This window comes from Onychostoma macrolepis, chromosome 21 (genome assembly GCF_012432095.1).
Source record: "Onychostoma macrolepis isolate SWU-2019 chromosome 21, ASM1243209v1, whole genome shotgun sequence".
Lineage (NCBI taxonomy): Eukaryota > Metazoa > Chordata > Actinopteri > Cypriniformes > Cyprinidae > Onychostoma > Onychostoma macrolepis.
Genome location: NC_081175.1, coordinates 4,144,490 through 4,432,847, shown reverse-complemented (window position 1 = coordinate 4,432,847; position 288,358 = coordinate 4,144,490). Strand labels below are relative to the sequence as shown.

General features: G+C 36.9%; 5 protein-coding genes and 1 long non-coding RNA gene across 9 annotated transcripts in view; 4 read left to right on the top strand and 2 right to left on the bottom strand.

Moving 5' to 3' along the window:
- Nucleotides 1-714, top strand: part of yipf5 (Yip1 domain family, member 5) — a 7,717-nt gene extending 7,003 nt beyond the window's left edge. The window contains exon 6 of the mRNA XM_058759055.1: nt 1-714. This exon is cut by the window's left edge and continues 748 nt beyond it. The gene's annotated coding sequence lies outside the window, so the exon portion shown is untranslated.
- Nucleotides 715-21,497: 20,783 nt separating this feature from the next.
- On the bottom strand, nt 21,498-22,575 carry LOC131529423 (uncharacterized). Its single transcript, XR_009268084.1, has 3 exons — nt 22,393-22,575; nt 22,081-22,146; nt 21,498-21,610 (listed from the first exon to the last, which is right to left on the bottom strand). It is a non-coding gene; the product is annotated as an uncharacterized LOC131529423 (long non-coding RNA).
- Nucleotides 22,576-52,241: 29,666 nt separating this feature from the next.
- LOC131528450 (glucocorticoid receptor-like) lies at nt 52,242-128,490 on the top strand. 2 transcript variants are annotated; one of them, XM_058757569.1, is made up of 10 exons: nt 52,242-53,293; nt 54,323-55,368; nt 99,070-99,233; nt 106,208-106,234; nt 108,875-108,991; nt 113,839-114,117; nt 116,367-116,511; nt 117,573-117,703; nt 122,985-123,142; nt 125,123-128,490. In XM_058757569.1, the coding sequence occupies exons 2-10, from the start codon at nt 54,332-54,334 to the stop codon at nt 125,273-125,275; spliced, it is 2,211 nt and encodes a 736-aa protein (XP_058613552.1). In that variant the 5' UTR covers nt 52,242-53,293; nt 54,323-54,331; the 3' UTR covers nt 125,276-128,490. The 2 variants fall into 2 exon arrangements, with proteins under 2 accessions (XP_058613552.1, XP_058613553.1); XM_058757570.1 differs by lacking the exon at nt 106,208-106,234.
- A 304-nt stretch (nt 128,491-128,794) lies between these two features.
- LOC131528448 (rho GTPase-activating protein 26-like) lies at nt 128,795-230,038 on the bottom strand. 3 transcript variants are annotated; one of them, XM_058757566.1, is made up of 24 exons: nt 229,521-230,038; nt 185,709-185,804; nt 183,692-183,753; nt 180,972-181,043; nt 179,806-179,907; nt 179,005-179,115; nt 178,792-178,896; nt 176,655-176,784; nt 174,410-174,510; nt 171,709-171,803; nt 169,073-169,151; nt 167,946-167,982; nt 167,706-167,771; nt 167,540-167,614; nt 164,492-164,576; nt 162,473-162,531; nt 159,918-160,023; nt 157,688-157,847; nt 153,831-153,981; nt 150,388-150,547; nt 133,025-133,060; nt 132,392-132,502; nt 131,253-131,344; nt 128,795-129,771 (listed from the first exon to the last, which is right to left on the bottom strand). In XM_058757566.1, exons 1-24 carry the CDS (start codon nt 229,672-229,674, stop codon nt 129,683-129,685), a joined length of 2,334 nt encoding a protein of 777 aa, XP_058613549.1. In that variant the 5' UTR covers nt 229,675-230,038; the 3' UTR covers nt 128,795-129,682. The 3 variants fall into 3 exon arrangements, with proteins under 3 accessions (XP_058613549.1, XP_058613550.1, XP_058613551.1); XM_058757567.1 differs by having other exon boundaries at nt 150,388-150,544; XM_058757568.1 differs by lacking the exon at nt 132,392-132,502.
- A 9,409-nt stretch (nt 230,039-239,447) lies between these two features.
- Nucleotides 239,448-241,646, top strand: fgf1b (fibroblast growth factor 1b). Its single transcript, XM_058758561.1, has 3 exons — nt 239,448-239,750; nt 240,036-240,139; nt 240,391-241,646. Exons 1-3 carry the CDS (start codon nt 239,582-239,584, stop codon nt 240,592-240,594), a joined length of 477 nt encoding a protein of 158 aa, XP_058614544.1. The 5' UTR covers nt 239,448-239,581; the 3' UTR covers nt 240,595-241,646.
- A 28,873-nt stretch (nt 241,647-270,519) lies between these two features.
- spry4 (sprouty homolog 4 (Drosophila)) lies at nt 270,520-275,759 on the top strand. The gene is made up of 2 exons (XM_058757131.1): nt 270,520-270,732; nt 272,025-275,759. Exon 2 carries the CDS (start codon nt 272,076-272,078, stop codon nt 273,009-273,011), a length of 936 nt encoding a protein of 311 aa, XP_058613114.1. The 5' UTR covers nt 270,520-270,732; nt 272,025-272,075; the 3' UTR covers nt 273,012-275,759.
- The last annotated feature ends 12,599 nt before the right edge of the window (nt 275,760-288,358 follow it).

The following is a 288,358-nucleotide window of genomic DNA, read 5'->3' as shown; positions in this document are numbered from 1 at the left end:
ATTAAATGAAATGGTACAAAAAACACATCTTTTGTGCATCTTTTGCAAGGATTATCTTAGCCAAAATGAAAAAGCATTCATTATTGTTCATAGTCATTTGGTTCCAAACCTGTATGATGTCTAATTTTAAGCATGTAAAAGTTATACATACATGTACATCTATATATCTTTGTGTTGCATACAGGTTTGGAATGACATGAGAATGAATAACTGATGACAGTTTTCAAAAAATGTCATCGTTAAGACTTTAATGCAGATTGTTGCGATTTTGTGATTTGATTTGTTTTCTAAATGCATTTCACCCTTCTAACGGAATCTCATGTCTGCAGATCAGTCTTCTGTATAGTGAACCCCGATGGCTGAATTTTGTTTCCATTTCTGATTTACTAGGTTTCACACATTTATCTTTTGAAATGCATGAGGCAGAGCCAAGGTTAAGCTTTATTTAAAATAGTTCTAAAAACTCAGTCAAATTTACAGAAAAAATCTTTCTGACCTGTGGACTGTATGTATGGGCTTTTTGTTAATTTAAGGAGCCATGGGCATATTTATATACAATGTAACTGTTTTGTATATCCAGAAGAGTACAAAAGTTTATATCAATGCTGTCTTGTGGAAAATCTGTGACCAACTGGTAGGGTGTTACACTTGTGCTGTTTCACAGACTGTTTTAATTAAATAAAAATGCAACAATTTCAAAAATTGTTTTGTTGAAGTACACATCATCATCATCATCATCCTTTATGTTAGACTTTGGGGGGGGAATATATATATATATGTGTGTATATGTGACCCTGGACCATAAAACCAGCCCTAAGTCGCTGTATGGGTCAAAATTATTGATTTTTCTTTTATGCCAAAAATCATTAGGGTATTAAGTAAAGATCATGTTCCATGAAGATGTTTAGGAAATTGCTTCCCATAAATGTAGCAAAACTTAATTTTTGATTGGTAATATGCATTGCTAAGGATGTCATTTGGACAACTTTAAAGGTGATTTTCTCAATATTTAGATTTTTTTGCACCCTCAGATTCCAGATTCTCAAATAGTTGTCTCGTCCTCCTATCCTAACAAACCATACATCAATGGAAAGCTTTCAGATGATGTATAAATCTCAATTTAAAAAAAATGAAACTTAAGACTGGTTTTGTGGTCCATGGTCATGTATATGTAGTGTGTGTGTGTGTGTGTGTGTGTGTGTGTGTGTGTGTGTGTGTGTCTATACACAACATTTTATATTTAAAATAAAAAAAGAATAGTTACAATACTGTTTATAATTAGTCTATATCTAGTCATATTTAGATGTTAAATACAGTTTTAAAAAGTGTGATCTTGTGAATTGTATTTAAATGCAGTTATGGGCAATCATACCCAGAATACTTTGATCTGCGATCATTAGGTTTAATTTAGCATTACTAAACATTAAAGCACACATTACTGACGTTACATCACCGTGATCTGTACTTCACAAACAACACAGCCATAAATGATCTTGTCAGATGAACCATTTCCTTCATAGGCTGCTTGGTCCTTTGAAGATAGCAACAGTCCACCGTCACATGACACATGGGTTACGTCCAAATACCAGAATTTCAGAGCATCTGGTTTTAATCTAAAAGAGCACATTGTCACTTTAGTTCCTCAAGGCAAGACTCATTCATTTCAGAGCCGATCTGGAGTGTGAGATGACTGCTGAAACAACACATGAAAGAAATCTGATGGCTTCAGAAATATTAGCTGCACATGCTGCCTTTTCTGTAGATATGATAGATAGATAGATAGATAGATAGATAGATAGATAGATAGATAGATAGATAGATAGATAGATAGATAGATAGATAGATAGATAGATAACATTCTAGATGAGTCAGCAGTGCATGTTCACATCTGCCCTCACTTCAGACGACTGGAAGGAAATTCCAGCTGATGTCACAGACGTCTTCCTGCCAATGAAACGAGTCATTTCCTCTTGAAAACCAGCTCCGTTCATCTGTTAGACAGCAGATGGCAGTGTTGGGTCGTTCATCAGTATTTTGGCAGGACTTTACTGGCTCAAATCGATTCTGTCGACAGAAGAGGTTGCATAAGGTAAACCCATCTAGTTAAAAAATAAAAAAAATAAAACAATATCTATATATATTAGGCCTACCAGTTTCCAAGGGCAGATACTGCAGTGACATTTAGGGATGTTTTCAGTTGTATTTGTTTGTTTTGTCCAAAGCCATTTACATTTTTCTGAGGGGCACAATAGTGATAAACAACCTTTCAGTTAGCAGCCCAGATTTATAAACCGCCTCCACATGCATATATTCACCCCTGTGAATAACCACATTAAGTGAAATGCAGAAAACTTGACAGCCCGAGTCATTCAGCATTGACGTCAACAGACATGATCCAGTCTCTTAATCAAGATATGTGCAAAATGATATCAGTATCTGTGTAGCATTCATTCGCACGTATACTTACAATACTAGTTATCTTTAATAAAACAAGACTTATTCTTTTGAAGGACAGACTCATGTTGTATTCTGATGGGGTTTTTTCTTCTATTTTTCAGCATATACTGAGCTAAGATGACGATAGTTTATTTTTGTGGGTTTTGTAGTGTAAAGTAATAAGAAACATGAAGGTGGTGGGGGATGTGCTCTTTGTGAATTACAAAGAGGTTCTTGTTTCTGTGGCTAATTATATGTATTATATTCCTTTTGTTACTGTGTTTGTGCAAAACAAGTTGGTGGCATAGCTGATTTGGATCCTGATTATTGGAGTTCTGTGGATCTAACAGTCCTTCGTGGCTACTTCTAATGATTTTTCTCATGTAGTGGTCATGTTTGTTACATTAGGCCTGAGAGCATGTATGCTAACTAGCTTTTAAATGTATCGTTGTTGTGCTACATAAATAATCCAGTGTCCGCCTTTTAAATAAAACTAATATTTTAGATTATTAAGTTTAATTAACTACACTAGAAAATGAAATTTCTGTAATACATCAGTTGTTATTCCTTGATACTAATGAAATAAAATGAGAGCCAATGGAGACTTCTTATTGTAAGTATCCTGCTCGTCTTCTGAGAAGACCTTGAACAAAAACTCCTTTGAGGATCTCAATAATCTCTGAAACCATGCTCAAATTTATACTTTTATTTAGATCATCTTATCCCCAGGCTTTGGCATGAACATTTTTGAAAACCCCTGAACTAAGCAATTGAGGTTTTCTCTGAATAGATATTAAACGGTTATGTGTTTACAAAAAAGGTGTCTTGCTTTGTGCCTTTCAACAAGGCAGATGTTATGTCTGTGAGAAGAGCGAACCAAGAATAATGAACTCAATGAGCACGATTAGCGTGTGAGCGTGCACAGGCAGAGACTGCGTTTGGCGGGAAATGCAGCTATTGGTATTCAGTGGTGCGAGGCATTATGAATCTGTGAGCTGCCAGCACATGAATATTCAAAGGCATCGGTGTTACTTGAGCACTAAGTGTGACTTCCTAATGCGTCCGCTCTTCATTAAGTTAATTGTCACACTCGTTGCATGGACTCCAAGTCGATTCAGAACTCGATGAGCTGCTGCTTTAGTGAGATTGCCCTCCATTGTGTTCATGTCGGCCAACTAAGGTGTTATGTGATTAATAAAGATGATTCCTAATATGAAAATAAACCAGATAGATGCTCACGTTAGGGTCAATGACATGTAAGAGTATCCATGATAAAGAAAAGAAACTCTTTTGAATAGTTGAGAATGTAGGCTGCTCTGTGTATTAAAGTTTCATATGGTTTTGAAAACTACTTGTGAATTGTTGTGATGTTTTCATCAGCTGCTTGGACTCGGCACCCATTCACTGCAGAGGATCCATTGCTGAGAAAGGATGAAATGCAAAATTTCCCCCAATCTGTTCCCATGTAGAAACAAACTCATCTACATCACTGACGGCCTGGGCGTGAGTACACTTTCGGTAAACGTTCATTTTAAGGTGAATTATTCCTTTAACCAGTGTTAGCAAATGGAACCTTGCTGTAAAGTCTTACTAAAATGGCATTTATTCACACCCTGTCATCATTGTGCTATGAGCAAGGCATTTAACCAACTAAGGTTGCTCCAGAGGGACTTTCTTTGCAGTGAATATGCCTTGCATAACAGCCATTTGCTAATTAGCAAATAACAAATAATTGGAAATTTTAATTGACATCAAGGGCTATACCCCACGAGGAATTTTAGAGGCCCAAACCTATTACCAGTCTGTGTTTTTCTTTATGCAAACATATTAAAGGATCATACCTATTTAACTAAATTATGGCTAATTTGATTGAACAATACGATAAGATTTAAATGTTTTAATTGAGAATCTATTTGAGGTGATTTGTCTTGCCTGTTTATTTACGCTTTGTTAGAGGGTTGCAACACTTTAATGTGTTTTTCAATCTGTTTACCAGTTCAGCCTGTTTGATTTCGGTTTAAATGCGCTTTCGTTAAGGATGTAAGCAAATATTCAATTTAAAATCGAAGGGGGACCAAATGTAAGAAGCTAAGGTTTTACAGCCAACTAATGTGGATCAACCACTAACCTTAATATTCAGGTGGACGTGAGTGAAAATTAATAAGTTCATCCTTTTAAGAGCACTTAAAAAGCTAATTTGTGATTAGTAAACCATTTACAATAATATATTAAAATATTAGAGATAAATATGTTGCTTTTTGTATTTTTAATTTTTATTACTTTTAAATGGTCATCAGTGGAGAAAGTCATTGTCTTCGGGCAGATCAGCGTGGGTCAAGCTAACCAGCAAAACTTTTACCTCCTGGCAGTGCCTCGCTATTTCTATTTCTATTTCTATTTCTAATTCAACAATCTCTTGGGAATCCTTGAATATGATGTAAATCAGGAAGCAAATAAAAGATTTCCAGGCTTGTAAAAGTTTTTACCTCCAAGTAAGTCAGTTTATAGTTGTTTCTTACATTCGCATTTGTTCAGTCCAGCATTGTTTATCTGTTTTTAACAAATAAGTCCACACGGCATTTTACAATTTGATCTAAAGTCAAATTATCTGATTTTTTTAAAGAGACTTATTGACCAGTCAAGATGGTCTGCAAGAGTCCTGTTTTATTTATTTTTTTCATGTTAATTGCAACATTTTATTTATTGTTCAACATGACCTTTTTGGCAGGCAAATGTTTTTCAAATATTAATATGCAGTGAATCAGTTTTTTTTTTTTTTTTTTTTTATTAAATATTAATAAAAGCTAATGCAATATTACTATTTCTTTTAAAGAATTAAAGAGCTTTTTTCTCCTTTATGATATAAGGGCAGTTGTATCACCCTGACACGGTTCCGCATGACAATATGAAAATTCAAGAACACTGGGTACAGATTCAAAAGATAAATTTAACTTAAAAATGTTCTTCATAAAAGAGATGTCTTTATACAGTACGAATGAAAAACACCACCACTGACCCAGAATGATTTAATTGTGCATGCAGTTTTCACAATCTCATATTGATTGAGAGTGCATGCAATATTTATATGTTTGTAAGACCACTGAAGGCAAAAAGTTGATAAAAATCACCACGACAAGTATCCTTCTGGTCTCAATTGTTTATGTGCATTTTCACTGGAGCTGTTATAAACTATAGTGGCATTACGGAATATGCACTCCTTTTCTGATTTCTGACTTTACTAAATACAAAATGCCAGGGATATACAAAATACAATAAAGTTACAGATTATAGAAGAACAAAACATTGTAAGAGCACACAATGAAATGTTACAGGACAGCCCTAAGAATGGTTAACCTCCAGGCTAATGTTCGTACTGAACTACTAAAGAGGAAGAGGAGATGCAACCATAGACTTGTTTTTGGAAGGAAATTTGGTTAGCCATTTGGACACTTTATGCAGTTTGAGTGAACTGTGTCTTTAATTGATAAACCAGCTGAGTGAATGGGGCATGATATTTATTGATTCTATAAAAAAGTGAAAAAGTTCGAGGTCAGATAAATGTCAAGTCAGATTCTTTATTCAAATGGTGTGGTTTGGTTGCTGAGTAAATAACGATTTTCAGTAACGATAACGTCTCAGCAGATGTGAAAGTTCATGCCAGGGGCATGTGCTAGCTTGTGAAAGGGCATTTTCAACCCCACAACAAAACCAAATAGATAATTATCTACAGACATGATCTCTGCGTGAGTTGCAGATCAACCGTCCCTACATTAATCATAGCATCATTATCGTTAAATGCTTGGTGCTGCAACACAAAAGAGGCATTTCACAAGAACTGCTTTAAATCCTTTATTGTCTCATGCCATATCTCATTTCACTTTTGTCGTTTCAGTGAAACACAACTCATGCTCTACATCTTCAGTCAAGTGTGCCTCTATTATAATTTTTACAGACACGTGACTGACATATTAAAAATAATAAGTTATTAATTCTGTTTAGCTATAAACAGGTCAGTTTTAGTAACTTTAACCAACCTGCTCTGCAGGACTCTCTTCAAACTGTTGCTCCACCTTGACAGTGAAATGAGAAAACTATAGCCTTAGATGAACTACAGTACAGCCTTGGATGCTATAGCGCCCCCTGTGACAGTACTGAGAATGCATTGTGCATGGTGCTGTTAGCAATAACAACAATGGGTTTCGTTAAGACTATTTTTACAGATGGATTTGGGCAACATCCTAGTGTTTTACATTTTAGCAGCATTGAAAGGCAAACTTCAGTATACTCAAATTATGGATCTGCACATTCAAAGTTAAAATTAAGAATGCAGATTAAATGATTTATTCCCAGTTACTTTGAAAGCATGAATAAATTATGACTGTTATCTGTGTGGAATGTATATTTTACAGAAATATAAAAGCATAAATATGTTAAAGTATGTGCTAGGAGACTTGCCTTATGACAGCAAGTGTTGCTTAATGGTTAGCATATATATACGTTTGACTATAAAATAAAAATGTAATTTCTCAAACCAGTGAAATTAAGAAATACGAAATGAAGTTACAAAATCTACAAAATACTCAACTCTTCCATGTGAGAGGAAAATAGTATGTAATGATTATTTTCAGTGAGATAATGTGTGGATCTATGTGTACACATCTATGTGTAGCCATTCATCCACATTTGAACAGAGTGGACAGTGAAATCCTGTAAATAGAGTGATAAGGAAGAAAAAAAAAATCAAACCTGCTTTAAAACTCAGCAACACAACTGTAGCTGTATAACTTTATAACAGCAACACTGCTTTAACAAAAAAGCAAAACAGCAAGACTTATTTGACATTAAAACAACAATTTCCAAAATACTATCTAATCGCTCTTGTCACTTTGATGTCACACACAGAACAGTCTGTGCAGTGCTGCTTCAAGTCCAACACCTTCTGTGTTTTATTAGGAGACACACAACAGTTCTTCTGTGGCTTTATAGGTAATATTTCCACGTGCACAATTGAACAAAATCAGACAATATTGTGTCTAATATATACCACGTTATTAACTTTTTATTATTGAATTGTTGTAAATAAATATCACATTTGCAACTGGTCAGTGTTCACAAAAACGCTGGGAAATCATGTACCCCTACAAGAGTGATTACTGATAAATTGTCTCAAAAATAGAAAGTCACATTTTGGAGAAGAGAAGAAAAAAAATCATCCACTGACTTTCAAAGCTGCTACTGTCACAAACGGAGAAGTAAACAACAGGTGAGTGAATGACAAGTATGTTTATTAACAGGAATGAGAAATGGATATTGGCGAGAGTGTCTTGGGTGAGTATCTTGGTGATAGAGAGAGTCCAGTCTTAGCAGAGAATTGACTGAGTTCTCTGTTTACAGGATGTCTGGAGATCGGGAACCAGGAGACTTGGAAATCCGACACAGAGAATCGTAGGAGAGACTGGGGAGAAAGTCTGCGAGACAATAGGTAAGTATACACACAGGTAAGTATTCGGAGAGTCAGGTTACTGTTCAGACGGTACAACTGTTCAAACGTAGACCGGACGATGAGTGTCAGAGAGCGTGGGTATTTATGGGAGTGCTGATGAGGGTGAGCAGGTGCGGGTGATTAGAACTCAGGTGATTGTGATCTGGTGATTGCTGTTGACGGCGGTGACTGTGACTCTCTGACACTACCCTCCCCTCCAGGGGCGGCTCCTGATGCCCTTATACGGCGACGGGGGCGACCTCGGCCTCTGGGTGCGGGACGATCAGGATGGTTGTGATGGAATTCCTCTAATAATGTGGGATCAAGGATATCGTCCCGGGCCACCCAGGATCGTTCCTCTGGTCCGTAGCCCTCCCAGTCTACGAGGTATTCCAGGCCTCCCCGTCATCGTGAATCCATGATTTTGTGGACCTGGTAGATCGAGGGTTGTTCCAGTATTTCTGGAGGAGGAGCCTCGTCCGGCTCGTGTTGATCTGGAGTGAAAGAGGAACAGGGTTTAAGTAGGGAAACGTGGAAAGTTGGGTGAATTCGATACCTGGGGGGAAGTTGGAGCTGGTATGTGACTTTGTTGATCTGCCTCTGGATCTTAAATGGACTAATGTAGCGGGGACTCAGCTTCTTGCAGGGCAGGCGGAGTCACAGATCTCGGGTGGACAACCACACCCGATCTCCAGGGTGGTATCTGGGGTTGGGAGCGAGTCGGGTGTCTGCGAAGGCCTCCGCTGCAGGTGGACGTGCGCTGAGTCCCACACTCTCTTGCTCACTCAGAACCAGTGGTCTATAGCTGGAACCTCTGATGGCTCTCCCGTCCACGGGAAAAGTGGTGGTTGGTAGCCGAGTATGCACTGGAATGGTGTAAGGCTGGTGGTGTTCTGACGGAGGGAATTCTGTGCATACTCAGCCCACGGGAGGAAACGGCTCCAGCTGTACTGATCTTCCTGGCAGTATGCCCGGAGGTACCGTCCGAGTTCTTGGATTTTTCGCTCAGTCTGGCCATTTGTCTGTGGATGATACCCGGAAGATAAGCTCACTGTGACTCCTAGCAGGTGGAAGAAGGCTTTCCATACGTGGGAGATGAATTGTGGACCACGATCCGACACAATATCCTCCGGTATCCCGAAGTTTCGGAATATGTTATGGAATAAGTGCTCCGCTGTTTCTTGGGCTGTGGGCAATCCATGGAGAGGAATTAGTTTGCAAGCCTTTGAAAAACGATCTACCACCACAAGGATGCAGGTGTTTCCTTCGGATTCTGGGAGGTCGGTCACAAAGTCAATTCCAAGGTGGGACCATGGTCTACGAGGAATGGGGAGAGGTACGAGTTTGCCCACAGGTAGGTGACGAGGAGTTGAGGACATGGCACAGACTGAGCAACTATGGACGTACCTGGTGACATCACGGGACATACTGGGCCACCAGTACCGAGCTTGGAGGAGCGAGAGGGTCCGTTGGCTGCCTGGATGTCCAGAGCCCATTACAGAGTGAACTGAGCCCAGAACTGCCGTTGGGAAGATGGGACGTAAGTCTTCCCTTCTGGGCCTCCCAGCAGAGCTGGTCCTGTGAGGGTGGCGGCTCTAATGTCTTTATCCAGGTCCCAGACGATGGGGTTGACTATAAGGGCTGGAGGGAGAATGGGTTCCGGATCTGTGGGGGAGTCAGGCGAGTGGAGACGGGATAGGGCATCCGCCTTGCAGTTATGGTTTCCTGGGCGGTAGGTGATGGTGAAATTAAACCTGGTGAAGAACAGGGCTCAGCGGGCCTGTCTGGGGTTAAGCCGTTTCACTTCTCGGAGGTATTGAAGGTTTTTGTGATCGGTGATGATGGTGAAGGGATGGTTGGCTCCCTCCAGCCAATGCCGCCACTCCTCCAGGGCCAGTTTGATGGCTAGTAACTCCCTGTTACCGATGTCGTAATTCTGCTCCGCTGGGGTCAGTTTTTTGGAATAATAAGCGCAAAGCTGGAGGCGTGGAGGCTCACCATACTGCTGAGACAGCACGGCCCCGACCCCTGTGGTGAAGGCGTCTACTTCCACTACGAATGGCACATGGAGGTTAGGATGACGAAGGATGGTGGCCATGCTGAATGCGGTTTTGAGGCGTTTGAATGCTTCATGGGCTCTGGAATCAAAGGACAGGGACTTGGGCTTTCCCCGAAGCAGGGTGGTGAGCGGGGCTGTGAGCAGACTGATGTTTTTGATGAACCGGCGATAGAAATTGGCAAAGCCAAGGAATCTTTGGAGTTCCTTAACAGATTGGGGTTGGCCATTCGGTGACTGCAGTTACCTTCCCCTGGTCCATCTGGATTCCTTCCTCTCCAATGATGTACCCGAGGAACTGCACAAAGTGATTGAGGAACTCCCGGAAAACCTTGTTCATAAATTCTTGGAATATTGAAGGGGTGTTAGCAAGGCCATACGGCATCATGAGGTATTCGTAGTGACCGGAGGAAATAATGAATGCTGTCTTCCACTCGTCGCCTTCCCGAATACGAACAAGGTTGTATGCGCTGCGCAGGTCCAGCTTAGAGAAGATGCGGGCCCCACGGAGTTCCTCGAGAGCGGCCGGGACCAGGGGAAGTGGATAGGGGAGCTTGACTGTTTGGGAATTCAGAGCTCTATAATCAATACACGGCCTCAAGCCCCCGTCCTTCTTACCCACGAAGAAGAAGCTTGATGCTGCTGGAGAACTGGATGGCAGGATGTATCCCTGTTTAAAAGCCTCCTTGATGTACTCCTCCATAGCCTTGTGCACTGGGATGGACAGTGGATATACTCTACCCTTGGGGAGTTTAAATCCAGGTTGCAGATCTATGGCACAGTCCCATGGTCGATGTGGTGGTAACTGCGTGGCTGCCTGTTTGCTGAAGAAATCCTGGAACACCCTGTAATCAGATGGGATCATGGGAGTCTTGTCAGACTCGGGACTCTCAATCCGCGTGGAGGCGACCTGAGCATCGGGTGACTTGAGAGGAGGTCGTGGAATTTCCTTGAGACAGTGTTGCTGACACCATTCGCTCCAGCGAATTACCTCACTTGATTCCCATCTGATTTCTGGTGAGTGGAGTATAAGCCAGGGGCGTCCCAGGATGATATCCACCGTTGACCCCTCCAGTACCAGAAATTTGATCTCCTCATCGTGTAGATTTCCGATCTTCATCGGCGGAGCTTCGGACCTCACATGCCCACATGGGTTGGAGTGAATAGTTGCACTGTGATCACAGAAAGCTTGGAGATTTGAGGATCTATTTGAAGTGTACTCACCACTGGACGTGGGGTCTGATGGGGCATGATCGGATGAAGTGATCAGCTGAAGCACAGTAGAGACACAGGCCTGATGTTAATCGGTGTACACGGTCTCGGCCGGTGAGACGGGATGTGTCTACTTGCATGGGTCCAAGTGGAGGACTGGTGGCAGGTGAGACCGGCTGGTGAGCGGCTTCAGGAGTGTGGCAGGCTGATAGGCGTTGGGAGCTCCGCTTAGCTCTTTGCATAAAACCTTCCAATCCCAGAGAATCATCGTATATCACCATCTGCTTACGAATAGTGGGTTCCAATCCTTGTCGATATGCGCTGATGTGCGCAACCTCGTTCCACCCACTAGAAGCCGCCAGAGTGCGGAACTGCAGTGTGTACTCATGAGTAGAGGAAGTACCCTGACGCAGGCGCAGTAGCTGGTCCGACACCGAAAGCGCTCCGGTAGAAGATCCAAACACTTCCTTGAAATGACGAGTAAATGCTTCATAGGAATTAATTATGGCAGTATCGGCATCCCATATGGCTCTAGCCCATATCAATGCTCGACCGGAGAGGAGGGAAATTAAAAAGGCTACCTTGGAACGCTCGGTGGGAAATTTTTGTGGTTGCATCTCAAGGTATAGCGCCATCTGAAGTAGGAAGCCGCCACACTCAGCCGAGTCACCCGCATAGGCAGCCGGCAGTGCCATGGGACTGGCAGAGGCAGATTGGGGAGGTGGCGGTGGCAGAAGTGAAGCCCGAAGAGTGTTGACCAGCTCCTCCAGGATCTCAGAGGGAGGCCGGGGATCCATGGGAGTGACGGTGTTGGTCCGGACTTGGAAATCCGACACGGAGAATCGTAGGAGAGACTTGGGAGAAAGTCTGCGAGACAATAGGTAAGTATACAAACAGGTAAGTATTCGGAGAGTCAGGTTACTGTTCTGATGGTGAACCGTAGACCGGACGATGAGTGTCAGAAGGGCTTTTCACACTGCGCTTAACCCAGGGTTATCGTTGTTCTAAACACCGCTTTTAACCCCAGGTAAAGACACGTTTCACACCTGTAATTTGAAAGCGGTTTTAGCACCGCATTTTAACCGGGGTTATGAAACCCTGCTCCAGAGCAGGGTTAGCGCTGCATTTGTGGTGTTATCCCCGCATTGCGGTGCTAAGTTTGTTCAGTGTGAAACGGAGCGGTGTTTGCTTCTTGCTACTGGACGCTTGGCAACAGACAGCCAATCAGAAATTGAGCAGCGAGGCTCATGTCACGTCAGTAACAGGAAACGTGCGTCGTGTAAACTGCAGCCGGTAAGAAGATAATATCAAAAGACGGAAAGAACTGGAGTGAATAGGAGACTGTATTATTCTTATGCTACTGTACAAGTAAACAATAACGTATCTCCACACTTAAAAGAAATTCAAAGAAATATTCACATACTTTGCTCCTTGTTTTCTTTCTTTTGTACTTTTGTCTTTGTTTTCTTGCCTTTGTGCATCATGAGGCCGTTCACATGTCGTGCCTAAAAACGTGTTTAAAACGCTAAGCGCACCGCTTTCTCCTTCTTTCCAAAGCGCTGTAGCTTGCGGTCCCATGGTGTCTGCCGTTGCTAAGCAACCGTGACCTGCGCTCTTCATGAAGACACAGAAGTTTCAGCAAAGGATAAATGCTGTTCGTCCAATCAGAGACAGTGACACCGCAAATATGCAAATAAGAACGTTAACCGGGGTTTAGGAAAGTACGGTGTGAAACATCTGTTAATGAATACCCAGGGTTACAATTAACCCCAGGCATAGTATGAGCAGTGTGAAACGTGATTACAGATAACCCAGGATTCCGCTTATCCGAGGTTTAGGATGACCCAGGGTTAACAATTTCAAGTGTGAAAAGCCCTAGAGAGCGTGGGTATTTATGGGAGTGCTGATGAGGGTGAGCAGGTGCGGGTGATTAGAACTCAGGTGATTGTGATCTGGTGATTGCTGTTGACGGCGGTGACTGTGATTCTCTGACAGCTACATAGTAATGACTTTCTACTTCAAGGACCTTGATAGAAATGTAGTGGAGTGAAAAGTACAATATTTGTCTTTCAAATGTAGTGAATTTAAAGTCATAAGTTTCCAGAAAAAATAATACTCAAGTAAAGTACAGATACTCAAAAAGTATACTTAAGTACAATACTCAAGTAAATGTACTTAGTTACTGTCCGCCTCTGTAAACAGCCAATATGTTAATAATAGGCATGCTAATAAGCAACTAGTTAACAGTGAGAATGAGTCCCTATACTAAAGTATTACCATGTTTTAATTTTTAGTATTTACAGTTAAAATTACTGTATTACATTTTTTATGAACAAAAGGCAATACAACAAACTTGTACCCTGATGCATACCTACTTTACAATTTTATGAATGAAGTACAACCTGAATTCCGGAAATGTTGGGATGTTTTTTAAAATTTGAATAAAATGAAAACTAAAAGACTTTCAAATCACATGAGCCAATATTTTATTCACAACAGAACATAGAGAACATAAATGTTTAAACGGAGAAATTTTACACTTTTATCCACTAAATGAGCTCATTTCAAATTTGATGCCTGCTACAGGTCTCAAAAAAGTTGGCACGGGGGCAACAAAGGGCTGAAAAAGCAAGACATTTTGAAAAGATTCAGCTGGGAGAACATCTAACAACTAATTAAGTTAATTGACATCAGGTCTGTAACATGATTACCTATAAAAGGAATGTCTTGGAGAGGCAGAGTCTCTCAGAAGTAAAGATGGGCAGAGGCTCTCCAATCTGTGAAAGAGTGCATAAAAAGATTGTGGAATACTTTAAAAACAACGTTCCTCAATGTCAAATTGCAAAGGCTTTGCAAATCTCATCATCTACAGTGCATAACATCATCAAAAGATTCAGAGAAACTGGAGAAATCTCTGTGCGTAAGGGACAAGGGCCTTGTTGGATGCCCGTGGTCTTCGGGCCCTCAGATGACACTGCATCACTCATCAGCATGATTCTGTCATTGACATTACTAAATGGGCCCCGGAATACTTCCAGAAACCACTGTCGGTAAACACAATCCGCCGTGCCATCTGCAGATGCCAACTAAAGCTCTATCATGCAAAAAGGAAGCCATATGTGAACATGGTCCAGAAGCGCTGCCGTGTGCTGTGGGCAAAGTCTCATTTAAAATGGACTGTTTCAATGTGGAAAAGTGTTCTATGGTCAGACGAGTCCAAATTTGACATTCTTCTTGTAAATCATGGACGCCGTTTCCTCCGGGCTAAAGACCAGGGAGACCTTCCAGCGTGTTATCTGCGTTCAGTTCAAAAGCCAGCATCTCTGATGGTATGGGGGTGGATAAGTGCATATGGTATGGGCAGCTTGCATGTTTTGGAAAGCACTTTGAATGCAGAAAGGTATATAAAGTTTGTAGAGCAACATATCCTTCCCTCCAGACGATGTCTATTTCAGGGAAAACCTTGTGTATTTCAGCAGGACAATGCAAAATCACATACTGCAGCTATTACAACAGCATGGCTTCATAGTAGAAGAGGCCAGGCGCTGAATTGGCCTGCCTACAGTCCAGATCTTTCACCTATAAAGAACATTTGGCGCATCATTAAACAAAAAATGCATCAAAGACGACCACGAACTCTTCAGCAGCTGGAAACCTACATCAGGCAAGAATGGGACCAAATTCCAACACCAAAACTCCAGAAACTCATAACTTCGATGCCCAGACGTCTTCAAACTGTTTTGAAAAGAAAAGGAGATGGTACACCATGGTAAACATGCCCCCGTCCCAACTATTTTGAGACCTGTAGCAGGCATCACATTTGAAATGAGCTCATTTTGTGTATAAAATTGTAAAATATTGGCTCATGCGATTTGAATTTCTTTTAGTTTTCATTTTATTCAAATTTTAAAAATGTCCCAACATTTCCGGAATTCGGGTTGTAGCATATGCTTATGGATATGTTTTCTTTTTTTCTGAACAAAACTGGAAGTAATTGGTGCTCTGTTGGCATAGGGGAATGTGGTATGGGAGCAGTATAGTACACAGAGCACTCATCTATGTAACACGCTATGACAGCGCCTTAGATGGACTCTCCATTCTACATTATTTAATGAGTGGCCCTCTGTCACACATGATTGCCCTGGCTGCCCAGGCGAGGACGCTAACCTGTATGATACAGGGCAAATACGCTCCCTGCTGAGAAAGAAAGAGAAGAGAAAAATGTAGGAATGCAGAGGGACCCCTTATGTATGTAGGCTCATTGTTTTGGTTGAAATGCAGCTCTAAGTGGTTCACCAAAGCTTGATGAGCATATGTACCCGAAAATGAAAATTCTGTCATTAATTACTCTCATATCGTTCCAAAACTGTAAGACCTTCGTTCATCTTCGGAACACAAATTAAGATATTTTTGATGAAATCCGAGAGATTTCTGACCCTGCATAGACAGCAATGCAACTGAACTGTTCCCAGACCCAGAAGCAAAGTAAGGACATCATTAAAATAGTCCATGCAATAGGGTTGTGCCGATAGACGATTGTATCATGTATCGACGATATTCAGAGATATCGCCTGTGGATGATGCCTTTGACGATAGCAAGACGATTATTATTATTATCAGGCTAGTAATACTATCTAAGCTTATTTGTTGCATTATATTTCTTTTTCCATGTTTTTACAGTGTTGCGCATTATTATAACCAATCACACGATTATGCTGAGTTTATGAATGCAATGGCCAATCAGAGGCGTTCAGATGAGCCAGCGGAGTTCCCTTGTTCAGCACACGCTGACTGAATTCTGACTCGCGAGTTCTCTCATCATAACAACAAAGTGCAGATTTATGTGCGATGTAAGTATAAGAGATTTATTCATCATACAGTGTAGATTCACTGATTATAACGGGAGTGTTTTTAAAGTGCATAAACTCGTGCTATATGCCGAGCTTGTGATGATGTTCTTTGGTAATGTAATGTTCTTTGCTTGTTTTCTGTAGCTGCTTTTTGAATAACTGAGGAAATGTAAGCAATATAATTAATAACTGATGATATTTCTACTAATTGGTTATCATGTTAAAGTCGGCATGAAATCAAAATTGACTATTCTTATTTTTTAATGGAATACTGTAGTGTTTATTATAAAGAATTTTTCCATGCACTTCATTATTTTTTTAAAATTCATGTGCCCTCGTAATTTTTAATTAAAAATGTTAACCTCCCCTCCCCCTCAAATCGACTCATCTACTCTTCCATTCACGAGTGATGGCGCAAGGGCAGAGCTAGTGATGTGAGGGGTAAACGCTGGGATAAACTACAGGGGAAAAGCTGAAACTGATGCTTCACTTTATAGCACTGACACCAGTCATGAGGGAGTACATTACCCTTAAACACTGAAAGGATATCGCAAACTAATTTCATGAATATGACTTAACCTGATGGAGGACGTGCTCAGTTATTCAGGCAGTCTCTCTCTCTCTCTCTCTCTCTCTCGCGTTTAGGCATGTTTTGTGCTGCTGATCGTGGTCCTCATCCCGAATAAATAAAACATGTATTCATGCTTGGGTGTCGGCGGTGAATCCAGTGGCGAGAAATCCCCCACCACTATCTGCAAACTGCCATTTCAGATCTGCCTCCATTTTGTTAGTAACGCCTCAACTTCCATCGATCCAATCAATTTCCGAAGGACGAAATTTCAGATGCCGTTTCACTCGGATATAAGTCTAGCCTGACTACGTCAGACTTCGCATTTCCGCTCAATTTCATTTCGCTTCTGTACTCAGTCTGATATAGCAGACCATCTCTCAGTTTATCTCTGGCTCTGCAGCAGCCGGGCCAATCAACGAACAGAGGGCGGGCTGAGAGCCATGATGTAGACGCTAAACGCCGAATTTAAGATTGTAGTTTAGGTTTAGTTTAGGGAAATCTAACGCGACAGCGGACATGGAGACACGGGATGCTGTTGTGGAGAATATTCCCGGCATTTGCCAACTTAAGCCCGAACAAGCAGAGTGTTTGGTTCACATTTTGAATGGAGGTGATGTTGACCGATCGCCAGCGAGAAACTGGGGAGGCCAAAGTCCGGCAAGGCAATAATTGTGATTGTGTGTGTGTGATGTTATTACTTCACATAATCTGCAAAAGTCGTTCACAGCCATCTTCACTCCGGTATTTTGTTCGATGGTTTTGTTTTCGCCGCATACCTATGTTTACAGCGGAAGTTCGAGGCGGCTGAGCCGGCGAATAACATACGTCATAACCAACCGTTATGTGATTGGCTTACGGGTACACCAATGATTTTAAACTTCAGACAAGCGCCCGCCCACGAGAAAGAAAACGCTTTTCAATTATGCCCTGTACTGCAGACAGCCACCAGATGGTTATCAAAATGCTTTGGCTTCTCTTTTCACAATGTATGGCTGCCCACTATGTCAGCTTCCTTGAGTCAGCAAGTCTTCTTCTCTTTCATTTTCTCCACAGGCTTTTTAAAACATTCTTCATTGACGTTCTGAGTCTTAAACTAAATCAACCAGGTTCAAGATCTATATCTAGTTCTGTCATGAAACTCTAGATGGCACAGGCTGATTGGTTCTTAATACAGTCTGCTAACTAGAACATCATTCACTACATGGCACAAGCCGATTTGGTCTCTGTTGCATCTGCAGCTAATGAGCTGGCTAATCAACATTTAAATAGTTTAAAAAAAGTTAGAAACCCTCCACCTCCCCTAGCTCCACCTGTCTAGATCCGCTACAAGTTAAATTATGCAAAATTCTTTTAAGGGGAATGGAATAATTGTTTCTTGAATCATAATGCCATTGGGCCTCATTCATGAAACACAAACAGAATGAATTTTTGTGTCAATCAGTTACAAAGCCGCATAATTGTAACATTATGTGTATAATTAAGGGAAAGGATGCTGCTGCTGCTACAGTGACCATTCTAAGCAGTCTGTGATGAGAATAGAAGAGAGATGATACAGTGTGGAAAGAAAAAAAACTTGATGCCATTCAGTCAGTTTGCATTCAAAAGTGGCTATTTAAAAATGTATTTACCTGGCAGCTGAATGTCCATTTGTCAGAAGAGGAAGAAGGTGATACTTTCTTGGGTAGGGCATTATGAGAAGAGAAGGAGAGGTCTAGAACAACAGTATAGCCGTGATAGTGGAGAGTGGGTGCCAGACGTGTCAGTGGATACTGTGAGCCAACCCCTGTATCTAATAAATAGTTTACAATGTTAGATTTTTTTATTACGTTTTGCTAATCTACCCTTTATTTATTGGTATTATGACTGTGAAACAGTTAACACAATCATATACTGTACAGATTTGTTAGTGAATATGCTATATCGCCATTAAAACAGATTTTATTGTTGACATAAAGCATGACAAACATATAATTGGCAATAATATTTTTGCGATTTTCCTACATTTAAAATCACGGAAATTGTTGTAATAAAGATTTGCCAGAGGTTTACATTATTTTAATTCCCTGTCATGTATAGATTTTCATGCTTTTCATGATAAATTTCAATTTGATGTTGTACAAATCTAAAAAATATAACCCCCAACCCAAATTGTGATTGGTGACCATTGACATTGACATGAAAAAAAGACAAGCATTTATTAAAATATCTTGTGTTCCACAGAAGCGTGTGTCACGGTGCACACAGCAGGGAGGAACGAGGAGACGAGGATAACTCAAATAACAGTCTTTAATGAATCCAAACAAGGCAGGGCAAGACAAGGCAACCCAGCCAACACATCCATGTGGGGCCCATAGGGGTTGCAACTGGGCCGATATCTGGGGCCCATCTGGGACCCGGCTAATTTTGTCCTCAGTTTCCATGGTGGCCCAACATGGGTTAGCCCAGATGGGCTGATGACGGGCCCTTGATGGGCTCCATATAGGGCCCATACGGGTTAACCAGGTAGCTCCCATTTGGTGCCTACATGAGTCTGCCTACATGGGTTAGTGATGGGACCCAGCTAGGTCTTATGTAGGTCTCTTATGGGCCACAACAAGTATACACATGGGCTAACATTTGTCTGTTTGGGTTACCTTATTTTACAGTACACCCCTAAATACAAACAATACATTAAATCCACTAAAATGCTAAAGGTATTCAATAAACAGAAACCAGTAGTTCATGCTTTTAAGCAAAGTTTATTTGGAATAATTTAAACATTACTATTATAACTTGTACATTTACAACTTTATAAAACAAGTATAAAAAAAAGTTAATTTTAAGCTCCTGAAAACGTTATTTCTTGTAAAAAAAAAAAAATCTTCATAACTTGTATTCTGCATGCTTTAAACAAGGTTTCGTTGGAATAATTTGAACATGACCATTATATCTTGTGTATTTACAACTTTATAAAACATAAGCATCTTAAAAAAAAAGTTAAAGTGAAGCTCCTGCCAAACATTATTTGGAATAACTTGTATCGTTTGTATACGCATATCTGAAAACTCTAAAATACATTATTTCACAAACAAACCAACCAACCGTGCAGCTCCTCACACCTCTGTCCTCGCTCTCCCAACGGCCCTTTGAAAAGACAACAATTAATCAACCACTGTGCCACTTTTTCACAGTTAAAACAGACGATTCTTGTCTTTTTAAAGATTGTATTTCCATTTAATAATCACGAATATCTTCAAACTTACCTATCTTGCTCTCTACTATGTGACTTCGCAGAACGGTTTCCTCCCGTCACGATTAGCCACTTTGACGTTGACTTTTCTGCCTCTTTTCTGGTAATTTGGTTAAGAGATTTTTTTTCAAGCTTCCTGTAAAGCACATCAAAAGCATTAAAGATAGATTAAATTCCATATTTAAGCCCTTGCAATAAATAAGCAGTCATCTCCATTTTTACATTTTTTCAGGCTGTACAATAATGGTATCGGATATAATATTCTATCATAAATGATTTCTGTGTAAACAAGGGCACAGGGCAACATTTAAAGGCATAGTTCACACAAATTTTATTTGTCTCATCATTTAATCACAAATGTCAAAATATGTCCATCTGAAATTCACTTTAAAAAAATTCTAATTTTTATCAGGCAAATAAATATAGGTCATCATTCAATTCATTGCCATTACAGTGAAATAACTGAACATAAACATAAGAGCCTGAAAATTTGAAAAGGGGAAGGGTCGGAGTCCGGTGGCCGCACGCGCTCCCGCTCTGGTCCGGTTGCGAGGGGCGGCGGCTTCTTCTGAGCGGCGGCTCTTCCTCTTCTTCCTCAGCCTTTGGCGGGACTTGAACGGCCCGGCATCCTGGCCCGACGGCCGTAATACGGGTGCGGCTTTCTCCCGGACCGCGGGTTCTGCAGCTCACATTTCCGGTGGCGCGACGTCCCTCTACGCACCCTTCCTGGACCCACGAAGACACCAGCGTGCATGCACGGGGGAAGAGACCGGTCTCTCGAGGAGAGGCGCGCCGGCATTTAACGGCGGCGGTGATGAGGCTTCATTCAGTCCAGCTGTGCCTCATCACACGCCGCCAGCCGCGTTGATCCCACGCCCTCCTCTCATCCACCCACTCCAGTCGGGAGCCTGGTGAAGGGCGGCGAATAAGGGACGGGTGGTGGTGATGATGATGAGGGGAGGGCCACCGATCCGTCACAGTGTGTATATATATATATATATACACTGAACAAAATTATAAACGCAACACTTTTATTTTTGCCCCATTTTTCATGAGCTGAACTCAAAGATCTAAGACTTTTCTATGTACACAAGGGCACAGGGCAACATTTAAAGGCATAGTTCACACAAATTTTATTTGTCTCATCATTTAATCACAAATGTCAAAATATGTCCATCTGAAATTCACTTTAAAAAAATTCTAATTTTTATCAGGCAAATAAATATAGGTCATCATTCAATTCATTGCCATTACAGTGAAATAACTGAACATAAACATAAGAGCCTGAAAATTTCAGACGGTTTTTGCATCTGATGTCTTCATTTGTTCTTATTTTATTATCACTTCACTTGTATTAGTGTACTCGTCTTTAATAAAGTTTGAATGTTATTCATTATAAACTCTTTTTGTGATCGCTTCACCACAAATGAACAGTTACTTATCACTAAAATAAGCAGTACACCTGGTTCATATTCTCATAATTTGGGGTATTGCTTGTCCAAATATGGACAATTATTTGCATTCAATCAAACTGATTTGATTCCACTGATTTATGAAGAACAAACTCAACTCTACCAAATAACCTCTGTTTGCACATGAACATTAATAATCCAACAGCAAGTAAACATACCTTATACAACCTCAAGCAGTCTGAGCCCTGAAACTCTCACTTTCCATGCCGCCAACAAAATTGAACTCTCTTGATGCGGGTGGTCCAAAAGGAAGGCCCTCATTCTTCTCGTGGCTTCATCCACAGTACTGCCACTACAGGAACCTAATGGAAAACAAGATTATTATTATTGGGAGACAACACAAAAAATTAACCCTGAATAATTGCAATTACATTTCCCCCCAAATCTACTGTGTGTATCAAGTCCATACAAGTCTATTACTCACAATTCCTATGGAACACTTTCATAATTCCTATGCAGTTACCTCTGTAACAGATGTTTTATACTTGTACTACAATTGTCTTGCCTGTGCTACAAAAACATTCTTTATAGCAAAACAGCTACAGTACTGTGAAAATGTGTTAGGCCACCATTACATTTGTTGTTTTGATTATCTCAGAGTTTTTTATTAGAATACAACAAGAAAATACAGCTAATTTATAGGCAGTATTAAAAAATGAAAGAAACAAAATGGTGGCCTAAGACTTCTGCACAGTACTGTAACTTAGGTGCAAAAACGTTAACGTTCAGCCCTGTGAACCTGCTAAATGGTTATGTTAGAGTTAGAACATACCACTTGTTTCTGGGGTCTGCCAATTTCTGCTCCACTGCATCAACATCCAAAACCGTCCTTTACTTTCTGTAAGAAAAATGCTTATTACTTAAAAAAAAAATTAAATTCTAATTTAGGCAAAAACATTTGTATAGTCAAAACAATTTGTATAATTTGTAATAACACCCAAATGCAAACTGTTGCAGATTTATATAAGGCAGAAACTCCTGTTTGCATGAATATTAGTTGTACTATTATTGTATTTTATGTATTGTTAAAAGTACAACAGCCTTGTTTACTGTTCAAATGGAGATCTGTCCCAGGCTAATGTACCTTATTTACACTAACGTTAGCTTCTCTGCTATAAGCCGTAGTAACGTTAATGGCGTCGGCGCGATGCAGCGCGTGCTGCGTGGGGGATGGGAATTGCTGAATGAAATCTCGCGGGATCCACACTGCATGCAGATCGAGGCAGGGCTGCATCTCGCGGTAGTTTGATGTCGTGGGGAATGGGATCTCGATGGAACTTGGGAGATCTCCAGTTGTCAGCACAATTAAAGTGACTGCATTTTTTTTGGCTAAATGTCAGTGGAAAATTGGGTAGAATGAGTGTTGGAATCATAGACTGTAATAAAAAAAGGAGGGGGATTTTTTTGATTTTGATAAAAGTAATCCAAGTGTCAAAACAACAACAAAAATCATTTTAAAGACACATATGTGCATATATATACACATGTAATCACCCCATGGGACTAATTATGTTTGCACTTGTATATTTGATAAAACAAATAGGGTCCCATGTGTAGCCCATTTTGAGCCCATGCACACATTTCCCATTAATCACCCAACTGGGAACCACATGGGGAGCCCACCTGGGTTCACCCAAGTGGGCCCCAGATAAGATGCCCACCTGTTCACCCATGTGGGTCCTAGCTGGGCCACCCAAGTGGGCCCCAGACAGGATGCCCACCTGTTCACCCATGTGGGTCCTAGCTGGGCCACCCAAGTGGGCCCCAGATAAGATGCCCACCTGTTCACCCATGTGGGTCCTAGCTGGGTCACCCAAGTGGGCCCCAGATAAGATGCCCACCTGGTTTCACCCGTGTGGGTCCTAGCTGGGTCACCCAAGTGGGCCCCAGATAAGATGCCCACCTGGGTTCACCCGTGTGGGTCCTAGCTGGGTCACCCAAGTGGGCCCCAGATAAGATGCCCATTTTGAGCCCATGCCCACTCTGTACCCCTGTAGCCCATGTGAAACCCATGTGGGCCCCACATTAACGTGTTTGCTGGGAAGGTTGATACAGACAGGAACACCAGGGAATAACGAGTAGACCAGACAAAATCTAACTAAACAGGCAGGAACTAAATACACATGATAATTATAGACAAATGCAGCTGAATGAAACTGATAAGCACACTTAACAAGGACAGGAACATGACCAAATAAGGACACAAGAGGGCGGGAAACACAAGACATGACAGAGGACTGACAGCGTGAGTGTGAGTAAACATAAGGTGAGTAAATGATTATATATGTGTTGTGACGGGAGGAGCCAACGACAGACACAGTGGGTGTGGCGTCAGACCTCGGAGAGGCTTTTATTAAACAAAAGTGATAAAATAAAGTGTCCAGGGGAAGAAGTGTCCAACGAAACAGGGGGGGATCTGGTGTCCTCGTTGTGCTGCGGGGCTCGTGAAGGAGGGCAGTGTTCAGAAGGGGAAGGGTCGGAGTCCGGTGGCCGCACGCGCTCCCGCTCTGGTCCGGTTGCGAGGGGCGGCGGCTTCTTCTGAGCGGCGGCTCTTCCTCTTCTTCCTCAGCCTTTGGCGGGACTTGAACGGCCCGGCATCCTGGCCCGACGGCCGTAATACGGGTGCGGCTTTCTCCCGGACCGCGGGTTCTGCAGCTCACATTTCCGGTGGCGCGACGTCCCTCTACGCACCCTTCCTGGACCCACGAAGACACCAGCGTGCATGCACGGGGGAAGAGACCGGTCTCTCGAGGAGAGGCGCGCTCGGCATTTAACGGCGGCGGTGATGAGGCTTCATTCAGTCCAGCTGTGCCTCATCACACGCCGCCAGCCCGCGTTGATCCCACGCCCCTCCTCTCATCCACCCACTCCAGTCGGGAGCCTGGTGAAGGGCGGCGAATAAGGGACGGGGTGGTGGTGATGATGATGAGGGGGAGGGCCACCGATCCGTCACAGTGTGTATATATATATATATATATATATATATATACACTGAACAAAATTATAAACGCAACACTTTTATTTTTGCCCCCATTTTTCATGAGCTGAACTCAAAGATCTAAGACTTTTTCTATGTACACAAAAGGCCTATTTCTCTCAAATATTGTTCACAAATCTGTCTAAATCTGTGTTAGTGAGCACTTCTCCTTTGGCGAGATACTCCATCCACTTCACAGGTGTGGCATATTAAGATGCTGATTAGACAGCATGATCATTATACAGTTGTGCCTTAAGCCCTATTCGGACTGGATTTGTTTTACAAGGGTAGATGGAGTAATGTTAATTTACCACAGGACGTCTGTAATATTAATGGCCAATTCACACGGGATAAGAAATCTCAGTAAGACCTGCAGTGTAAACGGAATCTCAAACATGTGTTCTTGACGTGAGAACCAATGATCAGTTCTGCTTCAGTTATGACTTTCATCAGGTAAATGTCTGGGTTCAAAAGTTCACCATCAAATCCGAGGAAGCATGTTGAGTTGTGTTTCCCCCAAAAAGTTTATTCATTGCTCTTTGTTTTGATAGAGCCATTAGCTGTGTAATATATTGGCTGAATGCACAAGATAGAATGCAAATAAAATCAGTGATGAAAATTTAAATATAATTAATATTTTTGTGGGAATTATTTTTTTTTTAATTAAATGTTACAAATCTCCAAAAAAAATGTTTAAATGAACATTGTATGTTTACTTCTTCTTACCAGGTAGTGGATAAGTTGTTTTAATAATATGTCATTATATGACGCATTGAGTAGGAACGTGGACTCTCAATTAATTTTTTTTTTAATCGTAATTACATGATTTGCTCTTTACTTCATATAATTAGTCGCAAATAATTATGTAGCAATATTTGCTGAGGAAAATGCCCAAATAAAAATGCCCCAAATAAACAATTAAAAGATTAATTATCCTTTTAGACAGTGACGTAGACAACACAAAAAAGTGGCCTTTCAAATCGTTAATGTTGTATGACACTCCTCATTAATTCAGCCCATTCTTGCATTCTGTCTGGAATATGTTTCTAACCTCTGCATCACATAGTTATTAAGTGATAGTTCACCTGACAATTAAGATTCTCATGTCGTCTCAGGTGTTTATGACTTTCTTTCTTCAGATTTTCAACACAAGCAAAGATTTTTAGTCCGTGTAATGCAAGGGGACAGGACCACTATAGAAACAACACAAAGTGAACATGACGGTGAAGTTAAAAATATTAGTATTTGTAATTTTCTTACATATGCCTACCGTTTCACTTAAGAAGACACTGATTCATTAACAGGGGTTGCATGAGTTACTGTCATATTCACTTTGTGTAGTTTTTGAAGTGTCATTTTTGGACGTCCAATACTCATTATTATACGAAGAGAGGTGATTTAGTTTAGATGATTTATATCTTAGTTTGTGTTCATCTGATAAATAAAATCATATTTATACTGTATATTTATATATATACAGTATATATATATATGGGATGGCATGAGGGTGGAAAGGATGGAGTTTCCTTTTTATTCCTTTCCCTGCAATTTTGTGTGTGTGTGTGTGTGTGTGTTCCGCTGTGCTGCATTTTAATTGTTATCACTGCACTAGATATGTGTTTGACCTGTGTCATTGCATTTTGTTTCGTTTTCTCCCTTTAACCAAACTTCTGTATGTCTGTCAGAAAGAAAAGTACTTCTACTTTTTTAATACTTGAGTACAATTTAAAGTTGTACTTTTTTACTTTTACTCAAGTATGTTTTTGGCCAGATACTTGTACTTTTAACTGAGTATCTTTACTTTCACTTGAGTAACATTTTTGAGTACGTTTTACACCTCTGACACAAACACACTCACACACACACACTCACACACGTTGATAACCATAGAAAATTAGAAAATTGGATAGATAGGTAACCTTCACATAATCAAAACATTTAACATAATTGATTGTTACATTTCTTTCCACCTTAAAGAGTAATATAGCAGTGGACTTGTAACAGTCACGAGCAGGAGTCGGATCAGCAACCTTCATGTCAAATTATTATCGTGCATCACATGATGTCATCCGTCTCCCCTCATTGCCAGTCCTACGGCCGGTGCCAGAGAAGAAAAAACCTGCTTGTGTCTCTGACAGATGGAGCATAAGATCTACAGTATGTAAAACACACCACCGTGTTTCCGTCCATCTGCTGTTTGTGGCATAAGAGCCAAGAGAAAAGAAAAATCACAATAAGAGTGTAATATTGCAATTGTTTCTCCTAAAAAAAAGTATTGAGATTATTGAGATTACTGAGATTACCGATTACTGTTTTCTATTGTGGAACACCAAATAAGATATATAAATGCAATGAAAGAGCAGCTTCTTGGCAATAACATTTTCTGGGAGTGAATGATTTATCAGACTTCCCAGAAAATGATTTGAATGAGTGTTCATGTTTTGTTTCTTTTTATATCAAACATTTTCATCTTCTTCCTCTCTATCCCTTTATGTATACAGGTATTTCCACATTCCTAGCCTGCTGGTTTCACGTCTACCTTGCGAAGATAGAGCAGAATTTGTTTACCAGAAGTGTTCCCTGTTTTAGTTTACTGCATTTTGTCAATATATGTTGAAACACACTTCTGTCGGAAATTAAACCAGAGAGATAATTTTTGAAGGTTTAATGCACCCTACCCCCCTTGTTTTCACATCTGTTAATATTTGGTTGTGTCCACTGCCATGGTCTCTCTGTGTCCAGCCACATGTTAACAGCGCTGTTTAAATAAGAGAAAATTGTTGATATGAACATGGCATTGTGAACAGCTGCGTCCATCAGAGAGTGGATAAGGGAACATCGGCCACAGTGCATTCTAATAGTTAATTAAAATGGCCTCTTCCTAATAGTCTGTAATGACAGCATCAAATTGCCTCAACGAATAAACACGAATTCTATTAGGAGACCAGGAACAAAGGTAATGAAATGCCTGTATATTATACATAAAAACACAGTTAATATGGTTCATGATGGTCAAATTCAACAGTGTTGCATAAGTCTCCATAAAGCCTTTATAAATGCAATTAAATAATTATTTACTTCTCAAAAGCGCACAGTGTATGCTCTAGAATTCTTGAGAAAAACATTTAAAAATACATATACCAATTGTGCCATGTCGCGTGAGTTTCGATAATATAAACAGATTAAGGGATTTTGTCAATATTAATCCTAAAATTTGTTTTGTGCAGTAATTTAAGGTAAAGCCTGTTCCTGTTATGCTGGATATGTTTTGACCTAACGACCACTGTAAATGCATAGGTCTATCTTATAAATGCTTAAAATGTTTTATTACATCCTAAATCATATTTATGCCTCATAATATGAAAGAATACGCACAAATGGATGCATGGATGTACAAGCATAAAAAAATTAATAAAATTAAATATTATTATATGATATTTGAGTAAACTAATACTACCAATACTATTTCCTTCATATATATATATATATATATATATATATATATATATATATTCTTTCATGCTGAAAACTCTTGAAATGCTGAAAACTAATGATGAATCGTCTTTATAAAAGTTCAGTGTTGCATGAAAATATAATGTGTGGCCTATAGCGTTGTGTTTTTTCCAGCATATTAGATAATGATTGTTAATCACACAGACTCCTTTATCTCTGTCTTTTTTCACACTTTGAATTCGTTTTCATTTTGTATTTCTAATCAAGTCCGCGTCCAAAGTGCAATAGGTTGTGAGCAATATTTGCCATGGATCTCAACTTATCTTTGGGATACTGATTTCAACATACTACGATTTGGGACACACTAATTCTATTTTTGAAACGATTTAGGATGGATAGTATGCAGTCTGGGGCGGAAAAAAAAACATTGTGACACCAAACCCCCTCATGAAAGAAGAAAGTCGTTGTGTTTAAAACTGTGATAATGAACGCCAATCAGAATCAACAAAATACTGGATTTTCAAAAGTATGTGAAATTCATAGCGCCATTGTTGCAGTAAACTGGTCTATTATCATAGGGACATTAACTTTACATTGTGGAGCAAAACAAATGGTCCTTGGCCAATGAAAGCTGCTATGGAGTCAAGACCTCCTGCCATCAGTGTAAAGGTCTGGCTATGCAAGACTAACTCTTCACCTATCATCACTCTCAGCGTCGCTGTATCTTTCCAGATCGTCGCTTGCCAGATTCTGACTTTGATTACTAGAAATGACTATGGCTGTCAGCCATTATGTTTGACACACATCTCGGGGGTAAAAAAAGATATAATTAAAACCATAGGTCTGACTCATGCTTCACCGTTGGCCAGACTGCATATTATTATTATTGCTATTATTATTTTGTTTTTGTTACATTTTCATACTAAATGATTGATGCTTTATTAAAATCAAATATTTGTCATGAGCAGTGTTTTTCTGATTCCTTACTAACACGCCTGCTGTTATGATACATTAGCATGCATATAGTACATTTTAATCATTTTAATCAGTAGTGGTATTTGATAAGACAAACATTGTGACCCAAATGTATGATTTTTAAGTAATTCAATACAAGTATTAAAGTTGCACACAGATACACACAACCCAGCATCAGGGTTTTGACACCGATAGCGGATAAAATGATTCCAATGTGAAGTGTGAAATAAAATAATAGAAAATTAAATTGTTCAATTTTTAAAATGATTCCTTAAGAATACAAAATGGTTTAAAAGTTAGGACAATCCATCATATTTTAAATTCCTTTTTTTTAATCTTAATTTTAACTAAAATTTTAAATTTCCAGCTATTCTCATAAACATTTTGCTTTGGATGTGTGCAGCTTTATGCATCTGTACATTTTGGTTTAAGTTACACAGACTGTACAGGCTGCGTTGAGTGAACCAAAACTTGCATGGCGTATTTGGGTCATGGTGGTTTTAGAGAAACAGCCATCACATACTGTGTTATATAAAAATGCAAGATCTTATGCACTGAAGCTGCCAGAAAAACCTCATGGAAATATTTAAAAACTGGATTTTTATAACTCCTAGTCTATGTGTAGAGATCTCTACATGCTAGAAAAAAAGCTGGCAAAACGACAAATATACAGTATGTAATAAATTTCAATAATAAAAAAAACATTGATTCTCTCAGTGAACTTTTTGCCTACAGAAATGCTTTCTTGAATAAAAATTATAAATACATCTTCCCTAGCTGTGACCCTAAAAACATTTTGGGTATATAAAAAAAAAAAAAAAAAAAATTCAAATGCATGTCCACTCCAACTAAAAATTCAATAGAAAATACGTCAATATACAATGTAGGAAACAAAATTCTCATGAATGTATTTTAAAAGTTTATGTAAATCGCTGAAAGCAGATTGTCCATACCAGTCTTTCTGAATTTAAGCCTTACTGATTTTGATGAGTCATGGTTAAATAAATGAATAAAGCATGAATAAGACTTGTGGCAGACAAGCACTTTAAACTAAATAAGGCTGTCTGCATGAAAAGGAGTAAAATCTGAACACAGTCTGTTTTGGCTGGGTTTTTTTTTTTTCAGAAATACCACGGGGTTGCCATGGCAGCATCTGAGGATATCCTTATGGCTATATATACATTTTCTCTGAAGAAGCTGATATTGTCTTCAAGATACTTAATGAGGCCTTTTATTTTGTGCCATTCACACTGTTCCAGATCTACATCGATCTGTTATAAAAGACCGAGGACATTTCATAAGCAATGTGTCTGACCAGTTCTGAATGTGAAACTGGTTTTAGTGTCATTTCTGTGTGTATCAACTAGTGTCTGATCAGTCCGCATGTTCAGACTTGTTCCCTCCAATATCCCCAGCCACTGGCTGTTATCCAGTTCATGTGTAAATGGAAGATATCAGCAAACATAGATGTTAGAGTAACACCGGAGATGCACACAGCCCAGCATCAGCGTTTTGATGCTGAAAGTGGATGAAATGATTCCAATGTGAAGGATGAAGTAAAATAATAGACTGAAAAATAAAAATCTGACAAGATGCTGACAAAAATAAAAAGAGGATGAAGCAGAAGCCATTACACCCACACATTTAGATCAGGTGTTTTAGTGGGTTGGTGAAAAATCAAATATTAAGGGCCAGATTTACTAACAGACAGTTTTTTTTTTGGCGTTAAAATAGTACTGTCAGGATTTACTAAAGACGTGCAGTGAATATTTAGCGCTGAAAAGGCCTGGACACACTTATTTTTGCGCTTGACCTTATTGAATATGCATTTGTTGGAGTTTCCCTTTCAGATGCAAAATTTATGGGAGGAGAGCATTAAAATAAATCACGCAATGCGATTTACTAACGTTTGCGTTCGTCAAATTACTGGTACAGTATCTACGCCATTTTTTCAACGCCAAAAAAGAAAATCTCTTAAAGCAGGCGGTAATTTGCGCTGCTCTTAGTAGATTGTGCTGGTCATTATTGAAATAATCTGGTTGCGTCTGTGTTTTTTAATGTGATAAATCACACAGAATTTTCCCCTCCCGTCAGCGCTTTTATGGAATTGCACTCTTTTTAGTAAGCCTGGCCCTAAATATATTAAATATATATTATTAGAATTATATATGAAATATTTAATATATTATATATATTAAATCTAAATGATTATTATTATTATTATTTTATTTATAAATTTTTTTTGTGATCAACTTTTTATTTTTCCAAATCAACAAAACAACATCCACTCAAACAAACAACAGGGAGGGGGGGACAACAGACACGCCATCAACAATTGCATGTTCCATAGTTCCAAATTCACATGAGTCCATAGATTGACAACAATTGGACATTCCCAAAACATGTGGAGAAAAGTACCTGCTGATACAGTGTTACAGATATGACAGTTATAGGTCGATTGCAGTTTCATTTTAAACCTCTTGTAAGGAGTTATGTATGCTCAGTGGATGACTTTGAAATGGATAAAACGATGAGCCAAGTTTTTAGAAGTTAAGATTAGATTAGACCACACCCTCTCCCAGTCGACCGATAAATCAAAATCTGTTCATTCATGATTCCAGATAGATTTAATAGAAAGAGACTTTGCAGTGTAATCATTAAAGTTTCATAGTTCACCCAAAAATGAAAATTCTGTCATCATTTACTCACCCTCAAGTAGTTCCAAACCTGTATGAATGTCTTTGTTCTGCTGAACACAAAGGAAGTTATTCTGAAGAATGTGGGAAACAGAGCAGTTCTGGGGCACCATTGACTTCCATAGTTTTTTTTTTTTTTTTCCAGCCTGGTTACAAACTTTCTTCAAAATATCTTCCTTTGTGTTCAGCAAAACAAAGAAATTTATACAGGTTTGGAGTTACTTGAGGGCAAGTAAATGATGACAGAATTTTCATTTTTGGGTGAACTATCCCTTTAATTTACTATATATTAAAGAAACAGATGGCCAACCAGAGGGTGGTGCCATCCAATCCCATATAGGATGAGAGGAAATAGGGGATGCCCAGGGAACTCCATAGGCCTTGAGAGCAGAACGTAACTGAAAAAAGACAAAATATGATGATGCTGGTAAACAAAACTTAGTTCTTAGTTCTTGAAGTGAGCAGAGTCCCTGGTTATCATATAAGTCACCGCATGTGTTTCTGCCCAATGTAGACCAAGAGGGCTGGACAAATGGCCGATTTCAACATAAAAAATTTAAGTTGTGCCATAAGGGTGTGTTGTTACAAAATTTGAAAGGTCCTCCCATCAGACGTTCCTCCCTTTTTAGAAAAAAACAAGTGAAGTCCTTAGATGTAGTATTCTGGATTCTCAAAAGATCGATTACATTAAGTTCAGTGGTAAATTTATTCAATAGTGTAGAGGATGGGTTAGCTGTAGTATCAGGGTGAGATTTATCCAGTGCAGGATTTAAAACAGCATTAAAATCACCACCCATCACTAAAGGACAATCCATCTGCTCAAGTAATATACTGGAAATATTTGTGAAAAATGCACTGTCTGCTTCATTCGGGCAGTAAATGGAGACCAGTGCTAACCTGTCATTATGTATTTTACAGTGTATAACAACAAATCTACCTCCATCATAATTCAATATGTTCAGTAGCTAAATGTAACTTCCTATGGACTAAGATAAGCACCCGCTTAGTTTTATTACGAGCACAAGAGAAGGCTGCCAGTTTGTAATTCTTGTTTTGAAAACGTGCCACATCGCATTGTTTTAAATGAGACTCTTGTATCAGGGCACAGGAAATCGATTTACAGTGCAAATATTCTAATATCTGGGTACACTTAATAGGAGAATTTAGGCCATTCACATTCAATGATAAGATACTCAGAACATGCATTGTGTGCTCGCAATGCCAAGATTCTGTCTGAGTGAAGAGAAACAAAACCAGTGCCATACTGCCAGTGACATGTAAACATTAGTATGTATCCTAGATACCAATCCACCTAGATGCATAGTCCTTTTAAAAGAAAAGCAGAATAAATAAAAGTATTGATGTCTGTTGAAGGGCATAAATTTAAAAAAAAAAAACAAGGAACGACAAACAACTGTGTATAAAATTCAAAGCACATTACTGAGAGTGTGGGTCTGCATAAACAACAGAAACAAATGTGTGACCAGTACACTTCAACGCAAGACATGTCCCCAAAAGGCCCACTGAGCCAAAAGCATAGTGATTGAACCTGCTCTCCATCAGCCCGAATAATAAGATGGAGGATGGAGACAGTAGCCGACGCCTTCCCGCTGCTTTGTAGCGCTGCAGAATACGTCTTCAGTGACAGTGAAGTAACAAAATCCTCCGCCTTTTGAGGAGAGTCGAACATCATCTGCTCACCTTTGTGCCGTAGTTTAATTACTGCCGGATAGGTGAGGAAGGGCTGGAGATCAAGTGCTGTCATCTTCTTCAAGACTGGATTAAAGCTCTTTCTCTTGGTAGTTGTGGCTGGACTAAAGTCGGGAAAAAATAGTAGCATGACATTGCCCTACGTATACTTCACCGGATATGCCTGCCGAGCACCCCTCAGGATCACCGATCTGTCATGCCATCTTAGTACACGGAAGACGAGAGTACACGGCCGATTTGAGTTTTTCTTTCCATCATACACGCTATGGGCCCGGTCAATCTCGATGTCACTGCCTTTCAGGGAAGGGAAAGATTAGCTCTGAGGAAGCCAGCTGCATTGGAGCCTTCCACCCCCTCCGGCAACCCCACCAGTCGTACGTTATTTCTCCTGCTCCTATCTTCAATGTCCGTCATTTTTTCGGTGAGTTGCTCCAGCTGATTTCTTAAGTTTGTGACTGTCCTCCTATCCTTACGTGCAGCTGCTTGAACGGAATCGACCCGGTCACGTGTCTGTTTTGCCGCGATGGCTAGCTTTTCAACTTCTGCTTTTAGCTCTTTTACAGAATCGTTGGTCGTTTGTATATCCAAATGTAGATCACGGAGTGCTGGGGTCAGTACAGAGTCTATCGCTTCTCTTACAGTCGAAGCCACTACCGAACCAAAAGTACTTTGTTGCTCTTTAAGCGCTAGCTTGATACCGTTAGCTATAGCAGCATCGAAATCCTCTCTGGAGATGGTGGAATCTTTGATTTTTTTTTCTTTTTTGGCGATTGTCCACTCTCTCTTTTCCAGCTGTCCTTGACTGCTGGGGTACTCAGCGAGCTAAATAAAGAGTGGTTCAAAATTTACTGACAGGATATATACAGTTTCTAACAAAGTGAGCATTGCCGCCGAAGAGTCACGTCATCTCATATTTATTTATTTTTTACGTATGTTCACACTCTAAAAAGTGCTGGGACCCAGCGATTGGGTTGTTACTGCCCAAAGGTTGCGGTAACATTTAACCCAACTGTTGGTTGAAAACAACTCAGCATGTGTTCTGTCCAATATTTACCCAGCACTGGGTTGTATTTAACCCAGCATTTTTTAGAGTGCATAAATACTTTGTATACATTCTGTAGAGCATTATTCAAATATTTCCACCATTTTGATCAAATGCACATTGCTGCACACTTTTCTGTTATTACCTCAAGGCATCTCACAAACAAGTCCCATCGGCACACACTGAAAAGTTAAAACCACACAGAGTCTACAGTTGGTCTCAGTGAGACTAATATGGCTAGAGGCTACTGCAATTAACAGAAAGGCTGCAGTTCAAGAGTGTTGTGCTGTGTTCCAGCCAAAGTCAGAGTTGGGAATTCTCAAGCTGAAATGGACTTAAAAATGTTTTAAGCTAAACATTTTCCAGAAAGATGATTTGATAATACACCAGATATACTGTTAAAAATGAAGAAAAAACAGTACTTAGATAATTCCACGTTGTCAAACATTATTGGAACATATCACTGCAAAATGGCTCAGAAAAGTGAAAGTAGTTCTGAAAAAGCCACAGCAGCATTTCTTTCAATGTGACTTGAATGGATTTTGTAAATCTAAATTGTAGATTCTAAATGAGAAGTGATGTATACTTAGTCGGTTGCCGAGGTTGGTCTGCGTCTTCCGGTGCGGTGTGAATTGGCCTTAAGTTATTCATTCATTGACATTCATATGTTCAGAACATTCACTGAACAGCTCCGTTAAGTATTCTGACTCATTTGGATGCCTGTATATCTGTCTGTACATATGAGAAGATCGTGTTCCTGTTCTTAAGTTGACTTGATGCTGCATCAGTAGTTGACACTATGGGAATACCCTCTGGTGTGAGAATTTTCAAAAGTCCATATACAATTACACCATTGGCAGATGGTGCAAGCACCGCCCACTGAGGCGTCACACCTCATAAGGAAGCGCCCATGCCATCTCAACTCAAGATTTCTCTTCTTCAGAAAGCCAATTTATCTGCGCATTGGTTACTCGTTGAGTTCAGTGGCTTATTTAGTTGTCCAGACATTTAACTTGAAAGTGCTTCATTCTGATCTTTCCTTCTTTTCGAGGAAAGAAGGGAGAATGGTTAACCCCTGTTCACTCTAAAAATGGCTGGGTTAAAAATAACCCAATTGGCAACCCAGTGCTGGGTAAATATCGGACAGAACACATGCTGGGTTAAAGTAACCCAGCATGCTGGTTTACACATTTTAACCCAGCAGGCTGGGTTTTGAGAAATTTTTACCATTTATGTGTTTGCATTTTTGTGTTTCTGGGTTATTCTCATAATTTTGCCCATGCTTAACAAGACAATCATGGATTAATAAATAATGAAGAATACAGGTTATTTAGACTGTTAAAAATGATTTTTAATGCCAACTGACATTCACAAATGTGTTAAAATTTGTACCAATGACAAACATGCAATTTTTTTTTTGTCCAGAAAATGCAAAAATCACAGAAATACAGTTGCAATAAATAAGAAAAATTGTTCTGAATGACATGTGTCCGTTTAACTGTTTAACTATTACATTTTGACATGTTTAACTATTTAAATACACAGTGAAATGACATTGACAATTAAAATTTAAAAAGAAAGAGAATGCAAAATCATTTAAAGATGTCCTAAAATTTATGTCAAGTATATAAAGACTCCTAGGTAGATGCGTACTGCTTAGTGTAGTTAAAGGTATAGTTCACCTAAAAATTAAAATTGTGTCATTAATTACTCACCCTCATGTCGTTACAAACCCATAAGACCTTCGTTCATCTTCAGAACACAAGTTAAGATATTTGAAATTAAATCTGAGCTTTCAGACCAGGGTGAGTAATTAATGACAGAATTTTCATTTTTGGGTAAACTATCATCAAATACTTAGAAAGCTTTGAAGCAAAGATCTACAGCTGAGAGCAGTGTGCTCCGCTATAGAGCCTGTCTATGAAAGGATATTCCAGGCAATTTTCAAAAGAAATTGCAAATTATATTTTCAATTGTGTTTTCCACATGTGACAAATTGTGACATAATCCAAACACAACTGCAAATCTTGCATTACTGTTTGGGTTTTCACAAATGCACAGTGACTGCCAAATTTCAAATGGAAAAGCAAAGTCCATTTGAAACTGTATTTTCCATGTATTATGAGTAATGAGCCTGTCATATTGAAAAAATACAACATCAAAGCAGTATTAAATCGGAAAATAGTGTGTAAATGCAAAAGGACAACAGTAAACACTCAATTTTCAGTTAAAGTCAGTTCATCATTGATTCAGTGATTTATGGTCCAGCTCAGTTCAGTTCAAATAGTATCTGTGCTTTTAAGCTGACGATATCGCTGGAAATTAAGTGTCACCAACTAAGCAAGCCAGAGGTGACAGCGGCAAGGAACCAAAACTCCATCGGTGGCAGAAATGGTGAAAAAAAAAAACTTGGGAGAAACCAGGCTCAGTCGAGGGGCCAGTTCTCCTCTGGCCAGACGAACCAGCAGTACAATTCCAACTGCAGCAGAGTCAGATTGTGTAGAGGACTCATCTGGTTCCCGTGACCTTGTGCCGATGGCTGTTGAGGTGACGTGGTGTTTGCTGACATTCAGAGCTGTCGAGGTCATTTCTAGGTGCTGATCCACCATCTGATCTGGATACAGACTAGATCCGTGTGACTGCAGTGACCTCAGAATAAGAATGAAACAAGACTAATGTTAGCTTAGATGCATCATAAAAACAAGTACATCAGCCCTTGTCATGCACCCCTGACATGGATTGACAGGTGTCCATGTGAGGCATTGGAAATTCAAATGCTAAAGTAATTACGATTCCATATTAATATTGCTATTTAAATATGACAGGCTCATTACTTGTAAGACAAGAGAAATACAGTTACAGTTGCTTTTCCATTTGAAATGTGGCAGTCACTGTGAGTTCACAAAAGCGAAAACGCAAACGGTAATGCAAGATTTTCAGTTACGTTGGGACTGTCACAATTTATGTGTCCACATGTGGGAAAATGCAATTGAAAATACAATTTGCAATTCCTTTTGAAAATTGTCCAGAATATCCTATGATCAATGCCTGGGGGATCTGCTGGCAATTTCAAATCGCCATGACAAATGGATGGGGTTTTGTGGACTCTGCCCGGTTAAGGAATGTTCGTTCCACCCTATAAAATAAAGTAAACAATATACAGATTGTTTTAATAGCAATGATTCAGTTCAATTAACTGTGTTAAGTTCATCATGAAATCGAGTTCATCATGATTATGAGTTAAATTCACCTATGAGTAGCTCTACAGAAGCTGAATATTCTATACTGATTGGCTGAAAGGTGTGCTTTCAAACTGTGTAATCAATAGGATGTTCCAGTCAGTATAAATCACAGTTTTATATTAATACACTGGCTATATCGAAACACACATGCACAGTCACTGGCACACAGATACTGAGATCACACTGCATACGCATACACAGAAATGTCTATGACAAGTCACGCAGGTACTGGGTTACTCCGCAGCTTTAAAATAGTCCATATATAAACACTTTTATATAGGTGTACCAAAGTGATTCAGTACAAGTCAAAAACATGATTTGGAAAATGGGTATGATGTATTCGCTCATTTTATAAATTCTGTACATTCCGAACACAAAGTTACAAAGTGCAGCTTTAACTATGGCACGAAACCTTTATTTACGTATGTAAAAAGACTTTATAAACCACACAAGCATCAAATCACCTCACTAACGCGGCCTACGGCACTCGCTGTGCGTGCGCGCGCTTTGAAATGTATGGAGGCCCTGAGGCTGAGACGTCGATTCCTTTCCGGGAATCACTTTGTTCGAGAATTGATGAACCGTTTTTTTGCTGAAACCTGCGGTCCGACGACATTGTACGAACTTTGTATGTGATTTACATGTAGACGTTTACATTAGAGCAGAATGTTGAATTCACTTATTTTAACTCATTTGACTCACTTTGTTAAATTCGATTTTCAGTGACAGAAACGACTCTTTCCTCTATTTTCACAGATATTCACATATTTCAGCCTCCCGTCACTGTCTGATACTTAATAAAACTGTATTAATCTGTCGTCTCAGATGCGAGTACATGTATGGCCGTCTGAGGTAAACTGTTCAACATTTAACATAAACTTCTACAGGCCAACATTAGTTAATAATATTGCTGCCGCGAAAAAAGTTATAATTCTGCCCATTTAAAATAATTATTAATGGAAACATTATATAGCCTATACTTACCTTAAAACAGTTGGCCGTTGTCTTTTCAAAATGACAGTTAGGGGAGCGATTTAAACATCTTCAAGGCGCGAAGGTCCGTGACTCAGCGCTGGGCTGAAACAACCCAGCAACACAGCAGGTTTAACTCAACACCTGGAAAATTGAAACTACCCAGCAGTGTTTAAAACGTGATAAAATGACCCTACAAAATGACCCAAGAGACTCAACCCAGCATTTTGGGTTAAAAAAAATAGCCCAGCATTTTTTAGTGTTGCTTTAGCTCTGCAGTGCAGCATAATTTAAGACCATGGGCTTCCAGTGGAGAACTGGAGGCCATGGAGAGCTGAGTTCTCTCTTTCTTCGGTTATGTGCAGAGAATACAAATGGTGGTAGAGTGTGCATATATGAGGGTACAAGTCTGATATGTGTCAGTGATGGTGTTTATACTGCCGCAGACAGGAAGCATGTCCAGCTCAAAATTATTGCATGTGATTTTGCATGCTACTAACCAGTTGAATATGCAGATGGATGAGGGCTCTGTATTGACCCCTGAGGTGGTCAAAGAGCTGTGAAGAGAGACTGATTTAGTGCTTCAAGCCACCAAACATACTGCTTGTGTGGTTGGTCTTTCTATGGCAGGTCTATGACAGCTGAATATCATTTATGAACTTGACAGACTTTTGGACAGAAGAGATCCTTCTTCTTTGATGCCCCAGAATTTCACAATCTGGGCTTTTTGTAGAGGCAGTTCCTGCCATGTTGATAAGTTCCAGGCTATAGGCTCGTTTGAGATGTGTCTAACCTTGCCCAAAGCCACTAGAAGGCAAGCCTGCAACCATTAGCCAAAAAAGCGTAACGGCTAATGCTAACAGAAAGGAGACCAGAGGCCGTTTTTTTTAATGGATGTCAGTAGAAGAGAGGCTTCACTACGCTGAATAAACAGCTTTTTAAAACAAACGGCTTATCATTTAATGAATCGACATTGCTAATCATCGACATGTTTTACACTAAGCAATACTTTTGGATTGAACTATTTTTAGAGTTTACACCGAAAAAAAAAAAAAAGCCTCTTATCTCCCTATATTCAGTGGATCTCTGGCCTTGCCTTAAAAGTACACAAGAGTAGACGGCTGCAGTGAGGGGAGGAGTGAAGTAAAGGTCAGACAAGACGGTCAGTTCTGATTTGTCATAGCAGATCTGATACCTACAGTATGAGATCAAAGGTGGATATAGCACAATTTACAATTTAATTTGTTTTGATATGTGCCAATGATATGTTTTCTATTAATTTTTAGTTTGATAAAGACACATCACATATCCCACAGAGATATTGCACTGTATTAGTGTTTGGGAATATCCACACATAATTTAAACATAGTACCACATGATATCAGATATAAAAATAGAAGCTAGGTTTCACAACCAAACACATGTGAGAAGTGATGCAGGAAACACCGTAAGATCACACGTGAGACAGGAGTTCTTGCACGGGAATGTCAGAACTGAACTAAGTCTTCATTCTAATCATTAAAAGCATCTCCTGTGGTGCAAAAATATTCTCCCAAAAAATATTATAATTAATTCAGTTCTTTCCTATTGGTCAATACCAGATTTTTATTTATTTTTTATTTTAGTTTAGTTTAGTTTTTATTATTTGCAAAGCTTACAAGTTTTATTGGGAAAATTCTGAATTCATATAGTGAAAAGACATCGGACCAAAAGAGAATCTAAATTTCTTGGTTGGCACTTTTCATTGCTACTGTGCTACTGACTTGACAGATACCTGTACCTCAAATTATGTAGTTTGTTGGAAAAGGTGTGCTGATGTTACTTTGACAAAACACTATTCTATCTGAACTTGAAGTCAAGCAAGGACATTTGAGAAGGCTAAAGCTAAAGCTAGTGTCTTGTCGATTTGCCTGAAGATTCAGTTTGCACCAGAAACCATGAGACCATTGTGGATTCATTGGAATGTTATGCTGTCCTCAGTATTTTATGGTCAATGTCGAAGGCTCCAATTCACAATTAAGCTTTTCTTTCACTTTCTGAAGACAAACAAAAGCATTTGAAACAGGAAATACAAAGAGTGATCCTGAAATTCGTTTGCTCGTTTTGTTTGTTTGTTTGCAGTGTGTGAAATTAAAAAAGCCATAAGCTCTTTGTATGTTTCTGGGTTTGTGCATACTTCAGAACTGCTGATGTCTTTAAAATTACAATTTTACTGTTGAATTAGAATCGAGGTTGTAACAGGATGAAGAATTGTAACTGCAATATTAATTAAACGAAGTAGATTTAAAATTGAATCAAATTCAGTTTTTAAATTTCATTTTTCAGTCACTAGCTACCTAACACACACAAGATGCAGTATTAACAGAAAAATTAAATGATAACTTTTATGAAAACAAAGGTGCTTGAAAGGTTCTTCACAGCGATGCCATAGAAGAACCATTTTTGGTTCCACAAAGAACCATTCAGTCAAAGTTTCTTTAAAGAACCATCTCTTCCTTACCTTTTTATAATCTGAAGAGCCTTCTTTCACCACAAGAACCTTTTGTGAAACGGAAAGGTTCTTCAGATATTAAAGGTTCTTTATGGAACCATTTAGACAAAAAGGTTCTTCTATGGCATCGTGAAGCACCTTTATTTTTAAGAGTGTATTGTTGGAAGCAATGTGTAGATCTCCCCATTTATTTGTCATGGATTTTTACCAGCTCCACAGCTTTTCTTAAAACAAATTACTTCAAAATTCCATTTCAAAATGTTTTTGTGTTTCTACTGACAGCACAAGTTTTATTAAAAATCCATCTTGTCAATGGTGAATAACCCCTTTAAAGTACATTTATTATCAGTATTTAAAATCTAATTTCAACACACATGCACACACATTAAATGTATTATCATTATATATTTATTTTTTATATTAATTAATTATTATTCTATTCATTTTACAAAGTGTTTCAAAAACATTTATAGAACATTTGTGGTACTGTAGTCCTATAAATCTTGTGATTGATTTGATTTTTGAAAAAAAAACAAACAAAAAAAACATTTAGAGCTGCAGGAAGGCTACGCTCACAAGTGCAATTTAAAATTTACAGTGCATTTACTCAGTGCATAAATAAAAAATCTATATGTACTTCCGGGTGGAAATACTGCATTAGTGGGGCAGCTGCCATTGAGATGAATGAAAACACTAACAGATAACTCTCTCCAGCTAGACCACCCTGAGGATGCTAAACCTTAAAGTCTTTTTTTGTAACAGACCTACGGAACAGAACATGCAAATTTTAGTTTTCTCGTAGGGTTACGTCTTGTTTGTGCAAAAAGCATGCCAGCGCTCCACCCGTATGTCTGTTTGTTGACGTTGTGTGTCTGTTGGTGATGCTCCTTTAATTGTGTGCCTACCTCTTCCTCCTCCCACCCTCCCCGGCTGAGTCATATCTGCATACACTCACAGAGAAACAGTCTCCCTCCCACATTCAGACATGCTGGCAAAAACTCACAAGCTCCCTGAATACATAATAAAAATGTCAGGCTGACTGCATCGAATGAACTGTTAGGGTCAGTATCCAGAAGAGCAGCATGTTCTGACCTTGACTGCACAGAGTTCTTTCATATGAGACCTGAAATGTGGATTTACATGTGATTTAAGCTTGTATTTAAATGACATTGATTTAATGCTTGAACCCTATACTGTGTGAAGGACTCTTTTTTGGGGGGCTGATTTTTAATGTAATGATCAGATTTATGCAAAATTACAACTGCGATACAATGAATACACATGTTCTGTGCTTTCAATGTTGGGATTACAATTCATTTGAATATTTTTGGGACATAACATCACAAATGTCAAGGTGACACAACTGTGAATAAAATGCCTTAAAAAAGTAATTATTTTGTCATAATCTTTAATTAATATAAACAAAACTGCTTATCAATATTTGCAAAGCTTTTGTCCGTCAAATCAAAAAAGTAGTTTGTCATAAAGGGCTGCAGATCCTCTTCACTATGTATGAAAATCTCTAAAAATATTAGAACATTTGACATTTTAATGAAAGTGGGGTTAGTTTAATATTTTAGAAAAATCAAAAGAATGAAAATGACTCATCTACATCTTGGATGGCTTGAGGGTGATTTTCATTATTGGGGGAACTATTCCTTTAAAGGGGTAGTTCAACTAAAAATAAACCTTCTGTCACCATTTACTCACCCTTAAGTTGTTACAAACCTGCATGAGTTTCATTCTGCTGAACATAAAAAAAGATATTTTGAATTAACCAAACAGCTGACTTGACTTCCATAGTGTGGGAAAAATAAAAATACTATGGAAGTCAATGGGGAGCAGAGAATATTTGGTTACCCACATTCTTCAAAATATCTTCTTTAGTGTTCAGCAGAAGAAAGAAATTCACACTGGTTTGGAACAACTTGAGGGTGAGTAAATGACAACAGAACTTTAATTTTGGGAGGAACTAGGCCTACATGTTGCCCAAAAACTGCAAGTGTGCAGTTCTCTGCAGTGTCTTGAAGCTTGGTTGGGCCGCTGCCTCTTCTGGCATAGTTTGCTTTTAATAAATTAGAGCATGCATCATTGTGTATTGCTACAAGGTTCTCTCATCTTTGATACAGGGACAAATGCTAATGGCGTTTAGGGCTGAGTAAGCAAAAAAAGAACAAGATCTCTGTGCACCTTAAAATGCTGCTGCCAACAACAGTGTCCTCAAAGACACATCGATAAGTTTCTGATCTTTAAATATTGAGTTTGTGGTTACAGCACTTTGTTCAAAAGCATTGAGGTTCAGAACATATCATTTGTGGTTTTGTGTATTGATTTTACATACCGTAACAGGATGACCAGTTTTTTACATGTTAGGAAAGATGACATTTTTCTTTTTATATAGATTTGTTTGTCATCATGTAATATTATTTTCCTGAGAGTATGACTTTGGTTATTTTTAGGGGTGTCAACGTTAATATTTTTTTAGTGCAAATTAATCGTTTGATAAGGTTTGACCCCAACTTCTTCCCGTCATCGCAGCGCGGAAGGTCATCTATCATTGTGTGATGAGGGTACAGCGAACCAGTGTTGCCAGGGTAACGGCACAAGTGGGCTATTTTGAAAATACAGTCGCGGGAAAAATTACAGAGTCGTGAGTTGCAGTTTTTGGGGCTACTTTTATAATGTACCACGGCTGCCCAAGGTATAGGTATATAGACAAATAAAAATTCAAATAGATCCTTTTACTAATGTGTATTATACTTGGAATGTATCCCCGGCAACTTAAGAACGGAGAGGCGGTTGTAACATCACAAACAACGTGAGTTTCAGCCAGAGCACACATGATAAGGCTTTTAGGATGTTCATTTTAACCGTTTAACCGTTAACCGACCGATAAGAATTTTGACCGATTAATACAATCAGTTAAACGGTTTAAAGTCACTTATTTCTTTATTTATTAATTTTTTCAGTAATTTATCAAGATGTTTTAAAAGGTTTAATGCATGGTTAAAATAAGCTACGCGTATAAAAAAAGAATAAATAATTTTAAAAAAAGCGTTTTTTAGAGAGAGAGAAAAAAAAAACATAAGTCGCATTTTATTATTTCATTCAGAAATAGGCCGACGCGAATTAAAAATATTATAATAAACACTGTAAACATAGCTATGCTATTTTAGTTCCCCTCACTCCACAACAAATCCTTTCAATTAACAGTAGGCTATTTAGAAAAGAACAAGAATTAAAAATGTAAGAATCTATAGCGGCAAACCAAAACGAATTAAGGCTAAAACGAAACCGAAACCAATGTTGGGTCTCTCGTTCGACACAAAATCAAATGTTTCCGTATTCGTGATGTATTTGAATGCCAAAATATTATTTACCTTTTATGAATAGGCCTACTTCACTCGCGTTCCAATATCCACGTAAAACAAAATGTTTTGCATAACTTCGCTGCGGTACGGTGATAACGCTTAACGGCACAGATTTTACTACATATTTAAACTAAGGTTTTTGTTTTTTTTCCCCCATATGTTTGACTGATAGTTTTTTTATAATGATAATGAACAGGCTGCATTGTCAAGGTAGAATGCTAAACTATGTGCGGCGCTGGAGAAATCACTTTATTTCCCCCCCTCCCCCCCTTCTAACAGTGGAAGCAACTTCTCCTTTTAGGCATGAAGATAATCGGAATTGTAAACGGTTAGGGCTGTTTGCTGCTTTTTGCGCATGTAAAATTAATAAAATTAACAAATAGTATTTTTAACGGGTCACAGCCACTTATTCTTTCTAATTTAATTTTAGTTCTAATTTAAAATAATCTTGTCGGTTAACGGTTAATAATCGGTTAACGAGCGTCGGTTGTCGGTTAGGAAAAATAACCGAAATGAACATCCCTAGCTTTTACACAGCAGAAATAAACGTGACAACAGCCACTATAGATTATATAAGATAATAAACACATGATTATGATAGGATATTTGAATGTGATTTACTTAAATGTATACTGGGATTGAAGCGATGTGGCTTGGTAAACGTTTTATTGCCAGTATAAACGCTGATGACGGCTGAATAAAAACAAAAGAATAATGATAAAATAATAATAAGGATTATGTCTCATACCTGGCGGAAGTGTGAAAGGTTCTGTTTCCTTAAACTAGTTTGTCATGCATTTCTTTATTTCAACACATTTACAGGTAAATCCTAGTATTTTAAATTTGTGATTAATCATGATTAATCACCAGAGGCGGACAGTAACTAAGTACATTTACTTGAGTATTGTACTTAAGTACATTTGAAAGACAAATATTGTACTTTTCACTCCACTACATTTCTATCAAGGTCCTCGAAGTAGAAAGTCAGTGGGTGATTTTTTTTTTCTTCTCCAAATTGTGAATTTCTATTTTTGAGACAGTTTATCAATAATCACTCTTGTAGGGGTACATGAAGTGATTTCCCAGCATTTTTGTGAACACTGACCAGTTGCAAATGTGATATTTATTTACAACAATTCAATAATAAAAAGTTAATAATGTGGTATATATTAGACACAATATTGTCTGATTTTGCTAAATTGTGAATGTGAAAATATTACCTATAAAGCCACAGAAGAACTGTTGCGCGTCTCCTAATAAAACACAGTAGGTGTTGGACTTGAAGCAGCACTGCACAGACTGTCATGTGTGTGACATCAAAGTGACAAGAGCGATTAGACGGCATTTTTGAATTTTTTGTTTTGATGTCAAATAAGTCTTGCTGTTTTGCTTTTTTGTTAAAGCAGTGTTGCTGTTGTAAAGTTATACAGCTACAGTTGTGTTGCTGGGTTTTAAAGCAGGTTTGATTTTTTTTTCTTCCTTATCACTCTATTTACAGGATTTCACTGTCCACTCTGTTCAAATGTGGATGAATGGCTACACATAGATGTGTGCACACACTGTCAGCGCTGTGGGAGATCACTACCATCCTGCTTTTGTGGGGGTGGGTAGGGGTGCTAAATATTTATTTTTATTTTTTTTCCCCTTAGGTTTTTAACATTCTAAAAGCTCTTTATTCCAAAGATACTACAAGCTAGTCAGTGTATTCAGGTGTAATGTATTGTAAGTTGCTTCAGAGGTATTGCAAGGATTATGTACAACAATAATAAAACAGGAAAAAAGGAAATTTACTTTTGGTACTTAAGTACTTTTAAAAGCAAGTACTTCTGTACTTTTACTTAAGTAAAAATCTGTCTTTACAACTTTTACTTGTAATGGAGTAATATTTGACCAGCAGTATCTGTACTTTCACTCAAGTAATGGAGTAGTGTACTTTGTCCGCCTCTGTTAATCACAGTACATGACTGTGATTAACGCGATAAAAAATTTTAATCGATTGACAGCACTAGTTATTATTATTCTGAATATATCCCAATTATGAATCAGAAATAACCTGTTTTACCAATGTTAATTAATGAATGCATTTATTTATTTTAATTTCTTACATTCTAGGTTTTCCAGTATTGCAGCATTAGCCGTTTCATTCACACAGGAATGTTTTTGTATGGCAGCTTACCAGATTCTTACACAAAACTCCAGATTTTCTTAAGGCAGAAGTTCAGTTTCAAAACTCAAGCAAACCAATGTACTATCAACCTGTGTATATACACTATTTGTATTTGGACACTCGTGTTAGTCTTGTGACATACATTTTGCTCGAGAGCATTCACATTTCTCTAAGTCATCTTTGTTTCTCGATCATGTTTACACACTTTGAGCCTGTAACTGAATTTATTAGACATGATTGAGAAAGGCACACCCCTAAATAAGGTCTAACGTCTTAAAATGCATATCAGAGCAAAAACCAAGCCATGGGGCATTCTCAAGGCACTGTATGTGCTGTAAATGTGTTGTTGACATTACATTTTAGAATGATCTTTATTTGAGAGTACATTAAATATCGCATTGATATGTGTTATAATACAAATAATAACAATACAATTCCATTGCACATGACATTTTACATAAATGAAAAGATTGAAAAGAGTTGGCAGGTAATTCCATTGATTGAATGTTTCTCCCTTTCCCACTTTTGGCATTGTGTCTGTCTGGAGAAGACATGAAAAGAGAAAACTCACACAGTTTAAAAGAGTGCTAAATTTATTTTAACGGAGATTCAATTACCAGTGACCCATCCATTGATGTCTGCCATCTAATTATCCTGAAAAAGAAACAACACTGACGACACTGGTGACACAGATAGCAAAGACTGTGCTGCATGTGATAATCTATCTCACTTACTAAAAGCTGAACTGGTTAGGTGACATGCCATGAACCAAACCACGCAAGATAATACAAGTTAGGCCGCATTATTTCAGATCACCACTTGATCTCCAATGCAAAATCACTGTCCTGATGCCAAAACAAGAGAGCTTCAAATACACATTTTATCTTATACATTCTCATACATTTTAACCTTTTTTTACATATATAGACATGTTATATGTATGGATCTTGCAGCGCAGTCCTGATCTCCTGTGAGTTCCTTCATTCCTGTATTGATCTGCTCATCAAAGTGTGTTGTTTTTCACCACTATTGTGCTTGTAAAATACGTTTGCGAGTCAACCTGATTCATCTGAAGACATAAACACCGCCCGGGGGCTTTACATCATCACTCTATATGCAGGAACACATCCATTTTAATTGCACAATTACAAACTAAAAGCACAGCCAAATATGTCTTCACGTAGTGTTAATCTTGCTAAGCAATTTGTCCGAGCTCTTTCATCTGGCCTACTCTCTCACAGTTACTTAAAATGCAGTTTCTCTGAAAATGCAGCAGCACATACAACGGATGACAGGACATGCAGCTTGTTGCATTTAATGACAGGTTCTCAACAGAGGCTATTAACTAACCAGGCGGGTAGCTTGATTATTTGGGTCATTGGAGTTCTTGGCATTTTTTGGGAACGCCTCCCTGTCAAGTAGATCATATTCATGCTTAACAGCTGCCGCTGGAGAGAGCCTGCTAGAAGAGCCAAAGCAAAAAGCCCCACATGGTTCCAAATAGTGATGCATTTTTTAACACCCTCTATCTAGTGTTTTTATAAGGCAGTGATGGAAAGCAAGCAACTGTGGGCCTACATCTCCTCCAGGGCTCCTACTTAGTTTTTATTTTTATTCCCGGTAGTGCAAGATTTCCTTTTAACTCATTGGAAAAAATGGCAACCACCTCATTATTATAACTGCTGAGAAAACACTTGCACTAGGGCTTCATGAGCAAGTCTACAATGCACGGTGGCTAAAATCACTGCGAGGTAAAGGAAATCATGGCTCATCGCTAAAGTAAGCCAGGACTTGTTGCTCCAGTGAAATGAGCACTGGAAAGCTTTTAATCAAGCGTTTTGAACATTTGAAGAGATTTAAACATCCAAAATAAACAACAATGGTGTGTCTAAATGAAGCTGACAAGATGTCAAAAATGAACACAGAGATATTTTTAGTTTAGTGGTCGGTCAACATATCAAAATAAACAGTGCCCCGAAGTTGTGAAGAATGTTTACCCTCCTTTTAGCAAATCATGGTCATGTTGTACTAATCATAATTTTGTTGTTAATTAAATCAAAACGAGGGAATGAATGAACTTGGTTAACTTAACTAAGTTAACTAAAACAAAGGAATTCATTAATAAAACTTTCTGGAATAGCGACAGTGTTTCAGCTACAACTCACAATTTAAAAGTATATGGATCTGAAGACATTAAAGTAGATATTACATTGAAAGATTAAAGGGATAGTTCACCCAAAAATTACTCTCTCTCATGTCGTTCTAAACCCGTTAGACCTTTGTTCATCTTCAGAACACAATTTAAGTCGTGAACACACGTTGAATTCTGACATGTAGGAGTAGAAATTGTTGTATTAAGTCGTTATTTTGTTTTATTGGTAAAATATTCTCGTGGCTTCATATAATTAAGGTTGAGCCACTTTTGTCACATGGACTATTTTATCGATGTCCTTATTACCTTTCTGGGCCTTGAACGAGTCAGTTCCGAAGATGAACGAAGGTCTTATGGGTTTGGAACAACATGAGAGTGAGTAATTAATGACAGAATTTTGGGTGAACAATCCCTTTAAGTAAAGTTTTATTATAAAAATATAGCAATTATTTTAATTTGGGGTTGTTGTTTTCATGAAAAACAAACAATTCTGTTGTTTTTCATATATTTAAAAAATGCTGGGCGATCATTGGTAGTCAAATTTAGTTGTAATTTTGCTTGTTTCAGTATATATATATATATATATATATATATATATATATACTGTTTATACATTTACACATCACTCCTCTCCCACATCAATCTGGTCCAAAAACACCTTTCTCGAGGTCATTGCCTGTCAATCTCTCCCCTTGGTAGCATCCTCAAACAGAACAGAAATTCCAAGATACTGGCAGTTTCCTCAGGACATGCTGCCATCTCCACCAGAACAGCTGGATCCGTTTTACCCACTGGCCCCAGGATTCCCTCCGTAAACCCGCCACTTGATTTATCCTTATCCAGTGCACACTCAGCGTCCAAACACTTTCCATGGTCTGGAGAACCATCAGATGAACCTGCCATCAATAGCTGGTTCCTGGAGAGCGAAAGATATCCAGCTTTGACTGCCCTGCAAAAAGTTACGCCCCAGATGCAGTGGCTCATTCCCCATATTTAAACAAGTTAACCTCAATCACTTATCGACTCCAATTTCCACCTCATTATATAAATGCACCCACTTTTCACGTCTCTCGTTTGTCTACTTCCACAGAGTCTGGTTAGTTTGGTGATACTCCTCTGCTTCTGCTCTTTGAGAATAGCCCAGTGAAGGCTATGCAGGACATCTTGAGTTCCTCATCAACTGAGAGGTGTACAGCCTAGAAGAGAGATCTTGAGGCAACATCCTGGACCAAACCCTGCTTGCCATCTTCCCTGCCAACCATTCAACCACCCAGATGGATGGGTCGTCAGATGTCCTGGGACTCCACCAGCCATTCCCTCTACTTCCACTTTCCTTTCAATCTCACATTTACAGGTCTAACAAAGGACTATCACTGACCTGCAGCGTTACTCACCTCATATGGTTGATTACTTTTTGTCTTCCTTCCATTGTGGATTATTCTAGTCTTCATCGTCTTCCTTCCATTGTGGATTGCTCCCCATTGACTGCCATTCTCCCAGGCACCGCTATGATCTACAGTACTTACTGTTTTTTTTTTTTTTTTTAATAACAGACATCTTTAATATGAGCAAATTATCAATTCTAAAATACCATTAAGGTTTCAAGGATTCACATAAAAGGTTCAATTTATGGACCCCCTCTACAATATCAGTTTCTGTTTTTTTCCCCAATACCTTTACATAATAATAATAAAAAAAGAGAAATAGTTTTCCTTCTAAGAATTTCATCATTTTAATTAAGCTTTTAAAATTAATTTATTATATTGCCCTCACATTTTTTCACTTTATGCTTGTAATAAAGTTATATGAGTCTGGAACCGCATGAAGGTGTGTTAATATTATCATTTTTGGGTGAACTTTTCCTGAGACATCTGGAAAAAATCTTTCTTTCTACAGCACTCTATCAATCCTCTACTGATGACCATTTTACAGTTATTGAATAACAGCCTGCCCAAATCTAACAAAATTTGTAGATTTTTTTAAAGTGGCGTATGTTTTTTAATCATGGCCCATGACTGCAGTTAGAGACGCACAGGGAAGGGTGTTGGTGGATCAATAATGACCACACAATCTCACACAACAACCTGGAGGCTCTGTGTTCCCTGTTGCTACTTTACAGAGTCAAAGAACAGTGTGATTTCTTCTAGTTGGCCCCTGGAGATGGTTTGTATGCTTCTTCTCTCCACTGGCATAATTAAACATCCACATGCCCACGCCACACCCGTCACCCCATAATGAACTTGTTTGGATGGGGGAGTGAATCTGCCTCATTTCTCACTCCCTAAGAGCTTAGAACACCTTCCCATCTTCTCTACCTCAGACTCTGCCATCTTTATCCCAGCATTACACCTTTTATATTGGAGTATGTGCATCTGTCAGTGCTGGAAGATGTCAGGAAAGAGACATACATTACTGCTTACATGGCAAAAAACAAAACAAAACATGACATTCTATGGTAACCTGTACCTTTGTCTCACCAGATACAGTCAATATATGAAATAATAGGAGGACACATTATTAGCCAAGTGACAGTAAGACATTCTAGTGTAAGTAAATATGAAATTTATGCCATACTGTTTTTACTACTGCATATGTTCATATAACCTAACACAGTATACAATAAGCACACACGGCACAGAATACTGTTATATCACAATGCGATGCTCTCAATTTGACCCTCCATTTCCTGTATGATGGGTGAATTGAAAGTAAATAAATATGCAATGGTTCAATCATTACACCAGAAATGAAGGGTCAAAGTGAGAACATTGTGGGATACATTATCCATGCTTTATGCTCTGTTGTGAACTGCTTATTTTGACAAATATACAGTAGATCACCTGCGCACAGAAAATGTGGGCAGTGCACATTATACATAGCATATGCTACAGAAACAGTACGGTAGCATGTCTTTCAGAACATTGCTGTAGATTTTGAGCAAACACCTGTAGCTACAGCCACTGCGTTTTTATTTTTATTTTTGGATCAATTTGTTGTTGATTTATTTCAAGCAATAATATATTAAGCTCATATTAAGCTTTTATCTCACCATTTTATCAAAATTACTGATCGGGTAGGCTATAGTTAAGCAAAATTGGCAGAAAATGCTTTTTATTTTAATTTTGTTGTTGACATCAAAGGCTATGCATCCAGTAATCTATACAATGATTTGACACAAATTAATCGGCAACTTGGTAAAATGGGTAATATTTAATGCAAAATAAAATGTTTATTGAGTATATTAGGCTAGTAAATCACACTGCTGCTGTTTTATGTAAAATTGTTTATACAAAGCAATAGCTTTACATTGTCCAATATTTTTAGGACACTAGTAGGCTAATGTTAAGCAGTTCTGGTAGGCTATCTGCTGTCACCAGCTGTCCAATTTCAAATTTGAAATCTAGTAAACAAATCCAGTTTTGAACCACTTTTAGTATAACCGAACTATACCTGGGAAATTTACATAAACTGTAGCTCAATGTCTGTGTTTTTATACACGAGTTATATTTTAAACTTTTAAACTGAACTTAATAGCTTATTATCGCTAATAGCCTCTAAATGCAACATATTCAGTATGCACTATGTTAACAGTTTTAAACGCTAGTGCAAATACGAATATTGACATGCATCTGACCCCTTGTGCGCATGTCGCTCTCTTTACTCAACAGTCTAAAGTCTCACATTTCTAATTTATCTTTATTGAGCAGAATTAGCGGACGTGGTGCAATACTGCACGGGTCGCTACTCGTTTTATCCTCAGCTAGAGACGGGAATAACCATATTCTTCCTCCACTAGCGTTTATTTCGCTTTTATCCTGTGAATGTGCCCTTTGCCCTTTATTTACGGACTGAACTGCGCCATTCTGAATGCCTTTTTCTTGCAGTCTTCAGCTCTCCGTCGTGTGTTCCCCGCACATATCAGCCTAGAGATATTTGTGTACAGTGTTTCTTCAGTTTGCTGCGAGGCGCATACAAAGTTGCGTTATGATGCACGAAAGTTGCAGCGGTCGCGTTAGCTATGTGCATTAGCTAGCGCGCTCATCGCAAACGAGCCGTCTTATCGTACTCTAAAGTACAAAAACGGGTTATATTCGCTGCTGACAGCCTGTATACGGTGTCGTCGGTTTGAAATGACACAGAGGGAATGACACAAGCGAGTATACACACGGATTGACCGTCTCTGTTTCGACCGCGTCCGACTGAAGCGGCGGTATTTGTATGTTCGGTGACACTTTTGACATTAGCGTCGCTGTCAGCTCGTTTGTGGCTCTCGCGCGGGTTTTATCCTTCTTTTATTGTGTTTTGCATTCGCATGGCTGAAGGGTAACTTGTACTGAGTTTTTTTTGTCGGAGGGGCGTTTACCGTGTTGAAGCTAGCAGAAGCTTTTTGACGGGTAGATCACGGGCTGTCGGGAGTTTGACAAGCAGCTTATGTAATGCTGGCGATTCCCAGCTCTACCGCAAAAGACGAATAAACAGCGCGTATTCAGAGTCGCGCGGCGAAGTTCATTTCGTCACACGACTTCTATGCGTCGTCGTTACGGCGCATTTATTTTTTTCGTTAGTTGTTTTTGCGACTCGCTGCTGTTGAAACACTGTGTCGAAGCTGCAGCGCGTCTTGTAAAATGTATTGACCATGCGGGAAGTTCAACGAAAAACTATTGCGCACACCATCTAAACCCTCAAACAGCTTTGGACTTGTATAGAAATGCATTTTTCGTCGTAAATCTTGTGAAGGTAAGTCTGCCTCATGTACTTGGGGTCATTTGCTTTCCACGCGTTGCGAATGCTGAGTGCATTTTTGCAACTGCTTACCATCTGCGCGTCTTTTTTTCACTTGACGTTTCTAATGTTAACCCTTATAGCTGCTGCTGTAGCTTTAAATTATGTTTCAAAGCTTCTCCTGCTGCCTTAACATTTTGCGTCATTTGGACGCTCCATGGCATTTGAGGTTTAAACCGTGTCCTCAGACTAAGTTTTCGGTCTCGTTAAGTCATTTAGCTGATATTCACGTTCTGTTTGACATTTGTGTAGGTTTAACAAGCTTTAGTGTACATTAAGCGGTTTGTCAGACTGAAGTTCATTTTGGACGCAGTAGCTGAGCTCCACCGACAGGTGGCAGCACTGCGGTGTATCGGCTAAATGCATTTGGAGGATTTGTACGAGTTTTAATGTCTCTACGCGCCTCAAGCCTTCATTATCTGAGCAAACAATCGCCTCATCAAGCTCCATTTTGTGGGATGAGTTTGAATGCGTTGCAGTAGTTTTTTTAAATAAAACTACAGAATTTATTAGTTCGTTATGTAGACTATCGATTCAAATAAGTTGACAGAAGAAAAAACAAACAAACAAACAGAAAATGCTCGTGCAAGGGTCATCTTGAACGGTTGTTTGGCTGAAAAGTCTTCGAAATCTGCTAAACCCATTTTTATTTTATCACCCCAAGAGAGCTTTTGTGTGGGCATGTGGATACAAATGTAGTTTCGTGTTATATTATTTCATTCCATTAGCAGCTGAGAGGAACTCCTGGTGGGAGTTCTGTCCAGACATACAACATTAAAAGTCTGAATCTGTAATATTTTCACCAGAAAATAATGTTGGAGGTCTTGGTGCAAATTGTATTTTACTTTTACTTTTAATTTAGTCTTTGTTTACACCTGTCTTGTAATGCAAATATTTAACTTTTATTTTATATGTAACATAATGTCATTTCTTTGCTAATATTAACTAAATCTCATGTTAAATATGTTTCTGTCTATACAACAGGATTGAGAAATGGATCGTGGACTGAAACGCAGCAGTAACAGTGCTGAGAATTTAACTTTTGGGGATTGTATCGAGAGAGGCCTCATGCCTAATATTGGTGTCAGTGTGTCTGCTTTAAATACGTCAAAAGATTTCTCTAATGGACTGAGCGGTGGTGACGCCCAAAGAAACCTCTCTATGGCAGATCCATCCGTAATAGGACGTGACATACAAGAACCAGATGTTAAGGCATTTAAACCTTTCAGAATGCAGCACCAGCAAAAGGTAAAAGAGTCCCTCAACGTTGGGGAGAACTTTTCTCTCTTGGACGAGAGCATCGCGGACTTAAATCGTGGTTCTGGCATCCAGGCCCCTGATACTTTTACAATGAAAATGGAGGAGTTTTCCCCCATGGAGAAAGATAGACTGGACTTTCCACCCTACGGACATCCGGGTAAGGAAATAGACGGTAACGAGAGAGTGATTGGAGACAACACCATTGACATCCTTCAGGATCTGGACTTACCTGACTCCCTATCTGACCTGAATGAGTTTTACGTTGCCGACGAGGCTGCCTTTCTCTCCTCATTGGCAGTGGACGATGCCCTGCTGGGAGAGAGCAACTTGCTGAAGGATACTAGCCCTGTTGTCACTGGCAACAGTGCAGCCTGTGCAAATGTGAACGGCACGGGGAAACGGCAGCAGATGGTGGAAGCCAGTGTCAACATGCCGGTCATAAAGACAGAGAAAGACCCAGACTTTATCCAGCTGTGTACACCGGGTGTCATCAAACAGGAGAATGAGAGGCGGAGCTACTGTCAGATGTCAGGGATGGGTGGGCCTCACGGTGGGCCCACCGCTTTGGGAGATATGGGTGGACAGGGATACCACTATGGAGCCAACGCCGCCTCAGCTGTGAATTTACCAGATCAGAAACCTCCTTTTGGCCTGTTTTCTCCTCTGTCCACCTTAAGTGACGGCTGGGTTCGAGGAAATGGATATGGAGATCCGTCTGGGATGCAGAGAGCCAATGAGACAGTACTTCCGTCCACCTATCCATACAGCAGGTAGGAATGACTTAAAAAAAAAAAAAAAAAAAAAAGCTTGATAATGATTATGAACGATGAAATTGATAAATAGTGAACAATTTGCTCTAAAGTGAAAGGAGGCTGAAGTTGTGCACTTTACTTTGCATAACTTCTGGGAATATTAAAATCATGATTCCCAGGGCTGAGAAAGTAAAGGAAACGAATGCAATATTTTCTTGAAGGAAATGTAAATTTAGAATTTATACTGAGTTGTGAAATATTTCATCAGCTGATGAAATTTTGGCCGTTATGGGAAATCTTTCCCCATATCGGCAAAATGTAATCGTGCAAAACTTTAAAACTCCATGCTTGAAAAGAAATACAATTTTAAACATTTTTGAAGTTTTTACAGCGAAAATACAGTTTGTAGTTACTCTCAGCTCTAAAATATTTCACAGGTTGTCATTTTTGTGAGAGTAACCTTGACATAATGATCCTCATGCAGTCAGGTGTCAGTCAGGGAATCCTGATGGCAATGTGGAGAGGATTCTGTATTCCAGACCCATTTGCTCTGTAGTATTTTTTTGAAAATCTGACCATGAAAACTTCTCATAAGTGCATTATGTTTGATGTAGCTGTTGTTTGCAGCTTTAATTAGTTTTAACAGAGCATGTGCTGGTCCGCTTATTCTCCCAGGAGCCAATGTGTGCTGATCTGTATTGGTGCTTTGCCTGTCCAAAGCAAACACGTGGGCCTGATGGAGCTCCCTTCGGCCCAGAACGGCACACATGCGCTTCTCTCCGAGTCTGGTTTCAGGAGGCTCTGAGCATCAATAACAGCATCGACCACTGTTGCTTTTGCTGATGCGAAATTGTTTTTCGGTGAGTGTGGAAAGGACTAGAAGCTATGAGTCATTATGGCTTCAAAATTCCCTGAGTACTGGAAATAATATAAAGCATGTCCATGGCCCTGACTCTTGACCAATATTACTTTGCTACTTGGGGTCGGGTTTTGTGTTGAAATGAATGGATGGTGTTTTACAGCCAGCCTTCTAGACTGTGTTATGAGTTCATACGCTCTGGGAGATCCTGAAAGATGTGGACTTTTAATGACCTCACAGTTATGCTTTTGCACATGTTTCTGATTTGTACGTGTCACGGTAAAGTGTGACATTGTGACTCGCTTGTTATTTGATGTTTTGTTATTGTTTTCCTTTCCAACTTGATCTGCCGTGCCAGTCTCATTTGCGCAAGAGAAACCTTTAAACCTTTTCCCGATTTGCTGAATGTTAATCTGGCGGTCTACTCTGAAAGCCAAGTTAAAGATATTTAGGTCAGCATGTTTCTCCTGCTAAATTACCTTGGACGGTTTAGTGCTGTGTTAGGGGAAAGTTATCAGTGGTAGTCACCTGAAATTTTACCTGACTCATTTTTGTCTTAGTTATTTTTACAGTGTTTACATTGGAGCTAGGGGTGTGCGACATGACGATTTTTGATCGTGGATGATAAAAATGTCTCCACGATCTGCTTGTGAAGAAATATCGTGGTATCGTGCTACAGCGCACATTCTATCAGCTGCAGTTCTTATTCCTCCGTCTCAATATACTGTACATTATTCGGATCTGCTTTAAAGCCTTGCCGGTTAAATGTTTTATTCACGCTTCGGGCTGACGCGCGTGCTAAAGCCTGTCAAAAAGCGCCTGATTACTGAACTAAGTTATCTTGTGCACTAATACTGTCAAAACACACAAGGTTTATGTATAGACTCCGTTGCTTATGTCTAAAATGAGTAAGTAAACAGCTGAGAGAAACGGATGCGTGCCTCTATATTAGATGCGTGCAGGTCTTAAAGGGGCAGTACTGAACATGCTGCCGACTGTCATTAAAGGGATAGTTCACCTTAAAATTTAATTTCTGTCATTATTTACTAACTCGCATGTTGTCCCAAACCTGTATTAATTTCTTTCTTGTGCTGAACACAAAAGAAGATATTTTGAAGAATGTGGGTAACCAAATAGTATCTGGTCCACATTGACTTTTGATAGAAGGAAAAAAAAAATACTATGGAATAAGTCACTGGGGACCAGCAACTGTTTGGTTTTCCACGTTCCTCAAAATAGCATTTATGTTTAGCAGAAGAAACTCATTCAGGTTTAAAGAAACTTTTGAGTGAGTAAATGATGGTATAAATATAAAACACTTTTTATTTTGGGGTTAATTATTCCTTCAATGTTAATAAAACACCAAAACACAGAGAAAAATCACTCACTACTCTTGACTGAAAAACGTTAATACAGTTGATTTAATAGGAATCAATCTATATAGTGTTTTATTTTTATATTTGTTGATTCAATTTATTGAATGCTCCTGCTAAATACACCTATTGTACCTGAAAATAAAACACGGTTTTATTTGTATAGTATGTGTATTTGTAATGTGTATCTTTGTTCTCATTTTTTAATAACAAAGATAAAATAATGACAAAGATTTTTATCTTCGCCCACTTTGGCCTAAATATCCACCATTCTTTTTTAATATTTTTGTTATCTTGAAAGGTTTTGTCTTTATAATAGGGAAATTAGTTTGGCTGTAATGCTCAGACAACTTGCAAAATAGTAAAACCAACATGACAAAGAATCGTGATAAAATCGTGAATCGTGATTTTTCTTAAAAATATCGTGATATTATATTTTTGCCATATCGCCCACCCCTATGTGTGTGTGTATATGTTTAGATGTCATTCATTTAATTATTAAAAAATAATTTGTAAGAAATTATTTAGTTAGGATCTTAATTTGTGGATCAGTTTCCCTCAAAACATTTACACTCATGCAGGCTCTTTTTTCTTTTCTTTTTTTCTAAAGGTCAGGAATGTGATGATCTGCAGAAAAGTGATGATAAATCAAACATTCCATAAATTCTCATTCTCATTTACATGTAACAGTTCAGATAAGAAAAAAATAATAGTTTTCCACTATAACCTTTTTTATTTTATTTTATTTTTTTCTGGTTTTGGTATATTTCCTAGTGATACTACCAGCAATGTTAAAACAAATTAGTTTTCCTTATGTTTTTCAGTTTGAAACATGAATTTGACCACTGTGCTGGCACACTATAAGTAAAAAAATACAAAAAATAAAAAATGTCTTAAGACCTTAAACGGACCTGCTTTTTAAATGCAAAAATGTATTCTGTTTTTCTGTTTGAACAGACCCTTAAAAGTGCAGTATGGTACTTTGATTTCTGGAGCATCGAAGTCAGATATGCTGGCAGATTCGCTGACAGTGTTTGTGTTTATTGAAGTGTTTTTTTCATACATATATGATTTGACATAATAAAAACTGGCTTGAGAGCCTGCATGCACTTTTGTACAAATTTTGCATTACACTGTGACTATGAATGCTGTTTTACTTATAATTGTTGAAATGCACTTTTCTTAACAGACAATCTTGCTATTTCATTGCTGTGAATAAACAATTTAATGCAGTGCATGATTTAGTTTATATTTACTGAAATTAGTACAGCACGAGCCTCATTTTGAAAAATAAGCACCAGTGAGTAATGTTTGACTTAGACTTAGGTTTGTTAACTTTGGCTGTTTCCTAAATCACACCTTTGATAATCTTTAATGCCAACGTTTCATATCTCGGGTTTGTTTCAACTTGTTTTGTGATCTGAGAATCAGTGGAATTTCTAGCAGCCGGTCTTAATTCCAGCAGCTCTCTCATACTGCAGCTGAAATAAATATCTTGTCCATACCGGTCCGTTCTGCTCTCTTTCCTGTGGGCAACATACCGGTGTGTTTGTTGCTTTAGTTCACTTCAAAAGTGCAGAAACACAGTGGTCTCTGACTGCATTTAATTTGGATGTTAATTCAGCCTAGTTGGAAGAGTTTTCTGGAAAGGTCAAAGGAGTCAAACAGTAGTTTATAGCTGTTGGAAGTCTAATTAATAAATATTTAGAAGTAGATCAATGTAAATGATTTTTCCACATCTGATAATAATTCGGTGAGAAGGATAGTTGACCCTAGGAATCCTATAGGACTCACAGGGAGTACTACATTAGAGAAAATGGTAACACTTTACAATAAGGTTCATTAGTTAAACATTAGTTAATGTATTAACTAACATGAACTAACCATGAGCAATACATTTGTTACTGGATTTACTAATCTTCGCTAACGTTAGTTAATAAAAATACAGATGTTCATTGTTAGTTCATGTTAGTTCACAGTGCATTACCTAATGTTAACAAGATTTTAATAATGTATTAGTAAATGTTGAAATTAACATTAACAAACATTAATAAACGCTGTATAAGTGCAGTTCATTATTAGTTCATGTTAACTAATGTAGTTAACTAATGAACCTTATTGTAAAGTGTTACCGAGAAAATGTTTGCATTTACCAATACTGCAAACTAAGACAAAACATTTTAAAATCAGTTTATTAATCAAATACCATTTACATTATCACAAAAAATCTCTTGTTAGTTAGCTGGAGAAAATAACTCAAGAGGTGCTTATTGAAACTTACTATAAATTAGGGCTGTCAAAAAACTCAAATCGACTTTTGTACTAAAATATTATCAATATTCGAATTTAAAATAATGTTTATAAACCATATATAATTAATTACGTTGCTTAAACAATTAGAAACAACAAGCATCATGTAAGTATGTATAGTTTAATACTAAGGACAGAAAACCAATCACAAAGAGTAGCCTAGATGCAGTGGAATGCAGAAAAACCGCCATAAAGTCTCGAGACATGTTTTTTTAAAAGTTGAACTTACATTAGTTTTACATGGCTTTCTAAACATGCCGCTCTCTTGTGCGAGACGCGAGTGCAACAGGTGATGGATGTCCCTATAGGAAATGCGATAATATGCGTTCTGTGTGAACGGCTTGGTTTCAGTTTTGACGTAAACAACATTGATTGACGTAAACAACACTTCTCCGCATTGATGTTTCCTTTTTCTGCAATATTTTGAATGAGCAGCGCCGCATCCAGTGGGTTCAACTGGATAGGCTAAAAAAAAGCATTAAAATGCAGCGACACCTACATCGTCATCGCATCTTGCGCCTCACATAAGGCTGCCTGATGCACATCTAAAATTCGAATGCAGCGTTTTTGCATTCGAATGTGGATTTTTATTTTAAATTCAACGAATATTCGAAATATCGCTGTATAAATGCCTCAGTTCTGAAGGCAGAGTGGAGTGTGAGTGAGTGTGATCATCTCTTCCTCTTTATAACTAGTTTTAACGTGAAATAAACATGAACGAACATCTCACCCCTGACGTAATCGCTCAATTAGCATTTCAACCGTGGAAAAACGTCATTAAAACAAATGTCACGTAGCATTTCATTTACCTCAGGCAAGTCATCAGTGTCTACAGCTCGTTATTTGCTAGAGAAATTAAGTCTAGTGAAGATCATTTTGTAAAATATTATGTCTTAATTATTTAATGTATATGTTTAAGAAATTATTTTATGAAAAGTTATGACTGTAAATTATCAGCCTACTTTTTAAATATATATATATATATATATATATATATATATATATATATATATATATATATATATATATATATATATATATATATATATATATATATATTTTATTTTTATTTGAGTGTTGATTTATTATAGTTAAAAATAAATAGTAATTGTATTTAAGTTTGGGCTCTGTTGTTAATTGAAGCCTTATAGAAGGGCTCCTTATAGTTTAGAGCAGAAGCTGAGGTAGATTTTTATCCTTAAGAAAATTAATTATAACTGAATTTATTTAAAGAAAGAGCAATTTGTTCAGTAAACCACTGTTAAATTAAAAACAAGCAATTTATGTTTTGTTTTTTTCTTCCTGCTGTACTGAAACCATACGTCAAAACTGATGTACCTACCGAACCGTCATATTTGTGTACCGTTACACCCCTAACCTTGAATATTATAGAAAAGTACCAAATGAGATTTTCTCCTATATAGTTTTCAGCATTAACTCAGAGAGATTTTTTTTTTCCCTAAAGGAAAACTGATATTTACAAATGAATCGATATTTATTCCAATTGTGTAATACAGAATACCATGTAACTTTGATATTTTCTGAGACAGTGATTGCACCATGAAAAGCTCATACTTTTGCAACTCTGTGCAGGAAATAGAAAGTATTTATAGGTGTTCAATGACACAAGGAAGTGTAAGTAATGGTAGAATGTAATTTTTAGTAAACTAAATACACATACGGTCGCTGTGATTTTGCCAAGTAAGACATGTTCCTGGATCAACATTACTGTCCAAAAATATAGACTTAAAGGTGCAATCAGTGATTGTCTTGAGAAGCATGTTATGCTGGTTGAAAGTCTCTTCACATCCCAATAGCAATCATTAAGTTAAGTTGTCTAAATGTATTTATCTGTATTTATATATTCTGTGGAAGGCGTAGGACCAAGAAATGCTCGTCCAATCAAAATGCTCGGTCCGAGTGTTTTAATTGGCTTTCCTACCTGCCTGTCAACATATGCATTAGCATACCTCCGTGTACCCTGTTCTCACAGACAGGATACGTCATCAGCGCGTTCACGTACGCTATTGCAGACAGAGCGAGAATGGCAGACAAACATCGACAACCCGATCTTCCTTCCTGGTATTGTAGTACTTTTACTAACTGTACTATAAAGTTTTCTCACCGGTGAATGACACATGTAGTCTCGCTTATTTAACGCACCCTTTTCAGAGGGAGTTAGCATTTAGCATTTTCCAAGTTCTCCTACTGCACCTTTAACCCAATCCCTACCCCTTAACCTAACCCTACCCATAATTTATTCCTAAAATCAGTGGGAAATGATAACTGATTAACAAGGGTGTAGAAGCACCTAACTCTAATCGTAAGCCTAAAATGGATATTTCCTGAAAAGTTATCCCTCAATTCTGATTGGTTGATTGGAATATTGTTCCAGGATCACGTTGTACTTGGTGAAATCACATTCATCATACACATACAGTAGTACAATAGCAGGTATCTTTTTTTTTTTTTTTTTTCTAGTCGGACATTGATGAAAATTATAATAATGGAGTTACCACTTCAAATTCTGTTCTTCAATTATTGATTGTATAACATTTACAGTATGTGTGATCACATGTAGAGCTTGTTTCTGCTGTTTAATGACAGTCAGTTGTAAGTGTCTGGCTGTGTGTTGAGTCACGTGACACAATAATTTCAGTTCTAGAGGGTGCGGTCATACTCTTGAGCTTTTCAACGCCACCCATGGGAAAAGCCATTATGTGCATTTAAAGTGCCGATATTTGATAGTTTTATTAATTGCGAATAGGTCAGCCTCTAGTGTCTTTTGCTCTATTACATTTACAGAATGTTTTATTTAGAATCGTCATTTGATTTTCTTTTCATTTGAAATTGTTAATATTTATATAGTATGTGTGTGTCTCATTTGATTATTTATCACAGCTCAAAGGATTATAATGATATAATCTGCTCCTATAATCCAGTGTAGAGGTTTGCCTGTGTGGAAAGCAGATGTCTCCACAAACTGAAGAGTATGTCTGATTGAAAGCAAGAATCATTCCACTGAATGCTGGTCAGGCAAATAGTTGCATAAAAGTGAATAATTGGTGTTTCTTCTAAAGTTTGGCTTCACACCTTCAAGCCAGGGGTGGGCGCTATACCAGTATTAACGTGACTACCGGTATTATGTTGTGCCATGATATGGATTTTGCTATACCGTGGATACCGTTACATATTCATGGATTTCATTGGATGGACAGAAAATATATTTTTTTCCCCCACGGTCATTACTGCGTCATCAGAGAGGGCGAGAGAGATGCCACGCTTGATCGGACATAAATCAGAACTGGATAGTTTTTGCTCCAATCACACGATCGCCTTTTCGGAACGGCACACAAACTGGATTATAATAATTTCCCAAAATGTAATTTGTGTTGTAATATTACTAAGTCTGTAAACGGCTGTTAATACAGAACAGAGACGCAGAACACGGACACAAAGAGAGAAAATACTGTAGCAGGCAGCGCAAGATCACTGTTCACAATACTCGAAATATAGGAAGAAAAATATAAATAATGAATTGGCGGCAGGGGGTTAATATGAATGAGTATCTGAAGGGTACTCTCTTCAGAAAACTTTAAATGGCATTTTCTTTTTCTCCTACCTCTGTGTTCATAAGCGCAGCGCAGAGCAGCTTTATGTACAGCGGTAAAAAAAAAAGGAACGCTAAACTGAGGCCATAAGCGCCATCTGCTGTCAGAGTGAATTTGCATGTTCTTTCAGTCCATTTCCTGTTTTTCTTTTGCGCAGGTGCTTAAGGCCAAAGTATACTTCGGCCATCCACGCACCGTCTGCATTACATCATTTTCGTCATCAGGAGGGCTCGCGGACAGCCGTGCACCCCGTCCGCATACAACAGCGAGACAAGTCAAGTTGGTGGTACTGCGCATGTGTCGAGCTTGTCCGTCCGCACTAATCGGCGGTTGAGTATACTTTGAAAGCTGTGCGGACGTGGCTGTGCGCAAGACGGAACGGAACGCGGAATGTGAAGTATACCCTGGCCTTTATGTAGCAGAATTTCACAGATCTAAAGTCAGACCATTCTATTTTTGCCTTAGATTTTGAAATCATGTTTTTTTCCTAGTTATACAAGGCTAAAATACATATTTTGCCTCTAATTTAACTAAGGTCTACTAAAATGTGATTCCAATTTTTCTTCTTCTCATATCGCGATATAATATCGATATCGTCTGGACAGTGGAAAATACCGTGATATGAATTTTAGCTCATATCGCCCACCCCTCCTGCAATTGAACTAATCGTAAGATAACTATGGAATTTGTTGTGCTATTATTTTGCCTTGCAAGGGAAAGTACAGAACTGATTTTCATGGTAATTTTCCATTGACAGTAGTGCTGTTTGTTTTCATTATTTTTATTATTATTTTTTTTTAACTTTTTTTCATTGCTGTTGCATAGAGACTGTGTGGAGAGAAGACACTAAATGATGGGGATATAAGATCAGAAAATGTTCCAAGCCAGATTCAGACACGCAGGGCTGTGTTAGCACCACAACTCACTTTGTCTAACCACTAAGCCAAGACTCTGTATATATTATGAAGTTTAACTGTCTCAGGGGAAAAATGGATTCATTATTCATTAATTTCTGAGTTTTTTTTTTTTTTTGATATACCGTAATTTATTTCCACATATAATAATACATGCTTAACAGATTATTTTAATTTAAAAGGAGTTGATCGCTTGATATTATTTTAAAATATTGTTGTGAGAGTCTGATTTCTGTCTGCTGTTCTTGATATGCTACTGGCTGTCTGCCCTCATCATTTGTAATCTGGCGTTGGTTCTTAGAATGAGTAGATCACCGGCCATCTGGATAAAATATATATTTGGTGTATTATTTGGTTTCTCCTTTTAAAGTGTTAAAGGAAGAAACATTAGCTGCAGTATTTATGTCGTAATGATGCATGTCCTGTTTGAAGCTGAACAGTGCTGCAAATTTGTACATGACCCAGTGGTAATAGGGGTTAAAATGCAACAGATGTGGGGCAAAAGTTTTCTGCAAAGCGTATCACTAGGAACGGATTGTTAAATGCACAGCACTTTTCTAAGAAACCTATTGTACAGTAGAAACTGACAAAGGGAAATGGTACAGTTTTCAGAACAGTGGAATGTGGGTCACAGTTGTGCCACCAACAAACACGCATCCGTTTTTGATTGCCTGCCTCACTCTGTTTATGCAATGCAGTACTTATTCAGCAAGAACAGGGACATCAGTAGTGCCATGCGTTTTTCTTGCAATTGTGCAGTTTATGACCCATCTAAAACAAAGTGAACAAATTCATTCACCCAGAAATTAAAAAAATGAAGTGAAACAGGACTACTGGACTATATATGTGTGTGTGTGTGTGTGTGTGTGTATATATATACTGGTATACAAAAGTTTGGGATGAGTAATTTATTTTTTTTTTTTAAGTCTCATGCTCATCAAGGCCGCATTTATTTGATTTAAAAAAAAAACAAAAAACTGTAAAACTGTGAAATATTGTTGCAATTTAAAATAATGGTTTTCCATTTTAATATATATTAAAACATCATTTATTTCTGTGACGCATAGAATGAATTTTCAGCATCATTACACCAGTCTTCAGTGTTATATGATCCTTCAGAAATCATTTTAATATGCTGATTTATTATTAATGTTAGAAACAGTTTTGCTGCTTAATGTTTTTGGAACCTGTAATACTTTTTCAGGATTCTTTGATGAAAAGAATCAGCATTTATTTAAAATAGTAAAGCCTTTATATTGTTAGAAAATAAATTGGTTCAAAAGAAATCAAGTTCAAAGAAATCAATTAAATTAGTCTTTATCAATGTAACATATCCTTGCTGAATCAAAATATTAATTTCCTTCAAAAAAAGAATGAAAAAAAAATACTAACCCCAGACTTTTGAACAGTAGTGTGTATTGTTACAAAAATTCTGACTTTTGGAAAATTTGTTAAAACAATCGTAGTGCCCATTTAATTTTTATGTTATGCAAATTAATAGCCAATATATTAATCTAAAATTCAATGCTTATTTTTCGCGAAAGAGACAAAGTCACATGGGTTTTGATTGAAGATGATCACAGATGTTGAATTCTCATTTTGTGGGTGAACTGTTCCTTTAAGACCTCGGTTCTTGTTCTGCTCTTCAAGTGGGAGTCCTTGGCCTGATTTCCTGGCTCCAGCAGAAGCATCTGCCCTCCCCTCAATATCACTGGAGGAGGAGTCGAGCTGTACTGTAAGTGGGCCTGGAGCCAGCTGGACTAAAGTTGCAACTTCGCCCTCAAGCTTGGTGAATTCCTCCCCTCTCTCTGTTTGTTTTGAGTTTTCTAGGAGCTTGGGTCAGATTTGATCTTGGGTGCTGAGTTATTACAGTTTGCAGAAGGCAGTACCTGAGTCCTCTGGACATCTCATCGGCTCTTCAGCGCCTTTCATTGCAAATTCATTATGTGTTTTTTCAGCTGTTCACACATTGAATTGTGGGTGATTGCTATATAAACAAATTGTGGTTTTTACCAGATTTAAACCCAGCCTAAAGATTAGTGCTTAGACAGATGTGCTCTGCTCTGAGGAAATGTACAGCAGGATACGGCTGTGCTAGAGAAAACATTTTCTTGCAGAGAAAGGAAGGATAATAGTATTTGGACTGGATTACCTTGCTAAGATCAAACTCTTAAGAGGTTAATTTAACAAACGAAACTTTGAATTTCTTTCTAGAAAAAAAAAAAAAAGGTTCAGTAAACCTTTTATATAACACAAAATGCTGCCTTATATAATCAAAATGACAAATAAGACCCTTTCTAACAAACTTGATATTTGAGGCATGGTGTACTATGGTCACTGTTTTTTTTTTTTCCTCAAAGCATATTTATTAAAGCATATATCATTATCTAGAGAGCAGTGTGGCTGGTAGCCAGTGTGATTATATAATGATATTATTTAAAATATAGCAACTATTTGGACCCGTAAAGTATCTGTACATTGAAGTCACAAGAATGTAAAGCAATTGGAACATTTTGCACCGACATAATAGAAATATTACACACCGATCTAAACAGGCTGGCAATTTTCTTATATTTTGGTAAGGGACACTCCATATTAGGGCTGCACGATATATTGCATGCGATAGTCATGCACATCTCATCAGTAAAGCCGGTTCTGTGATTAGTAATAAATCTCCATCACCTGTTTTCAGATGGAACGGCATTTAATACACAGAGCCGCAGTTCACCGACAAGCTACGCAATTTGCGTGCATAATCGCAGATGAATCGCATGCGACAGTGAACGTGATATTGCATAGCTTGTCCATCTGAAAACAGGTGATGGAGATTTATTATCACAGAACCGGCTTTACTGACGAGATGCGCATGACTATCGCATGCGATATATCGTGCAGCCCTACTCCATATGACGTAGAATGACAGAATAATTGGATGTATAAAGAAAAAGCTGTTAGTAGGACATTCTCCATTGCAGGCTTTTATACCTTTTATTGCCTTTTAATGTACAACCATTTAAAGTAAAAGCTCTCAGGGACTGTAATGTACATCTGATATGTTTTGATTTATTTGATCTTAATTCAGAGCTCGCTTGTCCTTGCACGTAGTACACTGGCAGCCAACTAAAAAGCATCTCTTAACCAGCAACTAACTAAATCGGTCTCCATCACACAGAATGTTATTTCTCTTGCTCTCCATCCTCCTGTCTTTCAGGCCTCTGCTTATTTTGTGGCTTCTGTCACATGGAATTATTTTCAAGGTTCTGTCGTGTCCATTTAAAGGTGAATTTCAGGAATTTTGTACTGCTGCGGTGATTTTTATGAACGTTTCTGTCGTGCTTGACCTCTGAATGCAAAGAGTGACATTCAGCACCTAATTACACTTCTCTTCGCTTTTTCTCACCGCTAAATGAGAGATGTTATCTCTGCAAAATTAGTTTCCCTCTATTTGCATCAAAATAGAAACTAAATTGCATGTAAAAAGCACATCTTTAACTGAAAAGAAAAAAGTAATATGACGTTTTTTTTCTTTGTTAAAAAAATAAAACCGCTTTAAACTAGCCACCAAGCAGATTTCCTCTTATCTGTTTTGATGTATTTTATATATATATATATATATATATATATATATATATATATATATATATATATATAGCATGAATGATCATTGATACAATTCTGACTTTACACTGCAAAAAATTTAAATAAATAAAAAAATACATAAAACTAATAAAAACAATAATACTTTTCTTAATTAATAATCGGTTAAAAGATGTAAACATCCTTAAAACGGAAGCAAAAATGTGTAGTTGTTTTAAAAGCAAAGCTTGTTTAAAGCACAAGTTTATGGTTAGATGAGATATATCCATTATATAAAGTATAATCATTTTACAGATGAGAGAGACGGAGAGAGAGAAGAAAAAATTATGTGGAGAATACAAACTAAAAAATATCACAAATGAATTGCTGAATTGGCTGTAGGAACTGTGGAACTACCAAGTGTAGGAGCCCCAGTTATTGATTTTAATGCAGGTCTTCACCGATGCATCAGTTGCCATGGTGAAGCTCAGGGTCTTTTGAACGTTCATGTTTACCTCTGATGACTTCATGTCTGTTCTGAGCTTTTATTTGGTCATGACTCTAGCTGGTATGAAACTCCCATGAATGCCACACTACCACCTCAATCTGTTTCACACCACGATACGCATCGGCCGTACGTGGGACTGTTCTTTTTGATAATGGCGCTGCTGCAGTTTATTTATCTTGTTTTTGATGCTCAATTGATTTTTCTACTCCTATTTCAGACTGGGTTTTCAAACCACATAGACATGCCGCATTCAGATGGTAAGACAGTGAACTGAAATTCTCATGATCACTAGTGTAGGTTTGCAATTCTCGTTTTTAATTTTTTAAAATTGCTTTTCCTTGGGTTGATTTGTCTGCATTTCAATTTTTATTGAACATTCTTCCTATCTGCCATTGGTTTGACAAACAAAGAAAGGATGAAAACATCAGCTGAAATTGTGGGGGGTGGGGGAATTATGCTTCATTTGGATCGATTAAATAAATGAATGAATAAATGTAAGAAAAACTCTCCACACACGGCAGCTTTTTGCCGTCTCCAAGATCCACAAAGTTTGTGTATCTCATGTGTAAATATGATTTGTAAATTCTGCCGAAAGCTTTCAGTCATGCATATTTTTCCATCTTTCACATGTCCCTTGGTGGTTAAAAAAAAAAAAAAAAACACTTGCGTTTGCACTTTGTCATTGTTGGTTATCTAAGGCTCTTTCCACCTCTTCACTGGTTCTTAGAAACAATTGCAGGGAGATCAGTTAATCGAGTTTTCCTCAGATAGACGCTCTACCCAGCAGTCTGCAAAACTCAATCGCCCCATATATCAGAAATCATAATTAATTCAGTGGGAACAAGGCTGCTGTGAATGTACCACACAAGACCACAAACAAGACAGCAGATAATTTACAAACATGCAGACTTGCACTCAGTTTTGAAGTTCATTGCCGCCTTCATCTGTATCGTTGAGGTTTTATAAGATAGGACATTTTAATTCTAAATGTGCAAACATATTTTGATAGGTCAGATGAATTGGCTGTTCATTCCCTACGTATATATTTTTTGGGTAACACTTTAGAATAGGGAACACTTATTCACTATTAACTATGACTTTTCCCTCAATAAATTCCTAATTTGGTGCTTATTAATAGTTAGTGCGGTAGTTGTTAAGTTTAGGTGTTGGGTAGGATTAGGGATGTAGAATTAGGCATTAATATGTGCTTAATTACTACTAATAAATGGCTAATATTCTAGTAATATGCATGCTAATAAGCAACTAGTTAAGAAACCCTAAAATAAAGTGTTACCATTTTTTCTTGCTGTATGGAAGGCAAATCAATATCTTGGACATGACTACAGTACTCGACATTTGAAGTAGATCAAAAAAGTTCATCAAAGTTGTCCTAAGACAAGAACGGGTATTGTTTTGGTTTTAGGACAACTTTGATGAAAGGTTTTGATCCACTTCAAATGTTGATTACTGTACATCCTGTTAAATGTGATGCAATGACAAGAAATATTACATCACGTCTTCTGTAACCCAAAATTAAGTGATAAAAAGGCTAATAATATATTCATAATACATACAGATTTCTCCCTTTTTTATTTGATTATTTTAGCTTAGCTTTAGGCGTCCCTGCTACCATTTGTCTTAGCTCTCAGTTGTTTGGAAAAGGAGAAAAAGTAGAGAGAGAGAGCACTATAGGGTACTGCTGGACAGTATGTCCAAAATACTTTCAGAATATTTTTTTCACCATATCATACAATATTGAAATGTAAATGTCATGATATTCATTTACCATTTATGGGGAAGGAAATGCTTTATATATAAAATGTAATCAAATAAACATTGCTTTTTTTGTCATAAATTGCTCTAAAACAGAACTGTATAAATTAAAACATGGATGAAAAAATATCTTGGTTGTATGATATTGCTGCTACTATTATTATTATTTTGAGTTTACAATAGGAAAATATTTCTCATAAGTTTTTTATTTAAAGTTGTTTTGAACATCTTTGAGTTTCAGTGTATTTGATGGTAGTTTCTCTCAAAACAAAATTTATTCATATAAATATATTTTATATTAAATATATTTTTAGGGATGTAACGGTACACAAACATGACAGTTTGTTACGTACAGGTATGGTTTCGGTACAGCAGGGGGAAAAAAACAATCTTTTTTTCCCCAATTAAACAGACATTTAATGAACAAATTGCTTTTTCTTATAAGAAAGCGACGAGTGGCACTGCAGCTCTGACTGTGAATTTTAACCTGCTTTTTGTAGGGCAGTGCATTTCTGTCAGATTTTGGTATTTGCTGAAGACATGAGTGATGTTTACCCATGCAAAAACTCACTGCAGTCATGCTAGGGTCCTCTGGGTGGTTGTCAGGGCATCAAAATACAGTTGCTAGGGTGTTCTAGGTAGTTGTTAGGTGGTTGGGTTTGCTCAGATCTCTAACCCTAAGTCTGAGTAATATTAATAGTGATGCTTGCCTTAGTAAACATGATTAATTATGTTATGATTGTTTTAATTTCCTTTGCTTTTACTGTTGACAATGAAATAATGTCTTTTTCCATTAACATTGCATAGCTGCTAAATATGTTAAATTGAGTTCAAAGTCAGTCTTAATGCTTTTGAAGTGTTTTTTTATTTTCCTCTCTCCATATGAAAGAATAAGATTCAATTATCTATATAAACAGCAATGCTCTGATAGACATCTTGACTTATTTGCAAAAATGGGAGTGGGTCACTTAAATTTTATGTTCCCTCAAGGGCAGGACTAGAAATGGAAAAGTCTTGGACTATCAAATGATTCTTCTCATTGCTGTGGTCTGTTCGTTTCCACAGTTCTAGCAGCTCTGGGATGCCTCACAGAAACGTGACTACAGAACACATCGGTAAAGTAATAGTTGGAATGGAAGGAATAGATTTACACAGTTTTTCATAATTTATACACCCTTGTGTCTTTTCAAACCCACATGACTTTATTGCTTGTGTAGAACACAAAATCAGAATTGTACTAGTTGTTCTTTTTACATGCAATTAGTCCCCATGGAAACCAAAGCTTTCAGTTTGCAGAAAGGGTACAACTGAAGTGTGAGAGTGTTCCATACTTCTCCATACAACGTGTCTAGCGAATACGCTTCAGATGCCGTTGACCATATTTAATGTACTTAAAGTGCAGTATGTGCGGCGCTCAGTGTTTCTATGTGAATATACTCCTAAATTTAAACTGTTCATCGTATAAAGCGATCTTGTCTCTTTAGAAGACTTGAATTAATTAAATAATTGATTTGTAGAGATTGCTTTTACCATGTCTTTTATAATTGTTTTGAAGACTTTTTTGGGGCAAAAATGCCCGTTCAAAATTGAACAAAATCTATTAAGCAGAATAAAGTGAAAATGAAATGAAAAGTGTTGTTTGCGGCTAGTGGTTGACCGATATATCGTCAAGGCTGATATAACGGCCGATATGTGGCATTTTTCAAATATCGGCATTGGCCGATAAGTTTTTATGTTTGGCTGATGCGTTCGAGGCGGGACTTTTTTGACGGCGATAGAAGTCTTATGATAGAAGTCTGTCTAATAATCAGATAGAACTGTTAAACAAATTAATCAAATGTATACAAAAAGTATTATAATGATTGCTTTTATATTATTAGTAACAGAAAGGCAAACATTATAATACTTTCTCGTTTGCTGACAGCATTCAGCGAATACGTATTTATATCATTTAAACAAATCTTTGAATGACTAATGGACATTTAATTTAACGAACCTTGCAAACTTAGTAGAAGTGTGCATGTGTATCCTGTATGATCGCGTGTGCTCTGATGGTCGGTCAGGCGGAAAAGCGCGATCAACAAACTTTAAAGTCGTGATTTCAAACTATGCTGACCTTTATGTATTTGCCCACTGTCATATTCATTTCCTTTTCACTGTGTGCTGTATGTAAAATGACTGTTACCTTGGCTTTATTTGAACAATATGATTCCCAACGCGCACAAACTTCCCAGAACACTGAGGTGCCTTTTTAGTTAGTGTTTACTTCCTTTTTAATTATTTTTATTCAATATTTATTTAATTATGAAAAATACTTTGTCATCTAAAGTATAAGTATGTTTATTTTACACATTTATTTCTTGATCCATTTTCAAGTGATTTCAAATTTCTTAAATATTAGTTAATATTAAATAAAATTTTATCGGCCATCGGCCACCCTGCTTTCTAAGATATCGGCATCGGCTGTCAACAAACTAATATCGGTCGACCACTAGTTGTGGCTAGTGCTGTCAAACGATTAATCGCGATTAATCTCATCCCAAATAAAAGTTTTTGTCTACATAATATATGTGTGTGTACAGTGTATATTTATTATGTGTATATATAAATACACACACATACAGTAGATATTTTTAAAATATGTACATGTATTTACATGTCTATATTTATATTCATATAATTTATATCATATATAAATATATTTAATATATGAACATAACATTTTTCTGAAATGTATACATGCATGTGTGTGTTAATATATACATAATAAATATACACAGCGCACACACATATATTATGTAAACAAAAACTTTTATTTTCGTTGCGATTTAATCGTTTGACAGCACTAGTTGCGGCATTGCATTTAGATCGGTTCATGTTTTGTCATATTTCTTTTTGCACATTTTTACAGCATTGCACATTATAACCAGTCACAGTTCTGTTGAGCTTAAGAATGCAATAACCAATCAGAGGCGATCAGATTATTCATAGCTGAAACGCTGGAGTTTTGTTCAGTGTGCGCACTCGCTGACTGAATTATGCACTCTCGCAAATTCTCTCATCATAAACAACAATGTGCAGATGCATGTATGATGTAAAAAGTAAGAGACATATATTTTTTAAGTGCTTAAACTCACCCCAGACCATACTTTTCTTTGTTCGATTTCTGTATTAAACTGTGTTCATGTTAAATACAAATGCAGTTGTGTTAAAAATATTTTGTGACACCTGTATCTGGTACTTCCCAAAAATATGGGTTTATGATGTACAGCATGTTAATAATTACAATAAATTCAGTCTACTTTTAACCTTATTCTGGAGTTGGTTCCACCTACTTGGGGGGAGTTAGGTTGTTTGCCATTACTAGGAGGAAGAAATAGTTGAGAAACAAAATGAATCACAAATTGCTTTATTCCCTTACACCAGATTACAGTGAACTGTGACATTGTACGTTTATAGTAACTGTTCTTGTTTTAGCAGAAGCTTGACTTGTTTTTTCTTTCCTTTTGGTTTCATTTGAGCGTCATTACCTCATGGGTGAGATGGTGGGTGGATGTAAAGCGTGCCATGCACGCATGAAGAGCAGTGCAGCTTGTAGTTTCAGTGGTATCCTCTGTTGAGGTGACCTCTTTTCCATTTCCTCTCGCACTGACCTGTCACTTGAAGAGCCAATGAAGACTTCAAATTTCGAAGTTTCTCAAGAGATGCAATGTTGCAATAGCTCATTAATGGCATTTCTAGATTTATCAGCCTGTTGTTGTGCCTGTACAAGCACATTGATTACAGGTGTGTAAATGCTTCCAGCCTCTTTCAGGGCAGCTGAGGACATGTGCTTCCTGTGTTTTACTGCCCTTCTTGAGGGCATTCCAGGTGGGCTGCTTGGGATGCTGATGCTCGGGTTGTTTACTGCTGGCAAATGCTAGCAAATAAAAAAATGTCAATTAAAGACGCAAGTAAACCACAAATGGTGGTGAAGTACTTTATTTCTTTCCAGTACAAACAGATACTTGTACATTCTAGTTCTAGTTTTTCTAGTTTTGTTTTCAGTTTCGGTAGAAATGGCAGGGTCTCTCAGGGGGATCAAGTTGTGCAATGTTCTTCTTAAAGGGACAGTTCACCCATTAATGTAAATTCTGTCATTATTTGCTCAACCTCAGGTTGTTTAAAAATCTTTCTTTTGTGCTCAACAGAAGAAAGAAACTCATACAGGTTTGGAACAATTTGAGGATGAGTAATTATTAACAGAATGTTAATTTTTGGGTGAACTATCTCTTGAATCGTGAATTAAAAGTTAAAGGGTTTTTTTCACCCAAAAAAAATCAAAATGCTGTCATGAATTACTCCGCTTATGTTGTTCCAAAACCGTAAGACCTTTGTTCATCTTCAGAGCACAAATTAAGATATTTTTGCTGAAATCCGAGAGCTTTCTGACCCAGGCCCAGAAACAAAGTAAGGACATCGTTAAATTAGTCCATGTGACATCAGTGGTTCAACCTTAATTTTATGAAGCTATGAGAATACTTTTTGATGCACAAAGAAATAAAAAATAATGACTTTATTTAACAATTGCTTCTCTTCCGTGACAGAATTTGACGCACAAGATGCCCACACTTACGTGGTATGGGGGAATTATTTTGGTCTCTCCATAGATAAGCAGTTTCCTAAATCTCACATACAGGAAGTAGTCTATAGCTGTGTCTCATTTAGAAGACTGTGTCCTCCGGATGTCGAATCCTCTGGAGGTTGCATCCTCTGTAGTATGCGTAATGTATACGAAGTGTCCTCAACCTAGAATTAAACGAGACGGCCTTCGTAGGACGGGCGGAAAAGAAAACAGGAAGTATCACGTTGATTTGCCAACACATTTAGAGCATCGTTGCGCTCTCACACTACTTAAACGAAGGAAAATTATTTCTAAATTTGGAAAGTAATTTGAAAAAAAAATTAAATGTTTTATTTTGCTCAATGTTTGAGGAGCTGCAGCGTACGTACAACAGACATCTGTTAGAGAGAAAAAAGGAGGAGGATATTAAGAACAAAGTTTATCCGTTTTTAATGAAGGCACTTTAAGTTAAGTTGAAAACGACGGTTGTTTATGGCGACGCAAAGAATTGTGGGTTATCTGAAGCAGCGAAGGATACACCTGACGCATCCTCCGAATTCCTGTGAAAGAAGGTCGCATTCGGAGTGTCCTACTTGCTTTTCTGAAATGAGACGGCCTCGATGACGTATGCACCCTTCGAATGAGACCAACGGAGGACGCAGCCTTCTAAATGAGACACAGCTTATGAGTTTCCTAAATCTCACATACAGGAAGTGGTCTATGAGTTTCCTAAATCTCACATACAGGAAGTGGTCTATGAGTTTCCTAAATCTCACATACAGGAAGTGGTCTATGGTTGGATGTTGTATATTTACATTAGACACCCCTTCCCATGTTATTGATTGATTTTTATTTGTTATTTATTTATTTATTTATTTATGTATTATTTATGTATATCTTATCAATTTATCAGGTAATTTAAGAATTAGTTTCACATGTGAGAATAGCATGTCACGCAGTAGGACAAAAAAATCCCTATATCACCTAACAGGTGTCAAATTGGCTTTACACGCCCCCTCCGTATCACCGTGTTCTGCTGCTTTGTTTTCAAGCGTTGTTGGCATTGAAAGCTCTGGGCACTTGCTAGACCTTGCAAGCTCAGAGGCTTCTGAGCCGTTTTGTCTGGAAGACACCACTCCCCTTTTGTGTGCACTTTATTTAACCATGGCAGGTGTCCAAGAATTTATAAATTGCAGACGCTTCCTTTCGAGCATGTAATTGTTGCTAGGGATTTATGCTCTTCCTGATTTCTCGGTAACAGCAGATTACACATTTTACAATATAAAGGTGATCTAAAAGTGCATCCCAGCTCAACATGCAGAGACTATAAGTAAGCCATTCCTGGGTTTAATGATAAGAATTTAAATTTTTTTATTTATTAGGCTGATAGTTCGATTCATGTTTTCTATTCAATTTATGATTTTCAGGCAGGGCTTACAGTAGAATGTAAGAACAGAAATTGAATCAAATGCAGAATAACACTGCATAGTCTGCACTATATGTGACCCTGGATGACAAAACCAGTCTTAAGTGTGAATTTTTTGAAATTGAGATTTATACGTCATCTGAAATCTGAATAAATACGCTTTCCATTGATGTATGGTTTGTTAGGATAGAACAATATTTGTCTGAGATACAACTATTAGATCTGGAATCTGAGGGTGCAAAAAAATCAAAATATTGAGAAAATCGCCTTTAAAGTTGTCCAAATGAAGTTATTAGCAATGCCTATTACTAATCAAAAATTAAGTTTTGATACATTTACGGTAAGAAATTTACAAAATAACTTCATGGAACATGATATTTACTTTAATATCCTAATGATTTTTGGCATAAAAAAAAAAAAAAATCAATAATTTTGACCCATACAGTGTATTTTTGGCTATTGCTACAAATATACCCCAGCGACTTAAGACTGGTTTTGTGGTCCAGGGTCACACATAAATTAAAAATATTCTTGTTAAAGTTACAAAAAATGTTCAGTCAAAAGCAGTGTGTGATTTTCTCTTTTTCTTTTGTGGTTTAATTAGCTTAACTGGCTGTATTTATGATGATGTTCGCCAAGACATGCATTTTGACACAATTTTGTAAGCATTTGTCAGTTCAAGTGCAAAAAGTTGCAAATGAGAACTACGCATCTTGAACTTAAATGGTTTAAAAATCACTTGAATATTTAGATAGGCAGGACCTAAAAATGAGTGCAGCTCCAGCCCGATCATCTAGTTCAGCGATTCCATATTTCCCGAAAACATAGTTCCGAAGAACAACATCGTAAAGTTGTGTGGTTAGAAGTACAGCTCTCAACCTGTGATTTAGATGTATAGTTTCTTAGTATGGAATGTGGACTTACATCATGCTCTTAAACAAGCAACTAACATGCACTACATTCTATGTCTTTCATTCCATTTACTTCACATGCTCATAAAACATCGGAGTATGACATAGGAGAGAATTCGCGATGAATCAATCATCAAATAAAGCTGACAGTAGCATGTCAGAGAAATTACATTGTGGAGAAAACTGATGACTAAATGAACTGCATGTATTCGGGAGTAAAGTCTAAAAACTGCATGTTAAAGTTATTTTAAATCATGTTATTGGAAACGTAAGTTTTATCAGTTGAAAAAAAAGCTACATTACATTGTTTTGCCTTTCTATAATTGTTCTTTTATCACACAATTTGTTCTTCGCACATTTTTTTCTCTTTGCAGTTCAGATCAGCATTTTCCTTGAATTGTTTACTTTTTCTCACATGACTATTCTCTGAAAAAGTGTTTCTGCTCCCCACACACATTTTTCCCTTTTTTGTTTACCTAACCTAGATTGCAAGCTTTGAACATCGATTTGTTCTTTAGCGAGGATCTGAAGAGCACCACACAGAGCATTTACTTTCTTTATTTTTCTAAGCAAGAAACCAACAGCTGCGTAAATCTCCGAAATGCGGAGGAATAAAAGTGCACAGAAGTCTGAGTCTGGCTACTTTAATCTGTCAGATGTGTACAAACAATATGTTACCATTAGCTTCGCTGCAGCTGTAATGTTCTAAATGAAGGCTAATCGTATAAAATGGACAAGGAAATGGCAGCGTCCACCGACTCCCTAACCATTCGTCTGCTTTAACTGTGAGGACGTGTCAGGTGTTAATCGAATTGGCTTCTCTGCACCCAATCCATGAATTCTTTTATTGCTGCCCTGTGGTAGAGAAAAGCAGCATCATTTGAACATTCACCCTGCTTTTCTGCAAGCTGGAACGATAGAAGTGTCACCACAACCTACAGAAAAGCCCTTGAAAATGTCAGAGCTTGAATTTTAATGGGAATGTGAGGAAGCGCTTGTGCTTAGGTGCTCTGCCTCACTAGGTGTAACCAACGTATGCGGCCTTGAGCTTTCAGAAAGGTGTTATGGAGGTAAAATTCCGGCGTCTTAGTCACGACTAGCTGTCGGCTGGCCCACCGCACTGCCCTTGGCCTGCCTCGTGCCGTACTGCAGATATTTGTCTCTGTGTCAAGACCGTAAAATGGAAGCCGAAGCCATTTTGCAAAGAAGCCTGTGCTGTCTCTGCCTTTTGTTTATCTGTTACTGTGTTCATTCATTTTATCGTTCTGACGTGATTCTACAGATGTGCTAAAAGATTGATGACTCACATGGAACTGTGGACTTTCTGTAGTAATAGCGGTGCAGTGATAGGCTACTGATGACATAAGCAAAGACCCGCTGCTGCATTCAACATGCAGCTTTGCAATAAAATGCGGTGGAGTAAGTCTCTTCTGTTCTAACCCATTGATGACCAGAATTTTCAGAGAAATGGATTTTCATTTTTGGCACAATATTTTCAATGAAAATTTATGTTCTGTTGTAATTCTGAAGTATATTTTTCAGATAAAGATTCAAATACGGCACTCAGAAATGGCACCGTGAACTAAACTCAGCGGGCCGGATTGACTAACAGCTTGCACCAGTGCAAACCGTCTTTTGGCGTTTAAATATTACTGTCAGGATTTACTAAAGACGCGCAGTGAAGATTTAGCGCTGAGAAGACATGGATACAGTTATTTTTGTGTCTGTCCTTATTGAATATGCATTTGAAGGAGACGCAAAATTTATGGCAGAGTATTAAAATGAATCATGCAACACGATTTACTAATGTTTCATCAAATTACTGGTATTGACACCATTATTTAACGCCCAAAAAAGCATGTCTTAAACTATTTTGCGCTTGAGAGCACCGTAGAGAACAGAGCGCATGTGGTAGAAGGGAGAGGATTTTTAAATTTATTAATTTATTAATTATTAATTTATTTGGAATGCCAGAATAACACATTATCTGAATCTGAACATATCCTTGCGCTAATTTGCGCTGCATGTGGTATATTGCGATGGTCATTATAGAAATGAGATGTTGCGTTCTTTAATTTTGCGCATTGTCAGTAAATCACCCGCAGAAATTTCCACTCCCATCTGCGCTGTTTTGAAATTGCGCTCTCACGCTAATTTGCCCTGTTAAGTAAAACTGGCCCCAGATTTTTTTTTTTTTTTAATTAATTAAAGGTAGGGTAGGTGATTTCGGCTAGCAATAGCAAGTTAGCTTTGAAAGCATAAGTTCCCACTCTCCCTGCTAATTACTCTCCAAAGCCACGCTTCCTCAAAACACATGAATGCGCACAGGCAGACAAGAGGGTAACCAGTGACATAATGAGAGATGGCCTTGGTGGAGGATTGAATGACCTCATGTCTCATTCACCGGTGAGAAAACCTTACAGTTCAAAGCGCATAATATTACAATAATAAAGCTTGATTGCTATCAGGATGTGAAGACACTTTCAACCAGCATAGCAAAAAAAATTTTTTGAACCATATCACCAAGTCTCAAGCCATTATTTCGGTTATTATTATCTCAAATGGCAGTCGAAGAGCCTTTGCCAAGTTTATTTAGCTGGGATAACTTTGCTTTCAAGCAAAGCTAGCAAGTCAGATTTTTTATTTATTTTATTTAACTTTCTTTTTTTTTTCTCTGCACCATCAGTGGTTAGCACAGGGGATGCATCTGATTCAATTTGATGAGAGCATGACTGATTATCCACTTAATTTAGTTCAAAGATCTTTCATAGCATTACATATGCGAAGGACACCACATTGGTGAATGCCATTGCTTAAAGAGATTGATGCATCCAGAGAGGGCCTAAAATAGTTTAGCAAGTGCAAGGTCAGATGGTACTCAGCGATGAGTTCAAATTATATTCCTGAACATAAAGACTGTGAAGAAAACAGAAGGCTCATTCTTCAGCGTTCCGGACGCAAATTGGGATGCACAATAGGGACACTGTGGGGTTTGTTGTCATGCCCTCTGCATTTAAATTCTTGATCAAGAGTTGTGGAGGACTAATAGACGCATTTATTAAACTTTACAAAACAGACAGTGAGTCACTGAAGGTAATGCATGATCGTTTTAGGCCACACTCTTCAGTAATGAATGACAAATGGTTTCATATTTAGCTGTGATAGCAGCATAAAAGCTCAGTGTTCTGTTGGCAGCGTCTCTGGAAATTAGTGGTAATGAGAAACATGGCAAGTTTGGCTAATCACGCTTTATTGGCTAAAGAGAATGAACATAAAACGTGCAAACTTCAGCATGAGTGGAAGTGGAAGTTCTTTTCTCTTGAGAGTTCTGTATTGGCTGCTATTAATGTGAATTTGTTCAGCTAGCTACGGTATTGAGGCATGATATATTGCCACTATATCCAGCATTCTTGTATCTCAGACGGTAGAGCATGGTGCTTGCAATGGTAAGTGGTTCAAGGTTATGTATACCTTGAATGCAATGCAAGTCGTTTTGGATAAAAGCATCTGCCAAATGCATAAATGGAAATGAGCTGTAAATATAGATTATCACCCGAAATTAGATTTACTAATATATTGCATCGGCTGATATTGGATGTATATCAAACAATATTTTACATTTATTTGTGCATGATATTTTTCCAGTATTTTTACATATACATACATTTGCCATCATGTAACACTCACTTTAAATTCATCTTTAAAACACAAATCATTTAATTACAGGTGCATCTCAAAAAGTTTTAATATCGTGAAAAAGTTTTTTTTTTTTTTTGTAACTAGAATATAAGAAAGTTTCACTTTTTGAAATGTTACAAAAAAAAGAACTTTCATAATATTCACATTTTTTTAGATGCACCTGTATACAGCTAAATGTAATATTTAGCAAATCTCAAAATTAATATTACATTTTTCATATTGTACATTTGTATGATGTTAGCAGATTTTACTTTTTAGTGGTTTATTAATTTATTTATACAGAATAATTTAGAATTGTAAAATTGGCATTTATTGTCCATAATAATAATAATAATAATAATTATATTTAGCTTGTTAATATTGGCCTGTAATTATAATAATGGCACTACAGTATAGTAGCAATCTTTAAATTAACATACCAAACTGTGCAGATATATACTGTAATACTGACTAAAGAGAATACAAATTTATTCAAAATTACGAAATGGTTGATTGTGGAGCTTGAAAAGAGCATTAAACTCTTTCTGTGTTACACTTAAAAAGTAACCGCACACAGGTTTGGAACGACATGTGTATGTAGTACATAATGACAAGATTTGTATTGTGGGTGAACTATTCCTTAAATTATTCTTAACAGTGATTTTATTTTCAGTCCAGAACTTATTATTTGTTAACATTAGTGAGAGTTGACAGAAGCACCATTTATGACACTATGATCCCTTGCCAAAAGAAAAAAGGGGGGGCCACAAGAGTGCAAAGAGAAAAAATGAAACCGAAATGTGTGTTTCTGACCTTCCCCGGGTGGATGAATCGGATAATCCCATGATCTGTGCGACCTCCTTTTTATTTTTCATGTGTAGCGGGATTGGCTGAGCTCAGGCTTTGCAAGTACAGCCATAATGGTTATAATTCTAGGTATCCATAATTTTAGATATTATATAAGCACCTCTGAGTTGGAGTGAATGCTAAGGGAGGAAGATAGGGCAGGGCTCTGCAGCTGAAGAAAACAGACTCTCCGACTCTTTCAGTGAGACCCGTGAGAACTCTTTTCACTCAAAGGGCCAAACAACTGATGTCTTCTCCTCTGGGGAAGTCAAACATTAGGCCCTGCCCTCTATCAGTCCCAACACATGTGATATGTATGTGACATTGGCTAGACTCCAGTGAACATTGTACTCAGGTCTCGACATTTCTGTTAAGGAGCACTGATGCCAATTTTTAGAGGCAAACTTCATTTTTTGAAGACTTCCAACATTTATATTTCCCGATACAACATGTATGTTGTCTATATTTTTGTCTAGATATGTCTATATTTTCTGGGATTTTGTGTGATATTCAGTTCACAGCAGTGACAGAAATGATCTTTTCCACTACGAGACAATATTTGCTAAATTAAGTTATTTACTTTCATAATTTACTTTGATGCATTTGACAAAACGAAAGACTGTCGAAATGCATGTAGTATTGCCATCGCACAAAATTCACAAAAACTGTAAGCGTTTTTGTGATATCTTTTAAAGACACAGAACTTCATAGGTTTCTTTAGGGCATGATGCCGAATCCACAAGAATCAAATTTATGTACATCTAAGCGTTCATAAAATATAGCAGACTGGGTATCGCTTGATGCCACATCGATCCTAACAAGACCAATCTCATGATTTTTGGCCAAATGTTTAGAAGTTATGAACAAAAATGACTCCTGACCAGTAGTTGGCGCTATGCCGAAACGATGCACATACCCTCTGGTCAGGCTTGTAATGAGAGGAGTTATAATAATATTTGAAATATTTGAGTAACTTTTTCCCAGCATTGTCTTAACATGGTCTGATCCAATTTAGGTGAAAATCAAACGTTTCCTAGCGCTATTTATGCCATACATGTTGCAATGTAATAAATGCACTTATGTCGCCTCTGAACAGAATGTAAATATACCTAAATGCCACTTCAGATGCAGCCTCTGAAAACAATGTTATGTCTACATTGTTGCTTTTAAAAGTTTTTTTTTTTAAATCAATTTTTTTTTTCTGAAGCTACTTCTATTCATTCATTCAATACTTTTCTTATTTAACACAATAATTATTTTAAGTTATCTTTTAAATTATATTTGTGAATAATGCAATTAGTTTTAATCGATTATTCTGCTCATCAACAGACCTAACTCCAACAAATTATTATTTATGTCAGCTCCCAACCCTAAAGGAAATATGCTGTTATTTATTTATACAGGTTTTGAAAAACAAAAAGGTCTTAAAAAGCCTTACATTCGATGACTACACTGTGCAGGTAATTGGAGAAGTCGGGGTCTCGAGAGTCAAACTGTGTTTTTAAAATGTAAAAAAGTGACATGCTGCTTTAAAAGCACAGTGTTCAAGATACTGAAAAAAAAAACAGCTGAATGAAGGAGTTTTTTATCCTGATTGTACTACATTAATTCAGATGTCACCCCAATAATATTTCACATTCCCACGCAGTCATGTTCACTTGCAAATGTGAAATGCGTGAAATGCATGAACTGCATCTTTGCACTCTACAGCAATCAGAGCTGTGATTTAATGGGACGTATCAGGAATTTTGTGTAGCAACATGACTGTTTTGAATCAAGCCTTTCCTGTCAGACGAGCAGTCTCAGCGATAACAGCCCCTCCACTTGACCAAAAATTCACATGTAACATTAGAATATTTTATTTACCACTTATCCACTTGCTGAAGATAAAAATTTTTTAAAAAGGTCCTGCAGAAGGACTCTTAAATTGTTAGGGGTTTTTAAAATTGAAGTTTTGGTTCTAATAGCTGCAAAATTGTTTTTGCACATTAGCAAGTTGTTTAAGGCACTGTTAGGATCAGACACTTTGCCTCAGGCAAAAGGCTAATGTGATTATAATTTATTAAACACATGGCTCTTACTTGTGTCTGATAAGTCAGAGAATTGAGTTTGAGAGGAGCGGCACATTTCTGTGAATGCACCAACTGTATGCCACATGTCAGGTCCAATTTCCCAAAGATTCATTTGGTAGTTTTGGTACAAGTTTAGCTTGCGAGAAATGTTTTAAAACATTCCTCTTGAGGAATCTCAGGATGTGTCACAGAAGAGCGTGTGTGTTCTGCTGCGTGTGTGCTTGGTTCTGGGAGAAGAGTATCTTTTAATGTCTTGCTGTGAGGAATGTCTCCCAAAAATCAATAGTAAAAGAGAAGGGAAAATGGCCTCATATAGAAAATGGGGATCACATGTAGGTTCATGTGTACCATAGATGAATAAGTACTTTACAAATGAAAGGTACTTTATTTCATTTGACTGATTTTAATTTTCAGTTTAGATAACAAATGAATAAGTGAAAATGGCTGAAAAAAGGCATAGGCATGGGTTCACAGTAGGGTGTAATGTAGGGCTGCAGCTAACGATGATTTTTATTGTCGACTAATCTCTCGATTATTTTTCAATTAATCTATTTATTATTTTCTTATCAGTTGATTAATTCTTTAGTTAAACTATCATTAAATAATAACAGTAACTTCTGCTATATCTTTTAATATTTTATTCAAACATTTTCTCATAATTAATACTTTACAAAAATAAATGACAAAGAAAGAAAAAATAAAATAACAATAAATAAAGAAAAAAATAACAAGAAAAGAGAGAAAAAGAAATAAATAAAAATAATAATAAATAATTGATACAAAATAAAAATTAAAGAGAGAAAAGGAAAGGGAAGCAAGAAATAAATAATAATAAGAAAGAAAGAAAGAAAGAAAGAAAGAAAAAATAAAATAACAATAAATAACTAATAAAAAATACAAATGAAAGAAAGAAAAAATAACAAGAAAAGAGAGAAAAGGAAAGGGAAGCAAGAAATAAATAATAATAAGAAAGAAAGAAAGAAAAAAGAGAGAATAACAGGGCAGTGATGCAATACAAACAATAGAAATGCACTTTATGGCTGCATTCACAGTTACTGTTTGGGACTGACAGCAGTTGCTTACAGGTGAGAGACTTGAAATGTTTTATTTATTCAGCAGATTAAAACATCTGCTTGAATACATCTCTGTATGAATGAACAGCTGAAGTCACAACCGCATTCAGGACACTAGAGCGACAGAATCAAAAATGGCGTCATAACACCAGGATGTTTTATCACAGTTGACAGCCCGTTTTTAAATAAATGAGCCCAGTCGAGGCTTGTCCAATCCATCACAGTTAAACAACTAACAATGACTTTAAATGCTTAGTTAGCGAGTGCAGAGAGCGCGTTTGGTGCGCGCGTCTCAGAGCTCGCGCGATCGCGCCCACGGCACTGATGGCAGCTCCAGTGGATCTTCAGATGAACGCGATTCATTTCTCCTTCTCCTTCTCCGTCTCTGTGGGTGAATTAAACCCGTCATGATTATATAGGCAACTTGATGTCCCGTGCTGTTCCGTTCCGTTCATTCAGCACAGCTTTGAATGCGAGAATGCGGTTGGATCTTGACATGTAAAGGCGTCAGTTTGGCTATATTTATATGCGGTTCTGACGGTCGTATAATAATAAAATGCTCTATGAATGCAACTCTATGAAGTGATGTTGCCATACTAGCCTTTAACTTCTGCTCTAGAGTCTTGTTTTGTGTTAAACATTGCAGAAAAACAGTCTTAAGTAGGGATAACTGCAGACTCGCGCAATGGGCGTGGCTAAAAAGTGCGATGCATCCCATGCTAATCGACGTATTTTTATAATCAACGTAATCGATGACGTCGACGAATCGCTGCAGCTCTAGTGTAATGGTACACGTATTTGTACCGAACCGTTTGGGTACGGGTCTTTCGGTTCGGTACGCATGTGTACCGAACGAATACAGTATTTAAAATAAATAAATAAATAATTTTCAGGAAATTCAAATAATAAATGGCGTTTTGACAATCTTTGATGTGGCATGACAGATCGCTGTATAAACGCCTTGGAAAGCCACTTCTGGGACGGTTCAGAAACGTGCTGGTATAAACACAACACAAGCATTGACTCGTGTCTGAGCTGTCACTCGCCGCAGAGTGAATGCCATCATTCCTTCCTCTGTACTACTGGTTTTAACTCGAATAAACATGACTGAACATCTCATGCCTCATGTAATCGCTCAATCAGTGTTTCAACCGTGGAAATAAAATGTCACATAGCATTTCATTTACCTCAGCAAGTCATCAGTGTCCACAGCTTGTTAGTTCACTAGAGAAATGAAGTCAAGGGAGGAGCATTTCGCCAAATATTGTACCATATACTCATTATATTTTACTAAGCCTGTTAGTCTTTAATTATTTAATGTATGTTTAAATTAATCTGTTATGAATCATGCTATGACAGCCAGTGTGTAATTCAATATATTTTAACAAATAACCTAGAACTTCTATTATTTACAAGTTAATTTAAAAACTCTGCATTATGTGCAATTTACATGTTTGCATACATTTTATTTTTATTTTTTTTAAGTTGAGTGTTGATCATCTATTTAAAAATAAATAGTAATTAAATTTAAGTTTGGGTTAAGTTGTTAGGCCTGGTTGAAACCTTATAATGTAAAAGGGCTCCCTATAGTTTTAAGCATAAGCTGAGGTAGATTTTTATCACTAAATACATTCAATTATTGTATTCAACAGTTATTTTCTTAAAGAAAGAGCAACTTGTTCAGTAAACCACCATTAAAAAAAAAAAAAAAATTTTCCCCTGCTGTTCCGAAATGTTTCTGTTGATGCGTGAGCTAAATATTATTTGTAGTGTGCCTCCCATCCAATAATCGCAATAAGCTTTGTCTTTTGTTGCTTTTGATATCTCGAGTATCAGCCATCAAATTCTGTCAGTTTTACAAAATTCAAGCAATACACATAGTTTTGATGCTTTTTAATGTGGCATGACAGTTTGTGTCAATAGAGCATCTGTTCCTGTTTATTACTGCTTATTAAAAAATAAATGTAAATGAACACCAATAGGTATGTTGAAATAAATAGTACAACTTACTTGAAATGAGTCATATCTCATACTTGTTAGCAGGTGAGTTTTTGTACACCATTCCAAATCAAGCTGTTAAATATTATTTAATATAGTGTATTTAGGGTACATAAAATCAATGCAAGATTTCAACAGCAAATTAAATGAACTAGTGAGAGTGTGAAAAATGACTAAAGGGAGTCTACAGTGCCAAAAATGGCCATAAAGTTCCTATGGAAGAAACACACAACCTGCTGTAGTGCCCAGCGCTACGTTCAGCCCTCAGAGACTTACTATTTAAACGCAATGGCGCGTTTCAGTCTGGGAAGTGCTTTGCGGAGGCACTAATGAATTTGCTTTTTTTTTTTTTATCATCAGTGCTGCCAAAACACTTCAGTAGCTCATAGTTAAAGTTTTGAAGTGTTTAGTTAGCACAGGCCTGGGTTATGATCATTTCACTTTTCTGCTCAGCCTGCAAACAAGTAGGTGGCAACTAATTGCTGAGGTCATGGAACTGCATTCTCATGATGTGTGTGTGTTTGCGCCGGAAAGATCTCAGATTCTCATAGGACTGTTGTGCAAGCTGAGAGTTGAAGGAAATATGTCAAGAAGAGGACAGACAGACAGTCACACACCACCTGCTGGACGGAGCTCAATTCAACATCCCAAAAAACCCCAAAACAAACCCTGCAGGCACAACCTCGGATTGGCAGCGTCTGATTAGGACTCTCAGTATTAGAATAATTTCTTGATTGTGCGGCAGCAGAATATCACCATGTGCAAACCAGGAAAAATATATTAATGACAGATCTGGTGCAAACACATGAGATACTAACTTGGGTTGACATGGACACTCTAATCACAGACCTGCTTAAGTATCACAACACAATTCAATCAGCTGTTTCTTATACTGAATGTGATGTATTCTGCTGTTAAATGAATTCTTTATAGTTTACTCAAAGATTATTATTAATACAATTGCATGTGTACAGAATAAGCTAAATTTTAACTTAAGAAAATAAGAAATTAAATCATTATGACGTAATCTTTATAGCATGCTCAATACATTTTGCTGGGGAAAGCGCATTATATTGCTTTTCATTTGCAAATGATCTTCTGTTTTTATTTGAAACTTAATATATGCAAACCAAAAGATCAGTTTTTCTAATAATATGTGTAGCATCAGTGCAGACTATGATGTTTGTCTTGTGCAGTGTGAAGCGTTGCAGGCCTTGTTTGTTTGTTTATTATTAGAAATTACTGCTGACATAACTTTAAAACATGAGCAAATAATATTACTACTGTACATAATGTGGCAGTTATACTAGTTCTGCTTTCATAATACTACCTTTTGAAAACTGCTCTTCTTCTGGTTAATTTGAATATAATTTTGTTTCTGTCAGTGTGTAAGCTGCATTAAAACTGTAATTAATTGTTTTGCAATTAAAAAAAAAAAAAACATTTAATAACGTTAATGAATTATGGGATTTATTAACATTAATGGATAATGGAAAATAAAGTAGATTATTCACCCAGTAGAAAAAAAGCTGCTTAACTTAGCCACTGCACATTTTTACTTTTACACAGTTAAAGCAACAGTTTTGGAGAGACAATTTTGACTATTTAAGATTTATTAGGGCACTTTGCATATGTCAATTCCTAGCCAAAGAAAAAGGTTTAAAGTAAAACAATCGAACAATAAAGTAGTAAAACAAACGCACACCTTTTTGAGGTTAAAGGAGCAAGACTAAATGAAGAAAAAATCTAAAGGCAAAACAAGTAGCCTTTGTGAAGATATGATTTCTTACAAAATCATAAAGGAAATGATCGCTCATCCTACTACTCATTTTACATGAATTGCAGTCCCTAGAGTAAGTGATTTCGGCTGACATCAAATGTCCAGCCTGCCTCGCCGGTTTATAACCGGTGTCATCTTTCTAGTTACCCTTCTAGTCGAACTACAGACCTAACTTTAGGTCAGACTTGTTGGGCTTGAGAATAGAATTCATGAGAGCTAAACATGGGGCCTGGTATTACAGTATTCTGAAACCTGAAACCCTTATTGCAATCGGTGTAGTTCTTTGCATGGGTGGGAAGGTATTACTCATTTGTAACAGCGTATTTCTCTGCTCTGAATAGCCTGTCGATCAGCAGACAAATGGCTTAATGTGTTCTTGCAGATGGGAGCTAAATATGGCAGCGTGTGGCATGTTGGCTAACCTGCGAGACCGTTCTGGTTACATGAGAAGGTGTCAGGGATTTGTAATACCAAAAAGCAGATCATCAAAGAGGTAAACCAGCACAAATGAAGCTGTATTGGGAGAGTGAAATCGCTCCAGCAGTTGTTGATGACCAGCGACTTCGTGGCACTATGCCGCCAATGATTATTAGCTGTCGTGAGCATCTCCTGCCAGCTAATTAGTAGTGTTAACCTCAGATGGCGTCATGTTGAACGCTAAAGGCTGGATTACTCTACATGCATTTTTAAATCTGACTAGATTTTAGAAAACCCCTGTGGTAAATATCAAGTTTGTAATGTTGTTTGCATGTATGTCTGTCAGGTGTTTTTAAAGTGCGTGAAGACAAACCATGTGCTAATTCATCAGGCAAACACTATTGTTGGGCATTTTTGTAGGGCTGGACGATATGGCCAAAATTAATATCACAATATAGGCCTATTTCTATACAGGTGCATCTCAATAAATTAGAATGTCGTGGAAAAGTTCATTTATTTCAGTAATTCAACTCAAATTGTGAAACTTGTGTATTAAATAAATTCAGTGCACACAGACTGAAGTAGTTTAAGTCTTTGGTTCTTTTAATTGTGATGATTTTGGCTCACATTTAACAAAAACCCACCAATTCACTATCTCAACAAATTTGAATACTTCATAAGACCAATAAAAAATTTTTTATAAAAAATTTAGTGAATTGTTGGCCTTTTGGAAAGTATGTTCATTTACTGTAATGTACTCAATACTTGGTAGGGGCTCCTTTTGCTTTAATTACTGCCTCAATTCGGCGTGGCATGGAGGTGATCAGTTTGTGGCACTGCTGAGGTGGTATGGAAGCCCAGGTTTCTTTGACAGTGGCCTTCAGCTCATCTGCATTTTTTGGTCTCTTGTTTCTCATTTTCCTCTTGACAATACCTCATAGATTCTCTATGGGGTTCAGGTCTGATGAGTTTGCTGGCCAGTCAAGCACACCAACACCATGGTCATTTAACCAACTTTTGGTGCTTTTGGCGTGTGGGCAGGTGCCAAATCCTGCTGGAAAATGAAATAAGCATCTTTAAAAAGCTGGTCAGCAGAAGGAAGCATGAAGTGCTCCAAAATGTCTTGGTAAACGGGTGCAGTGACTTTGGTTTTCAAAAAATACAATGGACCAACACCAGCAGATGACATTGAACCCCAAATCATCACAGACTGTGGAAACTTAACACTGGACTTCAAGCAACTTGGGCTATGAGCTTCTCCACCCTTCCTCCAGACTCTAGGACCTTGGTTTCCAAATGAAATACAAAATTTGCTCTCATCTGAAACAAGGACTTTGGACCACTGGGCAACAGTCCAGTTCTTCTTCTCCTTAGCCCAGGTAAGACGCCTCTGACGTTGTCTGTGGTTCAGGAGTGGCTTAACAAGAGGAATACGACAACTGTAGCCAAATTCCTTGACACGTCTGTGTGTGTGGCACTTGATGCCTTGACCTCAGCCTCAGTCCAGTCCATCTTTTTCTTCGACGCTTTTTCCTTCTACTCAACTTTCTGTTAACATGCTTGGATACAGCACTCTGTGAACAGCCAGCTTCTTTGGCAATGAATGTTTGTGGCTTACCCTCCTTGTGAAGGGTGCCAATGATTGTCTTCTGGACAACTGTCAGATCAGCAGTCTTCCCCATGATTGTGTAGCCTAGTGAACCAAACTGAGACCATTTTGAAGGCTCAGGAAACCTTTGCAGGTGTTTTGAGTTGATTAGCTGATTGGCATGTCACCATATTCTAATTTGTTGAGATAGTGAATTGGTGGGTTTTTGTTAAATGTGAGCCAAAATCATCACAATTAAAAGAACTAAAGACTTAAACTACTTCAGTCTGTGTGCATTGAACTTATTTAATACACAAGTTTCACAATTTTAGTTGAATTACTGAAATAAATGAACTTTTCCACGATATTCTAATTTATTGAGATGCACCTGTATGTATTTCGGTCGATAAAATATAATTCTGATATTGGTATGAACAATATTAAAAAAAGCCTAAAAAAACTGCCAAGAGTGGCCACAACGGATGTCTGTACTTACAGGCTTCTGAAAAAAAAAAAAAAGAATAATTTGCCAAGTTTATGAAAGCTCCTCCTATAAACCTTTATAATGTTTTAGAAATAAAAATGGTACAAATTAGAGGTGTCTGACTAAGGATTTACATAGTCGAATCAGAATTTTCGAATCTTGCCGATAGTCGACTGATTGTTGAATCATATATTTGGGGGCGAGGGGAAAATACATTAGCCTATCAAGAGTCAAGTCAGGCAGTCATAAATACTGATGTTAATGCACAGGAACCAATTCACAACATTTTTTACAATAGTGCTCTCATTATAACGTTATGTATATGACAGTAGTTATGTTCTGCATTTCTGCTTTGAGTTGCGCGCGCTGAAGATGATCAACATAACGTTAATATTACAACTTATAGGTGATCTGCACAGAATGCCCCGAATGAACATGAATGTGTCTGTGTGGCTCTGAATGAATTCCTTTTGTGGACGCATTCTTCACGCAACAACGTGCAGAAACACAGTGTCTAAACTCTAAAAATTCACAGCGTTTTATTATAATAGTGTTCTCAATATAATGGTATGCATATGACAGTCCCAGTCATAGTTATTAATATTCTGTATTGTTGTTTGTTTTGCTCATGCTGCGTGCTGAAGAGATAATCACCGTAGTACTACAATGAAGCGCTTTACTGCAGCGTAGCTTTCGTCTTATATGAGATAAAATATATATATAAACCGGCTGAAATTTTTTGAAATCACTTGTGCCCTACCTGATTGAAAAAATCCAGTCTTTCACTCTGCCTGTGTCAGTTTGAGTCTTGCTAAAGTTTTACATCCCTGACGCCAAGATGTTCCTCTGTCGGTCACGGATTATGGAAAGTGAAACTTAAATCTATAGGGGTGGTTGGATTTATTCACGCACGCTAAAATATTAGTTTAAAGCTTCTTTCTTTTCAGATTCTTATTTACAATATTATATTAATAGGCTGTATATTGACTTATTGGGAGAAAACCAGTAGTTCTATGTGAAATCAGACATTTGAGCACCCCCATATAGCCAATATGGCATGATCATAACACCTCAGCGAATATTCGACTGTGAGATTGGGAGTCGAATCAGGCTCCTCCTATCGAAGCATCGAATCTTCGACTATTCGGGGACACCCCTAGTACAAATAAATTAATGTTCACCTTTTATTTGTATTTAGCCTTCATACAAACAAGAAATGTAAAATCACCTTCAAATAGGCCTAAACGTAAGACTCTCAGACTCATTGAAAATGCATATTGATTCTCTGCCAGCAGGAGGCACTTTTGGAGCGGCAGAAACAGTGGTTTCCCTGGTAACCAGTGGTGGAAATGGCCAGAATTCACTGGGTGGACTCTAGCTTGGAAAGTGGGGAGGGTGGGGCAGGGCGGGGTTAATAATGGTAATTTTAGATGACTTTTCGGATGCATTTAATTATAAAACACTTTATAATCTATAATAGCATTTATTAACAACATATTTAATATTTTCTCTAAACTTTCTTGTATATTTAGACAAGCACCTGCAATTCTGGCCAAATTAAAGATACGTTGTGTGTGAATTTGCACAAAATACTTTGCAAAAACGTTTGCAGTTAGTTTTTAATATTGCATTCTTGAGGACTCTATGCTTACATTTCTTTTCAGGAGCACTAGTGCTCCTACTTAAAATAAATAAATAAATAAATAGGAACAGACCTTCTAATCAATGACAGGAGGGTCATTCCTGTGATTCGGTAACATTTCAACTTGGAATATACATGTTTTTCAACTACATGTGATTCAACTTCTGAATACCCCACATCATTAGGCACATATCAAACCTCCAAAAAATATTCATCATATTTTAATATATCGTATTCAATATATCATTTTCCCACCTCAGGCATTAAAGACCTTTTTTCAATTTGAGTTTTTTTCCAGCTTTTTTTTTTTTTTAAACCCCGTAACGGACAAAATGGGATTGGTTTAAAAAGGATTTTACACAGAAATCGTTATAAAACAAACATCTACCTAAAGCTCTTGTGTCCCTGATAACAATTTAATGATAACAAATGTAACATTTATCATCATTTTCACAATTTTATAGGACTGAAGCTGAAAATACACAAATTGTGTTTACGGTCTCTTTATTTTTGTAAAAATATTTTTAATTTAAAATTTTAACTAAAACCACAATTTTGTTTTAGCCATTAACATGTCAGATGGTAATCAGCAATAAATACTTTTCTTAATTGTCTTCCCTATATTTTTCTAAAAATATTAATGTGACAAGGTGTAATGGGGTTGAAGACTGTAACACATTTGAAGAGATACATTGCCTTAAATTTAAATTTTTGGTTTTGTTTCTCTCTCATGTTGTCCCCTTGTTTCTGGGTCAACATATCTGCATGGCCAACATTGTCTTTCTGCTGCAAATGTGGGCGCAATTTCTGATGTATGATGCTTGTCAACGTTTAAGTGGACATTTTATGTCAAAAATTCTATTTAAAACAAAAATATGAGTTGTCATAATTTTGGAGTATATATATTTACTGAAACCATGACTATTTTATATTTTTTCATTAAAATTATTAATAAATTAAGCAAATAACTCAACCCTGTCACAAGTTTACAACTCTGTAACAATGAGAAATACGTATATTTGTGATGGGGTTATGGCCACTGCTCCTCATGTAGTCTAGGAGAGTAGAACATATATGGCAGCAATAAAATAAACACATTGTATATACTTATGAATTAAAATAAAATGTTGTAAAAAAGTAATAATTTTCCATCTTAATTTTATATGACGGGGTTGAGTTCAGTACCCTCCCTGACTATAACATGCCTCAGAAATATGAACAAAAAGTATGATACTACTAACCATTTTCTGCACCACTATTAAAGAGAACTGAATGAAGTTGCATATGAGTGGAGACTGAATTATGGGCGTAGAATGGTTAGTGTGACAGGGTTGACTTTAAAGTCTGTTTTTTATCAAATATTTTGCTGCTTTTTTTTTTTAGAAAAATATTTTTTTTACAAGAAAGGAACACAAGTAAATGCTTACATTGTTGCCAAAAATCACAGACAATCACAAATAATTTTCTAAGTAAAAACTCAGGGACATTACAAAATGCTTGGTTCAAGATAGATATAAGACATTATTTTATGTTAAAAATATAAAAATGCAATAATTATTTTTATTAATTATAATGGACATCCCAAAGTTTTATGAAAAGCTTCTAACAATTCATTTTGGTGAACCACTTTAGAAACTCTGGGGGACTGAAATATTACCGAATCCCAGGAATGACCCAGAAATTAACCTTCCTATTGATATTTGACTCCTTAAAGTTTTTTTTGTTTGTTTTGTTTTCTTTGTAATGCCATTTTTCTAACTTCATTAAATGTATGTCATCTTTTGTGCCAAAAAATTTAGATGTATAAACTTTTATCAAAAATGTTTAACTAAACAATAAATTCAATTAAAATAATAAGATATAACAATAACAATCAGGAAGAATAAGTTTCCAGTCAAATGAAATCAGCATCAACAAATTAATATTTACAGAATTTAAGAAATTTTTGACAAGACTCAGAGGTGGCATTAATGCATCTCATAATAACAATGTTATGAGATTAATATTTTAAATATATAAATTTAAATGATTTAAATGACTCAATCTATACTTTAAAAATGAGACAGAAACTGCAAGTAGGTGGCATCAAGTCACTGTCTTTGTCACTGAATCATTCATTCAACGGCTGATTCGTTTAGGAACGAAGCAAGTGACTCTCTTTATGAATGGGTCATTGAATCATTGACTCACTAGATTTGTTCAAAAGCAAAGATTCATTCATAAACGAAACAGCGCTGTGTCAAAGACTTGCGCAGAGGCTGTGACTTTGTTTTTTAACTATATTTTTGTTGACGAAATAGAGCAAAATAGACAATAGTGTTCCTAAAATGTAAGTCACTTAATATTAACTTTTGTATAAAATCAAAAATGTATAAACTGTAGTATAAATTAAATTTCACATTTGCAAACTCTCTATAATCATTAAAAAGCTGTTACCCTCCGTTCATCGCTATCTCACAAATTTCCATTTTAATGAATGAAGCTCTCTACACTGCACACTGAATATATTATTTACATCGTCTCTACACTTCGTTTGTTACAATGAATGACAACAACTGCAGTCTGCCTTCACGGTCTGTGCTGTGAGGAGCAGGACACACAGCGATAGAGGAGCATTTCTGTTGGCTGCAGTCTGCAGATATTAAATGGCAATAGACAGCATTGCGCAGCGAACCATAAACACAGCGCTACGTTTATATGCAGAACTGGGATCGCTTTTGAATGGATAAAATATAGAAATCACTTTAATTTCCAAATAAACCTAAGCAGTTGGAAATGAAACACCGTCCCCCCTCCGTGCCCCCGCGTCCCCCCCATTTCCAGCCCTGCTGATAACGGCTGTACACAAAGCAGTGCTCCTATCTTGAACACCGTTATATCAGATAAAATGAAAATTCCATCGAAACTGTTCTGAAGACAGAAGGTTGCCTTCAAAGATAAAATGATATAAAAACGCCCACACCACGTTTTGATTTTGCAGCGTTCAGTGCTTATGTTTATTTAACAATGTCAAACTGTCAAAGCCTTTTGGAAAATCTTTTTGAAATACATAATAAAAAAATCATGTCACCATTATTGAGAAAAAGAAAAAAAAAACCTTGCAATAAATATTGATATTGAATTATTTTCCAGCCCTAACAACATGTTTTTGCAGCGTTGAGCAATTTAGCCAATCGCAGGCTTATCTATTGTGTTTATTTATTTATTTATTTATTTTTTAACGTAATGGCAAATCAGAGGTCTTTAATTAGTCAGAATACACTCACTGCTCAAAACGCTGCAGTTTTGTTCAGTACTTAGTTCTACATGTGTGTGGGAATTCTCTCATTATAACAAGCAAAGTGTAAAAAAAAAAAAAAAGTAGTGATTATAAAGGGAGCACTATTTGCCCGCATTTTAGTCTATGATACATTCATGAATTCACTCATAGATTCACTTCCCAACAACTATTTATCCAATATTGCTACTTGCCATTGTGTACTACTCTGTTTACTACTTCAGTTAACTGAGTGAAAGTGGAGCAGCAGGTCCAAGTGGAGGTGGGGACTAGTTAGCATATTCATGGATCAGTATATACTAAATGAGGTAAGGGAGTTATATTCAAGCCATTTTAAGACATAAATGCTATTTTTATGGAAAAAATGTCATTTTGATTATAAAAGATTAGTTTTAAGGGCTAAAATTAGTGACCGCAGGGGGACTGAGGAACACAGACTTTCTGAATGCAGCAAACACAGAAACACACGCCTCATTGTTAGGAGATGCATGAAAAAAGGAGATGTAAATCATCTCAGAATATCAAACATGTTTTAAACCCTCCAACTTGAGTTTGGGCTGGAATCAGAGTGAAGATAAAAAAATATATTACATCACAAATTTCTTTTCTCTAAGTACGCATGATACAGTGGTACAATTTCAGTTGTCAGTTGATATTACTTGTTTATTATTATTATAATATATTGTGTATTTGTTAATATAATGGTTGATGTTATATATTTAGATGCAATACCTCATCTAACACTCACTTGAAGTTAATCATTGAAAACACAAATCTTTTAACTTGGCACAAATGTCTACATTAAAGATCTGGACTTTACGACGATCAGGACTCAGAATGAATGCCTTAACGCTCTATAATTATTTTTTTTTTGTTGATTGCTGGAATTTATGTTTTATGATTCCTGTGGCTTTGGTTTTCTTTTAATTTTTCTATCCATTAGGTACCCCATTTTAAAGAGACCGCAGAGGGAGTGGGGAGGTTGAATTATGTAATATCATGTTGTTACTACTTGTAATAATGTTATGAATATGCAATGATAAATTTGATGCCTATATTCACTTGTAGCATGCAAAATGACAGATTTTAATTTATTTTTAATCTATTTAACATGAAGTATATAGTTTATGTAACATGTAAATAATTATCAGTTTATCAATAGCAGTCAGAATTTTGGTACATCCCTACATTTTAATCAAATCAGGGTCAGATTTACCAAACAGGGTAAAAGGTCATGTGTGGAAAGATCTGCAGGTGATCTACTATACACATTAAAGAACACACACACACATCCAGCACATTTCCATAATGATCAACACAATCTACTAAGAGCAGGGCAAATTAGCGCTTGGATGCAAACAAGTGGAGCCGATGATAATTAGGTGCGTGTAATCTACCAACAACACAGATCTAAACCTAGGTCTTGAACCCGGCTCCTGCGGACCCACTGTCCTGCAAATTTGATATCCAGCCTGCTTCAAGACACCTGGCCTGCGGTTTTTCAAGTGATCCTGAATCTTTTGATTAGAGTTGTAGTTAAGTTCTACAGGACAATGGGTGACTACATTGCTAAATCAACTTGAATGATTCATTTTAATAGTCCAAGATTTTTATTTATTTTTTTTGTCTGAAAGGAAAACTTCTATAAGTAGGATTATCAACTATAAAACGGGAGGATAAAACTCTCATCTTGTTTTGCCCAATTTGTCTACTTGGGTGCAAATTTCACTTGGTAAAAGCAAACTACTTTAAATACTAAGTGAATGTTTACATGGCAACAATGTATTAACAACGTTTTTCCTTCTTTTATTTAATTGTTTTTTTTTACATTTTGTGTACTGCTGACAACTAGGGTGACCACCTGGCAATAGATCTGTTGCGGGACAGTAGATGTGATTTTAGAGGACACGTGTGAGACCGATACATTTGCTACTGTTATGCTATTTAAATACTGATTTACATTACATCCGTTGTCTTATGCGCCAATTTATGTTTCTGCCGGTGGATGCCCATTGCCCACACTCCAGGTTGCGCTTCTGGCAACATTAAATCCAGGAGAGAGTATAAGTTTTGAGCGTGCACACATAGGCCTAATGTCTAATCGAGAGAGCGAGTGCATCTGTTTTGTGTGAGGGTGAAGAGAATCCTGCGAGCGGAGACATTTGTTGCGCTCTCGCATTACAATAATGCGCTCTGGACACTTGTCATTAAAATAACGCCATAGAAACCGCCTCAAACAAACTATTAAAATGAGAAGTCGTGTCTGAAATTTTTTTAAATGAAAGGAGAATATCGTGTTTTTCCTTGTGCGTTCGTTGGTGGTGCACCATTTCCGTTGGTGGTGCACCATTTCCGTTGGTGGTGCTCGAGCACTTGATGAGGTCCGCGCAGTCGTCATCAGTGGAAAAACCCCTCTCTACGACTGCATTGGTTGGTTATTTTCACAGCTAGAACATGACGTCTGTGCAAATGGATTTTTAAATGCCAGTCACAGTTTTAATGTATTTCTTATTGTGGTATTTCAATTTCTGGGATGAAAAAAGAATACAGAATACATATTTGAAATGCGGGATGCGGGACAAAGCTCCCAATTTCACGACTGTCCCGCAAAAAGCGGGATGGGTGGTCACCCTACCGACAACATTGTAGAAACAACCGCTGTTCGGATCTACGAAAACAACAAAAAAGCTGTACTATTCACACCTGACTAGTAGTTGGCGATGTTACTTTAAAAAAAAAATGTTTTTGTAATTTACACTGAGATTATAACTGTTTTGTTTTTGTTTGTTTTCAGGCCCCTAAAACACCCCAAATGCATTAAAAAACATTTTGTTTTTTAGTTGAAAATGGTGTCGTGTAAATGTTTGCTAATTTTAATACTCTGTGGGGACATCAGGATTTTAAATGTGTGCGATTGTATACAATTTATGTATTTATATTTATATATTATATTTATATAATTTGAAATGTCTTAAATTCATTTTGATTTCTGTGTTCTAGCTCTTTGGCCAGGCCTGAAGTGAGCAGCTCCAGTCCTTCAGGATCAGTCAAGCCCGGTGGAAACCATAAGATCTGCCTGGTGTGCTCCGATGAGGCCTCTGGATGTCATTATGGGGTGCTCACTTGTGGCAGCTGCAAGGTTTTCTTCAAAAGAGCCGTGGAGGGTGAGCCTGCAGGACACACATATACTCCTTGTTGCTGTTTTGACAGTAGGGCTGACTCAGTGGAAAGTGGCTGATAAATGCTTTGAATCTCATTTTATTAGGCAGTGAACAACAAAGGAATTGCATATACTGTCAAGGTTGTCCAGTCGAATAGATTTTGAATAGTGTTTGATGGCAGATACCAGAAAGGCTGGTATTTTGCAACCCAGAACTGAGTTTTTGACTTTAGTCCATGTCTGTTAGGTCATATTAAAAGTGTGATTTATTTTTGGAATGCCTCAACCTCCTGTTTCAACAGGAAATACATCAAACAGGCAGGGAAACTATTAGTAATTTTATGGTAGCAAATGAGTCGTTTCAAAGGAAATTGCTGAAATTCAATGAAATCCAAAAAGCATTAAAAAAAAAAAAAAAAATATATATATATATATATATATATATATATATATATATATATATATATTTCATGCACTATTTAATAACAGAAAATGTGCACTGAAATTAATAATTCAGATAATCAGCCAATAATCTTAAAATGGCTATATTGACTTGATTTAATCATATTAACTCGTATATTGTTCTGTTATTATTTCTGATATCCCGATTGTTGGATTTATTATTAGGATAATTATGGAAATCACTCAATATGTCATCGTAAGTAGCCATTTCCTCCTTGTGTTTAAAAGCATGAGTAGCAGGGGGTCTAAAGGTCAAGGGAATATTATTATAAATGCTTCAGTTTTGCATGTTTCTAGTTAATTTTTTTTATTTTTAAAAATAAATATAATGGCAGCAGAAACTGCCATCATAAGCACTGATGAAGCAATGCTGATCCATGTTATCCAGCAGGATTTGAGAATGTTCCCAAAGGCATTTCATGCTTCAGTCAAAGCATGATCATCTGACCTTTAGTGTAATGTATTTCATATGGTCAGTGTCACAAATCAGTGACTTAGTACAGGGACTGAAATATCTCTGATTTGTTTCTTTTCCAAGACATACAGCTTTGTTTAAATGATACTTTGAATCTCATCGAGGTCTTCACCCCACTGTTTTTTTTTTTCACACCAGCACTTACAGAGTGTGACTTTAATCAGTATCCTTTGAATATTGTTTGATCTACTCCATCAATCAGTTTTCTGAAACCTTAGCAGACAGATCATCAGGTTTGCCTTAGTCACCGGAAAAACACATTGTCAAAGTGTGGTCTCCTGCAGAGGTGTGACTTTGAGCTTAGATATTTCCGTATGTTTTGAGTACAGAATGTGTTTCGAAAAAGATCACACGGCAATAAAGTTCATGTGCTTGGCTCCCTGACAAAATTCCCTCCTGTTTTAACACACGCTCCATCCGAATACTGAAACCCGAGTCCACCTGCAGAGTAGATACTGTATACTGCATAGCTACAATATCCACTCATTTGACATACTGTATCTAATGTACCATCTGTATATGGAGGACCAAACCTGCACAAATTAAAAATAAATAAATAAATAGATAAATAAATAAATGTAATGGGGAAAGAAATAAAGAAATAAATCACTTGATAAAACCAATTTAATTTGTAATTACACTGAACAAAATTATAAACGCAACACTTTTGTTTTTGCCCCCATTTTTCATGAGCTGAACTCAAATATCTAAGACTTTTTCTATGTTCTCACAAGGCCTATATCTCTCAAATATTGTTCACAAATCTGTCTAAATCTGTGTTAGTGAGCACTTCTGAGGTGTGGCATATCAAGATGCTGATTAGACAGCATGATTATTGCACAGGTGTGACTTAGGCTAGCCACAATAAAAGGTCACTCTAAAATGTGCAGTTTTACAGCTCACCCACACGACGCCATACACGCTGTCTGCCATCTGCCCTGTACAGTGAAAACCGGGATTCATCCGTGAAGAGAACACCTCTCCAAAGTGCCAGACGCCATCGAATGTGAGCATCTGCCCACTCAAGTCGGTTACGACGACGAACTGCAGTCAGGTCGAGACCCCGATGAGGACGACGAGCATGCAGATGAGCTTCCCTGAGACGGTTTCTGACAGTTTGTGCAGAAATTCTTTGGTTATGCAAACCGATTGTTGCAGCAGCTGTCCGGGTGGCTGGTCTCAGACGATCTTGGAGGTGAAGATGCTGGATGTGGAGGTCCTGGGCTGGTGTGGTTACACGTGATCTGCGGTTGTGAGGCCGGTTGGATGTAACTTGCAACATCTGTGGCATTGTGCTGTGTGATAAAACTGCACATTTTAGAGTGGCCTTTTTTTGTGGTCAGCCTAAAGCACACCTGTGCAATAATCATGCTGTCTAATCAGCATCTTGATATGCCACACCTGTGAGGTGGATGGGATTATCTCGGCAAAGGAGAAGTGCTCACTAAAGCCCTATTCGGACGGTATTAGTTTTACATGGGGACGTGGGGTCAAAGTAATTATTACCAGAGCTTCTCAGTGATTTCAGTCCCGTCCGAATGTGCCATCTCAGTAATCATTATGGACAATGTCAGTAAGGATTACGACAACTTTTACCTCCACACACCATTCAGATCAAAAAGAAGATTGAAAGCCACAAAATTTATTTTGGCTTTAGTGCCTATTACCAACAGAATTTAAATTAATAAATCGTTTGACCCAATCTGTTTGTGTGTATGTATGTACAGAGGCGGACAAAGTACAAACTCCATTACTTGAGTGAAAGTACAGATACTGCTGGTCAAATATTACTCCATTACAAGTAAAAGTTGTAAAGACAGATTTTTAGTAAAAGTACAGAAGTACTTGCTTTTAAAAGTACTTAAGTACCAAAAGTAAATTTCCTTTTTTATGTCAATGCAATTTATGTTTTATTATTGTTGTACATAATCCTTGCAATACCTCTGAAGCAACTTACAATACATTACACCTACTGAATACACTGACTAGCTTGTAGTATCTTTGAAATAAAGAGCTTTTAGAATGTTAAAATAAAAATTAGCACCCCTACCCACCCCCAAAAAAGCAGGATGGTAGTGATCTCCCACAGCGCTGACAGTGTGTGCACACATCTATGTGTAGCCATTCATCCACATTTGAACAGAGTGGACAGTGAAATCCTGTAAATACAGAGTGAAATGGAAGGGAAAAAAAATCAAACCTGCTTTAAAACCCAGCAACACAACTGTAGCTGTATAACTTTACAACAGCAACACTGCTTTAACAAAAAAGCAAAACAGCAAGACTTATTTGACATCAAAACAAAAAATTCAAAAATGCCGTCTAATCGCTCTTGTCACTTTGATGTCACACACATGACAGTCTGTGCAGTGCTGCTTCAAGTCCAACACCTACTGTGTTTTGTTAGGAGACGCGCAACAGTTCTTCTGTGGCTTTATAGGTAATATTTTCACATTCACAATTTAGCAAAATCAGACAATATTGTGTCTAATATATACCACATTATTAACTTTTTATTATTGAATTGTTGTAAATAAATATCACATTTGCAACTGGTCAGTGTTCACAAAAATGCTGGGAAATCACTTCATGTACCCCTACAAGAGTGATTATTGATAAACTGTCTCAAAAATAGAAATTCACAATTTGGAGAAGAAAAAAAAAATCACCCACTGACTTTCAAAGCTGCTACATAGTAATGACTTTCTACTTCGAGGACCTTGATAGAAATGTAGTGGAGTGAAAAGTACAATATTTGTCTTTCAAATGTAGTGAAGTTAAAGTCATCAGAAAAAATAATACTCAAGTACAGCTACTCAAAAAGTGTACTTAAGTACAATACTCAAGTAAATGTACTTAGTTACTGTCCACCTCTGTGTATGCATGTGTGTGTATGCATGTGTGTATATATATATATTACAGTATATATATCACAGGTGCGGTCGAACAATTTATTAATTAAATTATTACATTTTAATGGATATAAACAGTTAGGTCCGATCGAACGAGGATATCAGGAAGCAACGTTCATGATGCACGTGATGACAAGCAGGTGACAGCAGAGCGCAAATCAAGTTACCCCTCCCACTTTTGCTAGTTTTACAGAGATTTCTTATCCTGTGCGAATTGGCCATTAATATTATAGACATCCTGAGGTAAAAATTACATTACTCCATCTACCCTTGTAAAACTAATCCCGTCCGAATAGGGCTTTACATGGATTTAGACAGATTTGTGAACAATATTTGAGAGAAATAGGCCTTTTGTGAACATAGAAAAAGTCTTAGATCTTTGAGTTCAGCTCATGAAAAATGGGGGCAAAAACAAAAGTGTTCCGTTTATAGTTTTGTTCAGTGTATATTTAATCCTGAATCTTTCCTTCATGTATTATTTTCTGTATTTGTAAAAATATTTATTTATTTATTTCCAGATTTATTTATTAATTAATTAATTTTTATTTTTCCGTGTACAAATGGAGGCGGTCCTTGCGGAGCTCTGGTAAATCATTGGTTGAGAGCTCACGCAGAAGCATCAGATCAAACCAAACTTAACGGTAGAGATCAGAGTTTTATGGGATCAACCGGAGAGTCCCAAGATATTTTCACGGATTCACATTATGTCAAATTATTTTATAGCAACGGAATTTAGCTACTTGTCCTGGAAGTTTCATCATTCAGCCCGGAAACATCAACGTCATCGATGAGATTCTAGATTGATGACGCCTATTGTTTCTAAGGCTTGTGTTCATTTTGTAATCACAGAGAAAAGACTCCCAAAAGCATTGTGAGCATAAGTTTATCATAAACCACTTGCAGAAAAGGTCTCTATGGTCTACTCAGGCTCACAATGCTTTTTGGAAATGCGGCCCACTGGCATAACGTTGGCTTGACGTTGGACGTTCAATATTCAGGGACCATCTCTAAACTTACACAAGACATTGGTATACAAGTTTTGGTATACACATTAGATTTTTGATCTAACCATTGATTGCTAAATATGCCTGACTCGTGGATGAATACTTTACAGTGGTTTTTTGTGATTGTAAGTCATTCTCTTCAAATGCTATTGAAGTTAGAAACATGTATACCAATGTCAAGTCAAGTCACCTTTATTTATATAGCGCTTTTAACAATACAATATCATATTTAACTTTTTATAGACGGTACCTAATCTTGTGAATAAAGCCAACTTTAACATCAACTGCCAGCGTTTCCAGAAAGCATCGCAAGCCTGACTGTAGAGACCTTTAGTGCAACTGGTTTATGATAAACTTGTCATCACAATGCTTTTGGGAGTCTTTTCTCTGTGATTTACAAATTGAACCCAAGCCTCCACCGAATGTGTCTAAAGGCGTCATCGACGATGTTGATGTTTCCGGGCTTCATGATGAAACTGTCAGGATTAAAGCATGAATGAATGAATAAATAAAAGGTATGTAAAAAAATATATATAATAATAATAATACATAAAGGATAAAGGTAATAAAAATAAATTCAGAATTACATTTTATTACAATTGAACGATATTTGTTTTTATCAAGTCATTTCTTTCATTTTTATTTGAGTTATTTATTTTTCATTTCTGCTGGTTTATTCCTCCATATCCATTTTCTGTAGAGTACAACAATGACCTTCGAAAAGTAAACATCCAATTCATTTTCACCACAGAAATTAGATTGTGTAAAGCTTTCAAAGCAGACTCCATGCGCTCAGAAGCTGAAGAGATGCTGTTTCTGTAGAAGCCATGAACACAAGTCAGAGTCAGAGCAATTACATTAATAGGAAACTATAATAGCCAGTCCCTGTGAAGAACTACTCATAATCCACAAATTTCATTCTAAATATTTAGCCATTGTATTTTAATCGTAATTCAGTGATCTCAAGTCAACAGTTTCATGTTGTACTGTTATTTGATCGTCTTAATCAAAACAGTGCTTTATGGCATGCATAGTTAATTGCTTCATAAAATAAGCAAACAGTCTTTTATTTATTTGCTTCAAATCAAAGTTTATGATGTTGTGATTCATTTTGGAGCTGACTGATTTTGATTCAGTCTGTCTTTAAACTGAAGTTGAGTACTTTAGAAGCAAGGCTTTTCTGCCAAGAAAATGTGTTAAATAACAATTCTGATTTAATAAAAAATATACCTTTCTGTTGGTAAAAGGGACATTTTTGATGGAAATTAGTTATGTTGATGATCAGTAAGTAATTTGTGGACAGATTCAGTATTCAACTACTCGGGTTGCCTCTATGAATGAAAGAACATGCTAAAGATTATAGCCAATCGTAACAAAGGTAATTTAGCACATTCTTAGAAGTGATACTTAAACAAACAAAAGTTGTCTTATGTAAATCTTGTTAACCAAAAAGAATGTTGGTTAATGTTGGCTAAAAATGACAAATCACTTGGTTTGTATTTCTGATTTTAAACATCAGATATGATTTGTTGCATTGCACAGTATATTAGCGTTGAATGTGAGACTAGGGACTAGTTGTGTGCCTGATTAGGGCACTGTTTAAAGGTCAGAGCGAGGACTTGTAAAACGGCCATTTTTGTGGATATGTCTGCTTTATGCAAAAATAACAGATATGGATGTGTCCTATAGAGAGGATTTGGTCACGGTTTAGTTTGGGGATCAGTTCTTACTAACTAACTATTAACTATGACTTTTGCCTCAATAAATTACTAATTTTCTGCTTATTAATAGTCAGGTAGTTGTTAAGTTTTAGTATGGGGTTGGATTGAGGGATCTAAAATATGGTTCTTCAGAGTACTAATAAACAGCCTACATGCTAGTAATACGCATGCTAATAAATATCTAGTTAATAGTGAGAATTGGTCCCTAAATTAAAGTGTTACCAAGGATTTTGCATATTTTAAAATTCATAGTTGCAGCCCAACTGAAATGAATAGCTTCTGCTAAACAGCTTCACATTTTGTGTCAGCATGAACTGAGCGGTGTTTTCAGCACTTGAAACATTTATATCTGTTATTTTTGTTTTTCTTCCCTGATTTCTTCGGTTGCTCTGGCAATGGTGAAGGATGGAGAGCACGACAAAACACAGATGGTAAATAAATTCACCTTCAATAATGCTTTTGCTTCCAGTTTCAGTCGCCCCATAATGCACCTGTGTTAAAATGCTTTTGTCTTTAGTAATAATTCATAGCAGTAACACGGACTGAATGAAGCTCAATCATTAGAACAGGAAAAGAAATCGCCCACAGACACCGTCAGAAATTAACTCTTTGTTAAGGGGCAGTATCACCAGCTGGTCTTGATTTTCAGGGGCATCTGTCTTTATTAGAGCATAACATTTCTTTTTAAATAATTCTTCATTTTTATACATTTGAATTTATTTACATTTTTATTAAACATTTATTTTTAATAAACAATTTCATCAATTTATTTCATTTCTCAGTACGAACAATTATGGCCATTATTAATAAAATCGATTCAGCATCAAATTCAAGTAAATCAACTTATAATAGCATTCGTAAATATTTTGGTCACACTTTAGTCACTTTAGTTTGGGAACCAATTCTCACTATTAATTACAACTTTTGCCTCAATCTCCTAATTTGCTTATTAATAGTTATTAAGGTATTTGTTACATTTAGGTGTGGGGTAGAATTAAGGGATCTAAAATGTGGTTATGCATAATAAGGCGTAAATACGTGCTTTATAAGTAACTTCCAATGTATTAGTAAAATGCATGCTAATACGCAACTAGTTAATAGTGAGAACAGGTCCCTAAGTTAATCTGTTACCAATAATTTCCATATGTGGAGTATTTTTGTCACTTCCGGTGTCATTTTTCACACCAAGTTAATTTCTGACCCTCTCCACAAGGCAAGCATGTTAACTGCTCTAAGTTATTAGTCACTAGTTTGCATTCTGATAATCATCATATTTGCACTTTGCTTGATTTTGCTTGTGCCACAGTTACTCCCTCTGAGTTGCTGTATGACTGCATTGGTATTGATGGGTTTTGTTGACGTGTCTTTACCGTGACTAATGGGAAGTCACATGAGTCAGAGTGCTTCAAGCCTGCTAAACATGTTTGAGTGTGATGTTATTGTTTTATTCCAACCTTTAATGAAAAGAAATGGCTTAGAGCGGTGGTCTGCAGGATGAAGAGAAGGATAAATTGTCTTTTGTGAACTTTTCCTTGACTTTGCCTCAGCACAGAAAAATCTATTTAGTTGAAAGGCAGACAGAAATGGATTTCAAAGCTCTGTTTGTAAGGGAGCCAGCTACGTTAGCGACGAATGTCAAGTAAAATAAAGTCAGGTTAATTGAGGTATAATCCAATTACAGAACACCGTCAAGACAGCTTCAGACAGGGAGTAGCTGATTGACAGTATTCTCGTGTAAAGTATGCTGTTATCCTGATATTTCAAGGTCGTGATAGCCATACATTTGTATTATTAAATAAAATGTAAAAAAAAAAAAAACCTTTAGAGAAGATTCTGTATAGCTTTTTAGCTGATTGTCAAACACTACCTCCTGGCAATATTTTTGGTTCCTGAAAAACTGCTTTTAGCTGCACTGAATACTGTATTTGGCTATTGAATGCAAAATGAACAATTCTGCAAGTTGGGTCTCTACAGACTGTTGGATGGCATGTTCTCCACACCAAATGGAGAAATCCTCAAAGGTCTTTGGCTGAGTGGTTGGCAGTCGACTGGTTGAGGTGGCGTTTGATTATTCATCTGCTTTGGCTTATCATTCTGTACTAATTCCAAACATTTCTGGCTTGGAAGGGCTTTTTCAAAGCTTTTCGAAGTTTTGGATTGTCTTGAATAGGAATGAATAAAGATGTGATGGTTCAGTTGGCATGATATGTACTGCATGGAGCTGGAATGGCTTTTTACAGGGATAGTTCACCCAAAAATAAAATGATTACATAACACACACACAGGCATGTTGGTATTGGTGTTTTACAGGAACTCTCCATAGGCTTAATGGTTGTTATATTATACAAAACTGTATTTTCTATCACCCTGCACCAAACATACACCTAAACCTACCACTCACACAAAACTTTGTGCCTTTTTAGATTTTCCAAAAAACACAATTTAGAATGATTTTGTTTTTTTTAAGCCTTTTGAATCACAGGAACACAGGCAGTGTCCTCATGAACCACCTACACACACATTTTTGTGTCTTTTTTGTTTTTTGTTTTTTTTCACCATCCTTTCTAGTCTTTGAAATTAATAAGATTTAGTAGATTTTACTAGATTATGACTTTCAACATAATCGTATCCACTGGATTTCACATTATTAACAAAAAACAAAAACACTTTTTTCATGGATTTTTCACCCCAAAGGTAAAAAAAAAAAAAAAAAAAAGTATTATCCTAATGTCAACGTTGGATTTTAGAGATGTGATGCAAGACTTACTACTTTGAAAAGACCATTAAATCAGGCTCAAGTCAGCTTTTGTTAGTTTTACATTTACCTTTTACTTTTAAAACATTTGTAAGCTTAATCAGTTTGTCACTTTGCCTGATTCTGATTCTACAGTGAAATAGATGCAGTCTACTAACACAGTAGTATGTGGATTTAGTTGTCACTTTACTGCTGTAATTGCATCTCTGTCTGGATGTGATGCTGTGCCCAAAAACGTCAGAGGTGCATATTGTAACTTTAAATCGTTTAAAACGTTTGACCGTAAACCTGTGAGTAATACCTGTATTTCTTCCAGGGCAGCACAACTATCTCTGCGCAGGAAGGAACGATTGCATCATCGACAAGATAAGAAGAAAAAACTGCCCTGCATGCCGCTTTCGCAAGTGTCTTCAGGCCGGCATGAACTTGGAAGGTGAGGATGTTCTGATAGATTGACGAGAGGTTTGCTTGAGTGATTTATATGACCTTTATATGCCACTGCACAGGGTCGCAAACCAGTGAGCAATTAAGAATGACAATCGAGAGGAAGTCGAGTTTCCAAAAATAATAATTTACTCACCATCATGTCCTTCCACGTGTTTTCATTCCCTGTGGATTTAGATTGAATAGCTTTGAAGAAAAGAACTGTTTGTGAAATCAAACCAAATATCATCAAATAATTTATAGCTTTATAATTTATCAAACAACCAGTTCCAGTATTTTTTAATAAATGTGGATTACTGATCCTACAGTTCACTTCCTTGTGCTGTATGCATTTTTTCCAGTCCACGTCCTTAAGTAGGTGGTGGAAACATGGTGAGACCGAGGACTGTTTGTGCAGATGAAGTTATAAAATGGCCAAAAAGCTTTAAGAACATGCAGCAGCGCCTCATTGATGCGTGCTGATGTACTTCACAGTTATTGGACAGAATTCATCCATCTCAGTGCGAGGCTTTAAAATTGTGGATGATTTATTTGCGTGAAGCACCAAACGGGGGGAAAAACAGACCTTGACGCAGTAGCTGCAAAACTAAATCTGGGGTTCTACCAGAGAGGCTTTTAGTTGCCATAGAAACATTTATGGCAGAAAATTAAAAAAGTGGGACAAAATGACATTGTGTTTGATGGTAAGCTCTCGATCAGTGATTTTACGAGAGAAAGCCTTCAAGAGACATTTACACATCAAAAACACAGAGGTGTACATGTCTCGGTAAGCTCAATTTGTACGGAATCTGTGCTGAAATTCAAAAGATTCATACAAGAAAGGACACTGGAATATTCCTTTATTAAAGAATATACCTTATACATGGCATTCTCACATTTCTGCCTCACGATGGTTTGACAGTCATAATCATATTGAGGAAGTAATTGCAGCCTTACGCGGTACAGGACTAGAAAGCAATTCATATCCTATGGACTTTACTTCACCTGAGAGCATTGCCCTTAATATAGACCATTAGAATCTTCAGATGTTTTCATGTCAAAAAAGGGCTTCTGGGTTAATGATGTGTTCATGTTTTTGTTGTTCAGAACTATTTATATTAAAGAGAGAAATGCAGTTTTCAGATGGTAGTTTATAAAGTTTGCACCAAAAAGGTCCAGTATTTGTACCATTTTCACTCTCTTTGAAAAACACTCAATTTTGTTTACTCTTACAGAAATGGAAGTAAACGCCCACTGCTGTGATTGGCTAACTTCATTGCACTGTATCCCCGCCCTCCTTTACAGCATGTTGTGTGTTTTAATACTTGAGATGGCAAGCGTTGTAATAGAGCTGTATATGCATGAGCCAGAGTCACATCCTGATTTCAAATCCAGGTGTTTTTTGAATCTTTGAAACTGGGGAGTTAGTTTTGATTTCTGAAACTTGCAGTTTGCCTTTATTTGTAGACTATCCTCTTGTATGTGTAAATATCAAAAACATTTTGGTTCTCCATTTCATGACCTCTTTAAAAATAAATGCACTTCATACTATAACTTACACATCTTCTGTATGCTGAACATGTTCTGAATTGACCCCTTATCTGCTCTTATCTGTACGATCAAAAATGGCAGAGTAATTCAAGCTCTTTTCGGCCTTATCAGGAAAATCTTCCACAAAACGCCCAGACCCCAGAGGGTTAAATCATATTAAATGCAGCATTACATTTATTAAATGAAAAACAAAGAATGTAATCTACAGGGAAATAACCAGAAATGCGGGAGGAAAACTCAGTAAACCAATAAAAGTGCTGAACTAAAAGAGGGCTAGATATACACAAACTGACGAGGGGTAAATATAATACAATTTCTATTTATTTATTTATTTATTTCAGTTTTTCTGAACTCCATTTTTAATGGTTAAAAGGTTTAAATGGTTAAGATGTACATTCTACTGTTCAAAAATAATATATTTCTGTCATAATTTCTTCAAGACTTTTTTGACGGGTTGTCGTGAAGAGTTTTGTCTGTATATGATATGAAAACAGTCAAATGTTCACATGCTGAAAACATCACGAGTTAGGGCTGGGCGATTTGGCAAGAAATAAAAATCAAAATTTTTTCAGAACGTTTGACCGGTTCTCTTTTTTTTTTTTTTTTACTTTTTTTTTTAATGATATTTAACTAGTCAACTTGAAAATGTAACTACAACATGATTCAAGTAACTTTTACTTTATTAACCCTCTAGTTAAAGGAAATTCTATTCCAAGTGCACAGCACAAGAAGTTGTCAACGTGTTAAATATCTTTGCAGAAACGATGCATGAACTACAACTACATGTTGTACAAACTTGTCTTATATATATTATATGTTCAGAAATAATACCAGGAAAGTGTTTTAAAAAAAAATATCTCAAAAGTCAAGGTAATTCAAATTCAAAATGACTTAAGGTATAACACAAGTAGATTATTATTATCTATAAATGCTCTGTAAAAAGAACAGCAGCTTTCAGGCTGTCACCACGATGCAAACATGAAATATCAGACATACAGTAGTAACAGGTTTTACAGGTATTTGCTTGCGCTGTTTTCAATTATTATTATTTTTTCTATGTGAACATGGACGCGTTTGACTGTTGCGCCTGCGTCTCATGCATGAAACGGCATTCTAAAAATGCGGCACTCAAGTTAAAAGAAGTTCACTCCCATCTTCTTGCATGTTTTTCCTATTCCACTGCCTGCGTCGCATTCTGTGTGAATGGCACCTAGCGATATGAGCGCGTCACACGTGAGCGGTTCATCACGCGCGCAGACATGCGGTTGGAGCGTTCTGTTCTCTTTACTGTTATCATTGGCATAATGTCAAAGTGTCTAATTAACGTTTGTTAATATTTCTATTCAAAATTGCGACTCGTGGCAAAATATTAAATTCGAATTAATCGATCAAATCAGAAAAATCACCCAGCCCTACCACAAGTATCATGCTCACTTCAGTTATATATGTAGTAAACGAAACGGTGTGTCTGCACCATTCATTCACACAGAGATATACAGGATTCATATTCAAAAGTATTTTTGCAGTTTAATATTCACAGATTCTAGCCCATATTGCAGTTTGATTTAAGTGAACTAACCTAATTTTGATTTCTTTGTCCAACATTCTGTAATATTCCACATTATATGTAAATTACAATTTTATGGCTAATTTCCATGATTCATTCTGCAAAGCAGAAATAATAGGGCACTGGGTAAAACAAGGCACAGGCGTGACTGAATCAATGAATTAATGAGGGAATATGGTAACCAAAAAGAAGCGGGAACAAGGAAAAATAAAACGGGAACAACATGGGACAAAATGAAAGTTTATAATATTATAAATCATTACCATGGAAATTGTTTCAAACTTGAAAAAAGGTGCCATATGGCATATTAGGCCCTTTAGCAGTTGAGGCGTATACATGCAGGTTACTTTCAGAGGAACATTGTTAGGAGCTGCTGACATTCAACATAACATTTGCCAGATATCTGTTGAGCATCTCTGGGCCATCCTTAAATCCTTTAAATTGTCTGAGTTGTTGTGACTTGAATAACAGTCCAAAACGATTAAACTCTTGTCTGTTTATTTCTTTTAACAATGCATGGGTGCACAGATGGTTGCATTTTTGAATAATCCATTATTGATGTTTCTCGTTAGTTATGGCTACAAGCTGTCAGAAATAATAACTCGCCTCCCACCCACAGACCTTCTCTTTATTTACAGATGTGATAAAACAATGCAAAAACGAATGATGTGAAACTCAACAGCTCAAATTATGGATCATTATTATGTGGCAAAGAGAGTTTTTTTTTTTTCTTCGTTTTTGTTTATTTTTAACCAATAAATCGTCTGTACTGCAACTTTTAAAAAGATGTATTCAGTGTGTGTTGATGTGTACAATGTGATGAAATCAAAAGCATAGGTTACATACCTCAATATCATAAATTACTTAATTTAGATTTTAATTAAACTCACCTACCATAGGGCAACCGACCGGATCTATATAAATACTTTTTGAGATATGCTTACACTGGCTTACAACAGACTGTATCAGCATCCAACTACTCGCTCATGTGCCCCGGATGCTGCAGATGTTCATGATGTAGCTTGTGCTCATAAAAATCATGCAGTTTGTTGCTTTAATAACTCTCAGCATGTTACTGCAATACCTTTGAAGCTGCTCTCTCTAATTGTCATTAATGTCATGCAGTCCTAGTCACTAAAAGTGCCATTGATATATATGCAACATAATTAATAAATACAAAATATCTAAATCAAACAGTGAATCATCTATATCATCAACAAACTTCGTCATATCGCCCTTTACTAAAACTGTTCAATGTTAAAGCATTAAGTAAATAATTCAAATAAAGCTGCTTTGAAACAATGTGTACTTTGAAAAGTGCTATGCGAATAAATTTGACTTGACTTGTTGTGTATATAAAATGCTACTTAAAAGTTTCAACTTGCAATGTTTGCTTCTTTTGAAGATGCAAGCATTTTTCAACAATGGTTGTGAATGAATACAAAGATTGTATTTCTCACAACTTGGCTGATATGCTTTAAACTAGATTTTCAAAAGATGTCCTTCCTATTCATCTTTGACATCCTCGTCTTTTACAAAACCTGAGCATCAACAGAATCTATGAGGATTAATTTCCCAAAGATTGTATCAAGATGCAAGAGAAAAAAAAGTGTATTTAGTCACTGATTTAGCCATGCAAGAATCAAGTAACTATTAACCGTTATGCCTTGTTTTAGACATTGAGATGAAATTACTATTCATTGAATTATAAATAATCAAATTTCTCTACTTCATTTTAGCTCGGAAAAACAAGAAACTGATGCGATTACGGGGTCATTCCTCCTCAAGTGAGCAGGCCCCGGCTCTGCCTGATGAACGTGTGTGTTCGCTGGTGCCCAAAGCCATGCCCCAGCTGGTGCCCACCATGCTGTCCCTGCTCAAAGCCATTGAGCCTGAGATCATTTACGCGGGCTACGACAGCACCATCCCAGACACCTCCACCCGCCTCATGACGACGCTGAACCGTCTGGGAGGCCGTCAGGTCGTCTCCGCTGTCAAGTGGGCCAAGGCCCTTCCTGGTGAGCCCTCAGTATTAGCTGATATACAGTAAATCATTACACACACTCTTGTTTTGTTTTGAATCATTATTTTCCAGTTTATCCCTATTAAGCTGCTTTGAAACAGTCAGATTTGTTTGTTTGTTTTTGGTTTGATTTGTTTTTTTGTTTTGTTTTTAGTTTTGACTCATTTAACAAATTGTCTCTGTAAAGCTGCTTTAAAGCTGCTTTTTTGTTTTGTTTGGTTTTGAATCATTATTTAACAACTTATCCCTGTAAAGCTGCTTTGAAGCAATCTGTTTTGTATAAAATGCTTGTAGAAAGGTGACTTTTTTTTTGTTTGTTTTTTTATGTTTGTTTGTTTTGTATTCCCTTTTTGCATTCCCTTTTTCTCCTACTTACTACTTCTAGGTAGTTTTGTTGCCAAAAGGTAATTGTGGAGATATGCAGGCATCTTAAATGTGTACTTATAGGCTCAAATGTGCAAATCACTTGTTTGTTAGCAGAAGGAGACTGAAAAGATGTAGAAAGAATCAGTTGTGCTAGACATCTAATAAGCATCTGAGGGCCGGCTGACATCATTTCTGGCCAGGGGATGGAAAAAATCCCTTCACAGTAGGGCTGGGTGGTATGGCGATATATCTTTACCATGGTGTAAAGTGTCTATTGTTAGAGCTTTTGCTTTATCGATTATTTTGCAGTATGCAAATATATCTGCATAGCACAGTACTGCAGTGCAAAGGCAAAACACCGTAACTTTGATTTTGGTCAAAAATTAGTTATTGATATTTTTGGGACATTCAAGACATCCTTTATCATGTGGATAAGTACCTTGAGTTTGGCTGGACAAATAAAAATGTTAAAGTCATTTTTCTCAGTTTCACACTCTAGTTAAGGTCTTTTGCCTTTGTAGGGCAGAGTACTACTTAAGTCATATATCACTTAAGAATGATAAAGAAACATGCATTAATAAGAAAACAGAGTGCGATATGCTTGATGTAAAATAGTTATAAAGTGCAATCAGCAGTGAAGAAAAAAATCAGTGCGCCGCTCATGCACTGACATACAACCGAAGCATGCTCACAGACAGCTGTCATTCTCAAACAGCATGTGGTCACAAATTATTTTGTCTTATTGCGCTTGAATGGTCAAATACACACACAATTATTTAAAAATGCCCATTGTGTTGCGTATTCGTGTAAACAATAAATACAAGTTTATTTAATTAGTGTTTTTGTATATGTAATTTGCTGCTTTGTTCTTACTTTTAGTAACAAAAATAAAATAATATCTATATTGAGATATATCGTTATTGTGAAATAAATTTTTTCATACTGTGAATGAAGTAAGATTTTGGTCGTATCGCCCACCCCTACTCCATAGATTTGAACAGAATTAATTGCCAGAGAAAAGAAAATGAGCTGCTTTGCTCACCTGCTTGTGACTGCACAGATCTGAAGCCCAGCGTGCCAGTTGAAAGTGGGATAGTTTTCGAAACATGTGTTTTGTTTTGTTCAAATGAATGGGCTACTAGAAACCTAGGACCCACACTGTGGACATCACCGGCCAATGGCGTGAGAAAAGAAGCACATGATTTTCTAATCGCTGCAAGCATTTTTTTTTTTTTTTCTCTTCTCTGCGCTAGTTATGTGTCATAGGCCTACTGGGCAAAATACTTGTGGAAGAGGATTACATAAGAGCAACATGCTTGAGCAAACTCGTTTCTGTGAGCTGTGCATTCCTGTTAAAGAGACAACATTATACTGTTGCCATTTTAGCATTCTGACAACACAAGTAATTACTTTAAGAGATTTGAAAACACGGCATGAAAAAGTTTAAAGTGATCGCTCTCCTTTTTTTTAATGTGTTGGATATATCTGGTCCTAATGATTAATTAATTCAATTGAATCTGACGTTTTATGCAACAGAAGTTTCATGAATGAATTACACGTATTCGTTCTGCTCCAGTTTCACGAACAAAGCCCAGTGTCTCTGGAAGCTTTTGATATCAGGAAAGATGATTATGATTATTTAACAAAAAATACATGAGCCAAAGAGATGGTTTTGATTTTAGTGACTTTGGTTTTTGATTTGAGTCAAAATCAGAACAGAGAGACGTCATTATAAAGTTGAAGCAGAGGGTTTTTTTAAGCTACAGCAATCGTATAATATTGTTTTACTGGCTGAAACTAAATCTCAAAATCAATCTGTTATTAAAACCATTTTAAATCTTGAGATGGTGTTTAAGTGTTAATGTCTGTCACATTTAGGCTTCAGAAACCTGCACCTGGATGACCAGATGACGCTGCTGCAGTGCTCCTGGCTCTTCCTCATGTCCTTCGGCTTGGGCTGGAGATCCTACCAGCAGTGTAACGGAGGCATGCTGTGTTTCGCTCCAGACCTCGTCATCAATGAGTGAGCCCACCTTTACTACCCACAATTGGAATGTTTTGGCTATCGGTGACAAATTATGTGGTTTTTAAGCTTGTGTCTACTCACGTAAACTGAAGGTAGCCAAATGGGCATTAATTCAAAACCCAAAGTCTCCTATTCAAAAAATGGAAAACAATTGGTGGATTAGTCTGGTGTGTTTGTATATCGTTTCTTATTTCAGAGTATGTTGATGTTAATTTACATGGTGTGATAGCATTATAAAATGCTCTACTAGATGCAAACTAGATGCAAAAAAAAAAAAGGCTGGTTTAAGCCAGTTTTGGTTTTGGGAAGCCAGACTTTTGATTTAAGGTTGTAAAACCCCAGAAATATGTAATATAAGTGAATGCATTTTATTTAACATTATATATAACTAGTGCTGTCAAACGATTAATCGCATCCGACATAAAAGTTTTTGTTTGCATAATATATGTGTGCGTTCTGTGTATATTTATTATGTGTATATATAAATACACACACAGACGGTATATATTTTGAAAATATTTCCATTATTTCTGTGCCTATATTTATATCCATATAATTTATATATACATAATAAATATACACAGCACACATACATATATTATGTAAACAAAAACTTAATCATTTGACAGCACTATATATAACATACACAATTATTTTTATAGTAATTAATCATTATATATTATTATATTTCATTTAATGGCATTATATTACAGTTCAATAATCATGATTTATATTATATTTATTAGGATATTTTTATATAAGTCAATTTGCATTACTAAAATAGCATCTAATCTCCAACAACTTGTCTATAATATTTACAAATATATTGTAGAACTGCATATTGTAAAAACAATTATACTATGCATACATTGCTCAGTTGAATATTGTAAGTCAATGTTGCTTTTGTAAATATCTTAAGAATACCAAACGATGGACAAAATGCATTTTTAATGCACAACTTGGAAATGTAAATGCTGCTTGAATTTCCATTCATCTTTGCATTTGTCAGTGCTGTGAAATGCTTGCAGAATGCTAATGTTTCTCTTTGTGTGTTAAAGGGAGAGGATGAAACTACCCTACATGAGTGACCAGTGTAACCAGATGCTGAAGATCGCCAGTGAGCTGGTCAGGCTGCAGGTGTCCTACGACGAGTATCTCTGCATGAAAGTGCTCCTGCTCCTCAGCACAGGTATCAGCAGTCAGCACAATTCATAAGTGTGTTGCATACAGTAAGTGTGCACGTACAGTGACCTCAAAAAGCTATTATTTTAAAGACAGCACAAACATTTCACAAAAATCATTTTCAAATGACGAAACAATAAATAATGTTCAAAAAATAAAATAATGGGTGACACTTTATTTTAAGGACCAATTCTCACTATTAACTAGTTGCTTATTACCATGCATATTACTAGCATATTGGCTGTTTATTAGTACTTGTAATGCACATATTAATGCATTTGTTTGCACCATATTTTGGATTCCTTAATCCAACCCCATACCTAAACTTAACAACTACCTGACTAACTAGGCCTATTAATTAGGCAAAAGTTGTAGTTGATAGTTAGTTAATAGTGAGAATTTGACCTTAAAATAAAGTATGACCAAATAATGTATTTGGACACTTTGCATCAGACATTAGTAGAACGTGTTCATAATTGATGTGATGAACTTCACCTGTGCTTACGTTGCTTGGACATCTGTGCGAACTTGAGCATTCCTTAATTTTTAATATGTGATTTCAGTGTCCGAATACATTTTGGGGCCACTGTCCTATGCTGCTTTTACACAGTATATCCTTTATTGGCACATTTGCTTATACTCACTATGATGCTTCTTAATGATCGACCTTGGATAAACTCTAGTGATTGAGTTTCAACAGGTTGACCAAAACATTTGTACTCATAAAAATGGTCACACTTTAGTTTTGGGAACCAATTCTCACTATTAACTATTAACCACGACTTTTGCTTCAGTAAACTCCTAATTTGCTGCTTATTAGTAGTTATTAATGTAGTTAAGTTTAGGTGTGGTGTAAGTTAAGGGATCTAAAATATGGTCATGCAGACATTAATATATTCTTTATAAGTACTAATAAATTGCCAATATGCTAGTAATATGCATGATAATAAGTAACTAGATAGTTAATAGTGAGAATCGGTCCCTAAACTACAGTGTTGCCATAGGAAGAGTTTTATTTTTTTTATTTAAAAAAAAAGAATACCCCACGATGCACTTTTTTGCTTCTTAATGAAATTGCATTTATTCATGAAGTCTCTCTCTCTCTGGTTTTATTTAACCATTTCTACATTGTCAATGAAAATGAGTCTTGAGATCAGGCATTTGTTCCTGCATCATCATCGTCATTATATGAATCTGACTGTTATGAAGTGCTCCCTATCCCACAGACTTATTTCATGTAGGAGTGGGCGATGATTGATCTTGGAAGACGTCCATGATCTACTTTTCAAGTGAATCAAAGAGATTGTGATCTTTTATGTCCTCGTAATAATGTTAAAACTGCAGCAATGACTGGCTAATAGATGGCTGTGCTGACTGGCCAAATGATATCTCATGTCTTTCATGAGCGGTGACGTATTTGAAAAACGGTTCAACTTGAGCAACAGTAGGAATGTGCAATGAATCAAATTTTAGTTTCAGTTTCAATTTTGGCTTCATTGTGCCACATGCCTTCCTTTTTATTTAAATGTGTGTTTTCACCCTTCCTTAAAAGCCTAAACTTTAACTTCTAAATGAGTTAAATTCTATTATGTGACTGTCATAAAATGCAGTCTACTGCTGGAAATGCGGGGGTTATTAAAAGTGCATTAAGTGCGAGAGAGACCGTTTTCTGTTTTCTTTGCCACAAATGCAGTCAGTTAAAACTAACGTGTACTTAACCTGAAATATTCCTTTAAATATGCAGAATAAGCCAGATGACAACAGGACACCACTTGCTAAATTGAACATGCACATAGTAGGGCCCTGTGAAATCCGTTTTATTTTTTCCCAAATTCAGTTAAATTTTTTTTCTACACTCTAAAAAATGCTGGGTTAAATACAACCCAGTGCTGGGTAAATATTGGACAGAACACATACTGGGTTGTTTTCAACCAATAGTTGGGTTAAATGTTTAACCCAACCTTCTGGGCAGTAACCCAACCGCTGGGTGCGTCCATATTTTACCCAGCGATAGGTTGTATTTAACCCAGTATTTTTTAGAGTGTAAATTCTGTTTTTTTCCCCCCGTTTAAATTTTTCTGGACTCCTTTAAATGGTTAAATGAATTTTTATTAATCAAAAAGCGTGCTAATTAAAATCATGAAACTTATACAATTTCACATAAATGTATTAAAAGTGTAACAAAAACTTTTAGGGTTCATTTTTAGGGTCAAGTTTTGTTTTTACTCACCATGTTTTATTGTTACCAGATGCTGTGTTTTAGCATGTCTAATCATTTTAGTGCATAAAAACGACTTAATTTTTTCAAATTTATTCTTAAAATAGCCTTATTAATTTTTTTATTTTTTTCCTCAGAAATTCTGTGTTGTGTATTTAAATTTTTCTGGTTATCAAATGAAGGCATAAAACATTCATTTCATTTATCTTTTAATTATTGAAAATTAAACAAGCTTTATTTTCAGCAAACGAAGGGGATTTTCTATTAACATAAAACATGGAAAAAGTGCTGTGTGATTAATCTTTAAAAAATAAAGTTTTAATAACTTTAGTAGTAGTAATAGTGTGTACATTCTACAACAATAGAAATATATTTCTGTCTTCAAGTTAAGCTGAACTTTTATTTTGACAGGTATATTTTGATATGACGTTAGTTTTACTCAAATCAAAGGGGAAAATGCTCATGAAGTGACTCTCAGAGCAGTTTTGGAGATGTTGTTCGTGTATTTATGTCTTCAGTTAATGAGACGACAGGCGCTGAAATCTCTGCGAGCGTCACCCGCGCTTCAGTATGTGTAGTAAACAAAACTGCGCGTCTGCGCCATTCATTCATACAGAGACATGCAGAAATTCAGGATTCATATTTAAATAGTCTTTTTGCAGCTTATTATTCAGATACACTAGATTTGATTTTAATGTAGTGACCTACTTTTGATCAGTTCATTTAAAGTTTGACAAATTCTGTGAAATTATACGTTATACAGTAAATTCCATTTTTATGACTGGATTCCATGATTCCGTCTGCGTTTTCCACATTACGGAAATTGCATGCAATCTGTTTCACTTTCATTACTATTTTTAAACATAGCTGGCACTGTATAATACACAAACAATTGGTAAAAAAAACAACAAACGGGCGTGCTTACCAATAAGCCACGGCATTTGTGCATCAGATCTCTCTGTGTTGAAATCCTGTTGTCTCATCTGATAAGCGATCAGGATATAATTGCACCGAGACTATCAAACTCTGCGGCACTTTGCATAGGCTCATTCGAGTTTAAGTGTTTGCCTTGGCTGAAATCCAGCATCCCTGGGCCTCAAATCCCTGGCTGATACACCACTGATCTGAACGCCTCAGGGCCAACAACCATTACGTGAAACACATGCACGTTTACTTCAGGTTTGCATACTTTCCTTTGACTTGGATGTGAACCGGCAGGAAGGTCGCGGGGCGGTGTGCCCACACAGGGCCTTGTGCCTCTGGGGCCCTCACATATTGGTCTAGACTTTTTAAAATAACCTATTTTCATGAAGTGTTTTTTTCTCTCAACGTGAAGGCATTAGAAAGGGTTTAATTCATTCTTTAAGAGATTGAATTAAAAGTTTTTAAAAAACTGTAATTCTTGAGATTCCTGTATTCTGTTATAATCATAGCGCCACCTGCTGGCAACAGGAAATTACTTGTTTTATACAACTTAAACATGCAGTGTTCAGTCTGCACTAGACTTCACATGTTTGGTAAGAGTCCTGACCTGAAGACGTCTAAAAGCCAAAATACAGTTATAATAAAAGTGCCACCTGTTGGCAACAGGATGTGTCACCACTTTAAATAGGGATGTAACGATTACCGGTTTGACGATAAATCATGATAAAAATTTCCCCACGGTTAGTATTAATTATCATTAAAACCGTATTCGATTACCACGATTTGAATAACTCATGATAAATAAATACTGTCCAGCATAAAGCACAGTTTTAAGTAACAGTCTCACGAATTATACAAATGAATATATGAATTAATTAATTATATGAATGTACCTCTGAAGTTACTGACTTCAGAAACGATTCGATGGCATTTTGTTTTCATCTTCGCTCCATGTAATACCTAAAGGAAATGTTCTTAATCGCTTTAAGGGAAACTGCTGTAATTATGGTTTTCCATAAGCGCCACCTAGTGTCAGTGAGTGGAATTGCAGAGACTTATATTTACATTCAGTCTGTGTGCAGTTTCTGTCTGGACAAAATTATTATTCACGACAAAATATAATGAATAATTCTAATGCATTATACCCTCTAATAACCCTTTGGAATGCATTATACATAAACACTTTTCCAACATTTATTTTAAATTGTAATAATTCACAACAGTACACTGTTTTTAATTAAATAAATGGAGTCAAGGTGTACACAGGATACTTAGCATTAAAACTTTTGACTGCTAGTGTATAAAACTATTTAATGTCCCCTGAATCCAAATGAAAGATGTGCTTTGTGTTGTTTGTTGTGCATTTGCTCTCTCTTTTGGAAGTGGAGTGCCTCAGCGCACCAGAACTCATGAATCAGAGAATGCTGCGAGACCAATGAAAATGGTGCGTCACAAAAACATTGAGGAAAAATGTGAAAACGTAGAGGAAAAACACACTCATAACCATCCACTGACCAATGGGAGTTTCACCAGTGAGACTGGTCCAATAGTGCTTTTACAAAACAAGCCTTTTGTATTTCAAAGTATTTCACTCCCTCAAAGCAGATCTTATACTTTCACGTTATGTTGGAATTATCGTGATTATGAAATGTCAACTTAAATATCTCGACACGTTTTCACACTCAGAAGTTATTTGTTTCTATGACAACGCTTACAGAGGCAAAATACAGCCATGAGCTCAGTATTGTTGATGACAGTAAAATACTTGATTGAGTTCCATGTGATTTTGCAAAACATTCAATACGGAAGAAAGTGCATCAAGCGAATAAAATGTCAAATAGAAATGCGTCCAGAGGTTCTACTTAACTGTCCAAGCCACAGCTGTTTTGATGTCACATCTGACCCTTCAAAGCTTGAAGATTGCAGTTTTTACTCCGTAATTTCTAATTAGAGCAATTCTGACATCAGGCGATCTGTGAAATGCTCTTGCCAGAGCTTTCTCCAGTGTGAAAACCCTTTTAGTGTTTACTTGTGGCATTTGACTCTTTATTGAGATCCAGAATTTGTTTCTCCTTGGAATATTTTCTTGATTAAAAGGCAATAGTGTAAAGTAAACGACTCATCCTGACCCCATCTGTTTCCACAGTACCAAAGGACGGCCTTAAAAGCCAAGCTGTGTTTGATGAAATCCGCATGTCGTACATCAAGGAGCTGGGCAAAGCCATTGTTAAACGAGAGGAGAACTCCAGCCAGAACTGGCAGAGGTTCTACCAGCTCACTAAGCTTTTGGACTCAATGCAGGAGGTAAGCTGGCATCTCTTACAATCAGCAAACACAAACAAGACACGTTACCAGCCGATGGTTTTATTGCGTCTACAAGAGAGGATAACACGCCAGGCCAGAAACGTACTCTATGCAAGTACGTAAACGTTCGGTCAGCACATTGCGTACATCGTGCGTTGTGTTAAGGCAGAATGCCCAGTCCTGTTCCTGGAGAACAACCTTCCCACAGAGTTCATTTCCAACCCTGCTCTAACACATCTGTCTCTAATTATTAAGTGTTCCTGAAAATCTTAATTGGCTGGTTCAGATGTGTTTGATTAGGGTTGGAGCTCCAGGAACAGGTTGACTGCGTCAAGGAATACATTGTCATTGCAGTAGTATACAGTGCTGAGTAGTAACTGATTACATGTAATCTGGATTATGTCATCAGATTCCAAAAAATGAAGTACTTATAATTAGATTATACTTCATTTTAAAGTATTCTTAATCAGATTACAGTTACCTTTTCATCGATTACATGCTTACATATTATTTACACAATGGCAGTAAATTATTCATAATGTATAATTCTTCTATTTTCTCTTAAATTTAATACAAATCCTACCACTTATACACATTTGGAAAGTTTTCCATTTTAAGGAACTACACACAACAGCTACTAGTCAGGTGACTATCCACCTTATTCTTCAATGCGGAATTAAGTCGTTTTCAGTCAATGTGCGAGACTTCTGGTTTATAAGCCGCCGTAGAGAAATAACGAGAAGAATAACAAAGTGCAGTAAACGGTAAAACTGCTTGCACTACAAACCAGTGTGTTCATAATTAAGATAATGCATTAAAATAATATGGTAAGACTCACCGATTTGCAATATCGAGCAGCAAAACGAGCGTTTTTGTACAGCTAAAAATAGCTGGAAGTAGATGACACCGGAAGCCAGACACATTAAATTTACAAATGGCCTAGCCCGCTCTAACGGGAAAAATAAGGTGGATAATTACACAGGAAATGGAAGGGCCACACAATTAGTTGACATTTGATGATATAATTCATTATTAGCTTTTCATTACCTCACAAACACAAACCTTGATGTAATGTAACGTTTAATGCAGTTTTTGATGTTGATGATAAAAAATGGAAGATATTTTTTTTATAAGTTAGGTCAAAGGTAATCTAAAAGAATACTTTACCTAGTATGTGTATTCCAAATGATTACATTACTAACTACAATTTATATTATGTAATTTGAAATCAGTAATGGACTACAATTTGTAAGTCATCTACCCAGCACTGGAAATAATCCTTAGTACTTCAGGAGAAAATATAAATACTATCACATTTTTTATGTTTTTATGAAGGTAGCTTGCTAAAAACATAAATTTACATCAGATTCTCTTCAAATTGATAATATTCAGGGTCTGAGCAGACTTTTTCTTGTCGGAGTAATGCTGGTTTTTGGAAATGTAAGCTGTTGTCAATGAATTAAAGTTACAAGGCAGAGAGCTTAAACCATTCAGTTGTGCGCAAGTTCAAGATAATTTGCGATTCATAGATTTCCCATCTGAAAGAGACACGTGCGTGCGTTTTCTGTGTGTACGTTCATTCTATGAATCGCACGTACGCATATTTGAGAGATGATCACAAAATCAAATTTAGGATGGTTTCTGCGCAACATTTTATAAATGAGGCCTTATATGGGGTATTTTATTTTAATTTTTGGTCTTAAAAACTGAAATAAACATTTAAATGTTTAATAGGCATTCTAAGACTTGTTTAAAAGACATAAATGCTTATTTTTTTGAATGCCACAGTACATTAATGAAATTATTATAGCGTTTTGCAAATTTATTAGGCAGAACTGTTAAACAAATATAGCGAGAATGAAGATGGAGAATGTGTGTTGGGTTCTGCCATGGTCAATTATTACTTAAGAATATACACTCATTAGATTGCATTTTTGGTGTCATGCAGTGTGTAAATCGATATGCTACTTTTGTCCACAGATGGTGGAGGGGCTTCTCAACTTCTGTTTCTACACATTTGTGAATAAATCTCTGAGCGTGGAGTTTCCTGAGATGTTGGCGGAGATCATCAGCCATCAGCTACCAAAATTTAAAGACGGGAGTGTCAAGCCTCTTCTGTTCCATCAGAAATGACTGCCTTAGATCATAACAATGCCTTAACGCCACCCTTTTCTTACCAGCGCTAGTCCAACCTGCCCATTTTCAGTCGCTTCTGCTTGATTCTCAGAGGGAAGAGGTGAAGTTCGCTCTTCAGAAATCTTCGTGGAGCAGGACAAAGGACGCAGTTGTGTGTACTTGGAGCAGACTGAATTTGACTTGGAGAAATGAGAACATTTTTAACGATATTTTCTCTTTTTTTTGCATGTACACTGCTGAAATGTTTACAAAGGTATATCAAAAAAGGGAAATGTGCCTTTTTTGCGCTTTGCGAATCAATTTCGAACATTTCTCAGGCTAACGCGATGACTTGGCATACAAAAATGTATGTCGATGATTCACATTCATCATGTCTGTTTCTGCCCTTGTCTAAACCTGCCGTGATGAGCTCTCTGTAGGCAGCTCAATGCTCCCCAGAGGTGCTTGCAGCCCATGAAACATAAGGCCATATTATGCTGTTTTTTAACTCTCATCGAATCTCCAAACCATAAAACAATTTTGCATGGAGCACCGTGATTCAATTCAAATCAAGATGTGTTCCGTGACTGACAGCAAATACTCCGTTGTTTCTTTGTTTTTTGAATAGGTTCCCCTGAAATAGAAATTGGAGGGATGGGTCACCCAAAAATTCCATATATTCAATTCTTATATTGAATTTCCAAAATTATTATTTTTTTATTCACCCCCTTGTTGTTTCTTTACTCTGTGGAACACAAAAGGAAAAAATCCAAATAATTTCCTGTTTGCTATTTTTAATTCCAATGAATGTTGGCTGGAGCTTTACGAAACATGCCACAAACATTACAAACGTGTAATGTGACTCATTTTACTAATTCATACCATAACGTGGTGTGATGAGCAAACCTAAATTACTCCCTAATTATTCACTGAAAATGTACCCTTTCCAGTCAATTTGGACATTTTGTGATCTTGATCAGCTATACACAAATGTGACTCGAAAGAAAGATATATTTATGAATCAGACAATTTTGCCAGTCCTCATTGTCATTATCGAGAAGAAGAAAAAAAAAAAAAAAGCTAGGCTTTTCTATAATAATAGATTTTTTAAATATAATATGTATCTGTTTTTCCCTCTCAGACAAAAGTAATTTATTTGCAAACAACATGAGGTTGTGAACTATTATTATATAAAACTATTATTAAAGACTTTTTATTACCTCAGGTCCAAATTAAATAAATAACAATTTTGACTTGCAAGCATTTGGATATAAAGCAGGTGATGATAAGTCATGAAATCAGTCAATGAGTTCAGGGTTAATCTATCAGATTTCCATCCATTCTGGTCACATTCAGATATCCCAGCATTCCCCTGTGTTCATGTAATTTGGTGAATGTTTGTGCTAGCTTGAAGTTTCACATCCGCCGACATCTCAAACTTTTTTTGTTTTCTGTCATCCCGTGTTAAATTTAAATGTTTCGGAATTCACTCTGCATATTCTAAATCCGGTAACCCAATATGAGGCCCACAAGTTTTGACCCACTTTTCTTGTCTGTGTCTTTGATGTATCCCTGTGGTGCCAAGCCACAAACGCACTCTTTTGTGGTAACATCAGAACAAAAGGAACATTTGTCGTTCTCGTGCTCGGGCATGTGTTTGCTTATTGTTACGTGTCAACTGACATTGGTGTCTGCGCTTCAGGGTTTTTGCACCAGCTACGCTTGATTACCAGCATAAAGGAATAATTCATCCAACAATGAAAATTCTGTCATTATTTACTCTCCATCATGTTGTTCCAAACTTGTATGTAGTGATTTTTCTGTCACTGTGTCGTCTTTTGTGTACCAAAAAAAAAAGAAAAAAAAAAGGGGGTTCGGAATGACACATGGTTAAGTAAATGACAGAATTTTCATTTATATAATATTCCTTTTTTGTTTTGCACTTGGGTATCCCGCACGTTTCTGGAATTTTTAGTGTTTGTGTACGTAAGATAATTGAACATTCAAACATTGACCTAACAAAACTATTTTAACTATATTTGTTAATTTTGCCATGATGGCCATGTACAGTATTAAAAAATCCATGGCAATCAGAGGGTTAAAGGTTAATTTTTGACAGAATCTGCTGTCTGTCGTTGGACTCCTGCTTTTGGCGTGTTACCGAGCCGCTGTTTGTCTAACGCTCATTTCTAACGGCTGATGTGAAATTGAAATGTCACAGTGCATATCCCAGTCCTCCTGGCGGATTCCTCAAATATTTTAGCGCATTTTAAGAGACTGTTTTTTTACAAATTCCTCGCTAGGTTTGTGAGATGTCGCGTTTTCTATTTGTTTCACAGTAGGCCTTGCAAAGGGAGTTTGTGAGCCATAAAACGTAGGTTATATAAATTCAGAGGTTTTTTTTTTTTTTTTTGATTGGTAATCATTGATAATTTATAAAAGAAGCTAAAACTACAATATAATTACACAGATTCTCTTTGATATACACATCATTTTACAACAAAATAATTTTAATACATAAAGTTGTATTGCTATCTTTTTTTTAAGATCGGTATTGCAGATGCACTTTTGAAAGAAGTGTTATGTTGTATGTAAATGTAAATTCTATAAATCTATAGGGAATATATGAGTAATCACTGTTTTAAAGACTGACAGCTTAAAGTTAAAAGTCGGGTATGCAAGTATATTTTGTATAGTGCAACAGAGTGACCAAAGCAACGCAGATTTAAAAAAAAAAAAAAAAAAATTAAATAAATATTTAAAGCAGTTAAACAGATTTTACAGTAGCACTTACTACCCAACTCTAGGCTCTTTTTACTTTTATTTTATCCTTTTCTATTTCTTTTATAAAGATTTAGGCTTTGGTCTCCATGTATAATGCTGTAAAATTAACTAGTATAAATATAAATAAAGCTGTGTGTAAAAGTAATGTATCAGAGCCTGAGAATTTGCACTACCCTAATACTGGCCTGACATAGTATATTTTGTACAAAAATTCATGCAGATACTATCTTTAAAGATTAAGGGCAAATCCTATTTCACTGGTATATGGCTTTCATTAAAGTCTGTTTTGTTTTGTTTGCATTTCAGTTATATGTAAAATAATCCAATGTAAAGGATATACAATGTCTATTTGTTTGAAAAAAATAGTTTTGTATGACTTCTGTATTACACTTCTCCTGTAGTCAACGTCGATCTTTACACATATTTGATTAAATGTTGGACAAAATTTGTTCAGAGGAAGGGCAGTGTCTTTGTTATACTAGGAAATCATTGTGCTAATGTACTATTTATTTATTTTTTATTTTTTTGCCCATTGTATATGAATGTTGACACAAATCTACACTCTGACACACTTATTTTCTTCTCAGCCTATATCTATAGAACAGTGCATCTGTAACAAACATACAAAGACTAAACCAGGTCCAAATTGACTTCAATGCAGTTTTATCAACAAAAAAAAAATCACAATGTTTAAATGAAATTTTGCTGAACATTTTTTTTTTATTTAATAGAAAGAAAGAAAATCTAAACAACTGAACCATGTTTTCATTTATTTGACATCCTAAAGAATAATAAGGCTCAGAAAATTGTACATAACTTTTTTTTAAAAATGTAAAAAGATCAATTGGGCTATCAAAAAATTAAGTTAGTGTGCTACAATAAAAATATATATAATTCGCATTTTACAAAAAAAAAAATTATACCTTATCAATTATCACTTATTTACAATGTTAATACACTCCAAAAGAACACAAATCTCATCCGAGATAATGCTTAAATAAGAGTGGTTTACATATGAAGTTAATTCACATTAAGAAATAATTTACACTTTTCCACTTACATGCTAAGAAAAGAGAGAAAAAAAAGGAAATTCTGAATATTTTTTAAATGCTTCCTGATATACAAAAGAGTGCAAGAGGTTTTTTTTTTTTCCCCCCATAATTAACAGTTATCTCTTAGTAGTTCTAAACCAAACAGATGCGAGGACCTGAATGGCACAAAAGACATTCAAAAAGCCTCAGACTGCATAGAAACAGCACACATTTTACATCATGGAGAACAGGGAAGTGCTCACATATAAAAGCATTATTTAAAAAAAAAAACAATAATAGTAATAAAAACAAATCCATAATTCATAATGAGCCCCTAAAAATATAATTTCTTGATTGTGGCCGAGATAGCAGCAACAGCTTGGTCCCAGGGCTTGTTTTTTTCCCTTTTACCTTGTGTTGAACTTTGTGTTAAACAGCCGCAATGCATTGTGGGATGCGTGGAACAATGACGCGCTAGGGGAATGCCACAGATGCCAAAAAACCATACTATCACACAGACACGCTCAGGCATACCAACTCGGCTTCTCTGTCGAAGTTCAGTTGTTTTCAAAAGTGGGCTCTGTGCCTCGCCGCTTTCACTGACTACCAGCTAAACGAACTCCACGTAGTTCTCTGGAATTAACCCTGTCTTCCCGTCCAAGGTGCCCTCCAGCCAGCCTGGTTCTCTTGACGGATGAACTAAGAGACAAAGATGCAAACAGAAGATCATTTTGGATGCCACTGACAACTTTATCTCCTGTTTATCCCCTATTTCCACAATGTGAAAGGAATAAGGTTCAAGTTAGACTCTATGTGCAGCATAACTCACCAAAAATAACCTGATTTCATGGCAATTCGTACATATTTTGTGGGGTGGCTAATTTTTTCAAATTTGTATGACCTCGCTCGTGCGAATTGGTTGTGAGATAGCTTTGAAAATAATCAAGTTGACTGTATCACCCGAAGAGGCCCAACAAATAATCTTTCGAAGCATTCTGAAGCCTCTATTTGATAGGGCTGGGTATTGACACAAATTTCACGATTCGATTTAGATTCAAAAGCGTGTGATTCGATTCGATATCAGTCATTCCAGATGCATCAGGTACAGTACATGGCAAATTTTCTCAAGGAAAACAAATCTCAAATAATGATGTAAAATATACAAATGGAGTCAGTTGGTACTCCATTACTCTGATATTGAAGGTTAAAATTAACTGATTTGTATTCAAACACTTAAATTACATTCCAGTGTTTATAATAATAATGTTATAATACTAACTTTGCAATTACATAATTATATTTCTACTCCAATGCATTTATTAAAATATAAACATTTAAATGGTAGCTCTCATAAAAACTTGACATATTTATTCATACATCAATTACATATTGAAGAACAGTAAAAAATTATAATGAATGTTATATGGTGCATATATTCAGCAAAATGCACCTCTGTAGAGTTAATTTTTCTAGCTAACTAATGAGTTTATGGTCACCAAATAGGTAAATGTGACATTATGTGACATATTGTTTACGTACAAGCTGTTATGCTGACATCTTTCCGTGGTTGAAACACTGATCGAGCAATTACATGAGACGGAATATGGATTAAGGTAAGTTGTACTCTTTCTATTAACACACCTTTGGATGTTCGTTCATGTTTATTTTGTGCTGTAACTTGTATTAAAGCAGAGGAGATGATCAGTTCACATTCCGGACTTCTCTTGAACTAAGACGCTACAGCAATCTTTGTTTCATATCAAAAGTAACAAAGCACAAGCTTATTGCGATTTATTGGATGGGAGGTGTGCTGTTCCGTTCATTAACAGAAAACAGGCTAGACTTATCAATTCTCGGGATTTAAGAATTGGTATTGTTTCGTAAAATGAGAATTAAAATCGAGAAATCGATATAATTTACCCAGCCCTACTATTTACTCTTGCAGTAGAGCCGCAGTGCACACGCCTGAGGTTTCATTAAGCAATAATCTGATCTACTGCTAAGCGGTGTTAAGTGTCGGACTTTGGCAGCTTGGAGCTCTGATACCTGTTAAGGGGCAAAAGGTGGAACAAAGCAGAGATATCAGTTTGCTGCTCTTATGTCTACCTGCTTAACTAACCAGATGTACCCAGTACACTCACTGAGGGCTAAAATGGAGACCCCCATAGTTGGGAACTTACCATTCTCGAATATGGTGCCTGCGATAAAGGACAGCTCAGAGTCATGTTCAGCCTTGCAGGCATACAGTGCACGTGCCTTTCGTGGCGGATGACTGGAGAAGATAAAGATATACAGAAGGGCTATTAATCTTTTAAAACTTTGAATTAAATTCCTGATTCACAGATTATTTTATTTGCAATTAATTTATTTGCAATCAATATCTGATTAGAAAAATATCCACATGAAGATCATTTAAAGACATTGAGTTTGAGTTCAAAAACTTGAAGTTGGTACTTCAAGCTGGAACTGCTCCAAATGTATGTGCTTTATTATTATTAAATTAAATCAATAATTTGCATCTTGATGGTCTTTGAAATACCTTGTTACCATGTAAATACTATGGTACATGAATGTGTATATACTAATATTTGAAACTGTTTTGTCTGAAAATAAAATAAGAAAAGCACTAAATAAAAAAGTCTATATATAAAAAATGGGTATTATGAATTAATGGATATTATTACATTATTAAATTAGTGTTTAGTGTCAGCGCTAGATGACAGAAAAAGTTAATGACCATTATTACGGTATATATGTATATATATATTGGTGCTGTCAAATCGATCAATTGCGATTATTCACATTCAAAATAAAATGTATACATAGACATATATTATGTAAACACAAACTTTTATATTGGATGTGATTAATCACGATTAATCAGTTTGACAGCATTAATGTATATCATCTGAATAATGTTTAAATAAGACTGACAAGAAAGTACCAGAGAGTACAACCTGAACCTAACCTTAATCCATGCAGTTAACCCCTTATTTTCCACAGTACCTTCTTAAGTAAGCACACTGTATGCGCACGTACTGTAAAATAAAGTGCAACCAAAATATGATTGGTGTACATTAATTTATTCTGATCATTAAACGTCTTTATGAAATACGTCGCCATGCATACAGTATATGCAACAACAGAAATGACACTTCCCATAAAGCACAGTATACTATTGCCCACCGTGCATCAGAGTGATGAAGTTAGTTGCGAGGAGGAAAGGTGTGAATGTGCGAAGCTGAAGCTTAACACCGAACAATTAGAATACTGCACTGCTATAGATAGCTGCCTAAGCAGGCCAGAGCAGGACACACACCTGACGGGGGAGGATTCGCTGGAGGTGCTGGAGGCCAGCTGGGGGCTGGAGGGGGCAGAGAACATCGGCCACGAGGGGGAGCGCGGTGAGGTGGGACTGGGTGAAGCCGGGCTGCGACAAACACACACACACACGCAGGCACGCACTATGTGATCCCAGCACCAACATTTGCAGCAACAGCTGCAGCTTTCACAAGAGACTTCAAGAGGAAGTTGCATCATCGGTTTAAAGAAATAGACATAAATGCAGTTAAACATGCATGAGAGTTTCATGCTAGCAGGAAAAAATGACCATTCTGTCATAATTTACACAACTCGTGTCTTTCATGTCCTGTGTGAACACAAAAGGAGATGTTTTAACGGATGTTCATGTTAAGCTTCTGAAATGACGTTGGTCACTGTACATGCTGCATGTGAAATACTGTGTGAATATTTGCCAAAGCATCTCTTTTTGTCTTTCACTGGAGAATGAAAGTCAAGACACTGGTTTGGTGAGTAAAAGATGACTGAATTGTCATATTTAGTGGAACTGAGTTAAACATGCTGAGGAAAATCATTAGTCATAATTTGTGTTAATGTAACACTCCCCCCCCCCCTCCCTGTTTCTGTTAAACAGAAAACTGGACAAACTTACCTTGTCGACATGCTGCTGCGAACTTTTGGGTTTTGACTGTAAATGATAGAAACAACAGGTTAAACTTTTTTTTTTTTTGTCTCAGCTTAACATTCATGAATATGCAAAAAAAGAGAGATGAACTAAACTATTGAATTATTTAATAATAATAATAATAGTAGTAGTAGTGCTGTCAAACGATTAAGCATGATTAATCACATCCAAAATAAGTTTTTGTTCACATAATATATGTATGTGTACTGTGTATATTTATTATATATATATATATATATATATATATATATATATATATATATATATATATATATATATATATATATATATATATATATATATAAACACACACACATGTATTCATATATTTAAGAAAAATGTTTCCATATTAAATATATCTATATATAATATATATATTATATGAATATAAATATATACATGTAAATATGTTTATATTTTCAAAATATATGTAAATGTATCTATGTGTGTGTATTTATATATATACACATAATAAATGTACACAGTACACACATATTATGTACACATTTTGGATTTATTAATTTAATTTAATTGAATTTGATCAATTAATTGTTTGACAGCACTAAATGATAGTATATATCAATAGGATCTCCTAACTTTTACACACACACACTTTTTTTGTGTGAAAAAGTTTGGAGAACCTATTGAATTCTATGGTTTTCTGTATCGGGACACAATCAGGTCAGATCCTTTTTGTTAAATTTGGAAAGTAAAACCTCAGATGAACAACATCACATGGCATAATGCACTATGTTCTTATTTATTTAACAAAAATAAAGCCAAGATGGAAAACCCATGTGTGACAAAATTAGTACACCCTATGATTCACTTTTAGCAGCAATAACTCAAAGTATTTATCAGTCAATCCCATTGTTTTGCAGGAATTTTGGCCCACTCTTCTTTACAATGTTGCTCCAGTTTTTTAGGTTTGTTGGCATTTGTTTATACACAGCTCTCGCCACAGCATTTGAGTTTGGATGAGCTCTGGACTTTGCTATATTGCAACACCTTGATTCTTTTCTTTTTCAGCTGTTCTGTTGTAGATTTGCTGGGGTGCTTGGGATCATCGTCCTGTTGCATGACCCAATTTTGTCCCAAATTAAGCCGTTACATTTAACTCTAGAATACTTTGGTATACAGAGGAGTTCATGGTTAACTCAATGACTGTGAGGTGTCCAGATCCTGTGGCTACAAAACAAGCCCAAAATCATCAGCCCTCCACCAGCATGTGTGACACTTGCTATGAGATGTTTGTGCTGATATGCTCTTTAGGTTTTCACCAAACACGGCACTGTGCATTATGGCCAAACATCTCCACTTTGGTCTCGTCTGTTCAAAGGACATTGTTCTAGAAGTCTTATGGTTTGTTCAGATGCAACTTTTCAAACCTAAACCGTGCTGCCATGCTTTTTTTTTTTTTTAGATAGAAGAATCTTTCTTCTGGCAAGCCTTCCAAACATGCCATGCTTGTCCCATATTTTTCGAATTGTACTGTCATGAACTTTATAATTGAACATGTTAACTGAGGTCTGTAGAGTCTGCGGTGAAGTTCTTGGGTCGTCTGCCATTTCTCTGAGCGTTACACGGTCTGCTCTTGGGGTGAATTTCCTGGGACGTCCACTCCTGGGAGGATTGGTGTGTGTTTTGAATGTCTTCCACTTGTGAATAATCATCCTCGCTGTAGAATGATGGACTTCAGACTGTTTAGAAATGGGCGTATTACTCTTCCCAGATTAATGGCAGCAACTCTTTGCTTCTCTAAGATCATTGCTGATGTCTTACATCCTTGGCGTTGTGTGTGTGCTTTTTTAGAGGTGCTCACACTCGCTGATGATCAGTTAATCAAAGGCATTTGGTTAGCAGTGCCTGACCATAACCTACCCTATTAAATTCTGTTAAAAATAAGGGGGTCCTAACTTTGTCAAACGTGGCTTTTCCATTTTGGCATTTCAACATTTAAAGTGGATCAAAACCTTTCATCAAAGATGTCCTAAACCCAAAATGCGTTCTTGTCTTAGAACAACTTTTTTGATCCACTTCAAATGTTGACTACAGTATGTGTGTGCGTGTTTCGCCTGAAACTTTTGCACTTTCTAAATGTTAAGGAGTATAAAATATTCCTGTTTGTTTCAGCATTATGACCACCAACACTGGCTCAACCAATGCCACAATTTTGGAGTGCGACTATCTGTTTGTTCAACCACTTGAAGATGGAAAACCTGGAAACCTGACCTAAAACCTTCATTATTTTTGCAGTTCCGTTTGGTGACAGAAATGATACACATCACCATTAAGCTTACTGAAACGATGTGTGTAACCTGTGTGTAAATCGTAAGCGAGGCATAAATGAGCAAGTGAATATCTTCATAATCAGTATTCTATTGGCACAGAAGCAAATGAAGCTGCTTATTGGACACTGTGGAATTTGTAGCCAAGCATCCGTCACACACAAACACACTCATCACTAACCTGATCAGCACCTATTCACAGATAGTGGGGTTGTCATGGCAACAGCATGACCTCAAGAGGTGAGTTAACTTTAATAATCTAAATGTCCATACATTAGTAGTGTTAATTGACTCTCACTTAGTCAAAGCCAAAATGCATTATGCTGCACATATACATGTAAGCCCTGTCCTTCTGTATTTACTGTTTATATAATGGAAAGTTCCAGTGCTCATTACTCAATAAAAGCACTCTAGAAATGATAAAACATGCAATATACAGTTATGACACCAAATATCTGTTTATCTAGATATTTAACCTTGCCAGGAATGATATCTTCCAGCAGAAGGATAAAACCTAATGATTTGGTTAATAAAATAAAACAAATTTAACTAAAATATGTTTATCTTGTGTTGGCAAATGCAATGTTGGCAAGGGCATCTCATTTCAAATATTTATTCTGAACATGTGACACTAAAAAATAAATGTGTGTGGATCCATTTTTAGTAACCATTAACTATTTATATTGATTTCTTTGTGGCAAAGTCATAGCAGATATTAAAATGTGTAATTTGTTTATTTTGTATAATGAATAGAAATAAATGATTATATATATATATATATATATATATATATATATATATATATATATATATATATATATATATATATATATATTAGACAGCTAAAAGAACAGCATTTATTTAAAATATATATTTTGTAACATTAAGAATATATTAGTCACTACTGTCACTGATCAATTTAATGTGTTACTGATGAATAACAATATTAATTTGTTAAAAAACAAACAAATAAAATAAAACCTCTAAACTTTTGGTAGTGTTTCGCGGTTTCCACAAAAATATTAAGCACCATCATTTTTTTTTTCTTTTTTTCAATATTAATAATAAAGGTTTTTTGAGCACCAAATCAACATATCAGAATGATTTGTTTATGAAAAATTAATGATGAAGGACCATGTGACATTGAAAACTGGAGTAACGGCTGCTAATAATTCATTGTTTCCATCAAAGGAATAAATTACATTTTAAAATATATTCAAACAGAAAATAGTTATTATAAATTGTAATAAAATTTCACAAGATTACCGTTTTTAATGTACGTTTGACCAAATAAATGCAGCCTTGAAGAGCGCAAGTCTTCTTTCAACAACAACTATTCAGAACTTTCATTGACACAATCAGATCGGACAGGAAGTAGAATATTATGGTGAAACTTGCTGGGATCTCTGATACCAAGCCTGACTGTACTAGATGTTCAATGCCACCTACTGGCCAAAGCTTCATAAAAATGGACCAAAACTTGTTGTAACTTTGGAATCATTTTGCCCAAATCTTCATGTCTATTTCTATGGCCATTGGTTTTTTTCAAGATTCAGTTTACAGATTTGCTTTTTTTTCTACAATTCCAAAAAAGTTACTAATGAAGATGCCGAGGAGGAAGTCATCATTTTGGAAAAGCTTCTATATTTTGACAAGAAATGCATTATTAATTACACATACTTATCAATAGAAAATTGTTTTTAGAATACCATGTGAATTTGGTCACAGCGCCACCTACTCTCAATAGACTGGCCATTGCTCCAGGGTGTTTCCGTGTCTACTGTGGCAAGAGATGCACCCCACAACCCTAACCCATACAAACAGTTTAGAAAATGAACCAATGGAGAGATATATTACCTTTATGCGTTTGACATGTTTCCTTTCCATAATATGTGTTATTACAATTTCCTATGGCTTTCATATGAGTGCAGATGTTTACATACGCTTTCCCTTTGCATTCAGCTACTTTAATTTCTAGTAAAGGTACCACTTTCATTTTCAAGACTGTGAGAGTCAACATAATTCAACTATCACACGTTTTCTCAAGTAGTTCATCAATCTCCTGGTCTTCATTGATTTACAACCTGCTGGGTCCTCAGGGGCCTTTGAGATGGGTATATCAGCACTGCCACACTTAATATATACGTCTATATATAGACGACAGCATTCATCTCAGTCCTGTGGCTTTGAGTCGCCAATCCTCACAGCTGATTTACAACCACACACACACACACACACACACACACACACACACACACAGACAGACAGAGCAGCGCTGTGACTATTAATCTCATAATATCTTAGACGTTTACCTGGATTAACCTTCACTGACTACAGAACAAATAGGTGTTGCTGGGATTGCAAAAACAGGATTTTCTGCTAAATCCACAAAAATATTTAGATACTACATAACTACTATCATGCCATATTTAAATAAACTGCTGAATTTTATTTTGTTTAATATTTCTGCATTTCACCGCAGTTTTTTTTTTTTTTTTTTTAAGCAATAACCTAAAGTTGGTTAATTTAGTTTTGTTCCTCTCTGCATTTATGTAAATGCATACAAGTCATTACATTACATATTGTCATTACATACAAGTTACGTAACAAAACAATTAGAGATATTTCTATATAAAATATTTACGTATTGCAAGATTGTGTTTGCAGTAAACACTGCAGGTGGTATGCAAGTTACAAACAAGAAGGTGCAACTTTTATATGCTCAGTCACAGATCAAGTCATTTCAAGTAAATTTTTTGATTTGGATGCGACCAGACACGATGATTTATTTGCTTTGTAATTCTATACATTTCCATCAGCTTGACCTATTTGGGCTGCAAACATGAAGGCAGGCATTATATCACTGAAAGGGTAATCAGCAAATAATAGCATTCAATCCCTTTATTTTACCTACATTTTGCAGTTCCTCTCCTCACATTCACGCAATGCTTCAGGAGCTCAATGGAGAACACAATAAACTCAAGGGAGTCAGAAGAGTAGCTGTCTTCCTCTGAAATGTTAGTGTCGCTTTATAAAAATGAGTTTTATTACACACCATTAGATCTCATATTTTATTATATTTCTTTGGTTTTGTTTTTCTTTCTATTGTCTTGCACACCTTTTTGAAAAGACACTGAGTCTCCTGTCTGCATGGTCAAAATGTTCATGCTATCCACATAACTGATTCTCATATGAACCTTCTTATCAGTGAAAGAAATCACTTACTCGTAGCAGCTGGCTTTCTTTATTATTTTCCCCTCAAACTGGGTCAAGGTGAAATATCACTGAATAAAAATTATTAGCATTGCTTAACAGAATACCCAGAATTCACACATTAGATCAATAAAATCTAAATTATACATGCTTATTAATTATGCATTCACATTTGATACTCTGTTCTCTGTTTGCTTCTCATTACATGGTCTTGTGTGTGTTTCTGCAACCTTCGAAACTGGAAAATCCTGGAGTTTGGTTGCTTGCTCTGTTAAACATGGTGGATTTGCTCTGTTATTTGCATGGTTTGCAAAAAGAGTGTGTTGTTAACTGAGAAACAGAGAGACAGAAGTGTTGGCAAATGCCAGAAAGCCAAGCAACATAGGCAGACAAAACAAGCTTAAAATAAGCAACTTAGCTCATCAAAATATAGATCAAGAACAGATCCAGATCAGGAATTTGATTAATTTCATAAATACTGTACACATCTGCATTCTGGAAATAAGCCCAAAAATGCAACTGCTCATATGTTCAACCTTATTGGGAAGAAAAAAAAAGCCAAAGTTGCTTAGAATAAACAGTCATGGCAACACTGCAAGACTGCCTGCTACTTTGGCCTAGAGCAGAGCATGTCTTGACTTGCCCTGAGGCTGATTAATGACTTTGTGTATGATGTACAGAGAGGGAAATATTTCTATGACAGTATTCCACAAAAATACTTGGAGGCCAGAATCACTAGAGACTTGCTTTTTTCGCAATTATCTTGGTATCGTTGTGAGTGTATTTCATGAGAATCCTTCAAAGTTTGACACAACGCTATTTTTTATAATGTGAAACATGAGAGCGTGATCTCCTACTGGGAGGGTGAAATTGGGAAAGGACCGAGGACAGAATCATGGGGAACACCAGTTAAAATCAAGACATCTCAACAGTAAATATGTTGGCAGGAAATTGAGAGAATCTGAAGGCTATGCTGGGTTTCATAATTTCCGTTCACATAATAAAACCTCAAAGCAAAGACTGTTGCCAATGTAAGGTAGTGAAAATGAAACGCAGATTGTATTAAAATGTTGTTCAGTCTCTAAAACAACCTGCACTTTTGACCCTGGAACAAAAGCTAAAACTTAAAACTATGTGCATGACAATTAAGATCTCCAAACAGTAATAAAGATTTCATCTACTTTAGTGCAAACAGATAAATCATTATTATATTTCACATAAATTAAAACAGATCAAATATAATTTAGTAGTGTAGGTACTGTTATTGTGTCCTTGTTCTTGCTAAGGCAGGGGTTTTCAAACTGGGGTCTGTGACCCAAAGCCAGGGGGTCTAAAAAATAATGTGCTGTATCGTATTTTCCGGATCACCATGAGGTTCAGGTTCAGTTTCGTTTAAAATAAGTTTGTTATAGGTTATTATTGTTTCAATAAAGTATATTCTATTCTATACACCAATGCAACTTGTGTTTTTTCCTGACCTGATGCAACTTTCCGTAAAATATGGAAAAGTTGCAACAGCAAAATATTGTCTTATATTATTAAACAGTACAAATAAAATGGGGACCATTTGTTATAATTATGAAAAATGTCCTTGAAAAATGTTCTGCCCTGTAAGGGGTCCCTGATTCCAAAAAGTTTGAAAACCCCTGTGGTAAGGCATTGTTATATGATTACTAAGGTGTTCTGAGTGGTTGCTAAGGCCAATGAACATGGTTGATCTATGATGTCTCTATTTATTTAACTTATTGTTTATTACATATTATAGCTGATGTCCTATATATGCTTCTAGTTAATATATAATTTGCAGAACTTGACCTAACAATTACAACAACCAGTAATCAATCTAAAATGCAAAGCACATTAAAAAAAAGAAAAAAGTAAATAAATAAAAAATCTAACTTCAAATCAAAACACGGTAATACAATATATGTGGGGAAAAATCAACAATAACTAATTAACTAGCTATGTAAACCCTAAATAATGATTTACAAAAAATATATATATTCTGTTTATTCTTTACTGAATTGTTTTAATTTTGTCATTTAAACTTTATTTGGTAAAGCATTCCAAAACTTCCTTTAGTGAAATTTATGACTTCCCCAAGGCTGTTCTGTGTCTTGGTACCCCCTTAAAATTATTTTCGAAACATGAGAAATGTATAAAACTAAGTAAACCATTTTTGTTCTTGTTATTTTACAACAATGCCACATCATTGTCTTATAAGCTATTACTTAAAAACAAAAAACAAAACAAAAAAACACTTGTTTATATACAGATACATTATTGGCATAATAATAAAATGAGGAGCTTGACTCCAAACAGTGACACAATATTTGAGATAATAAAAAGAAATCTACTGCATACATACATAATTTGGCTATTTTACTTGGTAGGTAAGGTCTAATCGTACAAAAAAACAAAAAACTGTTCAAATTTGTATTTGTAGTCTTTGCTGATATATAAATATCTGCATCATCTGCATACATTTGACATTCAGGTAAACCATTAATATATAATGTAAAAAGAAGTGGTCCCAACATTGACCCCTGAGGAACACCCATTTTAGTACTCTGATATGATGACCTTACACAGCAGCATTTATTTTAGCATATTGTTCTCTAAATATTAGTTTCTGGTCTATATATCATATTCTGTTCTGAGAATATGACTCAAAGCTCTCTTTCAGTATAAGATTTTTTATAAGTCCCATTGCACAGAAAAGTAACGACAAACCTCACCCCAATAGGGCACATGAATTTAAGTTCCCTTTCAGTCGGTCACTCCGAATCACGTCGGATGACCGACGAAATGGGATCTCGCCAGAGAGACCAATCCACTTCGAGTGTAACTAAACGAGCCAATGGACATTGGCATGCGATCATTGCATCCAGCTGCCGCTGATCACAGCGTGAGTATAAGAGGCAGCAGGTGCACCGCATTAATTCATCATTTCGCTTCGGAGCCGAGCGGCGGTGAATCACTGCTGCTCTCCTTTCCTGCGAGTGAGAAGAGCGAGCGAGTGCGGGCGTTACAGCGCAACAGCGGTGGTCGCGGTCTCACGGGAGAAAGAGGAGATTCCCGTGAAGACAGTCACACTAGGAGTGTGTGGTGGCCAGCTCCCCTGCGTGCTTCAGCACTTAATAAAGAGCAAATTTCTCTAAAAGAGCAACACGGGTGATCGCGTCTTTTTAAAGATGTCTTATCACCCGTGCGTTTCTGGGTGTGGTCGTTTCCTGGCGCCTCAGGATGGTCATGATCGCTGCCTCACGTGTCTGGGCATTCAGCACTTCTTGTGGGGACATGACCATCTCGGAGTTGCATAATAGACTCCATTATGTCAAACATGGCGGAGTCCCTCTGCCTCTGCCTCTGCCGCGATTCAGCGTTCGTCCTGGCAACCGGGGCGGCGCTGTATCCTGTAGAGTCAGAGGTGATCTGAGGGTGACAGTGAGGGCTTCCCCAAGAGGAGTTACTCACCCCTCAAGCACTCCGCAGCCGGTGGAGCTGCCAAAGGAGTGCGCTGGGCCCTCTGCTGGACAGAGTGCACCACGCGTTTCCTTCGGTGCCCCCTCTGACGACCAGATGTCGATCGCTGCATCGGAGGGCGAGCCCTCTCTCTCCGGGGATGACGACCCGACTGCGTTGCCCCCTTCGGGTGTGGTAGCGTTGTCCGAGCCAGACCCAGAGATGACGGCTATGCTTTCCCGGGCCGCCGAGAATGTCGGGCTCGTGTGGAATCCTCCACCGCGTCCCGATCCTTCGAGGCTGGACGAGTGGTTTCTCGGTGGGGGTCGCGCTGGTTATCAGCGCCCCCCTCCGGTGCCATTCTTCCCGGAAGTGCATCAAGCCGATATGAGGTCGGGGTTTTACAGCCATTGTGCCCAAAAAAAGTGGTGGGTTACGACCGATCTTGGATCTGCGAGTTTTGAACCGTGCACTTCACAAGATGCCGTTCAAGATGTTGACGCAGAAACGCATTTTTGGGTGCGTCCGTCCCCTAGATTGGTTTGCAGCGATCGACCTGAAGGACGCGTACTTTCATGTCTCGATTCTCCCACGACACAGGCCATTCCTGCGATTCGCGTTCGAGGGTCGGGCATATCAGTACAAGGTCCTGCCCTTCGAGCTGTCCCTTTCGCCTCGCGTCTTCACCAAAGTCACAGAGGTGGCCCTTGTTCCCCTGAGAGAACGGGGTGTGCGCATCTTCAACTGCCTCGACGACTGGCTCATACTTGCACAGTCTCAAGAGCAGTTGTGCGCACACAGGGACCTGGTGCTCAGGCATCTCAGCCAGTTTGGTCTTCGGGTCAACTGGGAAAAGAGCAAACTCGTGCCAACGCAGAGTATCTCTTTTCTCGGCATGGAGTTGGATTCGGTCAACCAGACAGCACGCCTCACCCAGGAACGTGCTCAGTCGGTGCTGAACTGCCTCGAGACTTTATCAGGCAGGACGGCGGTCCCACTGAAACTCTTTCCTGGGGCATATGGCTGCAGCTGCAGCGATAGTTCCGCTCGGTCTGCTCCATATGAGACTGCTTCAGCACTGGCTCCATGGCCGAGTCCCGAGGTGGGCGTGGAAACGCGGTACTCACCGGGTTCAGATTACACCGGCCTGCCTTCAGCCCGTGGACAGATCCCTCATTCCTTCGGGCAGGAGTGCCCCTGGAGCAGGTATCCAGGCATGCTGTGGTATTCACGGATGCCTCGGCCACCGGCCGGGGAACCACGTACAACGGGCACGCAGTGTCAGGGGTGTGGACGGGTCCCCAACTGCATTGGCATATCAATTGCCTCGAGTTGCTGGCAGTACGCCTTGCCTTGAGCCGCCTCAGAGGGCGCCTTCGGGGCAAGGACATTCTGGTCCGTATGGACAACACTGCGACCGTTGCATATATCAACCGGCAAGGAGGTTTACGCTCCCGTCGCATGTCGCAACTCGCCCGCCACCTCTTCCTCTGGAGTCAGAAGCATCTGAGGTCCCTTCGTGCCATCCACATCCCAGGAGTGTGGCCGACGAGCTGTCTCGAGCGGCACTCCCTGGGGAGTGCAGACTCCATCCCCAGGCGGTCCAGCTGATTTGGAGTTGGTTCGGAGTTGCTCAGGTAGACCTGTTGCATCTCCATAAACCACCCACTGCCAGTGGTTCTACTCCCTATCCGAGGCAATGCTCGGCACGGATGCACTGGCACACAGCTGGCCCCAGGGCCTGCGCAAAGATGCGTTCCCCCCAGTGAGCCTGCTAGCACAGACACTGTGCAAGATCAGGGAGGACGAGGAGCAGGCCTTGTTAGTGGCTCCATATTGGCCCAACAGGACCTGGTTCCCGGAACTCATGCTCCTCGAGACAGCCCCTCCCTGGCCGATTCCTCTGAGGAAGGATCTGCTTTCTCAGAGACAGGGCACCCTCTGGCACCTGCATCCAGACTTGTGGAAACTCTCACCATGAGGACCCCCGGAGATGTTCGATCAGAGCCGTGCTTTCCTTTTTGCAACAAGGGTTGGAGCATAAGCTGTCCCCCTCCACCCTTAAGGTTTATGTTGCTGCTATTTCCGCTCACCACGACCCCGTAGAGGGGAGGTCGGTGGGGAAGCACAATCTGGTTGTCAGGTTTCTTATTGGGGCCAGGAGGTTAAACCCTCCTAGACCTCCCTCACTACCCTCTTGGGATTTGGCATTGGTGCTGAGAGCCCTACAAACTGCCCCCTTCGAGCCTTTGCAGTCAGTTGAGTTGAAGTTTCTCTCTATGAAAACCCTACTCCTGACTGCGTTGGCCTCGATCAAGAGGGTGGGGGACCTGCAGGCATTTTCGGTCGACGAATCGTGCCTTGAGTTTGGGCCGGCTGACTCCAGTGCAACACTGAGGCCCCGTCCGGCTATGTGCCCAAGGTTCCTACCACTCCCTTCAGGGACCAGGTAGTGAACCTGTAAGCGCTGCCCCTGGAGGAGGCAAACCCAGCCCTAGCTTTGCTCTGTCCTGTACACGCACTGCGACAGTACGTGGATAGAACTCAGAGCTTCAGGACCTCAGAACAGCTCTTTGTCTGTTACGGAGGACAGCAGAAGGGGAAGGCTGTCTTCAAGCAGAGGATGGCCCACTGGATAGTGAATGCCATCACCTTGGCCTATGAAGCACAAGGTGTGCCCTGCCCGCTCAGGTTGCGTGCTCACTCCACTAGGGGTGTCGCATTGTCCTGGGCGCTGGCTGGTGGTGCCTCGCTAGCAGACATCTGTAGAGCTGCGGGTTGGGCGGCTCCTAACACGTTCGCTAGGTTTTATAGCCTACGTGTCGAACCGGTTTCCTCCTGTGTTGTCACCTCAAACGGGTAGTGGCACTGAGAGGCCCGGCTCAGAGTCGGCTTGCGGCGTTCTTACGCCTAATTCTACAGAGAGTTCTTTAACCAGGCAAACCCTGTTGAGTCCTCCAGCACCAGAGGTGGGTAGTAACGAGTTACATTTACTTTGTTACATTTACTTGAGTAAACTTTTTGGTACATTTAAAAATGGGTAATTTTACTCTTACTCAAGTACATTTTTAGTGAAAAAACGGTACTTTTACTTAGTTACTGTGGGCGACGCTCCTCTCGTTACTTTATCTTAATGCAATACAAGTTAAAAATCCTTCAATTTCTTGAAAATTTTTTCTGGGCAATGAGCGATGCCCGTTCGCGAATGATTCATTCTTTTGAGTCAATTCTGTTCGAAGGCTTGATCAAACCAATTGGCAGACCAGTGAATCGGTTCGCGAATCAGTTTGAATGATTCGTTCAGTTCCCTGCCGCACGTGCTGAGTCGTCTAAAGCGGTTCTCACTCAGAGTTGTAACATCAAGAGCGTTGAAGGCGTGGCTTTGGATCTACAGTCAGTTGAAAGCAAATCTGCAAAGGCTATTGCTAGCTATGAAGATCTTTATTAGATGAACACCGCGTGTGCTGGCGGTTCCACAGGTATAGATTCGATTACAGTACACGATACCATGACATTACCAATTTGTTGTACATGTACCCTACACATTAAATACAATGTATAATTTATTCATTAAATAAGCTGTCAGAGAGTATGAAATAAACACCCGCCAAACCCGCGTTAGTTCCAGGAGGAATGCCTTGCCTAGACACAACTAATATTGATATTTCCACAATATTTACGCTTGCAGAAATAAAGGCTACATTTGTTTACATTTTGCAGAACAGACGGAAGAAGATCCATCAATGTGCATTTGTTTCGATATGTTCAGATGTTCTGTAGCGGTCATGTGAGGAGTTTTCACTCTTCTCCGTGTCAGAGGTTATATACATTTATAATACATAATTAAACTTTAAAATATAATTTAATTTAACTCAGTGATGCAAATCAGAATTTTTATCAGCTGTTACTCCAGTTTTCAGAGTCATATGATCCTTCAGAAATCATTCAAATATATTGATTTATTACGTGTTGTTGAAAAAAAACAAAAAAAACAGCATATGCTGGTTAGGTATGCTTTGAAGCTGGGATGCTGGTTTATGCTGGTCATGAGCTGGTTGGGCCAGCTTAAACCAGCTAAGGACCAGCTTAAATCAGCTCAAACCAGCATCCCATGCTTCAAAACATACCATTCCAGCATATGCTGTTTTTTCAACAGGGAACAGTTTTGCTGCTTAATATTTTTGGAACCTGTGACATTTTGTTCAGGGTTCTTTTATTAATAGAAAGCTAAAAGAAAAAAAAAAGCCTATGGCTACACCTGCGTTTTTTTTAAATCATATTTTTTTTGTATATAGCTTGATTATATCTGAATTGTACCTGTATATGGTGACACTTACAACTTGTGTTTACATTTTAAACCTTTTAAAATGCTTCATTGAGCATGTTTGTGTTTTTTGTAGTAAAAACTATAATTTTTCTATTCGGATTTTGTATTTTTTGTGTGATTTTGGGTCCAGTATCTTGATACAGTACATCAAAGTGAAAAACTAATTGTTTGTTCATATAGGTGATGTTGTGCTGAAAAAAATGATACCAAACATTGGTATGGTATAAATTTGTTTATGTAGCAAAATAAAAAAATAAAAAAGTACTCAAAAACGGCCAAAATAGCCCAAGACTCCGAAGAGTTAACCAGGCAAACCCTGTCGAGTCCTCCAGCACCAGAGGTGGGTAGTAACGAGTTACATTTACTTTGTTACATTTACTTGAGTAAACTTTTTGGTACATTTAAAAATGGGTAATTTTACTCTTACTCAAGTATATTTTTAGTGAAAAAACGGTACTTTTACTTAGTTACTGTGGGCGACGCTCCTCTCGTTACTTTATCTTAATGCAATACAAGTTAAAAATCCTTCAATTTCTTGAAAAATTTTTCTGGGCAATGAGCGATGCCCGTTCGCGAATGATTCATTCTTTTGAGTCAATTCTGTTCGAAGGCTTGATCAAACCAATTGGCAGACCAGTGAATCGGTTCGCGAATCAGTTTGAATGATTCGTTCAGTTCCCTGCCGCACGTGCTGAGTCGTCTAAAGCGGTTCTCACTCAGAGTTGTAACATCAAGAGCGTTGAAGGCGTGGCTTTGGATCTACAGTCAGTTGAAAGCAAATCTGCAAAGGCTATTGCTAGCTATGAAGATCTTTATTAGATGAACACCGCGTGTGCTGGCGGTTCCACAGGTATAGATTCGATTACAGTACACGATACCATGACATTACCAGTTTGTTGTACATGTACCCTACACATTAAATACAATGTATAATTTATTCATTAAATAAGCTGTCAGAGTATGAAATAAACACCCGCCAAACCCGCGTTAGTTCCAGGAGGAATGCCTTGCCTAGACACAATTAATATTGATATTTTCACAATATTTACGCTTGCAGAAATAAAGGCTACATTTGTTTACATTTTGCAGAACAGACGGAAGAAGATCCATCAATGTGCATTTGTTTCGATATGTTCAGATGTTCTGTAGCGGTCATGTGAGGAGTTTTCACTCTTCTCCGTGTCAGAGGTTATATACATTTATAATACATAATTAAACTTTAAAATATAATTTAATTTAACTCAGTGATGCAAATCAGAATTTTTATCAGCTGTTACTCCAGTTTTCAGAGTCATATGATCCTTCAGAAATCATTCAAATATATTGATTTATTACGTGTTGTTGAAAAAAAACAAAAAAAACAGCATATGCTGGTTAGGTATGCTTTGAAGCTGGGATGCTGGTTTATGCTGGTCATGAGCTGGTTGGGCCAGCTTAAACCAGCTAAGAACCAGCTTAAATCAGCTCAAACCAGCATCCCATGCTTCAAAACATACCATTCCAGCATATGCTGTTTTTTTCAACAGGGAACAGTTTTGCTGCTTAATATTTTTTGGAACCTGTGACATTTTGTTCAGGGTTCTTTTATTAATAGAAAGCTAAAAAAGAACAGCATTGATAATAAATCAGGCTGATAAAAATTCTGATTTGCATCACTGAAATAAATTACATAAAAAAAAACAAACATTAAAAGTATTTTGAACGGCAGTGTGTGTGTGTGTGTGTGTGTGTGTATAAAAATTGATCTAAATATCTATATATCTAAATAAAAATAGACTATATTCAGTATATGATCCAAAGTAACTAGTAACTAACTACTTGAGTAGTTTTTTTATCCGATACTTTTTTACTCTTACTCAAGTAACTATTCAGACTATTACTTTTACTTGAGTAAATATTTCTTCAAGTACTTTTACTTTTACTTGAGTACAGTTTTTGGGTACTCTACCCACCTCTGTCCAGCACTCCGGTGTCCGGACGTGGCGGAGCGTCCGGCGCCAGGCCTTTCAGCCAATGAATTCTTGAAATCTGATGTGAGGCTAGTGCTCATATGAGAGACCCTGCCGGGATCCCATATGTGTATTCCACGGTATGCTTATTAGAGCCGTGTTTCCCCTGGAAGACCACGTTCTGCCATCTCTAATGATGCAGCCTAAGCCATCTCAGAGACTTCCATGTACAATAGGGCCTTACGGGGTTACTTCACATGTCTAAATGCCACTTAACCCCCTCTGGGAGGAGGTGACTCCGCAGTGTGCCTCTTCCAAATGGAAGGGCACGCTTCCCAGTGTTATCCAAGTCCTACTGTCTGGGTTGCTCAAGGAACAACAGTAGTTGACCTTCTCTGTGTAGAGCCCGGTCCTATCGTCTGCCTTATAGGAAGGATCAGGAGGCCTACACAGGGCACTGGAAGGGGCAGCTCCTGTGGCGCTTTGGTAGGGATCCCATTTCGTCGGTCATCCGATGTGACTCGGAGTGACCGACTGAAAGGGAACGTCTCGGTTACGTATGTAACCCTTGTTCCCTGAAGAAGGGAACGGAGACGTCACGTCCCGTCCCGTCGCCACAGTCGCTGTACCACCGCTGAGCGGCCAGGTCACCGGCTCGGCTCCTCAGGGAAAGCATGAATTAATGCGGTGCACCTGCTGCCTCTTATACTCACGCTGTGATCAGCGGCAGCTGGATGCAATGATCGCATGCCAATGTCCATTGGCTCGTTTAGTTACACTCTAAGTGGATTGGTCTCTCTGGCAAGATCCCATTTCGTCGGTCATCCGACGTGACGTCTCCGTTCCCTTCTTCAGGGAACGAGGGTTACATACGTAATCGAGACGATACCATCCGTGTCAGTAGCACATACAGTGTAGGATAAGTTACAGTTTGCAGTAAAATGTAATACTTAGGATTAGAGCTCTCACTCTAAAGTAATAGAAATGTTCACCTTATCAAACACCACTAATAAAATACAAACGTTTTTGAAAAGTTTAAACTGACCTCAGTGGAGTCAGAAAAGTAACATTTTTGAGAAAATTGCCGGCATTGATATTTCTAATAGGTTTCCAAAAAGAGCAAAGCAATGAGCTCAAGTTCTTGAGAAAATGGAGACTGGGTGGCCATTTTATATGTTTGTCCTTGTCATTCAGAGCGAAGTAAACATCTGCTCTGTCTGTGCTTATGCTATAGTGAAGCAGCATTAAAAAACTACCCACATTCTCATCCCATATCTGTGCACAGCTAAGAGACCTCAAAATGGACCCAAGATAGTGGTTTAAAAATCCATTACCGACCCATGGCCCACCAGAGACAGCGAAATGTGTACAGCAAACATTGTGTCTTGTTAGAGAACCAACAGTGGAAAAAGCCTGTAGGAGATTGGAAAGGTTACAGGGAAAAGCATTATTGCAGGTCTTGGGAGAGAGAGCATGTTTGTATTTGTGTGTGTTTGCTTTGAAGGTGATGTATCACGGAAAACAGGATTTTCCTTGCTCTCTTTGGAAATAAAAGATAATCTATTAAGTTTTATCTATTACTGTGAGTAGACATGCTCTAACGTTGAACCAACAACAAAACAGTTAGCGCATGTGCTTTAGACAAGCTGATGTATGGTGCCAGAGGTCAATTATATAAGAATGTCTTTACTTTTTGGTGCAAGCTTTTACTTTTACTCTCTACTTTTTGGTGCAAGCAACCATAACTAAAGGTACAGTCACAAATACTGTTGCTCGGCAAAGCCCAGTAATTCCAATATTAATCTGTGCGATCTGGACTTTCAAGTGAGGGTCAAAAATTTCAGGTTTCACGGTGTTTTAGTTTTTCACACAAAACAGAACCTGCTTGGTTTGATCATTGGAAATTCTGGCTTTTAAGTTTCCGAACACTCTCCCTGCCTTCTGTTGGTTGAACAAACTGATGGCATTGGTTCGGCCAATGTTGTTGTGTTGGGCTAGCCGGGACACTTAAATAAACACCGGCAACAAAGATAACAGGAGACAGTATTTTAACACATTTTAGCTTTAAAGAAAGTACTGTGCACTTACAGTGAATTAGGCCGACTCTGCTTGGACAACTGAAGCCCATCTTGGTCTCCGTCTCTGGTGGGCAGGCTGTTGAGTCGAGTCCAGTCAAGTGTGCTGTTGCAATTTACTGATGGCAAGTCTGCACTGGAGTTTACAACCGCACTGTTCCTCTTCTCCACTGCTGATGGACAAGCAGAAATGTTGCTATCCTAATGTAGAGTACATAGTATGCTAATGTAATTACTCCAGCTGGTGGCTGAAACAGGGTTTGGTGGGATCTAGTTTGCATCTATTTGAAAAGCTGTTTGTATTTTTCAATAAGCAATTCAATTCATACTGCTAGTGATTTTTGTCTTTAGACAATAACTGAATGACATCTAATGCTGGGGACTAGGTCACTCCTCGCATGCCCAGAGGAGGTTGGCAGCAAAATGTTTTTACAGTAAATGCAAACAGGGTGGTGTTTGGTCATAGGTGTGCCAACTTGAAACCTGAAACTATTTTAATAATTGATTCCATTGTTATTTGTAGCACAACAATTTACAAACCAGGAACTGAATTTCCTTCTCCAGATGACTTTAAGCATATAGTTTAGAAATGTAAATCCAATGTAAACAAATTGCTGTTTACATTACTTAATCTAACTAACTGCAAATTAATCACACTTTTTTTTTCATTATTGTGTGAAATGAGGAAAACACTGCACAGACATTATAAGAAATAAATAAATATTTTGATTTAATATTGCATAAATAATGACAATAAATCGGTAATAATAATTGTGTGTGTGTGTGTGTGTATGTGTGTGTATATATATATATATATATATATACACACACACAACAGTTCTTTCTGGTCCTCAAATCTAACTGGCTGATAAGAGTGTGATCCTCCAACCGCTTCACCGTTTGTATCATGTATCACTCCATTTGTTGTATTTCTCACAAAATCCTCTATAATTTAAAAATAATACGGTTTTATGTCACGGAAAGTAGTTTAAAGAGATTTTAGGCAAGAATGTACTTGTTTACATCTCAAATATGCGGTTCGTTAATAAAGATAACATCTATTTGAAAATATGCTTTTCGGAGATGTGAGCTCCAGGGTGTCAGCGGCCATTCAGCACTCATTAATCTGCTGAGAGCACCTCACCTCGGCCAGATCTTCTGCAATTTGCCACTGACTCTGATGTCTCTATAGTGGTTAAACATGAGATATAATTCATTTTGGGTAAACCTTGCAGGCAGTCTTTGGTCTCATTAATCTATTATTTGTTCTAGAGCAAATAGTTTTGGCTGAGGGCAAAATCCCATCACGTTGTATATAACTCTGCCTTTGTACTTTTGACTGAATTGCCTATTAATGTTTATGGTGGCTGTTGTTGTTTATAAAACATTATTATTCAATAAATAACATTTTATATACATAATATGTAATATTGGTAAACAGTGTGTGTGTTCGTGATGGGGATTTTAGTGACATTGTTCCGCCATTAGATGGCGACAAGAGACTTTTTTACGAGTCAGCAGTAAAGACTTTTATATTGAAAAGCACTAAAGCACAGTTTTAAACAAGAACAAGGAAGTTATTTTTACTTTCACCACCAGCTTGTCTGCAGCCAACAAATGCACTGAGCAGTGCTGTCATCGGAAATCACCCTAAACAGATGAAAGGATAGTACGAGCCTATTGGACATTCAAACTAATGTTTTATTGTGAATATGAGATTGATCTGAAGAACGAACGATGTATCAGATGCAGGGTTGGGAGGGTTACTTTTAAAATGTATTACAAATTACTTCATTAAAAAAGTATTCAGTGATGTAATCCAAGTACCACAATATGTAATAGTAATGTAATCTGATTACTTTTGGATTCCTTTTTCCTTAACATACTGTATGTAAATAAAGTTAAAAAAGCAACCTCTAAGTACTTTTATTTAACTGACTTTAAAATTAAAACTAATAAAAACTATAGTAAAAACTATTTGAAATTATTAAAAATTGTGTCTTGTTTCACCATCTAGATATTACAGCTTGTATATATATATATATATATATATATATATATATATATATATATATATATATATATATATATAAAGCTATGCAGACATCTAGTGGCTATACAGTTTAGTATTACAGTTTTATTATTATTATTATATTTCTTTAACATGTACAAGTAAAAATAAATATACTTTATACATAACATTAAAACATTTACACCATATACATATTAGTCTATTTTAAAGTAAGCCTACATGTCGAAATGTATGTGAAATGCTATGATCTTTTTTATTTCATTGACTGATCCAGAGTGTGGGGAATCTCATGTTAATTTCTACATTTTCCAGCTCATTTTCCGCTAGAAAACTTACACACAACTGCAGTCATGCACACCATGGAATTTTAAATCACTAACAAACACTAAATAACATGATGATTTCCATGCTAGTCGTACCTGCAAATGTTCAAGATGGTTGAGTAGCATTTGTTAAAGCAAGAGTCTTCATGCATAGCTTATGCTGTACAACTATGTTATTTCCAAAATAACTACAAAATAACTGTGAAATTTCAAGACATGAAAACGTCTTTCCCAGCAGGAAACATCATAATTAATTTACTGCAGCAGCGTCGTTTACTGCGTTTGAGGAGAAATATTGTAGACGGGTGTTATTTGCACACGCACCAGCAGGTGGCTCACATGAGTCAGCATGAGTGTCAACAGAACCAGGAACTATGATGAAGCAGCGCTAAATATAGTTATGTCAAAAAACACATTTATTTAATTTGAAATGAAACAAATGTAATCATGATAGTATTCCCACTTTTTGCAAAATGCAACTAATCTGAATACTGAATGTTTTTTGACGTAACTGTAACGGATTACAGTTACTAGATTTTTGTATCTTGATTACGTAACACCGTTACATGTATTCCGTTACTCCCCAACCCTGATCAGATGCGGGTAATCACACTCTCTCAGTCAATCTCTCTGTCATAATACTCTACTCCACATAATACACAGCTTCTAATACAGTAATACAATAAGCTTTTAATGAAGCAACTCAACGTTCCTTCGTTACTAGTTCTAAAGTGACGTTTTTAAATTAGTAACAGAGGCTTGGGATTTGAATCCAGAGATTTGAATCCGTGGTGAATGATTCATCTACAGTGTGATATTGCTCATATATATATATATATATATATATATATATATATATATATGAGCAATATCACACTGTAGATGTGAGATATGGTTGTATATTGATACGGCTGTGATATATTTTGTTATTTGTTATTTTGTTAATATATATATATATATATATATATATATATATATATATATATATATTTTGTTATTTGACCAAAAAGGAAGCATCATTTTTAACATAATTTTTAGTCTTAAAAAATTATAATTTTACATTTATTTTTAACTTTATAAAGAAAGAACTTGCTGGTGTACCTTTATCTTTCTCTGAAAATGAGGGGGTGTGGAAAAGCGTGAGGGGTCTCTCACTGCAGGACGGGGCCTTGCTGTCTGTACTTCTCCGCCTGGGCAGGTTGAGCTGGGAGTTGCCCTGCCCTCCTCCAGACACTGGCATGTCTTTGAAAATCTGCAGAGCCGAAAGGAAATTCAAATCAGCATTAAAATGTCAAAGCGCCACAATGATGGGATGAGTGTCTCCACAAAAATAGACCAGACTGAAATGCTGCTACTGATGCTGGGACGATATGACCCTGTAGATGTGTGTAGTCATAAAATGACAATTAGACTTTTTTTTTTCTTTACTGAAAAAGCTATTATTTTTTGCATAAAAAAATACTGTATGACAGCTATCATTCTGCTACCAGTGGCTGTCAGTCTCCAAAAGATACAAAAAAGGTCCCTATGACTCATACACTCCATTTCAAGTCTGAAGTCATAAGTTTGCTATGTGTGACAAACAGACTGACATTAGAGTTCTGCACTGAAATCCTCCCCTCCACCAAACCCCTCAAATCTCATTTGCACATATATTCCAGCATGAATCACGGTCAGTTTAATATTAAATGTTACTGAAAAATTTATTGGTTCTCATGTTTCCTGCAACATAGCATGTTTAAATATGCACTGTAAAAACTGTATTGCGATTTAACTGTGTAAACCTGTCAACCCATGTGAGCGTCAAGTCAGGAGAAACGACTCTCCATTTTGAATTTGGACTTCAGTACCAATTTCAACCACTAGCTATCAAAATTATCTAGTAAATAGTTTTTATTTATCATTTTTAGTTCAAGTATGTCGTTTGCAGTGTTTTATGGGACTGTAGTACTTCTTTCATTGATGGAAATGAATGAAACACTTATGTGAATTGAAAAAGATAATTGTGATTTTGTGTATTTTATTAACTAATGCTGCCCTCGACTAAGGATTTTTCTGGTCGACTAGTAGTCGTTCATTTTAAGCATTAGTCAGTTAATCGCAAGTTTATTAATAAACCATTTAAATCATTATAATGAGCCTTTAATTGCCTACATAGCCTAATAACACTCAAGCACACACATAAGGCTTGCCACAGCGCACTGGCAGAAGTAATGATTATGAATGCGTTTGGATGTCCTGCCCGATGTGCTGTATTGCCATAGACTAGCCGTTAACAATCTGTCAATCATGGACTGCGTGACTTCGCCTGTGGATTATTATTTTTTTTCTGCGACTAAGCAACTAATTAAAATTTTATTCGACCAAGTTCCCTTTAAGCATGGATTGAAAGTTTAGCTGGACTCAATTAGTAACCTTATTTTATTCTCCCAAATTTGCTGCCATAGCTGGAGGAGACTTAATTATAATTACAAAATGTCCAAGCTCCCAAATAAAAAGAACTCTGATAACATTGGTAACTTCAAACTCAATAATTATTGTCAATAAAAATTACAAAATAAAAGCTAATCTGGCTATATCCAACTCTAAATGAATTCAAATTAATCAGGATGTGTGTACTTCATGTTGAAATCTAACCTATGTTTTTGGTATTGTTAACAACATCCTCTACCAGCTGAATTATAGGCACACTCGATTTTTAATTACATTTTAATTACATTTTTCATGCTAATATACAAACAAAATAATTAGAGAAGTCAGGCACATGTCGCCAAAGAGAAGTGTGTCATTTTCAAGTTTTAATATTTTTTATGAACTCTTTCCCCACAATCGTTTTTTTGTTGTTGTTTTTTTGCCAGTCGTCGCCAGCATTTTTGATCATTTTCACAAACTTTTCATGGCTACCAGAATAGGGGTGTGACGATAAATCGATTCGTGGATCGATTTTGTGATTTTCCGAATGCATCTCGTTTCTCTCTGGAATCGATTCTGAACATAGTTTTTAACTGCACACACAATTGCTCATGAAGAAGAGCACTTGTGCGTTCGGCTGAGTAATGTAAATGGTTAAATGTACTTGCACCTCGGCTTTTATGCTTTCATGGTCGCAAGATTAATGTAAACACAACCCACTCGTGTAATTCGCTTCAAACTTTTCAAACTTTATGAATGATTATTTTAGGTTCAAGTGGTGTGTGTGTGTGTAAGGAACTGGAAGCAAGCAGAATAAGGTTGTTTCTAAAGTACACAGTGCCATCTGCTGTTAAAAACTAAGCTCAGAATCGATTCCAGAGATTATCGCGATTCGCGAAATGGAAAATCATAGAATCATTCAAATAAATCAATTTATCGTCCCACCCCTACCCAAAATATTTTGTTGTGTAAATATAAGAACATGTAATATGTCAAGAGAAAGAACAAAGCCTGTTTTTTTTTTTTTAGCTTCTTTTTATTTAATGAAGCTTCGTGCATTCTTTTTTGTGAATGGGTAAGTGAATGTGGGTAAGAGGGCAAGTAACATTTTAAACAAAAAGCTGAGAAAATCACGTTTTTGTAAAAGACTTCATCCGGATCAGATTCAGAACAATGATCAAAACATTGATGAGTCAAGCTTTTCAGTTCTAAACCACTTCCAGAGTCAACATTTCATTCGGTAACAATACGCAGCTTTGATTTATATTATGTTATTATACATACGCATATATTCGTATATGTGATCGTTTTTTTCTGTTTCTTCTTCATTGTGTTTTGATCCAGGGATTCAATACTCTTTCAGAAGATGTGTAATAGTGCCCCCTACCATATAACAGTGAAAACATGGAAAGCTGGAGAATCCTGTCAATGGCAGCGAAAGAGTTAATGATTATGAGGTCCAAAAAATAATAATAATATTAATTCATATAAAAGAGGTGAACTTATACACAGACGAATTTGCAAAAATATCAATAACATTTGTTTAGAAAACAGTTGCCATTTTAATGGAGCTTATAAGGAATAAGAGCAGTTTAGGCACTATCTGCTATTATATAAATATATATGTACAATCTCACATTTATGGATCATACATGTTTGGAACAACATGAGGTTGAGTAAAAGATGCCAAAAAATTTTTTTGAATTATTCCTCAAGAATTCTGAGGAAAAAACCTTGTGAAAATGAATTTATGGAGGTCACAGGTCTTTATGCAAAGCTGTATGCAAACAGCCTATTGTGTGTTTGTGAATGAAAAGCTTTTGGGGGATCAGGTTTATATTACAGTCAGTCTACACTTTATTTCCTGCTGCACATAACTGTGTATTTGTTGAGAGATATGGGATAGGTGGCTATCCATGCTTTTGAGCTGAAGCTGAAAGATTCATTACAGGTTAACCTCATTCACACATTCATATGTGTGTGCTGTGTCTTTAAGGGGACGAGACATGGGAAGGTTAATTGTACAGGACATAGTGACAGTCTTGATCTAAAAACCCACTCACTTCACCCCTTCATGCAGGAGGAAGTGACCCTATGTCATGTGACGGTGGGCTCAGCTTAAGAAATCAGCCTTGAGCCGATTTGCATGTTGCCATGGCAACTACTCTAATCTGCTTTACCCTTTAAGCCCCTGCCAGGTTTAAAGTTACCTGTTATAGTAAATACGGCCTGAGTGAGTCCCACCGAAAGGGTCTCGCTGCTGGATAAGCCCCCTTTAATAGAGGAATTACATCCTTCATTCACACCTAGGTGCGAGCAACACAGCTCGTGTACCTTAGGGTGAACCTAACTCATTAGCTGTGCAGATCATCACCACAAAACTTTTTTCTTAATCCTTAAACAATTTTCCTAGTATAATATGGTGATGACTGGCTACTCTGGGGTGCGTTTCCCAAAACAAACTATGGTCGCAAGTTCCGTCATAACCAATAGAGTTCAATGGAACTAACAACCCCTGGTCTGCTAGTAGTCATTCATAAACATACCCGTTCATGGTTCTCGATCAGGATTTCTACCACAATGTTCTGGAACTTGATGTCCATGATTGCAGCGACAGTCTCTTCCTGAGGCCTCAGCAGCGTAGGACCGAACACTACGCCGAGGTTAGCAACCGTCATCAAATTCTGCTGGTGGTGACTGGCCACCCTGATGAGAGAGAAAGACATCTGTTGTCATTTACTTCTTATTGTAGTGTAGTGCTTTTCTGTATAGTTAGCTTTATTGACAACAAAAATAGGACTGTAATAACTAATCAATAAAATCAACAAAAAAATAATGGAAATGTTCTTTTTTAAATTTGCTGTAAAATATTATGCATTCTTAGGTTACACTTTATATTAGGTGGCCTTAACTACTATGTACTTGCATTTAAATGAATCAGTTGATACAATGCACTTATTGTTTACATACATGTCTTTACATCATACTTATATTTTTTTTAAATACCTGCAGGTAATTACATTCATAATTAATTTCTGTAATTACATGTATAATTACACTGTTATCCCATTCCTTACACCTTAACCCACCCTTAAACCTACCCATACCACTAAACCTGTCCCTAACCTCACCCGTATCCCACCTCAATAGCAGCAAAAGTGTTTTGCAATGCAATATGAACACAATAAGTACATTGTACTTATTTGATGTAAGTACATAGTAGCCACCTAATATAAAGTGGGTTATATAAATATAAAATGTATTTAGTAAATTTTCCATAATTGAAATCCAAAAACACACACACAGACACACAAACTGACATAGAAGATCACTGATGACACACAGTTTGCCTTGGCTTTGACCGAAGACTTCACTGAACCCTATAAAGTCTACTGTATCATACTTGATACACAAAGGCTTCCAGATTACTTGAACAAAACTTTGCTGAAAAACCTGTTGTACTTCTATTTAATGCCTTCTTTTGACTGATTGAAAGTTTATACACTTTAGCAAGTAAAGGCTTTTAGTATCAATCTAAAAATGTCCATCTTCAGGTTGTGCTACGTCTCTTTTTGCTGAGAAATCTTGGTAATTCTTGGTAATATTTCAAGATGAACGCCAACAATTTTTAGAGAAATCACATTAAAATGAGAGTTTTGAATATGATACATCAGGCTTTTGAGAAATGGATATTTGTACATTTTTCAGTCATTGTACTTCATTGCATTATGTTTTACCCCCAATGATAGAGCTTTGATCATAAAACAAAGCATTTAAATATCATTTTAATAAGACATACTATTGGGAGATATAGTGTGACAACTGTTTTTTATATGCATTTGATATAAGTTGTCTGCTATACTGTTATAAAGATTAAAAAGGACAAGGCATTCGATATGCCCCACTTCAACTTCCTGTCTCATAAGGAAATACGTCAACACAGGAAATATCATTCTGTTCATCAAGTGATTTCATGTGGACTTTAATGGTGTAGCTTTTTAGGGTTTTGAACCTGCAAACTTTCAGTCATCTGGTCAGATATTAAACTACTCTTGCAGTTACACAAATATTAGTACATTTTATATTATTTCATTAGGTAATATGAACCTTTTTTTCATACTGACTGTGGCAAATTAACCTCTAATCAGTATCAAACAGCTGTAATGTTTGTGAATTTGATGAGCAAGCTCAACAGAACCCAAGGTAAAACCTTTACAACAACTATTTCTTCTAATCAGCATACTGTCAATATTAAACGATTCCCTTCAAACCTTGTTTTTCACTGCTACTGTCAGTTGAAAAATACTCGTTCCACACTACAACATCATTTCCGAACTTGTCCTTAGGGCATACAGCAAGTGAGGCATTCAATCTGCATGCAAAGAGGGTATTAAACTTCTACTTCCTGTAATTCTTTTGGATTATCAAGCTGCTTTGCGTAAAGCATTTTCGCTCTGGAGTTTTCCGTAAAACTCCAAAAATACTCCTCGATCTGCCAGCGTCACCGAGGAACGGCTCTGCAGAGCTCGGCCATCAGGGTGTCAAATTAAACTCGCACAAAAGAAAATGGAGCTGGGAATGGGAGGGAAGGAGATGAAGGAAAGGACAGGTGGAGGAAGACAAGCTGCTCTTTTCAGCTGGGCAAACACAAAGGGGAAGTTAAGGCCTTTATTACCATTAGCAGGGTTGTGGTTTTTACAGTGGAAATCCTCTTAGGTCTTTGGCTTTGCTGGATTTGTAAAACAGTAAAAAAGGGGCGTCAACACCAAAACTTACTTGGCCAAGTGTTTCATAAGAAGCTCCAGCATCTGGCGGTTCTTCTCTGGGAGACGGTGCACTATGGAGTGGATCTCTGCCACCCTCGCCTCGGGATTGTCCAGTTCTAGGAAGACAGAGAAAGAGGAAGCGAGAGAATAAGCGGTTGCAAAGGAAAACAAGCACATTTCCTTTTGCTCCGCATGAACTGTAGGCGTTTTACTGCTGTGTTTGCCTCAAGTGCATTCGCAGCAGGAATGGGAGTCCAGTCTCACACATTTTTAAGTACATTTTAGCGTTCACAGACACATTTCAGGTCTGAAACGTTGCATCTGTTGCTGATGTTGTGAAACAGAACAAAAGATCCCATTCCTGATTCTGTGAGGTCACTTCCTGACACAGTCTGGACCCACACAGACACATTATTCCAATTAAACTGACATTAATGCTCACGTGTTTGCGTGTTTGTGTCTGCCTTGTTGTAAAAGCACAGTGCCACCTAGTGTATGTGACGGCTACAGCAGTGTCCATTAAGGGCAAAGCTAAGCCGCCAGACGCGGGCTCTTAAAGGTCACTGAAATATTAGAGTGATCTATCTGGCTGACATGATATCCTAATAATCCCCAGTAACAAGAGTACAGCAAGAGAAGAGAGATATAAATGAGGTTGTTTAGACATGACAAGGGACAAAAAATAAAATTTTATTTAATTAAATACAATTAAAAATTGCACTGCAAAAAAAAAAAAAATGTTTTCTAGTGTGAATATTATTTAGATTTAGATTTAGATTTAACTAAACTTTCAACTTAACAACTTAACACAGCAACATTTAACATTTACTTAAGAAGCAAAATGACTTCAGATATTTAGTCTTCTTTTCCAAAAAAATTAAATTGTGTTAATTTTTGCTTAAAACAAGAAAGAATATCTGCCAATGGGGCAAGAAAAATACTCTTGATTTGCTTTTGAAGTAAGATATTTTTCTTACCCCATTGGCAGATATTTATTTTTCTTGGCACAAAATTTATTTTATTCAAAAAAACAAGACTTAATATCTTTATTGTGCTTCTCAAGTAAATGCATCTTGATTCAACAATGTTTATATTTTTACATTAGAAAACAAGAGAAAAATACTAAGCAAGAAAATAATTTTTGCAGTGAGTGCATAATATTTGTGTAGCCTCAACTTCATTGCTTCATTGGAAATGCCACAACCCACATTTAAACACACAATGCCTGCAACAGCACCACAACTGTTTATTTTTATTTTTTATTTATTTATAACATGGTATAAATGTGTGTGTGTGTGTGTGTGTGTGTATATATATATATATATATATATATATATATATATATATACACACATACACACAATGATATCTAAAATGATATATTCAACACAAGAATATATTGTCTGAAAACAGGTCTTATTATCTTATACACAAAATACAGATTAAGAAAATGATCTGTTGATAATACAAACCGTTCAAATACTGAACTGCAAAAACCCCTGTTTAAAAAAGACAGCACATAACCAGACCAGACATGCATTTGGTCGTGTTAAACAGAAACCAAACCTTTAGACCACGCACACACATTTTCACACTTTCTTTGATTTTCTCTTCTCCAGTTACATACACATTCACATTGTCTCTCACTCCTGTATTCCCATCTCTCTCTCTCTCTCTCTCTCTCTCTCTCTCTCTCTCTCTGCTCATGGGCAAACTCCAGATGGCACCTTGCTCTTTATCACATAAATGGCTCACATAGACAGGAATGAACTAGGGGAGGGGTGGAAAAAAAGAGAGAAAATGAAAGGCAGAAAGGGAGGGGTGGAGCTCTCCGAAAAAAAAGAAAAAAAAAGTTCATATGAGGACAAGGGCCTAACGTCACCCTTAAGGACTGGCAAAAAAAAAACACAGAAAGAAAAAGAGAAAAACAGAGACAAAAAAGGGAACGATGGTAGAAAGTAAATGAGATAAGATGAAGATAGCATGAGATACAATGTGATACAATGTCTTGTTTTTATGTAACGCAAGATGCATTTACTTGAGCAGCAAAATTACATTAAATATTGTTTTCAAAGAATATATATTTTAGTATTTAATATCTGTGATTATTTTTTCTTCCTAATTAGTTTAAAAAAAGTTGAATTAATTTGAATAATTTATGAAATAATTTTAATAATTAAATATTTTTAAATAATTTTAGCAAATTCTTTTTAAGTAAAAATAAAAATCTAATAAAATTTAATTAAGTTTGTGTTTAAATCTAAATTGTGAAATTTCTAATTGAGGTCAGTTTTTTTGCAGCGTGAAAATCAAAGTTTATGGTACAAAAAAAATCTGGAAAAGAAACAACATTTTGTCTCAGACAAAAGCCGCCGCCACACTGTAAACCCTTTTTCTTTCCTCTACACCTCAGTTTCCTGTTTCTGTCCACATCCTATTAGCTTGAACACTCCTGCTCTGCACTGGATCTTATCAAATTGTCGAACTATAGTCAAATAGTTTAAAATAGTCAAAATAGATCAGAGGAGGGGAAATAAGGCTAGACCGGTCCAACCAGACACTCACTGGCTGCTTTGATGAAGCTCCTCTGGTACTGGTACGTCATGAGAGGGGCCGGCAGCATCCTGACAGCACCGAAGAAGAGAAAAGATCAGCGATTAGATAACAGACCAAACAGACAAATCGACCGTCAGACTCAAAAACAGAAGAAATCATGGCATTGAGACAGAGTAAGCTGAGAATATTTGGATGCATGAGGATCATATGTCTTCCTTTATCGTTTTAAAGTTGTATACTACTTACTTGCTAACTTCCAAGAGGTTTTATTTTTAGCCTGCAGGCCAATTTGTAGATTATTAGCAATGTTGTTGAAATACATGAATAATCAGACTGTATTAGACTGCATTTTTGCATTTTCCGACAAAAACGTAAGTGGTAATTGCAATATCTCATGTTTGTAACATGATTGACTACATTTGTATATTTTTTTGAAAATAATTTGCTAGTTGCTAATGCCAAACTGCTACGGTGCTCGCATGTTGTGGGTGGTCGCCAGGCTGGTGTCATGAACACATGGGTTGCCATGCTCTCCCTTGTGAAAAAAGTGTACTTATTAATTGTATTGAATGTGCACTTAGTGTACTTCAAATCTTAAAAATATATTTTAAAAAAGGCAGCAGCTATTTGCACTGTGTTAAGTGTTAATAGCGATAGAGGCTATTTACACTATGTTAGCAGGATTTTCTGTTGCACTACTTGTTGCAAATAGTGGCAATTATCTGCAACTCAGTATTGTAGTACATTATAAAACAGTATGCAATAACGTATCGAGTGTAAATTGTAATTTTAAGTCAAATTATTAAATGGATGTCACCTTATTGGGACAATAAAACCATCCCTGCACCTAACCCTACCCGATACTTTATTTTCAGCTTTTCAATTATTTCCTTCATTTTTATTGAAAATAAATGCCTTTCCGATGTGATATGAGATTTGAAAAGGGAGAAAAAATGTTCGGCAAAAGGCTGGTTCGAACCCAGGTTGATTGCATCAAAAATTACTACAGCGAACGCTTTACCTGGAGCTGATGTTTGCTAGTCGTCTTTTGTAGTGTTGACTAGCCCAATCACACTTTGATGGGCAGAGTTAGTGTAAATAGCCACTGCAAACAAGGCGGGCTATATGCACTTAGTATAAATAGTCACTCCGTTAAAGAAATGTACTTGCAGATAATATAATATCAATGAAATAAAAGTCCAGCTCATGACTATGTTTCTTAACACACTTAAGTACATTTTACTTTAAACTACATTTTAAATCATTACGTTTCAATAATCTTTTGTCATGCCTTAATAAAAAATTATAAATTGTAATGTTTAAACTAACATACTAAAGCATATTCAACATAATTATACTTCCGAGTGTAATGCTATTAGATTACAGTTAAAATTACTATATTAAATGCACTTTGAATGTACTATAAATACTTGCAAGTTTCAACAGAAATGGCATTAAAGTATATTTTAGTTTACCATAATTGCTTGTCAGTACATTTAACAGTGCACTTTAAGCATATATCAAACACTTAAGTAATTATGGAATTACATATAAAGATGTACTTAAGGCCCACTTACTGAAAGTGGGTAAGGAACGCGACTTGACACACTCAATATATAAAGTCTTAACTTTGTAAATACAACTGTACTTATACTAGTAAATAAAACATTAAATATTTCTCATTCTTCAAATGCTCAGCATAGGCCAACTAGCTTTGATCATTCGTTAAGACCACGCAAATAATAAAAAGTCATGCAATAAACTTAATTATACAGTATATTTAATATATTTATTGTAAATCATATTTAAGAAAATCAACTGCTGTACCATAGAGAGAACAGAGAAATTATAGCATAAAAAGCCACAATTAATGTCTATCCTATAGTGTGTGACTGGACTCATTTGTGCAAGGGGACTCAGTTGTTCAGTATGTTTACTTCAGTTAATTTTGTGCGTTCTTACAGTATGTTTTGTGTAATATAGCCTGGTTGTTGTCATGTGGTCATGTGTGAAGGGGCAGGTTGGTACCTGAGGTAATGCTTTATTGCACTGGTGATGGTCTTGATCTCCCATTCTGTGCTGTCCAGCTCCACATCTGCACAGGTTTTGGGGTCTAGAGGAGAGTATTATGGTTAAACGGCAGATTTAGTTTGCAGGTGACCTCTGTTGAACCTTTGGAATTACCCACTCAGCACAGTGCCAGTATGTGCAAGCAAAATATGCATATGCGTGCTGGCAACAGCCAATCAGCATCAAAATCGCAAACCATTTCCTAAAGCAAAACTGTCAAAGTGTATCATTATCACTCTGAGGCAGGCAGTTAAATACTGGTGATCTGGTGAGTAACACAACAACATCAAAGTCTATTCATTCTGCTTTCACCGCAGGGTGTGACGGCATTCCTGTCACTTTTTGCATGTGAAGAGGTTTGCGTTTCTACTTAAGCAGCTGAGAATAATGCTTCCTTACAAAGTGAAGCTTTACACACAAATATAATACTTCAAATAAGTCTGTATGATATTAGTTGAGGCAGACGTGCTTTGAAAGTGCAGTGAAAACATTGTAATATGGGAGGGGCATGCATGAATTTTGGCATAGTGACAAAAAGCAAGCTCAATGCATTGCAATCAACATATCTGTCTGTACGAGAGCAATGCATCATGAAAAAACTAGGTTGCTCACGTAATAATCAATATATCTGTCTACACTGTATGGGAGTAATGCGACAAACCTAGACACATGCCATTATAAATCAACAAAGCTGTCTACAGTGATAATTAATGTGACAATGTGACAACTAGAGCGCTCGCATTACAATTAACAAAGCTGTCTAAAAAAAATTCAAGTGATCACTGTGACAACTGGTTACTAGGGTCAATGAAAAATAAGAATTTCCATGATAAAGAAACCTATTAAAAATCTAGTTTAAAACTATTCAAAACACATGTGTCAATTTCTTAGAAATGTACTCTCTTATACATGCTGGTTTTATATGGTTTTGAAGAACCTTTATATTATTTTCAAATACATTTTTTTTTATTTAATGACACGTGGTGTAAACATCATGCATAAAGTAATAACATATTGTAGTGTACTTTTAAAAATAATTCTTATTATGGAAATGTTATACTTAAGAAGAAGTGTGAATGTAATGTTTTCAAACACTTAATTGCATGCTATTTGCAATTAAAGGGACAGTTCACCCAATAATGAAAATTCTGTCATTAATTACTCACTCCCATGTACTTCCAAACCCAAGATATTTTTGATGAAAACCGAGAGCTTTCTGTCCCTGCATAGTCAGCAATGCAACTGACACGTTCAATGTCCAGAAACGTACCAAGAACATTGTAAAAATAGACCATGTGACATCAGTGGTTTAACCGTAATGTTACAAAGCTATGAGAATACTTTTTGTGCCCCAAGAAAATAAAAATAACACCTTTATTCAGCAATTTCTTCTCTTGCATGTCAGTCAACGCCATTCACAAGAGTGAATGTGAACCACTGATGTCACATAGATAGGAGTGAGATTCACTCAACTCACGATTCGATTCACAATTTTTTTTTTTTTTTTAACAAAATGAGATTTAAGACAAATTATAAATTAAATGTGTCCAAACTTCCTTTTGCAATCACATGTGGAATTTGGTCGTTTACTGTTGTTAAAATATGCTATTTATAGCCTTTTTTATCGCTGTGCAAATTAGCATTTCAGATGTACACATTCATTCATTATTGTTATGAAAATATGCAAATCTCAAGAAAATCACATACAAACCATATCCTATCGTAATCGTGTGTTTATTATCTTATATAATCTATAGTAGCTGTTGTCATGTTTATTTCTGCTGTGTAAAAGCCTTTAAATGTATGCTCTGCTGAAACTCACGTTGTTTGTGATGTTACAACCGCCTCTCTGTTCTTAAGTTGCCAGGGATACATTCCGAGTATAATACACATTAGTAAAAGGATCAGTATTTAGTATTTAAATTTTTATTTGTCTATATACACTTTGGGCGGCCGCAGTACATTATAAAATTAGCCCAAAAACCCGCAACCCACGGCTCTGTATTTTTCCCGCGACTGTATTTTCAAAATAGCCCAATTGTGCGGGAAAACTGCGACCCTGGCAACACTGGTTCGCTGTACCCTCATCACACAATGATAGATGACCTTCCGCACTGTGATGACGGCAAGAAGTTGGGGTCAAATATTAACATGTTTACATTTTTTGATTAATCGCATGCGTTAACGTGTTAACGTTGACAGCCCTAATAAATGTATATATATATATATATATATATATATATATATATATACTTGAGTATTAATTCAAATGAATTACAATTTAATTCCTACTCAAACTTGTATATCATGCATTTAAATATATTTGTAATTACCATTTGTGTACAATTTTGTATGTACAATTTAGTACATGATGTATTTAGTAGATTTAAAATATATTTGCTTTAAATGTAACATTAAAGTTATAATTAAAAGTACGTGTAAAGCATGACAAAATTATTAGAACATAATTATTTAAAATGTACTTTAAAGAAAAAAAAAAAAAACTTTTCTTGTGACATTTTCAAAGTGTACTTTTTATGACATTATGCCCCTTAAAAATCATCATATCAAATTTTAACTCTTAAATTTAAAAAATGCTTACCATAGAAAAGGAGTATTCAAACAAATGTATGATTGTATTTTCTTAAAATAATAAATTATTAGACTGGGACAAAAAAAAAAAAAATTCCATATCATTTATAATAAGCCAAAGTGTAGGAGTGAATTCTAGAACTGCGATTTGGGCTATTCCAATAAAGCATTTTGGTATCCAACAAGAACATAGTACTGGTACAGTGCATTACGATATTTCTATAGAATCAGAAGAAAGTGTACATATTCTGAGTTAGCCGAATTATCGCTTTCAGGACAGACACTGTGTTACTCAAAACAGTTTTAAGGCTGAGAAATTGTATATGTGACATTTATGGCTGAAATTATTTTCATGTTAATCTCCTGGTTTCGTTAAAACAAAATGACCACCAGCAGCGGAGTACTGATTCTCACCCATGGCCAGGCTGAGTAGTTTCTGCACTCTGGAGTTGACACCGACGATCCTGTATAGCCCCAGTTCATCAATACCTGTAACAGAAAACCATAGACTGTCACACTTACTCATATATTGTCACCATCTGACCTCTATTTCTGAACAGAAAAACAACAAGAGGTGTACCTCTGGTTTCTATGGCATAGATGAATTTTTTGACAACGTTGAAGCCAATGACATCTAATTGAGCCACTTAAATAGAAAGTTCATCAGGAGAGGAAAAAAAACATCAATACGACATCATAAAACAAACACTAATAAACAACAAAAAAGTGTTCATGAAGCATGATAAGTATATATGATTCTGTTATTCAACTGAATTAATACATTTTTTTATTTCAATGACTGAAATAGCACTATACTTACTAGCTTCATTCTGGCTGTCACGATTCAGGGTGTATACCTATGAGACAAGACATTTTGGTCAAGTAAATGGCTGTTAACACAGCTTCAAAAAAAAAAAAAAAATCTGCATAACAAGTACAATTTTATGGTACCAGCTGAGAAGCCATCACAGCACACAATACAACTGCCTCACCTTTACTATTTTGCATGCATAATCTGTTCGCTTAATGCTTTCAAAATTTTCAAAACAATAATGATTTGTCACACTGAAAGAGTAATTTAGCATGCTAAGACATCATGGCTCAGTTCCAAAACCTAGTGAGCTGCCTACTTAGGCAGAATTTTTTATGAGAAGGCAATATCAAAATGCAACCTCTGAAAAAATCTAAGATGGTGGACGACTCAAATGTGGATTATGAATATATAATATAAATTCTATATCTAGCTGTAATCATGACAACCCTCGGAACATTTTAAGCATCCCGTGTGTGTGTAAGACATGCTGCTGCTGCATGAACGGGCATACATAAATCCAGGAGCAGATCTAAACAGGTGGAGCTGGGGGAGGTGGAGGTTTTCAGAAGAGTTTCATGACTGAACTAGATATTTAATTCAAAGCCGAATAATATTAATAAAAATATTCAAAAAACACAATGTTTACTATTAAACAAAATATATGAATTTGTATGCTAATTAGGGGCCTAGCAGCATTCTAACAGCAAACTCTATTTAATAAGTTTGTTGAGCATCCTTTGTGTTTTTGTGATGAGCACTATTTGAGCTGATGCCTAAAGAATGTTTAATCGGTTACTGATGAGGTCCCATTCAATAAGCATGCTGCCCTTAAAGTTAACAGTCTATGTAGGTAGTACTCTAGTGAGGCAGCTCACTAGATAATGGAACAGAGCCTAAATCATCCTACAATACATTACAGATTGAATTATGAAGGCAACACTCAACTAAATCACTATATTTGAATTCGCCTGAACATGCATATTTATGAGACACAATAAGTCTCAAGAATATGCATTCAAAATGTGAATATACTTTATCTGATGCACAGCAGTGCCAAGCATGTGAAATGCTCTTAAGATGAACCCTATCAGATTTGAGAGCGAAACAAATTTCCGATGTCTCAGATAAAGTACCGGTTCTCTTCCGTCCATGGCTTCCATCCAGAGTCTGCGGTCTTCCTCTGACAGCGCCTGCATGGTGATCACACCAGGCCTGAAACATGCACACGTCCACACGCAAGCATGCACAGCAGTACAGTCAACACACACAGACACACACACACACAATTCTCCTGTGATACATGTATATTTATAGGACACTGTTAGTTTAAACACTAGTGAGCGTGTGCACTCAAGGAAAATTAATTTTCTTAAAAATCTACAGAGGCACACTTGTGAAAAATAAATGTGCTTAATTGTATTCAAAATGCACTTGTTGTGTACTTTAAATCTTAAAAGTATAGTTTAAAAAAAACTGTACTTGCAAATAATATAATTCAAGTAAATAAAATGCCACTTGCATTTTTTTATGATTTTTATGATTTATGGTTTCTTTACACATTTAAGTACTTTTTTTTTTTTTTTGTAAGTAATATTGTCAAATTAAAAGACATTTTATAATATTTTGTTATGTTTTAAAGAAGTAAACTTATTTGGATATGTTGAACATATTAAATCTAAAGTTCTTGAGTATAATTTAAACTTAACTAAACTAATTGCATAATACATTTTCATTTAATTGTAAGTAAAATGCAATTAAGTGTTCAGAAACAATGCATTTAATTTTTACCACGTACAGTATTTCTGTAATAAGTACTCTTTTTTAAAAAAGTGTGCTAAAAAGTACTTATTTTTAAGCATAAGTGTAAAAGCATTCATAGTTAAGCATACACCCATTAACTATTCACAAATTTTACACAAAACACACAGCAATTTTACAACAGCCTCCTGCTTTTCTGATTGCAAACTCACAAAAACTCAATCCAAACACCTACCCATATGTTGGCTCTGCCAATAAAATAAAAAGGACATCACATACACAGCATCGCATACACAAAATGACATCGTCCCCCCACACCAGCAGTGCACTACCACATTGTAAATATATCAGGGTTTTCTGACCACAAACTCAATTAAACAGACCCAGTTCTATTACCATAACTCTGCCTGACCTGGCAAGGCCTAACCTTCAGTTGTCACGTGAGTTAATGGTGTGTGAGTGTGTGCTTCTGATTTACTGATAGAGCTGCCATACTGAAATATTAAGAGGTTTTCCAACACACGGCACGGTAAACTGGCTCTCGCTGGCTCTTCTATGCTAAAGCGGAGAAAGGGTTTTGCTTGGTAAAATAAGAGCTGTATTAAAGCACCGGACTGTTAAAAGACAGACTGTCTGAACTGTAATTTTGCAAATCAGTATCTGGTATATCTACATTGGTTACCATAGCGATGATTTAAGTGTTCACACAACTATAAAATAGTCATTTTTGAGAGTAGCTGTTGGTGTGGAAAGAGAAGATGGAAAACTAGAAATTGTTCCTCCAAGTTTGCTATGACACATCAATACCAAGCAAAATGAGTTAATTCGGACACGTCTATATAGACACTACATAGCATTACCCCATTCTTAATGACTATTTTTGTCATTGTTCTTTTTAAAAATCTCTGTATAAATATTTTCAAGTAAAAAGGCTACATATAATGTAATGTCTACATTTTTAAGAATAATTTTAAAAAGGATTTCAAACCACATGCGAATTTGCTTTGTATCGTGTATAAAAATAGGATTTCAAGGTTTTTTGGGGGTTTTTTTCCCCCAGTAAAATTCAAACTTCTCCCTTTTTTCCAGTAAAACACACACACACACACACACACACACACACACACACACACACACATATATATATATATATATATATATATATAAACTAAAACTGAAAACCTTTTTTAAGTTCTGATTTAATATGTATTAAAATGTAATTTATATCCATGATGGCAAATCAGTTTCATTTAAAATAAAAGTTCTATTTTAATACGTTTCAAAATGTCATTTATTTCTGTGATGGCAAAGCAGAAGTCTTTAGTGTCATTCTTCAGAAATCTCTCTAATATGGTGCTTAATTATTATCAAACAATACTTTGGCTTAGTTATTAATATTGGCTCTTATTATAAATCTTGTGAAAACCGTGATACTTTTTTCAGAATTATTTGACAAAAATAAAATTCAAAAGAACAGCATTTATTTAAAATAGAAACCTTTTGTAATATTACAAATGTCTTTAATTTCACTTTTAAATAAACTTTTGACGATAATGTATATCCTGGAGTAAAATTATTATTCTTGCAAATTCAATCTTGAATCTTAGTGGGGAAAGAAAAAAAAAAGACATAATGTTCTCTAGAAATAAATCTTATTTATGTGACACGATTTTGCTGGGATGCAAGACTAAAATATTGTTTGTTTGTTTTTGTTTTTTATTATAACGTTGTTTCATCAGGGCTTAGAGCATCTTTTGGCCTAAATGTAAAGAAATGGGCTCCCTTCCCCTGCCTACAACCCATAAGATGACCACTTTATTTCTCTCTTCCTAGTTACTGCCAACAGTTATGACAGCTCGAAGCTATCAACTGCGCACTCTCTTCATGCCTGGCAGACCTAGTGCAAATCTCCGCCCCCTTTCCTGAGCAGCAGCCAGGAAGTGCGTCTCCCGCTGGATGTTACGTGGACCAAATCGCCATCTGGTGGCAGGTATGCTCATAGTCAACTTACCGGTCCATAGCTTCAATGTCAAAACAGAACCTCTTCTCGATGGAGTCTGTTTTCCTTCTGATGCAAGATTTCAGTGTAAAGCCTTCCTCGTCTCCCTGAAAAGAAAAACATGGTTTACTATAGGCCCAAATTTTAGCACCACATTTTCAGTATTTCACTTATTCAACTTTGATTTTTATGTGAGCCTGGATGGACGACAGGAAAATATGACCAGATGTTCTATATTTACCAACTACACTGTCATCACATAAATGATTATATAAATGAATGATAAAGTGTCAGGTTACTCCCTATCTTCTTGCAAAGTGTGGCCAAGGAATGGGTGTTCAAATGCGGCCAGCTATTTTTATTCCAACACTTCACAGCTCCTTTACCGACTAGCAACACATTACACGCATACCTCTGGAGTTCATTACCAGAGCGCTGTCGTTCTCTCCTTTAGTGACCTCCTCACTTACAGTCTAATTGTTTCTATCACGCCACTCTGCTAAGTGACTTCTCTCTAGTTTTTCTTCTCTTTTCACATTGCAGAAAAGGTGATAGCGTAATGCTAGTGCAAGGACTACATACTAAACAAACTGAGTATGTTTACAGAATGCAATGTCTGGAGAGGTGAAACAAGGGTCCCCGTGAGCATGTCTAGTCTACAATAAGTCTGCACGACTGCATATATACAATAAGTTCACCATTTGGGACAAGGTCATATTTTCAGCGATAAAAGCATTAGTATTTGAACCCTTCGCATTCAAACCCTTAACCTGACGTATTTCAATTTGGTGCATAACGCATCCCACACCGTTTGCGCTACAAACATGACTTATCAAATTGTGTGGCTTATTGAGCAGAGGTGTGCTATTACTATTGTAATTGATAAGACTAACAAACAGTTGAAAAAAAAATCCCATAGACTTACATTACGTTGCGGTACTGTTGCGAACGCACTTCAAAGACTGACACAGAAGAGAATACTGTCACTGTCGAATAACATCGTTATTTTTGTTTTTCTGAGCACAAAAAGTATTCTCATAGCTTCGTAGAATTAAGGTTGAACCACTGATGTGACATGGACTATTTTAATGCTGTCCTTACTACCTTTCTGGGCCTTGAACGTGTCAGTTGCGTTGTTGTCTATGCAGAGTCAGAAAAACCTTTGATTTTGTTAAAAATATCTTAACTTGTGTTCTAAAGATGAACGAAGGTCTTACGGGTTTGGAACGACATGAGGGTGAGTAATTAATGACAGAATTTTCATTTTTGGATGAACTATCCCTCTAAGTACCTTACATCACTATTAACTATCATTAAGCAGTAATTAACAAATTAGAGGTAAACGTCATAGATAATAGTTCATACTGAGAACTGCTCCCTGAGTTAAAGTGTGACCCAGTGTTATTCACTTCACCTGTCAGTGGTTTTAATGTTTTGGCACATCACTCATCAAAATAATATGTCAAATATGTTGAAGATTGGTGGACAGGCAGTCAATTTGTTATCTAACAACTGGTTTCCACACAGTGTGCTTAAAATATGAGTTTGTAATTCCTGTTTGTAATCCCTCTAGCCAATTTGCCTGCTAAGCCTCCATTATAAGTCTATTTACTGTAAACATGTTCATTTTAACCATCTGAAGGATGAGCTGAAATGACTGTTGTAACTGACATGTCACAGATGCAATACATAAACATTGGGTTGAAAAAACCCCAAAAACAAACACAATAATACATGAAAAATGTGAAAACTTATATGATGTATAGAATGTTTCTTGTTAATGTTTATTAAACCGGGACAACAAACAGGAATCTAATTCAAATGTAAATTTTGATGAATTTGATGAATGAAATTTCTTTTTAAGCACTAAATATAACGTGTAAATATATACAGGGGTGCACATATGTTTTTCAGTCTGGTTCTCATGAGAGTACCTGGAGATTTGGTTTGGTACTCACACTGCACATAGTGTGACCAATTAAATATAACTATACAGTATATATAAAAAAATATATAATAATAATAGTAATAATAGTTTTATTGCACTTTAGTCATTTTTAAATAAAAAAAACAAAATAATTAATAAAGTGTGATAATACTATTATATTCTATAAGTGATAAAAAATTATTTTGTAGTACTCTTAGCGTTGCCGAGTGAGCAAAATGCAGTTTTGAATTTTGCTGTGAAACCATTCAAATTCCAACTCAAGAATCGAAAGCTATTTTTATGTCTGAAATTAAATTAAAAGGTTTTTGTTTCAACAGATTGTGCATTTCCTTGTAAATATGTCAGCAATAACGTAAACAATATGACTCTGTGTTTAAATTTTTTAATGACAATAAAACACGTTTTCTGTTTGCTTCTCTCTTGCGATTGGCAGGTTTGTGTGTCTAGCAGCGGGGTAGTAGTGTCTGGTCAGAATGTAATCAGGCCACATGCAGTCCCTGGTGCGAGAGTCGTGCTATTGACCCTGCGTGTGTGGCTGTGGACAGAGGGACGGGCACGGAGCCAGGTGCAGACACTGGTGCCAGCTCAACGATGTGATACGCAGCTTCTCGTGCCAAGATCAGAGTCTTGTCAATGCCAGCATGAGGAACAAACATGTGCCCTGTGCCAGCATCCACTCTCCAATCCAAAGGTTACACATACTGCTGAGTGAAAGGGTGCAAGAGGGCCTGTATGTGACAGAGAAAGAGAAAAAGAACTACTTACATTTTTGGCCCCAGACTTCTGATCAAACAGCATCATTGTCATGCGTTTGGGCTCTCTGTGATAGATGCAGTAGTATTTCACCCATGTGGACACGAAGGAACCTGATTTGGTATAAAACAGGATGCCGTGTAAGAAAAAGACAGATAAATAGCAAATAGATCAGAGCATTAATTTAACAATTCAGTGTTCATGTGCCTCCAGGAACAGGGTTGGGAAACACTATTTTAAGCAATTAAAGTTTTGTGTGTGATAGAGAAGGAGATATATGGTAAACTCGTTGAAGGCTTAGGTTATTTGAAACGTTGGAGCAATTGTGTAAAGGAAAAAAAACAAAAACAAACGAAAGTGAAAATGTAATACTGTGCAAGAGCATAACAGTTGACACCCATTTTTCACCATAATTGATTCTTAATAATTTCTTTATAGGGATTTCAAAAAATCTTCAGTAAAGAGCTCAAAGCCATGAAATATCAATTTCATGCAAAAACATGCCTCTACATGTACTTACATATCTGCAAAACTTAATGAGCACTGGTGGCAGTAAAACACCAAACAATTCTATTCCTTTTCACACAAGTTATGAATGAATGAATGAATGACGCATTTATATAGCGCTTTAATGTGTATTGCAATACACCCAAAGCGCTTTACAATCATGTCGGGGGGGTCTCTCCTCAACCACCACCAGTGTGCAGCGTGCACCTGGACGATGCGACGGCAGCCACAGGACAACGGCGCCAGTGCGCTCACCACACACCAGCTACAGGTGGAGAGGAGAGAAAGTCATAGAGCCAATCAAGTGGATGGGGATTATAGGGAAGCCATGATTGACAAAGGCCAGTGGAGGGAATTTGGCCAGGACACTGGGGTTAGACCCCTACTCTTTACGATGAGTGTCATGGGATTTTTAATGACCACAGAGAGTCAGGACCTTGGTTTAATGTCTCGTCCGAAAGACGGTGCTTTTTTTACAGTATAGTGTCCCCGTCACTATACTGGGGCGTTAGGACCCACACAGACTGCAGGGTGAGCACCCCCTGCTGGCCTCACTAACACCTCTTCCATCAGCAACCTAGTTTTCCCAGGAGGTCTCCCATCCAGGTACTGACCAGGCTCAGCCCTGCTTAGCTTCCATGGGCAACCGGTCTTGGGCTGCAGGGTGATATGGCTGTGGCAAGTTATGATTATAGGGCCAGAAAATCAGTTAATGAAGACTCATTTTCATTTGCCATTTCTTTGCACAACACTTTGCTATCACCTTAAAATACCTTTACCATAGTGTATGATCTGTAAACCAATACATTTTTTAATGGACATCACATATTCAGCTCTATGCGTGTGGATTTTCAGCTGTAGTAAACTTGCTCGGTAGCTCACCTAGTACACCAGTGCACTTGCAATGTGTGACACTCAGGTATGAGTCTCGTGAAACATGGTTCGATAAAAAAAGCTCAAAGCAGTGCAAAAACATGGTAAAATGGCAAGGTTGCTGAAGCAAATGCATTTTTATCTTACGTTTTCTTTCTTTAACACCATCGCTTTGGTTTAGGCTAGGATTTAGTGATGGGAGCATGTTAATTTTAAAGGTAATACAGTAGTGCTGTCAAACGATTAATCTTGATTAATCGCATCCAAAATAAAAGTTTTTGTTTGCATAATATATGTATGTGAGCTGTGTATATTTATTATGTATATATATATATATAAATATACACACATGCATGTATATATTTCAGAAAAATGTTATGTTTATTTTGTATGCGATTAATTGTGATTAATCGTTTGACAGCGTTTAACAATCATTGATATTACAGCATTAACCTTTTAGCGCTGCCGACTGAACATTTCATTTATGAACTGGCGAGATACACACATGAACCAATGTGATTTAATGTTGATACAGTCACATTTATCTATTTGGAGAAAACTGAACATGCTTTATTTTCATGCATTGAACATTTCACTTTTAAACTGCTTATATGATAGAGAAATCATATAAAAACAGTAGCCATGATATAAAATAGCTGACTTTGAGTTAGTGATAAGTAAAAAAATACTTTTTAGGTGTATAGCAAAATATTCAGATATATACAAATATACAAGACATTTGAGAATGCAGGAAGAATAATGATGACGTCACTTGCAATGCTCCACACACACACACACACACACACACACAAATCATCACAAAACCTCTACAGTGGCCACGGGCTAGTGTGATCAGTTGTGAAACTTTTCAACTTACGTTTTTCTTGCACAAACAGGTATCCCTCCATTGTGTTCGGACTGATGCTCTTATGTTCATGCGGGTTTTCCTTCATCTTCTTCATCAAACATTCCACCTCTGAACGAGTGCTCTCAAACCGGTTCCGCGTCTGAAATACAACAAAGACAAAGAGGGGTGAATGTTCCAAAAGATATGAAGATTTGAGAATGCTTGTGAAAAGCTGCCACTGTAAAAAACTCTGCAATGCAAAATACTTTCATGAAACTACTGCACTCCTTAAATATAACAGATCATTGACCTGGCTCATTGTGAATTGGCTAGTTTCAAGGCAGTTGTTATTTGCAATGCATTTTGGCAAACTAACTGCACCCATCAGAGACTGGGTTTGAGCAAACTCCAGCAAACTCCTGTAGTGATCTGGCTTTGAAAGGGTTTGATACATTTATCCTAAACTAAAAGATTGGACTTCTCAAAACAAGACAAAAAAAGGTACAGTATGCAATATTGACAGCTAGTGGTTGAAATGGGTACTGCAGTCCCGTCCTCAGACTCGACACTCACGCAGGTTGTCAGATTGGCATTCAGCTTTTTAGATGGATGGCGGGGATTTTTAGGTCGGGTAGAGTCTGTGATCTCTGACCCAGTTCGTTTGCTTGCTTCTATGATTGCAGTATGCTGTGTTTTCCACCATTTGGCAACCCAGCATTTCAAAATACTATTAGGTACACTGGCAGTGAGCGGAATCACACAGACCAACACAAAACAGACGTTCTGACACGGAACACACATTTCAAAGCAGGATTGTAGCATTGTTATTCAAAGAAACAGTTATGTGAACTTGGTATGTTTCCTAAATATCTGCAAATTAATTGTTTTTTATGCTTTAGTACAGTTGAAAAAATGCATACAGCATCTTTAATGTAGTGATGCACGATCATGATTTTTCATGGCCGATTCCGATACCGATTTTTTACAAGCAAACCGGCCGATTCCGATACCGATTTCCGATTTTTTTTAATCAAAGCAACAAACAAGATAGAATGAAAGTATACATAAACAAGATGTTTATTTGGTAGGCTATTTAACAGGCCAAACTGGGTTTTGGCTATTGAAAATAACTGTAACCATCTGAAATTAACAGCAGTAACTGCACAGTAAGTAGGTTACATTCAATACAAACACAAACACAGGTACTGACAAAAGCATTTAGCTTTTGTTTTTAAATTGGGTTGAATCTATAAACTGGCCTTAAATGAATACATTAACTGTAACCATGTAATTTTAAAGGTAACAACTGCATAGTTCCACAATCCAAACAGCACAATCAAAACACATTCAACACTTCAAACAAAGATGTTACTTAATCAGCATTCAGCATTTGTTTTCATTTTTAAATTTGGTATAAAGAAAAAAAGGTCTTTACCAGTGAAACTAAATAAAAACAAAGTTGGCTATATGAATATATTATTCCAAAATGTTAAATCAAATAATGTTTAGTGCAATGAGTAAAACAAAGATGCTACAGCAGGTGCTTTTTAAATCAAATTAAGTCAATGTAATTTTATGGTAAAATAAAAAATAGGCCTAATCATCCTATATCTTACAGAACTGATGTTTACTTCTGGCTTTTCAAAAGTGTATAAGAGTTCTTCTTTACAAAAACAAGCATTTCAGCTTTGTCACAAGTAAGTCTGTTTCGTTTCTCATCCAACACGTGAGAAGCTGAGCTGAACAAATGTTCACTGTCTATGCTTGTGCAGGGCGCGGACAGGTACGCGAGCGCAACTTCAGCGAGCGCAGGAAAGCGGCTCTTATTTGTCCGCGATTAACTTGTCCTTCGCAGACATTGCAGATTGCAATCTTCACGTCCTGCGCACAGATTTCGAAATACTTCCACACAAATTACATGTTCGCGAATGATTAGGCCTACAAATGTAGTCTGTACACGCGGGCGCACTTCCGGAAAAATCGACCGGAAAAAATACAAAAAACCGTCCGGTTGCCGATCGCACATTATAAGCAAAAACCGGCCGGTTCCGATTTATGGCCGGTCAACCGGTGCATCCCTACTTTAATGTATTAAAGACTACTAATTCTGCTCTCCTAATTTATAACATCAGCATCTATGAGGGTCTGTTGTAAGAAATACACTCACATTTTGAATGCTGATTGTGAGGTCTGTCTTGAAATGGTTGAAGTCTTTGGCCAGTTCGTACCCATGATGATAATATGTAAACAGACCCTGGAGAAAAGCCAGCAACTACACACAAAAAAAGAGGAATGCAGGCATCAGTAAAGACTGAATAATAATATAATATGATATAATATAATATAAAAAGAATGACATGAAAATGTGATGAAGTTTTACCGGCTCCACAAACTCAAACATCTTCCTCTCCTGAACTTCCTGCACTTTGAAGACATATTCCAGTGAGACCTCATAGAAGTGCTGCCTTACAATGTCCACCTGGTTATCCGCCTGGGGAGATTTGATTAAAAAATTTTTTAAAAAAGGACAAACATACAAATATCCATAGAATCAAACTTTTGTTTGTAGCCTTTAGTTTATGTCTACAGTGGCAAACCAAATGTGACCCTGGACCACAAAACCAAAATTTTTTTTTTTTTAAATTGAGATTTATACATCATGAATTTATACATTATTTTTATCAGCTGAATAAATAAGCTAGGATTGGACAATATTTGAAAATCTGGAATCTGAGGGTGCAAAAAAATCTAAATATTGAAAAAAATCACCTTTAAAATTGTCCAAATGAAGTTCTTAGCAATGCATATTACTAATCAAAAATTGTATCTAGTGTTGATATATTTATGGTGGGAAATTTACCAAATATCTTCATGGAACATCATCTTTTCTTAATATCCTAATGATTTTTGGCATAAAAGAAAAATCAATCATTTTGACCCATACAATGTATTTTTGGTTATTGCTGCAAATATACTCATGCTACTTATGACTAGTTTTGTGCTCAAGGGTCACAAATGCTTTTGCTATTACAAATGATGTCAAGCCTTTCATTATATCTTCCCCCAGTTTACTGTTTCACAGGAAGTCAACCTAGAAGATTGCTACAGTAGTCTTGAAGTGCAACCGCATGCAAAAAGGTATTTCAGTCTCAAGTAAAACAGCATTAATAGCAGAACATACTTCATGAAGGTGTGCTTCCTTTTTCTTTGCAGACAGACTGAGGTGTTTCTCCAACACTGTGCAGTACTTCTCTGTCTCTTTATCATATTTCTTTTTGGCCTCCTGTGGGATAAAAATGCAAACTCTGACTCAAACTGAAATGACAAAAGCTGAACAAACAAACAAGCTTAAATGTTATATGTAGAGATGTGCATGGACGTATGTATACATCCATATTCATTTTAAATTGGAAATACAGTACTTAACATTTTTAAAGCAGTTACAGTGGGTAGTTTCACACACATGCAATTAAACTTTATCAAGTAGTGTGTTTGGGGTGGATGCCGAAGCTCTCATAGCATCGCCATACATGCTTGTAAGTACTTTCGCCCAGTAACATTTTAACCATTTTTCAAATACAATATACTGTATATAATTATGAAATGACTTATACAGGTGTGCTAAAATCTTAAGTTCAACTAATTGCATTTAATATAAATATTTAAAATACAATATAGCATGCAATTAAGTGTCTGAAAACATTACATTTATTACACCCACTTATGCACATTCTTTTAAAGTACACCGTTTGTGTAATAAGTACTTTTAAGCGATGTGTACTTTACAAAGTGTACTGTACAATGCCTCATTCTTTTCTTTTCTGTTTTAATTTTCTTAAGGGCCTTGGCCTCTGAACTCCAGACACCTGTAAGTGTCTAAAAACCAGATGCACATCCACAATAATGGACAAAAGCCACTGGGTGTGTGAGAGTCGAATTTGTCATTAGGGAATCAAACGCCTGCAAGCAGCATGCATGAGCTGTAAAGTTGGCAATAAATAATAAAAAATAAACAATGAGAATGAGGTATGCACAATTCTTTGCTACATGTCAAATTAAACAGATTTATTGCATCTGTTTGTATTCATCATGAACATTACAGTGAGTGTTTACACATCATAACCGACAGATGGCAGTGCTGTTTAAACAGTTACAGCAGTGTCTTAGCAGCACTTGGATCTGTGATGGCTTGGCCCACATGGAATCTGCAGGTTATGACTATGTAACATTAATCTTAACTGACAAATATGCCTTCGAACAAAGTGCTTCTTGATAACTGAAATCAATAAGCCTCTTTCTGCTATGAATACCATTACAGCATAAAGCAATTTGAACTTCTGCTCTCACCTTTGCAGCTCCAATCTGCTCCTTCCTGAAACGCTCCAGTGGCAAAATCAACACATCATTGGCATTTTCAATCTGAGGAGACACAAGTCATAGGGTTCCTGTTATCATCTACAGTACATCTAAAAATCACATTTAGCCAGAAGAGAACTGTCTGTCTCCTAAGGTTTCTCCCCATTCTTTGCCACATACGTTATGAGAACTCCTTACTCTCACTTAAAACTAAATGGATTCATATTTCTATAACTTAAAGTAACATTAAATACCTAATTATATATATATATATATATATATATATATATATATATATATACTTTTTTTTGATGGATGGATGGATGGATGCAATCCAAACCAAAAGATAAGATTATTCATAAAAGCTGCTTCACATGTTTAACACTTGAGTAACAAACAAAAGACTCAAAACAGTAATAAAATATAAATGTGACTGGATTGGCCCTGTTTATATACTCTAAAAAATGCTGGGTTAAATACAACCCAGTGCTGGGTAAATATTGGACAGAACACATGCTGGGTTGTTTTCAATCAACAATCAACCACTGGGTTCATCCATATTTTACCCAGCACTGGGTTGTATTTAACCCAGCATTTTTTAGAGTGTAGCTGTTGAACATATACTGTAGATGTTGGCATGACCACACATTAGCAAGTTGAGTCTACATCAGACGTGTGTCAAAGTGAAATCACACCTATGAACTACAAAGCTTGTTACAGTTTGCAGAGTAGGTGGTAGTTTTCTGCTTTGTGTCAGGTATAATGCTATAGCAGATTCTCTATCTCTTTTTTTTTTTTTAGTTTATTTAGTCCTATTTTTATTTATTTTCTCGTGCACTATATTTAAACATTTTTTATATAAAATTTCTTATTCAGGATGATGCTAAATAAAAAATAACATGCATTTTTTTTATGACCCCTCTTATTGTTTTGGTAAAATAATGACCATTTTGCAGATTCTTATGTAAACTTTTGACAACAAATACAAAGTTCTGTCATGAAACTCTAGATGGCGCAGTCTGGGCTCTAACTCAATCTGACATAATGACATCATTATCACATGGCGCAGCTGATTGGTTCTTTTCGTATCAGCAGCCAATGAGCTAGCTGCTCAACTTTCAAATACTTGTCTAGAGCTTTCTTTAGCAGTTGCAGTGCGCTTTAGAGACCCTCCACCTTCCCCAGCTCCACCTGTATAGGTCTGCTAAGAAGTCATTTCATGCATGTATATTAAGGGTTATTCATGTTATATGTGCAGCAACAGCAAGTCTTAGGGGTGTGCGACATGATGATTTTTGATCGTGGACGATAAAAATGTCTCCACGATCTGCTTGTGAAAAAATATCGTAGTATCGTGCTACAGCGTACATTCTATCAGCTGCAGTTCTTATTCCTCCGTCTCAATATACTGTACATTATTCGGATCTGCTTTAAAGCCTTGCCGGTTAAATGTTTTATTCACGCTTCGGGCTGACGCGTGCAAAGCCTGTCAAAAAGCGCCTGATTACTGAACTAAGTTATCTTGTGCACTAATACTGTCAAAACACACAAGGTTTATGTATAGACTCCGTTGCTTATGTCTAAAATGAGTAAGTAAACAGCTGAGAGAAACGGATGCGTGCCTCTGTATATTAGATGCGTGCAGGTCTTAAAGGGGCAGTACTGAACATGCTGCCGACTGTCATTAAAGGGATAGTTCACCTTAAAATTTAATTTCTGTCATTATTTACTAACTCGCATGTTGTCCCAAACCTGTATTAATTTCTTTCTTGTGCTGAACACAAAAGAAGATATTTTGAAGAATGTTGGTAACCAAATAGTATCTGGTCCACATTGACTTTTGATAGAAGGAAAAAAAAAATACTATGGAATAAGTCACTGGGGACCAGCAACTGTTTGGTTTTCCACGTTCCTCAAAATAGCATTTATGTTTAGCAGAAGAAACTCATTCAGGTTTAAAGAAACTTTTGAGTGAGTAAATGATGGTATAAATATAAAACACTTTTTATTTTGGGGTTAATTATTCCTTCAATGTTAATAAAACACCAAAACACAGAGAAAAATCACTCACTACTCTTGACTGAAAAACGTTAATACAGTTGATTTAATAGGAATCAATCTATATAGTGTTTTATTTTTATATTTGTTGATTCAATTTATTGAATGCTCCTGCTAAATACACCTATTGTACCTGAAAATAAAACACTGTTTTATTTGTATAGTATGTGTATTTGTAATGTGTATCTTTGTTCTCATTTTTTAATAACAAAGATAAAATAATGACAAAGATTTTTATCTTCGCCCACTTTGGCCTAAATATCCACCATTCTTTTTTAATATTTTTGTTATCTTTAAAGGTTTTGTCTTTATAATAGGGAAATTAGTTTGGCTGTGATGCTCAGACAACTTGCAAAATAGTAAAACCAACATGACAAAGAATCGTGATAAAATCGTGAATCGTGATTTTTCTTAAAAATATTGTGATATTATATTTTTGCCATATCGCCCACCCCTAGCAAGTCTCCAAACACAATAACATTGCCATGTATATTACTATGCTAAACTCTCATGACATGAACTGTATATCGTCATACTGTCTAACCCATAAAATGAAAGACATGGGAGCAAGTTTCATTTTTACTGAACTATTCCTTTTAACTATTAGTTATAAACATAGTGACGATGAAACTGATGATGAAAAACCTGCTGACCATTCGTGTTCTCTCATCTTCCAGGTTCTGTAAGACTCCAGCAAACTCCTGTAGTGATTTGGCTTCGAAAGAAAAGAAATAAGTGATCACACACAGCATCTTGACCACATTAGCTTAATTTGCATCTTCAAGCAGTGAAGTCAGTCTTTTGTCATTTTATAATTCACCACGGACAGCCTGAGAATTCAAGTAAGAAATGGTTATTCAAAACCGAGCCAAGAGCAACACTTTCCACAGCACAAATTGTGCAAGCAGGTTTGTGTTTAACATACATAAGTATGTGTGACAACCATTAGAAGGTGACACAGAGCTTTAGTGCTCTTACAAAAAAAAATAATAAAAATAAAAAAAACGCGTCCAAATACCATCTTCTGCAAAGACGGTGTTTAACGCCTACAACTAAAAAAAATTGTGATGTGTTGGGGGAAAAAAAATTCAGTGTTGGGTCTTGTGCAACATACTTTATTTTATTTTTATATTTTTTTTTTTTACTTTAGCATACTTTTAAAAAGAGCACTTAATGCAAAAGTAATATACTTTAAAAGAATAAACTAATATGCAGATTAAATGTAATGTTTTCAGACACTTAAATTGAATGTTATCTAATGAATATGTATTATAGTTTAAATATATATTCAATGCAATTAGTTGAACTTAAGACTGCTTTTTGACCCATTTAACTAAAGCATATCTTTATATGCAATTGTATAATTCTGTTTGAAATATAATTAAAGTGTACTGTTGAGTGTATTGACAAGCATTTATGGTAAACTATACTTGAATGTCATGTATCTGAATATATTTGCAATTCCACATTTGTATATTAAAGTTGTATTTAATATTACAACTTTAAATGTAATACCATATTACCACTACAGTTAAAAATATAATTAGGTACTTTACATGTGCTATATTATGTAAGTCTATGCATTAAACAAGTGTACTTTAAAACATGACATGATTATTAAAACTATGATTTAAAATGTACTTTAAAGTTACATTTTTATTTTGTCATTATTACAATATGTCTTTTTTTTTAAAGTCTGTGTTAAGAAACAGTCATACTATTTTTAAGTTGTCTTATTTCATTAATATTGTAATACCTGCAAGTGCAGTTTTTTAAATGTACTTTTAAGATTTGAAGATGGCTACAAGTGCACACTTAATACAATTAAGTGCACTTCTTTAGCGTTGTATAAGGGTGCTGCTATGCAAAGTCCAATTATATTAAGGCTATTATATACAACTGATGTTGTGGCATGCATATCTACAGCAAACAGTTTTGAAAAGGCAAATACTCTAAATATGTGCAAACGTAATGGCGATTTCACGGATTAGCACTAGTATTTCTATCATATACCCAACCTCAGACATACAGTGGATGAAACCTTCCAGATGTACTACAGTTTTCATGTTCAACTTCATAAGGAACAAGGTCCACTGAAAGTAAGACTAAAGGACTGCAAGGCTGCAACTGAAGATGAGCTCAGAAAAGAGGCAAGTCAATACATGTTCCTTCTTCAGATTCAGCCAAGCAGGATTTCAGCAAGTTTCCATGTAAGGTGCCAGGACTTACAGAAAGCCACAAAAATTCCCACAGGTTCCAACACTTAAGCCTTTGATGCCACACCATCAAGAGGAATTATGGCATATACATAAAAGTTGAGCTGAAACCTTGGTTTAATTGTGGCATAGTAGGGGCTAAATGAAACGGTCGTGTGGACTGTCTTTTTGAGTTAAAAGCTTGTAATGAATATATTGTGCAAGACCTGGAGCGGGATCAGATGGCCATGGATCAATGTGTACTCAATCGATGCACTTCAGAGAAACAATGATGAAACTTCTTTAAAGTCGAGTGCAAATGCTTTCTACGAATGTCATTTGTATGACAGCATACATTGAATAACGCGTTGGGGTTTAAAACTGTAGTATAATCTTGAGAACCCTTTTTGTTTCTTGCATAATACACTAACTAAGGAACATCAAACATTCAAAAGAAACAATGTTACAATCTTACCAATGCATATCTCATCATCTGTTTCTGCATCGCCAATGCACTGGAATTTAAACTCGTTCAGCGATTCTGCAAACTTTCTCTTCGCAGTGGACAAATCTGTAAAAGATGTGACGAGATGTGTTAAAATTTATCTGACGAGAATAGCACAAGGTGACAAAACCACAATGTTTTAAGCCAGAAAGCGATAGAACATGCACTGCGCTTTGGAAACTTTGTGGTGTCTGGGTCTTTCAAGACATGCGACTGACAAAGTGAGTGAGAATTCAGTGAGGGAATGAGAAAAAGAGACTGCGAGGGGGAAAACGTCCAAAAAAGAAAGCTGAGGAGAGACAGAATGAGCCCAGAAGTCCCTAAAAATAAATACCGTTTGTCATGGAATGAGAATTTGGCTGGTCAGATCAGATTATAAATCGAAGGCAGACCCCTTTTGGTTTTAGATTGTCATAACTTTGGAAAAAGAATAACAAACAAATGAGAAACTTGCACGAAAATGAGCCGAGCTGGATGTCAACCTCAGTAGCACTTTTGAGTTTGAGGTAAACTGCATATGCTGTACTTTATTAGGAATTCATTATACTTGGAAATTGCAAGCCAGTTCCATAGACTCTCTATATACGATTGATTAATCATTAAGATCAGCTGAATTAAATAATAGATAAACTGTATGGGAATTTGAAAGTAATAAAGTTTTCCACTTTAGTTTAGGGATCAATTCTCACTTTTAACTGGTTGCTTAAGTATGCATATTACTAGCATATTGTCTGTTATTAGTACTTATAAAGCACATATTAATGTGTTATTCTGACCATATTTTAGATCCCTTAGTCCTACCCCATACCTAACCTTAACAACTACATTACTAACTATTAATTAGCAGCAAATTAGGAGTTTATTGAGGCAAATGTCATAGTTAATAGTTAGTCAAAAGAGAGAACCGTGTGACCAAAAATGTATATAGATGAAACACATTATGTGTAGTGGAAAGGATACTTTGTAATTTTGCGTATTGTACTAACAATTGAAAGCATGCTGAAATGCTTGAAAAAAAGTTATTTGATTTGTACTAAAAGTTTTGAAAATGTACTACAAAAATACTACTACTACTAATAATAATAATCATAATAACAAAAATGTAAAATTCCTAGAGCTCTGTAAAGGGATTTGGCATAGAAGCTATTTTTAAAAGTATCACTCACAGCGATATGAACCGAACATTCTGTATGTGATTGTCAAAGTGTCAAAATCAAAAGCACATTTTGGGCAAACTGTGTGTAAATTCTCTCCAATACAAATGACACAAGTGATACACTTTATAATCAACTCAAGGGCAAGTTTGCCAGCATACAAATACATTATACTTTTTTCAGGACATGCATTTACTTCTTGTGAAACATATTGACCCAGTTCTTCATGGAAAGAAATATGATTCTGTTTGGCAATGGCTTGCTTTGGCTTACCAAGCTAGCAGGTTACAATACATTTTACAATGCATGAACAAAACAGTAAAATAGTTTAACATGCAACAATCTCCATACTAACAAAATTCACACCAATTACCAGTTAATTTATGACAGAAAAATCTCTATAAGTCTGTTATGACCTTCAGTCATTTGTCTGTTGTTTCTTTGCTGCCCTCTTGTGTTTTTTTTTGTGTATGTCTATATTTCTTTTCAGGAAGGCGGTTCTTGGAGTTAATTGGATGGAGGTGGCGATTGGTTCTTATCCTTGCCTGACTTGGATAAAGGATTCCCCTAAAATGCTGATCGAGGCCTCTTGTGCCATAGTACTTCTCGTTGTATCGTAGTGCCGCGCAGTTGTGTGTGTTTCTGCTCCGTTGTTATTTGTTACTTCTGATTGTGAATGGTTAACTGATAACTTATAGATAGCTTTTGAAATAGGTTATAAGAATTTGTGATAAGGGACGAGGGGATAGACGCCATTTTATTTCTGTATAAATGTCTTTATTATATTGTTTTTGGGAAAGGGAGTTAGGTAAGTTGTAATTGTATTTTATTTTTCTTTCATTTCGATTTAGGGAAGATAGAGGTTTAATAAGTTATTTTTGTTTGTTATTTTGGCCTTGTCTTCCCTGATGCTAAACCCTTACTTTTTCAAAATAAAAGCTTGTTAATCATTGTTCTCTCTGGCATAAGACTCTCCTTTCCTTTCTGATGCGACCGACCCCTAGACGGTCGTAACAGAAATTGGGGGCTCGTCTTAAAAACCGAAATTTATACTTCCTCTTTTATTCTTTTAATTCTCTTTTAAAGAGAATTTGTGAACTTGTTAGAAAAAAAAAGGAAAAAAAATCAATGAAATCGGAAGCTTGTGTTTGTTGCCGTGTTATTGCATTTTAGAAAAGACCGATGAAATTTGCTTTGTATATTTTCGTTTGGCTAGTGGTTTTCAATTTAAGGGGAGGGAATTGAAATGTCTTGAAATTTGAGTTGGAAAAATTTGCAATTCAACCTTCTGTTGAACAATTGGACATTTGTCGTAAGGATGATTTATTTTCGATTGCTGAGTTATATCAAATTAAAGTTCTTCGTGGTGCAGTGAAGCGAGAACTCAAGGAGGTGATTTATAAGCATTTGGTGGAAAATGGAGTTTTGCCGGAGGTGAGTGAAGCGGGTGTTGCAGATCAGTTGCCAATTTCCGTGGGTGAGGGGGCGGAGTATCCCAAACCCGAGGAGATGGCCGGCATGGATCCCGACGATCTCCCTTCTTCAATTGATCCTCGGTTGGCAATCAGACTAAAAGAGCTTGATCTAGAGTTAAGTAAGCAACGATATCAAAGTCAGCTGGTGCATGCACGCACGGTTGAAATAGAATCTCAACGGGCAATCAAGCTCAAGGAGTTGGAGCTCGAGCTCAGGAAGTCACCGGGTAGACATTCAGCTGCTGATGCGCTCGGCGTGAGCATACCAGCGCCGTTACCCATAAATGCTTCCACTCCGAGTCCTATTCCTGCACCTCGACGAAATCCACAAGTAAGTCAACCTGAATTTGATGTTAGTCGACAAATTTCACTCGTACCGCTGTTCAGAGAAAGTGAGGTAGATACTTATTTCACGGTGTTTGAGCGGATTGCTGCTACGTTAAAATGGCCGCGGAATGTTTGGCCGCTGTTGCTGCAATGCAAACTCGTAGGTAAAGCCCAAGAGGTCTGCTCAGCATTAACGCTTGAACAGAGCTTGGATTATGACGTGATGAAAAGTGCTGTATTGCGTGCGTACGAGCTAGTCCCGGCGTGCATCGACAAAAGTTTCGAAATCTTGTGAAAACCCCTAGCCAAACGTTCGTTGAGTTCGCTAGAGATAAAGCAAATTTGTTTGATAGATGGTGTGCTTCAAACAAGGTAGACACGTTTGAGCAACTTAAGGAGTTAATACTGTTGGAGGAATTTAAGAATTGTCTGTCGGAGAAAATCGTCGTATATTTAAATGAGCAGAAAGTGTCTTCTCTTTCTGAAGCCGCAGTTTTTTCTGATGAATTTGTACTTACGCACAGAGTAGTATTTTCACCTGTAAAGCGTATTGTTCCTAGTCGAGGGTGTCCTTCTAGAGATACTGCTGTAGTACATAAGAGAGTAGTAAGTGTAGACGGTAAGGAAAACCGCGAATGCTTTTATTGTCATGAGGTTGGGCACCTCATTGCAAATTGTCCCACTTTGAAGCGCAAATCAGGTAGAAGGGAAAACCCTTCGAAAAGTGTTGCTTTGATCGAGAGCTCAGTTTTGTTACTTGGGCAAAACGAATCTATAAGTTCGCCGGTTGAGTCAACTTTTGAACCATTTATTTACGATGGTATAGTTTCACTGACTGAAGCCAGTTCTGAGATGAAGCACATTCGCATCCTCCGTGATACTGGCGCCGCCAATCGCTTATCTTGCAAAGTGCGTTGCCATTTTCTGAAAAGTCTAGTTGTGGTTCCAGTGTGTTAGTTCAAGGGATTGATCTTACGATAATTAAAGTTCCTTTGCATCAAGTGTTTCTGCGATCGGGAATTATTTCAGGGAGTGTTAAACTGGCACTTTGTGCACAATTACCTGTTAAAGATGTGTCACTCATTCTTGGGAATGATTTGGCAGGTGACAAAGTTTTTGTCTGCCTGAGGTAATAGATACTCCTGTTGCACCTGATGGTGATGTGTTGTGCGAGGAATTTCCTGATGTGTTTGGCACATGTGTTGTTACTCAATCTCAAGCATGTAAATTTAGAGATACCGTAGATCTCTCAGATTCTTTTCTGAGTGTTGACAATTTTAATAGTATAAAGAAAGGTGAGGATACTGTTGACGAGAAGTGTGTGCACTTCCGGTCGATTACCCATTGGTAAACCAATGTTGATTGAAGCTCAGCGTACTGATCAAACCTTAAGTCATTGTATAAAAGCTGCCGTCGAGCTGTCTGATTTGTCCGTGCATCCTGTGGCATACTACTTCGAAGAGGATGTTTTGATGCGTAAGTGGTCTCCACGTCATGCAAAGAGTGACTGGAGTACTGTTTTTCAAGTAATTGTTCCGAAGCCTTACAGACAACATGTACTGAGTGTAGCTCATGATCACGAACTTTCAGGTCATCTGGGCATTCGCAAAACTTATGATCAGTTGTTGAAACATTTCTTTTGGCCTTCCATGAAGTCGGATGTAGCTAAATTTTGTAAATCTTGTCATGCATGCCAAATTGCTGGTAAACCAAATCAAATACTTCCTCCTGCTCCGTTGAAGCCTATACCTGTATTAGGAGAACCATTTGAACGAATCCTGATTGACTGTGTGGGGCCATTACCTAAAACAAAGTCTGGAAATTCTTATCTCTTAACGTTAATGTGTGCATCCACCAGATTTCCTGAAGCCATACCATTGCGTTCTATTAAAGCTCGTACCATTGTCAAAGCAGTGGTCAAGTTTTGTACTACTTTTGGAATGCCGAAGTACATTCAATCTGACCAAGGTACTAATTTTATGTCTAACGTGTTCGCAAAGGTAATGAAACAGTTAGCTATCAAACATCAAGTATCCAGTGCGTACCACCCTCAATCGCAAGGCTCTATCGAACGTTTCCATCAAACTTTAAAGTCAATGCTCAGGACCTTTTGTGTGGAATATGAGAAGGAATGGGATGAGCACATTCCACTCTTGTTATTCGCAGTTCGAAATACTACCCAAGCTTCTCTTGGATTCAGTTCTTCCGAGTTAGTTTTTGGACACACAGTTCGTGGTCCATTGAAAATTCTGCAAGAACAAATTCTGTCATCCACTCGTATGTCGCCAACTACCAGTGTTTTAGATTATGTCAGTTTATTTCGTGAACGCTTGCATTCAGTGTGGAGGTTGGCAAAAAGCTCACTCAGTTCAGTACAAAATCAAATGAAAACCCGCTACGATAAAAAAACCGTCACCCGATCATTTCAGGCAGGAAATAAGGTTCTCGTTTTAATTCCAACGCCAGGTTCGGCGCTCCAAGCAAAATTCGCTGGTCCTTATGGGATAAAAGAGAAACTTGGAGATACGGATTATATAGTTGAAACCCCCGATCGTAGGAGAAAATCACGCGTCTGTCACATTAATATGCTTAAGGCATATGTGTCACGTTCTGATTCTGATGTTCGCAAATCTGTCGCTACTGTTGCACCAGTTACTGTGTCACTGTCAGAATACGCACCCGAGAGTGATGATTTGAGAATGAATAGTGCATCATTTGCAAATACTGTTGGAGGAATTTAAGAATTGTCTGTCGGAGAAAATCGTCGTATATTTAAATGAGCAGAAAGTGTCTTCTCTTTCTGAAGCCGCAGTTTTTTCTGATGAATTTGTACTTACGCACAGAGTAGTATTTTCACCTGTAAAGCGTATTGTTCCTAGTCGAGGGTGTCCTTCTAGAGATACTGCTGTAGTACATAAGAGAGTAGTAAGTGTAGACGGTAAGGAAAACCGCGAATGCTTTTATTGTCATGAGGTTGGGCACCTCATTGCAAATTGTCCCACTTTGAAGCGCAAATCAGGTAGAAGGGAAAACCCTTCGAAAAGTGTTGCTTTGATCGAGAGCTCAGTTTTGTTACTTGGGCAAAACGAATCTATAAGTTCGTCGGTTGAGTCAACTTTTGAACCATTTATTTACGATGGTATAGTTTCACTGACTGAAGCCAGTTCTGAGATGAAGCACATTCGCATCCTCCGTGATACTGGCGCCGCCCAATCGTTTATCTTGCAAAGTGCGTTGCCATTTTCTGAAAAGTCTAGTTGTGGTTCCAGTGTGTTAGTTCAAGGGATTGATCTTACGATAATTAAAGTTCCTTTGCATCAAGTGTTTCTGCGATCGGGAATTATTTCAGGGAGTGTTAAACTGGCACTTCGTGCACAATTACCTGTTAAAGATGTGTCACTCATTCTTGGGAATGATTTGGCAGGTGACAAAGTTTTTTGTCTGCCTGAGGTAATAGATACTCCTGTTGCACCTGATGGTGATGTGTTGTGCGAGGAATTTCCTGATGTGTTTGGCACATGTGTTGTTACTCGATCTCAAGCATGTAAATTTAGAGATACCGTAGATCTCTCAGATTCTTTTCTGAGTGTTGACAATTTTAATAGTATAAAGAAAGGTGAGGATACTGTTGACGTAGAAGTGTGTGCACTTCCGGTCGATTACCCATTGGTAAACCAATGTTGATTGAAGCTCAGCGTACTGATCAAACCTTAAGTCATTGTATAAAAGCTGCCGTCGAGCTGTCTGATTTGTCCGTGCATCCTGTGGCATACTACTTGAAGAGGATGTTTTGATGCGTAAGTGGTCTCCACGTCATGCAAAGAGTGACTGGAGTACTGTTTTTCAAGTAATTGTTCAAGCCTTACAGACAACATGTACTGAGTGTAGCTCATGATCACGAACTTTCAGGTCATCTGGGCATTCGCAAAACTTATGATCAGTTGTTGAAACATTTCTTTTGGCCTTCCATGAAGTCGGATGTAGCTAAATTTTGTAAATCTTGTCATGCATGCCAAATTGCTGGTAAACCAAATCAAATACTTCCTCCTGCTCCGTTGAAGCCTATACCTGTATTAGGAGAACCATTTGAACGAATCCTGATTGACTGTGTGGGGCCATTACCTAAAACAAAGTCTGGAAATTCTTATCTCTTAACGTTAATGTGTGCATCCACCAGATTTCCTGAAGCCATACCATTGCGTTCTATTAAAGCTCGTACCATTGTCAAAGCAGTGGTTAAGTTTTGTACTACTTTTGGAATGCCGAAGTACATTCAATCTGACCAAGGTACTAATTTTATGTCTAACGTGTTCGCAAAGGTAATGAAACAGTTAGCTATCAAACATCAAGTATCCAGTGCGTACCACCCTCAATCGCAAGGCGCTATCGAACGTTTCCATCAAACTTTAAAGTCAATGCTCAGGACCTTTTGTGTGGAATATGAGAAGGAATGGGATGAGCACATTCCACTCTTGTTATTCGCAGTTCGAAATACTACCCAAGCTTCTCTTGGATTCAGTTCTTCCGAGTTAGTTTTTGGACACACAGTTCGTGGTCCGTTGAAAATTCTGCAAGAACAAATTCTGTCATCCACTGTATGTCGCCAACTACCAGTGTTTTAGATTATGTCAGTTTATTTCGTGAACGCTTGCATTCAGTGTGGAGGTTGGCAAAAAGCTCACTCAGTTCAGTACAAAATCAAATGAAAACCCGCTACGATAAAAAAACCGTCACCCGATCATTTCAGGCAGGAGATAAGGTTCTCGTTTTAATTCCAACGCCAGGTTCGGGCGCCCAAGCAAAATTCGCTGGTCCTTATGGGATAAAGAGAAACTTGGAGATACGGATTATATAGTTGAAACCCCCGATCGTAGGAGAAAATCACGCGTCTGTCACATTAATATGCTTAAGGCATATGTGTCACGTTCTGATTCTGATGTTCGCAAATCTGTCGCTACTGTTGCACCAGTTACTGTGTCACTGTCAGAATACGCACCCGAGAGTGATGATTTGAGAATGAATAGTGCATCATTTTTATCGGCTCGTTTGCCAAATTCTGAAACCTTGTCGAATTTGTCAGAAAAATTGTTACACTTGTCTGTATCAGCTCAGGTTGATATTTTAAATCTTGTTGAGAAATATCCAACTTTGTTTAATGATTTTCCTTCGGTTACCCATGTGATAAACCACGACATAGATGTCGGATCACATGCCCCAGTTAAGCAGAATGCTTATCGTGTAAACCCACGCAAAAGACAGTTAATGAAGCAAGAAACGCAGTACTTGTTAGAGCACAATTTAGCCGTTCCTAGTGTTAGTCCATGGTGTTCCCCATGTCTACTCGTCCCTAAACCAGATGGGTCCTCCAGATTCTGTACCGATTATCGTAAGGTTAACGCTTTAACAAAAGCTGATTCTTTTCCACTTCCTCGTATGGAAGATTGTGTCGATCGAGTAGGTAATGCTAAGTTCGTAACTAAATTAGATCTACTAAAAGGATATTGGCAGGTGCCACTTACAGATCGAGCATCAGAAATCTCTGCTTTCGCCACTCCCGATGTATTCATGCAGTATCGTGTTATGGCCTTTGGACTTCGAAATGCTGGAGCAACGTTTCAACGGTTAATGTCCATAGTGCTGTCTAATGTGTCTAATTGCGAGGCTTATTTGGACGATGTAGTGTGTTATACTGATACGTGGGAAGATCATCTTAACACCTTGGATGGTGTTTTTAAGTGCTTGAGAATGCCAATTTGACTTTGAATTTATCAAAGTGTGAATTCGGTTGTGCCACCGTTACATATTTAGGAAAAGAGGTGGGAAATGGTCAAGTTCGTCTTCTTAATTCGAAAGTACAAGCTATTCTTGATTTTCCTGTTCCTATCACCAAGAAGGAACTTCGATTTCTTGGCATGATTGGTTATTACCGATGCTTTTGTAAAAATTTTTCAGTTGTTGCTAGTCCCCTCACTAGACTATTAAGTAAAGCAGTTTCATTTAAGTGGTCTTCAGAATGTCAGTCTGCCTATGAAGCTTTGAAAACCTTACTCTGTAGTGCCCTGTACTTGCTGCACCTTGTTTTGAGAAAACGTTTTTACTAGAGGTTGATGCTAGCGGTTCCGGTGTAGGTGCCGTTCTTCTTCAGATGGGTGCTGATGGTTTGAATCACCCAATTAGCTTCTTTTCAAAGAAATTTCACAAACACCAAGTTAACTACAGTACCATAGAGAAAGAAGCTCTTGCTTTAATTCTCGCTTTGCAACATTTTGAGGTCTATGTTGGCTCTAGCTCACAATCTATTACAGTGTATACAGACCACAACCCTCTTGTGTTTTTGCAGCGGATGGCAAATGCAAATCATCGTCTTATGCGTTGGTCTCTAATCTGTCAAAGTTACAATTTGGTGATCTGTCATAAAAAAGGTATTGATAATGTAATTGCTGACGCCCTATCGCGTGTTAATCAGTAAAACCATGGTGTTTTATTTTTTTAGTGTGGGGGTGTTATGACCTTCAGTCATTTGTCTGTTGTTTCTTTGCTGCCCTCTTGTGTTTTTTTTGTGTATGTCTATATTTGTTTTCAGGAAGGCGGTTCTTGGAGTTAATTGGATGGAGGTGGCGATTGGTTCTTATCCTTGCCTGACTTGGATAAAGGATTCCCTAAAATGCTGATCGAGGCCTCTTGTGCCATAGTACTTCTCGTTGTATCGTAGTGCCGCGCAGTTGTGTGTGTTTCTGCTCCGTTGTTATTTGTTACTTCTGATTGTGAATGGTTAACTGATAACTTATAGATAGCTTTTGAAATAGGTTATAAGAATTTGTGATAAGGGACGTAGGAGGATAGACGCCATTTTATTTCTGTATAAATGTCTTTATTATATTGTTTTTGGGAAAGGGAGTTAGGTAAGTTGTAATTGTATTTTATTTTTCTTTCATTTCGATTTAGGGAAGATAGAGGTTTAATAAGTTATTTTTGTTTGTTATTTTGGCCTTGTCTTCCCCTGATGCTAAACCCTTACTTTTTCAAAATAAAAGCTTGTTAATCATTGTTCTCTCTGGCATAAGACTCTCCTTTCCCTTTCTGATGCGACCGACCCCTAGACGGTCGTAACAACGTCGAATTACATATTAGTTTTTGCTTTGGTATCAATAATCATTTACTTTTACTAGTATTGGGATTGACTGCTAATATTTGGCTAAAGTGTCAACCCTACTTCCCAACAAGAAGCCTATCAATTTGTTATCTACGGACGCAATTATTTTAGCACTCGGAAATCCAAGAATGGATTGTTAATTAGTGGCCAGTGCTAAAAATAAGCAGCTTCTGTTGACATCCACATTTGTCAACATGTGCTCCAAGAACACAGAATTCCCCAAAATGTTTCTCCTCCAGTGTCCTCTGCTTCCTGCCTTCTGCCCAGCGACACAGTGGTGCCGTCCAAGGAAGGAATGCGCACATACAGTTGTATATGCATGCACAAACACTCACAAATACAAGCCAACAGGAAATCAAATAAAAAGATGCAGCATTTTTCTTTCCAAAGGCTCCAGTGGAATGCTGCTGACTCGTCATTATGTGACGTCTGAGCTTTAGTTAACATGTTGCTTGCCTGCCCTGCACAGTACATTTCCTCTACTTTTTAGAGGCTTTTCTAAGCGAAAATAACCATTGACGTCATAAAAGGTAAATTTAATTTTCTGATATTATTAGAGACTTCTTATAGACCTCTCTATGATGTAACGTTTGCTTTTTTCCTGCATGTTAAGATCATCACATGCTTGTTGGCCACACCACGTAACTTTGATTTGATAGACAAATGTTGTTCAAATACTTCAAATAATAATAAAGATTATCCCAGACAAAGATTTCATTTTCTAGAATTATATCCTTCTAATGAGGTTTTTTTTGTCTCAAAAAGCATAAAAATATAAAAATTTAATTAAAACTACCATCACAGAAGAGGTGTGTTCAAGTCCAATGCATGTTTGCATTTTTTTTTTTTTTTTTGCACCATATCATTTGACTGATACTCTGAGGTGAATGTCACCAAGAAATGTCTTGGTTATTTCAAAGTCCCTTTCAAGGAAAGTCCGTTCACTCGGCCGCCATATCTGCAACGTCTCTGGGCAGCTCAAACAATACCAAGTCCTATCTAAATCTCTTTAAGACAAATCATGTCACTCGGCGGCCATCTTTGAAACGCCTTTGAAATCTCTTTGAATGGGGAAACATCAAATTCTCCAAAACTGTTCACTAAGCTTACGATTAAATTTCATATATGAAATCACCAAAGAAATCTGACAACAACTGTATCATAAATGTTGTTTATTTTGCTCAAATAGTGTTATAAAAAGCTTATTTTTCAGGCTATATCAGCCAGTGTGCATGCGCAGTCCTCAGCGCATGTCTCAGAACTCTGACTGTTTCTATAGCAACCCGGACTTCTAACGGCCGATGATGTGCTGACCTTACCGATTAGGGATTGGCTCTTTCATTCAGAAGGCGCGTCTTCCTGCAATTGATCGGCCATATTGAGCGTTGCATTTTCCCCCATTCAAAGCTATACGAGTGAGTCTTGGGTATTCAATAGTCTTTGTCTAAATGAATGGAGGATTCCTGAAATCTCAAAAACTGCTCCCTGAACTCGCAATTAAATTAAGTATTTCAAATCAGCAACAAAATCTGAAATGAACTGCCCCATGAATGTTGTTTCTTATGCTCAAATAGCATTTAAAAAGCTTATTTTTCAGGCTGGACCAGCCAATGCGCATACACAGTCCTAACGCACATATGACTGCACATGCGCATTGGCTGGTCCAGCTCCAGGTTTCTATGGGAACCGTAGCTTCTAACGGCTGCTGCAGTGACGCAATAAATTTACCAATCAACAATTGGCTCTTTCATTTAGAAGGCCACACTATCCCGCCATTTGCGCATTGCACTTTCTCCCATTCATAAATATAGGAGTTAACCGTCTTTGTATTTCTAAAGTCTTTGGTTATTTTTACATTAGCTAACATCTGTAAAGCTATGGAAGCCTGTTTCCAACACTGAAAAAAAAATAAGAAGAAAAAAATTTTGACTTTTTTCTCTGAATTTTTACACATATTCGCTATTGCGAGTTCTAAAGTCAAATTCTGAGAAAAAAAAAAATATATATATATTTTCTTACAATCGCGAGTTTATATCTCACAATTCTCACTTTATAACTCACAATTGCATGAACTTAGAATTGTGACTGTATTTCTCAGAATGTGACTTTATACACATGATTGTAAAGCGCTTTGGGTGTATTGCAATACACAATAAAGCGCTATATAAATGCCTCATTCATTCATTCATTATATCACGCAATTCTGAGTTTGTAACTTGAAATTGCGAGTTTATATCACGGAACTCTGAGAAAAAAGTCAGAAATTAAATTAAACTTTAATCACAGAAGAGGTGTATTCAAGTCCCTGCATGTATGAATAGCCACCCAACCTTTTAATTAATTAATTACATTATTAATTTATTTAAATAAATATTTTTATTATTTTTTAAAACTGAACTTAAAATTCATATGTAAATATATAAATAAATGAATGAATGACTGAATGAATTGTTAGTTAGTTAGTCTATTTCATATACACAAGGAACAATAACATGCAATTGAATGCTGTTGTTACTCCCACAACTTGCAGTGTTTACACGTCCACAGTGACAATCAGATGTTGAAGTGAGAAAATGGAAACACTTGAAGTATGTAATCTGCACTTGTTTTGAAAGTTTCCTGTCCTGGGATGAGACGGAGCGCTGCTGGTGTGGAACGGATACCAGCTGCTGTCTGCAGGGAGCTCGCGTTTCTATGAGGGAGGATCGGCCCTCCCAAATCCTTCATCATCATGCTCATCAACTTTTTCAGATGTTCCTGAACACGTGCTTTTTAGTGGCAGAGGTTTTAAACCATTAGAATGAGATACAAGTGGCTTCATTGCTAATGAACGAATCATACAAAGACCTACAGCCTTCTTTCTGATTATCGAGGAGTACTCTAAAACAACAACCGCGTGACAATAACTATTAACAACTCGATCTCGGTTTGCTTTCTTTTTGCCCTCCGTTAGAAAATGTCAGTGTAGTTAGCTTTCGGCTACCTGCTTTATCGAAAGGGTAGGTTTAAACACATGAAATACAGTTTCATCTCAACATATTTATCATGCTTCTCAACATGTGTGCAGTGCAACCTGGAAGTGTTTTGGAATGCTAACAGAAAGATGTCATGAACAGAGTCATGGCAGAGGCCCAGGAGCACATAACTCAGCTTCAGCCAAGTGAAGGAGTGTAATTTGTCTCTAAAGACCATTACGGCAGACACTTAGCAGTCACTTTGTACAAACCACTGACTCTGTTAAACATATGCTGTGTGGCGGTTATGCATTCACAACTATATGCCAAAACCTGCATCATAAACCTAAAAATCACTGTCTAAAGAGATCTGTTCAAATTTTTACTGCAAATTTTGGTAAAAACAATAATTATGAGCTACTTCACACTGGGTGTGAAAAAATTCACAGAGTAAATGAAGTACAATTTTAAAAGTATCTTAAACTGTACTGTACTTACACGAGAAAACATTTAAAAAGTATATCTTGTATGACATGTATTGAAATATATTTGTAATTACACATTTTGTAATGCTTAAGTTAGTAGTACATGTAGTGCATATACTTATATGTAACAACTAGCATCCTACAATGAAGAACTTTGCAAAATAAGTCTGCTTTATAGCATGACAAGAGTATTAAAACTGTAAAATGTCATTATTACAAAATGCAAATTTTACATTTCAAAGTATACATAATTATATGCAAGTGCAGTTTTTTTTAAATATACTTTTAAGCTTTGAAATACACTACAAGTGTACATTATTTTATTTATTTGTTTTTATTTTTACAAGTTATGTGGAACATCTAAAGGGACCATATTTGATTTTGAGAGCTACAATGCAAATTATCAGTGAATAATGTACATTTTGGTCTGTTCCTCTCACAAAGCTATTGTATGAATCGAAGTGTATGAGTCACATAGGCTGCTATATGCTACTTTTGAGTTTGTTTGTTTTTTGACAATATGGAACTTGGCAGCCTGAGGCCTTTTTTACTTTCATTATTTTGCAGTGCACAACAAATGGGTAAATGATGACAAAATCTTCTAATATATTAATTCATATATTAATATAGAGCAGAACAGATGATAAAAGCCTTTGTGATGGACGCCAGTGAAGACCTGGAAGACACATCTCTCCAGATGGTCCAAACGGCAGAGCTTCCATTACACACAGCACTTTACCAGCAGGGAGCTGTACTGGGCCACACAGCGAGAGCTAGTCAGAAGCCAAAGTCTACTCAGCAAAACACCACCACATCACTGCTAGACACACACATTATAATGTCCTGTGAGACATCTTACTTGGAACTCTAGTAGGTAAAAATCAATGAAGATGTAATTAGAAGAAGATGCAGATATGCATTCAAGTTCATTAATTCATAACAAAACGAACACTTTCTGACATGTGGACCATAACAGGGTTGTCAAAGACCAAACATGTTGCACATGAGAATGGGAATTCACATAAACTACGGAGAAATAAACATTAAGTCATACTTGTAATGATGTCATTGCGATAGATCACACTGTTAAGGCAGGGCGCAGAGTCAATTCCTATTGCAAAATCTACAAAACACAGACTACACAGGATGAAGAGAGACCGGCATAAACCAATGCATTTCCTTTTTATATTTTGCACCAATAATTGTTTGGTAACTATGTCATTTAACAGATACTCTGAGGTGAATAACATCAAGAAATGACTTCCATTTTTACATTGGTATACGTATAGTGTATGTTTCCGCAACTGATTTTTATTTTTTATCTTTTTAAAAGGTAATTGCGACTTTTTATCTCACAATTTTGACTTTTTTTCTTGCAATTGCGAGTTTATATCTCGCAATTATGACATTTTTTTCTCAGAATTGCATGATATAAACTCACAGTTCTGCCTTTTTTCAATTCTGAATTTTACATCTCGCAATTACAAGACTTTCTTGCAATTACAAGTTTATATCTCGCCAACAGATTTTCTTACAATTGTGAGTTTATATCTTGTGAGTTAATAAACTCACAATTCTGAGATATAGTTGCAATTCTGAAAAATAAAGTCAGAATTGCGAGTTTATGTTTTGCAATTCAGACTTTGTAACTTGCAACTGTGAATTTCTATCACGCAATTCTGACATTATAACTCACAATTGAGAGTGTATATCATTATGAGAAAAAAGGTAAAAATTTTGATTAATTTCTCATAATTGTGACCATTTTTCAGAATTGTGAGATTATCACGTAGTTCTGACTTTATAACTTGCAATTGTGAGTTTATATCACGCAATTCTGAGAAAAAAGTCATAATTGCAAGAAAGAAAATTATATATAAGAAAATACAACATGATTCACTGCAACTTAAGTCAGAACTGGGAGATGAAAAGCCTTAGCTTCTACCTTTTTGATGTTTTAGCACACAAAATGTCATTTCTTTTCAAAACAAGGCCAATTATGCATTTTTAAGATTAACAACTTTGTTGATTACACAGAACACCAACATGAAGGAGACAGACGAGCAGTCGCTCACAGAACGAAGCCCTGCAGTTTCACTCTACACCCTCTAATTGACCTCTGTGGAATAGACTCTTGTTGTTTTTGGGTCAATTTCAGAGCACTACAATTTCTGCTCATTTAGTTTAGTCAGCGAGATAAGATGAAAGCTGTAGCCAGCTGGGATTTGTGCGGTGGCTGCGCTGTTCGCGGTTGCAGCTGAAGTACAGTCACAGCAGTGTTAGCAACTCGATAAGCATGAAATGACTTTTTAACCTTTCAGAAATGGCCGATGGAATACATTTCCTCCGTTTGCAGCTCTCAAGGCATTAAAATGGCAGTTAAATAGTCAGAATGTTTAAATGCCATTAAAACAAAGCTTGTGCTTGCTCTGCTGTCATAGCATGCACACAGGAAGTGGATTCTGATGGAGTAATGATGGACCATGAAAGTGGATTTCCGAACACTGATACACAAGTCCTTCAGAGCGGAGGATGGTGGTATGCAACAGGAAAAGGAAATGAATAACAGGGTAGGAAGTGAGTTATAACAGGATACTTAATACCTGCAATGTCAGCAACTACAACATGATTCAATGCAACTTAATGACTAAAGGCACTGTCCCACTAGCTGACTCAAACCAACACGATCTGGGTCAAGGATGTCACAACTACAAACTGTTGACATCATTGAAATGGAATTACACTAGAAATGTAGAAGCACAGACAGTGGGGTAAACAGTAAAATGTTTGGCTCATTGGAAGTCTCAAAATGCAAAAATGATGTTAGATTGTTTCTTACATACTTCGTGAAGCTTTCAAAATAAAATGTTCGGAAATTAAATGTCCAGTGAGTAGAACTAAACTGATAACACTTTATCACAACTTGTGTTTCATGGGACTTGTACCAGAGAGTTCACCATTGCATATGCAATGCTGTATCAGGTGAGCTACAGAGCAAGTTTACTATATCAGAAAAGCCATACATAAGGAGCTGGATACATAGTTCTCATGTACATGTATACATGCTAAAGTGTTTGAGGTCGTAACATAATATTGTGCAAGAAACAGTGTGAAAATTATTCTTTATTTACTGTTTATTTTAGTTAGAAAATGCAGTAAATTGTATGTACAGATACGTTTTTGTAGAGCTACAGCAGTTTTTTTTTTCCAATGTCATCTGCACAGAAAAGCCAAAATAAGTCAAATCTGCCATTTTTTCTGCTTGTTAGATATTGTGAACCTAAATTTGCATAATAGCCTCACCCACCAAACACTGAATGGCTGGTGCAGCATTAATAATTCATGTTATTCAAATAACAGTGTAATCAGCACAGAGCACTTTGCGGAGATTATGGCTGTTTAGATGGCAGTATTCTGGGCCATTAGCATATACATATGATTAAAATGTCAAACATCAAGTCAGAATTATACATAAGGATACAATTAGCAAAGCATGAGCAAGTAGCCCTGTAGCAAACTCTGTCTTTGGTTTGTCTTTAGTCATGTTGGTTCTGTGTCATTCTTTTGCCCTCTTTGTTTACACTGTGGACAGATGTACTGTAAATATACTGTCTGCACATGGTAGAAGTGGTTGACATGACAATTCAGCATGAGGTATTATATAAAAAAAATACAAATATTTTCTAAAACAACATTTAAATTGCTAGTCTATACTGCTTTTATACAATAATTCAATAAACAGAAATGAATATTAAGTAACTTGCATTACACAAGCTATTTTGTTAATGTTTGTTCCACAAATGAAAATAGTTCCAAAACAAGCCAAAGCAGAATAAAGCATTGTATGTTGAACACACAACTGAATCCCCTTAAACAAATAAATAAAAAAAAGTGAAGAAGAGTGCTTAATTGTATTGAATGCACAACTTGTGTTCTTCAAATGTTAAAAGCAGTTCTAAAAAATTGCTCTTGCAAATACAAAATTAATTAAATAAAAGGCCACTTAAAAGTACTTACAAAGAGTATACATTCATCACTGTTTTAACACACTTTTAAACACTTAATGTCAAATGAATAGTTTTAAAGTACATTTTAAATTAATGTTTTAATAATTTGCCATGCTTTAAAGAATTATTTTGCTGACAAACATCCTAAAGCATATGTAAAGCATTTGATTTAACTGTGTTATTCAGTATTACACTAAGTTAATATATTTTAAATGTACTGAATTGCAACTTCATCGCTACTCAGTGAATGTATACCATATGTACAATAATTGCATTATGTATGACTTTTTATAAATGAGTCATATTTTTTATATTTTTACACCAAACTACTTTTCTGTTTTTAATATTATAGAATTTATGTATATAAAGTTGATTAAATTATAAAGTTCATTATAATGTTTATATTGATAATCTATTTCACTATTTTATTTCATTTTTTAACATGGTCAAAAAAAAAAAACACAATCATTAGACTTATTGCAGGCGTCAGTCCTAAATTAAAAATTGAACCAATATTTCTTGAACACTCCTTTATTTCTAAGCATGTGAGCCTGCCCATGACACTGGTTGAGTCAATATTGTTGCATCAGGCAGTTTGGGATGCTCAAACTAACAGAGCACCACAAAGTTTACACTTTGGGAAATATACCAATGAATGGCTTACTTAGTTGTCTCTGCATATTAAAATGCGACAGAAAAAAAGTATTGTAAAATCCACAGAATTACACAGATTGTGTTAAATGCCACTTCAATACTATTTGACAAGTAACCCTTCCTGATTCCAAGTTTCATCACATGCATTGGGTCATTACGGCTGAACTTGTTAAGACCCATAGATTGGTCCACCAGATTGCATGCAAGCAGTACTTCAGTTAAAAATGATGATGATGTACAGCAGCTGCTTCCTGAAGGCAAAAAAAGAGTAAACCAGCACAGAAACAGAAAGAAGAAACATCAGACGTCACACAGTGTGCACAATGAAAGAGACTTTAACCTCAACAGCCTCTATACAATATCCTGTTAATTACTTGCACTTGTGTAAACAGTCTCACAGAAGTGTGAGATGACAAGAGTGAAAAACAGGGAGAAAACCAGGAACAAAGATGAAAATTAATATTGGCATATCATGAAAAACAGGATTTTCTTGCTCTTCTAACAGAACTTGATCTACTATGTAACGTTCACAACTCCAAACTCAATCCCTGGTCCAAAATCACCATTTATTGAAACTAAGTTGTATAAGTCTTCATGTTATGGTATCACAACCATGTCCATGCACATTAATAAATCAAGAGCTATTCAGCCCTCCCTGATGAACTACACCATATGATACATCCAAATAAGTTAGCCAATCATAACAAAGACCATTTACATATATTGGTCTTAAAGGTACAGTAAACAAAACATGGTAAGTAAACATATGGGGAAAATCCTAATAGGATAAGGAAAATGTATAGAGTTTTCAGGCCACATTTTGCAATTGTTCTCTTTGTATTAGTTAAAACAGGCAAAACAAAACAGCCCATGAAACATTAGATGTGGCTGTTTTGTATATTCAAAGTGTGATAAGTGCGCACACAGACAACCTTGCATGTTTTGCTTTTGCTGGAAAGGTAAACAGGAGGGGTCTCGTGACATGGATCTGTTTGTGGTGCACAAAAGAGAGCAGTCCAACATGTGCTGGATACACACCCTTTGTCTCTGCTAAAGCTGCTTTTCATTCAACCAGCAAGTGTCAGCATGAAACACAGCGAGCAGGTGTGTGTGTGTGTGTGTGTGTGTGTGTGTGTGTGTGTGTGTAGGAAAAAAATTAAAGCAAAACATATAGGTGAATGGCACTGGATGGTTTAGAATGTCATTGACATTGACTGTTGCCAAGACTGTCATGCAGTATCACACAAAGACCTGCCTTAAAGTTTAAGTGTGTGTTCTTTGTTATTTGTTTGTTTATTTTAGCCTAATATGCAAAGAAATCTATTAAAATATTTTTAGGTTGATTTCCCAAAAAATGCATTTGGAGTGGAGCTATCTGTTTGTGCAATCAATAATATAAGTAAAGAGTGTTCAGAAAATATGTTTAAAAATTTTTTTTTTAATTGTTGGTGAAATTAAATGTTTAAAATGTTTTTTTTTACTTATTTCTTATTTTATTTTTATTTTTTTTATTAGCAATTAGCTGAACTTTAGAGAACTTCAGGACCCACTTAAGTACTTATATTTATAGGTATATATGTTTATATGTATATGTCTTTGAAATTTGGTTAATATATATATATATATATATATATATATATACACACACACACACACATAAATTTACTTATATTTATTTATATATATAAGAAATAAGAAATATATGCAACACATTTGTGTGTGTGTGTATAATATATATACATTATTGCATCCAAGATAAAAGTTTTTGTTTACATAATATATGTGTGTGTGTGTACTGTGTATATTTATTATGCATATATAAAGACACACGCATACAGCATATATTTTGAAAATATTTACATGTATTTACGTGGATAAATTTATATTCATATATCATATATATAAAAAATAATACATTATATATGATTTATATTTAGGACCTAAACGTAACATATTTTTCTTAAATATATACATGCATGTATATATATATATATATATTACAATTAAAATTCATTCTAATAATATAAACATTAAAAAAAATTCACATGGGTTGGCAAACATCAATAACAAAGAATATTTTCTTTGGTTTTCCAGAACTTTCTAAGGCCTATCATCTAATGCCAAGATGGCAGAGAGAAGGACGACTTCATGCCCAGTCTCTGGCAGCAATGCCATTTAAGGGCCAACTTTCCTTAATGTGAAGATAAAAAACAAATAAATAAGGAGTTTGGTCTCAATGGTGTCTCATCTTTCAAGCCTTCCCCCATCTTTTCTATTCTTTGGCCTGTCCCATATCTATTCTCCACCCTCTCTATCCCGCTCTCTATGCAGTGTTCGGCCACATAGCTCCCGTCTCCTAGCAACAGCGACAAAGAGGTTCCCAACAAAGTCAGGAAGATTTCTTTCTTCCTTGTTCCCCCCTCTGACGAAATCCTACGTTAGAGATTCTGGCTTTTGGTTTGGCTGATGCTGACACAGCAACCAGAGGAAAAAGAGGTTTGGAGGTCATACTAAAAAAAGAAAATTAAATCACTAAGCTCTGTACGGAAGCACAGTACGACCCCCCCTAGTTTCCGGCTCTGCTGATTTCAGACATTTTTAACACGCTGCTGCAACAATGAAACTAAATGCTGCTTTGCAACAGGAAAGGGCTCAACACTGCATGAGCAACAGAATAAAATGGTCATGCATGCATGGTTTACCCAAAGCAATTCTTACAGTAAGATATTCACTTTATATAAAACTTTTAGTTTAACACTTTTGAAAAAGAAGTGTGCTTAATTGTATGCAGTGTACTTGAAATCTTAAAATTATATTTTTATATAACTGTACTTGCAGATAATATAATATTAATGAAATATAAGGCCACTTATTGCAAGTGTATATAAAGACACTTTGATGGCTATGTTTCAAAATACACTTAAGTACACTTAAAATAATTTTAAATTAACTATTTATCTTTTGTTGTGGAATCAAGTGTCCAAAAACATTACATTCAGTTTGCACTGTATTTTTTATGTGTATTTAATTTCCATAATAGATTTTTCACAATCAAGTGTATTTTTTTATATGTGTTTTTAATTTCCATAATAAATGCTCTCTGTAAAATTATGCTAAAGCGTACTCCTTTTAATAAGGGACTTTTTATGTCCAATGAGTCAGGAAAAGCATCACTATTGTACTGTTTAAGACCCTATGCAAAATATAATTAGATGTATATTAGAAAATGATATCTCGATATTTTGAGGGGTTTTATGCTGGCACTTTGGCTGGTTTAGGCCTGTCCTATATAAATAAATAAATATGACACTAAAACTGCCAGTAGGCGGCAGCAAGTCCCTTAATGAGTGATTCAATGACTCATTCATTCAAATGATTCGTTCAAAACGGTTGATTCATTTAGAAAGGAAGCAAGCGGCTGACTTTATGAATGGATTATTGAATCATTGATTCGTACAAAATCTGATTAATTCAGGAACAAACGACTCCTGTATTTTGCTCTGAGACACGCAAATGTTCTGGTATTGAAATGTTGCCATTTTCATTGGCAAAACAGAAAAAAAGAAATATTGTGTCTAAAATATAACTCTTTCAATATTCACTTCTTATTCTGAACTGTTATATGAAATGAATCGCACCCATGCGCTAATATTCAGGAAAACAGCACTCTTGCTTGTGTGATATTACTTATAGGCTATAATAAATATCACACACCCATAATATGTACTTATATCACACTTATTCCTCAACAAGCTGCATGATTTTAGGTATCAATAATGTTCGATGTACAAACAGTGCTGGATAAGTTACACATTAAAGTTTAATTATAGGGTCAGGTGTAGTGCAAAGCTATAGTTGGTAATTGTGCTACAGTGCTGTTAAAGTGCTATTCTCACATACTGTGTACAGCAGTAAATATTTTTGTCACATGAATGACAACTGAGTCACTGGATTGCTGTGTTTATGGGGAATTACAAGTTGCCTTGTGGAAATATAACATCACAGAACAATGAAACAGTCTTAAGAATGATGCATTTGTATTTATAAAGGAAAATATAAAATAGGACAAACAGTTGCATTGTAACAGATTCACCATCGACAGAAAATTCAGGCTAAAAACAGTCTGTTCTCTGATGTTTTTCTTTAAGGCTAACTATCTAAAGTAGCTTTCGTATATTGAATGAATTAAACAGCGTCATAAATAAACAGTAATGTAGATGGATAAGACTGTAGAACAACACTGCCATTCCAGCTGCTGGTTTTCCCATGAGTCTATAAATGTTGAATGAAGTGCTAAATGAAGCATTGTACCATATTATTCGACACATGATATAGATTATGCTTCTACAGGCATGTAATCTCATCATATGTTGCTAACTAACTTTGCTGTAACCTCATTATAGTAAAAGACAGTACATCTGGCCCAGCTGGATTACAAAAGAGCCATTATGGACAATTAAAAACGAGTCAATTAATCCAATAAAATGATTGGGTGTAATTAGCATTCCTGCACCTGGCTCACAGCTCTAGCTGTATGACACTTGACCTGAAAGAACCGCATCCGTTATTCTGGCTGACAGGTTACGGAGGTGACTCCATGACCTCTTTCCGTCAGCTCTCATTATGAATGGGGAAACTGTGACAAATCTGGGAAAGAAGCACAACATAAATGTGCATGCAGTACTTTCAGTCAGTAGATAGCTTTACATGTCAACAATGAATGCATTGTAGATATGTCCAAGTAAACTTCTCAAACAGAGGCGGTTGTATGGCGTGTGAATATTCAGAGCTTTGCCCAAACCTTTTTGAATGCATATGAGCACATTCTTCAGTGAAATATCGGAATAAATAGAACTTAGCAAAGAAAAATGCTGAAGCGTTACATCTGCAGTGAGCTTTCGATGTGATCGGACCTAAAAAGGTCCCACTAACCTCAGTCTCGGGCATTTTTATTTATTTATGTTTTTTTACTTCATAGTCTTCCTTCTGGAAGTCACTTCCCACCACTGAATTAAAAAAAAGGGAATTGTGACTTTTTATCACGCAATTCTGACTTTTTCTCTGAATTGCATGATATAAACTAGCAGTTGCCAGTTATAAAGTCAGAATTGTGGGATATAAATGAGAAAATATAAAGTCAGTTTTTTTTCACCAATTGTGAGTAAAAACTGTTTTTGTGCCAGTTTTTTTTTTTTTTTTTTTAACAGTTTTTATATCTCACAATTCTGACTTCATAATTTGCAACTACAACAATTCTGGAGAAAAAAAAAAAACTTTAATTGCGAGAAGTTAATTTGCAATTGACCTATCGGTAAGCCCCGCCCCCCTTAGTTACTGTTGCAAACTCGGACATACAAACGGAGTTGCTAACTGTCTTTTTGTGAAACCTGACAGCTGTCAGTGTGAAAACCTTCTTGCCACTATAGCTTTTTAATAAATTTTGGACACAGAGGGACCACCATTCAAGTGGGACTTAAATATGCCATGGAGGGATATATAAAAGATTTTAAATAAATATTTTGGGTATTAATTTGGAAGCGAGGGTTTACAGATCATAATGCAAGCGGGAGAAGTCTCATGTTACGTTCGTCACGATCGCGGATGACAACATGCAGGGTCAACACTGTTCTTGTATTGCAGGGTACGAATAAATTCATTTACATATAACCAGTTTGATATGAATATCAATATGAAGAGACAGTGAAATGTAGACCTTCGTTTATGTGTTTTTTCCCTAGACTGTACAAGACGCGAGAACACTAGACGCTATTTAGGTTGTACGTTAGCATGGACTCACTAACTTTAACGTTAGCTAGTTTTAGCCAGAGATACCTTGCTAAAGCTCAAGATGACATTAACATTCTGCTTGAGCAGATGAAAATTGCAACTTAATAAGTGTATGACAACCAGAAAATGAATGTGTTTGTCTTCATTGGGATTGGGGTGAATGCTTAGGGATATTTTGCTCCGTTTTGTTTGGATTCAGGAAATGTAATAAAATAAATGATATTGCCCATCCTCTCAGGATACCTGGAATCAGTGTTACAAGTACCACAGGCACATCATTTTTCCATTTTTGAAGCATAAACCCCATAAAACCGATGCGAGCTTCAGATCTTCCAATGTTTCTCTATGGCGCTGAAACCTAAAGATGTCCGAGTTCCGCTCCCCGTGCAACTGATACTCGACTGCCATTGGCTAGTCTGCATTCGATGGGAGGGGCTTACCGATAGGTCAATTGCGAAAAAAAAAAAAAGTCAGAATTGTGAGATAAAAAGTTGCAATTACCTTTTTATTTATTCAGTGGCAGAAAGAAGCTAAATCACTATCAAAACTATAAGTAGTGATTGATTATAATTAGTTTTTAACACAACAATTTGATTTCACTGGAGTTTGTAGGCCACTGCTTATTGTAAAAAACACTGTATAACAGAACTTTATTGAACCTTTAGATAAAACATTAAAAAAAATTAAAATAAAATAAAAAAAAAGAAGTATGCCTGTGTTTGTTACACCAAGTCTTTATGGCATATGGTACAATATATGAGAATACAGAACTCATACTCGATGAGAAGAAAAAAAAACAAACAAAAAAAACACTTTTATTCAAAGGCTCAACCTGAACAAAAATAGGCAAAAATATTTGGTGCAGTTGCCAAATATGGCCAAAAGGTTAGACGGAAATTTGACACAAATACATGAGATCTTTATAACAGTATAGACCTGAAAGTGGAACATTTTAGAATTATACTAAAAGGCCTTTTACTTGCTACCAAGCAGGTGACATAAGACATAAGTATAAGACACAAATATTATACAATAAGCTTTATAGGTTTAATATTTTCCAGATAATATATTAATAATTTGCTTTAGTACAATGCACTATAACAATGTAAATTATTTAATATAGGAAATAACATTTAACTCTCAAGGAAATAGGGTCATTTTCATTTTATGTTGATTAACATTTAACGCAAGTAATTGTTTGGCTTGTAAGTTTCATTTAATTTGAAAGCAGCGTTTGTGCTAATGATCAGTCAGGAACATTCTGTGCTCTTTTTAATTAATACAGCCGCAAATTAGCCTCTAAAGAGATAATGATACAAAATCCAGATTCAAAGAAATCTGGATCAAAATGCACTTTGATCCTCTTAGAACTGCTTCAAGCATCGTTTGCTTTCCCCAAGCAGAAATTAATCATTCAAATTATTCATGAGCTCGCCGTGCCAACATGCTGTACATGTACTGCGTGTGATGTTTGCGGGAGAAAGGGAGGGCAAAAACCAACAGCACACGTCCCGAGATGAGTGCATGCTGCGGAGGCATTGGGATCTCTGCTAGGAAGAGGATTCTAGGTCAGCAGGGAAATCCCATTATTATGGCAAGCCGTGACGGATAACTTTAACCCTACATGCATGTGCTTTTGTGCTTACTCGTGTTTGTGTGCTTCTGTTCCATCACTTGCAGCAAGTGTTTAATAATGTTTGCCAGCACATGTATGATAGCATAAGCTGCTTTTCCCTCGATCAGAAGAACGTGAAAACACTCGCCAGTCTTGGTGCCGCCCAAGGGACGCGCTGAATGGGATTGATTGCTAGTCAGTAAGCAGGCGGCGGGTGATCACTGTTATCTGGACTAGGCAGAAGGCCTGGGGGAGGGTGCCTGTACCTAACAGACACCCCAAAAGAAAACCCTCAAGGACTTTGAGGGTTGCATGAAACCAAAACATCTCTCCATTTGAGAAGAATGCAATGAAAGGCTATGAACGAAGACCTGAAATTCAGTCCTGAGGAAGCTACTTTGAAACTGCTGCCACGCTACTTGTAGTACAGCTACAGTACAGACATTTCAAAAATAAGAAGTTACAAGTAACTTGTGAAATGGAAAGGTATGCTAACACTTTTCCAAGCATTCATAAACTTGCTAGAACATCTTAGAATTAGTCTTATATTGTCATAAAGACCTTCAGTATTCTGACTTAAGCCAGTAAAAAATGCCTAACAACACCTTGGTAACCGCAAAGCAGCAGTTTTTCACATTACTCACATTTTCGTTATAAAATTAAAATCTAGTTTTAATTAAATATGTATCTATGTGTAGGACTAAGACTGAAAATCACCCAAATTCGAAAAAAAAAAAAAAAAACAGCTGGAATTTATTTAACTATTTATTTAGTTAGTTAGTTAGTTACTTTGTTTATTTATTTAATTTATTTATGTTTTTTTTTTTTTAAGGAATGCACCAATATTACCAATACCACCTTAGTTACTAATTCCTCCCTGTTTGGGTTACTCTCTTATGAGAGTTTAATTATAAAGTATATTTGAACTATACACTATATAGTTTGGGTTACGTTAGATTATATATTGAATTAATCCTTGTAGTTATTTAACTTGCAATTCTGAATTTTTTTCTTGCAATTCTTACTTTTTTTGTCGCAATTGCAAGTTTTATTTCACAATTCTGACTTCTTTTCTTAGAATTATCAGATATAAACTCACAATTGCGAGTTATAAAGTTTAATAAAAAGGCAATAAAAAATAATAGCTGCAAGAAAGTTTAGGTATCACAATATAATAATGTAGAGTGAAAAAAACTGATAAATTATTATTATTATTATTAAATTAGGTTTCAAAGGTTAACTTCAAGTGAGCATGCAACATCCTGCTTCAGCACTACTTTACTAAAAATAAATAGATGGTTATTGCAGCACGCTATTTTGGAACAGCTGAGCTACTCTCACGCTACTAAACAAATAGCTACATTTATAGCATTGCTACTGCAACACCACTGAAACTCTTGTAGCTTATTTCTTCCCCTTTCTGAGGCACAAACACCACTGAGATCACTGAAATAACCTGAAGTTCCCCATTTATAATTATATACATGCGGACAGCAGTTTCTAAGCGCTCTGTTCAGAGGTAAACGGGCTGTATTCTTTCGCTGCTGTGCCGTTGTTGGCACTCTAGGGTCCTGGGCACAGGAATAATAGGCTGGAAGAACAAATCCACATGCTTCAGTACGTTCACTGGCTTCAGAGCCTGCGGCTGTCACATAAAGAAATAACTGGCCGCTCACTTTCAAAACTCATTTTTGAACAGTGCTCATTTTAACTTTTAAAATCCTCTGTTCTAAGGAAATGTAATACAGCACTGCTTTGGATAACCTGACAATTCATGACACGATGAAAGAAGACAAGCTTTAGTAGGTCAGCTGCTGTCTTCTTCACGCCTCACTGGAGTCCCACATTGCTTTGGAAAGCATCTTTCTATATTAGAATAATAATAAAAACAAAAAAACATTTGGCCATAATTAGAAGTTTGCTATCAGTGGATGCTGAAGAAACTGCAGAATTACTTTTTTTTTTTAGATTACATTTACCATAATCTAATGCTCACTTAAAGTCTTATAAACACTAATGATTCATTCTTACTGTATAATATAACGTTAATATATGGAGGACCAAACCTGCAGAATTTAAAAATACATACATACACACATGTAATAAATAAATAAAGGAATAAATTATTTCTTTATTTAAAAAAATCTACATTTTTCTTTATTTGTTATTTTCTGCATTTATTTTTATATTTACATTTATTTGTATTATTTTTAACTTTTAGTTACTTATTTATTTCATTTATATTTATTTATTCTGTGGACCTTAATTTTTTTTGCTTCTGTGCATTTAAATGTGTTTGAAGTGTATGTCCTGAAAATAAAAGTCAAACTAAAAATGGTAACATCAACTGTTTTTCTTCACGTAAAAAAATAACACTGAATCAACCTAAATCCATTAATTTATAGCAAAATAATAAACAAACCCCTGCTATTGGCTGAGCCAGTATTGCTGTGTCGGACTGTGTCTGTTTCAACCTTTGTGCATTGCAACAAAAATTCCCAATTAAATTATATATGGCGAAAATCATACGATCCCATGAAGTTTATGAGGCAATAACACTGGAAGACTGACATTTGTTTGACTGCCTCGTTTCAAGGAAAATTTATATCAGCACATTCTTCAAATTTGTGAATTTTTATACAACGATTTGGCTTTGAATGTCTTTGGGTTTATTTATACTGTGAATTAACTGAGATGAAGCATTTGAGAATGCTTCTTGTAAACTGTTTGATGAGGTTAGGCGTCATGAGGAGCTCACTCAATACTGAGCTTAGAAAAGCTCTTACAGGCAGCTGAGGTTTTGGATCAGTGCACAGGTGCTAATCACCAAATCACTCTGTGCTGATCTGCAGATCGCTCCCAGATTTTACCCACGGCTCACTGTTTCTTTCAAAAGCAAGCACTAGGCTTGAATTCTGAAAGTCTCTCTGCCCAACAGTATTCCTCGAACCCCTGGAGGGACTGGAGGGGGTTGTGTGGAGATTAAAAAACTGTCAGCAGGGGTTATTTTTGGAGCGGTACGGGAGGGAAATGGCCCAGGAGCTTGCCTGCACTCTCCCTCTCATTGCCAGTGTGTTGTGGTTTGTTTGAGTTGGCATATGGAGCGCCAGCAGCAGCCCGGGCCGGGGCCTCCCTGCTCACAGTCCATCATAACACGCTCTCACTGCCTGCCTCCTCCAGAGACCACCAAAGATAATGCAGGCCTCATCGTGTGGGGGTGGCACCCATCTGTCATTTACGGCTTCAGATTAGAGTGACGTAGATGAGGGGCATAACAGCAAAAATGTCAGGATGGCATTAGCTGTCTTGATTTAGTAATGAAGGAAAAAGCCTCATTAAAAATGAATTCTTAAAACTAGCAAAACTAGCATACTTCATATATATATATATATATATATATATTAGTGCTGTCAAACGATTAATCGTGATTAATCGCATTCAAAATAAAAGTTTTTGTTTATGTAATATAAGTGTGTGCATTGTGTATATTTATTATGTATATATAAATACACACACATACAGTATATATTTTGAAAATATTTGCATGTATATATTTATATTCTTATATTTTATATTATATATAAATATATTTAATATATAACATATTTTTCATAAATATATTACACATGCATGTGTTTGTATTTATATATACATAATAAATATACACAGTACACATACATATATTATGTAAGCAAAAACTTTTATTTTGGATGCGATTAATCACGATTAATCGCTTGACAGCACTATATATATATATATATATATATATATATATATATATATATATCACACATGCTTACTGACTACCACACATACACACAATTTATTAAAAAATATACTTAACTGTGAACTGAATGTATGTTTTGACACTTAATTCCATTTTATTTACAATTAAATGCAAATGTGTTACCGTTGAAAACAATTCAGATTAAATACAATTAGTTTACTTTTTCCCCATTTAAGTAGGACATAAGTACATTGTTAAATGTTATTTAATAATTACATCTATTGTCTTTGAAATATGGTTAAAGTGAACACCGTTAAAAAATAAATAAATAAAAATAAAAATCTGTGAAATATTACAGTTATATTTACAAATATTAACAAATATACAGAAATATACAAAAAAAAAGGCAGCTGTAGTTGCCAGAACATCACTGTAAAAAATACTGTTACAACGGTTTAGGTTTTGTGGATTTAACTTAAATTTACTTTACAGTAAAAACCTGTATTTCATTAACTGGTATAATGTTAATATACCAAGAAGTGCTAAAATTTGTTTTGTACCTGTATAATGCCTTTATAATATAAGACGACCACTAAAAAACACAGGTGCTAAAGAGAAAGCCACATGATGAATCAGAGCTCATCACACATAGCTTTTCCACAAGCTGACACAAATACTAATATATAGAAGGAGGTCTGTGTTGAATCCATATCCTAATCCTATATAAGCATTCTTTTAGTTTGTACAGTTCTGACAGTTGCCTTGTGGCTGAATGGGATCAGGTATCTGGCCCTTGTGACAGCTTTCTGACACAGCGCTTTTGTTAAAACCGATGGCACGGCTAGTAAAAGTCTGTAAGAGAAGATAAGAACCAGTGACAGACCCTCTGCAGCCCAGTCAGTGATCCTGGTTAATTATTCATCATGTCCTTCACAGAATGACCTGCAGAGTGAATTCCTTTTCACACTGCCTCAGTCCAGCAAATGATCACATCCCTCACTATATAAAATAAGATTCATTTTTACCGGAGACAAAAAGAATGCTAAAGCAAGGTCACAAAAGCTCCAAAGCAGGAGGTAATTGAAGAATTAGGTCTAATAAACATGAAAATGCTGTCCTCACCTACACATTTGTTTCAAGTGTAAATGAGGACTTGAGCCAAGTTTCAAATAGGACACAAAAGCACCATACTGTAAAAATATTATTAAAGTGTGCTATTCAGTTTCCTGAGCTGGGGTAGTTAAGATTTTCAGTGGACAAGGGCTTAATTTTAGGTCTGTTAGTTTGGTCAGTAAATTCTACAAAAATTCTAAAAAAAATTTAAATAAATAAAAAGTAATTTGGTCTACTTTTATGGTGTTTTATATCAATTTACCCTTGTGAAAAAAGTACACTTTAGCATACTTTTACGTACTTATTATACTTATATTACGTAAATGGCGGACTGTGTTTACCAACAGTGGTTTCTGGAAGTATTCCTGGGCCCATTTAGTAATGTCAATGACAGAATCATGCCGATGAGTGATGCAGTGTCGTCTGAGGGCCCGAAGACCACGGGCATCCAACAAAGGTCTTCAGCCTTGTCTCTTACATACAGAGATTTCTCCAGTTTCTCTGAATCTTTTGATGATGTTATGCACTGTAGATGATGAGATTTGCAAAGCCTTTGCAATTTGACGTTGAGGAAGGTTGTTTTTAAAGTATTCCACAATCTTTTTACGCACTCTTTCACAGATTGGAGAGCCTCTGCCCATCTTTACTGAGGGACTCTGCCTCTCTAAGACATCCCTTTTATAGCTAGACCTCATGTCAATTAACTTGATTAGTTGCTAGATGTTCTCCCAGCTGAATCTTTTAAAAATTTATTGCTTTTTCAGCCCTTTGTTGCCCCTGTGCCAACTTTTTTGAGACCTCTAGCAGGCATCAAATTTGAAATGAGCTCATTTAGTGGATAAAAGTGTAAAATTTCTCAGTTTAAACATTTGTTATGTTATCTATGTTCTATTGTAGATAAAATATTGTTCATGTGATTTGAAATATTTTAGTTTTCATTTTATTCAAATAAAAAAAAAAAATGTCCCAACATTTCCATAATTCGGGTTGTAGTTTTGGTAAAACCAATAATTGTAGTATCAATGGTATTTTGGAGTAAATCATTTTTAAGAACATTTTAGTAAAGAAACAAGTAGACACAAAGGAACCTTAGGCATCTGAAATGTCTACCTTCATATCAGCAATTTAGGTTATGGCTCTTCTGTGGCTAATGCTGTAAAAATGAATTTTGCTACAGTATATTATAATTGTTAAGTTTTAAAAATCCACTCAAACTCAGTACAAAGTCTGCAGAAAGCAAAAAAAAAAAAAAAAGTAGTTAAAGAGTTATTGAAACTCTTATAGAGGGAACTGAAAACTTTCAGGCACCTATCAAAACTTAAGGAGAATACACTACTTGAGAATAGTGCTCCCATTTCCCCTCAATACTTCAGATATTACAGCTAATTAATCCTGGAAATTTTCTGAAACATTCTGCTGTCCCTAATTAATCATGTTGAAATCTTTCTAAAACAATTCTTCCAGCAGCTTTTCAAATGTAGTTTAGCGGTTGAGCCCGCAATCTTGGACAACTTTTGCTTTAAAGTAATCAAAGTTAAAACGTAAACCAAAGCAGCAACATCAAGCATTCGTTTGACAGGTTAATGAGAAGAACTTGATCAACTGTCGCATGCTGGCAGGACATTTCAAGTCCCTGCCTCATCTCTAAGGGGCAATGAGTATTTCGACTTCAGTGGTTCTGTCCGGCCCAGCCAGACCCTGAGAACACTGGCCCATTGTCTTATTGCGCTCCTCTTGGGGACTCACTGGTTCTACACACAGCGAGTCAGGACACAGGAGAGCGGCCTCTGGCCACAATGCTCAGCATTCACAAAGAGACAGAGAGAGTTAAATAACCGAAGGGGACTTTACCCAAAGCCTACACATTTTTACGGCTTTGGAAAAGAAGAATTCGGGACAGTGATTGTAGTGGATTTTGGGACTGATGAGTAAGAAGAAGAATATATATTATCATAGTCACAACAGATAGAAATGTTCATCTCTAAATGCATCAATCTATGTTTCTTAGAATCCTAAGAGATGTGTTCCGAAATTCCAAAGTGTTTACGGCGATTTCTGGGATTGTCAGATGGAACAAAAGCCTGTGTTCTTAGCAATACTCTGTACTGTCTCATGCTTGAACGCCCACTTCCCCTTTGTTCCTGTGCCGTCAACAGGCCAAAGAGGGTGTTTTACTGTATAACACAGCGGAGAAGCTGACTGTAGAGCAGTCGGACAATATTTGGCACAACGATGGGGAAAAATCATTATTAACAACATCTGCCTGACTCTCCTACGTCTTGTCAAAAAACACCTGCGTTTTGCTTTCCTCTCCAGATGAGACAGTAAAGGCTGGAAAATGCTGTACGTGACACCTACAGCAAGTCTCAGCAGCATGCTAATTAAGCCCAAATGCGGCAGGTTGCAATTAGAGCTACGAACAAAATGCAGAAGTGCTTTGGTCAACTGAATTTTTGTGCTACTGCAGGTCTATTTATAAGCAAACATTTAACCATTTGTTACATTACACAGAGCCTGTGGTATAATGATACCATACTATTAGTCACCGTTGTTTCTCATCGTCAGACAAGTCCGAGTTCATGGAATGGAATTATATAGGAATTATAAAACCTGGGTTTGAATTTCCATTGTGTTGCTGCATTGTTCGCTGATGGAAGCTTATTTTCTTTAACACAACCTATGCTTATACAGTTTGTTTTTTTGATGTAAACTTGCTCAGTGGGTCACCTGGTAAAGCAATACACTTGTGATGTTGAGTCCCGTGAAACACCAGTCACAATAAAAGAGCTCAAAGGTTTGTAGAAACAAATTAAAATGCCATGGTTGCTTCAGAAAGTGATAGTTTTGGTTTATTTTCCTAAACGAGAAAGACTGTAAATTGAATTTTTAGGAGTAATTTTACCTTAGTTTTTCAAATCTGCAAACACAACAAGAATTTCAGCATGACGCTTCAGTTTTAAGGTCAAAAAGTGAGATATTTATGTAAGTAGCTAAACATTAATAATTGACAACTGTTATGATTCAAATTTTGAACATTCCCAGAAATGTAATATCCAGGAATGCGAACATCTAAACTGAAGACTTTTTAGAGTATTATGCATAAGAATAAATGTACATGTTGTGAATGAATTTTAAACTTTATTACACTTTTTTGATAGCATTGCATTATATCATACTGTAATGTAATCAAATGCATTTGATTTGAAACTTAAAATTATTAGTAACAGTTTAAATGTCTATATTTCTACAAACAAACTGTAGCAAAACATAATTATCCTATATTATATTAAAATGTTGATATAAAATCTGTCTTAATTGTAATTTAAATATTAATACACAACTTTTTATTTATACAATTTTTATTTAAATGTTGATTATTAACTAAATTTTATTAATTCATTGATAATTATATACCATTTATTTTCAAAAAAGAATTTTGGTGCATCACTACTTGTCAAAGTTCTAGTATTACTATTTTATTAGCAGTATTAAAATTTAAGAGGTTTTTGTTTTCTTACAGGAATCTCTAACATTAAGGCTTCAAAAGTTTCTTTTGGCTCTTTTATTCCTTTAAACTGGCTGAACTGCAGGAATAATTTCCTGTGCAGGTACCTAAATGTGTTTCACAACCAGCTGGACAGCAGTGAGGACACAGTCATGAAGCAATCCAAGAAAACATCTCCTGTGTCCTCTCTCTGCCCTCCAACTCATTAGATTTTATGGTACAGCAGGAGAATGTTAAAGTAAGATCAATTTAATGTATAACAGAGCACACGCACACAAAATTTCACACAGGCTGAGCTAGTTTCCAAACCGCACATGGTTCCTCAACCCCTGACTGCTGTGGCTCGCTAATTAAAAAGCCCTGGCAAAGCTCACCAATGAATGTTCAAGCAAAGGTTCATCTAAGTCCTCAGACCAGGTTCAAATAAATCTGGAGCTCCTGCATCAGTTTACGTTTGTGGGGGTTCTGTTTCAACATTAAAGCATTAGTTCATCAAAAAAAAAAAAAATCTGTCATCCTTTACATACTTTCATGTTGCTGTAAAACTGATGGCTTTCTTTCTTCCTTTTATGAAAGAAAAAAATAAGATATTTTGAAGAATGACCAAGCTGCTCTTAGTTATGTTTATAATAAAGAGCATAAGAAGAGCTGGCATCCTTTCATGGTGAATTTATTATCACTTTTCGAACAACAAGAGAGTGAGTAAATAAAACATTTTTATATATATTTGTGTGAACAATTCCTTTCTGTTAGACAGAAAAATGAAAATGTAAAGGACACCAACATGTGACATCCACTTGAAGCTGACAGATATGACAAAATTGATAGCTCAATTTGTAGTGTGGAAAGATTGTAACATATGCTATGAATTCATGAAGGATGTTTCGGTCAAAGAGGACACTGAACTAAACAGGAAGTCTTAACCAGTGAGAATGTCTATGCGAGACCAATGCATCAAAACTGTGGAATGGTCCCTTTATGAGCGTTCCTGAAACACAGCCCATTAGCTACAGGCCTCATACTTCACATCATACAAGAAAAAACAGCTTATCCCAGAGCAGACGGCCTAAAACCACAAACAAGACAATGAATTGTCTCCTCTCCACAAATTTATGCCTCTTGACACTTCAAAGAAGCTTTGAGCAGAACGAAGACCATCAGTTTCTTACTTTCTTTTTGCTATACAACAGTAAAAAATAAATAGGGATGCATCGGTTGACCAGCCATGAATCAGAACCGGACGGTTTTTGCTTATAATGCGTGTTCGGCAACCAGCCGGTTTGTTGTTTTTTTTTCGGCCGATTTTTCCGGAAGTGCGCCCACGTGCACAGACTACATTGTAAACTTTCACGAACATGTCGTTTGTGTGGAAGTATTTAGAAATCTGTGCGCAGGACGGGAAGATTGCAATCAATGTCTGCAAAGGACAAGTTAATCGCGGAGGAACAACAGTGAAGATATTCGGCGCAACAAATACAGAAAAACAGGTACCAAGAAGCGACCAGCCGTTGGTGTACTGGCGCGCAAATAAGAGCCGCTTTCCTGCACAAGCGCAGACAATGAACGTTTGTGAGCTCAGCTTCTCACGCGTTAGATGAGAAACGAAACAGACCAACTTGTGTCAAAGCTGAAATGCTTCTTTTTGTAAAGAAGAACTTGCATGCACTTTTGAAAAGCCAAAAGTAAATGTCAGTTCTGTATAGGATGATTATTTTTATGTTACCTTAAAAATTATATTGACTTAATTATATTGTTTTAATCATTGCACTAAACATTATTTGATGTAACATTTTGGAATAATTTATTTATATAGTCTACTTTGGTTTTATTTAGTTTCACTGTTAAAGACCTTTTTTCTTTACACCAAATTTGAAGACAAATGCTGAATACTGATTAAGCAACATCTTTGTTTGGACTGTTGAATGTGTGTTGATTGTGTTGTTTGGATTGCAGAACTATGCAGTTTCTGCCTTTAATTTCACATGGTTACAGTTAATGTTTGCATTTAAGGCCAGTTTTATGTAGTTTCAACCCAATTTAAAAACAAAAGCTAAATTAAGATGTCGGTACCATCTATGTTTGTATTGAATGTACTTACTGTGCAGTTATTGCCGTTAATTTCAGATGGTTACAGTTATTGTTTTCAACAGTCAAAAGCCAGTTTGGCCTGTTAAATAAATCGGAAATCGGTATCGGTATCGGCCATGAATAATCATGATCAGTGCATCACTAAAAATAAATGTAAGCTGAATTTTGCATCCTGGCCTAAACTTTTAGGAATCCTGGTTCAATACAAGTTAAGCTCTATTAATACCATATTGAAGGCTGAAATGATTTTGTTATGCTATAAAGTACAACAAAATAATTCTGTCAACAGAACTTGACTCGTATTGAACCCGGAACACTCCTATGAATGAAGCAAGTGAACGGTGCTTCCTTTTTCCTGCCTGGAAAAGGGATGTTGAAAACTGGGACTGTACATATTTTTCCAGATGTATGCAGACTATGGAACTTTTTTCTGAACAAATTAAAAATAAAACGCTAAAGTCAGTCATTTAAAAAACTAAATTCAATCATTTTAAATACTACAAGTGAATTTAGGCAACAAAACAGTAAAGTATGAAAAACATAAATTTTGCTATATGCAAAATAATTTAAAATTAACAGTGCTTCTACATTGTTAGGGTTTTTAAAAATTAACTTTGAGTGTCAGATGTGATCTACATAAAAATATAGGAAATGAGCTTGTGTATACAATCAACCAACTAACATTGGCCAATATATACAGTAACATTTCTGGAGAAAATATGGGTGACACTTGACAATGAAAACTATGTTTTTAGCTAGTTTCCCATCTGCCAGAAAAATCTTAAAACTGATTAAAATTACATTCAAGTGTAACATTTCATACCGACCTTCAGTCAGACCGCCAAGGAATTTGATAAGGAATATCAAAACACAGAATGAGAGTTTCAAAAAAGTAAAAAAACATATACTTCTGGGTTTGTTAAAATGTCTAACCCTAAATATGAGCTACAGTAATAGTGATAATTCAACTCATATTGCATAATATATTACTCAAATAATAATATTTTAGGTAACTGTTTATGTATTCCATGTACCTTTCCAGAAGACAAATTCATTTTAAGGAACATGCCAACCATACATTCTTAATGCATCCATAATCCATCACTTATAGTAGCTAAGTAATAGAGAGCCTTTTTTTGATTGTAATCCTGTGTGTAAGAGCACACTTAATGCAGTTATAATCTCATAGTGTATCTGAGTTTCTTTATTAAAGAGGATATGTAATCCTACCAACGATAATCCTGCTTCACTCATGCTCAACGCGACAGACTGGAGTCTTAAAGAGAAGCCACATCAGCTATCGTAGGTTGCCTCCAGACGCAGAGGGCTGAGATTATAGAGCGACAATAATTATCAAGTGGAGTCTGCCCTAATTTCCCTTCCAACCCACTCCTCATGGAGCGCTAACCAAACTAAAACACACACGCTGTTTCTTTGTTGTCCTCTCATGCGTGAATCTGTGGATGTGCCCTGATCCCTGCAGGGAAGCACTACTGAATGTATCTTCTCTCCATTCACAGCTGTGCAGTGTGAAAACAGCCTCATCCTTTGGGAGGTAACATGTTCTCTTTCCCTTTATACCCTGAGAAACTCTCTGCAGTGTGTGAAAGACTCAACCTTTTAAAAGGCTTTTCGGAGAGCAATCTACCCAAACTGTGTATATATACAGTATATATTACAAATTATACATGATGAAAATTGTAATGTCTGTAGTGTAATCTAGGTTACATTTTAGATTACTAATTTTAGGTAATGTGTTCTACAGTGGTGTGAAAAAGTGTTGGCCAACTTCCTGATTTTTACATTTTTTGCATGTTTGTCACACTTTAATGTTTCAGATCATCAAACAAATTTAAATATTAATCAAAGATAACACAAGTAAACAACATGCAGTTTTTAAATGAAGTTTTTTTTATTATGAAGGGAAAACAAAATCCAAACCCACATGGCCCTGTGTGAAAAAGTGCTTGCCCCCTCCTATTAAATCATGAAAGAACTGTGAATTAACCACATTATTTTAGAAAGCTGAGTTAAATTTCAGTAGCCAAACCCAGGCCTGATTACTGCCAGACCTGTTGAATCAAGAAATCACTTAAATAGAACCTGTCTGACAAAGTGAAGCATGTTTAAAGAGCAACACATCATTCCGCGATCTTAAGAAATTCATAAACAGATGAGAAACAAAATAGTTTACATGTATCAGTCTGGAAAGGGTTATAAAGCCATTTCTAAGGCTTTGGGACTCCAGCAAACCATGGTCAGAGCCATTATCCACAAATGGAGAAAACTTGGAACAGTGGTGAACCTTCCCAGGAGTGGCCAGCCTACCAAAATTACTCCAAGAGCACAAAGACGACTCATCCAGGAGGTCATAAAAGAACCCAGAACAACATCTAAAGAACTGCAGGCCTCACTTGCCTCAATTAAGGTCAGTGTTCATGATTCAACAATAAGAAAGAGACTGGGCAAAAACAGCATCCATGGGAGAGTTCCAAGGCAAAAGCCATTGCTGACCAAAAAGAACACAAAGGCTCGTCTCACATTTGCCAAAAAATATCTTGATTATCCCCAAGACTTTTGGGCAAATATTCTGTGGACTGATGCGACAAAAGTTGAACTTTTTTGGAAGGTGTGTGTCCCGTTACATCTGGCGTAAAACCAACACAGCATTTCATAAAAAGAACATCATACCAGCAGTCAAACATGGTGGTGGTAGTGTGATGGTCTGAGGCTGCTTTGCAGCTTCAGAACCTGGATGACTTGCCATAATTGATGGAACCATGAATTCTGCACTCTATCAGAAAATCCTGAAGGAGAATGTCCAGCCATCTGTTTGTGACCTCAAGCTCAAGTGCACTTTGGGTTATGCAGCAGGACAATGATCCAAAACACACCAGCAAGTCCACCTCTGAATAGCTGAAGAAAAACAAAATGAAGACTTTGGAGTGGCCTAGTCAAAGTCCTGACCTGAATCCTATTGAGATGCTGTGGCATGACCTTAAAAAAGTGGTTCATGCTCGAAAACCCTCCAATGTGGCTGAATTACAACAATTCTGCAAAGATGAGTGGGCCAAAATTCCTCCACAGCGATGTAACAGACTTATCGCAAACGCTTGATTGCAGTTGTTGCTGCTAAGGGTGGCCCAACCAGTTATTAGGTTTAGGGGGCAAGCACTTTTTCACACAGGGCCATGTGGGTTTGGATTTTGTTTTCCTTCATAATAAAAAACTTCATTTAAAAACTGCATGTTGTGTTAACTTGTGTTATCTTTGATTAATATTTAAATTTGTTTGATGATCTGAAACATTAAAGTGTGACAAACATGCAAAAAAATAAAAAATCAGGAAGGGGGCCAACACTTTTTCACACCACTGTAAGTACTTTTGGTTCTTTTTAGATTACTTTTGACCTAACTTGTTTATAGATCTAAATGGGATTATTGTTATAAAATAAAATAAATGACCATTAACCGATATCAGAGAACATGCAAATTTGTTGTTCAATTATTTGAAATGTTTTTTTCAAAGGGTTTGACCAACAAACAAATTTGGGAATCCCTGCATCACATGAACAAACATTAATAAACATGAAAACACCAATGACATGGTCAAAGACTCAAAGTCTTCCAGGTTTTACAGTTTTTTTTTTTTCAACTGCTTACGTACATTTTCAAAACCTTGCCTCTTTTTTTCAAAACTTTACACACAAATCCAAGAATTGCACACACAAAATGCCTCACATCTCTTGCAAAATGAAGCACTGCATTCAAAATATCACAAACACATCTCAAAAGCAAACATTTGTAAACACCTTTGCCACAATGTTAATTGTGTTAGATTTTTGTGTGTTACACAGAGTTGTTTTGCAAAAAGTGTTTTATGAAGGCTGAGTCAAAGGCTGAGAATTAGTGTATGGTTTCGCATATTTGGTGTGTGGTTCTGGTGTTTGAGTGTCAGGTTTCAGAAATTGTGTGACAAGTAAAGATTTTGTGTGTAAGCAGTTGAAAAAAAAAACTGTAAATGCTTTTGTCCCCTAATTCAGACAAATGGATTGCAAATTAATTTACATGACATTTACATGGTCATTATATATTGTGAATTCTCATAGTTTTCAATATGACACACATAGATCTTTTTTAGAAACTAAAAATGAGGGAAAATATCTAAATAATTATGAATATTTTACTGCTATTGTGTGAATAATTTATAATGATGTAATCCATTAAAAAGTAACTGTAATCTGACTATGAGAATTTTAAAACGTAATGTAATCTAATTACAAGTACTCCATTTTTGTAATCGGATTACGTAATCCAGATTACATATAATCAGTTACTACCAGCACTGTAAATGTGGCTGGGTGGTGTGTTGAAATATTGTTAGGGCCACTGTAATACAATTTAATGATTGCTGTGATTTTATACAAATAAGAGCTTAAATGTCACTTCTTTTACACAAAATTCACAAAAAAAAAAAAAAAAAAAAAAAAGATCTGATAGAAAATGTACATTGTTACCCTTCAATCAATCAATCAATCAATCAGGAGTTTATATTAGCTAACGCAATAATCTCAAAATCATCAACCGGCCCGGTCAATTTATATTGATCTATTGCTAAAGCTATTCATACAGACATTATAATAAAATTATGCTTTTTTTACACCATCCAAAACAGAAGACAGCATACTGTTGCCATAGTAACCTCTTCAGACCAATGTGACTTCTATTAGGTTGAAATGTGTTCTGACTTGTACCCCAACTTGTGTTTACTGAAACCCTGTGTGAACATCGTTGAAACATTCATATTCATAAGGAATTACAACCAATTTGAAAACTACTCTTTCAAACCTCTGTAATTCGCACCCTGACCTGCCAACAATCCATATTCACCATCAACCACAACATCATGTTAGCCACTCCAACAAACATAAAAATGATTCCAGGAGAAGGCCACATTTTCATGCTGAAAAGTGTGTGACAGCGATGCACAAGCCCGATGTTTGTGAATTAATTCGTCACAGTTTCAAACTGTACTGCAGCTCTGGGCTCATCGATCAAGCTCATGCTGACAGCGGTGACGCAGCCTTTCACGCTGACCTACAGAGCTTCAGAGGTGACCAGCTCGCTCGGGACAGATGGAGAAAAAAGGAAATTACAAATGAATCATTGGTGGAATGAAGTAAAACAAACTCAGACACACGTGTACTTCAGTAAAAAAAGAGGAAGGGTAGACTGACAGGGAATTCAGACATTGTGATATACAGAGCACTGCGCAACAAAGTTACGAAGAGTGTGATTTGCTTGCCCTTTGGATATAGCAACAAAAAATCTAGTGAATATACTCCAATTAAAAATTTTACAAGCCATAGTCATTCAGTAGAAATGTGACTGCATTGACACTGATACACATTAACTTTAATATACATGTTAAAAAAGCCTTCATAATTTTATTTAAATCCCTTAGAGTTACACTGAACCTGAGCCATATCTAGAGACCAGAATATTCTTGTGATTTTGTGCAACCACTAAGAACATCCTAAACACACCTTAAAAACACATGGCCCAAGCTTTGTGCCGATAGATGATAGTATCGTGTATGCAATGGCCGATCAGAGGCGAATGCAATGGCCAATCAGAGGCGTTTAGATGAATCATCGCTGAAACACCGGAGTTGTTGTTCTGTGCGCTCGCTGACTGAATTCAGCTCTGTCGCGAATTCTCTCATCATAAACAACAAAGTGCAAATGTACGTGCAATGCAAGTATAAGAGATTTAATCAGTCAGTGATGATGTTCTCTGATAATGTAAATATTCTTTGCTCATTTTCTGCAGATGTTTGAATAACTGAGGAAATGTAAGCCTTATAATTAGTAACTTACAAAGTTTCTATTAAATTGTTATCATGTTAAATAAAAATTCAGTCATATTAAAAACATTAGGCTGCTTTTCGCCTTAAGGTCATGCACACTGAGTCAGACATTTTCCCGTTTTTTCGTACTCTTCATCCTTTCCTATCAAAATGCATGCTATGGATGCGAAAACGCAGAAAATCGAACCTGATCCGAATTTTTTTATGACGGACGAAAGTTTCGAAGGCAGAGTGTAAACGTGATTGACACAACGTGAGGTCGTATTTATTTTTTAACCTGCGAAAATTTCGGACTCAGTGTGCAATGACCTTTACGCTTGAGATTGTTCACTTGCCGGCAATGAAACTAAGTAAATAAATGATTAAATAAATTATCACGATAATATCGTATATCGTCAATCTCACGGGCTGACGATAGGATGATATGACAACTGAGCATATCGCCCAACACTAAGCACATATTTACATCTCTCTAGCTCTGTGGCGCCAAGTTTTGGCCACGCATAACACACTTTTTGTTTTTATGCCTCAAGTAGAAGACAACATACTTACAATAAACTTGACAAGTAACAATACCTTAACAATTACTGACACCCTACACCATATGTCAAAAAATGACATGCTTTCCCCTGTGAAACACTCCTTCCTTGTTCCATTATTTGGGTGTTGCCAAAACATGAGTCACTTAGAACATTTGCTAATTTCCTAAGAACATCCTCAACTCGCCATCTGTCTTTTAATGTCAATTAGGATATCAAAAATGCACCTGATACGAGAGCTGTAACTAGTGTTTCACAGGGTTATTAAATGTGATTTCAGGTCTCAGACTGTGGGAAAAAGTTATATGTTGGTGCAAAAAAGGTTAATGTGGTTATTGTTTATGAACTCATGATAGGTCAAACATTACATACTGCAAGCCATAGAGTGAACCAGTTATTTGTCAAACATTAGCAATGGAGAAGCAGGACAGTAATGGTTTTCTCATGAGAGAAGGGTGATAGAGAAACCTAATGAGCTCACATATTGTGTTTTCAAAGCTTGAAAGCAAACATATCTCTCTTTTCCCATCCTTAATTTTGACTTGCCCAGACAAATGTTGATGATTCCAGTACTAGAAACCACATCAAAGATGAGGCTGTTTCCAGCTACACAACTTTACTACACAAACCCCGAGGAATTTAAAGCTGTCAAACGTGGGAGCTGGGACACACCTCGGTGTTGTGTTCAAAACCCTACCACATGAACATGTCAGAGAGCCAGTCTGGTGTCAGTCTCGCTCTGCTGGGGTCAGTGTTTGTTTGGAAAGGTAATGGGGAGAGGAGTGGAAATTTCAGGCGGGGTGTGCATCTGTGGGTCACTGCGGGAGATCAGTGTGACAGTAGTGTGATGCACTGAAATGTTAGTCACAGTTAATGCGAGGAAGTATTACTGTGGTTATCTGCCAGAACACCTGTGTAAACCTAAAGACAGTAATGACTTCCTACATCCACTAAAATAACCTTGCTGTTGCAAAAAAAGCTCTGGAACAAGATATTTGAGAACATTTAGTGTGCTGTTTTGTAATACAATGATATTCAGACGTTTTCAAGTGTGCCTTAAGAATCCAAATACTTTTGGGGCCACTGGATGTAAACTATTCCAGTTTATAACACGCTTAAAAGTGACAAATGATTCACTTAACACTAAAGTACTTTTACAAATCTTAAGCTCTCTACTCTGTCTTGACGTTAAGTAGCACTCGCTGACTCTTTAAGGACTAGATATTAATCAGAAGCTGTGTTTATTAAACTGTAACAGTTTGTTTATTACACAAGACAACGAAACAAAGCGCATGCCCCCCACGTTCGTAAGCAAAGCAAACATATCTTACTTTTCAGGGCTTGAATTAAAGCTTTCCCATCCTTAATAAGCTCCTTGATGAACTTGTTGGTCTTCTCTAATTCCAGTTCATGAGACTTCAGCCTCTCTCGGAACTGAGGGCTGTCCACATAGCAGTCGCTGAACTCTAACGCAGGCAATCCCATACTTACTCCAGCTCCACAGCCCAGCACAACAGCGGAACGCAATGCAGATGCAAGTTGAATGAAACTTTAACTAATCATAAAAAAGCATTGAAGTAGAAACTACATAGCTGTAGTCGGAAACGGATGCTTTCTAAAAAAAAAAAAAGAAAAGAAAAAAAAATCACAAGTGCATCTTGTCTACAACGCCACCGCGCAAAAGAATGAAATATTTTTTTCCGCGATCTGTCAATCAAGGGAATCCACAGAAGACCCCTCCGCTCTCATGAGGGCGTCATAACGCTCCGCTGCAGGGCGATGATAAAACAAAACGCGGTAATTGCGGACTCCTGCTTGGGCGTTTTTAAACGCGTCTGTTCCAACCTACCATGAAGCGGATAATCCTGTGATTGTCATGTCGTTCAGCCAATAGCGTTGCGGGATTCCGAAGCGGCCTGTGAACGCGATACGCACGCTTTGTGTGCGACAGGATTAGAATGTGATTGGTTAGCTGGTCGAGAGCGATGACGTCACAACAATGCGGGGATTTCATGGTAGTTCAGTTCATACATTTTTCTCCCACTGTGTATTCATCCTGAATCTACACTGTAAAAAGCTGAAATCGTTATCTTAAAGATAAAAATGTTTTGTTGGGATCTATCTATCTATCTATCTATGTAGTCATGAATGCCTACAACAATGCACCATAAATATATAATTTATAAAATTTATAAAAGCAAAAATGCCCCATAGTAGGCTATTTTCAGAGTATAAAACTAGCCTTTGGGTGTATGACTGCAGAAACAATTTACGTATAAATGTTAGTTGGTATCAAAAAGCTTAATTCCTGCCCATGGCATAGACCACTTATCTTTGTAGTTTATGAGCACTAGGACACTTGAGAAATACTGGAACAGAAACGTGGTCAGATATAAACTTGAGTATATATATATATATATATATATATATATATATATATATGTGACCCTGGACCACAAAACCAGTCATAAGTGTCAATTTTTAGAAATACATAATCTGAAATACATAAGCTTTCCATTGATGTATGGTTTGTTGGGATCGGACAATATTTGGCTGAGATACAACTATTTGAAAATCTGAAATCTGAGAGTGCAAAACAATCTAAATACTGAGAAAATCGCCTTTAAAGTTGTCCAAATGAAGGTCTTAGCAATGCATATTACTAATCAAAAATTCAGTTTTAATATATTTACGGTAAGAAATTTACAAAATATTTTCATGGAACATGATCTTTATTTAATATCCTAATGATTTTTGGCATAAAAGAAAAATGGATAATAACCCATGCAATGTATTTTTGGCTATTGCTACAAATATACCCCAGCGACTTAAGACTGGTTTTGTGGTCCAGGGTCACATATAAATCACATTATATATATATATATATATATATATATATATATATATATATATATATTATTTTTTTTTTTTTTTTTTGCAACCATCCCGAATGCCTTACTCCCACTTTGCTCCAAGGTTTGTTCCTCTTTTGCTGCAAATATATTTCAGAGTCTTGTTCAAACCTGTCAGCCTATCTCTCGAAGATAAAGAAGCACTGATAAAGAAAAACAGATATTTATAACATCAGCTAAAACAAGAACAAATGTCATATTGGCATTGATGTTGAGGAAGTTCACTTTGGTGTTGCTATAGTTGCAGAGAATCTGAAAGATACAATTGCATTAATAATTAAATGCAGAAATTACACAAAACAGTGGCAGTACATTAAATAAATGTTGAACTGAGAAAGTTCAACATGGATTTTTCAAGACATACATGATATTTTTTGTGCTGTGGGTCATTAATTGCATCCCCTAAAATGCAGAAGTACAAGATGAATGAATATATAATGGTTAAGAAAAAAACATGTTGAATCTTGTGTTGCACGGTTTCTACTCCCAAATGCCTATGGCTGATAAATTCTCAAGCTTCCACAGTATTGTATCTCATGAACACCTGCCCCTAGGCGTGAGAACCTCAATGTCATAAGACCTGCCTCATATCATTTTCATGAATTGGTCCAGCACAACCATCTCTGACATGGAGTATACTGCCACCATGTGTCCCAAAAGGGACATGAATTAATGCATGCAGAAGTATAAAGCCTTCATGAAAATATTATTGGAAATGTTTGCTTCTGTATTTTAAATTTAAATTGATGGTGCATTTTTATCAGTTTTGATAAGTTTTATCATTTTTAGGCTATGAATGATTGCTGCAATTACTTTTCACAACTTAAAATTCAACATTAGTATAAGTAATAATATTGTGTCAACTCAAGAAAGTAAGTGTTCGTGCTTGACTAAAAATGATAAGTGTAGTTTAGCTTAGTTATGCTTATTATTTAAACTAATTGCAGTAATTTTTTGTTTTTGTTTTGCAGTGCAGGTGTGCAGTCATGAAAATGTATTGTAAATATCATTCAGTACCTTTGGATACCTTTTAAAACACAAATATAAAATCAGACATTTTTCTCTAAACTAAGTTCATATATTGTCATAACAATTAACACATCCAACAGATTTTTATTTTGCCATACAACACAAAAGGGGTCAGATCACTGTATAAAACGATATAATATTATAAATATGATCAATATTATATGAATAAAATGGTATAATATTGCCATGTGTGTGTGTCTGTGTGTGTGTACTTGTTAATGCTACATTGGAAACCTGAATTTTTTTTTACATTGTGATGGAAAATGATGAAAAAAAAATGATTAAAAATAGTAAATGATGTTTATCTGAAAGTGCAACAACGCAAACAGGTTTTCTGTAAGGGGTAGGTTTAGGGTTGGATAAAAAAATATTGTTTGGTCAGTATAAAAGTAATAGAAGTCTATGGAAAGTCCCCACAATTCACAGAAACAAACGTGTGTGTGTGTGTGTGTTTAATTTAGCACCTTACCCACACTCGAGGATGCTTTACAAAAGCAGTAACATAATAGACAGTCATTTCACATAGTCACAGACAGTCAATTGACATAGTAACAATTAAGTGGACTATAGACGTTTGCCCAGTCCAGGAACAGAAGTGATTGCAGTTGCATATCATGGTACAATTAAGTACAAAAGCAGAGACACATAGTGTAGTATTGAGTAAACAGCATAGAAAATGGACAGTATAAACAAACAAACAAACAAACAAACACAAAGAGTAGTAAACACAAGACAGATACACAAATACTTTGAGAAAGCATTACAACTGGTAGTATAAAGGAGTTGGAAAGTGTCTACAGAAACATAAATATGACTGGCAGTATTTGGTAAGCAAGTAGGCTTTAAGTTGTGAATTAAATTCAGAAAGTGAGGTTATTATATGGTGACGCATTGCTGCCACACACATTCTTTTTTCCACTCAATTATGTCGTAATAACGAGATGTCATAAAAACTATATGTTTTTTCCGTTATAATAGATATATGGTAGGCTACATCATGTGAGCGAGCTGAGCGATTGTCCACGCTGCTGTCGCCACAGTCTGACATAAACAAGGATCTGCACGCTGCTGAATTGAAATGCACTGTTTAAAATGTATTTTAATGTAATGGTTTTAATTGTAGTGGCATGTTTATTAGGATTAATCTCCAATCTGTCTATAATATAGTGCTATAACTGCACTCAGACCCATGACTCGTTTAGGCTAAACGGTTATTTTTGAATAATCGACTCTGGGCTTCAAATGTTTCTTTATTTGAATGACTGAAGTTTGATTTAACAACAAATCAAAATATGAACAAAAAGAAATAAAGAGATTTATTAATTATTATTAAATTATTATAATAATTATTAATAATAATAATAATTATTATTATTATTTTGCTCTGTTTGGCAAATGGGCAAATGAAAATGAAGCTAGATTTTTCATATGTTTTGTTCGTGGGTTAAAAAATAAGCTTATGCTTTAATAGGCTATTTGTGCATGGGCAGCCCTAAAAAAGCCACTTTTTAACTCAGCCTGTCTTTACTGTCTATCCCATCACACAGAATAAGAGTTCATCTGATGTACCGCTCTGCAAATTAGTCACAATAACGTTTCATACAGTCTGGATGTTGTATATGGCTTCTTGCAAATATCTCATATAAAGCACAACACTGCTCTTCTCGGTTCTGTGGCGCCGACGCGATCCCTTACATTGTGATAACAGAGGAAAGCAATATAAATGTCTGCTTTATTCTATATACTTCCACAATAAGAACAAAACATTACAAATTGCTTTTGTAAAATAACAGGGTGTGCTTTCCGGCGTGTCTTGTTATGTCTAAAGGTCTACTTAAAAAAAACAATCGAAAAAACAAATTTGTGTTTATTTAATTCATATAGCCTAAATCCAACAAGAGGTACTGTACAGTCTTTCCCGTCTGAGCTCATCTGTACTACTGTGCTCACACCCAGGCGCAGCGCAGCCTATTCCTTCAGTATAAAGCGAAGAACGCGATACGATGCGCGGCTTGATTCAGCTAAAGATCATTTAATAATATAAAATCATTAATACATAATTAATATATAATCAGACTAAAGTAGCTATCAAGACCGCCCACGCATGTGAAACTAATTTTAAAGCAGCTCATTTGTTTACCCACGAACAAAAATAGGCCTACGAAAAATCTAGCTTAATTTTCGTTTGCCCGTTTTCAAACAGAATGAAATAATAATAATTATTATTATTATTACTATTATTATTATTAACCTATTAGAAAATCTCTTTATTTTTTTTGTTCATATTTCGATTTACAATTAAAACCATTACATTAAAATACATTTAAAACAGTGTATTTCAACTCAGTAGTGTGCAGATCCTCATTTATGTCAGACTGTGGCGACAGCAGCGTGGACAATCGCTCAGCTCGCTCACATAATGTAGCCTACCATATATTATAATTCCATTATGATGGAAAACATATAGTTTCTATGACATAATATGTCATTATTACGAGAAAAAATATGTCGTTTTAACGAGAAAAGATGTCGTTTTAACGAGATAATTATGTCATTTTAACGACATAACATCTCTTTTAACGAGAAAAGATGTCGTTAAAACAACATATCTCGTTATTACAACATAATTGAGTGGAAAAAATGATATGTGTGTGGCAGCAATGCGTCACCGTAATTGTCCTTAGTGCCAGTGGTAAAGAGTTCCAGCTTAGGAGCCATGACAGAAAATGACCTGCCACCCATTGAAGATAGATGAAATCTAGGTACAGCAAGAAGATTGAAGTGATCGAGATGGAAAGGAGAAAATAAGTCAGAGAGGTAGCAAGGAGCAAGGCCACTGAGTGATTTAAAGGTAAGCAGAAGAATTTTGTGAGTAATGCGAGATGACGCAGGGAGCCAGTGGAGGTTAAATAAGATGGGAGTGATTTGGGCAGATTGTTTAGTGTGGGTAAATATTCTTGCTGCAGAATTTTGAATGTATTGTAAGCGAGAAATGGAGTGCGCTGGTAATCCAGCAAAAAGAGCATCGCAGTACTCGAGGCGCAATGTAATAAAAGCATGCACTGATGATTCAGCATCTTTTCGGATGACATTCAGGGTTATTCCACCAAATATTGATTTCTTAAAACATTGGTATTGTGTTGCCTAAAAATTAACATAAATATGTTCATCTTTTTTTGATTTTGACTAATTGCCAGTTATGCAAAACTGCTCTAAACATTTTTATTTAAAAAATTGGAAGAAATGTCATCATTAGTTTACAGAATAAAACAAAAATTACGTTTTACTAAAACACATAACTATACATTGTAAATGCAGATAAACTGAGAATTTTGACGATTCTCTGACTGAATAACAGCACATCTTATAATTGCTGATGAAAGGCTAATGAACACCTGCAGAACACTTAAATTATGAAATATGTAAAGATGCATATTTGCTTATAAACTGCTGATCTTAGGTGGTATAAAAACACAATGGCATGTTTATTACAACACAGCAACAGAAAATTCCTTAAACTTTCTCTTTCTCTTGATAGTAACTTCAGTGATTATTATTTATTTATTTTTTTAAATAATTTTATTCCGCAAGCATGCATTTAATTGGTCAATATTATAAATGAACTGTGTTATTTTGAACTTTATATTTATTAAAGAATCATAAAAAAATGTATCACGGTTTCCAAAAAAAAATAAAACTTTTTTCAACATTAATAATAATAAAAAATGGTACTTCAGCACCAAATCAGCATTTTAGTATGATTTCTGAAGGTTCAGAAATCACAGTAATAAAAAGAAAAAAAGAAAACAGTTAAATAATATTTAACAATTAAATTTTCTACTGTATTATATTATGACAATTGTACTGTATTTTGCCACTGTAAGGACAATTAACAGTCCTTCCTGTCTCCCTGTGGCATTGTCTCATGGCTCCCGCAGCAGAAACCCTGGACATCTTTCTTCTGGTGTTTTTCAGTCAGTAGAAAACTCTCTTTACTGTCCTAGATTATTGTAACCGTGACATTAATCGTTTGCTGTCTGTAAACTGTCAGTGTCTGTTCTACAGGTGCATACTTGTGTAATACTTGTTTATGGCTCATGGAATAACCATGAAAAGTATTATTTAAACCCTTTCCAAAAAACATCTGTAAAGCTTATTTGGACTATACAAAGTTATCTTAAAATACAGAACACAAATGGATCTATAAATTGTCTCTCAGGTATGTTGAGTAACGACACATTTATACTACTACTGTATGTCAGAGGCTCAGGAAAACTGCTCAGACCTAAATATATCATGTCCTGAAATGAACTCAACACAGTTCATTGTCTGGGCAGGATGAGATCACGAATCTTCTAACAGATCTGACCGCATCTAGCGGAGTTACAGGAACCGAACAAATGCCTCAGTGAAAAGACACGACCTGAAGAGTTCAGGTCAGCTGATGACCAGTCGATGTTACACAAGCAGCTTTTCTGAGCATATCGCAGGCCCACGTCACACACGTTTGTATGAAAGCATTGGATAGACAACAAAAGCTGAAGTTTTGGTTTTGGTTTTGGTTTTGGAAAGCATACAGTAGCACAAATCATCCATCAAATGAACAAGAAGAAACCTGCTCAGACTACAGGCCACAACTGAATAATCAGGAGCACCTTGGTATCCAGGGTCAAAAAGCCAATGGGACAAACTTTGTTCCAGAGCTACCATGGGCCAGCATTTCTCTTTGCAGCTCTGAAACAAAGTCACAGGTAAGTCTCAAGCGTTGCTGGCCTGCCCAGTTCATTAGCACTCTATTGAGGGCCGTCATTCTCACTGGCTGCTTTGCTCGGTGTTCTCGACAACCTGTCTGGCACTAAGGCTCTATTTTCAATAAATGCAATGTATTCGTGCAGTGGCTGCTTGGAAAATTCCTGTACTGTTTGTTCTTTCTTGCTTCCGAACACGTCTCTGATAGCTTTCCAAACCACTTCAGATGTGTTGTCTGGCTGAGGCCTTTTGATGTGAATGAAAACAAAACTATAACGACTACTTTTTTGGCCTTAAGTAGGGTTCTTGAATAGCTTTAAGTCCATACAAATGATGTTGCTTTATAAAGAATTTCTCCATTATGTGAATCTTGTGCATATGAACTGTCAATCCTAATTATCTAGTTATTACTGTAATAATAATCAATAATTAACTTGATTAATAATGAGCAATGCATTTTAGGTTTTGTAGTTGTTTTTGAGATAAATGATAATAGATCATAATAGATCACACACACACACACACACACACACACACACACACATATATATATATATATATATACAGTAAATCATTCCTAATTTATTAAGAAAGCACCTCTCAAGCAATTAGACAATGTTTAAAACAAAGAGATTCCCACATGTTTTTGTCAGCCAAAGCACTTTGACGTAATATTTATTATAAAACGGTTAGTTCCATTCCTTGATTCTGATTGGTCGGCAGCTGTGTTTTATTCACGATACAGCACGGCCTCTCGTACCTTATTGCTTACTTTGAAATATCTCTGAGGAGGATAGTATTAAATGAATTTAACAAATATATATATATATATATATATATATATATATATATTTTTTTTTTTTTTTTTTTACAGTTCGATGTTGCTTAATGGTCATATTGACATGCAGGTAAACAAATTAAATATTTATATTTTTGGTGTTCAAGGGTGTAAAGAATTTATTTTATGATTGAATAGCTTGTTATCAATCACATCTCTCCTGCAGTTCTTACATTAAGCCCAGTTTGGGAAAATCTGGTATAATGTAATGTGTAGGCCAAATGCATTTTATGATGTAGGTATCAAAAAATGGAATATATATATAATATATATTCTCTTGCTTTTTTACAATACATCAATATGGTATGTCTAATGCTAAGTTTAAAATAAGTTAGATAAAATCTGAAAGTAATCTAAAAGGTAGTCAGAATACATTATAACCTAGATTATATATGTGTGTGTGTGTGTGTGTGTGTGTGTGTACATGGACTGCATCAGATTATTTTATTTACCATTACAATAGTACCTTTACAGTTACTACTGCTATGCTATCATAAAAATATACCTATATGTAGGTTTAGAATTCTATAAATGGCACATTTAATGTCCAACAACAAATATTTTAGCAAAATGCATATTTGACTCAGAATTACCGTATTGTCCCGAATATAAAACGACCCTGATTATAAAACGACACCCTTTTTCCAGATGAACCTTTTGGAAAAAGACTTTTTGAAAACCAAATCTTGTTTTTTTTCTCTCTCTCTCTCTCTCTCTCTCTGTAAAACTTTTTCTTAAATTATTTTCAAATTGCATATTTTTCCTATTTTAATTTTTGTTTTGAAAGTATGGTAAATACTGGTAAAATGTACCAACAATGACATTGAAAAATACACACTTTTTTTTTTACCATTGAAATAACAGGTAGCCCATCTGAATTATATAACATTTAGGCTATCCATCTCATAGTAGCCTACAAAAATTGTATTATCAGTAGAAGTGAAATCTTATTGTAGTCTTCAAATCTGGGCACTGTCTTATCTTTTAAAATCACTTACAGAGGAAGTTTGGTCCCATCAGGCTAACATGACAGTCACGACTCATGCAGCTGTAAGCTTTTCTTTTTCTTTTGTTTTCACTCACGATCTTTACAACACACATTACATTACATATTTCATGGCACACTCGTTTTATGTGTTTTTGGCGCCACCTATTGTTGTGGGTGTGTTATTGACATGTCAAAATCTAGGCCCTGAATATAAGACGACCGCGTTTTTTCAGATGTATTTCCAAGAAAAAAAACATAGTCTTATATCCGAGTCAATACGGTATAAATAAATCGGTTTTTACCGATGCAAATGTGTTAGAAACGATGCATCGCGATACAAATGCCAACTTGTAGCCGATGCACACCTTTTAAACCGAGGCATCACATCGTTATTTTTATTTTTATTTTTACCGATGCACAGAGCGAATCGGGAATCTTCCCATCCCTTATATATATATATATATATATATATATATATATATATATATATATTCTATATATATATTTTACCGATGCACAGAGCGAATCGGGAATCTTCCCATCCCTTATATATATATATATATATATATATATATATATATATAGCCTATGTGTGTGCGTCTATAAAGACAGAACAATGTAATTGTAGATATGCATATTTTCCTTCCAAAATCAGTATTACAAATTTGTAGTATACTTCTTGTGGACCAAAATGATAAGGACTATAATTATGTTTCAAAATAGCAGAACCTTTTTGGCTGTTTATAATAAGACGGTGTGAAGGAGGTTGCATGACACATACCCGTTATAAGTGGTGGTTGAGCTCGGAAGACGCATCCATTTCAGTCACGGGGGTGTTCTTGCGTACAGCGCGTCTCAGAGCAGCACATCTGAGCCATGACCGAGCGGGATATCACCGCTTTCACACTCCTACCGACCACCTCCGAGCAGAAAGATCCCAAACATAACTCTCTGCAAAAACTTTACTGCAGGAATGGAGGATACCATCTCCGGATCCAACCTAACGGGACTGTGGACGCGAGTCGACAAGAGAACGACGTTTACAGTAAGTATGCAGTATACAGATTTTTAGTTATTTTATTTATTTATTTATCTTTCCAAGCATACTTGATATACACGAGACGTAAAGTTCTAACATAGAGCAAAATGTAAAATGTTAAAAAACTAAAATATCTATGAAATAATGATAAAGCCTTACTACTACTAATATACAGTGTAAAAATGTAGGCTAATTACAGTAAGTATGCAGCATACATAAAAAAGTAATGTAACATAAAAATGTAACATAAAAAGAACCTGTCACCTTACCGTAAAACTTATTGTATGACAGCTCTTTTAAAGGTGAAAGCAGTGAAAGCAGGATTAGTGGCCATTAGGGGTCATGAGACTGGACTATACCTGGCAATGGACAAATATGGAAAACTTTATGGCACTGTAAGTTTTTTTAAAACTTGGTTTTATATCAAATTTAATGTCATTTTTGATCACAAAAATGCATTAACCTAGACGTATATTTAACGTATTAAATTTAATATTTCATATACATATACACATATTTACACCTCTATCGATTTGAGTTTTTAAAACTAGAGCATGATGTTTAAACTCATTGAATTCCTGAAGTCTGATTCATTAAAATGATGGTTGTAAAGAAACACACCCCTGGCCTGTGTTTTGTCTGTCAGGTCATGCTGAACGATGAGTGTTACTTCATTGAGAAGATAGAGGAGAACCACTACAACACATACCGCTCACAGAGGTATCAGGAGAACGGAGACTGGTACGTGGGGATCAGAAAGAACGGATGGGCGAAAAACGGCTCCAAAACACACAAGGGCCAAAATGCAATCTACTTCCTGCCAATTCCAGTGGATGGCAGCATACAGTAACTTGTGCGCTGATCAGAGGTCCTCAAAACAACCCAAACTCTGCAAACAACTGTAAATGAGACAATGCTTAATTAGACGTTATTTTTATGTCTATATATATACCGTATTTGTCTTTTGTTAGTAAATGTGAATGTAAACAAAGATTTTTTTAAAGATTGCTATTGTATAGTTTTGAACAAATACAAGTATTTTGATATAGAAAAAAAAAAGTCTGATCCTTTTCCAATGTAAATATACTGCATATAAAGGCTACTGTATAACTACACATATACTGTATATTTAGGCTGTATATAAGGACTGAAACATATCTCAAACAGCCTAGCTTCACTGTGAAAATACTGTGAAAAGTACTTTCGGTAGTGCAAAAATAAATCATTTTAACCGTTTGACATCAAATAAAAGGCAATAAAACTGATGGTGCTGTTGAAAACACATTAGAAACAAATGGGTTTATTGTTTATAATTATTGTGAACTCCAAAATATATCCTCAGTAGCCGTCACATATTTCAAATTCTTAAAATACATAATCAAAACATATTTTTTCAATATGCAATGTGTATTTTTTTATTTTATTTTATTTTTTACCTCAGACCTGCGATGACGCCTTTTGAAGTTATTATAATAACAGCGCAGTTTTTGGAATTTTGCTAAATATTTCTGCTTTGTGCATCCCACCTTACTGTGCTTTTAGATTGTTTCCACCAGCAATTAGAACGTGTTTTTAGCAGGTGTAGGAGAATACAAAACAAACCAAGGGAAACAAAATAACTTTTCTTTGGCCCAGGGTCATGTTGAACACCATATTGATTTAAACAATCAAACAAGATCTACCAAATGAGCTCTTTAAAACTGCTAAAACCTCTTGTATTGTTTCTTACACGATTATCCGTCATGCTAGGTACCATGTTACCAGTGTTATTTTAGTATTATTTATATACTATCTTTGTATTTATGAATATTTTGAAAACTATTTTAATAAATTTGTATTCATTTTGCTATGTGTGTCATTTTTATTATTTTTTTTCCTCTAATATTTCTATTTAGCGTTATATTTATTTTTAGTCATTTTAGTACTTAAATGTATTTCAGTTAGTTGGCAACATTACTCATTTTAGTTAAATTTTTAAGTGTTTCATCTAAATTTAATATTTTAATTCAGCTTAATTTCAATCAGCAAAACATAGTTTTAGTTAATAATAACAACATTGCAAACAAGTGCATTTTTAATTTTTTTTTTTTTTGTAATTATGCAAATGCTGGCCAAATATCCTTAAAAGTATATTTTTTTTTTTTTTTACAAAAGGTGATAGAAAGGGCTGGTTATTGAACATTACTCCTCTACAAACACACAAATCTGTCACCCAACACATGACAGAAAAATTGCACTTAATTCCAGGTTATTATTATTATTATTTTAAGGTTAGTTTTACTACAACAGAAATAAGTCACTATTACTTTTTACGTTTTAATTTTACAGCACATTGAAGAGTGGAGAGCTGTGTTATTACTTTTTTTTAAAGATTTCAGAGTTATGTTTTTGGCTTGGCATCTGATAAACCAGGAAAAAAACCATCCAGAACACCGTGTCAACCTTAAAGCAACGCCCTGACAACCATCCACAAGTATCATGGCAGTCAGTTCTGGGCAAAACCCACTATTTTGTTTCACTGTTTTGTTTTTGAGAAAATCAATTCACAATCTAATGTAAAATTCATCAGGACAATTTTTTTTTGGACACAGATTGTACTTTCCCCAGCAGATGGCAGTAATGTATCTAATTAACCACTTTTCAGTTGACTTGGGCAGAAAATGGCAGTCCTCCGCACATTTCTGAGTAACCTCAGAATATATTACTGAAACTTTCTTGTGAGAGTTTCAGTGTAAATTATTTCCAGGTTGCAGACTGATATGTAGTAGCCTATAGACAAAAGAATGCAGATAATGGGCTGTCTTGCCTATGTAAAGGTACTGAACTTTATGGAGCGACAGCTGAAACAAATGGCTAATTGCAGCAGTAATGCTAGGAAATGAGACCCCCTTCTGTAAACAGTTAAAAGTTGAAGACTGAAATAAGAAAGTCCATGAACTGTTTTAATAGTGCAAATCTGCGAGCTTTAAAAGACAAACACACACACATTATCAAACAAACAGATGTAAGATTGCATATCCACCCACACAAGCACAGGGGAGAGCTCACACACACACACACACACACACACACACACACACACAGCCCTGCACCCTGGCCTCCAGCCTTTGGGGCCACGGTTGGAGCAGGAAGGGAGCCATTCACTGTAAACTGAACAAGCAACAGCTTCCTCTGGGACTCCCCCAGCGCAACTGCAGCCAAGATACCAGCATTATAAAGCACTTTGACAGACCCCTGTCAAAGCGGAAGACAAATCCTCCAAAAATTGTACAAACACTCCTTCATTACCTCGAGTACACACACACACACACACACACACACACACCCCTGCTATGTGCCTCCAGAGGAGTCTTCAAACTCTCATCTAGAAGCGTGTTGTTGACATTTGCATGAACGCTCACTTTTCTACCTCGCTGTTGTTCTGTCTCCGTCCATCCAGGACGGAAAGAGGGGATGCATGCCGGTCAGCTGATTCCACTGTAATTAAAGACTGCTTTCCATCTGCTGAAGCACTTTGCAACGTCCCGGGCGGCTGCAAAAGCTATGAGGCTGAAGGGGGGAGGATTCGAAGAGGATGGAGGAAGAAAGAAGGGGGGGGGGTGTTGGGGTGGAATGGAGAATTCTTTACGGTGCGCCTCGCATGCTTGCGGTAGGGCCTAGGAGAACGGCTTATTAGGATCCAGACCTTCTAGTTTTCAAAACTGCAGATCTGGGCTGTGTGGACACTTTCTCCAGGAATCCTTGTGCTCTTTAAGCATTCGTTTGTAATGCTATTGCAGGGCTGTCACCTGAGGGACGATCAGGGAACGTTGTCCAGGGCCACTAAGGTTGTCTATAGAGTGCTGCACTGATCATGTATTTTTGTAGGCCAACTTAGAAAAAAGGATTTTTACATTGCCTTGTGGATATAAATATATGCCCAATATATGTTGTAAACACTGAAGCTCAATGAAATACATTTTTGAAATAGAGAATATATTTAGTTTCAACCCTCATCTACCAAAATATATTTCAAAATGTATTTCAGGGGCAAGAAAATACATTTCCAATTTTACAGTAACATACATTTGTGCTAAATGCAAATGTGGATGGAATAGCCAAGAGATCAAAACTACATTAATTATGATTTAATAATGCTTATTTTATAAGATTATTCATATTTTTATGTTGTTTTATAAGCTTATTTTATAATTACATTTTATTCAAATGTGTTATATGTTCATATGTGTTATAGACAAGATTTTCTATAAATGTGAGATACATAAATGTATTTTCTTGAATTGAAATATATAGCATTCAATATAATGTTCTATGTTTTATTTTAAATATATGAATCTGTTTAAAATTTATTTTCAAAAATATTAATACATTAATAAAAATATTTATGCTAATATATTTTGGTGATTCATTTGTATATTTTTCAAAATAATTTTTTAATTAATTTCTTAATTTTTATGTTATTTTATTTATTTATTTATTTTTTGCCATACAGAGTTCCGTGTTCATCATGATAATTTTCACAAATTAACACAGCTATGATTTTTTGAACCCTAAATACAATCGGCAGAAGTAAAAAGCTAAAGACGAACTACATCAGGGTCACATGACTTCAGTGTCACTATTACGCTTAAACTCTTTCAGTCTTTATTTAAAAACATTTTCCCCTAAAATATTTTCAAGATTTTAAACACAATCAGGCTATAAAAGCAGACTACACTCTTAAAAATAAAGGTGCTTCAAAAGGTTCTTCACAGCGCTGCCATAGAAGAACAATTTTTGTTTCCACAAAGAACCATTCAGTCAAAGGTTCTTAAAAGGACCATCTCTTCCTTACCTTTTTATGATCTGAAGAACCTTCTTTCGCAACAAAGAACCTTTTCTGAAACAGAAAGGTTCTTCAGATGTTAAAGATTCTTTATGGAACCATCTAGACAAAAAGGTTCTTCTATGGCATCGTGAAGCACCTTTATTTTTAAGAGTGTAGTGAGTAGATGAATTTACTTGTTTGGCGTGATGATGTTTAATGTCTCATTTAGCAACTTGTTAGCAACTGCCTTTAAGTAAAAGCTTAAAAAATCACAATGGTGGTTTTACTGATGTGTTTTATGTCGTAGAATAAAATGTGAAATATTTTGAGCTTGTGTTAACCACAGACCTTACTTCAGGCAATGAACCAAAAACCCAAAACTTCATGACGATGGAAGCAGAAGTGCTAAAACTCGTTTCCAGGTTTTGGCTTTCTGAAGCACTCTATAGTACTAATTAACTCGTCAATATTTGGTCCCAGAATGTTTCACTCAGCCATGTACAATTATGTAGTGAGATACATTCACCATTGTGCAATAATCACAATGCTACAGTGTCCTGGGAGGTTGCCAGGTTGCGTCAATGTCTTGACTCCCTTTTTTTGTCCTGTCTATTAGTGTATTTATAAAATCGTCAAAATCATGTTGTGTAACAAACATGCAGAAACATGAAGGAGTCAAAAACATAAAACATGAAAACGGTGTCACTGAGGACTCCTATAGACCCTCATGACCCTCATGTGTGCGCCAAGGTCAATACATCTCTCAAAATATCAGATCATTTAACCTTTTTATGACATGACAAGATAAATTAATGTTGTAAAATGTAGAGCACTTATACACTGCCATTTAAAAGATATTTTGATTTTTAAAGAAGTATTTTATGCTCATCAAGGCTGCATTTATTTGATCAAAATTACTCATTACGCATCATTACTCCAGTTTTCAGTGTCACACGATCTTTCAAAAATCATTCTAATATGCTGATGTATCATCAATATTGGAAACAGTTGTGCTGCTAATAAACTAAAAACTAAATCACCTCAATGGAAAAAAAAAAAATAATAATAATCAATACAGTACAGTACAGTACAATACAGGACCTGCCAGATTTGAGGAATGTTGGCCCAAACTATAAAGTAAGATTTATATTTGCAGTGAATAGTGATTTAATAAGCTTGTGACATATTATGCAATCTTACATCCTAAGATTTAAAAAATGACACAAAGAATGTGCATTTCAGTAAAAGAAGACAAAACTACAGGAATGAATTGACTCGGTCAAGTCTTTCGGGAACAGGCGTCCTTCATCTGTGCTTAGTAACTCACGCATTTAGTGTGTTGGTCACCTTTTCCTCTTCCTGTGAGAGGCTGTGAGATATCAGTGAGATTTCCATAACAACCAGAACCCCAGCTCGCACACCACATTCTCATTTGTCACACCTCCCATTCTTAGCCACATAACTGACCGATTCATCGGCAGAAAGAGCTAAAAATAGACTCTCATCCTCCGAAATATCGAAAGATGAGCTCGGCGTTACGATAACAAATACATGGCAGCTGTACTCTCCCTTTGTGCGTCACACTAACACAAGCGAGGCTCTCGGCAGGATGCGTTCTCGATATTCCCATGATGTGATACAGCACAAGCTATTACATCTCCATCCAGAAGTACAGGAAGTCCACCTCCTGTCTTTCATACTTCCTGATTATAAACCCTCTTGGCAGGAGAGTGCGACTGGAATATTACAATCTTTTATCCCTGTCCCATTTCTTTGATGAGCTGTAATACATCCTCAGGAAATAGAATATTGACATTAGCTTCAATAATTAAGTGGCCGTCAGAGAGACTGATCTCATCTAAACTGCCCTCTTATGTGATGTGTGCTTTATTTTTGGCATGAAACTGGGTCATATAGCGCATGTTATGATAATCACTTTGCACAGAAGCCCAGTCATTGGGGTTTGAGAAAATTGTCTTAAAGGGCTCATCGGATGCCCATTTTCCACAAGTTGATATGATTCTTTAGGGTCTTAATGAAACGTCTATAACATACTTTGGTTAAAATTTCTCAATGGTAGTGTAAAAAACACCCTTTTTACCCTGTCAAAATCAGCTCTGTTTTCAGCTAGCTGTTTTAGTCTGTGTTCCTTTTAGTGTTGTCACGGTTCCAAAATGTCAGTATTCGGTACCGATACCAGTCAAAATCCACGGTTCTCGGGACCAATTTCGGTACCACATGCTAATAAAAAAAACCACACTATTTTTAATAATAAAGTCAAGCAAAAATAAAAAAGTACAAAAATCAATGCCATTCTTTATACTTTATTTAAATTGTGTTTCAAGTTTTTCCGCAAGTAATAAAAGTATGAAAAACAGTAAACAAGTTTCACCCAAATTTAATTTGTCTTTTAATTAATTAAATTTAAACACATTGCATTGTTTTGGTAAATAAAGGGGATTTACTATTAAAATTTAAATATGGAAGAAATTGTGTGATTTCTTAAAAAAAAAAATTATATATATATATATATATATATATATATATATATATATATATATATATATATATATAAAATTATATTTCTGGCACAATGTCTTTAAGATAAACTTTTATTTTGACGGGTTGCCGTGAATACCTTTACATTTCTGTGTGTAGCTATATGATATGACGCTGGTTTTACTCAATGAAACGGTAAAATGCTCGCGAGGGGACTCTCAGAGCAATTCTGTAGATGTTGTTTATGTATTTATGTCCTCATTGAGATGGCAGATGATGAATCACCGCGAGCGTCAGGCACGCTTCAGTGTATGTAGTAAAAAAAAAGAAAAAAACGCGTGTCTCTGCCATTCATTCATTCACACAGAGACTCGCAGAACATGCGGGATTCATATTTGAATCGACTTTTGCGGCTTAATATTTACAGATACTAGTCCACGTCGCGATTTGATTTAAGTGCAATGACCTACTTTTGATGAATTCATCCAAACTTTGACACATTCCGTGACATTCCGTGCTAAACTGTAAATTCCGTTTTTATAACTGGATTCCAAGATTCCGTCCGCGTTTTCTGCATCGCGGAAATCATAGGGCCATAGGCATCAAGAAAAGGGTTGACCGGGTACTCAGTACCACCGGTACTTAAAAAAACCTAGTACCGTGACGTTTTCACTTTTTTAGTACCGACTTGGTACCGAAGTACCGGGTCTTTTGACAACACTAGTTCCTTTAAATGCTAATGAGCTCTGCTGACTCCGCCCCTCTCTTCCGTGGGATGACAAGCTGCTTTCATGATACTGTTTACTTTAGCTGCGGAACTTGCTAACTAGCACGTTATTAGGAAAGGCAATTTGCAAAGATTCATAAAAGAACTTCTTCTGTAGGTGAGACTGGATCACGAATGATTCGTGCAAACTTAAACGCATTTAGGCATATCGGAGGATGCATTCCCTTCAAAAACAAAGGTAATCATCTGTGTCTTCAGCGGCTCAGATGCCGGAAGTAAATGGACGACTGCTATGTTCATTATTACGTCCAAAAACAAAACACCTCAATCGCTATGGAGATATTCTTGTGTACATCTGCTCCGGCGTCAAAACAATGGTGGACTGATGACAGATCACTCAGGGAGGGTCTAAGGTAAAACGCTAGTGTCAATCAATAATGGTGGGAGGGGCCTGGGTCTGTGTGTAACGTCACACAGACAGGCATCTGAGAATGACTTGATATGAGAAAGGGGAAATGATTTAACGAGATAAAAAAAAACAAAAAAAACAATGGGTCTATATCATTGCCAACACACATTTCAGTTCAAACAACTTGTAAAAGTGCATGTCACATCTGATGACCCCTTTAAACTATGTCAAGGAATAATATAGCAGGGTTCTCCTAAAAAGAAAATGTAACTGTCTTTCTTCTGTGGAACACAGAATGTTTGCACGCTCTTTTCCACACAATTAAAGTGAATGGTGACTGTCAAACTCCAAGAATGTCCAAATGCACTATAATAGTATCGTAAACATTTGTACATAAAATTTGTGCGATTTGTTCTAAATTCTACCGAAGACATGCGATGTGAGGAAACTTGAACCCAGCAGGCACAGGACGTCAATATAATGCCAGGAAAGGGAATCGGGAAGACGTCAATATTTGACGCCAACTTGTAATAATCCTATAACAGTAACTGCATAATTTATTCATGCTGCAATGCAATGCATTTCAACAATATGAAATTCTTTGTTCAGTCAACTGTGTTGGGGCAACATTTGGGGTAATTTTGTTGGTCTGACAAGGGTTATTATGTAGTTTCAAGAAAATATAATTTTTTTGCATTTGAGACTCAAAAGTTTTCGTAAACTGGAAAATGTGCAGTCGCATTTTTTACAGTGTTTAAGTAAGGAATAATTGACGACGGGCCGTTGGATTATTAGAAAAATAATGCAATTATTTGCAATTATTCCGCTTATACTACGGTTGCCACACCTAAAGACATCGATCAGATGATATATTTCAAGGCATTCGTCCAATATTTCTACTCAAATCGCTATTGTGAGTAGGATTATTTCTTCCGCATCTCATCCAAGGCCTCTGTTGCTAATTCCAAAACGTCATTTTAAACCTAGTAACGGAGGCTTGAGCCTTTGATAACAGATTAATGTAGTTAATACAGTTAATAACTAAGTTATGAGAGAGAGAGAGAGAGAGAGAGAGAATTACCTCTGTGCGTCTCTCAATAGTGTTCGGCAGCAATGTCTCTAGTTATAGTGAAATTTAGTTCCTTTTGTTCACGAACAGTGCCGATGTTGTTACCTCGCTTGTGAGAAGTCATGTAGTTTTTAAGTTGTTTACTGCTAAAATCGTCAGAGTAGCGTTAACAATATTAGCACGATGTATGTTAGTGTGTGTGCAAACTGTAACTGTTATGTGTGTGCGGTCTGTGAGTGAGAGAGAGCGGGAGAGATAGAGTATGTGCTTTCCGTACATAATAAAGCGTAATTTTGTGGCAAAAATATGGACATGATCTGTCGTTTTTATCCTTTTATTTACTATATTTATTTGTTTGGCCAGTGTCGTTGTGGGTCTTGGTTTTTTTGCTGTTGCAAGACCTTTGAAATAACAGAAATCATTTGGTGAAGTGATATGGTCATGTAATGCGATCAAGAGCTGCCTGGAACTACGTTCGCCGTGCGGTTCCCTGAAAATAATTGCACACCTTAGAACATTCGTCAGCCAATCAGATTCAAGCATTCAACGGCCCCGTAGTATAATCAGTAATGGACTACAATTTATAAGTAATCTATTTGGCACTGATTGGTACACCAGATTTCACATCAATGATTTCCAACTTTTAATTAACTCACAAAAAGCAATTGTATTATTCTAAAAAGAAATATATCACATGACTCGTATGGATGCTTTTATGATTATTTTATAGTGCTTTTCTGTCATTTTTTTGGGCACATCTCCTTTTGTGAGCCTTTTGTGACAAAAATAATACAGATTTGTAACTACATACGTCAACAATGACAATTTTCATTTCTGTGTGAACTACGCCTTTAATGTTCTCATGGAAAAAATCTCTTTTTAGAAGGCAGCGTGTAACACGCACACCTCCTTTTTCCACATAAAAACACATCTGAGGACTGTCATCTATAAAAAAATGTGGCCTCTGAATGTCTGTTGGTTTAACGTCCATCATCACTTCCTTTTTCCTTTTCCAGCCATTCTCTAGATAGAATCCCATTGGAATTAAAATAGCCACTGTCTAACCTAACAACAAACAAAAACCACTCAGTCGTGGCCCTATTTATGGTGAATGCCTCGCATACCAAGTATAACCCAGGCATCTCCTTCCCTTTACGATGTCAATGCTGCAGGATACACACACACACACACACTTATGTATGTATACACACACCCATTCTTTTTTGTCCTTCATTCATTGCCTCTTTTTTGAGTTGCATCCTCTCTTGTGAAAGAGCAGGAGAGCTGCTGTAATTATTCCCTTATTCACAGGAATGTCCAAACAAATAGGCCTTTTTGAAGCGAGCCATTGTCTCAATGTGGGAGTGGATCAAGCTGGGCGCAGGAGGCACGGAGCAGCTTCCTGTGGACGGAATGTCTCGAGTGAAGCCACGCAAACACTCCCCCGACCCTAAAAGTCCCTGTTGACCAAAGTCCTAATTTTAGGACAGATAATCGGACGCTTCCTGGGAGGATATAAAAGTAGATTTGTGAGACATTACGCAGAAGAGTTAAACATCCTTTCAGAGAATCCTAAATGCAGCAGGACTTTTTCAGAATATACTATACAAACATGTTGCACTAACATAACATAACACATTTTTACTGTATAGCCAGAGGAGAACTGGCCCCCTGGTGAAGCCTAGTCTACATTTTTTTTCTCCATTATCAAACATCAAACGGTTTTCCTTTCTTGTCACAGTTACCTTTGCCTTGCACACTAGGTTACTCAAGATATTTCACATCATGTATTATATTATTTATAAGTACCCTTGTGAAAAAGAAGTGTGCTTAAGTGTATTGAACTTTTGGTTTACTGCAAACCTTATAAGTATATAAAAATGTTTTACTTGCAGATTATATAATAGTAATGAAATAAAAGAACACTTAAGTTTACTTAATGACATTACAGTACATGCTGTAATAATGTCAAATTAAAAGTTTTACTTTGAAGTACATTTTAAATAAAGATGTTTTAATAATGTTTATCGTGTTTCAAATTTATACTAAAGCACACATAAAGTACTTGATTATTAATTTTAGTACACATTATCCATATTTCGAAGACGATAAGAGTAAAGTTATATATAAACGTGCTTAAGTCCTACTTAAGTCGGTCAAAAGGCACTCTTTAGTTGAACTTATTGCATTTAATAGAAATGTAAATTATAATTTAATTGTAAAAAATGATATTTAATTGTAAATATATTGCGATCAAGTGTCTGAAAACATTACATTCAGTTTGCACTTAAGTATATTTTTTACTTTTATAATATGTTCTCTTTTTAAAAGGATGCTAACATGTACTTCTCTTATGAACAGGTTTGCAAAAATTTTATTATTGACTTTTTCAGCATTATTGCAAAATGTTTGTCATTAGGGAACACTGAAATATTTTGCTGTTACGATAAAATGTCAATACCAACTAACATCACATTAAAATGAAAATACACAGAGAACTAATCTCACATCAAAAGTTCTATATTACGAAAGTGATTTTTTAAAATCCGTGATCACTTAAAAGTCTGCACATGCATATAAAACAGAAAACAAACGAGAGAGTGAGTGGCTTGTATAAGGAGGATATTTTCCTGACATCTATTGTACCATTGTACAATTCTCAGATTAAAAAAAAAAAAAAAGAAGCCACCTCTCTGATGACTGATTGAAACACCCCACTAAATTTCAGTTGTGTCCTAGAATAGAACAGAACTTCCAGCTTTACTGTAGAAGCAGCACAGAAAATGCTAGGCCTGTGTATGTAAATGCATCAGTCATCTGTGTATTTACAGTAATGGGTTGGTCAGGAAGCCTGCAGGTGTTGTTGGCATTGCATTGAGAGTTCATTTCTGGTAGGACAGGCTTCTGGAGTGTAATAAAGGTGCCTTAGAGCTGCAGTGGGTGTGGTAAGAGGTGGTTAGAGGGGATTTTCAAGCTTACTGGCCGTATTCTGGCAGGGCCCTTTAAGGAGTCGTCAGGAGAGACGTGTCGCTTCCTGTCTGGAAGAGTCTGAGAGCTCTGGACACAGATCTGTGTGAGAGATGAGCTGTCCCTGTATCCTGAGAGATCTCTTTCTCCCTGTGTGTCTAACTGTGCGCTGTAGTCTTTCTGTCAGGAATCTTTTGCTTTTTACTCCTCCGTGACTGCTGTTTTTACAGTGCTCAGAATGCAGCTCATTTATTCATTCGTCTTCTCTAGAATGGTATGATTAATTCAGCTTTAAATCCATCCAATTTGTTTTGTTGATAGGTTTATAGATAAGGTGTTATCAAGTTTTTTTTTTGTTGTTGTTTTTTTAAAGCATTATACTTTAGCTAACCAACAGTGTTTGAATCAATGCAATGTTTGCTAAATTGATTGCAATTGATCTTCTTTCTTGTATTCACTGGTGTACTGAATTGTGATTATTCAATTCTATCTCACGACCAATTCGTACGTGTTTTACGAGGTGGCTAATTCGTACGAATTCGTACAACCTCACTCGTACAATTTTGTACGATTTGTCTAAACCCCAGTGACGTGTAGGTTTAGGGGCGGGGTTGTAGGTCATTCGTACAAATTCATACGAATTGTGCAACTCGTAAAATACGTACGATTTGGAAAAAAAATCATATGAATTTGTAATGTAAAATATGTACGAATTGCCATGAGATCGGGCTGGATTATTCTGTCTATTATCTATTTAACCATTTATATTTACACTGCAAAGATAGCATCACATCATGTTAATTCAGCTACGAAGCGGCATTTGATTTATGCAGAACCAAACAATAAAAATTAAACGTACTTAAAACTATATTTCCTATAATATATTGTATTGTTAACTATATATTATTATAACTAAATATTATTAATTGTATTATATATATATATATATACACACACACACACACACACACAATATACTGTATATATACACAATTTATAACAATAAACTACATTTAACTGAATCGTAAATCTAACACTATTCTCAAGTAGTTTTAGTTTGTAAAGTTTTAATGTCATTTCTTTAGTTTTTTGTGACTTTTTTTATACATTGCTGTAACCAATACTAAATAAATGACAATGACAGTTAAAAACCAGGCCAGTGAAGACTTAACGTTTGCTTTGTCCTTGTGTTAGGTTGTGACAGACTCCACAGCAAGAGAAGGACATGAGATTCAGTAGCAGAGAAGGATTTCTAATCAGAGGTCCCTTTGGAGCCGGTGAAAGGAGCAGTTCCATGGTAGACTAGAGAAGAACAGCAGCCTTTGGGGCCCCACCAGCGGAGGCGAGCTCACACATCACTGCTCGCCTGCGTCTTTGTATGCATGTGGAATTAAAAGGATGTGGGTGAAAGTTTGTGAGGAGCAAAGCAGAACTTCTGTCCATTCTCTCCTTAAATCACACACACGACTGACTCGAGATCTTCTCACGAGAGAAACACTGAGCATTAAACGACTGACATTCTGCTGCTTTTCCGTTGTGAGCGACTTTACTTGTTCCTTGTTTTGTTTTTTTCTTGTTTTCTTCATGGTGTAAATTACAAGATGGACCACATCCTGATCTTTTTAAACCTACATAGCAAACCTCCAAGACAGTAATCTCTTACAGGAAAGAGATACTTGGCAAAGGACAGCTTGCTGACAGATACATGTAGACTCACGTTTCCGTACCATAAATGGGGAAATATCAGTTTACACTCTTAAAAGGACTTAGGTTTTCATTTGACAATGACAAAAGGAATTGTTTTCTGTTTTATGCCTCCTTTTATGACATGAACCAGAGAATTGTGTTAGTAGAATGAAAAGAATGTGTACAAGACAACTGGGCTATTCAGAGCGGGTAATGCAGGTGTTGGGCTCAAAGTAAACATGAAATGTTATTCCAAAACACATTTTACTTCCGTATTGTGATGTATTTACAAATGAAACAGAATATTCAAAAAACAAAACAAAACAAAAGGACGGGAAAGTGGGTGTAAGATACCAAAGTTTGCAATTGCGGTGGATTAGGAACCTTTGATTAAAAGCAAGTTATAATATTTGATTGAAATTATTATTATTATTATTATTGTTATCAATATTTTATTTTATTTTATTTTAATTTAATTTAATGTAATTTAGTTGAATTGAATTGAATTGAATTGAACTCAACTCAACTCAACTCAACTCAACTTAACTTAACTTAAATAATAAATTAAATAAATGTGAAGGGATGTCCGCTGCATTCAGTGTATACATTTTTTCAGATCAAACCCATAATGTATTATTATTATTATAAATAATAATTTAATTTAATTTAATTTAAATTAAAGTACCATCTGAAGGTACTTCTGCTGCATTGTTTTAGCTACAGAACAATTTATATTTATAAATTTCAATTATAAAAATTATATATTATACATATTTTCCCCCTTTTGAATGCTGGTATTGATGAAGACCAGACCAGAAATGTAAATTAAGAATGTAAATAGAAATAATTTTATTTCATATTGACTTCAAAAGGAAAGAGAGGTAAAGAAAGGTTAGTAATAATCAACAGCATCAGTATTCATATTCATTAAGTACATTAATTGTTCTGCTTTATTTATTTATTTATTTGTTTGATTGTTTGTTTAGTTAGACACTGACATGCACAATATCAAGATATGGACTAAAAACCTGCAAAAAATAATTAGGTCATGTTGTAATATCAGAACTTTGTAAGTCATAATAAGCAAAATCACTCCATGAACAAAAAAAAGAGACATTTTCTCCAAACCCACAGTCTGAGCATCTGCATTTGTGTTTGCATCTTGAGACTAACAGGATGTGTGAGCATCATTCAAATGTTCTGCAAAGCTTGGAAATGGAGGTGGACACGGCGTTCACAGAGTTGTGTGTGTGTGTGTGTGTGTGTTCAGAGCACTTGCGCTCTGGCGAGGTTTCCCCACCGTGCCCCTCAGCACAGCGTATACAGTTACTCACATCCCCAGGAAGCGGAGGTATGACATCACCCTTATCAGCCACTAACTCTCAGCCGCTCCAAGAGCAGGGGGAGCGCAGGAAGACAGGAGAGGCTGTGAGATGGATTACAAGGAGAGGAAGAGGAAGGCTCGAGATTGTTTTACATTTTTTACATTACAAAGGTGTTTTACATTAGCGAAGACACAGCGGATCACAAGCAATGTGATCCTTCAAACAGCTGAAATTTGTTCAATCATATTAAATGCTGAATCCGTCAAGAACTTGTATTTGCCAGATGTACTGATTAAACATAAAAAGTGCAGTTTTAATGCACTGTTAGTTGCTTTGGATAAATGGACCATTAGAATATATGTATTTCTGTCATGACAACTCTCAGAGGGATTGGCATGGTTATGTACATGACAATGTTAATGTATTTGGTCTTGGCGGAATAGATCTGCTACACTGCTGTTGCTGCAGAGCAAGTACTGAGACTTGCTACTGCCAATACATCCACAACATGCTGCTGTGAGCATGTAAGGAATATTTCTGCTGCACATATAACAGATATGAATAACTCCCATTGCATACATGATCACCCCGTAGCAGATTTATACAGGTGGAGCTGGGGAGGGTGGAGGGTTTCTGAAGTGCACTGCTACTGCTAAAGCAAGCACTAGCTGAGTATTTGAATGTTGAGCAGCGAGATCATTGGCTGCTGATACAAAAAGAACCAATCGGCAGCACTATATATAGAGTAGCTTTACCAAAAAGAACAGCATTTAATAGAAATTATCATAACATTATAAATGTCTTTACTGTCACTTTTGATATACCTTACTTATTCCTTTGAATGGCAGGGTATCACAGCTTCCCCAAAATATATTAAGCAGCACAATTGTTTTCAACGTTGATAATAATGTTTCTTGAGCAGCAAATCAGCATATTATAATGATTTCTGAAGGATAATGAGACAATGAAGACTGGAGTAATGATTCAGAAAATTCAGCTTTGCATCACAGGTGTAAATGACATTTTAATATATATTAAACTAGAAAAGGTTGTTTTAAATTGTAATAATATTTCACAATATTACCATTTAAATGTTGATCAAAAAAATTCACCCTTGGTGAGCATAAGAGACTTCAAAATTATTGACTGGTAATGTATATAATCCCAATGGTCCAAAAACAGGCCTTATTTTTCTATATAAAGTAACTTTCTTTCTTTCTTTCTTTAATTTGATGTGACCTAGACACATTTTTATGAGGCTGACCCTACAAGTCCATAATGACATGATGCGGAACATTGATAAAGCTACTCCAGTTTGATCTATTGGTATAAATCATTGAGGTTGAACTCAGATGTACTCATTACACAATAAAAACAACCCACCGCACCATAAGTACCACCAGATTTGGATAATAGCACAGCTACAATAACAACTTCCCCCTGTACAGCTATGAGTAATCATTAAAAATTATGTGCTTTTCGAAAACAACCAGCTCTATTGCATAGTTCACCTAAGCATGACCTACACGAGCTGATTACACAATCCTGCAAACCAGCATCGAGGAAAGGCAGATTTTGACTTCACGCCATTACAAAACTGGCCGGATGCCTTCATGTCAACGTATCTGACAGCACATGTAACAACTGAGCAGATATCCTCTTGAAACGTCTGTGGGGAAAATACTGAAGTTGCGAAAGAGAGGACAAGGATCTGGTTCACACATGTGTGCTATATTACCATACGTCCAGCAGAAGCTCTGTATTATCTGTTTTCCAATTGAGAGCTTGAGGTGGACCGTGAGTCCTGTCTCTAGCCTGGGCCCACAACACACAGCCAGGGAGGGCTACAACTTCATTTACTCTCCAAGAGCTGAAAGACGCCACTGTTACTTTACAGTAAATGAGAAAAGAACAGGAGGAGAATGGACGAGAGAGCAGGAAAACCAGATAACATCACCTTCATTCACTGCCTGTGTGCTGTAATCAGAGAAGGAGAGAAGAAGAGAGCCGAGGAAAGGAGAGAAGTAGACAGTTGGGCTGAGTTAAAGACTAACATTGCCTAATTCAGTGTTTCTCAACTGGTTTTGCTTCAAAATATACTGTAGATTTTATACAGTTATGCAGTGTTGGGGGTAACGCATTACAAGTAACTTAATCAGATTACTTTTTCAAGTAACGCATTACTTTTAAATTTACAAGAAAAGATCCAAAAGAAATTTACAAGAAGCTCTTCCTTAATTTCACTTTTGGTGTGAACAGACCTCTTCAGTTGCCAAAAATAAAACTTTTGGGATTTTTGTTATTAAAAATTAATAAGCAAGCCCAGCCCAAGTGACAAAAAGTAATGCAGAAGTAAAGTAACACATTACTTTCCATAAAAAGTAACAAAGTAATGCAATTAGTTAGTAACACAATATTGTAACGCATTACTTTTAAAAGTAACTTTCCTCAACGTTGCGGTTATGTTCTGTTACTTGCGTTTCCTTCAGCATGAGGCTTATTCATTTCACTTTTGGTGTGAAAGGGCCTTTACAGTTCCCCAAAATATAACTTCTGTTTTTTTTTGTTATCAAAAATAAATAAGCAAGCCCAGCTAAAAAGTAATGCAAATGCAACATAACACATTGCTTTACATAAAAAGCAACTAAGTAACGCAATTAGTTACTTTTTATGGAGTAACACAATATTGTAATGCCTTACTTTTAAAATTTACTTTCCCCAACACTGTGGTTATGTTCCGTTTCATGGACTTTTAATTCGTATTACTTTGTTTTTGTGAAAGTGAAAGTGCTGCAAATAGATCCTGTTCTCCTCATTTTGCCTGACCCGCCATGACAGTGGTGACCTGGTGACATGGATATATGCCAGTTATAGTGTGCTCCATCATTTAATAAATTACATCAAACAAATACTCAAATGTCCTAACTTCCATTAACTGACTGCTTTCAGTAGGTGCTAATAGAGCAACATTATTCATGGTAGGTAAATAGCATGGATTCCACCCTGCCTTTCTAATGAAGTGGCCAATTGGAATAGGGGCACAAAACACCATCTGATCTTTACCATTTAACTTGTGCGCAACCTTTGCTCCACTCTGTGCATGTGCATAGGCTGGACCAACCTATAACATGCATTTTTGATTGTGTTATTTGGGGGTAAGAAACAATGTTTGTGATGCCATTCATGTACATTTTATTGCTGATTTGAAATGTGTTACTGAAATGTAAGTTTGGCAGATTTTGAGATTTTGGTATTTCTCAACTAGATACAATCTGTACTTGCATGACTGAAAATCAATGAGTTCCCAAGATGGCTGCCTGGTGAACTGTCATGCATTGAAAGGAAAAGAGGAATGTTTAAGCTGAAAAGAATGGCTTCAATTAAATACAATACAGCACTGTACAAGTCCAGATAGTGTCTGATTCTGCTGGTTTGAGGGTGGTTAGTGAAAAAGATACATGATTTTGGGTTGAAATACCACAAAAGTGGCACAACTGTTAGTTGTGCAAGTCATCCACGAGTGTTTGGGTTCTAAATGTCTCTTTAATTTTGATAGTTTCACATTCTGTGCAGTCACTTTTTCTCAGTACGAAGCACAAACCAAGTATAGCTATCCTTGTTGCAAGTGAATCTTTATTTAAAGTAGTATGGGTTGTTTTTCTTTGTCTTCATGCTCATTTTTCAAGAATGAAGACATTTCACACAATGTGTCACTGTTGAAAAATAATTTTCCTGTTTATCACTGTAAAGCTGCTTTGACACAATTCGTATTGTATAAAGCTCTATATAAACAGACTTTACTTGACAATGAAAAATTGAACACACTTATTTTCTACTTTTTAGAAGCTGATAAGGCTATTTATTCCTCTGTTCCAATTATGCATGATTATATGTTTGAATATGTAATGGAAGGAAAAATATATTTTTTCTCCCACTTGATATATTTGCATTGAAATGTATTTTTTCTTCCGAGCACATATTTGTTTTAAGGTAGGGTCACAGAGAGCAGCGGAAAAAAATGCTGAATGCAGCTAATCGTATAATCATGCATTGTTGGAATAGCAGAATGAATAGACTTACCAGCTTCTAAAAAGAAAACCCTGTGCGTCCAATCAGACTCTACAGTATTATGGTCACAATTAATTGTCACTGGCTAGAAGCTGTAAATTAACGTTGTAAAGACCAGATGGTGACTTTGTGAAATGGCGAACCATCGGTGGCACAAACGTAAGGCGCAGAAGTATGTTTCACACAAAGAAGTATCAACTCAGCAAACACCTACATTTATTAAGCAAAACAATTACATTTCAAGCAAAAGCAAAACATTGGGTTGAAATTTAAAGTTAGAGGAAGCTGTTTCCAAATTTCGGTTCTTCATGGCTATGTTGGTGTAGCGGTGCAAACTAGTAAATATTTTAAAGATTACTTTCCTCTAAAATGTGGATAGTGGAATGCAGTCATTTTTCCCACACAAAGAGCTTTCATAGGGTTTTCAAAAAAGTCAAGTGTTTGTAGTCATATTAGCATGACCTTAGAGAACAAGTCTTGTCAGCTAGTTTTGCCTGCGAGGGACACATTTACTGAGAACTGCTTGACTGGTAAATGCATACCATTACTTCGAAACTCTCTGAAAAGTTGTCTGTGGTTGCTTTGAACTAAATCCCTGACTTCCCCCTCCCCAAGGGCTCCTCTCCGTCTGAATGAGCAACGCTGCATCCATGTTCCGCCTTTCAGGCTTCACTTCCTGATGGTCAGCAACACTCTCTTTGAAACACAGGAAGTCCAACCAATAGGCCTGCTGTTCATCACCAGTACGCAACAACAAGAACAGGATAGGGGGCATAGAATCTGCCCTGCCACCAAAAGTGCCTCGTGATCATCTAAATGGGGTGGTTAGGGCGGAGAGGGGGGGTGGGAGTCGATCCATTATTTGAACTCAGCCCTGGCCCTTTTGTGAGCAGCTCACTGTTTGAATGGGAGCGATCAGCCAACCATAACAGACCATAATGCATTTTCTGCCTGATCCACAAGTCTAGAAGTGTGCCTCCGGTCCCCGGCACTGCTGCACATCAGCAAAGCGGCGGTCAGCACACACCATGGCTATGGGTGGTATAAAACTGCTACTCGATCTGCTGACATCAAACAATTCAGGCAAATATTGTCACAATGCATCCATCACTGTCATGCATGGTCTCTGTCAAATTTGTCTCCTTGACCATTTGACAAAATGCAACTATTCTGTCATTTTTGTATCTTTGTTGACAATATTTTTGCACGAACATGACATGCTGTATGTAAGCATTGCACACCACGATACTGTAATCTGACACCATCGCTATCAGTACATCAACAGTACTTTTTATAAGGAAAACGTTATGCAAACTAGAACTATGTGTGATTTCACATGCATGTGTGTTTGTGAGAGGCTCTTTTACATAAAGACGTTGCCTTCAGTCTTATGTTTTAAGAGTTGATTTTAAGTGCCTACAGCCCTTTCCTCTCATTCTCCTAAAGGATTAGGAGAATGACTTTTTGGGAAGGGGGAAATTAAGTTGCTGGATCGTTTTACAAGCCGTAGGGAAGAAGGAAAAGAGCCAGACAAATTACTAAATGAGTCAAGTAGGGGGGCACCCAATTTCAGTTGCCCCAGTTAGAACCATTCAGCCCAGGTAAGAGCGAGAAGGCCTGTGCCCAAGCCCTCCAGGGCTAAAGAAAGGAAACCCAGGAACAGGCAGCTCCATCTGTTATTTTCTCTGGCTACACTACACGATGCAGGTAATCATTCTCACCAAATGGTGACTGAAATTAAGCACACCTTAAAACAAAGCATTTATATTTACATGATTCCATTAGTGCTGGTGTGCATATTAATGCAAAGTCTGGACCGAACCTCACAATTATAATTTCTAGTTAACATGAAATGCAACCTCTTCATAATCCATACATAATCTGAGTGAAACCAGATAATCAACGAGACAAAATGTAGGGTGGGTCTTGACTTTATCCATTAGGAATGGATTGGATCATGAAAAGTGGAGATTGGCCAGAGGGCCGAAAAGTTGCTTAGAAGGAAGGTCATTTTAGAGGTGGAGCAAGTAGTTATATTTAATGAAAAATGATGAAGACATACCTAAAAAAGAAAAAATGGAATAATTATGAACCATGCACAATAAGAACAGGAAAGTGCATTGAGGAGGTAAATAAGGCCCGTTTTGACTTCATGTTGACTTTAACAGATGAAATGATGGATGTCACATATCAAAAGTTTAAACACTGCATGTCTGAATACAAAACGATTTTACTTCCTGACAAGACCTCATCCGTTAATGCGTGACAGTCATACTTGCTCTTTCTTTTGCAAATGACCCTGTGTCAGATCTAAGAAAAATGACCCTCTTTCTTCGTCTTCTTCAGCAATTAATTTGCAGCTAAGAAAATCATTGTGCTGGAGTCTTGGAGGGACTCCTAAGCAGGAATGCTGCTCTTGAAAAGTAGTTATGACTTAATGAGAATTCCACTTGCAGCAGGAAGGAAGGGCTTAGAATGCGTGTCCCTCAGCGAATTGAACGAATGTTAATCATGATCCCTTCGGCACACGGAAAGCTCGAGCCTGCGCTGGTGAAGAAACAGAAGGAAAGAGAGAAATTGATACAGAGTTAAAGGATTCATTTTGTCAGGGTATTTTTCACAATTTCTTTTTAATTGCATCGGAGCTGTGATGTCCAGTGTTCAGGAGGTCACTTGGAAGCAAAAGTAGTTCAAGCGTTTGGAAAAGAAACAGCAACTTACATTGACAGCACAAATTAAACATCTGAATCAATCAATTTACGCTCAATTCCATAACAAACATACCCTAATCAAGCTTAAAACAGCAGCATTTGACTAAATAAAAAATATTAACCCTGGGAACATAAACATAACTTAAAAAACTGTTTCATATAAAAGAAAGTGGACATTTAGGTAAAAAATGTAAGTACCTAAGTTTGATTAGTTGTAAAGTAAAATACTATATTACAAATGAACAGAGTTTGCTGTGCTACACTGATACATGTTGAACATTGTTACTGGAAAACTACCCTTGAAAACAGCAGAAGTACTGTTATGCTAATGAAAAAAGTTATCTTTTAGGTTAGTTATTTCCCAAAACGTGAGATGTCAATTGTCTTGTAGACCGAATCAGTTGAGATGTGTGATATTTCAGCGGAGTCATTTCCTGATCGCTTGAGTCCAGTATGCACTGCAAACAAACAGATGGGCTGAATTTTCTGGGCCTGTTTTGATTAAGGGTTACATGCGTTCTCCAGACTTGTATGTGTGCTCTGACTTGCAGCCAGTTTGCACCAGTCTTTCTTTCTCTCTTTTTTTGCTCTTTTTTTTTGTCTGTGTGAAGGACATGGATGTGAAGGACACCAGGCCTCCAGAGATCCTATCCCAGAGGAAGTAATGCTTTCTGCCCCTTTTTTTCATAACATATTATTTATGTTTGACAGAGCTCTTTCAGACAAATGGCTGCCATATGGAGAAAAGAAAAATTTGTGGTGCTTTTCCACTATGAGGGCTGGCCAGTCCAGGGTTACCCTGGGGAATTATTCCATAGATAAGACATAGAGAAAAGCCATCTCTATAGCAAGAACTGATGCTTTGGGACATTTGAATTGAATTTGAATTTATTTATTGAATATATACTTTATATAAGAAAAAAAAAAAAGGTAGAAACATAAATAAGTAATATTACACATTATAAGATAGTATAAATAATACTGCACATTGTGCTAATGTTTCACATTTTAAGGGAATAATAGGAAACACAAGTAACTTTGCGACAGTCTAGAAATTGCCTAATGTTAAAATAGCTTTACATGCAAGCTGCATATATATCACATATATATATATATATATATATGCGCTGTAATCAGCTTCCTGATATGCTAGCATCTGTGATATTAAATCTCAGTCTGGTGTCAAATGAGCAAAGTTTTAAAAATCTAGTATGTCTTTAAGACACCTCTGAGAACACATGTGCATGCAAACTTCTCTGGATTACACATTTCTGTGAATAAGCATCTTATTCATATCACGGGGACATAGCATTCTTGTTGGAATTTCCTCAATGCATCCTAGTTGTCCCTCACTCACTCCTTCTGAAATAAAAATGCCTTCCATGTCTTGCCCCAAAGGGAGCAGCTGGGATAACTAATCCCCTCTGGGGCACCTGATTCACCCCCCCAAAAACCCAACCCTCCCAAATCTCCCTTCCTTCCTTCCTCCATCTCTGTTCTAATGGCTCCCTTGTTCATGCTGGACAAAACTGGCCCTTTGTGGCTGCTCTCGAAGCAACATTAAAAACAGGAATAGGGAAATTGTAAACAGGAGGCTTCTAGCCAACAGGCCAAGGCATACAGCAGGCCTCAGAGGCCTACTTCAGTATAAAGCAGAGAAACAGACCCTTGTTGCTGTGGGGATTAAAAGGGCTGGGGGATTTCAGGAACACTGCAGAGGCACAAAGCCAGTGGGAAGGGAGGGCTTGGTAAGGAGATACCTGCATTATATATCTACGAGCGGAAATCATACCTTTATTTATACAATGGCACGGGTGACTTGATATGGTATAGGCACAGAGCGAATGGAATGACACTCGCTGAAGCCAAACTTCAGGACGGCCAATCTGTCAGCTGGTTAGTGGATCAGCCCACAGCGCTCACTGCCGCTCAGCCAACGTAAACTCAGGCTGCTTTGTAATTAGTGAGGCCGCACACACATGCTCATAGTTTGTATTTGATTGGAGTCGAATCTTTGCTTCACTGTTAATGTTTGTTTGGAGAGTTAACCAGGCTTGGTTGAGGGAGACTGATCTTAAGTCTTATTCATGAAACAGATATCCAAGGTGAATTTTTATGCCACTACCATTGCTCCACAAGCACACTGATATGTTTCTCTATAAATAGTGGCATACATAGCAGAACAATGGATTCACCCCTGAGCATCAGATATACGCAGATTTGGGTCATTGCAAGTTTGCCCCAGTTCTCGGGTTTCCACTGGTAAACTTGTCCATCTAATGTACTTCTTGTCTGCGTGAGAGTCACATTGACATGTGCTGAACAATGATTCAACATGACTCATCAAAAATGAATCCTGCGACTGCAGAAGGCACATTGACAAACTGGACACATGGTTCTCCTGATGACACATCATTCCTCACCACTGCATGATAGCAAAGAAATCTGGGCTGATTCACTTCATTCCAGTGAAACTCGATTGGGGTTTAGTCAGGAACTGCATTCAGAATGCATTACAAGATGCAGTTCTGCATCAAAGCTGTGTACTTTTTGAAAGCTCACATTACATTGCGCATAACACAATAAATTGAGATCGAACTGGGGCTTTTAACATGCCTTAGCATCAGAGACACGTTTGATGTTAGACATACAACTGTATGCACATAAATACAAATTTTTACCACAAGTGACATCCATTTTTAATTAAAGAGCTCTCTCTGTTTCTGAAAAGAGAGGCACAAATTGAGGGCAGGAAGCGAAATCATTTGTCCCAACTGCGAGCTGCATTCTTATCTGTGCCGAGCAGGCTAAACTGCACAGCCACTGACTGCTTCGCCTTCAAAAGACACGCCATATGCTGTTGAAGATACTGCGAATATGTCATATGTTTATGAAATTGAAATATATTTAGTACGGCGGCAAGGTGGTGTGTACAGGAGAATGATAACCTAATGTTGAAGATTTACTGCCTTGGAGAACACAGAGTATGCCAGGTTGGGGAGGCCTTTCATGAGCAATATTGAATCCCTTTGAGGCCCCCCCCTGCCCCCACATCTCTTTGCCTCTCCGTATGATTCTGAACTTTCCATCGACTCGCGCTCACTGTGTGTGCTTTGAACTCCTAGCCGCTCTTTGAAGGAAAGTCATAAAAAGACCTTTTATTTGGGCCCGGTTGCTTTGATGGGTTTGTCACTTTGTACAATGCACTAAACCATCCTGGGGAGACAGCCTTGTGTGTCTGACAAGCCAGACGGGTTGGTGGGTTTGGACCGAGCCACCCAGGGCTCGGAGGCAGCACCTCAAAACGAGCAAACCTAGTCTCCTGCACACATGTTAGCCATTGCATGCCTTGTTGTGGTTAGGCATTTCACATCTCGACAGGCTTGACACCCCTTTAATGTGCTTAGTTCACTGCGGTTATCATTTCTTGCAAAATTTGTATACTTTCTAGTTATGGTCGATGTCCTGCTTCAAGATCAATAACGGGCTGTCTCAACAAGAGGTCCTTGTACTTGCTTTTTGTGGGAGAATGTAACACTTTGTAGCTCTTTGTGAGGAAGATATAAAGAGCAGCAGTAAAGACAGTGGGACACCAGATAGCCCGTGTTTGAACAATGCCTTCAAATTAATCCCGGCGACCAGTTTTACATGTACAAGTAACTGCATTCAGTGGCCTGATCCACAAGGCTACTGCAAAGCAAAGGTTAGACCCCTCCTTTCAAATTCATACTTGCTTTTCACTAGGACCAAGCAATTACAGCCTGGATCAAGGCGAAAGGAAGTGAGGAGAGTCCCGAGCCAGTTGGGCACAAAGGCAGTGTGAAGTAGAGTGGAGTGATGCATGGGAACCAGCACTGAGAGATCTTTCCGGATAGGTTACCGAGCCCAGGAGCACAAAGGTGCCTCGTTGAGGTTGGCACTAGGCCAGCGTCGGAGCGCCGCTGTCCCAGGTGTCGAGTGTCGGGGCGCCATTCAGCCCAGGAAGTGTCCCGTGTCGCCCTGTCCCCACGCCCATCAAAGGGGCTGCTGTGTGCTCGCCATCAACCTCAGCATGGCTCAATGTCCAGTGGGGAAAGACATGGCCAGTCGCTTCTTTCCCATGACTGCAGGTACCTGAGCTGGATCAAGGAAGAGAATGGATGTGAAACAGAGCTTCTGAGGATTGGCTGAGCTTTCTGTTTCAACCCTCTCCCACGGTCACAAAGGAGTGAGAGGATACCCAGCGGTGAGAGGTTTACTGGAAGTGGTGAAGATTAAGGGATGTGGATCACGCACTCCTGTTTGGACATTCCAGGCGCGGCTTTTCGAAAATGATCGGACAGAATGTTCTACATGATGTGTTATTGTGAAACCATCTTGAAATAGATTGTTCATCAAACTTACATCCTCCATTTCTGAATTTGCGTAATGGTCAAACTGTGTACAAAGACTGGAGATGTCTGGTTTTGAAATTAGGAAGTTTTGTGTGCAAGGGTTTCATAATTCAATGTTCAAACTTCTGACTTGGCTTGAGGAAAGTGACAGAACAAAGTGAATGACACATCCGTCGCTTCCCAAACGGAAAAGTTGAATTAAATAAAGCTAAGTGTCACTGAGAACATCCATCAGGCCACTAGTTTGGCTAGAGAGTGAATGAATACACTGGGGACAATAGAACCCTGGGTGACTGTAGCCCACCTCTATCTCCAATTATCACAGAGTTCAATTTGGGGGAAGGGTTACCACTGATGAAAAATGGGGGAAGGGCAGGTGGGGTGAGGGCACTTGGAAAGGGAAAGAGTACATGTTGTTTCAGGTGGCCTAACTTGCAGGCTTCCAGCTGGCCTCAGGAAGTAGCCCTTGAGGGCGGTATTGGCAGCTCATTAGCAGAGATCAAAGCCCCGCACTTCCTCCTGGGTAAACTTGCTCTACTCAGCACCCTCCACCTAGATCCCCCAGAGCTAATCTGATTGATATGCAGACAATAGGGCTAATTAACAAAATGGAAATGCTAGAGAAGCAGCTAAACCCCCGGACAAATCGAGGATTTCGGGTCAGTACGCTACGAAAAATGTAACAAATTCCTAAGTGCGCAAATTAGGCGGATATCACTGGAGGTTAGCACTTCATCGGTCCATTGGAATATCCTAACTTCCTAATCTTATTTCACTGACTGACACTCAAAGCCCTCCTGCTCATTAATCATTAATGCTGAACAAATAAATAACTAGAGTAACGTCCGGGGATGTGTGCAAGCTTCTCCTTCATCATTCAGAAAATTGCTGTCTCACAGGAAGTGAGCTGCTGATGGGGATGTGTGCCTCCTCCCAGCTGGAGCTTATTTTAGCCGATAGCTTGTCAACAAAGGCCTCCTTGGGATGGATAATGCTGATCCACTGTGCTTTGCTTGGGCCAGCATTGCTGATTCAGGTCTCAAATATAGCTCCCCGCTGTTAGTGACTCCATGATGCACTACTAATGAAGGTCAGGCATTCTCATGTCAACAAGGAGCGCTGAGGACAGCACGAAGGTTGACCTCCTACTTTGCCACCCAACCGCACCGAACGGCATTATGGCCGGATGTATAACTGCTTACTCAAGCCTGACAGAGCACATATATGTACAACATATAACTTCAATAAAAATGGTCAAAGAAAACTAAGCAATAAGTAAACTCTAGATGCTGCTATACTTTATAGATAAGATCAGGTTGTTTAACAAGAGGAACAAGCGACGTGTAATTACAGGCCTCACACATTTCTTTTGATTTTATCCAGTTCTGCAGGCCGAGAACCAGCTGCTGTCACAGGAAGTGGGGACTTGTCATGTATGCAAACACACACACACACACACACACACACACACACACACACATATAAAGAGGCTGAGTGTCCTTTCTGGTACCGATTTCATATGTTTATTTCTCTTTTCTTCATTTTTTCTCTATAAAGGCTTGTATGTGTGGAAATTTAGGTTATGGTGTCATGCACTGATGGTGAGTAATGGGAACTTTGTGATGGTTTTTTTTGTGTTTTGGATAACGGGGTACTGGTGTGGGTTCTCATGGGAGGGGGAAGTCTGCTATGTAAGGGGAATGGCGCGTGGAATGCCCAGAATGCTTGTGGCCTGAATGGCAGGTCCACGCCCCCAGCAACAGGTCACGCTTCATTGCTAGTTTGTCCCATGGGTGAGAGTTCAGGGCCGCTCCTGTCAGTTCTCTGAAGAAGGGTCGAGGGTCACCATCTCACCAAGAGCTCGGCTTTCCCCTCTGTATCAGCAGGGGACCAGAAGGGGCCTACCCCTTCTTCCCACACAGGCCCAGATCTCCAAAGGTTTGCATTCTCCGCATATATCCCTCACACAAGCTCCTTCCTGTGGGCTTGGCTTGAAACTGAGGGACCCCCCAATTGGCCACAGGCTGCAGCTTTTTAAATCAGGTCACCACTCTAGTCTGGCCTGAAAACTACAGCACATATTTAAGTAAAAGAATTGAGAATTCATGAAAAATTATACTTTAAATATCTGTTTTTTTGCATTTATGAAGGTGATTAAACTTTATGCATAATACAGTGGGGTTAATTTTGAATTTCTGGAATTACAAACTACAATCCAATTTAAAATACTTTATTTATGGATGTTAACAGGTTGCACAGATGAATGAACGAACAAACAAACAAACAAATAAATCTCTTAACTACCTAATCTTAAAAAAACAAAACATAAAATTTCAACACTAGTAAAAAAGTCATATATTTAAAATACATTTATTTCACACTAAGTATAGTTCAAATATATTACCATATTTACTGACATATCACTCGAGACTTACTGAAATAATAATAATAATAATAATAAAAAAATTCTAATTAAACTTTATTTGGAGTACTACTTAATATTAAGCCTAAAATGTGTTTTAATGTCACTATTGATGAGGACTGTGTGATCTTTGAATAATATTAGTCTTTAAATGCAAGTGTACTTAAAGTAGGCTATACTTGCAATAGTTCCACTTGAGCAATATCAAATATACTTCAGCATATCTTTAGTTGGACTTCAGCACTACATTTGCACAATTAAAGTGCATTAAGTACAAAATCAGTTGTTCCAATTTAGCAGAATTTAAGTATACCAGTTTAGTACACTAAAAGTACGATTGCAGTGCATTTGTAGTATATTTAGCATGAAATAAATGTATTTCAAACATATTTTAGTATATTTATGTTCCACTAAGGAAGTCATAAATGCATAAATAAATAAACAAACAACCTGTTCATCAGTGATTCATCGTTAGCTTTATGACATTAGGCAGAAACCATTTCCATTGTATGGAACCCATTGTGTATTGGAAATGTTAAATTGCCCCATTTGATAATCCTATTCTCAGTTTGTGGTCATTAACACCAAATGGAAAACACTGTGTTCAAAGAGTGCATGTACTCGCTATATTTAGCTCTGTGTTCTTCCCCCAGGTTTCCATCAAATCAATACTAAAAGTCCTGTTTCTTTCTCTCTCTTTTTTCATAGAAAGATACACTACATTTTAGCGCAGTATATATTGCAAACAACAAAGCTATAATAATAATGAAACCCTTTCTCTCCTAAATTTAGCACATCAAATAATGTGATTGTATTTTTAATATGAAAGCAGATGTTGTCATGGAAATGTGTGCTAATGTAGAGACTGCCCATTAACATTTGACAGCATTAGTCAAGGCACAAGCTGGGAATTATCCTTGGGGGGAAGGGTAGACACAGAGGGATGTTAAAAAGGAAATTCACACACATTTCCTGCTTGTGGGATCGTTACAAATCGACAACATCCTGTTCTTTTGTTGATCCTGCATGACCTCATGCTGCTGCGTCATAAACGTGTTTTTGCTCCAGTGCAGCCGAACTGGAAATGAGAAATCAAAATGGGACCGCTTAATGCAACTCTCTCTCTCTCTCTATCTTTTTTTCCTCTTCCATTTTAAGCAAGACCGATCGTTCCTGACCTGTTTTCTGATTACCCAAAATGAGGATAAAGTGCACGCCACTCGAGGCTTACAAATTAACCCGTGGTGATGAAACTCAAAAGTGTTTTGGACTAAAACGTTATCGTGCAATTTCACATGTCCACTGCGTCATATAAAAAATAATAGCCTGACACATGACCGCAGCATTATGTTCAAAGTGTCCAGTAAACAGGCTACGCAGTTGCCTTAAATTTGCTTTCAAGATTATTAAGAATGCTTCCATACCGTAACAGGTCAGGACCTTTAAAGACACGCACGAATAAGGCAATGTATAGAAAACATGAATTAAAGCAGTAGTAGCCGCCTTCTTCATGTAATCCGCTTTGACATTGCCCTTGTGACGAAAAGCCCCCATTCTTCCATTCATGAAATCTTGAAACGGCGCATGCGCAGTCAAACCCGGAGCTCTCCCATTCATAAAAGTGTAACCCCCGAGTCGTAATGCCCTCCCATTCACAAAAAAAAAAAAAAAAAAAAATTCTGTCAAAGCATCTGCGCAGTACGTTTCTTACCCTCCCATTCATAAAAAGCCATTTCCCTCATAGTTGCAACATCGTATGGAGAAGACTGTCCTTACTGCAGTGCACATCGCACGGATAGTCGTCCGGACTTTTTTTTTCCCCCTTCGTGGCTTCGTTTGGATCTATCTATCATTCTGTCTCTGGTATTGGAATATATCGTAACACTCTGTTCATCTGAGAAGAAATGATCTGTTTTCTAATGCAAGTGAGTTTTTCATTTATTTATATATATACATACATATATATATATATATATATATATATATATATATAATTTTGTGTAAATGTAATCCAAGTGTCAAGGACGACGCTATAACATGGGGTTTATATTCTTGCTTCAAATCGAGTCGTTTCCATTCTGCTGGTTTATCACAAAGCGCAGATACAGCCGTTCTTTAGCAGCGCATTGAAGGTGTATTTGTGCCTTGTGTAAATATTTAACTACGGTAACTAACCACGACAGGATCGTGGGCGATTTAAGAATGAAATGTACACGTAGAACAGGTGAGAATTCGAGGTTAACCGTGTCCTCCGGTCGGGGAAGCGACGGTATTTCGTGTTGCGTATATCATGATTCGCGTTTGTTCGCGTTCTGTCTAATACCGTCGCGTGACGCTTCACTGCAGCTCGAGCACTGAAGCTCATCTTAAGCATTAAAACTGTTTTAGCGAGTAAAACACTAAATGGAGATCAGTCAGAGACGGACGACATTGCTGTATCTAGGTTCTGAGTATTTTTAGATTGTGGCAAATATGTAATGGTTCGTATTAAAAACGACGTTTGAATTTTGACTGCTTTGTATTAAACTGTAATTGTGGCACTCCAGCATATAAATCGTCGTTTCAGGCGACACTGCTTTAGAGGCTGCAGACTTGCTTACAAGAGAAGCACAGAAGCAACGCCACTTCAATATATTACACAGCTCGCGCAAAAACCAACGCAACAGGTTGATATTTGTCATATCGTATCGCCTACAGTTTTCTTCGGCTTTCTGTAGCAAACCGATAACATTTTAAAGGACCGTACAACGAAAACATTTCACTGGATTAACTGTTTAAAACGTGCAGCTGCGTTTAGGAGAGTATTTCACCTATAAAACTCGATTAATACCATCCATTTAGCTGTAATATTCCTAATCTAACTTCATCCACGAATTGTTTAAGAAAAGTTGTGAATCTTAACCCTAGGTTAATCTGCTTTATGTTTGTTTTATTCCGAATAAACCCCTCCCATCAGAACACTAGTGCAGGCTTGTGCTTAATACTAATAAATCTGATTGTGGAAGTGAAAGTTTATACAGGTTCCTTTTTAAAATCCTGATAATGAATTATAATTATGTATCCCTAACAGTTTTACACATGCAGTTTTCTCGATTATGCAAAGGGTGCATTTTAGATGTATTTGTGGTCTTTTTCCACACAAACCGATCGTTAGGTTATCTGATTAGAATTCTGTGAGGGTGGTTTTCAGTACTAAGCTGTGCTGTGGTCTTTGCAGGAGTGCTAAATGCTGAGCTGAGCTCTGGTATATGAGGAACACAACCTACAGATGGAGTCAAGGGTTCCTCACCACATTCCTGGAGTCTCCTCCTCCATCATGGTGCAGCCTTTGCTGGACAGCCGCGTTCCCTACGGACGGCTCCAGCACCCATTAACTATTTACCCCATTGACCAAATGAAATCTTTACATTTGGAGAATGACTACATCGACACCCCTGCTGTGATCTCACAACAGCCACCAAGCCACAAGGCAAGCACGAGGGGGCAGGAAGTCCTGCTGGGAGCCCCGCACCATCCTCATCTGTCCCGCTGCGAGGTTCCAGATGCCACCACACATCCCTGGATTTCCTTCAGTGGTCGGCCCAGCTCCATCAGCAGCAGCAGCAGCACCTCCTCTGACCAAAGGCTGCTGGACCATGCAGCTCCAACCCCTATTGTGGATCCGTACACTACTGGCAATGGCCACGGCAGGACCCTAGGTGCAGAGCAGCCCAAGGCACTGAGCTCCAAGACTCAGAATGTGAAGGCAGTTGCGGCATTGCCAGTGGAGAAGAAGCACGCGCTCTTGTGCGAGAAATGCGGCAAATGCCGATGCACGGAGTGCACTTTGCCCCGGGCCCTGCCCTCATGTTGGGTTTGCAACCAAGAGTGCCTGTGCTCAGCGCAGAACCTAGTGGACTCTGTCACTTGCATGTGTCTAGTCAAGGGCGTCTTCTACCACTGCACTGATGAGGACGAGGAAGGCTCCTGTGCTGACAAGCCGTGCTCCTGCTCGCACTCGAACTGTTGCGCGCGCTGGTCCTTCATGGCGGCCGTTTCATTGGTGCTGCCCTGCCTGATGTGTTATTTGCCCGCCACTGGCTGCGCCAAGCTTTCGCAGAAGTGCTACGACAGCATCAGCCGCCCAGGCTGCCGCTGCAAAAGCACCCAGGCCTGCAAGGTGGCAGAGGTCAAGGCCTGTCAGCTGGAAAAACAGGCCTCATGATGGCGTGCCAGAAACGGAGAGTACAAAGTGACTCGCGAGCAAAGTTCGCAGGACCCTCTCCGATAGCGGTGTACTTCCCAAAATCACGGTACTTAAGGTCGACGCATGATCCTCGCGCTCAAGGCATCCTGAAGTAAATCAGTAGCAACATCTGACCAACCGACGGGCACAAATCATTATTTTACTCATTCATAAAGTACTACAGCAAAGGAGAGGCCTGCATTTTCTTCTCCTGGCCTTCCCGTGATGGCCGTGGGATCAAAGTCTTTGCCATTTCACCCCCTAGTAAAACAACTTGCTGACACAGAATGCTGCATTTGAGCAAAATGTCTGTTTGAAAGATTCCAATCTCTTCTCTGATGTTTATTTTCTCTTTGGGCGGCTTTGAAACGTGAAAGTAAATATCACCCATTCAAGAACACTCTACACTTTGGCAATCCCTCTCCGGATCTGGCACTGCGGAAAGGTTGCAGCGAATTCCAAGCTGATAACACATGTCACAATCAAAATAACCAGACTTCATCTCTGTGCACAGTACATTTACAAGCTTGTTATAGAGCTTTATTTCTTCTGTTGTTTGAAATGCAAACACGGGAGGTAATTTGGTTTCATTGAAGGATTCTAAGTTCCCTTGACTGTTGCGAAAGACATTGGTGACTGCCCGTGACCACGTGACAGGATGTTTTCTATCGTCTGTGGGGACAGATTGTTTGTTTCTGATGGCAAATGGGTAAAATAGCTTTCATAATTCCCTTTGAAAACATGCCATAGCATACACGAACTTCCATAATGATTCTTCCAAATGTTAGTGGTTCAATTTGTTGTAGACAATGACCTCAGGGATCATCAGTTCATCTGAATTACGTACCGCATGTGAATTCAGCTTGGAACTAGTCGGGTGACTCGAGTTAAGGGAAGGGGCAGTGGTCAAAACACAGCAATTCAGACACCAAGCATTCATAAGCTACGAGGAGAATTGGGCCAGTAGTTACGGGAAAAGGAGAAGCTATAAAGTTAGCGTATACTACTCTGCCGCTTCTAAACAAAACATGCCAATTGTATCACCATTATAATGAGGCAAAAGCACAGTATTATGTACAGTAGCATGTACAAAGTGTTTCACTGTAGTTGGAAAAATTCCTCTAGTTTACTACGCACCAAACATAACGCTCTATGGACGTGCCCTAGTATTGAACTGCTTTCTCCACATATATATTTTGTTATATGTATAGTATAGAGATCTTGCCAAAGGAGTGCACCATGGAGATTTCGTTGACCATTTTTATAACCGTTTGTTTCCAAGTGGGCATGCATTGTTGTACTCTAGCCAATTAGTGCGAAAGTAAGCTCTTAAAGGTACGGTGCTCTACTTCCCAGGATTCCTAGAGTCTGGGAGCACGAGGGAAAATTGTCGGCCTGCTCAACACAAACCCACGGTTCGCTCGTTTAGTCCCACATCCTCCAACATTTGTACTTGTTGCACAAATCCGAAAAGCAGAAATACACTACTGTTCTTAGTCTTGAATGTATAAGGCTAGGGTTTAAGTCTTTTTGCAATCTAACCCGTGGATAGGTGCCAGAGTAGTTCTGAATGGAGAAGCTTGCATAGCTGCATAGGGAAGAGTTGCAAATGTACCATAGATATCTTAGATTTCGACCTATGCAGGTTACACGTTCTTGTAAATAGTTTTAAGAAAAACTAGCTATATGTTTCAAATGTCCTGAGAAATTGCATGGTACAATTTAATTACAATTCAGTACAAAAGTATATAAATGAATTATTATATTTTTGGGAGGGCTGGGGGCGGGTGGGGGTAAAGATTATGTGGCTGTGGCGTAGAAGGTAGGGTGTTTAGGTATTTTGATTACAAGCACTTGATTTAGAAAAGTGTGCCAGGCAATAAAAATACCTCTGTTAATGCTAGCCATGCCTCATTAGCACGAGAGAGGCACGGCTAATTCCCGGGTTCCTCAGTGCCCCTGAAACTGTAGATTTAATTGAATTCACAGAGGGAACAGAGTTTCGTCACGCTCAAAGTAACACTTTTTTTACCCCAATGTGGCCAAGCATTTTGTTTTTCCTCCTTCCTCCTAAAGTGGTGCAACATCTTCAGCGCTTGATTGACATACACAGCTGCTGTGTGTGAACTTGTCTGGGAGGAACGGGGATCCCTCTCAAGTAACATTCCATTCCATCCTATTCGGTGTTGCTTTTTCGCCCCACCTTCTCGCTTTTATTTTTCGTATTTCACAATTCTCCCAACTACGGAGAACGATACAGCTGTAAAATGTAAACTTTATGGTTGTTCGCCTAATAACCTGGCCTGCACGATGGAATTGAACGATCTTCCTTCTGTGGATTCGTTGCAGAGATGTTTTCATCAGGACGCTGTGACTAAATCTATTCGTGGTACAGTTTCTTGGCCACTAGAAACCCATTCTTCTTCTTTTTTTTTTTTTTAACCCACTTTAAGCTGCCTTCCAAACTGGGCTTGTACTCTCTGCGTTTCTTTGGCTTCATTGTTCATGTTGAGGATTAAAGAAAAGAGCAATGTGCGTTTCTTTTGTTTAAAAAAGCAAAAAGAAAAAAAAAATATCTCACACATATGAAAATGTCCCTTTATAGATATATTTATTTTGAAGTTCTATTTTATATAGTATTTATTTAGATGCCTACTTTTGTTTGTGAATAAAAGCTTATGTCAAAACGGAATGTACATTGAAATTGGAAAATATATATTGTTAAATATAAAACTCTGTTGTGTTGTGTCTTCAGTGTCCCTGCATTCATACAGTACATGCTATTGAAAAATATGATTATTTAAGACACACTGCAAATAATGATTTTCTTACTTAGTATTTTTGACTTGTTTTCTAGTACAAATATCTAAACATTTTTGAATCAAGATAAAATTACTTGAGAAGCAAAATGACTTAAGATATTAAGTCTTGTTTTCTGAAAAAATTTATCAATTTTGTTCGTTTTGGCTTAAAACAAGAAAAAAATATCTGACAATGGGGTAAGAAAAGCAATCTTAAAGGGAAAACCTCATTGGCAGATAACGTTTTCTTGTTTTACAAATTAACAACATTTTAATATTTTCTTCAGAAAACAAGACCGAATATCTTAAAGTCACTTTGCCTTTCAAGTAAATGTATCATTATTTAAGAATGTTTAGATATCTGTTATGGAAAACAAGACAAAAACACTAAGAAAAATCATTTTTTGAAGAGCATTTTTGGGTCAAATAAAAAACAAAACCACAACAACAAAAAAAACTTAATGTAGTCAATTAAGAAATATTGTAGGTGAGCTGGCTAATTTCCAAATAGATGGACAAAAAATATTAGTTTAAATCTTTTTATCACTTGATGAAGTCATGAAACTTGAAGCTATGTATGGAATCGTTTTCCTGGCACTATAGATAATTGTACATTTTAGTAATTACTGCACAAAAATATGCCATTGAATCCCAAAAGTGACCAGTCAGAATTAAGTAGTTCAGAGGGTCATGAACTTATCGTGTAAGGGTGTAAACCCTTCAGATACAGTATTTAAATAATACCCCTATGGTTACATCGTAAAACAATGCTTTTCAAAGCAATTATCAGTATTTTATCATATAATAATTCCTGAAATATGGGATGCTAAAGGGCAGATATGATATTTTGAGTTAAAACATGAATGGAACCATATTCTGCAGGTATGTAATATCTCTCTTGTATCAAGATATTGGCTCTCAAGGATCTGGGGCTGCAGCTCGCATACAATCTTTACAAACCTGGATGACTCACACACCCATGAATCTGTTGACATCTATCCAAACACACTCACACAAGTACATTCACCTATGAACCTACGTACATGAGCTATAAAAATCAGAAAGTGACCACTCAACAAATTGACCTCTCTGTGTGTGTGTATGCCACAGAAGGCTACATTTTAGCAAAATCTCTGTTTAAACGATTCCAATCTCTTCCCTTATGTTTATTTTCTCCTTGGGTGGGGAAAAGTCAAATGTCTCCCATTCAAAAACACAATAGTTTGGCACTTTATACTTTCAACACTGACTTCAATCAATTAATCAATCAACTGATTAATTAACATTTAATTTAATGTGAGTGTGCCCCTTTCTTGTGCAGAAATCACTGATATGCTGCTGGGATGCTGTGAGTCATTACCAGAGCATTGCTATGTGGTGGATATGTATTTTGAGTGGGTTTTAATAGGTTGCTATAGTCTTCTGGGTAGTAGCTAGGGTTCTCTAGGCTATTCTGGGTAGTTGCTAGGTGCTTTCATATTGGCCCATGTCAACAGAGCCCACCTCCAAGTCTCTATAGGTATGTCTGCATGCACTTTTCATGAATCCGATCTGATATCACATTCTATTTATATAAACCCCTAAACTTTGCGATCCGATTCATGTTTGTTTACATGTGCATTACATGCATTCTGAAGAAAGCGTAGGTTTACTGCCCAGTTGCTGTGTTTAGAACCAGAGAAATGCAGTGTGGTAATGTTACCAGAGCTACTGTGAGAATGACAGACTGCTGCAGGGATGACTGGAAACAAGATCACATTTTAGCACTTGTGCTGAAGTCAGTGTTTTGTGTGTGTTAAATGCCAGAAATAAGGTCTGTGGTTAACACAAACTCTTTTTATTCTATGACACAAAATACATCAGTAATACCCCCTTGTTTTAAGCTTTTACTTGCCTTGAAAAAGGTGGTTGCGAACAAGTTAAATGTTTAATTTGTGAATATCAGTCCAATACAATCTGACCGATTGAATTGTTTACATGAAGGCATTTCAGTCCAATCACTAATGGATTATTTGGTTGCATGGAAATGTAGCTCCTGACATTCTGGTCTCTAAATATGGCTTGGGTTCCTCCTTCAGTGTAAGTCTACAGGACTTTTATTTGTTTAATTTCCCACCATTTGAAAATCATTCATCTGCTCACTGTACAGAAGACTCAATGTGTCCAGTCCTGCTTCTGGAGGTTGACGTCCTGCAGAGTTCATCTCCAGCCTGCCCTAAACGTACTTGCCTGGAAGTTTCTAGTGATCCTGAAGACCTTGATTAGCTGGTTCAGGTGTGTTTAATTGGGGTAAGAACTCAACTCTGCAGGACTCTTTCCCTCCAGGAGCAGGGTTGGACGCCACTGGTTTAAACCAACTCACTGCATGCATCAAAGACCTGAACTTTTCTCCTCGCTGCTCTGTCTGCCATCTGCTCTCGCTAAGTCATGTGGCCAGTCATTTTGTACAATTCAGCCTGCGCATTTCCGAAGTGAACTCATCCATGCTGACTTGGTTCAAGAAAATGTCCTCTTGCAAATGACATATTGCAAAACTCCTGAGCACATCTGGTGCTGTACTCATGCCCTCCCCTCTCATTCTCATTCTCTATCTCTCTGTCAGCCCCCAGCCCTCCCTCCCCGACTCGGATATGAATGCAATGCACCAAAGACGCAAACAAGAGTGAAGCTCAGTGATTTGTGAAGCTGAAGTTGAACGTTTCATGGAATCTGATACTTGCATCATTTGATGTGTTTTAACAAGGTTATACAAGACTACCTATACCTGACAGGGTGGCCATTGCTTTGAAATATGCAAACACAGCTAAAATCCATTTTAGTTATGCAGAATTTATATGAGTATTTTCTATGTAAATAACTTTATGGGTACCATTTTACTTAAAGCCTTTATGTATAATGCATTATAAAAGTAGTTTTAATGCAATAATTATGCCTTGTAATGCACAGTATAATGCATTCTACTATCTATTGTAGAATAATTGTAACCACAGTTAATACATTATAATACTCATCAATTTATTGTTACACTATGCATTTTAAATTCGGTTAGAATTATTTACTTTCAAACGATTAATCGTGATTAATCGCATCCAAAATAAAAGTTTTTGTTTACATAATATATGTGTGTGTACATGTCAACTAGCAGTCATTACAGTATTAGTAGACTGTCTGCTTAATAACTTCTAACACTTTATTTTGATGGGTCCACAACATACCACATACTGACTGAGAAACTTTGCAAGAATATGTCAACTTATTCTACTAACCCTAAACCTACCCTACTGAGAGTTAGTAGACATGTAGTTGCAAATGAATGAGAATTAGTTGACATGTAATTGACATGTAGTTACAAAGTTACTTATAGTTAGTAGAATGTCTATAGTGGACTATCGAAATAAAGTGTAACCAAACAAGAAAAAAAAAAATAAATCAGTCAAAGGGGTAAGTAAATAATTTGAATTCAAAGGGAAAACAAGATTATTTTTATTTTATATTTTTCAAAATTCTAAAACAAAATATTTACAAAAATTTAATATCTTAAGTCATTTTGCTTCTCAAGTAAATTCATCTTGATTCAAGAATATTTCGAGAATATTTCAAATAAAATAAAATAATGCACACCTTGCACGCAGTGTCGCTTTGAATAGAATGCTAGATGAATTTAATAAATTTTATAAAATTTTATTAATTATATATAAATTTAAATATAATGTAGAAAACAAATTAAATCATCTTAGTTGAGAAAAAGTGGGAAATAAGGAACGCCAGACACAGAGATGGCCCTGAGAATTGGCCAAATCTTTCAGCGTGAATCGGCTCGCCACACTCATTTTGCAAACTCCATGGCACGGACCCAAGTGAGCAACTTTTTAAACAAAGGGCTACTGTCTTGCATCATTTCCCCTCTCCACCACCGCTCCGGAAAGCACTTCTTATCACCATTTATTGCCAGTCCGTATCAGAGGCCTGGTCAATGCTAACACCCAGCCCGAATGGATTTTCAGTGCTCCAAATGCAGACAGTTGTAAAATGCACTGCAGGGCTGTCTTACAAAAACTGCTTTACTTTTGCCCCATAAATTTGCCATGTTTTATTGGAAAGATTCTTCCCTGTCAACATTCATGACGAAATACCCCATCTCCCAAAGCTGGACAATGCTTTCGTCCTTGGACAACAGGAACTGGAAGCAACAAGCAAAATGAGAATGCATAAATGCATCAGTTTAGAAACAATGTTTTGGTTTTACAGTTTGCAGATTTTCATGTTTCAAGTACTAACACTGCAAGCATACACATGCACACGCACACACACACGCACACACACATGCACACGCACACACACACACACACACACACACACACACACACACACACACACACACACAGATAGTGCTTGCTTATCATCTATGGGCTGTGTGAAAAACAGCCCTTCCACTGAGTGCAGCAGCCCCCCGAGGCGCCGGAGAGGACGGAGCCAATCAAACTTGGCTTTCGATATCAGAAGTGCAACACGCCCACTTGGCCTCGGCAGTGGTGCATTCCTAGGGAGCTCATTGTCAAAAGCCAAACACTTCCTCTAGTGTACAGACCGACACGACCGCAGAGACATTTTATACATGCATGGCGCTCAGACCGAAGACAGCTGCAACCCGCTTAACAAGTCCTCACCCCGTTGCTTTTTTACTTCATTAAATTTTTTAGGACAGCAAAATAAGTATATAAATAAAACTGTTGAATTAATTTTAATAATGTAATAAAGTTTAATGCAAATGATACAGTAGTCTCAAAAAGTATTTGGACACTTGTATTAGCAACTTAATAGTACACTTGTATTAGCAATATTTAATAACCTGAATCCAATTCTTCCTTTTGAATAATAAATCTTGTTTATAAAGTTAAACAAAATATTTTATTAAAGGTGCATGCTTGTGCTATATTTCTTTTAAAATTGGCCTTATATTTTGCTATATTTTGTCATCTTAATGTGGCTTTTAAGTGTCCTAATAGTTTTTGGGCCACTAAACTAAACTAAAATAATAACAAGTAAAGTCGCAACACACACAAAAATGAACAGGAAATCCATTGAGTACTAATGGGTTGAACTTGAATTTCTATAAGTATTGACAGAATTCACTCTTATTGGCCAGAAACGTCACCCCTCTCTCACCTCATACACTACATACCATGTACAGCCTGCTAGAGGTAAGAGTGAGGTACTGAAATATGGTATTTTATATCTTGAAATATGGAATTTTATATCTCACTCAAAAGGTTTAAAAATTTTAATATTTAGAACATTTGAAAATATCTCTACTATATATTTAGTGGTGATGTTGTGAGTTTGGGCCTTATGTGTTAGTCTATATTTGAGGTTGGAATATGCACACTTAATAATTTAAAAGCTGAAGGTTTTTGATCGTTTTTTAAAATTTTTTTATTATTGTGTTTAATATTTAGAATAAAAAAAAAATGTCTCCAGTAGTGTAATCAGACAGTGTGCGATACTTATAAGGTAGTATGCAGAAAAACAATGCAGAGTTTGAGCCCCACCTGGGTTCAGGATGTGAGAGACATCCTCAGTTCAACAGCTTAAAACAGGTGTAGTCTTTACTGATCTTCCATGGACCGAGACTAATCTGGCTAATCTAAGTAGCCTCATTATAAAACTTAATATTTTGGATGGCTTTCTTCACTGCAAAAAAAAAAAAATGCTTTTCTTACTTAGATTTTTTGACTTGTTTCCAGCCAAAATATCAAAAAATTCTTAAATCAAGAAGGATTTCCTAGACAAGTAAAAATTGTCTTACAAGTCAAAATTAAGTCAGTTTTTGCTTGAAACAAGCAAAATAATCTTGTTTTCTGTTTGAAATAAGATTAATTTGCTTACCCCATTGGCAGATTATTTTGCTTGTTCTAAGCAAAAACTCACTTAATTTTGCCTTTTTTTTATCTGATAACAAGACAATCATTTTTACTTGTCTAGAAAATCCTTCTTGATTTAAGAATTTTTAGATATTTTGGCTGGAAACAAGACAAAAAAAAATCTAAGTAAGAAAAGCATTTTTTGCAGTGTTATAGTGTTCTTCCAGTGTTTTTCAATCCTGGTCCTGGAAACCACCACACTGCACATTTGGTTGTTCATCAAGGGCACTTTGGAATGGAGAAAAATGGCAAATGATACAAGAGACATTCTAGTAAGGCAAGAATTCAAGAATTACTGTTTTGTGACCTTTATTGTAATTGAAAGAGCATGGAAAACAGTCTTCAAATGTCTTTTTTTTTGTGTTCCACAGAAGAAAGTCATAGGTTTCAAATGCAAGAATGACGTGAGTGTGAATTTTCATTTGCAAGCTCCGCCTCTTTATAATAGACTGAATATGCTCTTTACCGGATGTTGTCACAGGACGTCACAACAAAAGGCGGTCAGACATGGTCCACTCCTGAGAAACCATCCAACATCTGGCCTAAAAGCACCAAGTCAGTGCAACAGGAAGTAAGCCCTTATGTAATATGTATGACCTCACAGGAAGGCGACTGAACAAAGGTTTTGCGGGTTTTTCTTTTTTTGGATGCACTAGACACACATATAAAGGTCCACTGTGTCTCTTCCTTGGGGTTACAAAGATGCTTTGTTGTTCCACTCCGGAGAGGAGGAGGAGGAGGAGGAGGGGGAAAGGGACACGCATATGTATCAATTGTCTCCTCCGGCTCACGCTGCGTGGGCGACCTGTAGGCATTAGGCCAATCTGATTAAAAGTAAAAAGCTACTCAAACACATACCCAGTGGGGGTTACCGGTGGCCTGTTTTGTGCCTGTCTCTCCCGTGCTATAGGAACTGAAGTCCTGGCAATGATAAGAAAGACGAACTTTGACTTTCAGCAAACTGAGCTATGGATTACCACACTTGAGCAAACAGCGGGTGCGATCGGTCTTAGTTTTACAAACATCCTCTGAGCCACACATTGGCTTCCTGATGCATGATACAACAAATGGCATGAGATATGACGAGCTAAAAATACACTGCCAAATCTGAACATTCATTATTTTTCTCTTCAAGCCATTAAGAATCCTATAATGTACATCTTGTAAAATGTGGTTGGATTGAAAAAAAACAAAAACAAATTGGTTAAACCCATTTTATATCATTTGCTTTTTTATTCTGGGGTCCATTTTATTTGGCACAGAAACAGTCATAAGTTTGACCATTTTACACCCTCTCTCTGAATTTTAGTATGATTTTAGTTTTTCCAAGTCTTCTGATTGTGCATTTACATTTATCCACTTTAGTATCCAAAGTGTTCAAAGAGGAACTACAGAAATTTGTCAAATAATTCTGGTAACACTTTATTTTGATGGTCCCTTTTGATCATTCTGTTAACACTAAGTAATGTTGCAACTACATGTCAACAAACTCTCATAAGAGTATTAGTAGACTATCTGCTTCATATCTACTAACTCCTTGTTGTGTTGGTCTCCCAACAGATATTCTACTGACTATAAGTAACTTTGCAAGAACGTGTCAACTTAATCTAACCCTAACCCTACCAGTCTACTAACACACTACTAACACTCTAATGAGAGTCAGTAGAAATGTAGGTGCAACATTACTTATAGTCAATAGAATGTGTTAAAGGGACCATCAAAATAAAGTGAAACCAATAATTATAACAGGCTGCATCATGTCTGCACCAAAAACACAAATATGATTTTCTGCTTACTTTTTTCTCATATCAGATTGATATAATCTTCTCAATTATCTTAATATAATAATCTTCTATAATCTTCTGAATTTCTCAATTCAGATTGAATTAATAAAAATAAACAGCTGAAATAACAGAAGATCCCACTCACATGATCAAGTTGTGTGTCAGCTTTATTATTTAAATGTCATTTGATTTCGCCTTTCATTTGAAGGGACAGTAGTCACAAGAACAGAGTGGATAATAACTTGAGATACACTAAAGACCTTTATTAAAATTGTTCAATTAAATTGAAAACTTGAAAAAAATCTATACATTAGAAAGAAGTATTACTATTCTATTATTCTATTTGAATTTTTCAATATGCTTGAAGTTTAAATGGTGCTCTGTATGAATAAGACAACTTTAAAATTTGAAGGCAGTAAGATCATGATCTTTATTGGGGACACAAAAGTCACAGAACACCAGGAATGACCCAAAATACATTAAAGAGCAATTCTTACATACAATGAATGCACCTCTATAATGAGACCATGTCAGAAATATGCAGGAAATAACAGGAGTATCATAGAGAGGAAGACCTAAAGACCCTTATGACTGTGCGTCAAGATCAGTTAGTCTCTTAAAATATCACATAATTTGACCTTTTTATATGGCATGGCAAAGTAATTCAGGTTGTAAAATGTTATATGGTACATGAGTAAGTCATGATATACTGCATGTAAACATTTTTGAAACCAACAAAAGAAATTAGAGAAGATTTTTGTGTTTTCCTTTGCAATATCTTGGACACTCTTATTCATCATTTGACTGATGGAACAGCATTTCGCTCTTACACTGTTAGTTTTTCTGCTGTTTAATAATAATCTTACTCTTCCTTATTCTTCAATGTAATTTGTTGAAGTTTGAAATGACATTTTGCAGCTTACTTTCAACCAATGCTCATTTTGGACTGCAAAGAAAGTTCTGCGATTTAAAGTGTTTTCATAGTATATTCATATCAGTAGATCTAGGAAAATATGATTCCTCATTTTATGACCCCTTGAAGACTCTAAGACTTTCAGAACAACTGTGGGAAAACACAGAATATAGATGAGGTTTTTAACATCCAGGAACTAGAGATATTTGCAATGTCACACCACACTTCCACATTCCCATTTCAACTCGGCTCTGAATGTTGAGAATTCCTCTGTGCTCTGAGCCGTAATGATGGAGTAAGCTTTTTCCACAGTGACGTTCAAAGGAATGCCGCAACAGGAACCAAATTTAAGCGGTGACCACAACTTGAAATATATCTCCTCTGCATGTCATTGTGGTATGGAATATGCTTGTGTAACAATTACTCAATTGAAGTTCTTTTGGTTAGAGATGCTGAAGTTAACGAGATCGTTTTATGTCAAACTGATGCATATACACACATTAGGCCAAGAAATGTTGGGGTAGGTCTCAAAGGAGTAACGATTATAAAGTGTAAAACAATAGAGTCACGTTTAAATTGCACCCTACACAACCCAAGCACCACAAGAGTCTGTTGAAAGTTAAAAACTGAGCAGAAACACATCGAGCCCATCAAGGCTGAACACTGTGAGGTCTGTAACCCAAGAACGCAGAGCAGTCAGGTGTGTGTGAAGTGTTGGCTTCTTGTTAAGGATGTGGTGGGTCGTGGTACTCGTTTTTGAAATCCATTCCTCGAAAACTTTCTGGCTATCCATCACAACATGCTGGGTCAAAATGCGAATATCTTGCTTGTAATCCTTTACTTGTACATCCACATGCTTCCCCATTGACAAACACTCCCCTACATTTCTAACTAAATTTCCTTAGGCTGAAATTATACAATTTTTAAACTGAGAAGGTTATTACCTTTTTTTTTTTTTTTTTTTTTGTAGAAAGAGAATGGTTTGATATTTCTGTCCAGTCATCCTACTGTAGTATTGTGGTAATATCATGAAACAATGGAATCAGATGGTAACTGAAGGTACCTTATGATTACCATAGTCAAGCTGTATGGTATTTACCAGTGTTGGGGTAAGTAATGGAAAAAGTAATCTGATTACGTAACTCACAAGTAACTAGTAAAGTAATGCATTATTTTAAAATTTACAATGAAATATCTGAATTAATTTTTCAAATAAGTAAAGTAACTTTAGCTTTCTTCAAAGAAGTCAACAATATGTCCAAAAAAGTTGTGGTATTATCATAGTAATGTTTTGGTAGTTCATTCTCTCTTTCTCTCACTCTGTCTTAGCAAGCTGGAGGAGGACTTGCATCCACCCACTCGCTCACCCTTCTTTCATGCCTCCACCAGAGGGGCTGAACACAGGAACCCCCCGGGGCAGCTGAAAGCACCTGCTAAGCGACGGGTGCTTCCAGACAAAGGCACCTCTGTCCAACCTTACAACAGTGGCAAGACCCTTTCCTCCAGTCCGTCCAGCCCCATGGTTTGCCCTCCTGCAGTAGACTTTGCCTAGCCATCTAATGTCTAACTGTTCCACCAAAATAGTGCTGGTGCTGGGCTGGGGATCCTAAAACCTCTCTCATAACCAGGCCTCTTTTCCATCGACAGTGGAACGACAAAGTGACTACATAACCAACCCACAAACGAACAAGACGTTATATGATCTTAAGGCTGTTTTATACTTCTGCGTCAGACCTACGCTACAGGTTATGCGTCGCTTTTCATTTATACTTCTGCGTCGTTGTCCACGTCGACGTGCAATTACACATGTAAACCACTAGTATGCAGTGTCCACGGGCATGTTGCTGGTGTAACCCGCAGTGTCAGGCAAAAGCCAAAGAAGAAGCAGCTTATCGGAGAAGCATCAGCCGTAAAGAACAGATAGTTTATTTAAAACTACAAAAAAATGAGACAACAGCAGAACAGGAATAGATGGCATTCTTTCAATCTCCACAAGGACTTGTACCTGTATGGCAGAACAACATTGCTAATAAGTGATAATAATAACTAAGCGATGCATATGCTATATTGTATAATAAATGATAAGACACTTGTTCTTTGCTTTGTTTTATTTTAAATAAGAAGGTGTAACATTAAAATATATTTAAAGGTCCCATGACATGCTGCTTTTTGGAAGCTTTTATATAGGCCTAAGTGGTCCTTAGTACTGTATCTGAAGTCTCTTTTCCGAAATTCAGCTTTGGTGCAGAATTTCAGCCACTACGAGTCAGTCCCACAATGAGCTTTCCTTAGGACGTGTCATTTCTGTGTCTGTGGCTTTAAATGCTAATGAGGAGGAGAGAGGCGGTTTTTTTAAATGCTAAGGTGGAGGGTGGGTGTGTGGCCTTAACCAGTTTGCACTACCATGCGCTAATGTTGACAGTGGATGTATCGCAATGGCTCGTAGACACACAGTCCTTCAAGCTTTTCAGTTTGACTCGAATCTGATCCGGATGGAGAAGCACCGGATGAAGAAGTTGCAACTCAGCGGCTACAGCAGGACGTCTCCGAATGGTTAGTTTAAAATATTGTGTCTGGATACGGTACTTTAGTTGGTTTGTTTATGTATGCTGTTACAGTTATTATCATGTAGCTAATGCTAGCCATAGACTCGGATGAAGGAACTAAAAAAATACTTCGGTGTTCATTTGTACATCCAAACACTGAGCAATTGTCATGCTTCGCTCGTTTGCAAGCCATGATGTCGCCTCCACGGTAGTAGCTCATTTTCTTATGGGTGGGCAAAGCAGAGAAAGGGGAGGTAACCTTTCCCCGTATGACGACATAAAGGGAAGATTCCAGATTGGGCCATCTGAGCTTTCATTTTCTCAAAGACGAAGCAGGATACCCAGGGCTCGGTTTACACCGATCGCCATTTCTAGCCACTGGGGGACCATAGGCAGGCTAGGGGAACTCATATTAATGTTAGAAAACCTCATAAAGTGAAATTTTCATGCCATGGGACCTTTAAGTGGAAAAAACCACACAAAACTTAAATGCATACGGAGGGAGGGGTTCTAGCAGACCAATCACAGCGCTTGCGGCCCACGTAGAATTGACGCTCTTGGAGAGGTGCACATCTGGCTACGGTGTAGGCTACACTGTACTACACATAGGCTACAGCATTGCTACGGCGTAGGTAGCAATATAAATCAGCCTTTACGCTACACAAGCTCATCGGAAAAACATGTCTCTACCTACATTTCTGCAAAACTCAAAAAACTTACATATACTTATAAAACCTATAGTTTCTGGTTGAAATGAACACTAGAGGCAATAAAAGTCAGACAACTGTTATTCCTTTTCACACAAATTACAATTTACATGGCCAGAGTTTCAATTAAAAAAACGTAACTTTCGCACAATTCCTTGCAGAATATTGTTATGACCTGAAAAAATGTTTAACATGCCACGACATTTGAAAAGTGATACTTTTGAACATTAGCGTGACATTTTAACGTAGAAACCGCCGCAATATGAACCAACACTCTTAAAAATGAAGCTGCTTAAAAGGTTCTTCACAGCGATGCCACAGAAGAACCATTTTTGGTTCCACAAAGATCCATTCAGTCAAAGGTTCTTTAAAGAACCATCTCTTTCTTACCTTAATCTGAAGAACCTTCTTTCGCCAGATGTTAAAGGTTCTTTATGGAACCATTTAAACAAAAAAGGTTCTTCTATAGCATCATGAAGCACCTTTATTTTTAAGAGTGAATGTAATAAAAACGTGGTTTTGGCGCATGTTTTAGCACCAATCACTGGATATTTCACTTTGAAACTACCGCAAAATGTGCAGTATACATAAACATCGCCACAAGCACATCTTTTCAATGAGCCTGGGTTGGTCTTACTTCTATTCCCCTTTGTT

Bases quoted from the DNA above. Each gene is read 5' to 3' on its own strand.
- LOC131528448 (XM_058757566.1), bottom strand. From the start codon at position 229,674: ATGGGATTGCCTGCGTTAGAGTTCAGCGACTGCTATGTGGACAGCCCT. The intron at 169,152-171,708 runs GTAAGTTGACTA...TGCATGTTTCAG, and splicing joins GACATTGAAGCTATGGACCG to GCCTGGTGTGATCACCATGC. The intron at 162,532-164,491 runs GTACCAACCTGC...CGGTGCTGTCAG, and splicing joins GCAATAAAGCATTACCTCAG to GATGCTGCCGGCCCCTCTCA.
- spry4 (XM_058757131.1), top strand. From the start codon at position 272,076: ATGGAGTCAAGGGTTCCTCACCACATTCCTGGAGTCTCCTCCTCCATC.
- fgf1b (XM_058758561.1), top strand. From the start codon at position 239,582: ATGACCGAGCGGGATATCACCGCTTTCACACTCCTACCGACCACCTCC. The intron at 239,751-240,035 runs GTAAGTATGCAG...ATTGTATGACAG, and splicing joins ACAAGAGAACGACGTTTACA to CTCTTTTAAAGGTGAAAGCA. The intron at 240,140-240,390 runs GTAAGTTTTTTT...TTTGTCTGTCAG, and splicing joins ATGGAAAACTTTATGGCACT to GTCATGCTGAACGATGAGTG.
- LOC131528450 (XM_058757569.1), top strand. From the start codon at position 54,332: ATGGATCGTGGACTGAAACGCAGCAGTAACAGTGCTGAGAATTTAACT. The intron at 55,369-99,069 runs GTAGGAATGACT...TCTGTGTTCTAG, and splicing joins TCCACCTATCCATACAGCAG to CTCTTTGGCCAGGCCTGAAG. The intron at 114,118-116,366 runs GTGAGCCCTCAG...TGTCACATTTAG, and splicing joins GTGGGCCAAGGCCCTTCCTG to GCTTCAGAAACCTGCACCTG.